The sequence below is a fragment of the Onychostoma macrolepis genome, chromosome 12 (genome assembly GCF_012432095.1).
Source record: "Onychostoma macrolepis isolate SWU-2019 chromosome 12, ASM1243209v1, whole genome shotgun sequence".
Taxonomy (NCBI): domain Eukaryota; kingdom Metazoa; phylum Chordata; class Actinopteri; order Cypriniformes; family Cyprinidae; genus Onychostoma; species Onychostoma macrolepis.
In genome coordinates this window covers 14,096,221-14,384,578 of record NC_081166.1, presented here as the reverse complement: position 1 = coordinate 14,384,578, position 288,358 = coordinate 14,096,221, and the positions used below count along the sequence as shown (strand labels likewise).

Below are 288,358 nucleotides of genomic sequence, written 5' to 3'. Positions count from 1 at the left end.
CTGAGGGCGAGGTGAACGGGGAATCCACAAACAGAAGATAGTCCAGGTGAGGTGCAAACACAGTCCGAAACAGCAAGGCAAAGGGTAAATCCAAGACAGGTTATAAACTACAGGGCAGGCAGAGATCACACAGGACGAGGTAAACCAGGCTGGAATCAAGACTCAGGTTAAACAAGTAATGAACAGGACAGACTAGACATGAACTCAGGAAACACGGAATGGCTCTGTAAAGTTGCTATCGCTAGGAGAGTGATAAACGCAGACAATACTCGGCGATCCGTAAGAGGACGTCCAAGGCTTATAAAGTGTGTTTGATTGGTTGCAGCTGTGTGTGTGTAATCAGTGCAGTGGATGATGGGAACTGTGGTGACATGCAACAGTTTGTGTAGTGTGCGAGTCGATGTAACTGGGAGGCAACATCTGGAGACGAGCAGACGGAAAACCACGAACCGGATTCGTGACAATAGTTATGTAAGTGTCCAAGATGCTTTTTTCCATGCGTTACAAGTGAATGGTAACCATGGTGCCAAGCAAGTTTTTTGTTCAGAGGCAAATTCAGTCTGTTTCTTAACATTGTTACATGACTCCAGTAGACTTATATATATATAACATGGCCACGAATTAAGAACTCGTTCCCGACTTGTTAATTCGTGGCCACTATTTACTAATAAATAGTTTCCTTTTTTTATTTAAGTCATGTCCACAATTCTACTAATTTGTTCCCTCGATTTAGTAAATTGTGGCCATGTTATGCTAATAATTCCCCTTGTTTTGATTTAAGTAAAATGAGGGAACAAATTAGTAAATTGTGGTCATGACATACATATCATGTGCATGGCTCTGTAATATAGAGTACTTTTATGGTTATCCTTTTTTCTGGTTCTCTTTTATTGTATGAAAAGAGCAGCATTAACATACTTCAAAAGGTCTCCTTTTGTGTTCTGCGCACGTAAGAAATTCTAAACTGAGCAGGCTAAATGATGACAGATTGACCTATCCCTTTATAAGCACTGTAAATGGCATTGATTCGCTCTCCTTAATGTTTAGCAGAGGCATAGGGTAGTACTGCTGAGTATACGTCAGTCTCTGCAGAACAGTACATAGGCGGCAACAATATACGAACCTCCGCCTCTGTAATTACCATTATCATCTAAGTGTTTCTGCAGGAATTGTGCACACTAAATTCTGCCCTGTGTTTCAGTTGTTCAATATCTCAAAGACATTACAGATAATACGGTTACACTGCAGGAGAGAAGCCAGCACGTTTCTCATTCTGCATCAAATGAAAGATTTAAAGGCTGAATATTTTATTGCATTTTGACATTTATCTGACATTTGACGTCTTCATTGCTCCCTCCTGAAAATATGCTAATGTACAAGTGAATGCTGTGGCCCATCAAGTCAGAGTGTGTCATCACTGATGTTTACAGAACAGCTGGATTGGACGAGATCTAGATTTGACTGAGCAAATATGTGCCTTTGATTATGGGTGCAGAGAGAGCCTGCCGTGGAAACCTTGCCGTAGGATATTAGGAGGCTGTTGCCATGGTAACAGCACCTCGGAATATGAGTGGAAAGCAGAGGTGCTCTCTTCTCCGTTCTGCTGTCATAGATGTGCCAGAGGTGTATTTGATGGAGTTCATCATCTAGGCACTACTGAGGAGGTCCTCTGAAGTTCCACTTCCATGATGACTAAAACATCCATTAGCGCATTTATTTAGCGCTTTAGTTGATGCCGTGTGAGAGGAAGTTAAAATGCGTGTGTGTTTGTGTGTGCATGTTTGGGGTCAGTGTGTTTTTTGCAGTCATTACCCTTCTTTTGTTCATAGCTTCACTCTGCTTCGATCCCTGTCCCAGCCTACTGGCTGCTCTGAACGACCTGGTCAAATGCCTGTTCGATCGAGTGAGTGTGGGCCGAAAGCCCTAGTGGTTTCTCAGAAAAACTGTAAAAACACTGTAGCATATGGATGGTTCATCTTCAGGGCTTCAGACCAACATAGAGAAAGGTATGACCTGTTTCTTTTTTAGATTAAGCCGCTCTACTCTGTATTTCTTTTGTTATTTGATTCTAGCAATCATTTGAAATTTGGTACGGTAATTGGGTCTTGCTAGCAACAGCAAGGTTATGGGTTTGATTCTCAGATAAAATGTATTCTTTTTCATTTCTATAATTATTGCTTATCTAAGATTGTTATATTTGTATATTATTCTATATGAAGAAAAAAGCCTAAAAATGGACTATGAAATTATTTCATATGAAGTTTATTAAAATACTATAATAAGAAATATAAAATATTTAAAATAAACAAAAATTATGATGTAAATGATATTTTATGCATTTAGCAGACACTTTTATCCCAAGGGACTTGCATTTATGCTATCCACCTTATTTTGCAACATGGAATGTGAATATGCGAGACTTTTTGTGATTTCATTGGCTGCTATGGGTAAATAATAAAATGCCATTATGTAAGATAGGCCTAATGCATCATACCATACTGTTTTTCTTTTTACTGCTAAAAGTAACTGTTAAGTTAAAAATATGGTGGATCATCAGTTTTTTCTTGGAATCAAACATATGGGCTGCGTCTGAAATCGCATATAAGGTACTTCTTTTGAATAATTATTTTGCAACTCAAAAAAGTAGGCTATGTTCTGCGTCATATGTATGTGTGTGTAGTATAAATGTAATCCAGAAATTCTACATTCGCCATTTTGTCATTTTCACGTGACCTACCAGTGTCAGTTGCGTCGTTTCACTGCCATTCAAATACTGGTTTTTCACACACTGTTTTGGACCTAGATATAGATATAGTAGAGAAGTATGCAATTTTGGATGTAGCCACAGTCTTGGTGTTGCTAATGCAATGCTCTACCAGTTGAATGGTGTTCTTAAATAAACCTGAACACAATCATCAGCTTTTACACAACCTTGTGGCATTCATATAGCTCGTGCTGCTGTTATTAAAGGTATCCAACGATATTCAGAAATGTTTTCAATTCAACCTCAAATTCACTCTGCCATGCTAATAGTATAATTTGCAATGAAAATAAAAAACAATTAAATGCTAAGTAGAAGCATTTTATTAGATCTCTCACACTGTAGTATATGTCTCTGCTGAAGCTTGTTTAAACCTGTCACCATTTTAAAGTGGGACGGCATTAAGTTTATTTATAAACCATTACATCTCACTGTCGCATGTTCTCTCTAGTCATCACAAGTTGCTCTACACACTGTGACGTTATGCAGAACTTTTCAACTTCTTTCTTTAAATAGTTGCAGCAGTGTTCAGCCAGCCAACATTAAACAGCCTCCATCAAGATGGCCACAGAGGAATTCACGATTACGCATCCTACATAGGGGGAAACAGTCATACACAAACAAGCATCTGAATTTATAAACTAGTCAGCCGTAATTGCCTGTGCAAATAAAATCATAAACTCCCACTCATGTATCCCTCATTTTCTCTGCCTTTTTTGTCCTGCACTCTGTGTAGTCCAAGAAGGTGGTGAGATTCTCGCACACCATGACTCACAGAATCCCACCAGATCCTCCTGCACAGTGTGAGGCTCAGCACAGCAGAGGGTGGTGGAGACACACTGATTTAGAGATAACTAAAGTAATCCACCCTAAAACAAGTCCAGCTCATGAGGCATGGGGTTGTTGTCTGGCCACTCAATATGAAGTATCTGACAGTCTGGCAAACAGACAAGGGACGTCTGGAAGAGGAAGTAGGAGTACTTTTCGACAAAGTACTATTTCTACAGTCTGACAGAAGTATAAGGCTGATCTGCTGGTCTTTCCCTCAGGCTTTACAGCCTGTCGTGGACACGCTCTGAAAAGCGGGCCTGTGTGGTCACATGAAACTCAACACTTGACCTCTCGAGAGGCAAACAGAAAGCTGCCCTCTGGCGGGGCAGAGGTGTCCGCACTCGCTCGCGGTACTTCCTGCCTGTTAGAGGTGCCACGTCGACCTCAGGGGACAACCTTGACCGACTTAGAGTGAAGAGAGAGAGCAGATCACCATCTCGCTTTAATTACCTTATTTCAGACGTTGATTTGCATATACACACATACTCTGCTGCTCTCGCTACAGTTTAAGCTTCAGGTTTATTAAAACCTCCTCATTTAAATATCACCTCAAACATTCAATCACACTACTTTACCAATTAGAATTTTATTCCTCAGGAAATTAAATCAAATTTCCATACTTGCCAATGATTAGCTGTGAAATGAAAATATGGACATTATAATGGTACCTTTTGTGTTGATGATGTTGAGTTTGGGGCAGAAATGTGTGAAGGCTGTGTTATGCTGAATTTAAACATTTCGATTTTTTTAGGTTTTCTTCATTTTGAAAAACTCTTTGATTGTATTGTAGCAAGAATTTCTTGTGATTGTGTGGTATATCTAAAAATCTATTTTTTTTATGTTTGCAGGTCATATTCATATTCCTCATATTCCATTCTATGATTTATTTTGAGTTTCTTTTGTTTTGTTTTGTTTTTTTGATAAATGATACACCATTCAAACATTTGGGTCAGTACGATTTTTTTTAAAGAAATTAATACTTTTATTCTGCAAGGACACATTCAATTGATCAAAAGTGACAGTAAAGGCATTTATAATGTTAGAAAACTCTTTCAAATAATGCTGTTTTTAAGCTTTGTATTCATCAGAGAATTCTGAACAAAATCACATTTCCACAAATGTTTTCAAAATGTTTTCAACATAGCTAATTAAGAAGTATTTCTTGAGCAGCAAATAAGCATATTTAAATGATTTCTGAGGGATCATTTGACATTGACTTGACATGGCTACCGAAGGAACAAATTACATTTTGAAATATATTAAAACAAACAATTATTTTAATTGTAATAATATTTTACAATATTAGCTTTTTTGATCAAATAAATGCAAACTTGGAGAACAAAATAGTCTTGAAATCATTTTTTTTTAAATCACAAACTTTTGAAAGATAGTGTATAAAAATCTTAGACATCAAACATGCTTCAATTAAATACTCATTATATTTAAAATGTATAGATTTAGAACCTATTTCCAAAGCTAAAACCACAAGACTTCATGCAGTGTTAAAATGTGTTTGATTGGCCATCATTTTCCTTAACTGGCTTAATAAACTGAAGTGGCCATAAGCTGGTGCAAATGATGATCATCTAAAAGAACACCTGCACTATAGGCTGGAGATACTGTACATAAAACAGATACAGGAGAACACATGCCCACTGTTGTATTCCATGGCTGCCCAAGTGGGACTACTTTGGTTGAATGCATAATATGCACAGATGACTGTCTATACCAGTCCTCTAAGCTTGTTCATATTTCTGTTCACTTTTATCATGTTCAAGCTGGCTTATCACAGATCTGAGAATGAAGAACAGAAGACCTAGTGGTGGTCCACAAATGGCCGGATCAAACCTTGAATGGCAGGTCTGGTAGAGCTGTTGGCGGACCCTCTCTAAAAGCTGCCCAAAAGATCAGACATCGGCTCTGTTCCAAAACCTAGTGAGCTGCCTTGTTGGATTGCCTTCTCTGTGAAGGATACTTGTGATGCTCCCAGACAAGGCAGTGTAATTATGCTCTTTGCCTTTTGGCACAGCCTTCGTGTCCTATGATGCCTTAAAATGCAGCTGACTGGGTTTGGAATCGAGTCATGCAGTCTTAAAGCTCAAGGGGGTTGTTATGTTAGCTAGATTCTGGCATCTTTGAGTGCATGTTCATCCTTCAGATGAGGGTCTCTTGAGATTGTACCATCTTGTATCGGAAAATTCTGACACCATCTCAAGCTTTCACCACAAGGATCCTTTATTCTGGGAAGTGGTGTAGATTTTGTCACTGGTGTCAGTTAAAATTATTCAACCCAGTGATGTTTTTCTACAGGGTTATTGTTCCTCTTGGCAGTTGCTTGGTAGATGTTTTTTGGCTAGTTTATATTTTTCAGAAAGGCATGTATAAATGCTTCCTGCCCAAATACTGAAAAAGTCATCTCTATTGTCTTGGGCTGGTTAAACACCCTGTTTTTTTTTTTTTAAGGTCAGTCGCTCTAGCACTTAAAGGTGCTGTGAGTGTTTCCAGCCACTTTGCTAACTTCCTAACACTTTGCTATCTTTGACATCATGGCTACTTTCCAAAAGCTCAAAGATATGTCAAGAAAAACGAAAACGAAACATTAGTTGTTCTTGACTTAAAACCTTGACATTTGCTCTAGCTCTTCAAAGAAGCTGTTGATCCACTATACAAAACTGAATGATTCGTACATGAATCAGACCGCTCCAGTTCTCAAATTGATTTTTTTTTTCTTCAACCTGGTCACAAAAGTTAAATGTATAGTTCACCCAAAAATGAAAATTCTTTCATCATTTGCTGGATCTTTTTGTATCTTTTAAGTTTTGGTTACATGGACAGTGCACAGACAGAAACCTCTCTCCTTAATTTGTTTTGAGTCTTATGGGTTTGGAATCACATGAGGGTGAGTAAATTATGATGGTTTTCCTTTAACAGCTCCTTTAACAGCTCACATTAGAGGAAGAAAAAACCATGAATGAAGACTTTTGATGTGTTTGTCACAAAAGCTATCATATATAGCTTCAGAAAACTAGGAAGATAGTGCACAAGTTTTATATGGACCACTTTTATTATACTATAATGCAGGGATTCCTATTAATATTTCTTTACTAGCAATGCATGAGCCCCTTTGGTCCTTGATGAAGCCCAGTTTAAGAAACCCTGCTTTAATTGTTTTTTTTTTTCCATGTTCATTTTTTAAGCTTAAGTCTCTTTTATATTGAAAAGAGTGAGCAGTGTATTCTTCAAAAACTCTTTTTTTGCAAACCACCCAACATAAACAGCCATTTATGTGGTAATGCTAGCCAGATGATAACGAACAAGCTAGACTCACCCACAGAAAGTCCAGATTCCACTGCAGGGATGCATTGAGTTACTGGAGTAGCATCATTCAGGTTCAGATCATCACACATGTGAGGGAAGGACGGATGTGTGGCTTCTAAAGCTGTTCCAAAGTTTAGGAGCCACATAAGTGAGGGCTCTTCCTACTGTATTTCTTTGCTCTGTATTTCTTTATTATTGGTAGTGGTAAAACACCTACATTTTGTTACTGTAGGGGGTGCAAAAGGCTATAAGACTTTGGAGATCTCTCAGGTACTGGAGGCTAGATTGTTTAGAGCTGAACATGTCAATAGCAGTATTTTAAAGTCGATAAGAAGCTGAACAGGTAGCCAGTGCACAGTGGATAAAATAGGCCTGCTGTACTAAAACTTTATGGATCCAAGAATGGTTGCTGTGTTTTAGACCTGCTAAAGCTTGATTATGGATACATTCATTGTGGATTATATAATCCAAAGGAATTTGAAGTATTGAATGCATTAACTCAGTACCTCAAATCAGATATTGAAAGCATGATTCTTATTTCATTACTCTAAAAGAAGAATAGTTTATTATTAAGTATTTGTTTTTGCATTGTAAAAATAAATGTAATCAGTTAAGTATGAAAATGGTTTAAATATGGCTAGCCATTGAACAAGGAAGATTTAGTTAAAATGTGTGAAATTTACATGTAATAAAGGTATTGATTCACATATAAATCAAATTTGGTTTATTAGTATTACTACATTAATCCTTTTTTTTTTTTTTTTTTTTGTGTATGACTGGCAAATGTGCATCACATGAACATAATTTATTAGTTAAAACTGTGTCCAAATGAATGGATACTAGGGCTGCTCGATTATAAAATCATAATCACGATTATTTTGGTCAGTATTATAATCACGATTATTTAACCCGATTATGAGTGGGCCATATGACCAAAACTTTATATGAGTGATTTATGGATAGTGATATCAAATACATATTTTCTGTAAATAAGATTGCTATAACATCTACATTTTAGAGACACAATTCTCAATTATTCACATAGTCCCGCAATACTGATGTTGTTAACATTAACAATTTGAGAACAAAGTATAACAATAATAATTTGCACTTGATGTGATATGAGCTAATCGATTGTTAGATTTAATCACCATTGGTAGCGCGATTTTCCTCAGTTGGTCAGAACAAACGTGGCAGACTTGTTACTTACTTGTTCTGATGACAATATACGGTGAAAATTCTTATTTGGGTCATATATTCCAAGACGTAGGCTAGAATCTGTGATTCATAAGTACAGTATCCACACCGGTGCGGTGACTGACAGACTGACATACATACTCCTCAAAACATTAGATTCATCCACGCTGGAGCCGTGCCGGAACACATCCCACACAATAAAAATAATTCTGCAAGTAACTGCAATTGCAGGTTTCAAACAGAGATGGCGACAAAGAGGCAAAACTTACAGACTGCAGCTTTAATGTCCTAATGATTTTTGACATAAAAGAAAAATCAATCATTTTGACCCATAAAATGTATGTTTGGCTATTGCTACAAATATACCCCAGCGACTTAAAACTGGTTTTGTGGTCCAGGGTCACATATTAGTAAAAACAAACAAACAAAAAGTCCTCAAAATGAAAAAAGCAAAGGACAAATACAACAGAATAAAAAGATACAAATCCTCCTGAGGAATGGGGTGCAATAATCATTTTATATTGATTATTGTATTTTCATAATCGTTGGAGGCAGAAATCGAAATCAAAACTGCATTTCGATTAATTGCACAGACCTAATGGATACTTTATATGCAATTAAGACATAAATGGTAACTATAGGCCTAAATATTTAAGGCTGATCTTTCCATTATTCGAGTGGCATTTCAACATTTAAAGGTGCACATAGTATTTTTGGTTTATGTTGTATGATGGTATTATTCTGCTGGTTTTGTGATCTCAAAAAAACTGCTTTTATTACAGCTTTGGTTGGGAGTTGTCATCTCCAGATTTTTCTTTTTGTAAAACTTTTTAATGAGGGGAAAAATTCAGAGTGCACCTTTAGATTACTGTCAGCTATGACACCACATCTTGTAGTACATGAAACCATCAAAACAGAAATTGCACTCATGAACTCGGTACATTTTACTCAGATGTTATATAGATTTAGTGACTCTTAATTCTGTTTCCTCAAAGATGAGGAAAAGAAAATCGCAGGTCATCCAGCCTGTAATGTCCTTTTTACAGCCAGCTAATGTAAAAAAAAAGAAAATTCATCTGCTTCAATCTGACAGGTGAGGTATAAACCAGGCAAGCAAATGCTGACATACAGTAGTTCTCAAACCTTTGAAAAAGGATATTATGATCTGTAGTGTCAAATGCAGCGGTAAGGTCTAGTAATAGAAGCACAGAGATACATCCATCGTCAAATGTAATTAAGTTACTCTGACAAGTGCTGTCTCCATGCTGTGACAAGACCTAAATCCTGAAGCTCTTCACTGAATCTCTTCATGAACATTATTCTTCAGGAAGGAGCACAGCTGAGAGGAAAATTTGTTAAATCTGAAAGTGTCCATACTGGGTTATAAAAACAGTTCACTGTAAGAAAAGAAAAATATTCTGTTAGGAAACAACTGGACTGGAATTATGTGTGTATGTACAGTAGTGGCCAGAAAACTCTCAGTGAGAATGCTCTATTGAATATTTGCATTCTTTTCAATATACAGGTTTAATTGCAAATTATGTAATCAACAAAACTTGAGCGAAACTGTCACGATTTGCTGGGAGGAACAAGAGAGACGTGGAGAAACGTTAAACAGTCTTTAATCTTGAACTCACAGGGGGGGAAACTCCAAAACAGGAACACTGGAAACACACGACATCCAACAAGTAGACCCAACAAACACTAACTGAAAAGACTGGGGCTTTTAAAGACAGGGAAATCAGGGGAAAACAAGACACACCTGGAGCAAATTAACAATCAGACTGGGGAGAAACTGGGTCACAGGGAACACATGGGGAGCAAAAACACAACAAAACAGTCCAGGGGTGTGACAGAAACATTGCATTGATTGGACAAAAAGTCAAAATGGACAAAATCACAAATTTGCTTATTTGATTTGATCAGTTTAAGACTACTCTCAGACTTGTGTGTATATTTATACACACCTCAAAGAAAATCACAAAAAAGGTGTACAAAACATGGAACTACTCTAGAGAGTTATGTCAGTTGATCTCTCACCTCTGTCTTATTAATTACATCTGATGTGTTCCTTGTCAAGTCAACATATAGCCTAAATAATCTTTCAATGATAATAATAATTCTGGTCACTACTTTACCAGGAAATCAGTTTTCTCAATGCATTTCTTGCACGTACTGTCAAATCATCAATAGGTCATTGAATTTGTAGCATCATAAAAAGATCTCCATCTATTAGAGTTGCTTACTTGGCACTTAAGCGGCAATGTTTGCTGTGTCATGAGCTTTTTCAGTTGTTGTGGATCATATTTCCACGAGGACCATCGTTCTTCAAACTATGCAATCACATTGGCTTGTCAAATCCTGGACTTGTCATAATACATTTTTAGGATTAGGATTTTTTTTTCCCCTTTGATGTTCACTTGCAATGTTAGGTGTTAAGTTTTTTTTAGTTAAATAATTTTGTTTTCATTGCCATTTTCCACCATCTTCCTGACATTTTTTATGCTGTCCATCCTAGGAGACCATAAGCTTCAGCTCTTTGCTAACTCTGTGATCGTTTAAGATAGATGTAGAGTGACACATTGTCAGAAACATATATGATTTTTCACGTTTCTGTATTATTATTATTACTTCTTCTGGTGAAAATAATATTTCCTTCTTATTACCTTGGCAAACCAAGTTTCTCAACACCAAATAGGTGCTGTTGAAATGTAAATGTGGGGAGTCATATTCAAATATTTCAGGCTTCTGACATCAGAAATCCAAGGATTTCAAAACGGGACATTTTTGTAAGCCTACTTTCAATAGTCTTTTTTACACTGGTAAGAAAGTTTTACATTTTTACAGTTATTGGATGATTTTATTGTATATAAAATAAATTATTAAATATTATAGTACCTGCAAAGGTTTAAAAATTATCATGGTTTCCACACAAATATTAAGCAGTGCAACTGTTTTCAGCATTGATAATAAGAAATATTTTCTGAGCAATGCCAAACTCAGCATATTAGTATGATTTCTGAAGGATTGTGTGACAGTGAAGAATGGAATAATGGCTACTAAATATTTCAGCTTTTATCTATAACAGAAATTATTTTTTATTTTAAAATGTATTAAAATAGAAAAGAGTTATTTTAAAGTATAATATTTCACAATATTACGGGTTTTACAGAATGTTTGATAAAATAAAATGTAGCCTTGGTGAGCAGATATTTCAGTATTTATTATAAGGTGAATGGACAGAGAAATGTGGTTGCTCATCATACATTTCATTTCTATTGAATAACTCATTTAAAGGTATCATGTCATAATCCTTTTTGTCACGACTGATGAATAAATTGTGGCAATAACGTTTATGTCGCCTGACAAACAAAACTGACAGGGTTTGATGAACTAATTTATGTACTGAGTTATTTGGGCACACTCATGTTGTCTGTGCTTGTATGTGTATGTGAGTGTGTTAATTAGTTTTAACACAGAATGATAGGCCATGTGTGTGTGCTGTATTCTTTTTTGGCCAGAATGGGATGCTTGACCTCTAGCTGAGGGCTGCGCTAATGGGCCAGTTGCACATAGCAGATGTGTGCTGAGAGCATGTGTGCCAGTGTGGACTCTGTCCAGCTCGACAGCCGGGGAAAAATGACAATGCTAGTCACTGACATCATTTACGAGGCCATTAAACCTTCATTCCGTTGTGATAATGACATGTGATGTAGCAGAGGACGAAGGCCTTTTTGACACGAAGCCGTGCGTTCTGGTAAACCTTTGACTTAATGTATATAGACCCTCTCGAGGACAGATGATACACACACAATGTCAGCCAGACCTAGATAAATGAACTAGAATAGGCAGATAAACTGTATAGGCATCGTATGTGTTTCAACCTTAAGTATATGATTGAAAGAATTAAAGGAATGTCTACAAGACACTTTGGAGTTGACAAGAAAAATGTGACTTTTTTTAAGGGAAGAAACACATCTCACATGACGATTCGCAAACATTTTATGTTTTGGCAAATTGGTGGCTAAGTTGTATGAATTTGTACCGCAATCAATGGTTATTTTTAGGGATGGACTTACTTTTTGCTTACTTTAAAAAAAAATCATATATTTTCATATGGTTCACATTGTATGAATTCATAAGAAATCACTTAATTGTGTCCTAAGAGGTCAGGTTAGTATTTGTGGCACAATGTTAAAATAATACATTTTTCAAAACAAGTACAGCCACAAGACATAAACAATCTATATTTTAACACGATTTTAGTCAAACAAATCTTTTAGTAACTTTGTGATAGCCAATTTTACAGCCAACTTTGTTGCTATGACACCGCAAGGCAATCAACACTAAAATGACTGTAAAAACTGTTTAAACAGCTTTTCAGCTCAAATAATATACAGGTTTTAACAGAAAAAATGAATGGAAGTGCTTTTACAAAATAATAAACCTCACATTTCTGCTTTTAAGTTCTTCAAAATTGGCCCCGTTTACTTCCATTGTGCTTAGTTGTAACCTCAATTTTTGCTTTTTATTATTATTAATTTTTTTTTAAGGATGTTTCAAAATTATTTTTGCGGTAATCAGCTTGACTTGTATTGAATCCAGAATATTTCTGCTAGAGAGGGGATAAATCCACAAAATTGTGATAAGTATCTTAAGATGGGCGACATAAGCAAAAAAAAAAAAAAAAATGAAACTGATGGGGGAAGGGGGTTGTAGCGTTGATGTCTGAAATGAGTTAGTAATGTTCTCAGCCAGTTCTCTCCCCTCCTGTGGAGAGAGACCTTTGGTGAATATTGAATGATGCTAATGTCAGTCTGCCTCCAAAAGTCATTCTCATTTTCCATCGACCAAAGCAAGGAAAACAATTCTGGCCGACCAACAGAGCAGGCAGTAATGAAGCAGGGACGACAAATTAGAGCTGAAATTAAATAAAGGAGATTACATAAAGCAAGGGCGTGGGAGCATGAAATTCTGCTGAAAGATTTTGTGCAGTGGAGAGAGGTAGAAAATATGAATACAAAACTCTTCTCTTTTTTTGTTGTTGAAGAGACTACATTCAAACAGAGAATGGTACAGTATACAACAATTATAAACCAGTCTTTTGTTCACTTTCTTGAATCAGTTATTCAGTGGTGGCCAGCAATGATCGTGTGAATGGACATTGAACAGTCTACTTTTATCACCATGGTAACGTCTAATGCTTCTGGTTCAGATCTGACGAGAGATGTGAAGTCTCTTGAACAGTGTTGCGTTAGGGCTCATTAATTACAGCAAAAATCAGTTACGCCTGGCCAAGTCACACATCTGTTCAACACTCCTGCCTGCCTCTGTCTAATGCACCACTGATCACACAGAACACAAACCTTTACGTATAATGCTCCACATATCATTCTCTCTCCTCTTCATCGCCCTCTTCCCCGTTTCTTTTCAATCTGGAGAATCTGATTGTTTTTCTGTGCGTTTATGGCCGTGATTTACTAAGATCCAATGGCACGATGTGTGTTTGCGCTTCACTGGTGTATTGTGGCTGATTTGCAATATTTTCTCAAAATAAATGTCTGATGTTTTTCAGTCTTTTGATGATATTCAATATCTCAGTATTTGTGTTTGTTCCAAAATCTTTAAAAAAAATTTTTCCCACACTATGTTAAACTGCAGTATTTGCCAACATATTTGAACAAACACACTCTTAAAACAGATGTTAAAAACACCACAACCTGTGTTTTTTTTCAACACTTCTGTGCATCTAGTTAAGGACGACACATTTTGTGTTAATTTTAACTCAACAACCAATGTGTTTACCCTCTAAAGACACTGTGTTAACACGCTTGTTGAGTTAAAAGCAGCACAAAATGTGTTGTCCTTAAAGGGATAGTTCACCCAAAAATAAAAATTCTGTCATTAATTACTCAACCTCATTTCAATCCGAACCCATAAAACCTTCGTTCATCTTGGGAACACAAATTAAGATATATATATATTTTTTTATATTTGAGAACTTTCTGAACCTGCATACTAGACAGCAATGCCACTACCATGTTCAAGGTCCAAAAAGGTAGTAAAGACATCAATAAAATAGTCCATGTGGCATCAGTGGTTCAACCTTAATTTTATGAAGCTACGAGAATACTTTTTGTGAGCAAAGAAAACAAAAAATATCAACATTACACATGGACTTTTTTAATGATGTCCTTACTACCTTTCTAGGCCTTGAACGTGGTAGTTGTGTTGCTGTCTATGCAGGGTCAGAGAGCTCTCGGATTTCATCAAAGATATCTTAATTTGTGTTCTGAAGATGAACGAAGTAATTAATGACAGAATTTTCATTTTTGGGTGAACTTTCCCTTTAACTAGATGCACAGAATCATAGATGTGTTAAGGAAGTAGTTTAGAATCACATGATTTGTTTAAAATGTGTTATTTTTATACATAATAAAAAAATATTTAAAAAAGTAATGGAAGTACCTTGGATTTACAAAAAGAAAATGTGTGCTGGTTTTACATTGCAAGCATCTTTAAACATAAATCATTTTACTCATTTGTTCAAGTCCACACAAGTGAGGGAGATGATGGAGCTGTTTGCAAATCTATCTGTCATTAACTGTACAAGTGTTTTAGGGCATCTTCCATTAGAAGCTGAAAGAGCACATATAAAAAGATCCATTTGTTATGTAAATATATACAGCAAGCTAACATTAGTGAGAAAGCTAAGAAACCCCTAAATGCTATTTGTCATATAATTTTACATGATACGTGGCAACAAGTTCGTTTCGAATGGTTGAGAAGCAGCAGACAGCTTGTCAAACTTGATCATGAGAATCACACTGCAGCTACAAGCATTGTATTGACTATTCAATATTATAAGACTATTTCTTTCTCCTATACATTAAACTATGTGAAACATAAGATTCACTAAAAATGAGTTCACATTAGCAGGTCTCGTTGTGTTGGCACAGATCACACCGCCTCTCATGTGTGGAAATATGCATGAGAAGCAAGATTGCAAGGAGGCTGCTGTTGACTGCTTAGTTTGTACCCTCAAATAAATGATTCTCCAACACTGTTCAGTATATTTAAAAAAAAAATCATTTTCATTTAACACCATTATGTTAGGTTTCCCATTTAAACAATTCCATTGTGTTAAACTGACTTGAAACAGTTGCATTTTGGTTCAACTCAATATTTTCATTTTGAAAGAACATAAATGATTTTACTTGTGTAACTAGGAAGTGGATTTCCCCTTCCCATCATGCTGGATAAGGAGAGTAAATCTCGAAATAAAATGTTATTTTAGGCATTTTTATTAAGATGATAACATTGGGAGACTTGTTAATGTTTAATGCTCTTTTATGTTTGTATTTAAAAGACTTTCTGGTATGTTAGTGTTTTGGGGGGTTACCATTGTGGTAAAGTGTAGAGCAGGGTTCCTCAAATCTTTCCCTGGAGGGCCAATCTGCTGCAGAATTTAACTCCAACCCTTATCAAACTCACCTACCTGTGATTTTCTAATGATCTTGAAGACACTGATTAGCATGCTCAGGTGAATTTGATTAGGGTTAGAGCTAAACTCTGCAGGAAAGTGGATCTTGTGGGCCAGATTTGAGGATCCCTGGTGTAGAGCATGTGCTTGGGTTGAGGATCTGCAAACATTGTTTTAATAATGAAAAACAAGTACTTTTGGCATGACATGGATGTATCAAAACCATCTTATGCTAGCCAAAAAATAACAAGTTGGCTAATGTCTAAAGTTAAATAAATTCAATATATGATTTTTTTGAGTGTAGAATGATGTCTGCCCAATAATTTATTTTCGAGTAAAATGTTTTAGCTTGAGTTCAACAAGCATAAAAAAAATCACTTCATCAGTGTATCAATTTCATTTAAATAGGGTAAACGTACCTATTAAGCTCACCAAAATCTACATTGAGACATTTTTAGTGCACAAGATATTGGTTTCAGTATATATTCAGTTTCAATATTAATCTCTCACACAAAAATAATGAATTTTATTTTAAATGACAAAAGCATTTCAATTAAGATAAACATCATTAAAATCCCTGTTCCCATTAAGCTCACATCATGTTTTATTAAAAATGTTTGTTTATTTTAAGGAAACTTTTTAAACAATAATTGTAAAAAATATTTTTTTGAAGGTACAAAGTCAATCACAAAAAAAAAAAAAAACAGAACAGAACACTAAAATCAAGCAACAAGGCATTACGATTTGATCAGTTATATATTCATAGTGAAGTGTCATCTAAGCACATTGCAACATCTATACTAGTCCACATTCAGCTAAGTAACACATTCAAAATCAAATAAAACAAACCAATAAAACATTTAATTCATGGGGATGAACACAGAAACTAGCCTCATTATGAAACCTCTTTTTAAATGGATGTCAACTTATCTATAGTCTATTAAGGCTGGAATACACTACATGATTTTTGCTCCGATTTTCCACAGATTTACAGTCTGGAGAAGTTGATGCTAGTTGCCAAAGATCAGAGCCAGTCTGCAGATTTGAGTCGACAGAATCCATAGAAAATCGATTAACTTAACTTAAAGTGACAACCATCAGTTAATATTTAAAGTCTGTTTATGAAGTATTTACATAGACGTTCAATGTGAACGAGCTTAAAGAGAGCACACTGAGCTTAATTGGAGCAGCAACAATTTTTAATACATTTCATGTAATATTTATTAAAATGATAGGATTTTTGCTAAATAAATAGTCTAGGTCATGTATTAAGTTCATACATATTTTAATATGAACAAATATTGTTAACAATATCTATGAAATTATACTTTTTCTTATTGATGTCACACTGAAGCTGTGTGATTTTCATAGTAGTGCACCCTTAAGCTCACCTTAAAATAATCTTTAAAAATCTTTAAAAATTACAACACTGTAAAACGACAGACCAGCAATAAACTGTCAATTTATAATATTATGGATGTAAAAGTACAAGCCAGTAATGCCTGTGAAGTAATATGTTAGCGTAGCACACAATCTTATACAGCTAATCAGCTAACTGTGTTCTGTAGCATCTGCACTGTGTTGCTAAAACAATCTTTTGGATCTAATGTAATTATTTCCCACATCCAAGTTCCAGGTTATAATATGCAAAAGTCTGAACATTAATCTTTTAATTTTATAATAAGTAGTGAAACTTACCCAAAATAAAGGCTTAAACATCTAAAAAATGCACGTTTAAGGGGCTCCTCTTTTGGTGAAAGTTTTTAGACAGCTTTCAAAATAGCCGCCAGACAGTGTGAACACATGGAGACCCATATCTCAGTATGCAATGATCTGATTGACTTGAAATTATTGGAGGTATATAGTAACAAACTTATCAATTGGTTAAGAGATCAAGTAGGATAATACATTTTTTTTTCTTTTTAAAATCTGATCTCAAAAATGGAAGTGTGCTTAATAGGTACGTTTACCCTATTTGTTCAAATTGAGTTGGCCCAACTCAATTACATTTCATCACATGAATTTGTTTTTTTATGAGTTGGGGGTACACATATTTATTGGATGGAAATCCTGCCCTCAATTAAATTGAGTTCATCCAATGAATTATTATTTTTTGAGTGTACAATACACCTTGACAATCTACAAATTATTACAAACTTGGCAAAATACATTTTGGAAATTGCTAATGACAATGAACATACAGTGAGTCACCTAACTTCCAAGTATCATAGATTTCCACCAATGTTATGATGATGATGATGATGATATGGAAATATAACAAGGACGTTAAAATACAGTGTTACCAAAAGTTATTTTAAATTATAATTATATTTCAAAATTTTGCTGGTTTAATTGTATTTTTTTTTTTTGCTGGTTTTATTTTATGCAGCCTTGTGAGCATAAGAGACTTACTGACCCCAAACCTTTGAAGGAATGTATGTATATGTATATACATATTAGGGGTTGACCAATGTATTTTTCAGGGCCGATGCCGATACCAATTATTACAGATCAAGTAGACAACAAGTATCAACTGATATTTTGAACCGATATATATGTCTGGTGTAAAAATGAAAATTAATGTTAAAATTAATAATAACAAGGGCTCTGACAAAAATACTTTCTTTAAATGCTTTTAAATGATTTTATCGGCAAATCAGGTTTTGAAAATGACTGATACCGATATCCATAGAAATGCTTCATATCGGCGCTGATATTTAGCCGGGCCGATTATCAGTTGATCCCTAATACATATAAATATTCGGTAACACTTTATTTTAAGGACCAATTTTTAGTATTAACTAGCTTGCATATTGACTGTTTATTAATACTTATAATATATATATTCATCTCGAACACTTGATAGTCTAATAGATGTTAGTAGATGAGCTCTGATATGTTTTCACCCAAACCATTAGTAAATCAGAGTCTATTTTTTTTTCTTCTCTCTCTCTCTCTCTTTCTCTCTCAGTATTTCACCCTCACTCTGTAAGCTTTCAAAGAGGAAAAGCTCCCTGGACAACCGTCTCATATGAGAAGCGCACAGCAGTCTAAGTTCATTTATACCCGAGTGGCACTTACTTAAAGCTCTTCCTGAGACATTTTTTAAATATGACACTGTTGAGTGTTTGGGTGAAAATTACAAGCTTTTGGTTTGTAATATCTGCCTGCTGTTCTCACTTGTTTGATAGTATGCTGAATGTCACTCTAAAGACTTGCCCATAAATTGTAGTATGTGCTGGTAAAGCTAACTATAAGGGTATTTTGGTGTTGCATGCCTGTTGAGAATTTTTATTTCCATCTGCTGCTGTCAAAAAGAACAAGAACAGTTATACAATTTATGTAGTTCTTCAAAACTCCATAATAAATATAAGCTGAATTACATTCTGTTTATAATGTGATCATATGTTGATAATTAAGTCACTCTAATGTTCCTCCAGCTTTAAACAATTAAACGTATGGTACATACATGCATGGTAATATTAAACTTAATTAAGAAGGAGAGGAGTGGATTAATATTAAGAATTCCTTTAATAGCTGTAATGAGGTTTAGGAGCACAGCCATAACTGCCGAACAGTACAGGACTAAAATAGCAAGCCCTTTTCACCAGGAGTCTGTTTGGTATGCTCTCGGCAAGACTGTGCTTCTTAAATATGCTAAAAACAGCTGTCTAAAATTAAAGTTGGGATTTTCTCACTGGCAGAGTCTGATTAACACTATTTCTCTCACAGCTGGGAAAGCTGATAAATCCTGTTTCTCTCGTTAAATGTATGAGTTTTGGGACCCGTCCCTTTGCCAATGTGTTGATCTTTTGTTTTGCTATTTTGTTACCTGCTGGATAAACATGTCACAGAAGTAAATTTACACAAGGTGTGCAATTTATTTTGAGCTTTTCTGTTTGATTTTTCCATTTAAAAAGGTCATAGATTACAGAATAAACTGTAACATTGTTAGAGAAATGACCTGGTGGGTAATGAACAAGCTCCAATGTGTTGCATGTGGGAGGCCTGATTATGGGTCTGGCTTGGTTTTTTTCCAGATTTCTCTTCCTTTTCTCTGTCCTAGCAATAAAACCCTGAAAAAAGAAATGTGCTGATGCTAGATACAAAAAACTAATTTTAATGGGAGCCAGTGGTGGAATACAAATATATTTAAAATAAATAATAATAATCAAACATTAAAATAATGAATTATTATTTTAATCAATTATTAAAATAATCCATAGATACCTATTACATCTGAGTACATTTTTAGTCTTTTTATTTGTTTTATTTTATTTGTATTTTTTTGGTTTAGGTCTCTTGAGGTCATGAAATTGGGTGAATCAATTTAGCGTAGGGGTGTGCAATATATATCGTCTGTGGTAATATCGTAATTGTTGCTTCAATGATGTGCGATTTGGAAATTGAGTATTTTACAAAAACCATTCAAAACACCAAAAGAGCGCACGCATTCATTACGTGAAGTCTAAACAAGTGCGTTATTTTACTGTATTATTCGGTCTATAAAAATACATTTAGAATGATCACAAATTCAAGACATGGGGGCAGAAAAAGTATATATTTTTACCACTTCATATACAGGTGGACCTCAATAAATTAGAATGTCGTGAAAAAGTTCATTTTTCTTGTAAGTTATTTCAAAAAGTGAAACTTTCATATATTTTAGATTCATTACATGTAAAGTTGTTTTAATTTTGATGATTAGAGCTTACAGCTCATGAAAGTCAAAAATCAGTATCTCAAAATTTTAGAATATTTACATTTGAATTTCAATAAATGACCATCCATACAGTATAAATTCTGGATATCTCTTGTTCTTTGAAACCACAATAATGGGGAAGACTGCTGACTTGGCAATGATCCAGAAGACGAACATTGACACTCTCCACAAAGAGGGTAAGTCACAGAAGGTCATTACTGAAAGGTGTGACTGTTTACAGAGTGCTGTATCAAAGCATATTAAATGCAAAGTTGGCTGGAAGGAAGAATTTGGGTAGGAAAAGGTGCACAAGCAACACCGCAAGCTTGAGAATACAGTTAAGCAAAGCTGATTCAAACACTTGGGAGAGCTTCACAAGGAGTGGACTGAAGCTGGAGTCAGTGCATCAAGAGTCACCACGCTCAGACGTCTTCAGGAAAAGGGCTACCAAGCCACTTCTGAACCAGAGACAACGTCAGAAGCATCTTACCTGGGCTGTGGAGAAAAAGAACTGGACTGTTGCTCAGTGGTCCAAAGTCCTCTTTTCAGACGAAAGTAAATTTTGCATTTCATTTGGAAATCAAGGTCCCAGAGTCTGAAGGAAGAGTGGAGAGGCACAGAATCCATGTTGCTTGAAGTCCAGTGTGAAGTTTCCACAGTCAGTGATGATTTGGGTTACCATGTCATCTGCTGGTGTAGGTCCACTGTTTTCTGATGTCCACAGTCAATGCAGCCATCTACCAGGAAATTTTAGAGCACTTCATGCTTCCTTCTGCTGACAAGCTTTATGGAGATGCTGATTTCATTTTCCAGCAGGACTTGGCACCTGCCCACACTGCCAAAGGTACCAAAAGCTGGTTCAATGACCATGGTGTTACTGTGCTTGATTGGCTGGCAAACTCACCAGACCTGAACCCCATAGAGAATCTATGGGGTATTGTCAAGAGGAAGATGAGAGACACCAGACCCAACAATGCAGATGAGCTGAAGGCCACTGTCAAAGAAACCTGGGCTTCCATACCACCTCAGCAGTGCCACAAACTGATCACCTCCATGCCACGCTGAATTGAGGCAGTAATTAAAGCAAAAGGAGCCCCTACCAAGTATTGAGTACATGTACAGTAAATGAACATACTTTCCAGAAGGCCAACAATTCACTAAAAATGTTTTTTTATTGGTCTTATGAAGTATTCTAATTAGTTGAGATAGTGAATTGGTGGGTTTTTGTTAAATGTGAGCCTAAATCATCACAATTAAAAGAACCAAAGACTTAAACTACTTCAGTCTGTGTGCATTGAATTTATTTAATACACAAGTTTCACAGTTTGAGTTGAATTACTGAAATAAATGAACTTTTCCACGACATTCTAATTTATTGAGATGCACCTGTAGTTAATCAATTTCACATGAAGAGTGCTGTTTTTTTCTCCAAAAATGTTTACAAGTTCAATAAACAAGAAGTTAAAGGTGTCCTATGTAAGTTTTTGACTCTACTAAAATATAAAATACAATAATATGTTTGCAGATATGTAAGAAAGAGTTTTATGTAAGAAAGTTAACATAGCCTAATTTATCTGAAAAACAATGCTACCGTCGGTTATTCTCCTTTGAAAATATGAATTCTGTGTTGGAATGTCTGTCTCTGTTTTGGTCTGTGTAACCCGCCCACTGCCAGTTTACCCAATTGTATTTTGGCACCCCGGGTTGCCAGTTGGTGGAAAACACAGCGTATTTAATTTCAGTCATGGAAGCTGCCAAGGAAGGTGCGCTCATTCCTGTTGGTGTCATCAATCTGGCAACCTGCGTGTGTCAAGTCTGAGGAGGAGGGGCTGGGTGAAAAAAACCCTCTCCAATATTTTGAATTTGGACTGCAATACATAGTTCAACCATAACCACTAAGTGTCAATCCAACATACAGCACCTTTAATTAAGAGACTTACGTTTTAGACACTTTATTGCCTGTTTTTGCACTATTTCGGCAACAAACATAATTCCAAACACAGCCACAATGCTGTTTTGTATCTCTAAGCAACATGATGGTTTTTCATTCCTGAATGAATCAACCGTGACTTGCTGCCACCTACTGGCGATTTTAGTTTAATATTTAAAGTACCTTTTTATTATTGTAATAATTTCAAATATCAGTATTCAACATTTTATGTTTAATATATCAAAGTATTATTTGTGCATTTGTAACTGCAGGTTAAAGCGTTCATGTCCTGCTTTAAACAATGTGTAAAAACCTCTAAATGCAACTTCAGATGCAGCTGTGTTTCCTCTGCATTGCAAAGATTAATTTTGTTGATACTGATTTAATTTGCTTGGAAATAGCTCGAATGTCTTATTATTCTAATTCACTGACTAAATGTAAGAATTTGATTCAAAAGATAAAAGAAAAATGGCTTTATAAAGGTAAAAATGTACATAAAAGGTAAAAATCAGTTTAAACTTCAAAAAAAGATCAATTTCGATTGGTGTGAACTGACCACCACACAAAATATGAAGAATATCAAAAATCAAAAACTTTAGGAGTCACCTGTCCACGGTAGTCCTTAAGATACCAGCACAATAACACACTTAGCAAAATATTGTCTAATTATCGCTATTGATAAAATCCCAGAAAATATTGAGATATTATTTTTTGTCAATATCGCACACCCCTAATATAGCGTTACCCTTTGATTATTGTAAATAGCGCAGGATACGGACATCTGTGATTGCTAAAGGTATTCTAAAGAAATTAATAATCCTCTCTTCACACATCTGTGAAATGGACCACAGATCTATGTGTTGAGTACACTTCAATGGCATTTATTGTTAAAAAAAACATAGAGAGAAAGTTCTGAGTGTGCACATTACAGCAATTATGATACTGGTAGCTGGCTTACGATTGATAAAGGGGTGAATGCATCCCTGTAATATCAGAGAATGGCAAAAGCCCTTCAGATGTATCCAAACTACTTGTGATCAAGGAAAATGGCCCAAAATGGGAGTCTGTCAGGCAAGAAAGTATGTTTTTAAAAGCTTTTCTTTGTCAAGCAGCCTGAAAGAACAGCCGGTTCCCACTGTGTAATACACATAAACCATCCAGCAGCCATTTTTAAAATGCTTCTAATTCCCTGGACAATTTTTGTGAAGTTATGGCATGCTCATAAACTTTGGTTTTCTTTTATTAAATGGTAAGAGCATTAAAGCGATATGCACTTCATTTTAAAAGGCCAAAAAGGCTATGTGGTGGTAAATTACAGCAAAATAAAAATCTGCAAATTAATTTTGATTAATTGCTTCAACAGTTTCAATGTTTTTTTTTTTTTTTTAATGATTGACATATTATATTTTGGCCCTGGCTAATAAATCAGTGGCAATAAGTAGAAAGCATGACATCATTAGATGGACATATTATCAGTTGCCCTCAGGGTTTCCTCCTCTGTCTCCTCTTCTTCAGTCTATGATTGTATTTGCTGCCATACTCCCTACCCGAAAATCTAGTATCCTCCATCTCAGAACTAATAAAGTTATGTCTGTTCTATAAAGACTGCTGACCTAAAGGTTGGCAATGTCAAAGCATCTACTAGTGGTGTTAAATTACAGTTACAGTGTTTCTACAGACACCATATTGTTTTGTTGTCTGATGAGTAACCAAATACTGTTGAATGACAGGGACTCACAGAGACAATTGTGTACCTAGTTTCATAACATTTTTAGCATGTCAGCACTTGGAATTTTAAAGGTAGCATTAATTTATGATTTTCATAATTTACTTGTAAAAACTTTACAAGTAAAAACTACATTTAAAATTTTCTTTATATGACAGCCTGCATAATAAATGGTTTATATATATATATTAGTGCTGTCAATCTATTAAAAAATGTAATCGCGTTAATCACAGTCGTGGACTGTGATTAATCATGATTAATTGCAAATTTAAAATACTAGGATTTACCTGTAAATGTGTTGGAAAAAAAAAAGCATGACAAACTAGTTTAAGGAAACATAACCTTTCACACCTCTGCCAGGTATGAGACATAATCCTTATTATTCTTTTATCATTATTCTTTTGTTTTTATTCAGCCATTATCAGCCTTTAAACTGGCAATAAAACGTTTACCAAGCCACATCGCTTCAATCCCAGTATACATTTACCCAACTATTACCAAAAGTATTTCTAAATAAATACAACAAAACATTTATTGCGACCTTACATGAAGTATTATGACAAAATGCATTATGAAGAAGAATTGGACCTGTTCTGGTGCATTAGAGCTAATATTAGCATCATGCTTCATAAGACAATTTATGAGATTAATAGTGCACTTTTACTCAGAACTCACTTCAAACCACCATCGAGTGTTTGTAATAACTTCCTTTTGCGATCACATGTGGAATTTGGTCGTTTACTGTTGTTAAAATAAGCTATTCATAGTCTTTTATATCGCTGCACAAATTAGCATTTCAGATGTACACATTCTCAAGAAAATCACATACAGACCATATCTATCATAATCGTGTGTTTCTTATCTTATATAATCTATAGTGGCCGTTGTCATGTTTATTTCTGCTGTGTAAAAGCCTTAACATGTGCTCTGCTGAAACTCACGTTGTTTGTGATACAACCGCCTCTCCATTCTTAAGAGAGCCAGGGATACATTCCAAGTATAATACACATTAGTAAAATGATCTATTTTCATTTTTATTTGTCTATATACACTTTGGGTAGCTGCGGTACATTATAAAAGTAGCCCAAAAAACCGCAACCCGCCACGGCTCTGTAATTTTTCCCGCGACTGTATTTTCAAACTAAACCACTTGTGCCGCTATCGTTACCCTGGCAACAGTAGTTCGCTGTACCCTCATCACACAATGATAGATAACCTTCCGCGCTGCGATGACGGGCAGAAGTTGGGGTCAAACCTTATCAAACGATTAATCTGCGTTAAAAAAATATTAACGCGTTAAATTTTTTTGATTAATCGCATGCGTTAATGCGTTAACGTTGACACCCCTAATATATATATATACATATAATATAATATAATATAATATATATATATATATATAATTTGTAGTACTCTCTTAACAATAAATGAGAGAAACAGAGACAAGAGTTAAAGGCCCTTTCACACAGGACGCGGGCTGCGCTGCGCTATGAAACCCATTCATTTCAATGGCTTGCGCTGCTTGCGCGCGCGCCGCGGTCAAAGTTCAAAATAGTTTAACTTTTGCCAGTAGCCCCTCACTGCAGAACAAAGATCCAGGGGGCGGAGTTGGATCCACATCCAGGGGGTGGAGATTGGTAGGTTTAGGGGTGGAGATGGGTAGGTTTAGGGGTGGGGATGGGTGGGTTTATGGATCAGGGGGTGGAGACGGGTAGGTTTAGGTATATGTAAGGTGGGAGGAGTTGGATCTAGATCCAACTCCACCCCCTGGATCTTGTGTTCTGCAGTGAGGACCATCTCACTTTTGCCGCTGCGCTCTGTGACGTTTCCCCGCGCGGCCAGTAGAAACGGGGCATCCAAACAAGCGCCGAACAGCTGATTCTCTGTGTGTCTGAATTTCCAGAGCTATACGATACAAGTTTGCAGTCGTATAGGGACATCGGGAGAAAAGCTGTGTCATGGAGACACATCTCCATTCAAGTTGGCATGTCAGGTGTGTTTACATGTTTTGCTCCTGACCGAAAGGTGGAACAACAATCCAATGACTAGAAGTATAGAACTCTGCTAAAAATTTTGAAAACTCTGCCTACTTCGCTCTGGCAAGCATAGCGCAAATCGCCTTGTATCTGAAGGGCTGCGCTGAACCCAGCGGCAGGCGCATCGCTTACCGTGTCCTGTGTGAAAGGGCCAATGGTAGCCCAAGCGGTCCTCTTTGTTGTCTTTAATAAACATTGTATTTCATTAAGACACTTTGAATCACAGTAGTCATTAACACATATAAATACTCAAATCAAATCACAGTAAACAAATAAATAGACATATATAACAAAATATGTACAAATAATTTAATATTTTTATGATACAAAACAATATTAATATGCTGGAAGATTTGAAAACGGATGCTTTTGAACGTTAGTATCGCACACATCCAGCTTCATATCTATGGGTTTTCATAGGTGACAAGTTTGTTTGGTAGCTCACGGAGCACGGAGACGGACTTAGGAGACGAGAAACACCGGTTCGAAACCCGTGTAACTACCATTCGACAAAGCAGTTCAAATGAAGTTCAAATGGCACAGTTGCATCAGCTAATGCTTTTTATATCAGTTTTGCATTTGTTAACACTATCGGGTAGGTTTAGGGTTGGATTTGGTGTAGGGCATATTTCCAGCACGATAGAGTATTAACCTTTAGCGACAGTCCCCGGATATTTTAATTCTGAATCACCGCAATATGTATCTGAAGCAACGTAATAAAAAAACAGCAATACGTACCAATATCTACGTAATAAAAACGTGCCAGGGTTCACATATTGAACCTGTGTTTTAGCGCCACTCAGTGGACATTTCTATTTGAAACTGCGGCGAAACGTGGAGCAAGGTACGTAAAACGGTGTCGCACAAAAAGCGAGCAGAGGAACGTATTTTTATGAGACCAGGTTGCTACACACACACACACACACACACACATATATATATATATATATATATAATTTATAATTATTATTGTAAAAATGAAATTAGCCAAGAAATGTTGCTATAGTAATAATAATATTGCACTGTAAAATCAAAACAGTGTTTAATAATAATAATATAATAATAGTGAGATGAAGAAGAAGAATATGCTTTAACAGTAAAATTGCAATAGATATGCTTTTGCCTGTCTTTATTTGCTTTCAGTTGTTAAACCATTAAGTTTTATTTGCAGGGAAACCTTAAGCTGCTCATTTGTTGCAAATTTGGGAAGATGGTGGGCGCATATTGTGTTTTCAAATGCACCTCATAAATGACCCAAGATGATCTGAGACACTGAAAACAGGATTGTGCGTTGTATGCGTGTAAATGAACACATAGTTAATAGAGCACATGCAGTGCTCAGTGCATCAGACTACAGATGTGACTGAAATGGTCGACAGCTATCAACAACCACGAAACAATTTAACCAAGACGAATAGCTTTCTTGGCACCTATAGCACTTGAAAAGAGCCATTCTGTTAACAGCTCCTGTGGCGTTATAGGATAGCAAAGTGTCTGCTGGTTGCACACTCCAGAATCTCAGCAGATGCAGTTCATCATCCGGGTATTGTTCATCGACTGTGTCATGAATACTGAGTGTTTGGATATCCTACTCGTTTGACACACTCCTTTTGCTTTCTATGGAGCAGGGTAGTACGTTTCTTCGGACACAGGGAGAGGGAGAATGTCAGCTCTGGATGCTCTTCGTTTCTCGGGTTGGTTTGTGTCAGTCCATGAGGGAACTGGTAAAGAACATTACCTTTCCTTTCCTCGCCCTCTTCCTTACCGTACCCTGACAAAACGGCTTCTTTCAAGAGAAGACATGTGACTTCAGGTGTCTAGCTGTGCGTTCAGGGACACCGTTAGTTTCACTCTGTGGTTTTCATGCATCGTCCCTAATCTGCAGAGAACAATCATTAGCAATTGATGTCGAGCTTTATAAATGGTTATGACTGTAGACTACATAAACCGTGCCATAAAAAGTTCGGCTAGAGTTGTTTCCTACATTAATGACCATTTAATGCTTCTCCTCCCACTTTTTCCAATTTGTATTCTGCTCATGGGGTGCAGTATGTACTAGGTTTTTCTACCCCTCCCATCCCTTCCCTTCCCTCATCCCTTTGCTAAATCCCTCCCCTCTTCTCTTTCTCCAACGCTCCACTTGTCCGTTGAATGGCAGCCCGAATTTTTTTATTTATTTTTTTTAACACAGGCCCATTAAGCTCTGGAATTCCACTTTGCCAGTGAACCAAATCCCTGTCTCCTGTCTCTTCTGTCTTTCCCTATGGACCGTCCTGTGAATATACAAGATGGTTTGTGTCACCGCACTGCCCTGCGCTCTCAGATGCAGAAACACTGCGGAACGGTCCGTCCGCCGGCAGCTCTCACAGCCTGTCGTTTTGTGAAGCTTTTGCTCTATATGCCATTGCTTCCTGCTTTTCTTCTTCAAAATATCACTTTAATTAGTCCTAGTTCTTATCTTCTCCAGCAGACGCCGTTTCATGTGCATATCTTCAATTAGAAACATAAATGTTAAGTAGCATAAAGGCTACATATTATTTTGTGCAGGGAATATTATACATTTAATTTATTGAACACTAGTAAATATTTAATTATAACATGAAACATATATTTGTTAATTTCATTGGAGATGGAAACAAGACAGTACTGCAGAACACATAGGGTTGCTTGCAGTATGGATCTATTCATATACAACACTTTACATTTTACACCTATATTTACCCACAGGAGTCTGTGGCTATCAAAATAACAATTTCATTAAGGTAAGGTTGAATGTTGGGCTCGAGTTAGCTAGATAGATATCTGTCTATCTTTATGGATGTAATGATTCACTCAACTCACAATGCGATACGATTCACGACACATTTGATGATACAATTTTCTCAAAATGAGATTCAAGACAAAATATAAATGAAAACCAAGCGTAGCGTTAGTTCTGGCAGGTCACGTTAGTCAAGCTTGCATCAGCTGACTCTCAGCTGATCCCATCTACCTATAGGAATACGACACCTATCTAAGCATCCATATATAAGGTCCCTCAGTTTATCAGCAGTTTTTGCATTGCTCAATAGCTAATTACCCTCCTCCATCCCCAGCTCCTCCTCTGTCAGTCAGGATCCAGCCTTCTGATTCTCCTTTGAATCAGACTAATTCAAAAATGAACACAAAATTACTGAACTTTAACGATATCTGAATACTTTCTTATACTTTTTTTATCACTGCTCTCCCTGCTCTGACCCATGCTAGGCTGCTATAGGGAGTTCTTGCCCAGAACCGAACCATACCGCCAATCCAAACTGTATGCTAATTGTCAATCATCTTTGACGATAGTGGTCCTGACATAAATTTGTCCTTTTATTATTGATTGAACAAAATGCTGCACATTTCTTTTTAAAATTGAAATGTCAAATAACAAAACTAAATTGAAATTTTAAAACAAACCCCAAATCAAATAAATAAATAACACAAATAAAAGAAATGTTTTCATATAAACAAGCTTTGCCTGTGCTCTTTCCATTTAAAATTAGAGGCAACCACTGTATTTTAATCACAATTTGAATTGCGATTTGTTTGAATCATTACATACATGTCTGTCTGTCTGTCTGTCTGTCTGTCTGACTGACTGTCTGTCTATTGATCTGTCTATCTGTCAACGTGTCTGTTTTTCTGTCATTTCAGAAAATGCTTTGTCATTCCAAGATTTAAAGTTTGCTATTCAAACTTTTCTATTTAAAAATGACATAAATTGCAGTGATATTAACTTTTGAGATTTGGAACGATCAGGTTTTTATCAGTCTTTTGGGAAACAAAATCCTTGTTTATAGGTACCAGGTTGATATTATTAACGCTTAAGGAAGAATGAATTGAGCAGAAAATGAACTTTTGTATAACTAAATTCCACATTGTTTTCTGTCTTCTGGGCAAATAGAAATAGTTATAATTTGCTTAGCCATTATCCGCTAATTTCTCATTTCTCCTGTGTGTATGTGTTTTTTTTAATGTGCCAGTCTATTATTGTGGCAGCACCTGCCACTGTCTTAAGTGGGTGGTTCTTGGCCAGAATAAGCTGCCGTGTAGAACAGACTTTATGTAACACATCAAAGTGTGAGTTACAGTTACAATTTAGGGTTAGAGTTTTGACCTACAGGCTTGTGAGAGTGAGATTAGTGAGAGCCCAGTGCGTCAGCATATAGATATTGGAGGATGTGGATTTAGATCCATTCAATCCATTTGGTTCTTTTCAACAGAACATCTCTTTTTGGCTGTTTCACACTCTGATATACAAATTAACTGATATACACATCAAAAGTGGGAGGCTTCCCTCCTGTGTATGACCTCTCCTCTTCTGTGATCTTACCTCCCTCCTAGATATCAAAGATAGTGAACATCAGGAGATTTTTTTTCACGTGTGTCAAGATATTTTTTGTAGCTTGGGTTGCAGCTGCAACTGAGACATCGGACATAACTGGTTTTCTAAAATATCTAAATGTCCGTAAATCTAAAATGTTCTTGAATCAAAATTGTGTTAAACAGAATATATAACAGAATATATCTTGAATTAAGCTTATTTTTCTCTTGCATATATTTTTCTTGTTTTTAGTATAAGGGCCCTATTTTAACGATCTAAGCGCATGGTCTAAAGTGCACTCAGGGCGTGTCCGAATCCACTTTTGCTAGTTTAACGACGGGACAACGGTCGGTACGCCCGGGCGCATGGTCTAAACGGGTTGTCTCTATTCTCTTAATTAGTAATGGGTGTTTTTTGGGCGTAACGTGCAATAAACCAATCAGAGTCTCATCTCCCATTCCCATGGCAGATTCGCTATTTAAATGGCAGAATTTTAAGGCGCAGAGACTGAACGTGTCTCCAGAGAGCAAACGGATCTGCTCATGCGTGAGCAAATAGGTTGGCTAATTCTGATACACGCAATGACTATCCATTATGACATGTATGAAATTTTTATATTTATGTAGCCTACACAATAATATTCTTTTACACTGTAATCCTTTAATTTTTAATATTTGGCATGTTTGTGTGCTGCTGCGCGTCCCTGTGTGTAATAAGCAAAGTGACCCGCCCAGAGGCACATTTTCTACTAACACACTCTTTAAATAACAAAAAAAAAGACTTTAGACCAGGTCTAAACTTTAGACCAGCTCTCTACTTTAGACTATTTTCAGTTCCTCAAAATGTCAACGCGCCTACAATGCGCCTGAACACACCTCTTTTTTAGAGCAGCATGCCCATGGGCACACAAATGGGCGCAAATGCATTTGCTATTTAAACAACGCGGCGCAGGACGGGAAAATGAGAAACTAGCAAAAACACTTGCGCCACGCCTTGCGCCGGGTGTATGATAGGGCCCTATATCTCACTAAATTTAGCTACATTTATGCTTAATACCAGAAAAAATTCTTGCCATTAACAAACCATTAAAGGGGTCATATGATGCAATTTCTTGTTTTCCTTTTCTTTAGTTTGTTATGTAACTGTTTGTGCATGTATACGATCTGCAGAGTTACAAAGCTCAAAGTCTCCCACAAAAGGATTTGAATGAATGAGACATTTATATAGCACTTTATTGTGTATTGCTGTACACCCAAAGCGCTTTTACACTTATGAGGGGATCTCTGCTCAACCACCACCAGTGTGCAGCATCCACTTGGATGATGCGACGGCAGCCACGGGACAACGGCGCCAGTGCGCTCACCACACACCAGCTACAGGTGGAGAGGTGAGAGAGTCATAGAGCCAATTCAATGAATGGGGATTATTAGGAGGCCATGATTGATAAGGGCCAGTGTAGGGAATTTGGCCAGGACACTCTTTTACGAGAAGTGCCATGGGATTTTTAATGACCACAGGGAATCAGGACCTCGGTTTTTTTTAACGTCTCATCCGAAGGACTGCTTGTTGACAGTGTCCCCATCACTATACTGGGGCGTTTGGACCCACACAGACTACAGGGTGAGCTGGCCAGGTACTGACCAGGCTCAACCCTGCTTAGCTTCAGTGGGCAACCAGTCTGGGGCTGCAGGGTGATATGGCTGTGGCCATTTATTCTATCTAAAAGAGAAGGCTGATCCAGACCGGGCTAAAACGCCTCATTAAAACACGCCCCCACATGTCTATGTCACGAAGTGGAAATATTTGTGTAATGCCACCCAAATGTGCATGCAAAGAAAGAAGGCGTGGTTTCAGTAATCGCAGTAGTGTTGATGCAGCCATGTCAGGGAGACGCTGTGTATTTCTGTGCGAACGCAAAATCACTTTATTTGGCCTTCTGAAAGTAGATGCAATTAGGAATCATTGGTTAAGATTTGTTTACAACAGAACAGCACAACCCAAATGTTCGAATTTGTGCAACGCATTTTATGGACGACAGTTTTTTGAACCTAGGAGAGTACAAGGCTGGCTGTGCACAAAGAAAAAAAAAAAGGTTCAATTCTGACTTTGCTATGACAATCTGGCACTTCTAAATCAGCGACTGTAAGTATGTTTTGTTATTAGTTTAAGTATTTGCTATTGACTGTTCAAATGCAGAGTTTTGTGCAGTGTAGAGTAACGCGTTGTGTGTGTGTGTGAGAGAGATAGGGTCACATCACAGTGGAGTCAACGGTCTTAACCGCAGCTTGTGTACTGCAAATAGGGTAAACGTACCTATTAAGCTCACGTACCCATTAAGCACACTTCCATTTTTGAGATCAGATTATAAAAAGAAAAAAATATTTATTATCCTACTTGATGTCTTAACCAATTGACATGTTTGTTACTATATACCTCCTATAATTTCAAGTCAATCAGATCATTGCACACTGGCTACGTTTACATGCACACTTTTTGGTTCAATCGGACTGAATTCATTCCGATTGATGAAACTGAATGTGTTTACATGAACGCTAAATAAAGTGATCAGGTTCATTACGCTATTTCTGCGTTATTGCACATGCGCAGTCCTTTCAGTTTCGGTTTTCAATCCGATCGAGTGTTTACATGCACGCTCAATCGGATTAGAAAAGGAATAAACCACCCCCTTCAATCCGATCGAAATTTAATTCCGATCGAGCTCAGTCGGATTGATTAAGGTGTTTACATGAAGCCTTTTCAGTCCGATTGACCCGTCAATTCGATTACAAACGGATTATTTGGTTGCATGTAAACGTAGCCACTGAGATATGGGTCTCCATGTGTTCACACTGTCTGGTGGCCATTTTGAAAGCTGTGTCTAAAAACTTTCATCAAAAGAGGAGCCCCTTAAATGTGTGTTTTTAGATGTTTAAGCCTTTATTTTGGGTAAGTTTCACTACTTATTGTAAAATTAAGAGATTAATGTTCAGACTTTTACATATTATAACCTGGAACTTGGATGTGGGAAATAATTACATTAGATCCAAAAGATAGTTTTAGCAACATAGCGCAGATGCTACAGAATGCAGTTGTGTGCTACGCTAACATATTACTTCACAGGCATTACTGGCTTGTACTTTTACATCCATAATATTATAAATTGACAGTTTATTGCTGGTCTGTGGTTTTACAGTGCTGTAATTTTTTAAGATTTCATATTATTTTAAGGTGAGCTTAAAGAGTGCACTACTATGAAAATCACAGCTTCAGTGTGACATCAATAAGAAAAAGTATAATTTCATAGATATTGTTAATAATAGTTGTTCATATTAAAATATGTATGAACTTAATACATGACCTAGACTATTTATTTAGCAAAACTTTAATAAATATTACATGAAATTTATTAAAAATTGTTGCTACTCCCATTAAGCTCAGTGTGCTCTCATTAAGCTCTTCCACATTGAACGTCTATGTAAATACTTAAGTTAATCGATTTTCTATGGATTCTGTCGACTCAAATCTGCAGACTGGCTCTGAATTTTGGCAACTAGCATAAACTTTTCCAGACTGTAAATCTGTGGAAAATCGGGGCAAAAATCATGTAGTGTATTCCAGCCTTAAGAGACTATAGATAAGTTGACATCCATTTAAAAAGAGGTTTCATAATGAGGCTAGTTTCTGTGTTCATCCCCATGAATTAAATGTTTTATTGGTTTGTTTTATTTGATTTTTGTATGTGTTACTTAGCTGAATGTGGACTAGTCTAGATGTTGCAATGTGCTTAGATGACACTTCACTATGAATATAACTGATCAAATTGAATGATTTGTTGCTTGATTTTAGTGTTCTGTTTTTTTTTTTTTTGTGATTGACTTTGTACCTTCAAAAATATATTTTTACAATTATTCTTTAAAATCTTTCCTTAAAATAAACAAACATTTTTAATAAAACATGATGTGAGCTTAATGGGACCAGCGGTGTGCTTAAAGGTTACAAAAATGTACCCAATAAGCACAGCCAGACTTTTTGAATTTAATGATGTCTTAATTGAAATGCTTTTGTTATTTAAAATAAAATTAAATATTTTTGTGTGAGAGATTAATATTTTATTTTAACATGTACTGAAACTAGTATCTTGTGCACTAAAAATGTCTCAATGTAGATTTTGGTGAGCTTAATAGGTACGTTTACCCTACATAAGAGCATCATCACTGTATCTGTCACGCGACTCTGTTCCCCTTTCATGCTTGAACTGATGCTAAAACTAACGACATTATTAACTGTCTTTATATTTACTTTGAAAGCTGAAGCTCGCGATTATAGTAAGGGGCGTTACATTTCCGACACGGGCTTGTGGTGTTTGGCCAATCACAATGCACTGTGTCAGCTGGCCAATCAGAGCAGACTGCACTTGTCGGAAGGAGGGGCTTTGTAGAAAACGACGCGTTTGAGAGAGGCGGGGCATAGAGGAACTGCAATAATGTACAGTATTTAAAAAATAATGTGTTTTTTGAACATTAAAGCATGTCAACATATTCTGTTACACCAAATGCACAAAATAATGATCTTTAAAATAGCATCATATGACCCCTTTAACTATGATGTTTGCCTCAGTAAACTCCTAATTTGCTGCTAATTAATAGTTAGTAAGGTTGTTGTTAATTTTAGGTATTGGATTAGGGATGTAGAATATGGTCATGCAGAATATGTGCTTTATATGTACTAATAAACAACCAATATGTTAATAATAGGCATTAACTAATAAGCAACTAGTTAATAGTGAGAATTGGTCCCTATATGGTGTTACCAAATACGGCAACACTTTAGAATAGGGAACACTTTTTAACTATTAACTACGACTTTTCCCTCAATAAACTCCTAATTTGCTGCTTATTAATATAGTAAGGTAGTTGTTAAGTTTAGGTATTGGGTAGGATTAGGGATGTAGAATAAGGTCATGTAGAATAAGGCATTAATATGTGCTTAATTACTATACTAATAAATGGCTAATATTCTATTAATATGCACGCTAATTAGCAACTAGTTAAGAGAACCTAAAATAAAGAACACTTTATTTTAGGGTCTCTTAACTAGTTGCTTATTAGCATGCTGTCACGTGTCGACCCGTCTGAGTTCCTGTTTTTCCTTATTTGGTTTAGTTCCTGTTCTTGTTAGTTAATTATCGTTCATTGTCCCCACCTGATTTGGATTATGTTGTTTGCTCTTTTGTTCTCTTCCATTTATAAGTCCTCAGTTTTCCCCTTGTATTTGTCTCATCTTAACGTTAATAAATGGAAAGTGTGTTTATGATTATTTCGTTCTCCAAGTCTTTTAGTTTCAGTTCGCTAAAACCACAAGTCCGTGACACATGCATATTACTAGAATATTAGCCATTTATTAGTAGTAATTAAGCACATATTAATGCCTTATTCTACATGACCTTATTCTACATCCCTAATCCTACCCAATACCTAAACTTAACAACTACCTCACTAACTATTAATAAGCAGCAAATTAGGAATTTATTGAGGGAAAAGTCGTGGTTAATAGCGAATAAGTGTTCCCTATTCTAAAGTGTTACCAGAAAATGATAATTGCAGTGAATGAGATTTCATGTGATTTCTCTCTTTTACATTTTAGATTTATGCCAGAATACCATGTTTTCCCCCTCAACAGAGTGACTGACTTACAGAATAACTAACCAAGTAACTAAACACGACTCATGTGGTTAAAATGTAATTAAATGGATTCACTTCATCAGTGAAAAATGAAGCTCTCTTGTGCATGCATCGGTGTGTGTGTGTGTGTGTGTGTGTGTGTGTGTGAAGTTGACCAAGGGAAGCAGGGTAGTTACAGATGTAATAATTTATATGCAAATCATCACAAAAATTTCCAGTAATGAGATGACATTGTGAAAAAGAACAAAAATGACCCTGATGAAAAAAAAAAATCAAGACTCTTGGCGGCGAGTATTTAATTAATGCAATCAAAAGGCTGTGAGGTAGATCAGTTCGGTGATGAATATGCTGTTGCATCAGACAGAAAACTGGACCTGAGCAGAAAAAAGGCAGGTTTGTTTCCATCCAGTAGAACGTTAGGTAAAGGTTGTGTTGCTTGAAGCTTAAGGACATTCATGATTTCATTTTAATGCATATTCTACACCTTTTCTTCCTTTTTTTCTCTGTTCATATTAATAATGTAGGAAGGATTCAACCATGGTGACCTTGCTGTTGCTATGTATGTCTTCTCCTAGTTTAGCCTCCTTATTCAAAGATGTGGAGCTCAGCGGTGAGCTTGGCGACAATGCCTCACGGGCATAAATCAGGGCTGCGGTGAGTGTAGGAATAAAATACATGTGAGAAATGTTCTGGCCTTGCATTCTTCAGGTGAAAACCCTTCGAATGAATGTATTAAATGGACGCCACAGCAGAAAGGAATGCAGATTAAATAAAGAAATGCATGCGCGCCAGTTCTCCTTCTTTAAGATTGCATTTAACTTGTCAGATGTGAAACGGAGATCATTTTCAAAATTTCTTTCTGCGTTATCCATCTCTCATCCGTCATCATCTGTTCTCTGACACAAGCCATTTGGATAATTTCGCACAAACTGTGCGTCTAGCCGTGATGCCGTGCTCCTCTGAGAGTCTGATGATCTTGGTTATCATACTCACAGTTGTTTCTTTGTTTTCAGAAATAAGTGTTGACTCATTATCTCCTGCATGCTAAGTATGGAAAGAAATGGACAGCAGGAGGAAGAATGGTTGCCTGGGGTTGCTATCGGCGCTTCTAAAGCTCCTTGTGCTTTTACGACCCTGTGAAGCAGACCATTCTTCATCATTATCTGTGGTTGTTAAGAAGCAGCCTCATCTGTATGCCCCTCATTCGACGCATGGCTTGCTCACACAGCACACATTGACATTCAAGTCCAGGTGTGGCTCAACTACAAAAACACAGCTCGGCTTTAGACCAGAGCTATGTGTGAGAGATTTCAGACCTTTCTGTGATATGTTTTTGCTTTTCCGAAACGCTCCTTGTTCTGGTGGCCATTTTGCTCCTTATTTTTTATATTGTGTTTATAACTGTCCTGCTGGCTTTATTTGACACTGGACATGCAGCCAAGGCACTTGCAGACAAGTACCCGCTCCATGTCGGTAAGTGGTGAAATGGTACTCTGGCCTGATTACGGAGTGAGGCGGTCTGACCGTTAAGCCCTTTAAAGCAGACGTCTATAGTGCTGTTTTCATCCAATCACAATAAATGATTTATTCCCCAACAGACACGCGTTGCTGTAAAGCAGAGCTATAACCGGGCACTTATTCCCTACTTAAAGAGCTGGCATATGACGCAAAGACTAGACGGCAGGCTTTCTGCAAAGGTAGCGACTCAGCAAAGTGACATGGACCAGAACAACAGAGCCTTTCTTTTCCACAGCGTGGTGTTACTTAATACCGCTATAGGCCATCCGTGAACTAATTATATGGTAATGAAGCTGTCAAAATAGGGCTGATATTTATGAGCTTAGGCCTGGTGAGCAGAACCCAAGGAAAGTATTTTCAGTGCTGTCATGTGATGATGCCTAGGGATGGAAGTAGGAAAGGAATTGAAAGATTCTGGTTCGGTTCTGGTTCTGTAGCATTTGATTTGTTTGTACTTACAGAATAATTGATCATAATAACACAGCTTGTGCTGGATGTTTGTTTGTTTGTTTGACTCACTCCATAGAAATAGAAAGATGCTGTCTATACTACAGTCTTTCTTACAGCATATTCAGTTCAGAATTGACTAAACAAGAGATGGACAATATATCAGTACCAAATTGTTTATTAGCTGTTATTTATTTAGTAATATAAATGTTTTTGAAACACATCTCTAAGGCTGCGTTTACACTTGGCATTAACACGTGATCACCGTGATCTGATCAAGCAAAACGGATCGTCAGTCGTTCTAACCAAGGCTGCATTTATTTGATAAATTCTATAATTATAATATGCTTTGATTTAGTGCTCAAGAAACATTTCTGATTATTATCGCTGTTGAAAACAGTCGTGCTGCTTAATATTTTTGTGGAAATCTTGATGCATTGATTCACCAATGAATAGAAAGGTCAAAAGAACAGCATTTATTAGCAATCGAGATATCACTTTAGTATAGGGACCAATTCTCACTATTAACTAGTTGCTATTAACCTATTAATAAAATAGTGGCTCTTTATTAGAACTTAAAGCACATATTCTGCATGACTGTAATCTATATCCCTAATCCTACCCAATAACTTCCTTACTAATTATTGAGGCACAATTGTAGTTAATGCTTTGTTATAGTGAGAATTGGACCTTTTTGTAACATTATTAATGGTTTTACTATCACTTTTGATTTATTTAGTGCATCCTTCCAGAAAAAAAAAAAAAGAGATTAAAAAAAATCATACCGTTCCCAAACATTGCAATAGTAGTGTGTAATATTTATTATTTTAGTATATGTACATAATTTTTTTGTAAATCTCAAAATGAATATCCATTCTTTTTTACATTTTAATGCCTAATTTCACTTGCAGCTTGTAGTTAAAACATCCTCAGTTGTGGTAGCACTGCAGTGCAGGAAACATTTTCAGGGTATTTAGTGCAATGATCTGTTCACATCAGTGGATGTTCAGGAACCGTTAACAGAAAATCATTCATTCGGTATTTGCTTTTTAGAAATGGAACCAGATCTCATTTCCCAACCCTTCGTGTGGTTGGGAATTTCCTCTGTGCGAATGTGTGAGTTTGACTGAAAGCCCACCGAACGCACACGGCTTAGGGATCCTGCACTGTCTCTGATTGATGGAGTGCAAGGTGGAGCAGCCTGTTCGGCCTGTTCCCATCTAACAGATTCATGAGTCAATCACACGGCCGCAAATAACTCTGGCCAGCAGCATTTCTGCAGGAAAAAACGCCTGCAGGAGGTGACATCCTGCACTGGATGAAATAAACGCAGGCCTGCCCTGTAGACAGAAATCCCATGAGCCCTGTCGGAGCTGCCATTGTGCTCTTTTAAAGGTGAATTTAAAGCCTGACCTCAGGAACAGTAAAGGTTAAGTAGAATCCGCTGTGAGGCCATATACCATGTGTTGTGTATGTGTGTGAAGGTAAGATGCACAGTGTCATAACCCCCCCCTTCCACTCCTCTCTTCTAGCCTCCCATCCCATATGAAATACACTCAACCCTTCCTCCAGTAGGGGAGGGAAAAAATCACACCACATCAGTATCGAACGGAGGGAAGATTGTATTTTAAAATTCAATTTACTGAAGCAGAATGAGGTGAAAACGTGTCGGCGGGCTTTCGCTGACCCGATAAGAGGGTGGCAGCCTTGCTGGTGGAATGAGGTCATGCTCTGATGGGGCGGGGCAGGGGGTGTGGCATCTGGCCTAGACCTGTATGTGATCCACAGCGCTACTGCTTGAAGGACTTCTCATATTTTATTAATTCACTCCTGCCACAAGTGTTGTGCTGTCTGTGACATGAATTAAGAAGGCTAGTGCTTTTTTATATACAGTATATATAGATAGATAGATAGATAGATAGATAGATAGATAGATAGAAATATATTCCACTTCATGCCATTTCCAAATCTGTATGACTTTTTTTTTCTCATTTTCAATATAATGACAGCGAATGACAGTGAAAGCAAAAATCTCCTAAAAGAAAGTTTCATAAAAGTGAGAGAAATTTTTTTTATAAAGTCTGTGTTGAATTATTCTTTGAGTTGTAATCTGTTGATTCAGATCACAAAACTGAATGATTGTCTGAATGATTCGTTCTTGAGTTGGACTGATCCTGTTCTTAAATTCAAATGCAATGATCTGGTTCATCATGGACAGGTTTCATGGCTTGTTGAAGTGAAAATTATCAATGAACCTAAATTTCAGTCTGTTCCTCACACAATGCAATGAAATATAAGTCCTATTGACTTCTTTTATGATACTTTTATTGTGCTTTTGCAGCCATGTTAAATGTAATTGCTTAGAAAACAGCAACTAACTAACTATTATTATTATTATTATTATTATTATTATACAAAATTTCTTATGTTGTGTTCCACAGAAGAAAGAAACTTATACGTTTGGATATGAGAGTATAAAGTGAAAACGTTCTTTAGACTCGTAGCACATACTACTCTGTAAATCCTAATATTAGAAATAAGCTGTTGAAGTTTATGTTACAAGATTCTTGATCATTTTTAGACACACAACATAAATTATGAATTTTCAACAACAGAAAAAAATGAAGAACATGAATGGAAGGGTTTGCAATATAGAGAATAGACTGAATGGATATTTAGAAGCTGTGAGTAAACATCAGTTAGCATTTATTGTCTCTTCTAAATACAATCACATGGCATGGTCTTAAAAATATTCTCAGATTATATAGAACATGGTCAGACTTGTGATTCTAGATTTCAACAAGGCCAATTTTTGTCATTAAAATACTTGTTTTTTAAAAACTTTACAACACATGTAAGCCTTTATAACTGTTTGTCTTTATGATTGTAATTAATTCTCTCTATGCGACAACAAACTGCCATGAGCCTTCTTTAAAATAAGGCTATTAAGTTAACGGAGAAAGAAGTTTAGTAAAACAATCCTATGTCATAACCCTTTTCAAATGGCCTTAGCAAAATTACATTAAGAAGCAATTAGGAGAATTACTAAATCACAGTTCAGTCGTCAACTTGTTACATTGGTAATATATTCCAATGGAGCTCATGAGGGTTTCATTGTATGTCGAAATCTGCTGCATGAGAGGAGAGGATGACACGTGTGAGTGGGATTTATGAGGAGCGATGGAGGAAACTTTGATCTCTCTCACACACTAAGGCAGGTGTACCTCCCAACCAGACAGGTCCTGACACCCACCATATCTGCCCTTTTCAGCATGCACACACACACACACACAGGCACATGGACGTGCTAATGGAAGAATCGGGATTCTAGGTACGAGGGTCTGCAGCACAGTGTTGGTCTTCGTTTCCAGACAGCATGAATCACACCTTAGAAAAGGATGGCAAAAATAAAGACACAGCTTGCTTCAGTCAGTCCCGTTTACCAGACACAACCACACACACACACACACAGACCAAAGCACCTTTCAAAATGTCGAGCGGCTCTTTCCTGCGATTGCTTTACGGTACACGGCTTGTGCCTGGGCTCGTATATTTCTTCCACACTAAGAAGCGCAGGCTCCAATTGACACACGGCTGCAAATAAACACTGTATATTGTGACCTCTTGACTTCCTGTCCAGCTGCATTCAATGGCCTGATAAATAAAAGATTTGATTTAGCTTTACTACTTCTTCTGCTTAAAGGATTCGGCCTTCTGAATCAAATTCCACTTCTGCAGGAGCTAAAAGCTGCCATAGCTGCACCCGTAGGAGCCGGTAAGTAGGGTGGCAGTTTCCCAACATATTATTTATAGCCCTGTTTGCTCAGATTTTGCGTCCTGTACACGTGGAAAAAGAAAAAAAGACTTGCTCCCAAAGTGCTCGCTGAATGTCAGAGACTAGCTTTGAATGTTAATTCTCCATATTCCTCACTGGGTCTATTGAGCTCCTTTGACTTTTTCACCGATATGTTTTCTGTTAAAGGCGCAGCACAAGACTTAATTTTGGTTAGTGGCCTTTGTTTTGGAATCCAGTTTTTGTCATTTGTTGTGTCTGATTCTCAGAAAACACATGGAGTTGTTTTATTGTCTTGTCACATCCAGAGAGAAATCAGCTGGAAGGTTAAGTTCAATCCATCATGAAACTCGCTGTGTAGTCAAGACTGTGAAGTGTAGGAACCGTCCTTGCCTGTTGATAGGTAGACACATATGTCAAGATTCAGACTATTCCTGTCATTACTACAAACAGACGAGTAACAGCATCAGGTTCATCCTTTGAGTGTTGGAGCTGAGTAATAAAAAATGATTCCAAGCTCTGAATAAGATGCAAACAGAAACATCAATATCATATGAGTGGTAAGAAAATAATGCCTTAGAGTCAATGTGACAGATTAGGAGCAAAAAACCTGTCAGGATTTTGACAATTTAAGGAAATTAGTCTAGTGTTTTCAACCTACAATGCTAAAAGTATGCCTTTAGCATTAAGTTATGTCTGTATTTCAACCCTCAAACTATTCAGAAGGGTTTAAATGTCTGAAACCACTAGAGATTTTTTTTAGTAAATTGCCATCAGCATAACAGTTTGAGTGAAAGGCTGACATGAGAAATGAACAAATTTCTCAATGTCTTAGTATTTGTTTGTCTTCCTTTTAGTTTGAACCATACAGAGGAGTTAACATTATCAGTGTCACAAACTCTGAAACCTGAAATATTGCTTCATTGTACATGAAAATATTTCTTTGTTTTTCTAAATCCTAAAGTTCTGTTTGTTTGTAGGTTTAAATTGAACTAGGGCTGGGCGATATGGCCAAAAAATGACAACAATACAATTTGTCATATCAGTTGATATAGATAATTATCACGATTCTTTATTTCTTTCAAGTTTAAAGGCAGATTCCTTCTCCTGAGTGAAAGTTGTAGAAACCAGTTAATTGTGTTTTTAAACTACTACTATGAAAAACAGTAGCCTAAATACATTTAGTATAAATATATAAATCATTCCGCTTTTGGTGCGTAAACATTATATTGAACATTTGACATGGGCAAATATATATTGTGATATTGTGTTATCGTTTCATCAACCAGCACTAAATTGAATTGTGAAATACAGATTTTCAGTTTGGTCTCAGATTTGGAGACCTTGCAAATGATAGTATCCAGACACTCAACCAATTTACTGAATTGCACATCCTCCTTTGAAATTACTTCAGTTCACAACCTGAATAGCTAATATTTTCTTAAAATGAGGATTTTTAATCTTATGGTAGTTACTTTGATGATTCATAGGTTAACTGTAAGGTGACCGTCTCCTTGCCAATTGTATACATTTAAAGCATTTGCAACACAAAAGCTTATATAAAGAACATACATATTTCTCTGCTTAAAGCTGTAGTAGGAAATTATATATATATATATATATATATATATATATATATATACTGTATATATCCACTTTATTTTTCAATGTGGAAGTAAGCTGTTTTCTGTGAATGTACAAGATTTCTGATTCATTAGCCAAGAAACACCAGTTTGCAATATCAAGCAGCAAAACTAGCTGTTTTGTACAGCTAAAAATAGCTGAAAGCAGATGAAAGGGGAAGCCAGACACGTTAAATTTACAGTACAAATGACTGCGGCTGCTCTTACGGGAAAAATAAGGTGGATAGTACACTGTAAAATATCCAATTAACAAAATGTTGGAAGGGCAAAAATATTTAAGTTGAACTAATTTTATTGCTTGGGCTTAGTTGAGAAGACGTATTATATTAAGTCTGCACAAATATATTTTAATAACATTAAATGAATGGTTATTTTCAAATCCAGTCAACATTCAGAATGATAAATGTTGACTAAACTAATAAAAACAAATCCAGCCAACACTGAGATCGTTCCACCTGAGTGACTTCGCGGGAGAAACGGCGCCGCCATCTTGTCAAGTTCACGTGTCAGGTAAGTTGCACAAATAAATGTTTTTTTTTTTAGACTAAATTTAACGAGAAAATCATGCAACATATTCAAATTCTTTTTTGAGTGGACATTTAGAAGGTGTTTTATGAGTGTATATACGAAGAAAAGTGGATAAAAGTGTATGTCAAGTTCAGGCGTCAGGTAAGTCAAGTGGCACTGAATAAATATTTGTACTTAATGTTAGACTGAATTTATCAAAACTTATATTTAAAAGGTGTAAATGTTTTATTTACGTATATATTTATACTCAAACGTACAACATATATAAAAACATCAAATATGATATGTCTGAGAGAAATTTAAGTGAAGAGAATGTGGTCTTTCACCTTGTTTAATCCATAAAACACTTAATATCAAAAGCTGTGTTACTACCATAATGAATTTTAGCAAATTTTGGCGTGTTGTATGATATTTTTGTGTTTCTGTGACGTGAAAAGATATGAAGAGAGAGCGCGGTTTTCTCTTTTATAAGCCATTTTGCTTAATACGACTAACGTTAACCGCAATCTATTAACGTGTAACTTAATGTAAACCACAGTAATGCGCTCATTTGAAGTTAACATGGGTGTGTTGAATGGGTTTTTGCGTGTGTAACTTTTGTAATTGTCCTGTGAAGTAAAAAGACGACATTAAACGTGACTAACAACAAGCTACGTTGAAATGTATGTTGCTCTTTTTAAACGGGGCGGATTAACGTTACACGGTGTTTCTAGTCTCGTGAAGGTGCTTCGGAAGGGAAGTTCATCGTTCCGAACGAAAATGAACAACTGAATGGTTTCACAAGGCCGTTCAAAGTGTCTCAGTTCCCTAGGTAGTGAATCACTAGATCGTGCACACACTGCACTGGGAAAGACCGTGACTCAGTAAACACTGGGACAACTGATCAATCAATTTGTAAAACGTCACCACTGGTATTTAATTAAAATGTACTTTTCTTTCTCCATCAGGGTGTGGCCAAAGGTTTCATTGGTGCTTTGTCATCGTTGCAAGATTTCAGATGCAACCCACTCAGTTCTTCCAAGTAATCAAACACCAGACCGCTCCACTGCAACTACATACTGTGTGTACTTTCAAGACTAGGAGTTTATTGTTTTCATTCCAGGTAATATGTGTAAATGTTTAGAGTTTTTACTACAATTATAATGTGCTTTACTGTTCTCAGTGGCATCTACACTAATATTAGTTTATTTCATTCTTGTTCCGAGGTGAATGTAGCCACCCAGATCCAGTCCGTATCCAGATCAGATGGTGGGTCAGCACCTAGAGATGACCTCGACAGCCCTAAATGTCAGCGGAGACCATGTCAGCTAGATGAGCCCCAGAGACAGATCCCCTCCAAAGACCTCATTGGCCATCGGGACAAGACCACGAGAACCAGACAAGTCCTCTGCTCAATCTGACCTGTGTTGCAGCCTAGAATTAAACCACACCATGCTGGTTTCGTCTGGCCAGAGGAGAACTGCCCCCTGACTGTGCCTGGTTGCTCCCAAGGTTTTCTACTCTATTTCTGTCACCGATGCAGTTTTGGGTCCTTTTTTTTTTGCCTAATTTTAAAGATGTAATTGTGAACAGTGATATTTGTAAATGTTTGTTTGTTTGCTAACATTTTGTTTAGCTTGTTTAGTTTTTTCTTAGTTCATTAAACAAAGTTTAAACTGAATTTTGCAGTTGTATTACAAATGTAATGTTTGTCAGCTGGAGCTTTAAAGGGATAGTTCACCCAAAAATGAAAGTTTGCTGTTAATTTACTGACCCTCAGGCCATCCAAGATGTAAGTGACGTTTTTTTTCTTTATTCCTGTATGTTTAGTTTGTATGAAAAATTGTATAAATGGAGATTGTTATTAAATAAAGGCTATTGTGTGTTGTAAAGTGTGTGTTTTTAGTGATTGATAAATACCAGTTAATCATCATCAAATTTCTGTGGAACTAGTTACTAAATAATAAATAGTTGAAAGCACTTGACATTTTTTACAGTGTAGTAGAAATTCACCTACACACCTGACTTAAGATACCTGTCAGGGCCTCGTCTCTGGCAACATATCCTCAGATGAATAAAAAAATTTATACTTAAATTTATATATAATTTATACTCTTGTCACGTCTCTGGCAACGCATGTGGAGTCAGACAACGTCTTGTCCCTTTTGAACACTATCACTCAGGTTCTTTAGTGTTCCACTAACCTGCTGTGCAGCAGTAACAGACAGACTCCAGAAAATGCTTTAATCACGGCTGAGAGGACCTCATACCAATCTCAGAGAATCTTCCCGACAAAAAGAAATAAAAATACAACAGTTTATAGAGCATAGGTGCATGGCAAAGGTAACATGACTCATTATATCATTCTTCTGTAATATAATTGGATCTTCATATGTGCATTTCAGCAAACCTCCCCTCTGTTACAAAACAAATTTGGTTTTTGATTACTTCAGCTTGTTACTCAAGTCATGGGAAGTTACGGTTATTTTTATATTCAGACAGACGTCTAGCCATCTTGTCCATTTGCATCCGTTATTGCTGCACTGAAGTGTTGGTACAGTTTGTTCTCAAAAGCATACAAATGTTAGGCCTGCAAGGAAAAAGGATGTTAGTTATGATTAATTAAATAATTTCCTTCTCTATAATTCGCTTTTGCATTTATTTATTTAAGAAGAGAACAGATGAATGTGCAACCACAAAGCAGATGAATGTTTTTTTTTTTTTTTTTTTTTCCTGCAGTGACAGCGGAGGCCACTAAAACACAATCAAATATGAACAACGCTTGGGCTGGGTAAAAATAAAGATCTCTTGACTTTAATCGATTCTGATTTTTATGAGGGGGGCCACTGGTAAGGAGCACTTTGAGTTGTGTTTATGATCACTACACTACAGGTTTTCAGCCGTAAAAGCTCAACAGTTGGGCTGGTTTTGTTACGCAGACCAGGCAACCCTGGACCAGAACAAACTTCTGTCCAAGGCAAAGATGCAAACTCTTAATGAGTCATCAGTCTCCCTTGGTGCATTTGATTATGCACAGGCAAGCATTTAAGCCAGGTTAAAATAATAAAGTTATACTAACTTTGTAAATACATAATTATGTTTTCTTCTTAACAGATATGCTAAAGTTCAAGCTAAAGTCATTCCTAATATGTTGGACCATTTATTGAAAGTTGTCTACTTTTACCTGTTGAGATATGCCTGCACTTTTAGACCCATAAGCGCTATGTATGCATGAGTTGGCAGAGGCGTTTGCAAAGGTTGTTTGAAAACATACTTTATATTTAGCTAGTTGACACTAGTAGTGCAGAAACTGCATACTCCAGCTTTGATGTATCTAAGACGAAGTAATGCACAAACCATTTTAAACACTGATGATTAGATATGCTCCGGAAGAACCAAATCAGCATATTAGAATGTTTTTTTAGAATAAAAGCAATATTACTGTATTTCTAGTACAGTACTGTCTTCTAGTAACGGGAGGGTGTGTTTCCTTCAGAGTTTGTTGTGGTTGGATGGACTTATCAGTTGGGTAAACTTTGAAAAAAAAAAATAGGTTCTTTATTAACATATATGGTTCTTTGAAAAATCTTTAAGATCCATGGAAGCGTTCAATAGCACAAAATGTTCTTTAAGAAAAAGATTATTTTGTTTATCAAAATATTTTTATATTTAGCCTATAGCACCGCTATATAAAGCCCCTTTTGGAACCTTTATTTTTAAGAATGTGGTGAGTGTGATCATTTTTATCATCTGATCAACTTTTACACTACATTGAGCTGAAGTAGGTGGAGAGTTGACTTTCTCAAGTCAAGTCAAGACATAAGTAATTGTGATGAAGTATTTGCCCAAATGAAATCTAAGGTCTTCAAATTTATGACTAAAGTGTGAGTCAAATCAAAGTTGTAGTTTTGAGGCAGCATCCCAGTTCAGTGATTAATGAGAATGTCTGAAAGATCAACCATTAATCAGGAAGCCTGCAAACCTGCAAGCTAGACGTCTATAATAATGAACCACAGTCAGTGTTCGCCATGGCCCTGTCTTATTTTACCATGTTCGTTGGGGTAATGTTGATGTGTTTGCTACAGAGAAGTGAAATTAAGAACAGACAGGAACAAGCAACTATGTTTAGTATCCTTTTTTAGTACAAGGCTGTTAGTATTTCCATTTTGTTCTAGTGCATTTTTAGAAGACACAGCCATTAAAATGATTAAATATGAATTAATGAGCAATCAACAACATTTAAATGTTCTTTTAGACCATTATGCACCATGATACATGATAATGTTCATGTCTGCATTTTTAAAAAATGATAATTGCATGACAAAGATATTAACTTGAATGCCAACTAATTCTTTCATACAATATGTTCGATATAAATAGAATTGACTGTTAAATATTATGGGGCTAATAATTTAAAAATCTATTTGCCATTGGAGAGCTTGTGTGTCTATACAAATGTGGTTTTGCCAGATATCATGCACTAGCGATGATGTCTGATTAGCAAACAACCAATGACTTCTTTAGTCATATTCAGTGATTCATGAAACTGCCTCAAACTTGCTTTTGAGTTACTGGTTTGAATCAGGCTCATTGTGTCAGTGAATCAATCATTCAGAGATTATTACTGACTACTTCAAGGACTCCTCACAGAACTATGAATCATTTTTCTGCTATGACTTATCAAAGCAAACCGGGAGCAGTTACTTGACTTTTTTTGCGTCACGAGGACAGCGTGTGGAATGTTGTAGAACATGGACGGCCAAGGTATACTTTGGGCTTAAGCATGTTTGAGTACTTTATTTGAAGAATTCCTGCCCATTTATGCAAAACCCTATACTACAGATACAGTTCTGCAGTGTCTCAAAATTCAATATTTCATTTGACGTGAAAGCCTTGCATCGACTGTGATCAGCACACATAATGTTGTGAAATCTTATGTCTTGCTGTCTTTGGCAACTTTGACTCCAAAGCATAAACTGTTATAGATGTTGTCAATACCGTACCTTCAACTATGGCAAAGACTCTCAAAGCCACATGCAGTTTTGAAGCTAAGTTGATAGAGTGGACGTCATCCATTGAATATTAAACAAAACTAAGCTCAATTTTATTGACATGACTGTTGTGCTTTTTCCCATGTTAAGATAAATATATGCTGATTGATGTGCATGGCATATTTATAGAGTTTTTCACCTCCCTGTTTCTCTCACTTTGTGGTGCAGCAGAACAGCTGTCTCACAGAACTGTTCATTTATTCAAGTTCTTTTCCCCCGGAATTTGGAAATTCCCAGGCTGTTAATTAAAAACCATGAAAGAGAACACAGTACAACGTGCTGCGTCTGCCAGCCTGCTGTCCCCAGCAGCCCCAGCAGGAATTCATTCTCTCTCTCTCTCTCTCTCTCTCTCTCTCTCTCGCTCTGTCTATCTCTCTCTGATGGAAGAGCAAAATTACAGCACACAGTGTGAGCAGATCTTCCAAACCTTTATCTTAAATGACAGAACAGCATAGTGACATGATTTTTTACTGGTTCATATGTTCATGTGATTTAATTGTGTGATTTCAATCTGAAGGTTTAGCCATTATTCGTATCATCTGTGTTCAACGCTATTTTTTTTTTTTATTATACCTACATTTTTAAAATTTTATATATTATCTTAAATATATGGATAAAGAAACTAATAATTATAAAAAAATGCTAATAGTAATAATAATAAAAATAATTGATGAATTATGAAAGTATTCTTTAAAATATGAAGTATTCTGAGGCAAACAAGAATATACTATTTATTATGTCTGTCACTCTGTCCCTTTCTGTTTCGCATTCACTCAGACACACACACAATTCCTAGAAGACAAAGTTATGAGGGGGAAGGTGACAAATTTAACCCTCCTGGCATTTATTTTTTCTCTCTTGGTATCATCTTGTGCTTTTACCCAAGTGTGAAGTGTGCAATTTTTGACATGTTTTCTATCAAGCTGCTAAAACACTCTAAAAGAGGAAGGCAGCTTCTATTTCTGTCTTTACATGTGATCATGTTTGCCATCCTAAATATATTTTACAAATTGCATAATGATTTGTGATTTCAGTAAGTTTTTTTGTTTTAAAACACATCTGAAAATGCATTTGCTTATACTTTGCTGTCAACATCTGGGTCAATGATGCACTGGCTGAGTCTTATAATGCCTTTCTGAATTGTATATGAACTGTAAGGTTATCCATTGTTCTCTCCTTAGGCAATATACTTTTTGTTTAGTTCTGAATAGAAAAGCATGCACATCAAGGCCAAGCAGATTAAAATTACATGAACCACGCAAAAATGTGGCATGTTAGTGCAGACACACACAAACACATCCCGCCAGCTGTAGTAGTTTCATCCCACTGTATGTAATATTACAACAGGAAAAAATGTGCAAGTCCATTTTAAGCGCTAATAAGATGACTTCTTGAGCACCAGTAATATTTTCATTCAGTGATTATATTTTTTAATACTTTGCAATAGATTGAATATAAGCCTCAGCTGACTGTGAGCTGACATGATCTTTCAATTTGCCTTCAAGGCTTGTGCAATCCCATTATTTGAAAATATAAAGAGCTGTCTGGTGTAGCTCATTATTTTAAGTCTGATGTATTTGACTGTGTCACGCTGAATCAAGTGCAGCGTGATGACATAGTTATTAATGGTTATGTAACCTTTATGTGTGATTTATTATTTGACACACTGACGGCAGCTGACATTATAACAACAGGATTTAGAGAAGAAATCATTTATTTAATATTATAATCAATCTTAACAGATATGCAGTGACTTGTTTGTGCAGGGTAATCAAATACCTGGCAACACACAACAGATAATAAAATTCAAACATTCATTAACCCTCAGTGTCTATTGATATCGACTGTACCGCCTTTATATTTGGGGTCCCAGAGACCCCAACACTGTGCATATAACTTTTGGGAAATATGACTGTTATCCAATATAGTTGCGTTTGTTATAGTTTGTTTGTTGAGGTAAAATAGACACCAGTAAAAACACATCTGTGGTCTCTAAGACCCCAAACATAAGAAATACATTTAATGAAGGATGTTTCATGCATGTTATAAGTTGTTCGAAAATTCTGGCATCATTTACTAACCCTCATGAGTCGCCCTGTAGTCTCAGCAGAATATAAAAAGATATTTGGATGAAATTTGGTAACCAAACAGTTTTGGCTTAAACTGTATGGGAAAAAAATAATGAAATTAAAATCATGAATGATTTTTTTTTTTTCATAGTGTTCATAAGATTATTAAAAGACCTGAAGTATGAACCTGATACTTCAATGTTAAATTCATTTTTATTTTATTTTTATTTTTTTTACTTTTACAAGGGCCATGGAGGCTGTGAGACCCTAAACAAAACATGAGGGTTAAACAAGATCTGAGCTGAAGAGGATATTGTGAATCTGTTTTGAATAATAATGATAGTACATCTATAATATTATTTTTCTCTAATATATTCTCTAATAATATAGTCTAATATATTATTATATATAACTTTTTATACTACGGGGCCGTTGAATGCTTGAATCTGATTGGCTGATGAACGTTCTAAGGTGTGCTGTGATGATTTCTGTTATTTCAAAGGTCTTACAACAGCAAAATAACCAAGACCCACAACGACACTGGCCAAATAAATAAATATAGTAAACAATATGATAAAAACGACAGATCATGTCCATGTTTTTGCCACAAAATGTCGCTTTATTATGTACGGAAAGCACATACTCACATACCCGCTCTCTCTCCCTCACAGACAGCACATACATAAGTTACAGTTAGCACACACACTTGCATACATCGCGCTAATGTTGTTAGCGTTACTCTGACGATTTTATCAGTAAACAAAACTACATGACTTCTCACAAGCGAGGGAACAACAAGGGTACTGTTCGTGAACAAAAGGAACTAAGTTTCACTATAACTAGAGACATTGCTGCCGAACACTATTGAGAGATGCACAGAGGTAATCTCTCTCTCTCTCTCATAATTTACTTATTAAATGTATTAACTGCATTAATCTGTTATCAACGGCTCAAGCCTCCGTTACTAGGTTTAAAATGACGTTTGGAATTAGCAACGGAGGCGCTGGATGAAATGCGGAAGAAATAATCCTACTCACAATAGCGATTTAAGTAGAAATACCGGACGAATGCCTTGAAATATATCATCTGATCGATGTCTTGAGGTGTGGCAACCGTAGTATAAGCGGAATAATTGACTTCGGTCCGTTGAATTATTAGAAAAATAATGCAAATAATGCATTATTTTTCTAATAATCCAACGGCCCGTCGTCAATTATTCCTTACATATTAAGTGGCCACAACCATTTGGTACAATGCACTTGTTGTGTACATACATGTTTTTTACATTGTACTTATACAGTGCCTTGCGAAAGTATTCATACCCCTTCATTTTTTCATGTTTTGTTATGTTGCTGCCCTATGTTAAACTGCTTTAAATTACTTTTTTTCCCCACATCAATCTACACTCCATACACCATACTGACAAAGCAAAAACAGAATTGCCACAACTTTGTAAATTTATAAAAAAAAAAAAAAAAACTGAAATAAGTACATTGCATAAGTATTTATACCCTTAACTACAGTAAATATTTAGCTGAAGCACCTTTACAGTGTCAAGTCATTTTTGTTTGATGCGAGAAGCTTTGCTTAGCAGCATTTGGCAATTATCTGCCATTCTTCTCCTCACCTCTTCACCTCTCAAGCTCTGTCAGGTTGGATGGGGGCAGATGCATATTTTCAGGTTTCTCCAGAAATACTTGATTGGGTTCAAGCTCAGGCTCTGGCTGGGCTACTCATGGACATTCACAGAGTTGCCTATAAGCCACTCTTGCTGTGTGCTTGGGGTCATTGTCCTGTTGGAAGGTGAACCTTCTGCCCAGTCTGAGGTTCTGAATGCTCTGGACTGGGTTTTTATTGAGGCTATCTCTATATTTTGGTGCATTGAGCTTTTCTTCTACTCTGAGTCCCTCAGTCCCTGCTGCTGAAAAACAGCCCCATAGAATGAGACTGCTACCACCGCACTTTACTTTTGGGATGGTACTCTGCAGGTGATGAGCAGAGCTGGTTTCCTTCAAACATGATGCTTAGAATTGAGCTTCATCAGACCAGAGAATATTGTTTCTCAGAGTCTCAGTGTCCTTTATGTGCTTTTTTGCAAATTCCAAGTGTGTCATGTGTCTTAACTGAAGAGAGGATTGAGTCTCATCACACCGCCATAAAGCCCAGATCAATGGAGTGTTGCAGTGATGTTTGTCCTTCTGTAGATTTCTCCTATCTCAACATATGTTCATGGAGCTCAACTGGAGTGACCATCAGGTTCTTGGTCACCACTCTAAAGCCCTTCTCCATCACTTGCTCAGTTTGGCCAGCTCTAGGAAGAGTCCTGTTTTTTTCAAATTGTTCCATTAAGGGTAACAGAGACTACATGCTTCTGTGACCCTTCAGCGAAGCAGCATTTTTTTTTCTGAACTCTTCCCCAGATGTGTGGCTTGACGCAAACCTGTTTCTGAGCTCTACAGGCAGTTCTTTTGACCTCAGGGCTTGGTTTTTGCTCTGATATTCATTATCCGCTGTAAGACCTTTTATTAAGACGTGTGTGCCTTTCCAAATCATATCCATTCAATTGAATTTGCCACAGATTAACTTCACTCGAAGTGTAGTAACATCTACAAGCAAAATGAATGCTCCTGAGCTAAATTTCAACTGTCCCAGATAAGGGTATGAATACTTATGCAATGGAATCATTTAATTTTTGTTAATTGTTTGTTGTTTTTGTTTGTTAATTATTTGTGATTTGTTTGTTGTTGATGTTAAAAACCTGTTTTTTGCTTTACCATTATGGTGTATGGAGTGTAATTTAAAGCAGTTTAACATAAGGCAGCAACATAACAAAACGTGGTATGAATACTTTCGCAAGGCACTGTATTTTAAAAAATACCTGAATGCAATTACATCTGTAATTCATTTCTGTAATTACATTCATAATTACACTGATGACCCATCCCTTACATCTTAACCCACCCTTAAACCTACCCACCAAACCTGTCCCTAATTTTACCCGTATCCCACTTCAATAGCAGCAAAAATGTTTTGCAATAGGCTACAATATGAGCATAAGTACAGTGCACATATTTTTTGATGCAAGTACATAATAGTTAAGGCCACCTAATATATAGTGGGACTGATATCATAACAGTATCGCCTAATGTTAGCATGCTAGCACACAATGAAGTGTTCAAGAAACCCAACATATGTTTGCTTTTAGTCTTCAGACCGCATGCTGTGAAATATGCCTCAGAATGACACGGTAAAATAAACACTGACTGGAGATTTTCCAAGCTAGTATGGCTAGTCTTGAGCCGTTGACAAGGAAACACAGACTTGTTGCGGTTTGTCACAACTCAAATCTCAACCTTTAAAGAAAAAATAGAATGCCACCAAAAGCTATGATTCAGATTCCTCCTCCTCTTTTCTGCGACACCAGCGCAGAGCAAATTATGCTCATATTCAAAGTGACCTTTTGATGGAGATTAACATGGCATACCTCCTCAGCTAATTCAGTTAGTCATTCTGACACACCATTGATCATCAGGGAGAACCGAGCTATTGAGACGTTGTCACGGCTATGGCGTGCATAGCAAACATCATAGAGCAGGTTCTCTCCGTTGGGAAAGAAAAGAGGGAAAAGGGAGGGCAGCAATGGTTAACGTTGTAGAGAGGGAGAGAAAGAACTCAAAATGGCTTCCCTTTGACAACTTCATTCGCTCTGTGAAAGACCTGTAGGTTATCGCTGCCTTTGCTATATTAGAATTTGCTCCATGAATATACCTACAGTACGTCTTAAACATCTGTATATTTATGTCTGTCTCTCGTCATTATTTAGTTTGTATGGCGGTGCTGAATACTCTGAAATAGTAACATGTTGAGGGTGCAAACGCTGTTAATACATCACAAGTCTAGCCATTGTCAGCGGTGAAATTTCTCACCTCCTCTCATTGCGTGTGTCAGCGGTTCACTCTCTGCAGCAAGCAGTAGCAGTGGTGAATGTACAGCAGGAGAAGCAAAATAGAGGCTTTATCTTCTTTCCCACTCTCCCTCACCCCCACTTCCCCCTTTCTTTTTTTTTTCTTGCGCTGTCAGCTCTATTAAATCTGTGTGAAAGTGCGTGGAGAAGGAAATGCACGTTTATCTTTACAAATTACGCTCTTTGCATTAAGCATTTCATCTTCTGATGAATTATCTCCAAAGCGAACTGCTGCCTGTGCTAATTTTTTTTGCTCCGCAATTTGCACGAGGGTAATGCTAGCTCAATTAAATTCCTTTCAGCCTTTCACAGCCGGTCATGATTACGGCACATAAAAAAAAAATTAGGAAAACATGTGAATAAAAAGGAAATGAGGAAAATAGACATGTGTCCAAGCAGCATTTTAGGAAGATGGACAAATACTGCCAATATTGTCTGAACACTCAAACAGCAGTCATTTTGTAGAGCAGACTGTTTGCTGAATACAAAGTATCTAGGCGTATTTTTTCTTATATTAAAAGTTCTGTGAGTTTTGATAAGCCTTATCATTTGTTTTATGTTTAAATTTAACAATGTTTGCTTCAATGGTGAAGGTAGGTGAAGGTTGGGAATAATAATCTAAAACTGTGGCTCTCAAATATGGGGTCTGAGCCCACTAAGGGGCTTCAGCAACCACCTAAGGGAGCCTCAAGGTAATTTAAAGTGATTTAAAAGATGTCCAAACATCCATTTTTAAATAACCAAAAATAACTAAAATTGAGGTCATTTTTTTAAATTCACCCCCTCAACAATTTTATTTTATTTTTTTAAATTGAAGAACCAGGGTTCTCTTCAATGTCTTAAGGATGTGTGAGGTAGCCTTAGTTTAAAAATAGACCTGGAGAAGACATGTAAATGAATTTTATAATGAATTTACTTTTTTTTTTTTTAGTTAAGCCAAGCTCTAAAATATTTTATCGGTCAGAAATTGTGACTAGAAAAGTCATGTAATGCAATAAAAATACGAAAAAACATTGTCACCTCCCGTTGTACCATATCGTACAAGCCATACGTCATAAAGGTCAAATGATTGTGTGATTTATTGTTAGTTGTTAATATAAATTAATAGTTAACTTAAAAAAAAAAAAAAGATATTGCTCCTTGAAGTAGCTTTAGTGTAACTTACAGTACTTTTTGTTTGTAGCTAGTAGTGTAACTATCTGAAGTTTTAAATGACTAGCTTGATTGTAGTTTAATCAAACTTAAAGGGATAGTTCACCCGAAAATGAAAATTCTCACCCTCATGTCGTTCCAAACCCGTAAGACCTTCGTTCATCTTTGGAACACCTATGCAGGATCAGGAAGCTCTCAGATTTCATCAAAAATATCTTAATTTGTGTTCCGAAGACAAACGAAGATTTTACAGGAACGACATGAGGGTGATTAATTAATGACAGAATTTTCATTTTTGGGTGAACTATCCCTTTAATGTATGAGTAGCTTGTACCCTGACAAGCTAGAGTTTTGAAATTGAACAGGAAGTGAAATTAGAGCATAATGGCACAGCAGCCCCTCACCCAGATTGGCAGACAGACAAAGAGTAAGTGAGATGGAGAGAGAGTGAGACGGAAACGCTAGGAAGAAAAACGATTCTTCCTGCTGCTGTTTTGTCAGTGCCTCTAGCACCCCATTAGATAATTGGTGTTGTGGGCTCTGTGCTTTCTGTCTCTCTGTCCTTAAGACAGTGCTGTGGAAGAGACAGGGGCCAGAAGGGCCGAGCGGGTTTGAGGCATGCAGAGGCCACACACGGCCTCCTCAGGGGCCATGCTGCTGTTTGAAGTTGAGAGCAAGAAACAGCAGCATGGATAAGAGGTAGGTGGGGTTACTGCTTTATCTCAGCATGACACTTTATCCAAGGCGATGGAGAATGCTGACATTTCTGGATAAACCTCCTTCTGACAGTGAAACATCTAAAACGGTTGTCATGCCCTCAGAACTTTTCCCATAAAATGCTTGTGAGTGTGTGCGAGGGGGAGTTCATCCATTCACGTGTTTCTCTGCAGTGCGTGTGGTTTTGTTCAGTGGTGTAGGCTGACATTTTGTATTTTAATCATAGTTAAGTCATTAAATTGAATAAGTGAAGCTAGCTAGTATCAGGTGCACATAAAAAGCTAAAATGTATTATATCAGTAAGGTCCTATTTTTGTCCTAATGGACATAGGAAACTTTTGTTTTGTGTGAATTTGTGACATTGTGGATCTGAGCCAAGTGTCTTGTCCTTCCCTCTTGCATTGCTTCATTTGCTTAATTGCCTAATTTGCCTATAACTATATTATATTTACGCTGCACTCTCAAAATGAGTCTAACATTCACTAAACCATTATTATAAACCACCTGTGACCCTGTTGTGCCATCTGCAATGCTAATTTGATCGCTTTTCTGTTCATCTAAGTGGAAAAATATATATATGGACAGGTTAGATAGCATACTGTATATGGCTGCTTCATTAGCGAATTATTTCTAGCAGTCAAGAACTTTGCAGCTAGACTAGAGATACATATATGCTAGATCCCACAGTCAGTGAAAACTTGGAAATAACAGGGACATTAGGAAAGTTATGCAAATTGATAAAATCTGTCATTGGAAAGCCTGTTGTGAATACACATTTTTGTTATTTTGCTCTGTTTCTAGCTGATGTAAGATTTTGACCAGAGTAAAAGTTCTTGCCCTAAAGCCAATGTGATTACATCAGTCTGTTTATTAAAGGTCTTATTGGATGCATACCCAGTGTACAAAAATAAGAGTCTGAATTGTCCATGTTAAGTTTGAGTACATATTTACCAGAGTTTGTGTCAAGTCCAAGTTAATTCAAAACTGCACGAGTCCGGACTTGAGTACCTCAACTCTTCTACTACTGATACCAATAACAATTCTAAAAAAAAAAATCACATGCAAATAAGAATCTGTTAATTAATTCTCTATTAATTGAAATGTCTAATAATGACTGGAAGAGTAACAATATTTTAAAGGGCCCCTATTATGCCCTTTTTACAAGATGTCTCAGGTGTCCCTAGAATGTGTCTGTGAAGTATCAGCTCAAAATGCCCCACAGATCATTTATTATAACATTTTGAAAATGCCCACTTTAAGTGGAAGCAAAAACATGCTGTTTTCATGCATGTATATTTAAATCATACCTGTCAACACTGGCGGGGGAAGTGGGCGGGGTCTTTTTGCCAGGTATATAGCCGTTTCCTCGGTAACCGACTTTGAAACTTGTAGCGCTCATATTTAATCAATTAAACCATAGCCTTTTGAAGTGTAAGCTATATCTCAATTTACATGTATAGTGTTACAGTATTTCTAAGCCTGCAGTTTTCCTCCTAGCTTAGAATGGACATTTGGCTGATTTTTTTTACGCAAATCGGACAACCTCGGGACTAAACTAATGTAAACGTCCGCGCTACTTCACGCACAGCTGAAAGCGCTCTAAAAAGGCATGTGTTAACTCATTAAAGCCCTTTGGAAAATTAACCATGTTTTTACTATAGTAACCATAACTATGGTATTTGCAGTAAAATCACAGTATCCACAAATTTACTATTATCTCACTATAGTAACCATTTGCTATTTGTAGTAAAACTTCAGTAACCACAAATTTACCATAGTTTCATTATATTAACTATAGTTTGATTTTTGTAGTTAAACTATGGCAATACAAATGGTAGGCTAATATATCTGTCAAAAATCGCTGCCCTCACTTTACTATATATATATATATATATATATATATATATATATATGCTATATATAAACTTAGGTCTACTGGTAAATTGCTGCTAAAAACTGGTCAGAGAAGTATATAAATCTGAACATTATTTTATTGTCAAAACACTGCACATAAATACATACATATTATTATTCTTTTTTTTTTAAATGATCAAAAAGTAGGCTAAATGAAAACTTTGGAATCTAAACTGGGAATCAATAAGAATTTAAATCAATAAGCATAAGCAGAATCAGAATCGGAATGGATAAAATTCTAACAATACCCAACCCTAGCCACATGTTGTGAAGTTCACTGATTTCTGAGCATTTTATGAACCCTGATCAGTTGATGGCAAAATTCAAAAAGACGGTTCTTTGGCGCAACCTGCACACCCATGGCCATACTGAAAGAATATGATCCAGTTTTCTGAAAAGACTAAAGGTTTGTTTTCTTTTCAATGTTTGCCTAAAATGAACCATATCATAGACTTCAATATCTCTTTGAAAAAGAACTTTGTAACTTTTAAACAAGTATTAAAATGAGTTCAATGTAGTTGTAGGAGTGTTAAATAAAAAAAATAAAAATAAAGATGATTATCTTCATTCAGATGTTTCATTTCTATAGGTTTGGTAACATAAAGCTCTTAATTCCTAAGATAACACAAGCTAATCAATGTATTCAGTAGGTTGCATTAGTGGCATAAGGTATTGTAAGTATACAACAATGCGACAATAAAACAATGCATTTACTTTTGATACTTAAGTACTTTTAAAATCATGTACTTCCGTACTTTTACTTAAGTAAAAATCTGTCTTTACAACTTTCACTTGTAGTGGAGTAGTATTTGAACAGTGGTATCTGTACTTTCACTCAAGTAAGGAAGTTGTGTACTTTGTCCGCCTCTGGTTGAAATTTGTATGTGTCTACTGTGTGAGAAGGATGTGTTTCATACAAGATCTGGCAACCGGACAACCTTGGAATATATTGATGTGATTATTCATATAATGAGGTTTGGGCATTTTACTGGAGGTAAATGTAGCAAACATATAAAATATGCCCAGTGGGATTTTTTTATAGCAAGATTAAAAATACGGGAGAAATACGGGAAAATATTTAAACGGGATGATAGCGGGATAGAATGGTCAAATACGGGAGAATCCCGGGAAAAACGGGAGGGTTGACAGGTATGCTTTAAATGCAAATGAGCTGCTGTTCCCCGCCCCCTTTTCCAGAATAGGGCTGTGCCTTTACAGCTCATACCTCAGATGCTCTGCCACAACAAAACATCTGTTTGGTTTTGATTATCATGTCTCGTTCTGAAAACTAATTTGCATGCATTTTAAAGCAATATGTATGAGTTTAAACTTCTGATATATGGTTTTCTGAGCGCACACATCCAAAGCACACGCACAGAAACGACTGTCACATGGCATGTGAGTACTAAACTAAGATCTCTTTCATGTCTTATTGCGCTTAAACGGTCAAATACACACAAGGTTTTGTCAAAAACACAAATAATTTACATAAACAGGCGGTTATGTCTGTGAACATAAACAGCTGGGAAAGAAATCGCGTTTTTATATTAGATCTGTGTATTAAGTGACAGCAGCATAATATACAGTACCTACTAATGTCTATGCTGTTAATATGAGCCAAACAATAAAATAAAAACAGAACATCACTCACTACTCTTGACTGGATAACATCTGTTGCTTTAATAAGAAGATATTTCTTACTTGAATGCTGCATTTAAATGCTCTAACGTGAAGATAAATATGGTGGATTTTGTGTGGCTCAATCAGGGTGGGGTCTCTGCTAACACGGCAGTGCCTGTCAACAGTTGTGGGTGGGGCCTGTACAAAGTGACGTCACTTTGTACAGATTCTGCAAACATCTTATTCCGAGACACAGCTTATGATTTACAGAGATTAAAAAAAGGAGTGGGTGGATTTTTATCATTATAGGGTGGTTATGTACACAGACTGCCAACATGTGAATTTTGCATAATAGGGGCCCTTTAATTGAAATAAGTAACACTGTATATCTATACGGTCAGTGATGGATATATGGATGGATACAGACCAAGTACTTAACCTTAAAGTCAACGGAAACATCTGGCTGTAGGAAAATACATTCAGTGTTATTCAAAAGTCCTGTAAGGTACAAATAAAGGATTTTTTGAGAGGGTCATGTCCTACTGTCACTCAAATCTATGTCTATGACACATTTGGTCTTATCTAGAAATGTTCGTATCCTTGTACACCCACACGTTTTGTAGGTTATGTTTGTCTGTGGGCTTGATGTGTTGCACCATATGGGTCTGTCTCTCAACGGGAAGCCCACCACCTGATCCTCTTTTCTAGTAGAGAGAATGGGTGCTCATGGGAGGAATTTCCTCTATTTTCACACTTTTATTCTGCATTTGATTTATTTGCAAAAGTCGTTTAAATATTACTAATTTCCCCCTAAGAATATCTAATTAAATAATATTAAAATAAATCCGCTAATGTCATATTAACATAGAGTTACCGACTCTTTCCATTCACTGCAGTCGTTTTCATAATGCTCCATTTTTGTATAAATGCTATCATTAGGTTATAATTACACTCTCCCTGGTCTAATGTAGATTTCCACCTTTGCTCTCATGCTCGTAACCTCTTGGGATGGAGATGCTCTGGGGAAGTGATCTAACTAAATATGATTAATAGAGTCCAGGTCCAGGAGGATAGGTGCAGGATGAAAAGTAGAGGGCATCACAGTGTTTGCTATGCTAATCTGTCCTCCTCCACCCACAGTTTCCTTGGAATCCAACTTTCAGTGATCAGCCTCGTTACGTCAGAAGGTCCATCCTTACAGCTTTTAAAACACTGCATCCTTCACAATGACACTTACTGATGTCACTCCTACGTCTTTGTGATGTCACTTGTCCAATCAGGGTGAGGCATTTTTTTTTTTGTCAGTGTTATTGTAGGGTGTTTCGTTCCTTCTGCTTGGGAAGAAATCGCACAGGCGTAGGCTCTATTCCCTTGGTACCAGCTCTACTGTGGTGGCTCACTGAGTTTGGACCTAATTAAGCTTTTTGAAGTAAATACTCCGCACTGTTGCATTCTAACTCCTGCTGCGGCTCACTGAGAGCGTTCGGGGCTTTCGTGCTTTTGTCCCCTAGGCAGAGGAAAAGCAGGCAGCTCACACTTTCATTAGATTCTCATTTGTTGATCTCCCCCACGAGCCCGTTCACTGCCTGCCATTGGAAGCGATTCGAAGGCTGTTTTTATGGTTAATTAAGACAGACGTATACAGTATAACAAGTGTTTATTAAAAAATGTCAGTCATCTCGAGTTGAGCTCTGCTGACAGTTTGCAACAGTGTTATTTTAGTATGATTGAGATCCGTTATAGTTATTATAAATATTTTTAATTAGTTTTTATTTTTATATTTTCTGTTTTCGTTTTACTTGTAGTTTAAGTTTTGGTAACACTTTGGGATCACTATTCGCTATTAACTAGTTGCTTAATTAGCTTGCATTACCAGCATATTCGCTGTTTATTAGTAATTATAAATCACTGTAATAATGCCTTATTCTGCATGACCATATTTAGATCCCTTAATTCTACCCCAATACCTAAACATAATTACTACAACCACTAGGACTAGGTAAAAATATTGATTTCTCGATTTTACTTGATTCTCAATTTTACAAAAAAATAATGATTCTTAGAACTTCACAAGAACTGATTAGTTTAGCCTGTTTTCAGTTAATGAACGGAACATTGTAGTGCACATTGCATCCAAAAATCGCAATAAGCTTTGTGGTTTGTTACTTTTGATATGAAACGAAGTGTCAGATTTCAAATTCTTACCATTTTATATTATTTTGTTGCTGTAAAGTGAATGTAGCGCCTCAGTTCGAGAGAAGCAGCAGTGCAAACGCACGTGAACTGATCGTCTCCTCTGCTTTAATACCAGTTTCAGCATTAAATAAACATGAATAAACATCCGAAGATATGTTAAAAGAAAGAGTACAACTTACTGAAATCTGTATCCTGTCTCATGTAATCTCTCAATCAGTGATTTAAGAGTTATAGTAAAGTGAGTCAGAATCAAACTGAATCGTGAAATTTGTGTCAAAACCCAGCCCTAACAACCACCAACCTGCATACTATCAATAAGCAGTAATTAGGAGTTTATTGAAGGAAAACTCTTAGTAAATATAAAGTGTTACCAAAGTTTTTTAAAATTTTTTATGAATGTTCATATTAATTAATATGTGCCTTATAAGTAATAATAAACAGCCACTATGTAAAATGCATGCTAGTAAGCAACTAGTTAATTGTGAGAATTGGACCTTAATATAAGTGTTACCTATATTTCCATACTGTGGAAGTCAATGGGGACAGACATGTGTTTGATTACCAACATTCTTCAAAATATCTTCTTTGATAATGAGCAAGTGATAACAGAATTTTCATTTTTTGGTGGATTGTCACTTTTAGGGTTATTTTATTTTAATTGAAGAATTTTTTTATGGTTTTGGTTTAACTAAAATAACCCTGGTTCCACTGTATTGGGTTTGTTTATCGGTTTGGTACAGCGTCGTGATAGTCATACTGTGTGGTGAAGTACTTCAGCATGCCTTCTGGAACATATTAATTACTGTTAAACACTCCTGGAAAATTAAATGGGAAAAATGGATTCGGTCAATTAATTTTTTATTTTTTTGTTCAATAAGAGGCAGGTTCATTAAGGGAGAGAAAAGTTGGAGTTTGGAGTGGCACTAGTAGATACGTCAAGCCTAGTGAGATTATGAAAAGCTGTTCGTGTCTGTGCCTGGAGAGGATTATTGTAGTAATACAGTTGTTATGGTAATGATGAGCACACGCTATAATAAAGACCTCTGGGCTTCCGACCTGCGGCAAGGTGTGCTTCTAACTTATTGCTGTGTGCATATATGTAGATGCAGGCATGTAAACATGTGCCGTGTGTTGTTTTTTTCATGTTGATTTATTCTGATTCTGTCTGATTGGCTGATCCGCAGTCGAATATAAATTACAGTCAAATCTTATGATAAATCAGAAGGCACCTCTAGACATGAGAAGTCTCGGCTGGGAAATGCTTGACATGTTAATTGTGCTCATTTATCTTCATTCACTTTAAACTGCATTGAATATGTAGGAACATTTTATATTGCACTCAACCCCGTTGGATTAATTTGTTAGCCACTATGTCCTGTTTCTGGAAGGCGGTGAACCACATATAGCAGACCCCCCACTCACTTCAGTCATGTTTTATTTTGTTTGATAAGCAGCTTTGAAGATAATATTGTATATTAAACTGTTGAACTAATAAATAGTGATCTATGTAGACATCTTGACTCTGAAGGAGGCGTTTGGAAGCTTTCATTGTGTTAATGGCAAAATGGCCGAATTTCTTTATCTCTTTCTCTCCCTTTACTCGCTCTCTCTCTCTCTCTGTTGCTTTCTCAGTTAAAACATCTTAGCTGGACATTCCTCACAGATGAGGGCCTTTGACACCAAATGGATGGGGAGGCATGGCCCCTTTATTAACCTCTCCTTTTAGCAGAGCCAGTCTCTTCACACCAAGCCACTTCTCCTTATCGAACACACAGCACACTGGAGATTAAGGGCATAAAGAAGGAATGGACAGGCAGAATGGATGTGAGCAACACAGGATTGAATTAAGAAAGAGAGTCATTACTGCAGTTTGGGGCTCTTTTAGATGTCAAAATGTACCAATTTTCTTATGCACTTTTTTTTCACATTTAAATTGGCAATGTTCTCACACTTTTTTTAATGTTTTACTGAAAAACCTATAATGGGCAGTTAAATGGCAGGTTGCCTTTGTAACAACTTACTGCATATGTTGTGCCCCACTATTGATGCAGTTTGTCACAAAATGTCACCAATTCTCACTCTTAACTATTTGCTTATTAGCATGCCTATTATTAATATATTGGCTGTTTATTAGTACTTATGAAGCACATATTCTGCATGACCATATTCTACATCCTTAATCCTACCCAATACCTAAACTTAACAACTACCTTAACTATTAATAAGCAGCAAATTAGTAGTTTATTGAGGCAAAAGTCATAGTTGATGGTTTGTTAATGGCAAGAATTGGACCTTAAAATAAAGTGACATTAGTGACAATAGTGGTGGTGGAAATATTCTAAAACTGTCTTTTTTTTTCTTTTTTTTTGTAGCCAAAATTTGAAGGTATATGGAAATTGACTTTCAAAAATTAAAACAAACATCTGTGGTTTTGGGTTGGTAATATTTTATGATGTTTTTGAAAGAAGTTTCTTATGCTCCCCAAGGCTGTAAAACACAATTATTGGGAAATAATATTACAATTTAAAATTATTATTTAAAATTATTTTAAAATTTGGTAATGCATGTACACGTACTGTACATGCACTTACTGTAGTAATAACAATAAATGATGCATAATTACATGCAATTAACCCTAAACCAAACCCTCATCCTAACCCTAACACTAACCATATAGTAAGCACATGTAGTTAATTAATATTACTCAGAAATTGAATGTATAATGTAACAAGGACACCTTAAAATAAGTGTAACATAAAATTATGACAGTTTAAAAGTGCATACAGTAGTCAACATTTGAAGTGGTTCAAAAAAGTTAATCAAAGTTGTCCTAAAAGTTGTTTTGATCCACTTCAAATGTTGACTAGTGTATGTGTGTGTATATATATATATATATATATATATTAGGGGTGGCACGGTACATGTATTCGTACCGAACCGTCATGGTACGGGCGTCTCGGTTCGGTGCACGAGGCCTTACAACAAATACAAGCAATTCACTCCCAATCCAGAAGGGGGCGCCCGCAGTAATGTGTGTGTGTGTGTGTGCGCGCGCTCCGGTGCGATCACTTCAACTGCTTCCTGAGAGGCAGTTTTAACATTAAGTGACATGACATCTGACGCACAGATGCCATTGGAACATGCCACTATGCTCAGTGACACTTCCGGTGGCACTTCCGGTTTTCAGTGGCATGTGCAAGTAGAGAGTGGCATGTGTCACTAAAAAACTGCGTCTTGTGTCACGGACATTGTCGCGGTGCGTGTCGCACCTTCGGTAGTGACTGACACCTGACGCTGGGTGCCGCTGCATAATGTAGATAACGGCAGAACGATATTGATTTAATTAACAGTATGTTGCGGTCAAGTAAACGATTTATTGCGTCGCTAAATTCATTTTTTTGTACAACAAATATTCCGATAATTAAGATTAAAATGTGTCTAATGCCCTTTAATGTGTATTTTTCATTGTAAGTTTATTTCCAGTAGCCTGCTTTGTACAATACATTCAAATGTAAATACTTTTTTTTTTTTTTTTTTGCATGATTTGACAGTTCAGCTTATCAGTTGTAATTATAAAATAATAGAGACTATGCAGAGGCCATAGCCAAAAAATAAAAAATAAGAAAAGAAAAGAAAAATGAAACGTTTTAATCAAAAGTGCCACCTGACATTTACCTATGCGAAATTACATAAAAATATAAACTGTCATGAGAAAACTCCACAAACCATTATAAAGTGATGTCTACTATTCTAACGTGCTTTATGAAACTTACACCAACCATTCAGAAGTGTGCTTGACCTTGACACAGGCTTTTCACAATGCAATGTAATGTAGCCTAAGTCTGCAACGAATAATGTCTAGATGCTATTTAAACAACATTTCTACTTATTAACGTGTCTGCAGAAAGTCAAATGCTTTGACAAAACATTCAGGCAATTCCAGAAGAAATGCATGCTCATAATATACACAGTGATACACAGAACTGTTTGGTGAAGCGGTCATAGCCCTGCTGTATCGTGAATAAAACACAGCTGCCGACCAATCAGAATCGAGGAATGGAACGAACCGTTTTATAACATGTAATAATATTTAGTATTTTCACATCTGGATTGAAATTTTTTTTTTAATTTGCACTACCGTCTGTTCAAAATAAACGAAAATAAAATGAGCATAGTAGACCCCCTGTTGTACTGAAATCGTATCGAACCGTGACCCCCGAACCGAGGTACGTACCGAACCGTGACATCTGTGTACCGTGCCACCCCTAATATATATATATATATATATAAACAGTACCAGTACCTTGTCCTTCAGTTTTTTTTTTTCTTAAAGTGTATTCATAAATGGAATAGTGAGAGCTATTGACACTTAAGTGGCAGCAAGACCCTCGCTTAACTGTGATGTAAGCTTTTGATGTAACTGGAATTTGAGAAAATACGTCAGTAAAATAGAGCAGACATAAACATCAGAGCAAATAAGTCTCTTTATTCCTCGATACACCAAGGGATCTTCAAGCTTCTGTTTGGCATCTTTTGTATCATATTACCCACACGCTGTGTTTGTAATCTTTGAACTAAACTAACAAGCCCAATAAAACAGTGGTTACTCTGCATCTGCACGTAATTAAACTAATGATTGCTTAACAAACAAAATACAGCTAGAATCCAATGAAGATGATAGATGTGGAGGATTTGAATATGTAATTAACTCTCACTTCGTGTTACAGTTGAAAGAGATCCATTTTACTGTTGTTGTTTTTAGCACTGAGCTGTTTGCTGACTGCTCGGCTTTTGGGAAGCCAGAACGCGAGAACCGTTAACCGGTATAGATTTAAACAAGGCTGTGTCTCATTTGTATTCCTGATGCAGGCTCTTGCACACTCACCCGCGTACATACGCCTCACACTCGCTGCCTTATTTGACTCCCTGTTTCTGTCGGTTGATTAGCCTCTCGGCAGAGAAGTACGCAAAATAATCTCTGATCGTGGCTCCCTTGCATACACAAACATCGCACGCCACTCTGCCGTTGCCATTAACGACAGAAAAAGAAATAACTGTCATTATGCAGAGCAGATTCCAAGGGATTTACTCCCTTTAAGAGTCTTTGATACCGCCATTTGCATTTTGCATGCTAAAATAGGTAAATTATAATCATTTGTTCCCGAAATGAAAATATTTGTGCGAATTCCCCGTTTACCTCTAAACATTGCTCTGTGTGATTCACAGTCAGATGTGTTCAGTAGAAAAAAGCAGTGCTGAGCAGCCCCTGTCACACAAAATCTACATCACCTTACCCCTCAGGGAGATGTTCCTTTAAATACAGGAAAGCTAATGGTACGTTTAAATAAATGTGAAGGAAAATAACCTGCATGCAGTAAGATGGAATTGTAGGATGATCTTCCACTGCGCCATCAACGCTGTTTTAGACTGCTTGAGCAAATGGTCTCATAATGCCGCTGTTCGATGAACTCTTCTCTATTAGTCCATAACGGACTGTATTGGAAATATTGTGTGTAATAGTGGAGTAGACATTAGCCCTTACTATAATGTGTGTAAGATTTTCTGTTAAATATCAAGAGCACTTTATCTTAATTAGACCGCCAGTTCTGCACCCAGATAACAGCTACTTCCCACACTTGCCAAAATCTATAATACTATGTAAATGTCAGCTAATATGGGAGACGAGCATGCAGCTTAGCTCTTCAGTAAACCAAACAACCCTCTTTCTGTTGTGTATCGCTATTTTTGTATGCGTTTGGTGGTGTTTGTTAGGGAGAATGTGGTAACTGTCTGAACACTTTCTTCAAGTCTTTCCGACATCACTTGAGCCAATTATTTTACTGTCATGTTTCCAACAGATGTCGTTTACCTATTTGCCTTCTATATATAGTCACCTTTTTGTCAACAAGTGCACTCTATTGAACAAGACAAAAGACGCAGGCTGTAAAGTCAATTTTTCACTCAGCTGGACAGAAATTAGTCAAGAAGTCAAAGCTCTTGTCACTTGGCTAAATTGAATTCTAGATGGTCCGCTGAAGATCCAAATAAGCTGGCCTTCGCTAAAATGATTTTGTTGTTTTGTTTAGAATCAGTGTTTACAGGTGTGTACTGTGCTTATATAACATATTTGTGTTGGAAGCAAACAGTAACAATAAAAGTATAGGCCTACAGTAGAGCCATTATTGTTAGAAGCCAGTTATTGTTGAAGAGCTACTAATGGCCTGATTGTAATTGTGAGGTTTGACCCTTTAAGCACCATTGAAAAGCTTTTTTTTCTCATCATGGGGAAATTCTAGCCTTTAATGGAATATTCAAGCCAAAACTTCTACTGTGATGTTACAAACCTGTATGAAGCTCAGATTGCCCAAAAGGATCTTCCTGTACTGTAGATCCTTTTCATGCAACAGTGGATTGCAATAGGTGGGTTTCGGAAGCAAAAATATATTTTTTTAGCAATAACCTATAAACCTTTAAAGACAAACCTACTGTGAGCTTCAAGGTTGTTAATCAATATTATATGCTTTTGTTGAAGCCATTAGCCTGCATTATTTCAACTTATTTTTAAAATAATCCTGTTTAACAGAGAAATTCCTGTTGAAAACTACATTACCGCATGTTTCTGCAAAGAAATTGAAACTGAAACAAGCAAATCACACCAAAAGAACTCTTTAGTGCCTGTCCACTCCCATGATGCACTATACAGTATAGTGTAATGTGTCTGTGTGTATATTTTGCAATAAGCGTAAAATGTATTGTTTATATATACATACTCATTATATTTAGTAGTACATATTTAATTGTTTTGCATTTATCATTTTTCAATTATGTCATGCAGTGCATCACAGGATTGTAGTTCTTAAAGTTGTTAAGTATACAGTTGAGTGCCTTTGTCTTTTTGTTCGATTTTCGAATCCTTTTTTGCTTCAGATCAAGGTTTGTAATGTTGTGAATTACCTCAGTGCTTGTTGATTTGGTTCGTGGTTTATAAGTCTTTAACAAAGAATTTTGTTAAAAAAAAAATCCAACAGGAAAAAAAAAGTTTCCTGAAAGCCGCTAAAAAGTGGATGGGAACTAATGCACTCTATAGTTCCTAATTAACGGAATACTCAGTTGGTCAATTATGACATTTAGTGGTGAAATATTTCTCCGTAATGGCCGTTGTCCAAGGCAATACTATATTACCAACTGCATATGTCCTTCATGTCCTGTGTTTGTGTTCTGTCTCCCAGTGGTCTCTACAAATAAGCTAAAGTTCAACTCAAGTCCAATGTGGTTATGTATTTGTTACTGTAGCTGTGTAATAAGTGCAATAACCAGCTGGCCATTATAACAAAATAATCCTTTCTTCTGCTTCTAGTTGGGGACCTGAACATCTTTATTTTACTGTAATGACTGACTATACATTATCATTATTACTATGTAATAGCTGCCATACTTTGCAAAAAAGCACAAAACAATATTATTAAACTAGTTCATATGACTTGTATGCTATTTCACAAGTCTTCTGAAGCAGAACACATAAAGTTTTATCGATAAAGTCTGTTGGCTGATAATCTGAAATCAAATATGGCACCTATGGTGATGCATTTCTTTTATGGTGCTTCTGTATAAAGTTTCTAAGTTCTCTAAAAAAATATTTCTCATGTGTGTTCCACAGATAAAAATAATGCCATACGTGTTTAGAATGACATGAGGGTGAATAAATTCTATCGGAATGATCCCTTTAAAGCTTGAAAATGCAATAGTTGGCATCATTACACTCCGTGTCTTTTGATAACATCTGCCCTATTGCTGATACATCGAAGCAGAACTAACAGCATCTGGCATCACTTTAAGATACTACCACTATGAGAGCCAATTTCGGGTCAAAACGTGTGCATTTGATTGACAAGTTCTTATTCCCTAAACCCTCTTGATGTTAACCGCACGTTAATCTGTTTTGAAAGGCGGTGTCAATCACATCTTTCAGACCAATATTCATTCTCCCTAAGGGATTGTTTCAGTTATTATTGGCTGTAAAGTATCAGCAGCACAGGGGACAATCCTTCTCATGTGCTGGAGTGTAATTTACTATGGCAAAGATAGAGAAGCCATTAAATCTGGTCATTCAGGCTTCCACACACAGACAGAAGAGTTATAGAGGAGCTGACGCTCTCCAGAGCGCGTGTAACGCAGGACACCTGATCCAACATTTATCACTTCTTAAACAACAGCGACAAGCTTAGCAAAAATCAATTACGCAGCCACTCAGGATGGAGACACAGGCAGGATGGGGGTGCAGAGAACCTTTCAGCGTAATCACACCGATCTGCCTAGATCTCTGAACGTCACCGACTGAACATGCGTATGCGTGTGAGCCCACATTTGGGAAGTTGTTCAAGCGTGGTTCTTTTGCAACCACTCAGATGTCTAATTTACGCAATCTCGCTCTTTGTGGTCTGTGTGGGCTCGACTTTTCATTCCATTGGGGGGCCTATGGGGATGTATGATCTTTTCAGAGATGCTATGTGCTTCTAACACCATGCGGCACATGTGCCAAGCTCCTCTTGTTTAGGATCAGAAGCGAGAACAGTTTCAGAGGCTTTCAGTTGCCATTCTTAAGAAAAAAAAGAGGATCTGCATTCTTAATCGCTACAAAAGGTTGTTGCTCCGCTCTCATCAAATAGCCTGAGACGTTTAAGACTACTTAGCTGTATTCTTCTGTTATCTGCCAGGGAAAATAACACTCTCTCAATAGAGAATCAAACCTCTGGTGATGGATACCCATAATCCTCCTCATGTGGCTTCTCTAAGTATGGAGGAAGCATTCTCGGTTTCTGTGATAGTAATACACCCTTGTTCTCACCCCTGTGCAGGCGTGTGATAGTGTTCAGGGTGGAGGAGATCCAGATGGCTGTGCTTGTTTGAAGCCCAGCACACCGTAACAAACCCCTTGGCCAGCTGCTCCACTCATCCAGGGCTGCTGCAGGATTTAGACCGGGTCCTGGGAGCCCACTCGAGCGCCACACATACCCACATGCTAACGGACAAATAAACACACGCATACATAGACACTGAGCCGTCATTTAGCTTGTTACATTTGCTTTCATTAATTACAGCTGTCACGTTGTGTGCTGTTTGGATACTTTCATTTAGACATTACCAGCTTCAGAGAGCATTTTGATAGTCGGGGCGAGACTGTCTGCATTTATTATGACACAGTTTATTGTTTTGTGTAATTAACTCACTTTTATTGTAATTATTGCAAATACTGTCATTGTGTACTTGCCATTATGCCATTCCCAACCTGTGTGACTTTCTTTCTCTTGAGCAACACAAAAGCAGATGCTACTTTTCCATACAACAAGATGACTGGAGACTGAGCTTGTCGAGCTGCAAAAATGATGAAAAAAACTCCACAACATCATTAAAGTAGCCCATATGTTTCATGCCCTGTAATTTAAGTCTTTTGAAGCTTCTTCCCCTCAACCACAGCTTTCAAATCTCAGTCTTGCACATTCAAACCTGGCACATCGTGGACCCAAGTAGGGTTGGGTATTGATGCAGATGTGCTTGTTTGATTCCTATTCACAAGCTCCTAATTTGATTCAATTTAAATCTGATTCCAATTCATTTGGGCATATTTCAGTATGAAAGTATCCATCAGTTTCATCAAGATGTGTATATACATTTACATATACTCTAAAAGAAAAAAAGAAAACAATTATTCATCAAGGAAGGATGCATTAAGTTCATCAAAATTGACATTAAAGGCTTTGTAAACATTGTTACAAAAAGGTCTATTTTTAAGTAAATGCTGTTATTTTGAACGTTGAATTTGTCAAAGAATAAAATGTGTGAAAATTGTATATACAATTTCATCAAAAATACTATAGCTGCAAACAGCGATTACCGGGGGTTTAAGTGCTTTAGGTATTTAAGCACATAAGGAAAAAGACATTACATATTATTTAGCAAGTCTGTAACCACCTAAAACAATTATTAAAGCATTTTTGGCAAATCCAGGTGATTTACCATAGAAATATGATGTTTTTATAACATTTATGACTGTTATAGCGCCATCTGTTGTCCGATCTCCCTGAAACTTTGCATGCTTATTTAGAATCACCTGTCGCATGTGCTCGATTTGAGTTTTTGTTTAGGCTTTATAGGCTTTTGGGTATATTTGAACAGGCCCTTTTTCTAAAGGACCCCGTTATAGCTTCCCAAAGGGTAAATTTCAACATGTTTTTGATAATTATTGACCTAGAGAATCCAGAGAATTGTTTTTTTCCAGATTGAGCGAAAAGCCTAGGACTAGTTCGCAAAAGTAGGTTTTTCACATCTTCTCAATAATTTAAAAAAATGGTTTGATTGACAGCAGTGGTTCTAGAGGCAAAGTTGTTTGGAACGAGGAGGTCTATCATATGATATGAATATCGCATGTATGTGCGGAAAAAGGAGCAATGTACAATCGTTTACGCCCTCAAAAAATGCGATACCAAATTTCAAATTTCTCACAGACCTTTGGGGAGTCAAACAGGCCCACTGAGTTTCATTCCAATCGCCTCCGTTAACCTTGTCTAATAGGTGCTCAAACTTCCTCGGCCAATGGCGGATATACAGATGTCCCCATAGACAATTGTGGCACTTTGGACCAAGACCGTGCTCAGCAATTTTCATGTTGATAGGACAAATGGTTGCCTAGTTATAGCCATTTTTATGTTTTTTCCCTCTTATAGTGCTCCGCGATTTTTCCCCCCTGTGACCTCAGCTTGAGCTCTTACGTAAGTTTGGCGAGGATATCTCATTCCGTTCAAGAGTTATAGGCATTTTACTAAAAGTGGCCCTGCCCCCTTCTAACGTTTTGGCGTCCCTTTGCAACGTTGACTCAAAAGTTCAACTTTTTTGATAATTATTGATATTCACTCTCCAGAGAATCTTTCTGCACTGGTTTAGTTCCGATCGGGCGAAAACCTGAGGATTCCAATGACATTAGACACTTGAGCCTGCGACTGACAGTTTAGGAGTTATGAGCAATTTCGTACTTTCGACCGCTGTAGTGCCCCTGTCAGGCCGAATGAGGCAAACCTCGGTCACGTTGTAGGCAATGTGAGTACTGCCATCCCTCCAAGTTTCAAGTCTCTACGACTTACGGTTTGGTCTGCGCGATCAGTTTTAAGTGGAAATCGCTCATCCGTGAACATTCTAACAATTACAATAGGGTTTCAATGCTACGTGCTTGAACCCCTAATTAAGCAGCACATAAGCAATGTTACTTGAGCACAAAAATAGCACAATAGATTATTTCTGAAGGATCATGTAATACTAAAACTGGAGTAATGGCTGCTGAAAATTCACCTTTGCCACAATAGAAAATTAGATTTTAAAATATATTAAAATATAAAATAACTATTTTAAATTGTAATAATAATTTTACCATTTTATGTCCCCCCCCCCCCCCCAATGTATATAAAAAATAAAGCATCCAAAAAAAAAGCTTTTTAATTGTAGTGTGTTTTTTCATTTAACTTTCTTTAAAAGTTTTTTTTTTTTCACATTTTTTGATTGCATGTGATTTGCATGTGACTCCACTGTGTAAATATACTAATCACATTGTTTTTGATACAATAAAACATGTCAACATGTAATCTTCACATCACTTGTTTGTTTTAATTAATTAACACTTACACACATGACATGTACTGCATGTTGTCTAGACTTATTTGCATATTAATGCAAATGACTCTTACATTTTCTCCAGGAAGCTTCGGCTCCAGAACTGGGAACGGAAGCCACTTGTATGTTTTGCATCAGCATTGGAACATTAGATGTCATGTAGAGATGGTGTGAGGACAATTTTCCAGAGACACAGACACAGTATCATGAAGAGACTTGATTTGCTTTCCATCCTTGCTGACAAATGATGTCAGCACTTGTTTTTCTCAGTTGCAGAGAGTCTGACACATTAGGAGCTATTGTTGTCCCCTCGGTAAGTCACAATCTTCCATGCAGTCATCACGTTCAGTCGTCACCCCTTCCTGAGTCTAAGAATTATCATCAGGCTCTCTCATCCTTCCTCATCAGCATGAACTATTAGACAGGTCTCTAACGCATCAATAGCCTCAAATCCCAAGGAAAGAGCAACAAAAGCTTTTACAATGTTGATGATAATGGCAGATGATAATGATAATTCTCTCTCTGAGAACAAGATCGGTAAATGCAGGTAAACCAGTCTTTTGGGTTTGTCAGTGGTGTAAGAAAATTGAATGTTCCATTTATAATTTTTTTGGAACAAAGAAAAGCTTTAATGTGTTGTTGCATTTACAAATGCAGTCTGGGTTTGTTCGTAGTCTCAGGAACAAGTTACTGGAATTATCACTTTAGTCTAGTAGAAATCAAACTTTTAAACCTACATCTTTGTATGTAAATGAGTCTTCGCTTGTGTCACTTATTTCAGATAAAAATAGTGAAGGTCAAAGTATTGTTCTTGAAATTCAATTATCAACTGTAACTCCATTATGTTTACTTCAATGGCAAGTCAAATATCCATCAAATTTTGTGTGTATTGAGTGTTAATTATGAACCCTATCCATATGCAGTAACTCAAAATGTACATTTACACAGAATGATTATGTTTCCGGTAGCTAATTACTGTCTAATTATGTATCAGACACCATTCTACCCACAGCAGTAATAAAGGTAAAAAAAAAAAAAAAACTTGCATTTTATTTGGTTTATTGACATAATGAATATAAAACAATTTTTCCCAGCACCTCCAAAACATCACCTGTAAAGATAGTTCACAGGATCTTTCACAACTGAACATTCAAAAACGAAGTGAAGGTAATAAAGCAACACAGCACGTGTAATTAAACAGTAGGCACATTTTTTAATGAATTCCCTCTCTTAGTGTTATAGTAGCAAGTGGTTTAAAATGGCCACCAACAGTGACATGTGGCCAAGTATGCTAACACATACTTGGAACGTGTGCTCTGCATTTATCCATCCAAAGTGCACACACACAGCAGTGAACACACACATGGAGCAGTGGGCAACCATTTATGCTACGGCGCCCGGGGAACAGTTGGGGTTTTGGTGCCTTGCTCAAGGGCACCTCAGTCGTGGTATTGAAGGTGGAGAGAGCGTTGTACATTCACTCCCCCCACCTACAATTCCTGCTGGACCTGAGACTTGAACCCGTAACCTTTGGGTTATGAGTCCGACTCTCTAAACATTAGGCCCCGTTCAAACTCTTTTTTTTGTTCATGTTTTGTTGTTACTAACTATGTCTACATGCCCAGTGGTTCAGTTTCTGCCTCACACTTTTAACCTGCACGAAATTCAATTCCCTAAGAACAATATCAGGAGGGAGAGAAAAATAATCAGTGGGCTTTATGTGGAAAGTGTTTTATTCTCTGGAGCTCAAACAGATGTGAATGCATAAATCTGCTTTTGTGCTTCATATCTGCTTGGAATATCCACATGCACAGTACAAACTCTCCAAAATACACCCACTTACGTCTCCTATTTGCAGTCAGAGGCATTGTCTGAAAGCTCTGGCTCCCTGGTCTATAATTATTACAAATGTACATGTTAAATGGTTAAGTGATAATCAAAAGACCAGTGAGTTTTACGCTTGCCTCCAAGTGATGGCAGCTCAGGTTGTAGTGTGATGGAAAAGGCCATTAACACCAAACCGCTTTTTTTCAGATTGACTGATGCGTGAACTACATGTTGTATTGGCAGTGAAAATGATGAAATATTATATATACGATGGAGCTCATTAAAAGCATATTACAGTTTTAACCTTTCCCATGCGCTTGAGAATGGCTTTTCACAAACCTTAAGTTTGCACAAAAGAAAGTTGAATGTTTCCACCCACACTAGAAATGTAAAAAAGAAACTGTAGTAGATCATTTTCAGACATTTATTGAACTCACTAGCTTCCCCAACAAAAACGTGCATTTGCTTTTTGTGTAAACAGGAAGTTACACTGTAAATCTACTCTAGAGACAAACTCAGCAGAACATTTTCTGAATATCTGACCATCAATCTCTCTCAACCTTATTTGCCTAGAAATTGCTCCTCTATCCCTTCCCGTTTGAGATTCTTCTCGCTCAAGGCTGCCGTCGACTCCAACGTATTGACGACCCGTTTGCCTCCCCAGACGAATGCATTAGTAATCTGCAGGCGAGGCTGCGTTGAGGAGAGGGAGAGAGCATCTCATTGCACTCCGCAAACATCAACAGGCATGTACCATATTCATCGACCTTATCAGAGTGGTGCTCATCAGGGGCCTGGGCTCTTATGCCCCTCAGCCTGGCTCCAGCAGTCCCACTCTGCCTTATTAGAGTGCCGGTGAGGCCTTCTTATCACCATGGCAATCTGCTGCTCATAAACAATGCAGCAGCCATGGGAGATCCACCTGGACCAGAGGAGACGGAGAGATTGAGGCGTGGAGGACATGGGCTGTGAGGCATGTACACACTCACACTAATATACATGAATAGTTACAGTGAACTCACACTGATCATTGAAATGAGGTGACAAATGTTGCAGCATCCAGCACATCGTATTCTGTTTTCATTGATTCAATGTTGAAACAAGTTTGGAAGAGACAATCCATAACGGGAATGTAATCAGTCAATGAATAAAGGTATGTAAAGGTATGCAAAACACACACACACACACACACACGTATGTATATACTTATTTTGTCTTCTGGAAAAACTATCTTTTGTAGCTTCTGAAGGGCAGTACTAAATGAAAAAAAAGAAAGAAAGATATTTAGGCAAAGTAAGAAAAATGTACGCATCTCCATTCTGTTCAAAATTTTTCACCCGCTGGCTCTTAGTGCATCATTTTTCCTTCTGGAGCATCAGTGAGCGTTTGAACCTTCTGTAATAGTTGCATATGAGTCCCTCAGTTGTCCTCAGTGTGAAAAGATGGATCTCAAAATCATACAGTCATTGTTTGAAAGGGTTCAACTTCAAATACAAAAAAACAATTCTGGAAAACCAAAGAATTTGTGGGATCTGAAGGATTTTTCTGAAGAACAGCGGTCAGTTTAACTTTTCAGGACAAACAAGGGACTCGTGAACAACTATCACTAAACAAAAAAACACAGCTGTGACCCATTCAGGTGAGAACACAGTATTAAGAATCAAGGGGATGTAAACTTTTGAATGGGGTCATTTTTATATATTCAACTATTATTTTGTCTTGTGGACTATATGTAAACATCTTTAATGTGAAATATCTTATTCAGGTCAGTACTAAATAAACAATAACATGCATTTTGTATGATCCCTCTTATTTTGGTAAAATAATTAACATTTTGCAGATTCTGATATATATATATATATATATATACATACATACAGAGAGATTGGTGAAATGGATATGGAGAGGCTTAGGTGTCTATTTACAATGTATTTTTGCAGTGAATAATGTAGCCAATCACAGACTTATCTGACATCTACATACAAATGCTGGTTTCTCTCTCCAAAGTGCAATGATTGACAGTGAAAACCATAGCAATAGATGAGAATAAAATACATGTAATTTTGATGTACATTAAGGCTAGAGCACCCTCACTCATTTCAGAAGCACCCTCAGTGATTTGATTCTGGAATCCAGGCCTGTGCTGATTAGAGGTAGAAGTGTTAGAGGTGTGGTAGAGGTAGAAGTGATCTGCCACAAGTTCAGTGTGGCAGATGTGATCCTTTTTACTTCATTAGCTAAACATTCCTATACTGCAACTTATAACACTATGACTGCAATGCTTACAGTATATTATAAGCACAGATGTGTATGTTAGGCCAAGTTTGGAATGATCTTAACTTTCATATCTTATTAACTAGAGCAAAAGGTCTAACGTTAACTTGCACAGTGAGTCAACATTCGTAAGCCAATGATAAACCACTTATTTCACACTGGACGAGAACCGCCTAGGCATCCTGCTCTCACATTTAAGGCGACAATCCAAAATCCAATCCACCCTAGACACCCCTCTGGCACTGCCACTGCATATGGTCCCACTGCTGAAAAAAACATGCTGAAACCAGAGACCAGTGTGTTTCCCACATGCATCGTTAGCCAACCATATTCACAAGTTCTGTCGTTAAACAATTCAGTGTTTCCCAAAATGATCATTCCATCAAAAATTCACGAGCAGCATAGCAACGTAACTGTTTGTAACTCCAGCTCTCAATCTGGTTAGAAGCATACCTTCTTGTTAGTATATAAACAGTAGTTTGCAAGCTAACATTTACCTTACCTCACCTGTTAGAATAATGGTAACTGATTATTCTACTCCCTTAGCATGCCCCAACTATTTCTTGACATGAAAATAACAGTTTTTAAATGTTAATAATTACAAACATCACTTGTATGATAGCAAAAATACTGCTCACATAGTGTAATAGAAATTAAGTACAGCTATGAGAGAAGCAACCACTGCTACAAAAGGAGAAGTGGAAAGGCTATTTTGATTAGCTAGAACCTCTCTCAGAAGGTCTAGGAGTCTTCCATGTATTGATAGCAGCTCCCTGACGCCCCACAAATTATAATCAATGGGGGTGCTCTCCGAAATGTGTTGTTTTTTTGTTTGTTTGTTTTTTGCAGGATGGGATGTCTGGTTTAGATCAGGCATTACAAAAAAAGACCTCTTAGCATAATGCTAACTGGTTAGCATACTAACTTGGTGCTAGCTGACATTCTTCTCTCCTAGCATATCCTACACTTTACTGAACATAACAATCATAATAATTTAATGCTAATATTTACAAACATTACTTCTTGTATGATAGCAGTACTGCTAAAGGCTAATTCACAATCCATACATGTTCGTCGTGTTTAATTAGATGTGTGTATAACCCCTTCTAAATCTGTTGCCGTTGGACTGCTAGTTTTTGCCGACTGAAATGTCACTGTTTGTCATGTCGTGGAATGTCTGAAAAGTGACGTACTGCACTGTAATCTGGTGATTGTCAGCTTTGACAGTGCATCTACCAGTGCAGTTTGAATTAGCAGTACAGTAACGAGAAGCTACCACTGCTTCAAAGGAAAAGCAGAAAGGCTATTTTGATTAAAAGAGTATAGCATGGTAGCACAATAGATCAGGCATTACAAACAATGACCCCTTGGGGGGACTGAATCCTGCTTGAAAGACCAGAGTAAGGATATACTAGGAACGAGCTGCATTCATGATGTGGAGAACACTAAGAACTGTCAGTTAATTATTTAGAAGCACTGAAGGTGCAAAAAGCGGATGGAAATAGCAGCATATAAGAGACGCACTAATGTATCGGCAATAGCAATACAGTGTAAATGAATTTCCTCAGGTCACTGACATTTAAAAGCTTAAGGGCTCCGGCAGTGATGGTGTGATATCATCACTTTGGCTTTTCAGCGGCACAAGTGGCTGAGCGATTTGAATTACAAACACAGTTAATGAATTTATTCATTTTAAACCATTTAGCCAGATAATGAAAAAAGCCATTTAGAGCTCAACGCTCACCACTCAGATTGTAATTGCTGCATACGTCTGTGGATACAGAAACGCCTGTGTCACTTACTCACGGTAGATCTGCAGAAAATGGCCATCTGCCACAGCGTGGCCTTTTTGAACATGATTCTTATCCTGAGTATTAATGTTCTCTCTAAACACACCATCCAGAACTAAAGGGATATTGCCTTGGGTCTATTACCTCCTGCCATCTGTTTTTCCCATTTTCCCTTTTCCTTGCAACATGCAAGGAAATATCTGACACAGATGCTGAGTCATTCCCAGATCAATTCAAATTAATGCCGTGCGGGTGTGAGGTGCAGATTTTAGCTCTCCAGAAATGGGGTTTGACTGCGTGCCTTTCTTCCAATTCCTTTTTTTACACAAATAATGTAAAAATCAATAGCTGCGGTCAGCATATGCACTTGGAGCGGTGGGATTTCGATTTCGGCTGGGGAGTTGGAAAGGAAGGAAAGCCGAACATCCGCCTGGACCGCCGAGCGAGACTGGCTAGCTACGGTATTCTGTGAGTAGCGCTAACCACGCACGCTGCTTCTTTTATCAGTCAATACATCATTTTACTTAGCCAATAACAGAGTCCCTTGCACAAAAGATAATGGATGTTCCTCCTGGTTGCCGCGGGATCTGCTGCAGTGGTAATGTAGATTAATTCACTGCAAACAGATTGATTTTTCCTTCTCTGTCGGAGTCATTTGTTTTTTCCTCATCGCTGTGGTCAACTACTGTAACTGCCCACCTGTGCGAAGAGGCATTGGTTACTCAGGCAAATGAGTAACTAAAGGCATTGAAATTAGTGCTGTCCCGCAATCCCTCGCTCTGCTTTATCTTCCTCCCCGTGCAACGGCCTGACAGACGGCGTCAGCAGCTGATAGAGGCATTGGTGACCCGTGTCGACCCTCCATCACTGCCAGTCAGCACTTCTGTGAGGTCAGGGCTGAGGCACCACAGAGCGTCCCATTAAATATACGAGGCAAAATAAAACCCTAAAGAGGAAGTAGGAAACTGGAAAGCAGAGGCCACACACCTCCATCTGTCACCTCAGCCTACCGCCTGAGAGGGAGAGAGAAACGATGGAAGGGCAGAGTGAAAAGGTTCTGGAACCAAGAGGACTCCTGCAGGCAGAGTTTCTCTTAGAACTGGTATTAGAGTCACTGTGGAATCGTTTACACTCGCTGTATTGTTTCATCAGAGTGTTTATGGCAGCCGCTGCCACACATTCGCACTTTGATGTGGGACGCTTTAAAAGGGCGAGCGGCATGAAAGAGTGCGGGAAGCAGAACAGATCACACGTCTGAGTTCAGTTAAACTGCCTTCCGCAGCCCAGATATGCCTCAGCGTGAAGCTTTGTTTGGATGCCGCTTGGGTTTTCCTCTGAGATTGACGACTATTGGAATGCAAATAGAATTCAGCAAACTGATTGATTTCTCAATCCCTGTCAGAATTATTTATTAGAAGCTGTTGGGGGAATGCAGAACAATTTGAAAGATTTCACTAATTTTATACTGAGCTAATTATTTACCTCAAGGAATATTCTAGGATCAGTGCAAGTTAAGTGCAATCGAGAGCATGTGTGACGTAATGTTGATTACCACATAAGTTCATTTCCACTAGTCCCTCCCTTTCTTTAAACCAAAAATGGTTTAAGCGGTGAGGCACTTAAAGCTGAAATAAATAGTGCCAGTTTAGGAGGATTTAAAAGCAGAAATTGAATGAAGCTTGTAATTTTACAGTTTTCAGCTACAATGTTAATATATGTACACATTTTTTTGGAAGATATTAATACTTTTATTTATTCAGAATGCATTAAACTGAACAGAAGTGAAAGTAAAAGTCTATTCTATTCTATTCTATTCCATTTCCAATAAATGCGGATCTTTTAAACTTTCTGTTTATCAAGAAATCTTGAAACAAAAATATTAAGCAGCACAACAAGGGGAAGTTGTTACAGCTGGTATTTAATTTGTTTTGATTTAATTTTTTCCCGTAAGCACTTCTGACTCCTCCTTGTCTGTAAAAGGTGCTATATAAATAAATTGTACTTACTTAATTACATACTTACTATGTGCCATCATAACATTTAATTTGCTTCTGGCAGTTTGATGATTGACATTTCATTTCACCTCTTGAGAAAGTATTTATTTTGATGTGGAGCAGCCCTGCACCTTGTTAATATATTAATGGTACTATTAAGAGAGAGAAGAATAAGAATAAGTTGTATGCACACTGTACAAGAATTGCAGTGCTGTTCAAAATCCTGCCGCGCCACTCACATAGTTTTCCATTAAATCACATTATATTTGTCTCACATCGTTGTTAATGTACATAATGACTTCACCCTAGGCTGGAAGAGTGTGTGTAGACATTTTTCAATAATGCATTTGTCTGTCTATGGACTGAGTAAAGTCCATGCTTCATATGGAGAGATAATGTAGATTGCCCTTACTGTTTCCATTTGCAGTGTTTTTTCTTCTTCTTCTTTTTTCATTGTTGAAGTGAAGTTTGTGCCTGTATGGTGATTAGATTTTGCACTGTCACTTTGAATGTGAAAACAACGGCATGGAACTTCTCGTCCAATGTGCCTCACAGCCTTTTTGAAGTAAATGGTTTACCATCTTGTTTAGGTTTCTACAAACGTTCTACAAAAGTTGAGTCACTGTGTAAGTTAACATTAGACCTTTTGCTCCATTACAGTATCTTTCGTGATAAATAAAGAAAAAAGTATACTGTTTATTAATGAAACGAGACCAGATATTTTTATTAAACATTTGTACTAGACTTGAAAAAATAAATACATAAAATGACAAAGCCGGAAAAAAAAACGGACAAATTTTCCCTTGCCACCCTATGTGTAAAACTCTACTTCTGCCATTGACCATATGTTATTTAAAAGACATTTATTTACATGTTTTAAATGACCCCATTCATCATAAAGTGATTTTCTGTCATTTGTAAACAGGCACCTAAAAGAGTACCCATAAATATCTTTTTGGACCAAGGGGACTAAATTCTAACTGAGTGCCAAATCGTCTCGGTTCTTTTAGCCTCTCCGCCCATGTTTAATGGCTCCCCCGGTCTCTGTCACACCCTCATTACCTCCCTGCATCTCGGATCTCCCGAACGGATGGCTAAATCACTCCCGAACAGCTTGTGTTCTCCTGAAACCACATTCAGTTTTACAGCCGTTCCGTAGAGGCTGGGAGATGGATGGAAGAGGAGCATTAACATGCTGCGTTCAAGGCTCGCTCTCCTCTCTTCTCTCATCGAGTCCAGCGGTGGAGATCTAATTACAGAATCTGAACAGAGGTAGAGGGTCAATAATGAATGCTAATGTGCAGTATTTCAGCCTCGCCGCCATTGTGAGCCTTTCATCCGTGTAGGTGTGTGCTCAGAGAAATCGGCCTTGTCAAAGATGACATGGCAGCCTGTCTGGCATCTGCCCTGGCACCTCTGATGAAGGTCACTCAGCGGCGGTGACAGCGATGAATGCGGCCCTACTGATTGTGCTCTGAGTCTGATGATTAAGAGAAGTTTAAATGAGGTTTGGCTTGGCTTGCAGTGGAGTCTGCATTGACGCTCTTTATGCGGGAGTATTAAAGAGCTGTTCCGTGAATGTCCTCGGGGTTCTTTGTAAGGAATGATGAAAAATGAAAATGAATCTTTCATGAGATTTGGCGCAGTTGACTGGACCATATATTTTGTTGTGATTTGCAATAACAAAAGAGCAGAATGACATTTTCCTGCCTTGTAGTGAAAATTTATATTGTGATTAAAATGGGTATATGGATTATTTTTTTTGCCTTGTGTTACAGAAGATCAAAGGCCATCTAATGGCGCGGGCCCTGAAAAATGGCATCAGTAGGTCAAAATGTCATTAACCTTTATAGTCAGAGCGGTCCTGGTGTCCACAGCTCCTCCCTCTTCTCATGCAAATGCCATAAAACCAAGAGCAACAGATATACTGTAAAGATGCAACTCAAAGGAGGGAGAGACAATACGGAATTTATGAGTGCTGTCAAAAAGATAAATTTTTCATCCTGACAATGTATGATGCTTGTAGCTCAGAGTTCACTGTGTAGTGGATGGAGCCGTATCGTATGAAACGCTGCACAGTGCCAATCACGAGCCAAAATGGTCACGCAGCCTTGTGCATTAAGATTTAACCACCTATATTTTAAGCAAAAACAAACACATAAAAATTAGTTGGAGGGATGGTATCAGTACAGATTTCCTGTCTTGATTCATATTCTGAGCTTTATTCAGTTGTGATTCAGTTGGGTGTATTTCAAGTAATATCCCTTCTCTTTCTTGTGTGTGCGTGTGTGTGTACAAGCTCACTACAAAATAATGCAAAGTATCATTTATATTGTTTATATATAGTTTATACATATATATTGTTTAGTTCTCAGTGTGCATCAGATCCAATATAAATAAATACATTTTATTACAAAGAAAAAATTCTGCCATTGTTGTGCAGGTCAGATTTATTTATTTATTCATTTATTTGCATGCAAAATATACTGAGAACTAAAATATGATTTTAAATATTTAAATGAATAGAAAATTTGACTGATTGCTCTTCTTGAGATTTTAAGAATCAGTATCAGGATTATCAACATATTTTTGATTATCCTTAATCTCTCGGATTTTTCTTCTCCCAACATAATGTCAGCAAAGACTGTAAGAAAATTCAATACATTTGTTTCAAAAATTTCAATATGTACTTTTTGTTGGAACTCATTGAGTTTGTTCAGGAAACCAGTGAGGCATGTAAAAGCCATTTCCCATTAATCCTGCGTCAGAAAGAGCCCCAGGCCGATAAGAGCTGACCTGCGGGCCATAAATCCTCACCCTCCTCCAGTCGGTCTCCATGTTTGGGCTAATTGCTCGGGCTGCATTATCGCCCCCCTGACTTGAAGCTGACCACCCAAACAGCATTGCTTTGAATCTTTTTGGTCCCTTATGTGGGATATACTGTATGTGCATCCGTTTCTGTGTGTGTGTGCACGTTGTGTGCCATGCACGGGTGGTTTGCTCCTGCACTCCGGCTCCATATTTCGCTGACTGTGCAGCGTCGTGGAGATGAGGCTCCTCCACAGTGGGACAGTGGGAAAATTACTGCTGTCATTCCTGCATTGGCTGACTGGCGTTGGATTTGTGGTGGAACAGAAAAATGATGTGATAGATTTATTCTCCGACAGGACACACAGCCATTATGATGCATACCAATCAGATAGTTTCTCAATTTTAAGAATAAACCTATCACTCTCACCTCTGCACAGATCTGCCTTTAAAATGCATTACAGTCAACCACTGTTTCTGATGTCCAATATACATGTCTGTTGTTCCCCGGCTCGAGATGCATGCGTAGGAAAATCAATAAAGCACATTTAAGTAACTCCCATTATAAATATTACACGAACTACATTCCTTGTTCATTTTATCATTCCTTATTCAGTGTGGCTAATCTAAACGGATGGGATTGCAATATCACTTGCCAAAGCACAAGACAGCTGAGAGCATTTTGAGGGAAATTGCCATCATTTGGCTCTCAACCATCGCACATGGAAAGTGGAGGTCAGAGGAGTAATTTGTAGAAATTGGCAGACTATGTCAGGTGCTGCTATTTGTGCAGTTCCTGATTCTGGCCAGAGATGGCAGCAGCGAACCCTGCTGCGTTCTCCTCCAAGCCTTGTACTAAATGATCTAGACTGGCTTTTGAAGTGTCACTATCTTTTTGTTTACAGTAATGCTGTCAGAGAGGATGGAGATGCATACGCTGATGGAAAAAAGCAATTTTAGATGAAAAACCTCACACTGTTTGGGAGTGTATGGTAGTGCCTGTTTTGACTTCTCTGCTAACTTTGCCTCTATGAAAGATTAATTACCACTGAGCATCAAATGCTCTCTCAGCCAAGCCAGACAATCAAGAACACCCTGTCTTTAATGATAGCATCCAAAAGGATAACGCAAGAATCATAATCAACAATCGTTTCAAGAGTAAAAGAGGTTTGCGAGTGAGTGTGCACATGTTTGTTTACGTGTGAATGTGTGCTAAGGACAGGCAGTAATTTGGCTTTTATTCAAAGCAGCCACTTCCAATTCCACCATGCTTCAGGGAGCAAGGGACAGAAATTACTTTAAAGAACAATAACAGATGTAAGCAAGGGTATTGTTAAAGGTTCATCATGCACTAAAGAGGTTTGGTGGCCTGCTGCATGGAGTGTCGATGCGAGTTGTGCTCGTAGTCCTGTGTTTAAAGAGCAGGCGACGAGAGCCTCAGGATAAACATGTCACTGACTGACATCACTCAAACCCAGTGCTGCGATTTCTGTGCACTGCTGGAAGACGAGCCGAGCCTGGTCTGCAGGGAAATGCATGGTATGCTCTAAACTGCAACACGGCACGTGTCCTCATGTGATTCTGTGTATGTGTTTGTATGGTTCAACGCAGAATTCATGTACAGTGAATTTATGTGGGAAGATTTGCATCATAAGGTGTGAGTGACAACTTGTGACACTGTCTGATTTATTCTGAGCAAATACAGTGGGGTTCAAAAGGCCACAGTCAGAAGATTTAGAGATGTAGAACTGAATTTTAACCTGATAATAAGCCTGAACATTTTCTTTTTTTTTTTTTACTGTGTGTGTGTACAGTATGTGTGTTTATATATATATATATATATATATATATGTAGATAGATAGATAGATAGATAGATAGATAGATAGATAGATTGATAAAAATGATCCAAATATAGTACACAAAAATAACAACACCAGTATTTGTTTGTATCGGTTGATATTGGGCTGTTTAATTGTGCTCATTTGCCCTATTTTTAAATCTAGATTTTATTTGTAATGCTTTTATTTATAGATTTAGATTACTTATATATAATATCAAAGAAATCATATAAATAATATATTTCACAACTATAATCCATTTTCCAGACTGTACATTATAGTGTGATGCCTAAATTCATTTGTAGCATTATTGATTTTAGTTTTTGGTGTTTCATTTTGAAATTTAATTGACTTTTGCTATCATTTAATGCTCATGTAAAGTTAATTTTTAATAACAATAATTATATTTTTTAATTGTACATTATAATACTGTGATGTTTAAATTAATTTGTAGCATTTGAGTGTTTTAATTGTAATTTATTTATGCCAAATAGTATAGAAATGTAATATCCCTTTATTGATTATCAGCCATAACATTAAAAAGCACAAAAGGGCTTTATCTTTACAAAAATGATGCACGTTATATATTTTTGTCATTTTAAAAACGGCATTAAATGAGAAAAATGCAAAACAGAAGCATTTTCACAAATAGGCTTTTGAAGCCTGCTGTATTGTGTCTGAAACCATCTCCAGTGGAGACTCGAGCTGCTGGTGGTTGGCATTTTCAAAGCTCTGGCCACTGAACCATGTAACCTCTCTGCGAGCACTGCCTTAGCTCCGTCCCAGATCACTTTCATCACTAGGCTAGTGTCTAATCAATCAAGTGGAAAAAGAGTCACAGTCAGCAATGAAATCGCCATAAAAAAACTGTCTGGATGCAGGATGAAAACCAAAGTCCCACAGATTGGCTCTCTTGTAGATTTAAATCAGTTGATTTCCCAGTTTTACATGTGCTATTATATTAAGCGCCTCATTGATCTCATCTGAGCCAATTGTACCAGCAAATTCCTGCCCGTGAGTCCGGCCGTTGCCAAAATCAGCATTCCGAGCTCCCAGCCACCACTGCAGGATTTGGATTCAGGCTGTCCCACACGTCGTTGCTTTTTAACGTCCGTCTTGTTGGTGTAGTTGAATTAGATGTGCTCTGATCCATGTCATGGCTAATGTAATAAGGTGCACCCTGACACAAGAAAGAGAGGCGTGATTAGATAAGCATTCAGAGCAACTGTACCATGTGACACACCCTGACACTCAGCAGGCGTCACAACTGGCGTGCCACGACTATAAATCGATCTACCCTTTAACATATTTTTTGATGTAACAGCTCATGAAATTGACACGAAACAGTGACAAGTGTGCTTACTATGCGAAAGAGCCACCTAGACATTACTCATGTCTGATGTCTTTATGTCCCACGACATTCAGTTCCATTAGACAAGGTCTGAACTCATAAAAGGAATTGTGTCTAATAGCATTGATACGAATGCCACACTATACACCATCTCCGATAGAGCGCTCGATTATTCACCCAGTTGTCAACTGCCTGGCGCCTAAATGCTTGCCCATCTGTGTGACACGAACCACACACCGTATGATTATACTAATATATAATTATATAACCCTGCTTACATACATATAGCTCGCTAGACTACAATCGCCGGGGTTCCAGCTGTGCTGGCGTCAGAAACGGTAGCGTTGAGGTATTGTTGGGACACGAAGGCAGAGTGAGGTTTGTTTCAGAGCCCGTCTGAGCACTAAAGAATGTGTCAGTTTCTGTGAGGGAAGCTGGCAGACATTTATAGCCGTTGAGCGATGGGATTGTGGACTGATGGAGAAGATGGCTAGGCTCCTCTAGAGCCCGCAGGTATGTTCGGTAATCAATGCACACTTTAAAAAAGGAGTATAAACGGTAGAAAAACAAGGTGGATAGGTGGAAAACATCCCAATGACTGCAATCCAGTGACGATGAGTATCATAAAACCGGTTACTGAGATGTCATGGGATGTACAGTTTCAAAGCTCAGCCTAGATTTGTGTTTTTCCCATTTTTCTTTTTTTAACTATAGGCTTATTCTCTTCTTAAGACCCTGAACTAGCTCCGTCTTTCCCTCAGAACTGCCTACGCATGTTGACTCATTGCCTATGGCCAAACATTGACTCGTCTCTCGGTTTGTGGTGTAAAAAACACTTGTTTTGGAAAGTGAGTGAGATGGATGGTAGTCAGGCAGAGGAGATTATTAGAGTCTTTTGTATTGCAGGTGGCCCTTTAAATTCTGTTTTTGTCATGATTAGTAACAACACCAGTGTGATTCACTTCTCAGGTCATTGTCCAGACACACTACTCTAAGATGCTAGCGTCACACGGCTACATGGGGAGGAATGATTGACGGCTATTTGAATAATAGACAAGCACCCTGCATGTTTAACTGTGAGGTTCTATTTGCTGCTCAGATTTTTATTAGCAATTAATTCTGCCAGGGAGCACAGCAACACACGGGATGCCTCTAATTCATGTTTACTGATGTGTAAATTCCCTGTAATCTGAATAGCTTTGTTAAAATGTCAGAGATGCTATTTTGTCTGACTTCAAAGCACCATCCACAGATATTGCTGGCAATTTGCTCGTTCACAATTTATATTTATAGATGTTTGCATGTTTTAACAAAGAGCTATAGTGCAAACTAATTAACATCACAAAAGAGAATCAAATTTGCCTATAAATGATTCTAAATTGTTCAGATTGTACAAGGATGCGCTGATGTTATAGTTGAAAATCCTTTAGTATTTTACCTAAATATTTTAAAAATTAAACAGTAACACTTTAATATAGGGGCCAATTCTCACTATTAACTAGTTGCTTATTAGCATGCATATTACTAGCATATTGGCTATTTATTAGTACTTATAAAGCACATATTCTGCATAACCATTTTCTACGTCCCTAAACTATTTATTTCTGGTAATACTAATAAAATATATATTTTGTGAATTGCTAAAGTGTGTGTTGCTAAAAGTGTTATTAAATTGTTAGTATTTTTAAATTTTAAGTGAGCAATAGATGATGGCAAAATAATTAAAATGTAAAAATAGTTGAAATGAACATGCAGCATTATCAGGTTATATTGAATACTTATATATGGACACTGCATTTTCAAATCAGTCTAACAAAACCCAATATCATAATATGTCAAGTATTATTGACAAATGAAAATATTGATGCATGCTATTATTAATATGTATATATTTTAGTTGGTCAATGTATTGGATATAAGTATTTATTTTGGAATAATATAACACACACTCACACACACACACACACATATTGCATCTATTGCAGGATCTTAATTCTTTCAATTTTTTTCTTTTTTATCATTTGTATTAATTTTTATATTTACTGTATTATTCATGTCAGACTGTTTCTTTGCTGTTTTATTTTGCATTTATTTTAAATGAATATTTAATCTCTGATTTTTAATGTGACCTTTTTGAACCCCGTTGTAGTTGCTTGATAACATAGATTGTGCATAACTTGCAACATATGATATGAGCGACAAAGCATGCACAATTGAATATCCACTATCAACCAATATAGATAAAATAAATAAATAAATAAATCTCTCTGATGACACTGATATATTGTCCTTAAGCCAATAATAGATACTCCACATTTAGTTCCCTTATGAGTTGCATGTTTGATATTGGATGGGTTTGTCTGATGGATTTGATACTGCAGTGTCCAGTACTGAAGCATGTTAGTTATCTATATTTTAGTATCTGATGCCAGCGACTAGCATCCACCATCTTTGACCTTGGAATTTCAGTAGCTTGAAAATGGATCTTGTTTCTATCACTTTCAGCCTGTATGCGCATAGTGCGAGCATCCTTCATTTGCTGTCTAATGTTGACAAGACTATGAGGTGTGGGCCTTTGGCTGTCATGAGACACTATCTGTCACTCAAATGTGCTTTGACTCATTTCCTCTCTCCATAGCTGGTTTTTCCTCTCCGTCTCTGATGACTTCATTAGATTTGGGCATGCTCTCTCAATCAAAACAGCATACGGACATGTCAAGACAGAGTGCAGAGCCACTCCCTCCTTGTTTTGTTCTGCTAAAATATATCCATCTTCTGACATAATCTCCGGCTTCTCTCAGGACATGGATCATCTGGGTTTGGTGGGCGATTTGATTTATAACTCTTATTAACCCATTCCTCTCCTGTCCTCCGGTCATTACGCTCGCCTCATCTGTCCGGCACCTACACTCGGTCTGTTTGTGAACTCTCTTCCCCTCCTTGAGCTGCGGGTCTTGCCGGGGCCTCTTTGATTGCGGTGTTTAATGAGAGGCAGCCACCACAGAGAGAGAGAGACAGGAAATCCATAACCCAGAGAACAGTAAACCCTGCCAGCCATTAATCACTGACAGCAGCGCTCCTCCATGGCCTTCACCGCTGACAAAACCCTCCCTTTTTTATCCTCCCTGGGAATGTGCGCCAGTCCTGCACGCAGCGCATAGGAGACTAGACACACTTGGCCTGTTAAACACCCCACAACCAGTCAGCGCAGCCGACCCATCCAGCACACATCCCTAAACCGACCCATCACATGCATACACAGCCCTGAAGGGACGTTCCAGCACTGATCCAGCCTTCAACAGTGAATGCGACTGACTCAGAGAGTTAAATCAATGCGCTCAACTGTCCCTTAGCGTGAGTCTCAGCGTTCTATATGAACACAGCTGATCCAGCAGGCTGCTCTCGAATGCCACTTGTAGCTGATGGTAGTTTAGAACCTACACATGAAAGCCTTTAAATCTTATGTAATAATCTGAGACGTGCTTATTGGAGGCACTTTTATGTGTCCTAACATAACTGGACTATAAACGATAAAAGCTCTCTCTTTCTGTAAATCGGAGCTTTTGTCCTAATCCACTATGTGTATTTATGTGGTGTAGTGCTGGGTAGCCCCACCCACTGTCAAATCTGATTGGTCTAAAATCCTGCTTCTCAAAACTTCATATTGGACATCAAATATCATCAATATACCATTAAATTAGTTAAATTAACTAATAGTCTAATTAATTAATAATAATGTTTTATTAAAAAATATAGTTTTAATGATATTTGTATGATTATTTATATGTTCATAAATATAGTTATAAGTATTATAAAAATTGCTATAATAATAATATTTAGAATGAATCATTTGGGGAAAATATAACACACTATTACACATTTTAATTATGTTTTTAATGATACATTTATTTATTACATGTCATAGTAGTAGTAGTAGTAATTCTGATAAAACTGAAACATTTGGGCAAAGTAACTTCTTGTTGTAATATTTAAAAAATATATATATAATTACATTGATATATTACTTGTATTAATTAAATTCCTTCTCTCAGCTTTTCTGTGCACAGGTGCTCTATAGCCATGAGAATTTCTGAGGTTTTTGGAAGAATGTTGCTTGTAATTAGCTCACCTGCTAAAACACAAATCATCATCTCTTGAGATGCTTGACACAACTTTTCAAAGACCTTTGAACCATGCAACAACACAAGAAGGTATGTTTACCCACCATTCAACTGGAATGAGTAATTAGTGGCGAAATTTCTTCATCTTTTTCTATATCTACTTTGGGGTCCAAAATTGTCACATTTTTGACATTTTCATTACAAATTATATTATCTGCATTTAACAATTAATTGAAATGTGAACATTTGAAAAATGCAACACAAAAATGTATTTTTGGACACAGTTGAAAGTTGAAAAGCTGAAAAATGAACATGAATTTCTGTTCAGTTTAGTAAAGAATAACTTTTTGCTCATGTTCACAGTAACAGCACAGGCAGTATGGTTGTGAGGGAGTTGGTGTAGTCGACAGGATGCCAGTCTTGGAGAAACAAGAAACATCTCCCCACTGCAGTCGCCGAGGGATCTCTGCCCAATCTGATTACTGCATTCGTCAACCTGCCACCCTGTTCTGCAAGTAAACAAAGCCAACACCAGATAAGACCCTGCCGACTCCTTCAACACTGCTTGAGACAATTCCACACGAATGTAAATGTGCCCATCCCCCCTACATACAACCTAATGCACACAGGGAAGAGAACACATTGGAAAATAGTGGAAATGCTTTCAGTTCTGCTTATCTGATGGACACAAGACAAAGGTCTACATTACAATCAAGCTCTAATGCATTGCATTACACATGCCACATCCTCAGAAGACTTCTGGTCATGTCCCAGTGGCTGCTGTGAAAGGCTGCAACTATAGCTCGGCTGTTTGTGGATTTTCCTATTACAAGACTGTCTCAGCTATTTATTTTTCAGTTTGTTTATTGCTCATCTTTAAAGGCTCGGTTCTAGAGTGATTGCTGACTATAGTTCTTGAAGCCTGGACTTGGGTTTATACCAATATGTCTTGTAATACTCTCCAGTGAAAGTCTTATTGGGAGCTTAACAGTCTGACATTCCTTATCAGGAACCGATGGTGTTAAAAAGAACAGTATGGCACGATTAGTATAATCTTCTCAACATATGTTTACATCAACATGAAAATGATTTCCTAATCTGAAAACAATCTCAACTGTTTCAGGATTCAAATCAAGGGAAGACTGAGTTGCAGGTGCTTAAAACGCTTCTTCATTATGCCTATATCAGTTTACAGTGTTCAGTTTATAGTCCTACAACAATTTTTTATTTCAAGGTTTGAACCACTGGTTCCTTATTTTGGTTTATTTTGGGCACTATTCTCACTATTAACCATGATTTTTGCCTCCATAAACTCCTAATTTGCTGCTAATTAATTAATAGTCAGTAAGTAAGTTAAATTCTAAAAATATGGTCACGCAGAATAAGCCATTAATATGTGCTTTATAAGTGTTAATAAACAGTCTATATGCTAGTAATATGCATGCTAATAACCAACTAGTAAATTGTGAGAATTGGTTCCTTAACTAAAGTGTTACCCCTATTTCTATTTTTTAAAAATAAAATATGGTCTGAAATACCATTACTTAAACTTATTACATTATTTTAACCAGGGTCTCATTTGGTGTAATTAATTATTGTTGTTGTTATTATTATTACACAATTATTATTATTACACATTTTTATACAGTGGTTAAAAACCCCCACATTTGATCATGTCGTGAAACACAATGGGAATGTCACTTCAAGTAATGTTAACCACTGACATTGTTTTTCTCGTATATCCAAAACCACTATTTTAAAAACCCATTAGAAATTCCTCAGGGAAAACCATCGAACATTATCCTTCCGGCTTGGCCTACAAATTGACATCATAACTGAAGGGCTCTATTGCAATAAAGAATAATTTGCAGTCTGTAAACAGCATGACATAATTAGTGCCTCCTCAACGTCATGAAAATGATGCCCTGAACTATACAGAGCCAAACAGACACAAGATGGTGTTGCAGCTTATTAGAAATGTATTATCCTATAACAGAAGATTAAGGATACAATGCTTCATCATTCATTTACATTATTCAATAACTATGCATTAAGATCAGCTTTTAAATTGAGCTATTCCAGCAATTTGTATTCGCACTATGGTCCAAACCAGGCCATGTCATCAAGGCAGCAATGTTAAAACAAAGATTCCTCATAAATGATTAATACCATGATTTTAAATGAGGGCCATAAGCCAGTATTGGGATGCAACATTCTTTCAACCATGCTTTCGAAAGACAAATGAACAGCAGGGATATAGTGAGGCCCGCTGTGAATACGTCTGAGGACACATCTTTTGCATTTGATTGTGTTTGCAGTTATCAGACTTTCATGAATTCTCTCTCATGTACCTTTAAAGGCCCAAGAGCGAACAGAGCATGAGTCTTTGGAAGAGGAATCGTAATGCTCAGATTGAATGCGCAGCACAACTGACATAATAATAATGCTGGATGTTGTAAGTAGTTATAGTAAACATTTCGGATATAAATACATAATGAATATGATGTTATGATATGTAATGGGAAGCCCCATTAAAATGCTGTCTTAACATAATCTTGTATTGAGTAATGACTTCGAATTTTCAAAGTCTAAATGAGGAAATAATTACTTTGCTGAAATTAGAAAGAACTCTGGGGAAGTCATAAAATGGAATCAAGATACAGGTCCATCAAAAAGATAAAAAAAAGAATAAAAACCACAAAACTGATGAATGTTAATTATGTACAGTAATCGTGAAAATTTTTTTTTAGCCTTTCTTGTGTTTTTCCAGATGCCAAAGAAGACCAAAACAGCTGATTCATTCTAGCCCTTTTCACAACAGTCAGGTACTCCAAATGAGATTTTATTCTCATCCCAAATAACATCCGTGCTGATGAACACATATAAACACAGAGCAAAGCTTCCCCCAGAAAGCATGCATGTCATCTCATGTCTCACCATAAGTGCCTGAGGAACTCACACCTCGTGTATTAAAACACCTCCGGTTTCACACGTGTAGCGACTGGGCCTGTTACCAATGCAATATTTTGACGTGGAGGGACGAGTCATTGAACCATGCAACCATTGAGTACAAAGCTGGAGGTTCCCAAGGGAGCTTTGGCCCACTTTTCTTGTCAAAAGATAATAGCTAACTGAGCAGAAGAGGGGACATCGAACATATTAGTTTCTGAGCATCCTGTTTGGTGTTCCTCTCGGAAAAATCCCATACCCACAAGATGGTGCCCAAACTGCTATTTACAGATGAATTTGAATAAATTCACTTATTCCCACCTTATATTAGGTGAATTTAACTACTATGCACAGTACATGTATTAAAACTGATTACAGTGTACGTATTGGATACTTAGGTGTTGTAGATGTAGAGTGCAAATTACAAAACATTTACATTTTTTTTTTTATATTTTAGATAGTGACAGTGAAGACTGCAAACAATGGGGAGAAGAGTGAGGTGGTGGATGGCTACATGTTAGCGAACTGCTTGCAAGGTTTGCATGCAATATTCATACACTATTTTTATTTGGAGTCTTGCGGTGATCCCTACCCATGACGCTCACCTTAACCTTTGTAGACGCAATGTGAATCTAGTTGTGTTCACAATATGTGTATTGTATCAAATGTTTGAAATGGTTTAATGAAAAAGCAGAAATGTGTAGCTTTATATTTTATAACTGCACATTCATATTCTCTTTGTTATCAACTTTTTATTTATTTTCAAACACAACATCATAACATCCATTCAAAACAAACAAAACAAAACAACAGACATATAATCAATACTTTAAAAGTCCAGTCAAAAAGGAGAGCGAGAGGGAGGGGGAAAAAAACAAAACAAACAAACAAACAAAAAAAACAAGTCATTCGATTATGTTAAAGAAAAAACCCTGCCAAGCATCAATAGTAGAAGGCTTGGCCCCATTAATTCGCGCTGTTGTACATTCACAAGTCACTATTTTCAGGAGGCTATGGATGCAATATGTTTTTCCACACGTGCGGTGTAAACCAGTTCTGTATTATTGTCTTCTTCACAGCCGTAAAACCAGCAAACAACATTCTCTTTTGTATTAAGCTTATACAGAGACCATAATCATCATTAAGAAGACACAAACTTGGGTTAACAAAGCAATCAATTTGTAGTAAGGAGGATAAAACCAGGTTTACATGTGTCCATAGATTAATGATGATAGGACATTCCCAAAACATATGAAGAAAAGTACCTGATGATGCAGTAGTACATATATGGCAGTTAAAATTTGGTTGTAGTTTCATTTTGAATCTTTTGTAAGGACACATTCATATTCTCTTAAAACTTGTGTTTAAAAAACAAAAATTTGTTTATGGCATTGTGTCGTCATTGCAAAGTCATTTTCACAGTGAAATTGTGTTAACATGCATATTATTCACACCTTGACATTTACAGTTTGGCCTCATTCACTTTTTTTGTGGAAAATGACAGCATTATGCCCAGTGGTCGAATTGTAAAAAACTTTTAGGGGGGATGGTGTGGTCAGGTTAATTTTTTTTTATGCGGGGGGAATTTCAAAAAGGTTTTTATTTAATGAAAAATTAGCCTTATTAAATTAACTATTATTTATAAGCTTTTTCCCCCCTTCTGGGGCCTGAAATGGAGGAATTTTGGTCAATATTGATAATTAAACAATATTTTGCTGAATATGTTTTTGTGCTGGCACCTTGGCTGGTTTATTTATCCCGTCATGGATAAATAATGATGATAATAAAATCGCCAGTAGGTGGCAGCGAGTCCTTGTTTTAATAAACGATTTATTGAATCATTCAAATCAAACGATTCCTTCAAAACGGCTGATTCAATTAGAAACGAAACAAATAAGTCCGTCTGAATGGACAGTTGAATCACTGGCTCACTCGATTCGTTCAAAAACGGATTAATTCAAGGAACGAAACACCCTGTTGCTCTGCACTGTTGTAGAAAATTATGCTTATGCAATGAATATAAAAATAAATAAATAAAATACATGGGTATTTTTTCTTTCATTGCTTGAATTATAAGGGCATTCTAACAGGCTTCAACACGCAGTGAATGCTTTTGGACTCTCAAGACGTGTTTTTGTTTGGTTCTTGCAAAGTCGATGACTGGATAATACCATCTCTCCTATCGTCTCCCAGTCCCTGACACATACAGGGGGAATGTCTTTAAATTCTAATCAAGGGAAAATCATACCTTCAGCTGTCTTCTTTTAAAAGAACTTCAAATGTTGCGCTTGAATCATTTCGCGCGAAAAATGACGAAAACTTGCTTCAGCTTGTGTGCAGCTTGTTACAGTAACGTTACCGAGTTCTGATTGGCCAATCGCCGTTATTTAGTTCGTGAATTATCATACGTAGAGAATTTTAACATTTCATTTGCACGATAACAAAATTTTACATAGCTAATACACATTATTAATCTAAAGGGGATGGTGGTTTTACAGAGGGGATGCTTTTTTTCATTTTTTTCAACCAGGGGGATGCCATCCCCCCGCGTCCCCCCTCAATTCGAGCCCTGATTATGCCACAAATGCTGTTGAATGAGCAGACCTCTCAGAATGTTTTGTTGTTGTAAGTACCATAGGCTACAAACATAGATACTTTCTATTTAATCATTGGGGGAAACATGCTTTTTAAAAGTCTTAGTAGTAGTATTACCTCTTAACGTTATTTTTAACGTCGTGATTCAGTAGCAACAAGATCGCTCAGGCCGGAGTTTCTCTCATTAGGAGCTTTAAAATAAAAAAATAAAAAAACCAGGAGTGGAGATGGATCCGTGCGATTATAACGCAGAAATCTGTCACCCTGCTCCACTCATATACACTATTCCAGAACGTCTTTTAGTCTTGGTGTTGCTTGGCGACACACACAGCTTGACATTTCTTTTGGAACTAATTTAGTTGGTGAATAACAAATATACGGACTAATCAGTCTGGAACGTAAGTTACTGGATATTAATTGCGGTACTTGTTTAAAGAACCCTTGTATAGAAGCATTTCAGTAGCACTGAATATCAGCACGACTGTGATTACACCGTGGGCTCCTGCCTACGGCCAAATGACAGCCATGCTGATATTATTCTTTCATATTACTTAATATAAGTGCACACTGACAGTTTACATTACAGTGACCATGTTACACGCATAGGGTGCAAGTATAATTAAACGTTTCATTAAATAGTAACAGCCTATTAAGGACCATTTTATTATTAAAAACACATTTATAAAATACATTACGAATAAATGACTTCTTAACTGACGATATTAGCTATCAACATGCACACTGTAATGTAAAGTGTAAGCAAATGCTTTTATTCTTGGCGCACACTATCACGGATAAAGCTGTTTCCTCATCTGTATGTGGAGTTGCTAATAACGGTGAGCGCTGTCCAAGGTGCTGCAGCGCTCTCGCCCCGCCCGTCTCCATCACACACTAACCGGGAGACACGTGACGCGATGTGCTGACAGTCCCTGGCAAAGCTCGCCTGAGAAACACATCGCACCTTGTCTTGCACACAGAACAGGGAGCGATATCTTCTATTTTATATACAACGAAAAAAAAAAAACTAAAATTTCCATCGGAGAATTTCTTAAGCATGAACTGTTTTGTACTGAATCTTAATTGATTGTTGGCTCCATTTTGAATTTTTTTAATCTATTGGGACTTTGGAGATCCGCATACGCAATTTTATCGCTCCCATTTCTTCTGCTCATTCGACACCGATGCAGTGATTTTTTTTTTTTTTTATCAGATGGAAGCCTGAATCGATGTGGAGGAAATCAACCAGGTTCATCGGTGAGGTTGACCTGTCAAGGGGCGCACAATGGTCCATTTCTCAAGGTAAAATAATCAAGAATTGTGTAAATGTAATTCGAAGGCGTATTTGAGGTTATGTGCTGTTTTCGGTGAGAGTTATGGTTGCGCTTCACGCGCTCGATGCAGTCACGCGCAGGTGAGATGATGCAGCTGGGCTTTATTTCTGTTTAATTTCACTCTACGGCCGATTCGTTTGTGTTTACAGCTGGCCTTTGCTTCATCTTAAGCGATATTTGATGACTCCCTATATTTCCTGTCCTCGGCGCCTGGTAGAGAGCGAGGTAGAGGCGTGTTAAAGGTGTCTTTCTCGCTCAGTTTGAGCAGATGGTGGTTGATTATTGGCTATGTTTTGCGCATCTGAGTCATCGCCAGTTTTAATCAAAGGAAAGGAAAACTGGACGTAAATTGTTACTGTTTCAAAGTTTAGATTTTAAATGGCAGATATGTGTATTGTAGTATCCCGACTGTAAATCTTATGTGCGGGGCTACTAGGATGATTGTGTATTGTTCGAGACTCCATCTACAGTAGCTACTGATAGCAAGACATTACCGTACTCGTTTCGCGAATACGGTAAATAAGACTGCCTTCTCTACATTAATCGCATATGATATGTTGTGTAAGATCCATCTGTGAAAGGGGTCGGTTGTTATCTTGCTAAGTAGCCCAGTGTAAACCTGACAGTAAACACATAGGAATTCAAGCATGAAATGATTGGTTGAGATCAGTTGACAGACAGCCCAGAGGCCAGACAATTGCAGTGTCATTAATGCTTAAGAGGCGCGCGATAAGCCCCCGCCCTGGGCTCATTTTGGGATGCAGGACTTGAACTGAGCGAGGTTCACTGAATCAAACGAGATTTCCCCATTACACAGTTTCGATGCTGCCGTCCGTTTGGACCTTTAGTCTGACTGCAAAGATCCTCCTGCTGAAATAACTGTAAATATGATTGCCTGTGCGTCTGACTCGGCTGAATACGCTATAAAAAATAATCGTAATTACAACGGAAAGGAAGGCAAAACATCACAGTAAAAACTTGTTAGGTGGTTAATTGTAAGTTAACCTTACCTTACGATGTGATTTTATAATTTAAAACACAATCTGGTAGTAAAATATTGTAACATTTTTTTTCTATGTAAAAAAAGTATAAATTAAATATTTTCTGCAGGCGATTTACATATATTCAAAGATATTTATTTTTAATACAAAAAGTTTATAAAAATTCATTTCATAACTTTAAAATATCAATAGCCTTAATTATTATTATTATTTTTTACTGTATATAGTATGCACATTGGAGGGTTTTATGTTGCATGTCATTAATTAGTTCATATTTACTGCATTATTTTAGTGTGTGTGTGTGTTATCCTAATATTGTTTTGTGTTTTTGTGTGGGAACACTGTGTTCTGTCTTTATATTATTATTGACACAATTGCTGAAGAGACTAATTTTGATGACGTTTAAGCTGTCATGTGGTCTTCCATTATTTTACGTGTTATTAGAATTTCTATTTAAAGAAACAAAATGATTTTAAAATAAGGTGGCATATTAAGTATATATATATATATATATATAGTTTGGAAGTGTAAAATATATAATGACCAGAATGCTTCATGTAATGCTTGTAACATCACTGTACTTTTACAGTAAAGTTTTTTTTACTGTACATTTAATGAAAAGGTTTTACATACCCATTTTGCAGCAGAAGCTATATTTCATGATACTAAAGAGTAAATGTCATGAGAGAATCTCTTGAAAATGAAAACAAAAGGGTTCATTTTCAATTAGATACCATTTTATATAATTTTATTTTAGTTCAAGCTACTCTGACTTAACCGTAAATACATCTGAAAAGTATAGATTTATTTTTGCCTTTTCTGATCATTAAATCAGTGTATTTGATACTGAGGGGAAAACAACAACAGCCACATGATGAAATGCTCTGGAGCTTTCTGGTTCATAAGCCATGAATTCTAATCATTGAGAATTATAGTGAGAAAAGAAAAAAACTGAGAAAAACAAAAGTACTTCTGTAATTGAAGATTAATGCAATCGATATCAGCGTGAAATTGGTGGTTTCGATATCAATATCACTATGAAATTGTGGTTTTGTGTGTGAATGATTGTATTGTGTGTATGCTACAGTATCTATCTTTTTAAAACAGGCCATCTTCTCTTTCTTTTCCTATGAAGAATTTAAGATATTCTTTTTCATTCTTTTCAGATTATGGATCAATATGTCAAAACGGATGTGAATTGAAGGTTTGTGAACACTGAGGGCCCTATTCGGGCCTGCACGTTAACACTGCAAAGTGCACTTTTTTTGTCTACTTTTGATTAGTGCTGACTTTAGGCCTACACAATGACTTTTAACTAGACTTAAATGTCCCTGACATTAATGATCCTATATACCCCTAATGAACTCTCTGCTGTACAGCTCTACACATGGCTGCAATTTATAGATACTTTGATGACTTGGCCCCACTGTAGCACACCTGGATCCCGCTGAAGGTTTTTTAAGCTAAACAGTAGCCTTATTTTTTTTTCATAGACCAGTATCTGGGCCTTAGCGACTCCCTTTATCGTTCCGATTTGTGTAATTAGATTTTGAAAAAGAGTCGGCCGTAACGCAGGCCCTCTCCCTCTCTCAGTGAATAATGAGTAAATTACCCCAAATGCATAGCAGTCCTGTATGTCATAGAGAGCTCTGTTACACTTTAGGAGCACATCACTAAGAGAGCTGACTTATTTTAGTTTTCGACTAGTTCTATTGTTAGTTCTATCTTCCTTTACCATTCACAATGAGCTTCTCAATGCGGAACGGCGCACATCTAATCTGGATAGGCTTGCTGGTTTGTTGCCTTGTCGACATGGGGGCCAGTATGGAGTTCACCGGCGCAGAAGGCCAGTGGGCAAGGTTTCCTATGTGGAACGCCTGCTGTGAAAGCGAAATGAGTTTCAACATGAAGACCAAAAGCGCTCATGGACTTTTAGTGTACTTTGACGACGAGGGATTCTGTGACTTCTTGGAACTGCTCATCCACAACGGTAGACTCAGTTTGCGGTTCTCCATCTTCTGTGCTGAACCGGCGACGGTGCTCTCCGATACCGCCGTCAACGACAGCCGCTGGCACGCCGTGACCTTGCGCAGGAATTTCAAAAACACTACGTTAGTTGTGGACGAAGAGATCAAGTGGGTGGAGGTTAAGTCAAAAAGGAGGGACATGACTGTCTTCAGCCATTTATTCTTAGGAGGGATACCTCCTGAACTGCGATCTGTAGCATTACGCCTCACGTCTTCAGCCATCAAAGATCAGGTCCCCTACAAAGGATGGATAACCAATCTGAGGGTGAACAGTTCCGAGCCGCCGCTTATCGGTAGTGAGGGAATCAACAGCGACATTTGCGAAGCAGACCACATTTGCCTGAATGGAGGAGTCTGCAGCATCGTCAACGACGAGCCCATTTGTGATTGCTCCGAAACAGGATTCCAGGGAAAAGACTGCAGTGAAGGTAAGAGGCCTGGATTCGTCGTCTCCATTGTTGAGGTGTTGAAATGTCTTTTCAAACACAGCCTTTTCACTTCTTTTTTCGTTTTAACATTGCACTAGGTCCTCAGAGGCAGTGCATGCTACATCATGTCTGTTCCTGGCCTCAACTACAGGCCTAGTACATTACATGATTAGATTACCTCTGATTTCAGTCAGAGAAAGCCGTTGATCTGAAGGAGATCATTTAAATAGGCTTTAGTGCCATCTGTGTCAATTCTGGAGCATCCACGAAAGCCTGTGTTTTTGATAACATGACGTCAGCAGAGGCTTCTCGCTCTCTTTTTTATGCTAAATTAACTTAATATACTCTTGACACTGCATTGGCATTACAATTAAGTCTGAACATGATGAGTTGAATACATGCACACAAGCCCATGATTGAAGTATGATGATTTGAATATTATTCTCCCTCCGAATTTAAGGGGTTGGTTGCTCTAATTACGTAATTAGCCAGATGTTTCATAGAGTCACTGTAATGACTTAGCCAAAGTTGCAATTTCAACATCACAGGAAAAATAATGACATACTCAATACAGCATTCAGCAACCATCACAAAGCATTTATTAATCCAGCTTTACAAGTAAACCTCCACTACTGCACTTACAGAGTTATTTTAATTACAGAAGCGATTAGAGCGATTGATGATGTAACTAAATAGGGGGAAGCCGTCTCTGCTTATATCTTTTGAAAACGGATGGTTGTGCTCATATTACAACGATTCAGATTTTCATGTAAAGTCTGTTCCCTTTTGAATATGTATGTTCTGGTTGGTTTCCTAGTTTGACTTACTCCCTTGGTGTCTGATTTCACTGTTTTTATGTTCTTTCCATCTTTTTCTTCATTTTTACAACCGTCTCTGTGGACTGATCTTGATGTTGATGGATATTGTCTGGGTTAGGCCGTAAGCCGAAGAGGCACCATGTTGCCAAGGAAACTACATACCCACTGAGTAAATTTTGCCCTCCTAAAGCACAACAGAGAGACAGTACGTTTCACTGACAAATGTTCAAACTAGAATAGCAGTCGTTTCGTGGTACGGTGTTCGCTGGGCTCTCAGCGAAATGCATCGTCTAGTGGATTTGATGAGATTTCATGACAAAAGGGCAGGGCCCGCAGATGCTCGGCAGCTTGCTTAAAAGCGAGACGTGCCGCTCTCCAGCCCTTGTGCTGGTAGAAATGCGCATCTTTGCCGGGTGAGTCAGAACAGACCTGCCCACGCAGCTTTGAGTGGCCTCCGTCACGCGCTTTTGGATGACACATAAGGATATGTGGAGATGGTAGAGGCCACGGGACGTGTCGCTCTGAATCATTAGCGTTATTTATTTAATATTGGAGGATCTTGAGGCTAGCGGTGTTAGGCGTTGGCGCTGCTTGCTTTCTGTTTTTCACTTTAGACTGACTTGATGTTTTTATCGGTCTGTTTTTGGTGAAATTTGGTGCAAAGAATATTTCAATAATCTAGAGAACATTTTGTGCAATGGAATGGTTAAAGGTTGTTTATGGAACCATAGATTCCAATTAAGAACCTTTATTTTTAAGAATTTATGATCCCTCCTTTTTCTGTCTCAAATGTGAAGATGACCTTTCGTTACGTCTTTGGCTGTTTTTGTTATTAGCGCGATGACAAATCTCCAAATGGCACTATGCAGGACAGGACAGCCATTATGAAGGCTTAATTCCTCAAATGAAATGGACATAGAGCCAGCGTTGTGTTCATTAAAACAACAGCATCATTTTAAACTCCTCTCAGCCTAAATCTGTCCTTGTTTCGGTTATTGATGCAAATCTGGCCCACGAAACTCCTGCTGAGGGGAAAAGCAGGCCACTTTTTGTCATTTTGTGTGTTGTCAGCTTCATGACCGAGGTGATCTGTCAGCTGACCACCGACCGCCGTTGCCAGTAAAACGCCCAGACTCGTATTTTACGCGGATAAAAAAGGGATAGCTGCATATTAAATGGCTCATTGATGAATGGCTAGCTTTTTCATTTAGATATATGTGCTGCTCGCTTTATCTCCGTCGTCATGGAAAAATTTGCAGTGCCATGAGAGCACGTGTACGTGTTTGCAGATCTTAGGCAGGAAAGGGTGGTCTGTGGATTAAATATGTCCTTTCTCTCCGCACGTCCACTCCGTCATTCTCTCGACAGGCAGTTGTGGTAATAACCTTCTTTAGCAAAGCAGGTGTGGGGCTCTCAGCGGGAGAGGCAGTCCGCACCGCAAAGAATAACAGTGCTACGGGTAATGAGATATTTTTGCCCTGCTGGGGTTAGAGAAAGGGCCTTATTTTGTGTTATTATGGTTAATGCTCTTACAAGTCTGAATTGGAAAGCCAAAAGGGTCTGCTCTGTATCAGCTTGCAGCCATTGATACCTTATCTTTATGCTCTATTAACTGTATAATGTGCTCCGTCTCCCTGGTTAAAGATGGCTGTAAGGGATCTGCAATTGACGTCCGTGCGGTTTCGTATGCTAGGAGACTTTGGTTGGAGAATTGGATTGTGTTGGAGGGCTTGTTTACAACAGCGATTAGATTGTTTCACCTCATCTCTTATCTTTTGTGGTGGAGCTAACGTCGTAAGGGTCGGTTCCTGGCTGTGCGCTGTCGTTTAATGATGCAGTCATGTTTTAAATGCATTTTTTTTACCTCTGCTATTGGACCTATGCAAATTAATTAGGGTGGTGTAGTGCAGTGTACGCCCATTAACCTCTTGCTAACGAAATAAAGGGCCTGCTTTAATTGGATACATCAGCATATTAATTTTAGTGACTCATTTAATCATGTCACCAGGGGTCTATTTTGAAGATGACAAAAGATAGATGTTAAAGGGATAGTTCAGCAAAAAAAAAATTAATAAATAATAATAATAATAAAAATAATAATAATTCAGTTCTGCCATTTACTTGTCCTCATGTCATTCCAAACCTGTATGACTTTCTTTCTTCTGTAAAATATTTTAAACCGTTTTGGTCAATTTAAAAACATTTGGACCATGTTGATTTTCACAGTATGGACAAAAACATATTTTATGTTCCACAGAAGAAAACAGTCATCCAGCTTTGAAGAAATGATGACTTGAGTTTTTATTTTAGGTGAACTGTCTCTTTAAGTCAATAGACATTTATATCATCTGTACATTACAATACCTATACAGTACATAAAATAAGCAAATACTAACAAAGTAGGCCAAAAACTGGAAATGTATTAATTCCCTAGGGCAATTCAGTATAAAATCACTTGACTAATGGACCCCGTTGACTTCCGTTGTATGGAGAAAACATATTTTATGTTCCACAGAACAAAAAATAAAAATAAATAAATAAATCATATAGGTTTGATTAAATGATAACAGAATTTTTATTTTAGATGAACTGTCCCTTTAAGACAGTCATAAAACCTGTACATTACAATTAATTCAGATCAAAAACAAGAAATAGATTAATTCAATAAGGCTCACCAGTATGCACATCTCTTGATTATTGAACCCCATTGACTCACTGTATGGACAAAACTGATTTTGTGCTCCATAGAACAAAATAGTAATACAGGTTTGAGTAAATAATGACATCATTTTTATTTTGGGTAAACTGTCCCTTTAAGCCTTAAAACATTTATGTAATCTGCACATTACAATACCTACATAAATTAAGCAAATGCTAACAATGTAGGTCAAAAACAGAAAATGCATTAGGCGCGCCAGTATAAAATCTCTTGACTATTATAATATCTATTGGCCCTCCTTGCGTTTTGCAATCGACTTTCACCTTCCTTGATCCGGCAACATCGCTTGATAATCTTGAATGGAGGGGGAGACCGTGTCAAATACACTGTATATTGAGAATTCCCCTATCAGTGTCGGATGAACCCTTTCCAGATGGACTAAGCTCACTAATCTCTCTGTACTGTAGATGACTGCAATATGGAACATGCTGCACATTGCTCCCTGTGGGGGAAATGTTAAACTAGATTTGGTGAAGAGGATTAAAATCCCCATCACTGGCGCAATGACAATACATCAGTGACGTTGCGCTATATTTAGAAGCTTTTACAATAAGTACTCTTGTTTCGGGTATATTTACTAGTGGTTTCTGGTTGACTGTCTAATATTTAGGCAAATGTGAATTGGATGCTTCTTTAGGTATCCAAAGCAGAGGAACCTGTACCGCACATTAACTTCCTTCCAACCGGACGGTCATTATCAGAGTTTTTTGATGTTTTATGCAATCGTTGTTGACAGCTACATCTTTAGTGACTTTGCCGCTGCGCTATGCGGAGCGTACGCTCGTCATACGATCCCTTTGGGCGAGTTCCACGCGTGTGTGTTTGAGAGTAACATGCTCTGACTTACTGAAAACTGCTTTAAACGAGCATCTGGAGTTGCAGTCCTGTTTGTAAAGGGCTGCATGAGTGCGGGCGTCACATCGTGTTTGCCCCCTGCCTGCGCCGGCCCGTGCCGAGTAAGGGCGAGCGTGTGTGCGTGTAGGTCATCCTCAATTTCTATCTCTTATTCTCTGCCAAATTCGGGGCAGTATGCAAGGCCAGCACTTAAAAGAAGCTGTCAGCTCGATGAAAGCCTGCATGTCGCTGGCTCCGTGTGAGCTCTGCAGTGCTAAGGAGAGGCTACATGATCCTGATCTGTCAGTCAGTGAAATGTAAATACAACCGCTGTTCGGTCAGCCGGCCTCTGAGAAGACCAGGCTGTACGTATGTGTGTGTGTGTGTGTGTGTGCTGTACTTCCAAAATGGCTGCTGCTTCCACACACACACACACAAACAGTTTATATCTACATTTCGGCCTTGGTCTGGCAAGTTTTGTAAGAGAGGACGTGACACACATGTCTCTGCAGTACGCAGGATGAGTTGAAGCACAAAATCAATAGAGTGGGTTTTTTAAACTGCTGTAGAGTCAGCGCAGATGGCTAGTTAGTGTTTTGTGATGGTTTAAGCTAATTAAACTGTTTTGTAGAATTATTTTTTATGCCTCCAAGCTGTTTTTTTGTCAGTGGGATGAGTTTGCACATTTGTCAAAGCAAGTAGGGTTTGTCAGTCTCTTCATAAGCTGATAAGAGAGGATAGAAAATCACCTGTCATTTATCACTGTAACACTAACAGCAAAATATTTCTTTGTTATTTGTTTTCTGGCATGGCACGCTTTTCTGTTTGTTTATTTATTTATTTATTTATTTATTCCCTTTGGTTTGTTTATTCATACATTCATCAGCATTTTTGTTTTCGTGGCAGTAGTGGTGCATGCAATTTGTGTTTGGTCGAGTGGAGGAACCGGCTGCGGTAAGTCCCGGGTCATTATTCTCCTCCTCAAGATGCAAAACATGGAGGTAGGATTGGATGCTTTAACTTTAAGATAGCCAAGTCCATTTTTTAGGGAGTCTTGGGTGAGTTGATCCAGAGACTGAAAGTGTCACCAGAAGTAAAAGGTGTGTTGAATGAATGCATGAATGAAGGTAATGTACCCTTTTTGTTTTAGAACAGAAAAGGTCATTTGTTAAGTTAAATAAATGTAAATTTCAATGTAAACGGGGTAATAACATGACATGCATATTCAGGTATTGTACATTTCTTTATTACTGACCTGACTGAATGATGTTGTTTTCTCTTAGTAGGTTCATGTTGCATCATCTACCGGCATTTTTATTTCCGAACACGTGCATGCTTCACTAGCCGCTGTAAATTCCCCTCACACGCAACCATGAACGCCATTCAAAATGATCAATTTGAATTCAAAAGATAAAAGATTGTCTTTCAAAGCTCATCAAAAAACGGCAAATTTTATTTTTTTCCTGAGGGAAAACAGCATATTTATTTTTGAAGTAAAATCGTAGCTGTAAGGGGTCCCACCATTATTTTCCGTCTTTCAGTTTACTTTTAATTACGATTTGCATGTGTGCGCATGTTCATTGATATACTGTGAAGAGTCAATTTCACCATGTGTTTTATCAGCTTTCGAATGACTTAATAATGTGTTATCATCATCTCACCATGGAACAACGCTCTTTCAGAGTACTCTAGACTCAATGAGATTAGATCTTGAGGAGGACAGAGGACACTTAAAGTCAAATAAACCCTCTAGTCTCCACATTTTCCATGGTAATGAATGTTTGGCCTGGGCACAGGATGATAAGACGCATGGTAACCACGGTAATCCTCAAGGCTGGGCCACCTTCCAGTCTGCATGCTTCTTAATCAATGTCTCCTTCTCTCTCTTCACGCCTCGGCCGCCCCTCCAGAAGAGGCCTATGTAGGAGGTGGGTAGACGTTTTTTCTTTCCTATTTTCTTTTCATCCAACCCTTGTCCCTACTCATGTACTTCTCTCTGTCTTCATATTTCAACCTGTTCTTTAAGAAATATTCTATATTCCTATTTTATTTGAATACGGTACACAAACAGTGAGTGGAACTGGTGTAAAACACAGGTAAAAGGTATGCAACTTCATTCAGCTTTATAATCGAGAGCACTTCCTTAATTTGAGGTTGTCAGTAAACACATGCTTCACTCAAATTGGAGTGCTCTGCCAAGCAGAAACCAGACGCTGGAGCAAAAAGGACGCCCACCTGTTTAAATTCCATCTAAAGATACAGACACATTACTGTAGCTCCCGTTATAAACTTCTAAAACCTTATATAGTGAATCCATTTCATGGAATCTGACATACATACACATGAAGTGCTCACTATAATGGAAAATCTGGACAGTTTGACAGGTAAGTACCATAGACAAATGACAAAATCTAATATTTATTACTAACAATTCCAAATGCAGTTTATAGTTCTCGTTCTCGATTCAGATTCATTCTTTTGGAGGTATTACTATATATTTTTGGTTGTGGCTCACAGGAACCTAAACAGACATACTGTGGACGATGGGTAACATTGATTTATCCCAATATAACCTGTAGGTATTTTGTTATTGCATTGACACCTAACTTAATTTTGTTAAGATCCAATCTGTGTATGTGTCATCTTCTTCCTGTGGAAGGTTGACCAGGCGGACGACATGTTTGATGTATGGCGAAAGCGAAGTGATATTTTTTTCTTTTCTAATCTAGATTTGTCTCTTTTGAGTGTGACCGATAAAGCATTGCAACCGCTGGGTTGAGGAAATGCTTTTTGAATGTTCCCTCATGCCCACTCTCTCCCTCACCTCTTGACCCCAACCCCTCTCCCCCACCCCACACCGCGGGCATCCTCCGTTCAGACGATGCCTGTGTGTCAATGTGACAGAAAACCTTCCCATGATCCCGTTCTCTGTGCTGACTGTGCTCTTGTCTTCCCTTAAGGTCTTGCGCACCTGATGATGGGCGACCAAGGTATGGGTTTAATTTCTTACTCACCTTTTTGCCTCCATCAGCCACTCCCTCCTCCATCTCTCTGCCTCTCTCTCTCACTGCCTTGTGCTGAATCCTCCTCATCTCCCTTCACTGCTGGTAGGGATTTACCGGGGCTGCTTTCTTTCTGGCTTGGCGCTGAGTCAATGGATGGTTTGGTCTTTTCCATTTTTTCCCCACCCTCTCCTCTGTCTCTCTCTCTCTATCTCTCTCTCTCTCTGTCGTTTCGCTCTAACTTCCCTTCAACCCATCTCGCCGCTTCTTTTGCGCTTTCGTTTCTCTCTCCGTCATTCTCTCAACAGCCCCGCTATTCCATTGCTGCTTGCCAACTTCATTTTCATATAGAGGGGGAAAAATACTTTCAACCCAGTGGATGATGTGAGTTACAGGGACTTCTCTCATGGGTTTGTTCACTCTTTGTAAGTGTGCTAGTCTGTATTCTCGAGCTCCGAAACTGGAAAGCATTAGCCGTCTGTTCGATATTCATGCATTCTCCCTCATCTCTCTCATCGTCATGTTCTGGCATGTATCGCGATAGGAAGCTTCCATCTCCTCTTGCCTGCCCTCTTCTCTTTTTGTCCGCAATGCATGGAGCCTCTTCTGAACGTAACCTTTCATTTTTCTGTCTCTGAATCTAACACGCGGTCATGATTCTGACTGTTGCCTCTTTCCTCTCCTTTGTATTTTCCTGTATCTCTCTGGACTTTCTCTTCATGGAACCATTATATCAATATCATAGGGAAAAGAAAAGGTATATAATGCTTCTTTCATACTATGTAATGATGTAGTTTAACTTGAGCTCTTTAGGCTCTCCATGTATATTCCTGTACCTGTGGCTTTACACATGCATCTGTTTATTTGTGTGTTTGTGGTACTGAAGTCACACTGATTTTTCTGTGTCACTCCCTACAAATATGACGAGGGGCTGGAAGGTAGGTGAGATGTCATGGAAATGCATCATTGTGCGATGTGTCAACAAATGTAAAGTAGGGTTAGGAAGAAAAATGGCACATTTGAATTAGTCTGCTACTGTTATTTAGTTGTATAGAAAATCAATGCACAGAAAATGTAGATACGTTATTTTTGGCAACATAACATTTATTAATGCCTAAAGGTGATTAACCATTTGTCATAATTTACAGTATTCCAAAAACAAATAGTTTTTTTATTTTTTACAAAAAGAAAAAAATTGCATAAAATATTGACCACACAAAAAGAGTTGACCAAGGCACATTTAAAAAGCATTCAATATAAATACAAATGTGTTGTCAGATCATCACAAAAATATCAGGTAAGAGCACTTCAAGATATTCAGATTTTCATATTCTGGAGGCAGTTATCTCTTTTAGAGCATTCCATACAGCCTGTACGCAGTACCAATGCATATTAATTTAGTAGCACTTTACTGCTCTTTGATATTAAATTACAATTTTTGAAGAGCCCGGTGAGATCCAGCTAAGGTAAGTGGACAGCATCTGGCACTATCACAACTGCAAGCACTCACATCCTGCTCTCGGCTCACAGTCCACTGCATGCTGGTATATCCACTGAACTTTAAACACACATAGACTGACGGGGTTATTCACCTTGGTTTGAAATGTGAGGGATCCGTGATAGGCGGAGCAGGTAGGTGTGCTTTCTGTCTTTCGCGGGTCTCTTTGATTGTGCTCTGTAAGGCATTGACACCCAGGCCATCACACTATCCTGAATGGGCTAATGTCCACAGAAGATGTGGGGGCTTCAGGCTTCTCTTAGCACATTTGAATACATTTTCAGAGGCATTTATATTTTCTCTCATTCCATTTTCTCATAGAAAATTGGTTTTCATCTGTCTGTAAAATTGAATGAAATGGTGCGTGTGGCGGCTGACCTTGCCAGCAGGGTCACGCTGGCATTATCAAATGAATTTTGCATTGTGTTATTTTTCTGTGGATATATGTTTGTGTGTGTGTGAGGAGCACAGTTGTTATAGAGAAAGGAAATGAAGTGAAATTTGCATTTCTTGTTCATTTATATTCTGTTTACTGTTCTCATAGCATCTTCCTAATTGCACACATTTCGTTACGTGCTTCAGTGAAGTCCTGCAATTAAATTTAAACAATTACAACACAAATTTGCCAATAATTGCAGCCTAATTAATTACAAGGCAGCACATAATATAATCAGAGATTCAGGAAAACTTCTGTTTCATCTCATTCCTGATATTGGGATGTTCAGTTGAGCTCTGCACAGCTGAGAATATAAATTACCAGCATGTCTGAAATTTATTGTAAGTCAATAAATATATACATAAGAAATCTCTATGCTTATTACTTTCATGTGCATGTTAAATGGTGAGAAGGCAGTCAAAGAGTGCCAGAACTAAATAACAGAGTAAACATTTTCAGTTGCAGTTTTAAATTTTAATTAAACCATGACTGAATATGATAACTGAAGTTATGAAAAAAGGTTTTAGTATTAGCTATTCTGTTTCTCCTAAAGGAGTGTTTAAACGTGAGATACAGTTCTTAAGTGAAAAATAGGAAAAGCGCATCTATCACCCTGCGATTTCACATGCTTGTCGTCTTAGCATTTATAATGAAAGTTTGGGCTGGTTTTCACAAAGAGCCTCGCAAGATTTGAAATGTTACAAAAACAGTCCATGCAAAGTTCCTGCAGCAGCCTGAAGAGAAGTTTCATAAATAAAACTGAAAGGAAAAAGTTTGATAATTTAAATTATCATCGGATGCAAAATTAACTTTACAAGTTGTTTGAACATAAATGTGTGTTGGAAGTGTGTGTACACATCCATCCTATAATGATAAAAATCCACCCAGTGTTTTTTTTTTTTAAATCCCCGTTTTAAAATCCCCTTTCTCAAATCAGGCTGTCCTGAGATTCCTGTCAGAATAATGTAGTTCTGCACAGACAGCTCCCAAGATAGCTGATTGACAAGACCGTCTTACCTTAGACCTGCCCTGAGTGAGCTGCCATCAGTCCGCCATTGTGTTGACTCCGGTGCAGGGGAAGACGAGAATGTCTCCGATTAAGCGATTGAGGTGTTCTGTTGTTGGATGTAATAATGAATATAGCAGTCGTCATTTACTCCCGACATCTGAGCCGCTGAAGACGCAGAGGATTAACGTTACTTTCGTTTTGAAGGGAATGAGCCGATCCCGATCTACATAAATGCGCATATGTTCGCTCGAATCATTCGTGATCCAGCTTCACCTACAGAAGAAGTGAGTATAAGGGTTTTTATGAATCTTTGTAAATCGGCATTCCTAATAATGTGCTAGTTAGCCAGTTTCGCGGCTGAAGTTTACAGTCTGCTCGTCACCCCACAGAAGAGAGCAACATGGACTAAAAAAACAGCTCACTGAAAACAAAGCTCATTTTGACAGGGTAAAAAGGTGTTTTTTACACTACCATTGAGAAATTTTAACCAAAACATATTATATACTTCTCATTAAGACCCTAAAGAATCATATCAACTTGTGCAAAATGGGCATCCGATGACCCCTTTAAGAACAAAACCATTTCTTTGATTAAGGCCATTTGTTACAGTTACATTGTCAAATATAAATTCTCTGGTAAACTATACTGTATTTAACTGGTTTTATGCAAGTCAAAAATATATAATGATATTATTATATAATAAGTCTCATTACTAAAACTAATTTTTAAAGGCCACATCAGGAAGACATAACTGCATGTATCCTCTTCTTTTACCGGTAGTTTAACCAAGTTTCTGTGTTTGTAATCCATATCCCTTTAATATGATACTAGATCATATGTTTAGAGACCTTGGAAGATCAGGGGTCCTTTGAGCAGTGTCCTTGCTTTCAGCATGAATGAACTCTAAGCCCTCACATAGACTTTTTTAATGTTTGTATGTGTGCTTCCAGCTGGGAATGTATAAACCCATTTTTACTTGACATTAGCCGGATCGAAGACAAGTGCAAATATCTTATTAAAATAAGTGCCGAACAGCACAGATGAAGTGTGCGTCTGTGAGATTGAGCTTGTCTGCTCTTTGCAGCCGTATTACCGTCGTTCTTATGCTAAGTTGCTTTGGGGAGGATAAAAGACATGCGGTAATACGGGTGGTGCGTAGAAGGCCGGTGGGTCTAATTGCTGTCATTTCACACAGAGAGAGCCTGTGAAGCTGAATCGTTGCTGCTGGCGCTGTAAAGCCCGGTTCACAGGTGGGACTACACCGACTCCAAATTAGAATTCTTTAAGTCTAATTGACATGGCGGCGTGAAGAATATACCCAGCTTGGGTATTTATAGTAAATCCTCTGAATTGTAACCTCCTGCACCTGTTTAAACGAGCAATGTTGTGGTAGAGGTGTCAAATTTGTTCTCTTCCTGAAAGGTCTTTGTGCATTAGCTCTTACTTCTGTTGCAAGTGAAATCATCCAGGCAGCTTGTTCCATTTAGCATGTTTAGCTTTTGCTATAATCTAGAAAAATGCTGTGCTAGCTCCTTACAATCATTTCTGCTTTGCCAAGAAATGCACCTCAGATACCATCACTCACTTGTGTCATTGTCAGAGATGACCCTGTGTGTGATAGGAAGAAGAAAGCCCGCTGTGACGTGTTGATCAATACGTATTTAAAATCCCATTACGCCTGCCGTTGCACATCGGATGCCTCGTTAATGTAATTACAAAAGTGGAACAGCCTCTTAAATTACTACAACCGTACCTTTGCTGACTTGCCACTGTCACATTCATTCATACACTCTGATGTATTAAATGAAATGCAGAGAAATGGTGATGGAAAATGCCACCGGGTTTCTGTTGTGAAAAAACCTCACTAACCTGCTAGCTAAACCACAATGTCAATATTTAGAAATAAATCAATATCGCTGCCTCGCAGACACAGGTGATTAAAGATTAAAAGATGGTAATCTACTTTGTACTTTGGCTTTATGTGAGACTTTATATGCAGGCTAAAAAACAAGTACGAACTGACCAACTTTTTATCTTAATTGTAGCGTAAGTCACACAAGGTCACACATTTCGGTTATAAGCACTTCCTGCAATCTAACAGCTGCTCATCCATCACAAATCCCATCACCTTACTCTGTTCTCATTCAGCGCTCTTTGACACAAAACTTCAAAGACTTTTTTTATAAGGAAGAGAGGCAATGTTTCAGGCTTGCTGCCAGTTGGAACTGATGTTGTGTAGCTTGAAGTACCAAAAAAAACGCCAAGAAAGAAATAAAAGAACGATTTTTTTTCTTTTTTCTGGAGGAGGAGTATGTTGTGTTATTTATGGATTTAATACTGCCTCCAGACTCCCAGTCTTCATATCTACAAGACACCAGTCCTATGCTAGACCTTATCTTAAATTGGGTGCACATTTCAATCAAATACAGTTTCAGTTGGAATCATTTCGGATGATATTTCGCTCAAAAGATATAAATAAATGGGAAAAAGAACATTAGAATGTCAATGTCAAGTGACCTAATGTAGTTTTTTTCTGTGACAGAAGAGTTTTGTTTGTAGGAATTTCCTCTGCTGATTAGCAGTCATGTAATGATGGAGGGGTCATTCTTTCTCGTCCATTTCTGAAGCACTCTCCACAAATCTTTTCAAACCACTTCAGACTGAAAACAAGACTTGCTTCTAAACAATTGCGATAATACAGGTAAAGTGAGACACTTTCTGACAATTCATCAATGGTGTTGGATTTCAAGTGTGATCCATATGGCTACATCAATATCTCACTATTTTACTGTTTGTTATCTTAAAGCTTCCACTTAAAATAAAAATGTCATTATGACTGACAAAACAAGTGGTATGGCAACAAGACAAAGACTGCAACAATATTATTAATATTAATGCCGAAGTCTTCTGATGTTATTTTAACTACAGTTGATAATTGAAACGCAAGATTGTGGCAGTTGCATTTGTAAGAAAGAAGACAGAGCGTGTCCGTAGTATGATACGATAGACCCAGTAATAAGCACAATTTAGATGTATATGATAAATAAATATACATTTTTCTTTCATATGTGGTAACTCGTGTGCGTCTCAACTACTTCACAATATTTAAGATTGCTGCCATTATAAAGACTCCTCTCGTTACAAAACAACCAATGAAAATGGATATTCAATTAATGGAATGTTGTTTGGTTGCCTCCTTACGAATATTTAACCAATCATTGTCTTAGAAAACCATTTAAGCCACTCTTTTGGTGTCTCATTAGCACGTCATTAAACACATTTGTGGTTAAGGCAACATGTGAAGAGAAACTATCCAATTTAGCCAAAAATATAGAAGAAATACAAATTAAGGAGGCCATAAAAATGGACGCACATAGGTGAGTAGATGTTAGATGTAATGGTGATCATGTATAAATGTTTATAATGATCATAATCTGTATTTGTTGTTGAGTGATTTGTTCCATTAATTTACTGTAATGAAAAGTCTTGAATTAATATTTGGAGAGATTATAACTCGTCATTCACTGTAGAGACTATTTTAAGATATCATGTTTTTTTTGTTTTTTTTTCTCGGTTCCATGAAAATGTATTTATATATCAGCCTACCCAAAACATGAACTTAACGCGGTTACTAGATGAGCATGTAATATACAGTATTATTATCATGGACAATGGTGACTATTAGTAAACTAAATATGACTAAATGTGATAATGCAGCAATTGACCTATCAGAGTCGAGCATTCCAGAGAGCTGCGTAATAATTTTAGCTGAGGTATTTTGAACAAGCATGAATTAAAAATATGTATAAATTTATATTAAATTGGTAAATGCTTGAAAAAATGTTCATTGCTTGTATATCATTTGCATGAACTAATGTTAGCGAATTGAACCTTACTATAAAGTGTTCCTGAAAAAAATACACAAAATGATATGTGATTAAGCCCAAGTGTCCTACTTTATTCATCCTACACCTACAGTTTGCCGGTGTTTTCAGCAGATAATACAAACGATTTATGGCGGTGGTTATTTCCCAACATTTATTCAATTGGAGCAGTCTGTAATGGAGGACAGCTCATTTCATGGGGTTCAGAGGCATGGCTAACCCCATCAGAGCAGCAGACATTTTAGGATTGTGTCTGGGCTAAAGGTGCTGAATACTCAGACAGTCAGGGGACTGCAATGAGTTCACCGTCGCCATTTATGTAGAGCCGATCATTGTTAATAAGATGATTTTCTCATTAAACTCCTATAATGAAATTAAAAAGTAATCAGCAGATGTCATTCATGCGTTTTTGGGATGGGGGGGTTTATCTTTGGGAAAGGCGAAAGGATTTCTTGATAGGTCAGTCTAGCCGCTGAGAGACACTTTAATCTCAAATGCCACTTTGCCAGACCAATTCAAAATGTATTACCCACCTCTTCTAAATGGATTTCAACTGAACACTGACATTAGTGGCCCCAATTTGCCAGTATGAATGCCGTATACTAAAATCTAGGAATGTAATATTCACCGTTGATATTTAGAGAATCATGCCACAATATTGTGTAGATGGTTTTTAATTTATGGGGTGCAATATTTTTCTAATTGAGTTGGAAGGTTTTCTTTCTTGTTTTTCTATGCAAATTAAAGTTGCATAGAAAAGATGTTTTCTCTATTCCAGTGAAGCAATATTATTTAACAGTACCATTTATATTTGCTGTGAGCCATGCCATCGTCAAGTAATAGCTAGCAACGTTAGATTATTATATATAATTATGTATATAATTATATTTAATAGCATATTTATTTCAAGCATTGCATTAAGACCTAAACGACACTCATAAAAGCGGTGTGATATTACCAGATATTTTAGCCACACGTGTTACACTGCAAAGTGTTATATTGCAATCAGTGAGGCAAAAAAGACTACATAATGAGAGGGAGCAATAGATAGGCTCTGTCTATCTCTCCTTTGGAGTTGAAGCAACACTTTTATCTTGTTGAAGGAGAGGAGCACGCTGAGCCTAATTTGCCGGAGCAATGCTCGCTGGCAGTATTTTTCCATCAGGTCAAGCTATTTTGAAATACCCTCAAGGTGTGATAGTGCTTGGACTCATTGTTGTGGTGTGCCTGCCAGAATGTCATTACCAGCATTGGTAGGTGGGTTCTATCCTCATCCACTGCACTGCACGTTCACATGCGTGCTGGGGCAAGTTGATAGCTGATATAACCTTTTGGAGGAGATTTAGCATATTTGCCTGTAAACATTTAATTAGTTGAAGTCTATCACTGGCTTTTGATAGTGATTGGCATTTTGATTTGTGTGCAGAGTTGGGGAAGATACTTATTGTAGAAATTGAAACTTTGCGAGCTGCAAGCAAGTCTTAATTGCAGTGGTTCAACTACAAACAAGCGTTTCCTTTGACTTTTTTTTTTTGTCTTTTTTTTTTGTAGGGGTACAATACAAGTCACTGCATAAAAGTATGTAGAACTTAATTATGGGGGTAATATCTTTTAAAAATGTATATGTAGTGTAGACATGGCAGGAGGTGAATGGAGTTCATGGCGTTAGAATCCATTTGCCTTTATTGAAAAAAGTAGATGGCAAACAATCCAAAATGGCAGGCAGAATAACATGGCCCAGGCAAAGTTCTAAACACAGTAGAGCAGACAGTCTGAAAATAAATCCAAATCAGTAATTACACAGGGAATAATCCAAAGGTCAAGCAAAAGATGTTGATGCACATTGTGAAAACAAGGGCAATAAAGAATGCTTGGCAATGGGTGTATAGTGAGCATGGTTTAAATACAACATTAACAGGAAGTGCTAGTAACAGGATGAATGGTCCATGGATTGAGGTGTGACAGAATAATTATGAAAATACCATTTATAATTTGCATAAAACCATATTTTTGTATTTTTAGAGTTTTTGAATAAATCAACATTGCTCTAAAATTTACACTAAATACCAAGGTTGCGCACCATTCAGAATTGGATTGAGAGTGTTTTTTTAGAATTTCAGTCTAGCTCATGAAATTCAAATTAAAATTGATTTGGAAATTGTAATTAGAATTTGAGTTTGAACTGATGAATTTGAATGTAAGGAAGTAGAATTAACGTTACGTAAAATTCAAAGTAATTCATATTACTGTTTTTTTTTTTTTTTGGTTTGTCAAAGGCTTGTTTAAAGTTTTTCTTATAAAAGTTTAAAAAACTTAAAGGGATAGTTCACCCAAAAATGAAAATTCTGTCATTAATTACTCACTCTCTTGTCGTTCCAAACCTGTAAGACCTTCGTTTTGTCTTCGGAACACAAATTAACCGACGCGGAAGAAAATTAATTGTTGAATAAAGTCTTTATTTTTGTTTTCATTGCACACAAAAAGTATTCTCGTAGCTTCATAAAATTAAGGTTGAATCACTGATGTACATGGACTATTTTAACGGTGTCCTTGCTACCTTTCTAGGCCTTGAATGTGGTAGTTGCACAGTTATCTATGCAGGGTCAGAAAGCTCTTGGATTTCATCAAAAATATCTTAATTTGTGTTCCGAAGATGATTGAAGGTCTTACAGGTTTGGAACGACATTAGGGTGAATAATTAATGACAGAATTTTGGGTGAACTGTCCCTTTAAATTTGAAGGGTTTTATACATTCAGTAAATTTCTCTTCCTATCATTCCAATTTGAATTCCAATTCAGTTTCTCATGGGGCGTTGGCAACTAAATTCATATTCACTCTCTTAAATTGAATGGAGCTAAATCTTCAATTCTAAATTTTGTATACCATATATATACCAAATATAGCTAAAAATCTAAAAGACACCAGAAAGAGAAGAATGGATGGTTTTCTCCAGGTATTATTTGTTTATTGGATCCTGCAGCTGTGATTCACTGACCAGAAGATAGAACTGTGTTTTTTGGAGCTTTGCATTAAACATAGAAGTAGGAAGTCGTGACAACCGTCTAAGAAACGAAAAGCAGAAAAAAGAATGAAAGAAAACAAAAAGAGAAATCACTGGCAACACAAATCAATACACAACGGACACACAAGCTCCCCAGGTGAGCAAGATGGAGATCAGACGTTGAATCAATAGCCTACAGTCAATAGAGGAGAGTGACTGAGGTGATGGAAAACTATATCCTGGGCAGACTAGCGAGGGCACAGTCCCTGAGGCGGAGGGGAGGGGGCCCTAAGCTGAGCTTGCACGACCGTTTCATTTTCAGCGGGAATACGTCCGACCTTGGTTATTTAAGATCAGCATAAATCTCCCTTGAGTAGAGCTGGCAGTATCTCACTCCCCGTTGTGCCACTTATCTTCATAGAGCATCGTTTGCTAGCAGCCAAATTGTCAAGAGATTATTTTTTACTTTATTTATTCTTTTATACCTCGGTAGCAGATGTGATATCATGATTTATTGTTGTTTCAGTAAGTTGATGCCAGGAATAAACAGGACGCTTATCTGTATTCTAATTTCTGATAGAGCTGCTACAATAAAGCACTGTAGCCGGCGTGACCTTTAAAAGCGATTAAACATACAAACATGCACATTTGAAAATGAACCTTAAATACACACACACACAAACGCGCACAATTTTTTTTTTTAAGCTCTGAAGTGATGCGTGATGACAGCTTGTGTATTGAAAAGCAGTAAATATGCATGAGAAAGGCTGCTAAGCATTTTCCTCTTCACAGTCGGTGGATTGTGAAGAAAGATGTGGATTGTGTGACTCACATCTCATGAGTCATAAAGCTTATGCATTCATAGTCGCTTCTTTAAGTGCCATATGTGAACTTCGGATTCAGTTTGAATATGGTGAGAAAAAAAAAAAAAAAAACTAGTCGGATCCCTGCGGCTAGTTTGCCCTTAAAGGTTTGCGATGCGAAAAGATAAACAGACAGACAGCTTCTGTGCGATTGATTGACAGGTATTTTAATGAATCCATAAACAGAGCTGTTTTGCCCCATCGCAGATTCAAGTGCAAATTCAAGCCATCCTCTGGAGGTAATTGTAATACCTTAATTAACAGAACACATGAATGCGTAAAGGCCTCAGAAGGGAAAATACATATTTAAATCCTTCCGTTTAGCCCACTTTGATGAATTTCAAATTTCTCGCACTGAAGGGATGGGGAGCGCCCCCGCGGGAGAATGAGCTCTGCCATTTCCCCATTCCTCTTGACCTGCCAAATCTGTGGCGGCCGGCACCAGTCGGCCTCCCTGGGGGTGTGCGGGTACTCATTAATCTCCGGCCTGCTGTCCCAAAGGGGGCAGAGTAATTGTTTAATAGTAGATACTGAAAGATCATGATTCTCTCCATTTGACATTTATGAGGTCATCAGTGTCTCTCTACATTAATGCACGTATTTATTCACGCGACACGGCCGGGGCTTTACGGATATCCGGCGAACCACACGGCCAGCTGCACATAATAAGGGTATCCGCGTGACATTTCTAATGAGTGTGTAATTTACTCAACGACACAATTACATCACTGATATAATGATGGGCCGTGATTGACATTGTGTGTGTTTTAATAATGAACCGCAGTGACATGTTTCACACGGAAAGCGTTGTGTGTCTTGCCCTCGCTGATATTCCTTCTGTTTGCTTAATTGTTTTGCTAATTATCCTGTAATGGCATAATGGTTGACACTCTATATGTCAACTCTAAAAATATGTTGCCATTTATATTTCTGACATGGGCTGGGAGCTCTCTGAATTTCAATGAGTGTGGATTGCTAAATATATATTAGGGTATAATTGATTTCGGGCCATGGTCTGGCTGTAGTTACCCCCTTATTAAAACAGAAACCTCTTGTCATTAAAACCTTCCAGGGCAATTAAGTCTTCAGGCTTTTTGACCACTTCAGTCGATGAATGGATATAGTCAGAATCTCTTTAAAGGGACAATTACAATTCTGTCATTTCATGCCATTCCAAACCTGAATGAATTTCCTTCTTCTGTAGAACATATTTTGCATAACTGTTTTAAATGTCAGTTGGGTCCAAAACAACATTGGACCACACTGACTTTTATCGTATTGCCAGAAAACACAGACTTTTTAAAAAAATTGCTTGAGTAATACAAAGATATTTTGAACAATGTCTTTGGGGGGTTTATTTGTTCATTCAATGAAAGCCAATAGGGACCGATGTTTGTTTTGAACCTTACAGAAGAAAGGAAGTCAAACAGGTTTGGAACAAAAAGAGTGTGAGTAAATGATGGCAGAATTTTCATTTCTAGCTGAACTGTCAGTTCTGGAAGCACAGGAATGTCATGAAAAACAAACAACAGTGGCATGATCGAAATTGAATATAAAGTTGACTGAACTACGTAGCAAACTATTCTAGCTAAGTTTTATAAACAACTGTACAAGACTGTTTTCCTGTGATCGTCAGTTGAAGCCACCAAAGTGCAGCTGCCCTGCCAATTCATTTAAGTTGACTTAACAGAGAGACCTCTTGGATTGGCTGTCTCAATCTAAACGTATGGCCCATCACATCTTTAATAGCAAACACAAGATGGGCTCACCGCCACAGTGGCTCTGGGGCTGATCATTCGTCTCGTGTGGAGAGGGGGGCAGTAAATCAGCCCTGGCTGGGGATGTGACGTCTCGGATGGGGATAATTTGTGCTCATTCTGTTCTGGAGAAACTGGGCCGGAGATCATTAGGCTATAAATCATGCCAAAGACGGATGCAAATGTAAAAGAACAGGAAACGCAAAAACAGAACCCTGAGTCAAGACTGGAAATGGAAACACTGTGCTGTGTTAAACGACTTCCTGTGCTAGTTTAGGTGGTAATTATCCTTGAGCAACAAACTTTCAAGAAGGTGTTCTTAAAGAATTTTAAGTGGTGATTTTCAGTTGAAAAGTTTGTTTTATTGAAATATGATAAGCAGTCTGTGAAGGATAGTGGTTTTTGTCACGTCATCTTGCAGTGCAGTGGTTTGTGTTTATGCACAGTAGGTGTGAGTGGTATGATCATGTATCTTTGATTGAGGGGAAATGGGAGTGCTTTACATGTACATTGCTGTTTAGAAACTCATTGCTGCCTTTTTATTTGTCTTGAAGCAAGATTTTTGATGAAATGCCAGAGCTGTGCAGTGAAACCGCAATTTCATCTCTTGCATTGATTGTTTTTGTGTCTGTAATTGAATCGAGGATGTGGCTTAAACAGGAAGTGCGTCACAACTACATCAATATCTACATTTTCAGCAGCCATTACTTAAGTCTTTATTGTCACATGATCATTCAGAAATCCTTCTAATATGCTGCTCAGTTACTGTAGGTGCTCAGCTATTAATAGTTAATATTATTATCAGTGTTACAAACAGTTTTTGCTACTATTTTTGTGGAAACCATGAATACATTTTTAACTTTAATAACTTTGAATGCCAGTGTGTCATAGGGCTGGGCGATATATTGCATGCAACATGCATGCGCATCTCGTCAGTAAAGCTGGTTCCTTGATTAGCTGTAAATCTCCATCACCTGTTTTCAAATGGAGCGGCATTTAATACACGGAGCCGTAGATCACTGACAAGCTACGCAATATCGCGTTCATTATCGCAGATGAATTGCCTTCGATAATGAACGCGATATTGCGTAGCTTGTCAGTGAACTACGGCTCTGTGTATGAAATGCCGCTCCATTTGAAAACAGGTGATGGAGATTTACCACTAATCAAGGAACCGGCTTTCCTGACGAGATGCATATATTGCCCAGCCCTAGTGTGTCATGGTTTTCACAGAAATATTAAGCAGCACAACTGTTTTCAACATTGATAATAATAGCAAATGTTTCTTGAGCACAAAATCAGCATATTACAATGATTTCTGCAGGATCATGTGACACCAAAGCCTGGCGTAATGGCTGCTGAAAATGTAGCTTTGCCATCACAGGAACAAATTACATTTTAAAATATATTAAAATAGCTCATTTAAATATGTAATAATATTACACAATGTCAATGTTTTTGCTGTATTTTCTTCAATACCGCATAAGAGACTTATTTTAAAAAAGTAATTCTTCCAAATTTTTGACTCATTAATATATTAATATAAAATTATCAGTAGTTTTTAAACTTTTAGCTTTATTTTTTGTAAAACAATTTATTATTATTATTATTATTATTATTATTATGTAGCTTATACAAGTTCACTGTACTGCTTCATCCTCGTACTTGTTGTGCAGTCATCCAAAAAACATTTCCGTCTCAGCAGAATTCAAATAGAACTCTAGAAATGTAGATATTGCATAGATTTTTTTTGGTTACGCTTTATTTTAAGGTGTCCTTGTTACAGTGTAATTATACATTTAAGTACTGAGTAATATTAATTAACTACATGTACTTACTATATGGTTAGGGATAGGATTAGGGTTTGGTTTAGGGTTACTTGCATGTTTTTATGCATAGTTTATTGTTATTATAATAGTAACTACATGTAGCATGTTGTGTAACAAAGAAACCGTAAAATAAAGTGTTAAATTTTTTCTTCATTACTTTGCCTTTCCAAATAAGACAGTAGGCTTTTGTACAGTACAGAATTATCTTTCCACTCTGCTTTTGTTCTTTTCACTCATATTCACCTTGAACTTTACACTTACCGGCGAGAGATAGATGCCTCTACCCTGTCGCTTTACCCTTCACAACTACTCTCTCCTGCTGGCTTTGTTTACACAGACAGGAAGGATATTATACACCTCTATGTATGCATATTCCATCCTTGTAAATGATTTAAATGTATGTTGTTTACTCTTTTCTTGCAATTCAAAGCATATTGATTCTGCTCTGCATCCTTGTGCACTAAGATCTATTCAATATTCATCCATTAGCTTGTTTTGGTTTCTGAGATCCCGTTTTAATTTGGGTGGAAAGTGGGAAGATGCAAAGAGTGCTGTTGGTGTGGGTTGTGTCGAAACTATAAAAGAGCCGTATGATGCTTGAATGATGTAAAACAAAAGATTTTATGTGAGAGGAGTTGTCGTGGTTACCAGAAAAGATCTTAAACAATAGGCGATGTTCTCATTGGGACTGAGGAGAAGACTAGCGTCACACGGAGAAGGGTTGCCTAGCAATGCCGAAGGACTAGTTGTTCAATTGGTTACGGAAGGCGGTGAAATTCAAAGTATATCTAGTCATATTCAAATGAAAAGCGCTTTTGGGTCTTCAATATTTGAAGTTACGGGAATCTAGGCATGTAAATGGGTGACGGATACAAAGAACGATGCATCTCTTGCCCCGTCTTTTTGTTCCTCCTGTATTTGCTGACAATGAAGCGTGGAGCGATCTTTATTAATCCTATTTCATAATGCTTTTGCTAATTGATTAAAAGGTGATTGCTGAAAGGTCTAACATATTCTGGCTGCATTGGTCCGTCTGGGTTCTAATTGCTTTTTAATTGAGTCTTTCTTCCTTTGAATCCGTATCTCCGATTAATGCTTTTTAAAATGGAGGGCAAAGATTGGATAAGCGAGGCTGTTTTCTTTCATAAGATTTCCAATAATCCATATTCATGTCTGGTATGGTGTTATGTTAATGAATTGGAGCTCTTTACGCTGGGTAGAAATGAGTTCTCCCTCTCCTCTTCGGTCCTCGTGATAAGTGCGAGCCACACCGCGCTCGAGTGGAGAGCGAGCTCTGGAATACATTTAGATTCCCACCACAAGAACAACCTGTCAAATTGGAAATATGGAAATATGACAGCTTATTGAATCCTAGGCAATTTAATGAAGAATGATATTTGATAGGCAAAGCATTTTTGTCAAAAGCAATTATACAAATCGTGCCTGTGCCAAGCCTGGCAAAAACAGCCTTGATTCTGATTTCTTTCCTGTTCATTCTGTCTTCAGATGTGTGCATGTGTGCATTCATACCATGATTTGAGAGAGAAACAGAGGAAGAGAGAGAGAAGAGAGCAGACTGGCATCCACAGCATGTGCCAAAAAGCATAATACCTCATAGAGAAAGCACTCAGCGAACTGAGAAGAGCAAATGGAACCGATGTCAAAAGAGCAACTTTGCTCTGTAGCCTGTGCTGAAACAGAGCAGGCCTCTTTCTAATGTAACAAGGGCACACTGACAGGGTTCATGTTGTGTGCTCTTCTCTGTAAATGATATGCTTTTCTCCTTCTTTTATGAAGTGGATCATACCTCATGTTCCTGAAAACCGAAGTTTGGCTTCGGCTCTCCCACTCAGAGTGACTTTAAAGGGAAAAATTATCCCAAAAATGAAAAAGCTGTCATTATTTTCTCACCCACATGTCGTTCCAAACCTATACAACTTACTTTCTTCTGTGTAATACATCATATGTAAAATGTAAAAAAATATATTAAATCAATTTTTATTAGAATATTTATTTTTACTTTGTTGTTCATTTTATTTCTTAATCCTCTTTTATGATTATTTTATGATTATTTTTATATCCTTTTTTATGTAAAACACTTGAAATAGAATTACCATCAGATGTACTGAAGACCTTGCCTAGTACAAAAGTTCTAGGCAAGTTCAGTTCTTTCTTTTTCTTTCTTTTTTTCTTTCTTTCTTTTTGTTCATACAATAAAAGTTGAAGCTAAACCAAAGTTTTAATTTTATTGTTAATTTTGTTATTATTATTTTTGTTAATTATTTTTATGGTTATTTTATGGTCACTTTGAATTACCATCAAATGTACAGTAGGCCTTGCCTAGTAAAAAGGAATAAAAAAATCTTTCTTTCTCTCTTTTTTTCATACAATAAAAGTCTAAGCAAAACCAAAGTTTTTACTTTTTATTTTTAATTTTATTTCTTACCCATCTGTTATGATTATTTTATCATTATTTTAAAATCCATTTTTATGTAAAACACTTTGAATTATCACCAAATGTACTATAGGCCTTGCCTAGTACAATTTTAGTTTTGTTCATATATATATATTTCTAAGAAACGCATCCTTTGTGTCTGATTCAGAGAAATTGCAAATGTGCCAAGGCCATTCACAGGAGTATATACGTTTCACGGTGGCGCTTTAGTCCCACACCGCTCGCGACGTGAATAAGTGCTTGAACAGTTCTACATGACCCACGCTTGATACTTCATTGAGGACGGGAGCTGATTTATCTTCCCAAATAGATTTAGTTTGTCAGGGCTTTAACTAAATTGAAAGCGTGGAGAAAGAGAGGTAGAAGAGCGGCAAGAGATGCGTTAAGGTGGTGCCGTTACCGCTGATAGACTTTGCTGTGGCGACTGGGATATTGCAGCCATTTCTCACTGCCACTGCGGCTGCAGGAGCCACAGGATGCGGAGCAGAGATGCCTGTGTTCGAGGCCATTAGGGACCTGGGCAACCACTGAGCCTAAGGGAAAAAACACTACACCCAGACAGAGCCTGCAGCCAAAACACTGTGTGTGTGTGTGTGTCCAGGCACTTGCCTATTCGTCCAGCTGTTCATTATAGCACTCATGTACACAATGCCTCAATATTTAATGGTTCTGTGATTGACTCATCTTCACCTCGGCGCAGTCAATGCCATGGGAGAGATGGGAGGGGGAGGTCACTGAACTGTCCATTCTTTTCCTTTAACAGCCAAGGATGTAATCCAAGGCTTTTGGATGTTGTCTCGCTTTACCGTCCTCACTAGCTTTGTTATAATAGCGCGGAGCTGCAAGCTCATTTCCTGACTCAAATGGTCTGTGTGCGTGGCAGGGTACGGGAGGCCCGGCCTTACAGAGAGGCCTGTCAGCCACATTAATAATAGAGGACTCAAATTGCTCAAACGAAGCTGCAGCGAGGAAAATCAATGTGGAAAATGATTGCTGGAAGCTTCCTTGTGAAAGGAAGACCTGGAGTCTCATTGTTTGTCTCGCTTTCAACCATTTTGAACCATGGTTTAGCATAGTACAGTTGAGGATACGTAGAGAGGGTTTGGTAAATAATTCACCTTTGACAGCTAGCTTGACGATTCCCTTATAGATTCTGTAGAAAATGTCAGTTCCTAAATGTGAGATTTCATCTCATTTTGAATTAGAAGGAGCGGGTGAATCGTTTGTGGAGAAACGTGACTACAAGCACAAAACATGAATTTGGACTTTTTTTCTGGATTTATACAATGCGTTTTAATGTATGTACTACTTTTCAAAGGTTTGGGGTCAGTGTGTGTGTGTTTTTTTTAGTGAGAATGCATTAAATTGATCACAATTATAATACTGAATTATAATTAAGCAGAACAGCTGTTTTTAACATATTTCTTTGAGCATCAAATCAGCGTAGGATGATTTCTTAATGACCAGAATGTGATGCTGAAGACTGGGTGATGGATTCTGAAAATTCAGCTTTCAAATAGAAAAGTTATTTTATATCACAGTAGTGTTTCCACACATTTCATTTTTTCTTTTCAAACAAGCTTTTATGGCAACCAACATTGAAATGCGTAGAAACACAATAATTATATCATTAGAATGACTTTTTCTTTTAATAAATAAATCTCGAAATGTGTTTCTGGGTCAAAACAATTCAGTATGATGGAGCAGGTCTCACTTCACCTTGAATAGCTACTTCAGAGATCCTCTTCAAGTTTGTAGAAAATGCCATGCTATATATATCACAGTCACAACATCTGGTGAAGCCACTTAAAAGATGACAAGGAGTGCTGTTGCCTTGAAGATCTCCGATCTCTCATACTCTCCGGTTATTAACTCCCTAAATCCTCTTGAATGTTTATCCCGTACCTCACGAGTTTGATTTCTACGTGTAGCGTTGTTTCATGCTGTCATGCGCAATTTACAGGAAAACATCCTGACTCGCCAAGATTTTCCTGTTTAAAGACCTTGCTGTCCTTCTCGCTCCGGAGGTGAATCATGAGAGCGGTGTAGTATGATGTATAAAGATGGTTTGTATGATTTTTCATAGGCGGACTGTTCATGTCAGCAGGAGGGAGAGGGTCTGTGGGCTGCTGTGGTCGGGGAAACAGATTTCATCAGTCCTGACTCCCACTTTTGTTGCCTAGACAAAAGTGCCTGATGAGAATTTTCTCGCAAGACGATGACAATGATCATGATAAATGCTCTCAAAATGGCCGCCTCTTTATCATTCGCCGTCAACTCTATATTCTCATTTTATGCAGTTAGTGCGCTTACAAAAAAAACATGTTCATCAAAACGAGCAGGGAAAAGTGAGACTGCAGAGTTTTTGTTATCAAATTGATCATTATAAGCTTTATCTCGCTCGCAGTGCGCCAAAGAAAACAAACGGCCCTGTCAGCCTCGGCACATCACCCATAATTCCTCGTCCTTTTTGCTCCATAAACAGTTGTTCCATCCGCACCGACCTTGGCGAGAGAGATAAATAAGTGGAATTAATTTGTTGCTGGGGCGACAGGGAGGCGTAACGAAGAGCACTGTCTGTTATTAATGTCCCTCCCGGCTGTGGCCGCACCCCCAAGGACCATAGGCGCTTGGAGAGGAGGTCAGGAGAGAGGGAGGGCCGAGCGGTCCAGTGGGCAGCACGGTGAGAAGGCTCGGGGTGATAGAATGCGCAAAGAGGCCATGGAGAGCCCGAGGCAGAGACAGATGATCTGCCAGATTGACAGGAAATTAGACTGAAAGCTGGTAGATATGCCAACGGCGCTATCTCTCCGCAGAGCGCCAGCTTCACGCTGCTTCGCTATAGAGCGTCGAGTAGAACGCTTCTTGATAAGACCAGACTCGCGACCCGCAAGGGTGCGTTTAGTACGTCAGCGTTTGGTGTGCGTACGATCCAGCTTTTGTAATATTTTACATTGTGTCAGGCAAGTCATAATATTTAGCCGAGCAATCCAGTCCTCGTTCTCCGGTTCGGTTAATTGAACCTGGCGAGAAGTAGGGCAGTGTCGCGTAAATGGTGATTGACCTCGATAAATTTGAGGCAACCCTGGTGTGCGAGGGGAGGGCCGACCAGACACATTTCTACGCCAGACCCGGTAATTAGCTTTAATTTCCTACCTTTATGGCTCGTCATTAAAATTAAGCCTCCCAGTAACGCATTTATTACCCTTCTCGGGAACAGTAGATGTTCCTTGCAAAAACGAAACCCATTTAGGCCAGAATTTACATTTTAACGATTATTCAAGCTGCCGTTTGCTTGAAACGTGATGCATGCCGTGCGACTGTATCTATTTGATTTTACAAAACGCAATGCTGCCAATTATCACAGCAACTGTATGCTAGCGTGGGCCCACGTGCCACAGGATGACCAGGGCGGCTCATGGTGAAGAGGATGGCAGGAGACAGCAATTATATGATCGCACCCACTTCTCTCAGAAGGAGGTATAAATCTCCATCCACTCTCAGAGGAAGTATTGTTTTGCACATACATTTCAAAGGATTACTCATTCCGGTAATTCAAGAATAGGCAGTGCATTATAGGGCTCCAGCAGGCCGAGTGATGATTAATTGTCGGTACTTTTGAAGATGCAGTGGGCATAGCTGCTTCACAGTCATGTTTATATCTGGACCTTGTCGTGATGGAGCGGTTCACGCTCCTACTAAAGCATGTGCGATTAAAACTGAAGTGTGATCTACATTTTCAGGGACGTGATGGAAAGTCAAGTCACACTTCATTTCGCAGGGTTCTTTGTTCTTATATAAAAAGTGACTTAAAATCAGGACTGTGCAAAGAGTTGTGTTCTCTATGCAGATTAGTTTTTTACAATTGATTATGTGCATTACTCAATGCCGAGAACACGTCTTTAAAGCTCTTCACACAGTTAAAGCAACAGCCGTGTCTGCGGTCTAAACTTGCTAATTGCTTTTCAATTGCTTTGATACAAAATGCATTCAATGACCGTATCAGTCACATTTGTTTTTCTGAACCAACTCAACCACTAACAAAATTCTATGTACAAGTCTGCACACATTTTCCTGAATGGTTTATGAACTACTGTGCTTTTTTGTACAGTAATGCCTTATAGAAGAATATTCAAAATTTTAAAAAAGCTTTCATTTGTTAACATTATTTAACTACATTATTTAATTTATACATCTAACAATAAACAGTACTTCTACGACAGCAATAATTCATCTTTAAATGGTAATCTTTAGAATTAATACAAAACGTTTGTAAATTTGGTTACACTTTATTTTAAGGTGTGCTTGTTACAGTGTAATTATACGTTTAAGTACTGAGTAATATTAATTAACTACATGTACTTACTATAGGGTTAGGATTAGGGTTTGGCTTTGGGTTACTTTCATGTAATTATGCATAATTAATTGTTATTATAATAGTAAGTACATGTAACATGTGTAACAAGGACACCTTGAAATAAAGTGTTACCCAAAATTTGTGAGTTTACATTAGTGAACAACCATGAACAATTGTATTTTGTTTTAACTAACATTAACAAGGAGTAATTAATGCTTTTAAAATGTATTGCTCATTTTTAGTTCATGTTCGCTAATGTATTAGCTAATGTTAACAAATGAGTCCTTATTGCAAAGTGTTACACAATTAGGTCTACAACAGCTGATTCCACTTTTAGCTGAAAACCACCCTGAAGCTGAGAACATTTTTGATCAATTTTGTAATAGTCTACTTAAAAACTGAAATTGCCTAACTTTTTATTATGATTCTGTTACTTAAACATGGCTGACAGAGAAAGTAGTGACTGGACGCATCTGTAATTGGGTCACAACTCAGAATGCCTTATTTAATTCTAGGATGACCTTCATGCAAGGCTTGTGCGTGGTGAAGAATAAGTGAAGGAAATGACATTTCACCACTGTCTAGCAGTCGCAGAGTATCAGCATAATATGACTTTCAACCTCACTCTACATTCCTTAATCCCAGGAATTTCTTTTCCTTATGGAGGTGAAAAGTATAAGGCCACTATCCATATGATCAGATGCCCCTCCTAGATGCAATAAATGCAGGATATCCAGACTTAAATGCAGAGGATTGCCAAAGACGGATCAGACATGCAAAGAGATTGCATCACAGGTGCATTACAATATATGCTGTAAATGAAACATTGGTAACACATCACATATCACAGTTCATGCAAATAAACATTAGTTAATGAATTAAGAATGATCAATACTTTATTTTTTTATAGCATTTTGATTAATGCTGATTAATGCAAATACAAATTTAGCTTTTCAATTTGTTTACTATACACTGTAAAAAAATATTCCAAAAAGTTGTTTCAACTTAAAATAATTTGTTATCCCGCTGACTTAAAATGTTTAGATTAGTCAACTTGAAATTTGAAGTTACTCAATGTTAATTTAAGGGACAATATTTTAGTTGCATAAACTAAAAATTTTAAGTCAGCGGGGTAACAAATTATTTTAAGTTGAAACAGCTATTTTTTAAAAACAATTTTACAGTGTACTGTTAAAAGATTTGGGGTCAGTAAGTTGTTATTATTCTTTTTTTTAATTAATCATTTTTATTCAGAAAGGATGGATTTTGTTCATCAAAAGTGACAGTAAACAGATTTACAAAAAAACTGTAATACTATTTCACAATATTATTGTTTTTGATGTGTTTTTGATCAAATAAACAAAGCTTTGGTTAATGTAAGAGACTTTTCAATGACCCCAAACTTATCAATGGTAGTGTATAGTGTCATAAATTAATTAGGAACGAGATAGCACTTTATTTTAAAGTGACATTGTTATACGTTACACGTACTTACTATTATAATAACATATAATTATGCCTATTTACATGCAAGTAACCCTACGCCAAACCCTAACCATATAGTGCATGTAGTTAGCACCTTAGGGCGCCTTAAAATAATGTGTAACCCTAAATTAAATTGAAATGTTGTTCATTGTTAGTTAACGATAACTAATGCATTAGCTAATCATTTTTTTCCAACACTGATACATCTTGTATAAGGCTACCTGTATTTAGTATTTTAAGGTTTGTGTGCTTTGAGTGACACAATGTTCTTGCTGGCTGAGAGCGTTTGCTCTTTAATGGTTGAAGGAGTTTATGACAAATATTTTACACCAGATAGTGTTTTGGTGCACTTTGAAAGTAAGATAACTGATGTGTCAGACTTTGTGTTGTGAACAGTGTGAGCAGTTTGAAAAAAAAAGTGTAGTCACTAGTCAGTATTGAGAAATGTGCCAATTGTTGTTTAAAAAAAGTAAATGTTAGAATTATTGGCTGATGTACAGTATATGGCAGATGTACGGTATTGATTGAACATTAAAGACTATTTATGTATGTGAAGCTTTTATTGCTTAGAGTACTTGGTTTTTACAACCATAAATTACAGTACAACACTACTCAAATCTTCTCCTCCACAATAATTACTCTGCTTAACAAGGGATGCAGTTGAAACTGACTTTTGTTTGCTGTTGATCCACATCTGTGTTCTTTGTTTATGTAATCATACCCACGTGTGGCTCCATGGATCAATTCCAGACAACCTGGCAATGTGTCACAGTAACTGAATGAAACTTGTATATGTAAAAAGCAAGATTAACTTTGATACCCTCCTAAACTCTGGCCCCGATTATTTTTTGTGAACTCTGCTATAAGACCGAATTGGACTGAAGGTTAATATCTGGAGCGTGCATTCATTTGCATACATTTGCATCCATTGACAGTAACGGGCCATCCATCTGCGTACGGTTCAAGAGAGAGCAGTAAGTGATGTGTGAGAGAGACAGCAGATGAGTGAATGAATCTGTGAGCGCTCAAAAACGTGACCTCACCGGTGATCGATCGCATATGTGAGTGTAAGAGTGTGATCTCATATGCTATCGGGTTACTGCAGACCACCGCAAAGTAGTGAATGGCAGACGTGGAGTCTAATGCAGCTGCTGTGAATAAGTGAGAGTGAACATCCGTGGTTGTGAGCGTGATGTTTGCAGAGCCCACGGTCACGCCGCTCTCCTTCGCCTCCGATGGGGGTCCTAGGCAGGCCCTGTCGCCTGGCAACCCACTGAAATAGCCCGGGACATGTCATGGGGGAGAGGATTACACCGTAATCAGGTTGCAAGGTCACAGTGAGAGAGTGAGCGCCAAAGAGAGAGAGAGAGGGAAATTCACCGCTGCAGAATATAGAATTTCATGCTTCTGGTTGAACTTCATTCATCAAGGTGTCTATGGAATGGGCATGCAGCCATGGGGAGGAAGCGGTAAAGGTTGCTGGAGAGCATGGTGAAGTGGGAAGAAGGCTGGGTTGGGGAGGAGAGAAGCCCTCAGGAGTAATTGGATGGGGAGAAAGGATGCTCAGGATGTGAAATGAGTGTGTTGCGGTTCAAAATTGCACACTGAACCATTGGGTAGGTGGTGTATAGGTGCCGACAAGAGGTCGAAATTGATTTGAGAGTGTATTTAATTACAAACTTCAGTCAGGGTAGAAATGTTTGAAACGTTTTTTTTTTGTTATTCGCAGCAGTCTAACCCTTTCTCGTCCTCCTGATGAGATGGTACTCTTTAATTAAGATAAATTAGACACGAAATATAGCAGAGAGAAACAGCCCATTCCCTTCCAATTTATTTATTTTGTTTGGTTATTATTTTAACCCCGGCCTGTGACTGGGACTAATGAGCTATTGAAACACATTTGGGGAGGTTCCACGTTTCGAGGTGGGAGGTGGGGAGGGATTCGCAGAGAAAATAGAGAGAGGAAAAATGTGGGTTTAAATAATGACAAATCACCCTGACTGATAGAAGCGTAAGATTGCTTTTACTGATGGGAAGAGAAAATATTACGGCCTCTTCTCTGGGAAATTGAAAGGGTATAAATAAATTATATTATAAGGGAGGGAGGGGGGAGTCAATGAAGAAAATTGGAGAAGGAGCAAGAGAGAGAGAAGGAATGAGGGAGGGAGGAAGAAAGAAAGAAAGAGCTACAAACTGTCGAGGCCACACTGGGTGAAAAGGAGGAGACATTGATTGTAATACATATCCTTACAGATTATCGTTAGGATTATAAGAGAGTTGCAAACGTATCTTTTACTAGCGGCCTCTGTACATAATACTGCAATAGGGAGCAACCAGCATGATTCTTGTTGCGATTGTGCGCCTGAATATGGCATTTCTGAAACTGAAAATGATTTATTCACCCTTGTGTCCTTCTATAATTTTTTTTTTTTTTTGCTTCCATGTAACACAAGTTTTGAAGAATATCCTGGCCACTTTTCAATATAATGAAAGTCTTCTCAAGTCATGTGATATATGAAGGACAGACCCAAATTTTGAAGCTTGAAAGGTCTAGCATCCATTCATTGTAATTTCATAAAAAAGAGAGACCTTTATTTTATATTATTTTATTTTTAATTTAATTAATTTCAATTTCTAAAATGAAAGTCAGTCAGGTTTGGAACAATATGAGGGTGAGAAAATAATAACCGAATTTGGTCACACTATTAGGATCCAATTCTTGTCATTAACAAACTATTAAAGGGTTAGTTCACCTAAAAATGAAAATTCTGTCATTAATTACCCTCATGTCGTTCCAAAACCGTAAGACCTTCGTGCATCTTCGGAACACAAATTACAGAGGTCATATGGTGCAATTTCATGTTTTCCTTTCTCTTTGGAGTGTTAAAAGCTGTTCATGCATAGATAAGGTCTGTTAAAGTTGCAAAGATTAAAGTCTCAAACCCAAAGAGATATTCTTTCTAAAGGTTAAGAGTCATCCACGCCTTTCTAAAACGCCTCATTTAAACACGCCCCCACAAATCTATGTCACTATGTGGGAAGATTTGCATAACACCGCCCAAATGTAGCCTATACGCATAGAAAGAAGGCATAACTTTTATTCTCCCTGTAGTATTGATGCCATCACTGGCTTGAAGTATTCGGCCAATCACAATGCTCTGGATAGCTGGCCAATCAGAGCACACCTCGCTTTTCAGAACGATGAGCTTTGTAAAAATCGACATGTTTCAAATGTCCAAATACACAAAATAATGTTATTTTTAGCACCGTCATATGACCCCTTTAAGACAGCAGACACCCTCCATAGACAGCAACACAAGTAAAATATTCCCAGACCCAGAAACACAGTAAGGGCATCGTTAAAATAGTCCATGTGACATGGTTCAACCGCAATTTTACGAAGCTATGAGAATACTTTTTGTGCGCAGAGAAAACAAAAATAACGACTTTATTCAACAATTCTTCCTCGTCGCATCCTCCACCATTATGTAGAGTAATTTCTTCTCTCTCAGGACAGTCCTCCACCATTTTGGAGAGTACCGCGACACATGTGTATTGTATGTTACAGTCGCAGTACTTTAAAAAATGGTGGAAGACTGTCCTGGGAGAGAAGAAATCGTTGAATAAAGTCATTATTTTTGTTTTCTTTACACACAAAAAGTATTCCCGTAGCTTTGTAAAATTACAGTTGAACCACTGATGTCACATGGACTATTTTAACAATGTCATTACTACGTTCCTGGGTCTGGGAATTTGCTGAAATTGCTGTCCATGCAGGGACAGAAACTCTCGGATTTCATCAAAAATAACTTAATTTGTGTTCTGAAGATTAACAAAGGTTTTATGGGTTTGGAATAACATGAAGGTGAGTAATTTTGGGTGAACTATCCCTTTAACTACGACGTTTGCCTCAATAAACTTCTAATTTGCTGCTTATTAATAGTTAGTAAGGTAGTTGTTAAGTTTAGGTATTGGATTTGGAATGTGGTCATGTAGAATATAACAGCCAATATGTTAATAATGGGCCTGCTAATAAGTAACCTGTTAATAGTACTAAGTCCCTGTACTAAAGTGTTACCCAGAATTTTTATTTCTGCATAAACTGCTTATTTAACCAATTTAACCAGCAAGAGTTTCTCAGACAGCAGCTTCAACACAAGTATTTTACACCAAACCAACATTAACCAGCCTTAACATTCATTAAAATTCATGCTGATTTAAGCTGTAGATGATCTTGCTCCATCTTACCGTCATACTTCCTTTATTACTCATCATATCTGTGTCACACGTTGTTCACCTCCCTTCTCTCTTACAGCTCGTCAACCATTTATCTGTAAACTCAGCAACAGCTATACATATCCTTCCTTATTAACACATTTACACACAACATATACATAACACTGTGCACGTGAAACACATGTCGGCAGTTGACAAACTTGCACGCACACATATCGAAGAAGTGTCGCTTTGACACATGGTGCGTATGGCACATTCAGTCCTACATTTAATTGCAAACTGACTCTAACGAACATCGCAAACAGCTGGTTGTGAGACACCTTAAGCCGTACACCTGTGGTTTGGGGTTGCTCTATATATGGTATATATAACAGCCCTCATATGATATGAATATGCTGTTACATTTTAAAATAACCATGCAAGCGTGTGATTTCACATGCATATCATATTGAGCATGTGGGGCGGGATTCTGGCATTTATGCCATTGCATTCGCATTTTTCAGTGTAATTGCGTTTCATAGTTCAGCTGAGATATGAGTGGGAGCATGTGCACATATCAAAAACAGCGTTTGCTTTGCTTATTAAATATGCATTTGAAGTATTGGTATACCACATTGCAATGTAGTGTCATGCCCAACACCATTGCATCTGTCTTTGAGGTGCTACCATGAATGGAAAACAGTCATTACAGGTTAAGGTTACTGTAGCTTCATCCTTTCACGGACGTTGCGCCTTTTAAAATTATGATTGTGTTCGAGGCATTTCTGTCAATGCGTCAATTTTCTCTTTTTTAGCTGGAAAATAATGGCGCGCTCGTACCTGCCTTTGTGGCATTTCTTAAGCTGACTGCAGAAGGAAGATGTGAAGGTTTGAGACCAGCCGAGATATGAAAAATGCAACGTGGCGGAAATGAATCCCTGAAAAAAATGCTCTGTGATGGAGGATGTGTGTGTGAACGTGTTTGCGACCAGCAATCCACATGGTGATGGGTCTGCCATGATTGAAATTTTTAATTTTGAGTTTAGATACGATGTGGGTGTGTGACTGTATCTGTTCCCTTCCTCCATCCGCCTCTGTCTTTCTATCTATCTGTGTCTTCAGTCTCCCTCTTTCACATCTTCCCCTCTTCCCCCCTTTCTATTCCATACTCAATCGATTTTGCTCTCTGACAGACAGCGGTTGCTTTTGATCCTAATCCTGTTATCTGTTTATACTCTGTCCTCAACATGGTGGCTGATGAGATTTCAATGCATTACTGTCACCCAGTCGCTGACAGCTCTACGTCTGTATGTGCGGCTATGCGTTTGTTGCCCGCTGCGAGTGCAGTAGAGAGTCTGATGCTGGTGGATTACTTTATTTTTTATCACTCGATTCAGGGTTTGTTTACTGGTGGGAATTTTGGACTCCTGTACATAAAATCGTATGTTACTTTACCTCAGTTCAATACTTGCACAACACTAAAATGATTATTGCTTGCCTGCTGGGCTTCCAGACACGGAATATGCTCGGCTTTAAGCTGTGAATTCCTTTTTTAAAGGGATTTTGTCTTCGTTTGCTCATCCTCATGTTATTTAAAACATGTTTGATGACTTTCTAGAATGCAAAAGGAGATGTTTTGAAGTAGGGCTGCATGTTTAATTGAAAAAAATCTAAAAGGCAATAAAAGCAACAATGGTTTAACCAGATTTAGAAAAATTCCAATCCACTTTTTTTTCTCCCCAAATAGTGCAGCCCTGTTTTCAAGAATGTTTTTCTGCATTTCTCTTGCATTCAATGAAAGTGGATAGGGATGGGGGCTGCCAAGCTCCAAAAAGGACAAACACATCATAAATGCATCATAAAACTATTTCAAATGACTCACAAACAATATTTCAGGTACTTTAAAGGTATATAATGGCTTTGCGTGAGGAATACTGTAGGCTGAAACTGAACGATTGTCATTATTCACTGAAATTTTGTGCGTTGCATGGAAGAAAAAGTCGTATGGGTTTCAAAGGACTGATGATGACAGAATTGTCATTTTTTTGGGTGCCTGTGTTGTGACTGTGTTGTGTAAACTAAACCTATTAAAAATAATTATAGCTGAAATAAAATAATAAATACTTAAACTTAAAAAGTAAATAAAAATAACAAATGTTGCCTTGTAAGTTGATGTACTAAAACTACTAAAGCTAAAACTGAAATAAAATTAAAGCTAAATAAAAATATAAAAAACTAAAAATGACAAAAGCACATAAAATTACTTAAAAATAAAATGAAAAATGAAAATATAACAATAGAAGCTAATTGAAAAATATTAATAAATACTGTGGGCCGGTTTTACTAACAGCTTGCACCAGTGGGTCAGGTTTTACTAAAGACACGCAGTGACGAATTTTACTAAAGCTTGTGCTCGTCAAATTACTGGCATTTGCGCCATTATTTAACAACCAAAAAAAGCATGTCTAAAACTATTTTGAGCTTGAAATGGAGGAGGTACCGCAGAGAACAGAGAGCGCATGGTAGAAGGGAGAGGATTTTTTCCACACGTATTAATTTACTTTGAATGCAAGAAGTGCCAAGCCATGTTATTTTTAATTTGATTCAGGAATAAAAGACGACTTGGAACCCCCATCTATAGGACTCACGCAATACCAGGTCTATTAAAACTTCTTGCAACTCTTCATTTTTTGCCTCCGGTTCCTATAAATTAACTGTGGCTTCTTTATTTCTTTATTCTTTATTTGCGACTATGCTAATTTGCGCTGTGCTTGGTATTTTGTGTTGGTCGATATGTAAATGAGATGTTGCGTCTGTGTTCTGTGTTGTGCGGTTGTTAGTAAACCACCCACAGAAATTTCCACACCCATTGGCGCTGTTTTAGAACTGCGCTCTCGCGCTAATTTGCTCTGCTTAGTAAAACTGGCCCATATTAGTATATAGGTAATACTTAAGAACAGAATTGGGTGCACTATGCCTTTAAGAGTGAGGTTTTGCAATACCTTTCTCACAGCTTGCTCCAATTGATGTCAGTTAGCTTACTGGTAGCTGTGTGCATCTTAAATGTGTGCCAAAGGCAGACCATCTCTGTTACCTCTAAAAATAAGCTCAGAAGAGGCACAAGTGCATCAAACTGAATTGTGTATTCAAGAGGCACATCAATTAGTCATGATGGTCGAGACCGAGAGAAGCATCCCTCAAGAGTTTGCGCATCACAGCTCTGAATATCCTCCCTTCTTCTCTCCTCTTTTCTCTGGGTTTTTCGCACTTGCTGTCTCTCAACAGAATATTTTTCTCCTTCTGCCTCTATCTCTTTCTTGGTTCGTCACTCCTCTTCTTTCTTGTTTGCATTTTACCTATCCATTTATCTATATCTCCTCTTTTCATGTCCGTCTCTTGACTATCACTAAATGATGTATTGCTGAGTCTGGACAGGATGAGCGCCAGCAGTGATAAAGCAGCGTGCTGCCTCCGTTTCCTGCGTCCTCCATTTTGATTCAGTGGAGCTGTCCACGCAGATATGCGCTGAGGCATGCACACCGACACACTCCTGTGACTATAGCAGCACGCACACACAATCTAAGGTGCAGTGGTTGTCAAGCAAGTTTGAATGTCTTTCAGTCTTTCTCAGAAAGGCTCAGGCAAAGTCATCCTTGAAATAATGGAGGGAGACGTAAACACTCGCTCGTGTGCTCACGCACAGAGGAAGATGGTGTGGATGGCTCTGTTCCAAAACCTAGTGTGCTGCCTACGTAGACAGCATGCACATTGGGAAAAAAAAGAGAAATGAAGCAGGGAAAGTGTTGATTACAATGTCATTCTAATTAAAAACCATCTGTTTTACCTAATATTTGCATGTTGTGCATTTTATGCTTATTCAATCACGTGTTGTTAGTGTAGCAACATGCTAACACCGTGTTCTATTGAAATTAGGGCTGGGTAATAAATTGACATTGATGTTCATCAAAAAAAAAATTAATTCTGATAATAAACTTTTGAGTAGTTTTCGATATTTAGTCTACATTTAGACAATCGGGTGTACGATGCTAAAAATGTTCTGCATCTCCATAAAGCTTGTCAACAGAAGGAAGCATGAAGTGCTCTAAAATCTCCTGGTAGATGGCTGCGTTGACTGTGGACATCAGAAAACACAGTGGACCAACACCAGCAGATGACATGGCAGCCCAAATCATCACTGACTGTGGAAACTTCACACTGGACTTCAAGCAACATGGATACTGTGCCTCTCCACTCTTCTTTCAGACTCTGGGACCTTGATTTCCAAATGAAATGTAAAATTTACTTTCATCTGAAAAGAGGACTTTGGACCGCTGAGCAACAGTCCAGTTCTTTTTCTCCACAGCCCAGGTAAGATGCTTCTGACGTTGTCTCTGGTTCAGAAGTGGCTTGGTAGCCCTTTTCCTGAAGACGTCTGAGCATGGTGACTCTTGATGCACTGACTCTAGCTTCAGTTCTCTCCTTGTGAAGCTCTCCCAAGTGTTTGAATCGGCTTTGCTTGACTGTATTCTCAAGCTTGCGGTCATCCCTGTTGCTTGTGCACCTTTTCCTACCCAAATTCTTCCTTCCAGTCAACTTTGCATTTAATATGCTTTGATACAGCACTCTGTAAACAGCCACACCTTTCAGTAATGACCTTCTGTGACTTGCCCTCTTTGTGGAGGGTGTCAATGTTCGTTTTCTGGATCATTGCGAAGTCAGCAGTCTTCTCCATTATTGTGGTTTCAAAGAACAAGAGATACCCAGAATTTATACTGCAGGGATTGTCATTTATTCAAACTCAAATGTAAATATTCTAATATTTTGAGATACTGATTTTTGACTTTCATGAGCTGTAAGCTCTAATCATCAAAATTAAAAGAAATAAACATTTGAAATATATCAGTCTGTGTGTAATGAATGAATATAATATACAAGTTTCACTTTTTTAATGGAATTAGTGAAATAAATCAAATTTTTGATGATATTCTAATTATATTACCAGCACCTGTATTTGCAGTACACAAGCCGCGGTTAAGACAGTTGACTCCACTGTGATGTGACCCTGTCTCTCTCTCTCTCTCTCTCTCTCACACACACACACACATGACGCGTTACTCTACACTGCACAGAACTAATAACAAAACATACTATTGCTGATTCAGAAGCGCCAGATTGTCATAGCAAAGTCGGAATTGAACTTTTTTTTTTTTTTTTTAAATAGCCTTTGTGCACAGCCAGCCTTGTACTCTCCTAGGTTCACGAAAATAAAGTGTGTCCATAAAATGCGTTGCACAAATTTGAACATTTTGGTTGTGTTGTTCTGTTGTAAACAAATCTTAACCAATGATTCCTAACTGCATCTACTTTCGGAAGGCCGAATAAAGTGATTTTGCGTTCGCACAGAAACACACAGCGTCTCCCTGACATGGCTGCATCAACACTACTGCGGTTACTGAAACCATGCCTTCTTTGTTTGTGTGCACATTTGGGCAGCATTACGCAAATATTTCCACATTGTGACGTAGACATGTGGGGGCGTGTATTAATGAGGCATTTTAGCCCGGTCTGGATCAGCCTTCTCTTTTAGATCAAATAAATATTCTCCTTTTTTGGGAGAATTTGAGCTTTGTAACTCTGCAGATCTTATACATGCACAAACAGCTACATGACACACTAAAGAAAAGGAAAACAAGAAATCGCATCATATGACCCCTTTAACCCAACCTTCTGGGTAGTAACCCAAATGCTGGGTCAAAACAACCCAATCGCTGGGTTTGTCTATATTTTACTCAACGCTCGGTTGTATTTAAACCAGTTGTATTTTTTTTAGAGTGTATCATTAAAAATATCAATAATAGATGATATGAAAAATAATGACATCTTATTTTTGTCCATATTGCCTAGAAATAATTGAAATCATTATGAGTATTTTCAGTATTTTCTTCGATGTACTTTGTGTGAGGAGGGCTATTTGTGTGACACACAGAATTCTTGCCTATCTGCAGTATTTGCAAATTGGTCACTTGTGAGTTTCTATTTCAGTTAGCTTCCTTTGAACACAGCTGCCTATGTAGGCATCCTACAGCAAGGTAGCATGCTAGCTTTTGGAACAGAGCTTATGTGGAGACGCAAACTGCCTTTTCCTTCATATTTATAAATGAATATCACTTTGTTAACTATTGAAATCCATTGTGAAATCAGATTATTTGTGTGTGGAGCTCTATTTGTATGCCAATAACGAATTGGTCTGAGTTTTGGAGCTGAGCGATGTGGATGTGGAGACACACACTGTCTTTTCCTTCATCATCACAAATGAACACTTAGACTGACTGTCTGATGGAGCCCCTTAGCATTGGGTTGCTATAGAAACACCCGTACTTTCGAAGATGACCCAAATTAGTTTTCCAGCAGCCAAGCGTAGATGGTCTCCCACCTGGGAGGGTGAAAGAAAGAAGGGAGGAGGGGAGGAGAGAGCAGAGGAGGTTAGCGAAAGAACGTACAAATGGAATGAAACGCTAGAGAGAGACAGGAGGGGTTTAGGCTGAGAGAAGTAGAAAGCAGAAGATGATTCTAGCAGGCGATAGACAGATGTGATGAAGTCGTGACGGGGGACAGAAGAGTGAAAGCGACAGAACAAAGCCTCGTGATTTGATACGGTATAGAACGTGTCAAGACGACATATGAAGGCAGAGATTAGGTTGTCGGAGAACACGCTTCATTTTTAAAGGTCACTCCGAGGTGGTGGGGCTGACATTGACGGAGGCATTATAACATGAATGTTCAGAACTCAGAAAGCTTATTACAAGCCTACGGTCAGATTAGCCCTACCGCACACCACACGCTAATCAGACCAGAAAATACGGCGAGGATTACACGCAAACAAACTTCCCCCGCCACACGAGCGCCATTGTGAACGCCGAGTAACTTACTTGGAGCCTATCAAAGGCTTGTTATTTAGCAGAGAGGGACACTTAATGCCAGCCATTGATGCTAAGGAAGCGCTAAAAGATTTTTTCTGCTTTCGTATTAGGCTAAAGTGTGTTCCATTATCGATTGAAGTATTAATAGACCGTCCGTCTCAGGAAACACAATCACTAAAATTGATCCAGACATGTCAATGGCTTGTCATGGGCCGAAGAATGTCACACCTGCTGAAAAGCGGGGCGAAGGAAATCAAATAAGTCAATTAGCATGCAGGCAAATTTCCCAGCTGGACGCATTCCTTCAGGTTCACCAGAGGGGGAGGTTGCCCAGCAACCGAGAAATGAATTAGTCGTTGAAGTCTTCCCTGGGTGTGTTGTGGACACATTTCATTCCTGACCTCTTCCATCTGTTTTGGTCCACACAACTGGCAGACAGATGAAAGTCCATCCCTTTGCACTTAATGAATTCATTGAAGCTAATGTGAAGGAAATGTGACCATGATGGTCTATTTTTCATTCTGGCTTACCTGAGATTTTGGAGGGAATGTGCGCCGTATGGTTAGTGACTTGATCGCAGGAAAAAAAAAAAAAATGCAGCTATAAGATTAAACCAGCATGAATTTCCATGCTGTTTTAAGCTGGTTTATGTTGGTTAAAGCTGGTTTAGATGGTAGCTATGCTGTTTACAAGCAAAAAATAACTAAAAAAACAAAAACACTCTGTTTGAATTGTTGAAATGTCATTGACTGAATACTGATTGCATGGTGTTATTTTAGTTTAGAGTGTATTCTTTTTCTTCTGTTTTTATTAGTGGTCAGCCAATATGGATTTTTTTGATAGTCGATGCCAGAGCAGGGTGGCGGATGGCTTTAATAAAGCCAGTATATAGTATGATATTGTACTACACTGAACGCATTTTAGAGTGGCCTTTTATTGTGGCCAGCCTAAGGCACACCTGTGGAATAATCATGCTGTCTAATCAGCATCTTGATATGCCACACCTGTGAGGTGGATGGATTATATCGCCCAAGGAGAAGTGCTCACTAACACAGATTTAGACAGATTTGTGAACAATATTTGAGAGAAATAGTCCTTTTGTGTACATAGAAAAAGTCTTAGATCTTTGAGTTCAGCTCGTGAAAAATGGGGGCAAAACCAAAAGTGTTGCGTTTATAATTTTGTTCAGTGTATTTAATTTAAATGTAACAAATCACACATGCTGCAATGAAATGTATATATTTTTTCACATTATATTTAAATACATTATAAGTAAATCATTTGAAAAAAAAATTAATTAATAAGAAAAAAATTAATAAATAAAAAATAATAATTATATATATAATAATTATTTTTTTTAACTTATTTACATATTTATATTTAATTCCTTATTTTTTACATTTTTTAAAATGGACTTTTATGTGTCTTTTCCCCATCTTTATATTAGCTATACAAGGCTACGGTTTTGTAGGATTTGTGCAGCATATACCTGTATAAATAACCTTGCAAAGCTGGTTGACCGTCTTGCTGGTTTAGCTAGTAAACACATCTTGTTGGGGATACCAGCATGCCACAATCCTAAACACAGTATGTACTTTTTTTTTTTTTCATTAGGTTGCACTTTATTTTGTGATTTTACTGGACCAGAAAGGATGCAGATGAGTGGAGTCCCCACTGACTAGAGCGGAGGATAATACTTAATGTAACAAACTTGAACGATTTTTTTGAGTGAAAATTCTCCCTAGTTGGAGATTTGTGACTTGGACAAAAACAGAATCATGCAGGTAATGAAATGGATTGACAAACTGTTTCTTTATCGATTTGGAGGTGGCGGAATGCCTTTCTGGGCCAATTTAACCCCTAGAAGTGCAAGTATGCGTGGAGAAGGCTGTGCTGTTTCCCTGGAGTGGAGACTGAGCTAACACAGATAAAAGTCTTGACGAATGTGAATGTAACCCAAACATGGCGTAAAAAAAAAGGAAAGCCACTCCATCCCTGCTGGAACTCTCTGGATATGTTAAACCCTTTATCTGTGGTGCACCATGCGCTGCGTAGGCCCCCAGTGTGATATGTGTGCGAGTGTGTGCGCTTTGGATAAATATATTTGCCTTCACACTTTAGAACAGCGATGAGCTGATATCTGTATTCACACAATGCACGAGTCTATTTGAGATTCATGACTCACATGGAGACAAAACCGATTCCTTCCAAAATGGGGCACCTTCTGCAACCCCCCAACACATGCAATCAAAGGGTGCAGTTAGTCTAGAAGGGAAAACGAGAGATAAACTCTGGTATTATGGTTTTAGATCTAAAGCAAAGGCTGTTATCCTCTCCTGTGCTGTGTGCACTGTTTGCTGATATTAAACCTCTCATTAGATTCAAACACTTTCCCTTGAACATGATAAGCCCAAGGCAACACTTTCTAATTAGTTTATGTGGCCCGCTGGTAACTCAAGTCGTTGTTTTATTTTTCCTTTTTTGGCAGCAAAGTGTCATTATCACTCGTGCTGATCTTTTTTGAAGCGCTTTTGGCCTGGTTGGCTCCACTGTGTGTTGACGCACTTGTTAGTGAGAGGAAGTGGCTGCTGTGAAGGTATATCTAGAGGCTAGTGTAGCAAAGTGGAGCAGCGTACATTCGTATGCAATGCATGTTATATCGCACATGTCCAGTAATGCACTAGTGTGGCTGCTATTGACTGTGTTACTAAAGCTACTTGCTAGGCTACAAGCTACACACAGTTGAAGTAGTTCAACAAGCAATGACATTTAGTCAAAAACAGCTAAAACGGAGGTCAAGTCTTTAAAGGGACAGTTTACACAAAAATGAAAATTATGTCATCATTTAATCACCCTCATGTCATTCCAAACCCCTATGACTTTCACAAAGTCATACAGATTTGGAGTGACGTGACTGTAAATGATGAAAGAATTTTCATTTTTGAGTGACCAATTATGACCTGGCTCAACTGCGATCCTATTCAAAGGAAGTCATTCTGGAAACTTGATTCTGATTGGTTAAGATTGTAACAACAAACATTTCCATACAGTATTTTGACTAGTGTCCATGACAGTGCTGTTTAAATGGCCATTCACACCAAGAACTATAAGGATAATAACTATATACTGATGCACAGTAATGTTTTGTTGATTATAAGTACGCACTACAGTTATGTTGTCTACCATTTCAAATGTTCGTTGGGTGAACTCTGATTGGCTGCTGATTATTGTTAGATAGAAAATATTCTAAAAAGTGATTCCTTGTTCCTCTGTGTCAATATTATTATAGCTGTGATGTGGACTACTACACTGTAAAAAGTGATAAGTTGACTTAACTTAAAAAAATTGAGGAAACCCATTGCCTTAAAATTAAGTAAATAATAATTTTGACAATTCACTTAACTTATTTTTTTTTAAATTATTATTTACTTAATAATTTTAAGGCAACAGGTTTCCTAAATTTCTTTTAAGTTAAGTCAACTTATCACTTTTTACAGTGTATTAAAATGTTGTAGTTAATAGGTATTATTATAGTTATTGTCCTTACTGTAAACAACCCTTAACTGACTGCTCCTTAACATACACTGTAAAAAAAAAAAAAAAAAAACCTGTGACATTTACGGTCAAATATAGGCAGGTTGCCAGAACTTTACCGTAAAAAAATAAATAAATAATAAAACATGGTAGCAAAATTTTAGATTTTACAGACTTAACTTAAATTCACAGTTAAAAAAAAAACATATTTCATTAACCGATATAACATAATATTATAATAATACTATATAATATAATGCTGACCATCCTGTTGAAGGATTAATATCTGTTTTGTAACATTGTAATACACTGATAACCACCAAAAATAGATGGTGATGAGAAATTCACATGATGAATCAAAGTTCATCAACAGCTTTTCCACAAGCTGAGAAGAAAAGTACTAATATACATAGAAGGTGTGTCATTAACACAAATACTAAACACCATCATGGTAACACACATGACACTGAAAGGATGCAATAAACATTCATTTAGCAACATTACTGTAGATGTGAGATAAAACCCTAATGTACACAACTGATAAGAAAAAACTAAGAAGAAAGTTATTATAATGGAAAAACATCAAATGTGAAAAATAATGCAGGGAATTCAGAGAGGGTCCATTTATGATTTTTCACTGTAAATTATATAATTATATAATAACCGTTATTTTAACACTATTTTAACCTGTAATTACATTAAATGTAATGAAAGTTATTCACTGTATATACTATTGAAACTTACTATTTAACCAATTAACAGGCTTAGCATTTTTGCTGTCTTTTACTGTTAAAATCACAATTATTTTTTGCAGTGTACCTACAGTGTATTTCCTACATAGTTCTGCTTAAGTTTGGTTTGATCTCTGTTCTTTTGCTCATCAGATGTAACGCGTGTATTCATATATTGAAAAAACTGGCTATTTCATTATAGCAGCCTTGGCTAGTTCATTAGCTTAGGACTGTTTACCTCTTGTTAGGCGAGCATATTATCGGTCTTTTGTGTATCTTCTTTCAGCATTCTTTGCTGTTGAATAAGACGAATACAGTGCCAGGTAATTAAGGAGTTTTTGGCTGGCTTCTGGAACATCTCAGCCTTTTAGCACAGCTCATTAAAACCTGTGGCCATTGACCCAAAGTCTGTACAGTGTCCATTCACTGCGTAGCGATCAGACGGAGTGCATAACTTCAGAAGAATGGGTGACAAAGCATAGCATTAAAATCAGCGAAATCAGCTGATATTAAACCGGAACCAAACAGCAACGGAAGCATTGACTGCGGCACATTGACTGGGCGTCCCTTGTGAAGTCTCAGCCCTGACCTGCCAGTCACGCCGGACATCCACACTGGCCCTGCGCTGGGCCGTCTCTGTTCAGGGTGACCACTGGGGCTGCTTCTTCTCCTAGCAGCGCTGACAGCTGGTCAATTGGCTTTAGAGAGCCAAGGCCGATGTCAGCTCGCATGCAGAGTGGACTAAGCGACCTTGGGCGTGCCCGTTGAGACGGCCAGGGAGAACGGGATGAGATATCCATACAAAACAGAGCATTTTTTAACCTTTGCATTCTCACCCCTGCACAATCTGTCATTCTATTTTCACTCAGTTCTTTTTCTGTATCCCAGGATCGTTGTTTTTCCAAAGATATGAGATTTTTCCCAACTATCTCTCTCTCTGTTTTTTTCCTTTCTCCTTCATGACCTGCTGAGTTCAGGAAAGAATTTATCCTCTGGGAAGCCTGGCTCAGTGTCGGCCTCGGCATTTCTCCATAGTGTTCCTGTTTACCTTTCAATGTGAGTTAATACTCTGTCAACACCATTAATCCCCAGCATAATAGGGAGCGTCCGCCAGCGTCCGCAGTGTTTACCAGGCTGCCGACAGCTCGCCGAGATTGATTCAGTGATGCTTTATGTCCGGCAGTCTGATCTAATGACACGGCTGTAAATTCCCAGCATGGAATGGCCACGGCTGCAGCTCCTATAGTGGCTTTGTGAAGTTTGTTCTCCCAGGCTGGGTTCAACCTCACATCTGTTTACTGTACCACGCCGTGCATCTTACTGGGACCCGTTTAACACTTCTGTTAGCGAATGACAGCTGATGTACTTTTTTCCCCACACTTGGCTCACTCTCTACAGGGAACTGACTAAAACACACATAAATTTTCTTAACTGTCTATTTGTGTCTATATGTGTCAGAGAGAGAACACGAGTGGGTGTCTGAATTCACAATGACAGACAGCCGCAGGAATGAGTGTGTCTGTCTGTCAGACACATGTTTCGAGGGTGTCTGTGTTTGTGTGTGAATATCTGTAAATTGTCTTCTGTTTGGCGCTGAGAGCTTCGATAGGTGGGGTGAAATATAATCTCTTTTCCATTTCTCCATGAAACTGGTTCACTGTCATAACCCCAATCCCTCTCAAAGAAACTGCCAATTTGGGCTGTGGGGCCGTGTGACTCACGCACTACGGCGCAGTCTGGGTCTGAATCTGGAGAGCCTGATAATAGAGCAAGTGTGTCAGTCACATCTCCCACCCTCCTCTCATTGCTGCGTTCCTGTTAGGAGTCACCTACTTTTAGCATCTTTGCAATTAATGCTGTGGGGGTTTGTTTTGGGTTATTTTAAGGTGTCATGCACCTATTCATTTATGTTTTTGGGTTCAAGTAGCGCTTCAGGTTCGCTTGGTGCCTTAGACAGATTCTGACCAGAGGCCATTACCGTAATTTGTTCAATAACTATTTTAATTATTGCAATATGAAATAGGTTTGTTGAGCATGCCAAGTGTTCCTGTGAACACCATGTATATTTAATATATGGAAAAGAGCAGCTCCTTTTTTGTTTTATGAGAACAAAGCGTTGACTTTTGAATGACTCGAGGGTGGATACGTTTATGGTGTGATTCTATTGGCCAGTCCCAGTTTAGTCACAAAATGGTGTTTTCTGATAAATGAAATATATACATTCTTGTTCAAATGTTTAGTGTTTAGATTTTTTTTTTCAGTAATACTTTTATTAAATGTTACTTGAGCACCAAATCAGCATATTAGAATGATTTTGAAGAATCGTGTGACACTGAAGACTGGAGAAAAACCTGCTGAATATTCAGCTGTGACATCACAGGAACAGATTACATTATAAAATATATTAAACAGTTATTTAATATTGTAATATTTTTCACAGTTTTCCTGTATGTTTGATCAAATAAATGCCTTGGTGAGCATGAGCACTTTCAAAGTAAATAAAAACTTTACTGACTCCCAAACTTTTGAACAATAATGTGCACATAAGAAATCATATTTAGTAAATTCATTATTTGTTTTTATTTATTTATTTATTATTTGATATTAATAGGAAAGGGCAACTAAATGACAAATTTGTGAATACGTTTCTATACGTTCTATAATTATCATGTCCTATCATTCCTTTTTGTGTAAAGTTTTCTTACATTATTTTGGGTTAATGTACAAACAAAATAGCACAGAATTCAGTGTTTTTCAGAATGGCGATAAACATCTGTTATCGCCTCCGGTGGGATGTAAATTGTGTATCTTAGATCTTTCCATCTCTCCCTTTTGTTCTCAGAAGGACAATGTTGATCTTTGATAACGTACCATGATAAATGACTGAGTTGCTCATTCCCTCCCCGTGCTCATATTATCACAGTGATATTTGACTGACAGCCTGTCACGGTATTACACTTGCTGCTGCATGGTTCGCACGTCTGTGATGATTGCTGTCGAGGGAATGACATCTGTTGAGATTTCCACACCGAGTGTTACTCACAGTGGATGCCATTAAATCAGCCCCTTACCCGACACCCCACCCCCCCATCTTAGCAGTAAAATCTTGCCTCAGGAGCCGAACCAAGATAATGGCTTTCCCATTACAAATACAACAATATTTGTAAGACCGCAAACTCGCCACAAACCTACAGGGGCTGGGGTAGGAATTACATTTTCACTCTTATTGGATACCATTTGAAGCGTGCTGTGAGAGATAACTTTTATTTCTTGCGCCCTGAAATCAGAAACCGGTTTCTGTGGAGGCAAGTCAACCAAGATGAATGTCAGATTTCTACTTTCTTTTTGTCAAAGCCCAATCAGATGTCCATCCAATCGAAGCCACTGATGTCTTTCGACTCTGTTCTATCTGTAAATGCATGGCTTTGGTTGTTGTATTTATTTATTTATTTTCAACGGAGTAGACAGGAGAGAATGCAGGAGCTTGAAAACTGTGACAGAGGAGAGCGATTTTGTTAGCAGAGCAGCCATGCGGGATGAGATAAGTGACGGGGGCTGTGCTCGTGTGTGTATGTTGAGCAGTGAAGCATGTGTTGGCACAGCCAGTAGTCACTTTAAAAATGTATGCGTTGCAGGGGCTACAAGCCAGGTCACCTTCCATCCATCGGGAGAGCCGAGCTGTGCAGGTAACATTCACAGATGACCGCAGAGATGAGAGGGTTGTTTTTTAAATGCATTTCTGCACAGCAAAAAGTCTAACTTTCAGGTTGAAATATCTGAAAATCGTTAAAACTAGACAGACAACTAGACGTTAAAACTAGACAAATTTACTTGAGAAACAACTCTGCATAAGATAAAAGGCTGATTTCGCGAGAATATCTCTATAAGGAAGGAAGGAAAAGGAAAGGACATGACGTGTGGACAAGTATGGTGACCGATACTCAGAATTTGTGCTCTGCACAAATTTAACCCATCCAAGTGCACACACACAGCAGTGAGTAGTGAACAAACACACACACCGTGAACACACACCCAGAGCAGCCAATGCTGCAGTTGGGGGTTCAGTGCCTTGCTTAAGTGTCTCACCTCAGTCGTGGTATTGAAAATGTAAGCGAGCACTGGACATTCACTCCCTCCACCTACAATCCCTGCTGGACCTGAGACTTGAACCCGCGACCTTTGGGTTATAAGTCCGACTCTCTATCCATTTGACCACGACTGTCCTAAAAGTGTATTTTGCTGTTGTTTGTGATAGTTTTACATATACATATACGTATCTGGCAAAGTTTCCTACATTAAACACACAGTAATGAAAATGTAAGAATTAATTGAAAACAATAGACACAGCAGCACAGTAATACTTATGTAATGAGGTCACAGGTGTGGTTATATAGTATTTTATAATGTCCTCAGCCAATCATAATGAAGGACCCGAACTATCCAAACTATTTTATAAAAACAAATTTAAAACAATTCTGCTAATGCAGCAAGACAGAGTACACGAATGTTTAATATACAATGCATGAAAAGTGTTATCTTTTGCAAAGATCTTTAGATATTTTCCTTGAAAAATAAGTAAAGTTGTGGTTGGTAAGATTTTTTTTTTAATGTTTTTGAAAGAAGCTCTCAAAGCTCACTACATTTATTTGATCAAAAACACTGTAAAAAAAACTGTAATACTGTGAAATAATATTACAATTTTAAAAGAATTGTTTTCTATTTTAAAAATGTAATTTATTCCTATGAAAGCGAAGCTAAATTTAATTCAGTCATTGTAACATGATCCTTCAGAAATCTTTCTAATATGCTGATTTTGTGCTCAAGAAGTGTTCCTATTATTATCAATATTGAAAACAATCAAACAATGACACATTTCTTTCAATATATATTAATCAATAGAAAATTAAAAAGAAATCTGTATCATTGTAACATTGGACTTCACAGTTCATTTTCACTGTGAGTGGTGGACAGAAACGGAAGTTGGAGCCTGGAGAAGAGCCAGAGTACTTTATTTTTTCATTATACACTTAAAATGGTCATTTAAATGTAACTATGATCTGATTATGCAAATTTAATGTAATTCTGACAAAATACAGTTACCTTTTCTGTATCCTGATTTTGTAACACCATATATTCTGTCACTCCACAAGCCTGTTCGACTGCCCTGCTCAAATGCTCCATGATTTATTCCAGCGAGCAATATGAAAAAATGAAATGAAGTGTCTGAGAGAAAATTAAAGACGAGGAGATTGAGAGAAGTAAAGACAGAGAAGCCCCAGTCTCTCCTTTAACTTATATAAGCACATAAACACTTGAGGCATGAAATGAACAATTGCATATTTTACAGAGGCAGAATTATGTAGATGAAGTGAAGGTAGAAGGAAGGGAAGCTTATCAGAGAGCGGCAGGGCTGCTCCCTCAGCTCGTCTCTGGGTGTGTGTGTGTTTATGGATCAGGAGTCATTCATAAAGCCCTAGCCGAGGTGTTTACGTGTGTTTACGTCTGTGTATATGGAGATGGAGGAAGCTGGGGCCCGGAGTGAGACTGAACCTCTACCTGAGGAGGGTGTAGCTTTCAACTGCCTCATCCCGTCGTTTAGTCTTCCTGCCAACCTACTCGGTCCCCTATTTATCATTCCAGTAGCTTTGGCGTTTTGTTGCTTTCGGTCTTCACGCTGTGGAGAATTTGATTACCGTGGCGTTCAGGAGGAGGAGATGCAGACCCGAGCGTAATCGTCTTGTTTGTCTCGGCTGGTGTTTGGAAATGAAAGGTAGTTCTGTGCTCTAACTAAGTGTTTCATATCCACCATAAGGTACAAGTACACTTTGATGTCTTCAGTTGGGAGAACGTTCTGTTGCGTTTACGATGCGGTGACTTGGTTGTTCTGAAGCGGAGTTGTCCCGTGTCCTGTCTACGCTGTCATCCGACTCTATGGGTGGTCCATTAAATTCCCTTCTTTGATCTGTTAAGCACGGAGGGGAGCTTTCGCACAGAAAATGAGCGGTTGCGTCTCCCTTCCCAGCTGTCTCAACCTGCTCTTGTTTTCCCCTGCACCAACAATTACCATCAGGGCTTGCCGACACCCTCCTTCCTTCCTTCCCTCCCCAGTCTGTAGTTTCTCTGGAAAATGGGAGGAGAAGGGCGCATGTGTAAAGCACACTGATGTGTTAATCACATTTTGCAGTGTGTTCGGGTGGTGCCGTCTCGCTGTGAAGCAGTGTGCAGCGCTGCAGCGCTAACCATCAAGTCTTCCATCATGGATTGTAAAATGGCTACAGAAGCGACAGAAGCGAGCACACTTTCTGTGAGAGGAGAGAAAAGAGGGAGCAAGCAAAGCTATGCCTGGTTCACACTGACCCAACAAACTGCAAAACATTTTCTTAATCAGTATTTTTGTTTTGTGATCTAGTGAAATTTGAATATCCTTAAAACAAGATTGCATAAGAGAATGTCTTGAATGTTTATTTTTTCCCAATTTAATTTTCTTACCCTGCTGGCTTTCTCTTTATCTCTCTCTCTCTTTTAAGCATACATTTAACTAAATTTAAGAAGAACAACAAAACAGTTTTGCCAGTGGGGAAGCTCTACAAAGCTCTATTCAGTGAAAACAAGTCTTACTGCTATAAGATGTGGTAAAATTTCAACAATATTACAATGGCAAATATGTCTATTGTCTGTTGTCAATTGGGTAGCAACCTTACGAAAATTAACCATGGTTTTATTGGAGCAAAAATGTAATAACCATGTTATTTTTGGCATATTGATTACAATTTTTATATAAGAACCATTTTACCACAAATACCATGGTTAAACTGTGGATAGTGTAGCACAACCTTGGTGAATTTGTGGTTAACATGATTTAACTAATAATTTACTATGTAAATCCATGGTTAATTTTGTAAGGGAATGTATGAAGCTGAACTCACAGAGAACCAAGCAGTAGATTCACTTGATTAACAAAAAATATATGTTCCTTTTACTGTACCTATTTAAATGACTGGATTTCACCCATAAAAACTCGCTGAAAATGGTAATTGTGATCACACATTTTATACAGTTGTGCTTCTCAAGTCATCTTAAAGCAAGACAGATTTTTAGACAGGCAAGTGACTGTCTTCGTGAGTGAGTCAGGAAACCATTTACTTGGCTAATTTGCTCAAAAACACTGATTCAGTCAGAGACGTAACAATTGCCTTTACGTGTCTTTATGAGTGAATCATTCAACCAATCCATTCCTAAACACTGATTCATTCTGGAACTAAACAAGTTCTTTATGAGTGAATCATTGAATTTGCTCAACTAATTCCTTCTGCTGTGCTTCATTTTGAACTATTTTTGTGGCCAAGCAAAAGTAAGCAACTGGCAGTATGATGCCTAAAATTTAAGTCGCTCAAAATTAACGCCATGTTTATAAATATATTGTGCGAATGTAATATCATAGTTGTGCTATTGGCCAGAGTATCACCACAGCAACACCAGCATTCTTACTCGTGTTATGTCTAATAATAGAATATTGGCAAGCACAACTGTCATTTTCGCAAATGCCATTTTGATGCAGTGTGAACTAGCATGGGAGACTGACTCCTACATATAGAGTTCACTGAGCTTCATGAATGAAAGGAGAGAAGAAATGGTAACAGCTCTTTGAGGGTCACACCTGGGAGAAACGGTACAAACGATGTGGTCACTCCATTAGTGGTTACCTTACACAGATCTGGTGTAAATGTAGAGGATCGATAACCTACAGTCTGACTGACAAAAGCAGAGAAATGCATTTAAAGACGGAAACTAGCAGAGAGCTGTTACGTTATCATATTCAAGCTTCTAAAAATACACCAGTGCTGAGAGGACAGCTTTCCACACAGCGTCAAACAGAGCTTACTTTAGCGGTCTGCAGAGTTGTGGAAATACAGGTCTGAGGTAATAGCATTGATATGCAGTAGGGATGAGAGAGTGCTGCATGCTGGCTCTATAGGCAGTCTCTGCTGTGACGGGAAGGTCTATAATGAACGCGCGTGTTTGTGTACGTGTGCGCATTGATCAGTTGCGAAGCTGTTCTGGCACGTATGGACTGTATGCCATATTGCGTCCATGCTGGAGAGCTTCAGCAGAGAGGGTAGAGCTCTGAGTACTGAGATTCTGAGCTTTCCTCCCTGCTGTTATTCAATATCAGCACAGACCCATGTATCCACATTCACGGTCTGACGATAACATCAAATTACACTCATCCAGCACTGAGCTCTGACTGAGTTTACGAAGAACACCTCTCTCACAATCTCTCCTTCTGTCCGTGGGAATCTTGACAGTCTATATACGCCCACCTCCTGTTTTTCTTTTAAGAACAGTTCACCCAAAAACAGAAATTCTCTCATTTTCTCAACCTTGTGTCATTCTATACCTGCATGACTGACTGACTTCTGTTGGACACAAATGGAGTTTTTTTGTTTAAGAATATCATTGGCTTTCTTTTCCGTAATTAAATGATGTTCCGTTTTGTTTGCATGTACTAAATTACTGAATTACTCCAAAAGAGTTTCCGGAAATTGCTACTTCAATTGCAGTGGAACACCTCTACTGATTCTGCCTGTACAGCACAAAATTGACAAGCCACTTGACTCTTACAAGCCAATTTTTTCAGAGAATCAGAAACATACAGCATAACCAATATAGCCCAAATTCCAAATAAATTACTCTTATAAGCTAGGTCTTTTTAGAGAATCAAAATTATACTGGGTAACCAGTGAAGTCCAATTTCCCAAATAAATGAGTTTTACAAGCAGGTTCCTTTTAGTGAATCAAAAGCATACAGCACAGCCAAGTGTGGTCCAAATTCTGAACATATGACCTGTCAAGGTTCGCTGTTGTAAGCAGCACAAGGGAAACGAGGAAACGTTTAACAGTCTTTAATACTTGAATCACAGGGGAAATCCACTATAGGAACACAGGAAACACACAATATCCAACAAGTAGACCCGACAAACATAAACTGAATGGGCTAGGGCTTTTAAACACAGGATAATTGGGGAAGTATGAGACACACCTGAAATCAAATTAACACGATCAACATGAGGGAGAAACTGGGTCACAGGGAGCAAAAACACACACAGACAATCCAGAACCCTGACATGACCTTGAGTCACTTCTTTTTAGTGATTTTTCTTTTTAGTGACACTTTAGTGAAAGACATGCAGTGCAACCAGTATATAATTCCTGAACGAAGGATTCTGAATTGGTTCTTTTTAGTCAATTAAAAACATACAGAGCACGCAGTATAATTCAATTCCCAAATAAATTACTTGTACACGCAGGTTCTTTTTAGTGAATCACAAGCATACAGCGTAACCAGTGCAGTTTAATTCCTGAATGAATGACCTTGAGTCGGTTCTTTGTAATGAATCAAAAACATACAGCACAGTCAGTATAATCCGATTCCTGAAATAATAACTATTGAGTCATGACTGATGACTAAAGATACACTTTATGGTATGTTTTATCTATTTTAATAATATATAGTAAGGTGAATCATTGGATAGCAGTTATGCCACTTCTAAAAATAAGGATATGGAAGTATATGGATGAGGAGTTTTTTTTTTTTTTAATTTTCATTCGAACTGTTCCTATAACATCTATCTTTCTCTTGCACTGTCTCTCTCTATTTCTCTCTCCTGATTGATCCTCTCTGTTACTCTGTTCAGCGTGTTTCTGTTCTACTTTTGCTCTCTCTGATGCTCTTTTTTCTGCTGATCTCTCCATCTCCCCACCTCTGTTTTTCTCAATGTATGTTTATAACCACATCTCACTCCCCATCTCCCCCTCTTCTCTCTCTCTTTCTCTCTCTCTCACTTTCGCTAATGGGGTGCTCTGAGGTCTTGTGTGCAAGGAATTGGCAGAACACTGGGACATATGGCAGGGACTGAGTGAGAGGGTTGGCTGCTGGTTTGATGCTCCAGAGAGGTAGCTGGCTCTGACAGGTCGGACAGGTCCCAACGCATGGAGGAGGACTTTCCAAAATAAAAGTGCCCGCACGGGTTTCTCGAGAAGAGCTGTGAAATAAATAACGTTAGTGGAAGAATCTGTTTTCTCTCATCTCCTTGGCTGGTTTCCAGATGCCGTATGAACTGAATCTTCTCCGTGAAATTGAGATGAGATCTGAGGATTTTACGTCACTCAACCACGGGCTTCTCGATTTAATGTGGTGTCCTAGAAAATGCCAGCGTTTAAAAACGCTGAGCCTCCACATGCACCTGCAAGAAAGAGAGAGAGATAAAGAAAGGGAGTTCAAAAGTTGAGACGGATTCGTTAGGAGAGGAAGAGATGCCTGTAGGACGGCAGGCTGTGTGTCTGTGTGACGCCGGTTTGTCTCCTCGCATTTGCATAAGAAAGGCTGTAATGAGGTGCTGTGGAGGTGGATAGAGCGTTTTTGAAGTGAGTTGTGACTTCGTGCTGCATGTTCCACAGATTCACGGCTATTTTTTGAGAGATATGTGTTTGGAGCGTTTAGCTAAAGGTGTCTGGTCACAGCTGAATATAGGAAGACATTTAATAGTGCCATTTCTCGGAATGATAATCGGACTCCTTGTTCATGAACACTGCTGCTATGAAACGTGGATATTTTTTTTTTGCTGTGAATCTCAGATGAGCGAATGCATTTTCAACCTCAAAAAAGCACCCAGCCTTGCCGTTTTTGAATGAAACACATTATGAATTATGTTTATAGAAGATCATTTGCCAAAATTGATTATGCATTTCATGTTTTAAGGTGGAAAAGCACAGTATTTGCTTGTACCATTTTGTAAAAGATGTGCTTTCAGTCTCATCAATACTGAGTCATTAGAATGATATTCCAAAACCTCCAATTTTATTTTTACCAGATATGAGCTCTTATCTCAGCAAAGAAAGACTCAAATATAATTTCTCTCCCTAAAATGGAAACGCTGCCATTTGGAGACATTGTAATTTCAGATTGAACGACATCCACAGTATAGCTGCCTCAACATCCGAAATAATGAGCCAGCCAGTCTTTTGTGCTTTTTGTGTCTTTCGCCGTCTGATCCCATTCACTGGCGGATTTATGATGTGAGGAATAATCAATCAAACAATAAATCAATATTCAACAAAACACATCTGTGGCCAGTCGAGTGTGAAACGCTTCTCCGTACCGCCAGCTCAGAATAGCTTGACGGGTTTCGGCTGCGCTCTGAGATGGAGAAATTTTGATAACTGGCCTTATCAAGGTCGGAGCGGCTGAGCAGGCTGAATAAACTTGTCACACGTAATATAGCGCTCTGTCTGAACGTTGGGGGGAAAAAAACATCACGCAAGGAAATTAATTGGAATTATGGACGTAATGGATCCTTGCTATCCGACGATATGTATTTATATTATGTCAGTTGATGCAGTGAATGTACTTGAGGCACTTCTTAGTTGCTGAAAGAGCTCACTGGCAGTGTAACTAGACCTCAGAGTCAGTTTAATGGCATCGTTGCTGTCCACGGTCCATAGCCCCCGGTATATATTTAGCTTGGGTAATTGCGGTGTTATTATCTTCTGTTGTTGTCACTCCTGTTGTTTTTCTTGCCGTTGTTAGATTGAGACTCGGCTGCGGCTTTGGAGCTGCTCTCATTAACTCACTGTGCTATCATCTCCAGTGGCAAAACAAAGCCGCCTGAGTGAGTGTACTGCTCACTAGGAGCCACTTAGACCTTTCCTCTCCTTTACTCTTATAGCCCCTATACATACTGGATGTGCAGTGTTGTACATTTGGTTTACATACACTTCTGTAGGATTTGGTTTGAAACAATTTCCACTCAGAAATTGCTAGTAAGTTTCACAAATAATTACCAAAAAAAGTAACACAAGTAAACATGAAATTTTGAAGTGTTACTGAAATAATATTTTCTTGTAAAACATACTTCAATAATCTGTAAATAAACTTAAAAAAAAAAATCATTTTACAGTGTAACTGGTTAATAATACTTTTTTTTTTTGTATTGCCCTGAAGAAACTGCAGAAGATATATTTATTTAATAATTATAAAATGTCAATGTTTTTGAAAGAAGTTTGTAGTGCTCACAAAGGTCACATTAATTTGAATTTAAAAATACATTAAAACAGTAGTATTGTAAAATATTATTGCAATTTAATATAACTGCATTCCATTTTTAATGTATTTTAAAATGTCATTTATTCCTGTAATGGAAAAAGCTGAATTTTCAACAAACATTACTTCAGTCTTCAGTGTCACATGACCTTTATATGCTGATTTGGTGCTGAAGAAACATTTCTTATTATTATCAATATTGAGAAAAGTTGGCCTGCTTAATATCTTTTTTTGGAAAACATATTTTTTTTTTCTTTTACGGATGAAAAGTTAAAAAGACAGCATTTATTTTTTAATAGAAGTGTTTAAATAGAAAACATTATTAATGTCTTTACTGTCACTTTTTATCTATTTAATGCAGTCTTAGTCATTGCTGAATAAAAATATGACCAAATAAATAATTAACCAAATAAAATTACCTATATATATATATATATATATATATATATATATGTATATGCTGTATATGCATTTGATGTATATTATTACATTTATATTATGTTCAAAAGTTTACAAAAGGTTTTCATTATGGCAGTACTAATAATGTAGTAAACAACACAATTAGAAACATCTTGCGAAGAGTACATAAATATATACATAATATATATGCAGAACTGTATATCTAATGTATATCTTATGCCACACTGAGTCTTCAGATTACAACGGATTACATTTAATCCTGTGTAGGTGAGGTGAGTTTCACACAATTAACATACAAATCACACACACACACACACATACTGAGTGCAAATTGTTTGGGGATGTTCTGCACCTACTATGAATTAGATTGGAGGACAATATTTTGCCCGAATTTTAAGGCTTGAGGCTCAGGGAAAGAAGGTGTGAAAAATGGAGAGAGGCGAAGTAAAGGCTGGTGCTAAATGACAGAAAGAGTGGATGTGTTATGGAAGAGAGAGAAAGAAAATGTGTGAATACACATGCATGTAATATGAGTTTACTTAATTGCTTCTGCTTCTCCCCAGAATGCATTGCAACTTCAATATTTCCAAGAGATTTGAAGGGAGTTTCTTCACAGCATTACAACAATGCAGCAAGGTTTTTATTTAGAAAAAGATCACATTGTTTTATGCAGGTCACACAAAAATGTTTCAAAAATTAGTTTAGCCAAAAAATGAAGTCATGTCATTCCAAACCCATTTGACTTTTTTTTATGCATGGAAGAAAAAAGACAATATTTAACGGTTTTCCCTCAGAAATTATTTCAAAGAAATGACAAGAAACTCATTGAATTAAACGTGACATTTGGAAAGAATGAAAGAGAAAGAGATTTGAAACCCCGAACAGTTAGATGATTTATGCATGATTTAATACTGTTGTCCAGTTTGACATCATTATTAAATAAAAAACATGATAGCTTGTGCTTAATGGTATGCTGTTACCCTCACCCCCTTCTCAAGCAGATAAAATACAAGTGGCTAAGCTATTACTTGAATGGGTTTGTAAGTAATCTTGATCTAGTGGGCTAGCTTGAAGAAGTGTATCCTCCCACTAGATTTATCTGTGCCCAGAGCCTCAGTCTCCCTTTCAGCCCCACTGTCGTTTATCTCCGCTCTTGTATTCCCTACAGCGCGAACCTGGTGGTAAAGCTATATGTGATTCTCCATAACATACCTCTGGAGAGCCTATAAAGGATGTTTGGTTGAAACACAAAGAGAGGAAGAATCAAAGCATAGATAAAATAAATGCACAAGCTAGCTGTGGCCGCGGAGGTACATGGATGACAGGTGTATCATTTACACTTTAGTCAATGACAGTGCAGTATTTCTCTACAGATTACGAAGTCTGTGGGCTAGTGCTGAAATTGCTTTACTTTGTCTTACATATTAATTTCCCATAACTGTGAGCGAACTTGCACCTTATGAAAAATCAATGTAGACAGCTTTGACAGTTTATCTGGCGCTTAGTCCATGTTCAGTCTGACACCAAACGTTCACTGATGGTTAAAAATCAGTCTACTGTTAGAGAAGCTGCTGTGATTTTATTTTATTTTCTTAACTAGACACATTCAGATTTTATTTTGCAGTGTCATTTTGGTGTAGTTTTATAAGGACATATTAAAAGCCCCAAATTAATTAGTTTTATGCTCAGCGTCAATTATTAATGCTGACTGTTTTGTGAAGCATTATTGGCTTTGTTGCTGCTGAGACCCCTGGAGATTGTGCAGTTGTATAATGTGATTACAAAATTAATTTTTAAAATTAATCAAAATGTCCATTTTAAAAATATATATATATAAAAATGCTCAGGCTCAGATGGAATAAGATATGGGTATGTCAAAATGAGTTTGAGATGTCTGTTGTTGAAACAGAAAAAAATATATATTAATTCATTATCACCTCTGCAGTCCTGCTAATTAGACAAATTCTGTCATATTGTGTTTATCACGTGCAGCACAATACAGATAATTAAAGTTGACACCATTGTCAGATGTTCTTTTGTTTTTTTAATACCCCACCATTACTTGGGAGTCATTAAATAACAGCTTTTGTAAAGCTCTTCTTTCAGACGGTGAGGGGGAACCTACAGGAAACCGTAGTACAGCTTGTCTTCCTGTAGCATGGGGGTTCTCAATGCTTGACTGGCTGTGTTTGGCGTTCACAGGCTGTCGCCTGTAGCAGCTTTGAGGTAACAAGCCCACAGACGTGCTGCCCCCAACGTTCCTGTCTAAATTTAAGCTGATGAAGAGATAATTGCTCAGTCAGCAGCATACAAGGCATCACTCCACAAGTGCGAACAGAAGCTAAAGCGGTGGTTCTCAACTGGTTTAGTTCTCAGATTTAACTGTGGACATCATGTGAAGACCCTACATAGTAATAAAATGTGCGTTACCATTCAAAAGTTTGGCTGTTTGGCATGACTGTTTTCAACATTGTCAATAATAAGAAATGTGTCAAATCAGCACAATGATTTCTCAAGGATCATGTGACACTGAAGACTGGTGTAATGGATAGAGAAAAATCAACCTTGCTATCACAGTAATAAATTCAATTTAAAGTGTATTCAATTAGAAAATATATTAAAAATATTGCACAATATTACTGTTTTTTTCTGTATTTTAAATGCAGCTGAGCATATACCTTTTTTAAACACAAATTACTACCAACCCCATACTTTTGAACGGTAGTGCACAATCAGGATTTTATTATTTAAATTCTTAACATCAATTAATATAGACATGTCTATTAATATAGACATTAACACATTTAAAATTATTAAATGACACCACCTGAATGGGAAAAGTGACAGTTTTCATGTTGTATAAACAGCAGAATGTTGCTTAAAAATATGGCAGAATGCACCTAACTCCAAATATATATGAGTTAAAGCAGCAGAAAGTGGATGAGACAGTAATATCACGACTGGTATGTATCTTCAAATGCAATGTCAGTAGGTTGATAGACAAATGATACATTTTTGATTTCCTTGATTGTTCTTCGAGCCTTCAAAGAAAAGCACCTACCTTAGCATTTTGTGTGGCACATTTGGCCGCAGATTATTTGGCGAATGTCAAACAAGCTTTACAAAAGGCTGTTATTGAAAGATGGGGCAGTGCCAGTCATATTGGACCTGTCAGCTCATACACAAGCAATGTTGCCCATTTCAATACATATTTTCTTAAAGGCACTGTATCAAAAACAGCCAGTTTAATCCTATATGGAAGAGAAAGGATGGAAAATATATTATACTGAATTACAGCAAAGAAAATTGACTAATGTGAAAATGTACTACAGTTACATTACAGGACAAAAGGTACAGTACATATAGGTTCCACCAAGTGTAAATGGCAACAAATAACATCTTGTTTGCATTTAGTTCAAATGGAAGTAATGCACTGTTTGTACGAAGGGTAAATTGCCTGAGCAGTGGCGGTTAGAGAAAATAGCCTTTACCCAGGTTGGTGTAAATAGACACTGCCAAAAATAAATGATAACAACAGGTAGGATATGGCTTTTTAAAGGGCAAACAGAAAATACATATGATGTAAGGCAAAAATCAAAGCAAATTGCTATGTGCTATTGAGCGAAGAGGTGATTGGAGGTCACTTTTATCCAACAGATAGTCTAATGCTGTATTTAAATGAGCTTTCCTGGTTATTTACTCTTGAAGATGAAGATTTGATTTCCTGTAAGAGTATTTGCAGAGATCAAATCTGATGAGAGACGGGACAGGGAAGTCACAACAGAGACCGATGGCGACAAAAGACTCATAAAGCACTCTGTTACTGGCATCGAAATGGGGATTTGAAGGCCATTTTGGAGTTATTCTGGGCATCCAATATATATACCTGTGTGAAACGATGTGTGTATGGCCCAATGTGTGTGTGTTGGTGCAAAAGCCAGTTTGTGTGTGCTGGTGCGACTCTGTGGGCGCCTTCCTGCACTGAGTCACATTATAGCTGACTCAGTGGTATATAGAGGAGGTGGAAGAGAGCCAGATACAGCACCACCCTTTGGCTCTTTGTGCACAAACACACACACACACACACACACACACACACTTCATCAGCCGAGGCAAAAAGCTTATTTAACTCACAGTGGACACAGGAAGGGTGATGAAGGATGGAGAAAGAGATGGAGTAAATGAGCCTTGTTGATATCTCAAGGGTTTATCTTAAGAATATTCCAGATAATTCCAGAGCAAATGAGCTGGTCCTATGGTGTGTTAGGTTAATTGTGTTGCAGATTCCTGGATTTATGGTAATTTGGTTCAGTCTTGCTGTAAATTGCCTGTTAAAGTCATTAATATTCCTGATGAGAAGTAGACTCAGCTCTGCTCTGTAATAATGTAATTGTATTTACCGGTAAGAAGGTAGCTGTAGAGATAGGACTTCACACTTTATTTATGGGCGCCTCTTCAGTTAATATTTTAACCAAGTTCCCAAAATACACTCGGATCTGGGTGACAGTCGGAGTTGTTTGCGCAAATGGGAAGAGGAGTGAGAGTGTGTGCGCATGGGTTCTGTGCCAGGATGCTTACAGTAATGGGTCTCGCTGACTGATTTGGTAATTATGTCCTGATATGTGTGGCTGCTTTATTTATGGTCACCATTATCAAGGACCTTGGTTCTCATTTATGAGCAAGATGGCTCTGACCTCAATCTCGTAGGTGTGTGTGCGTGTACTGACAGCAACCAATCACTCTCAGATTGACTGTGGTGCGTTTTCACTATGTTTGACCCCTTCAGTATGACTTCAGATTGACTTTTGGCTTTGTAAAGGTAGGTCATTTGAAATTAACAAGTCTTGTGTCCAGTAAGTGTGGGAGCAGATAGATGACGGTAAGTGATCTGCTCTGTATTACTATGTGATGGAGGGCTACAGGGTCAATGACATACAAGATCGTCAACAACAAAGTAAAGGTGCTTTAATGTTGGATTCAAATGGTTACGGAAGTATACACGGCACACAGAGATGGCGATTAACAGGATGTTTGACAACAATGAGAAAGCAGTAGAGAATCAGGTGAGTAAACTGATCAAGGAATACTTAATGAACTGATAAGGATGGTGAACAGTCTTTGTCTTACGGGACCAGGAGATCGTGGATGGGATGGATGAATGGAGGAGCGCACACACACTTGATCCTTGCAGGTAAGTGGCAGGGGCACAGAAACGATGGAGGACGAGGACGAGGAGCACACGCTGAAGAAACACAGGAGGTAAGTACAGGAATAACACTTGGAGAATATACTTAGAGAGTATGTAGGAGTAAAGTATGAGTCCTTTACGCATAAACGAGACCGGACACTGGATCTGCCGGGCCAGGCTCTGTGGAGACAGAAATTGGAGAATGGTGAGGTTTGAGAAGTGACACATGGAAGGTGGAGTGAATTCTGTAGTGAGGAGGTAATCTGAGTTGGTAAGTGACTGGATTGATCTGCTTCGTGATGGTGAAGGGGCCAATGAATCTGGGACTAAGCTTCTTGCTGGGCAAGCGCATTCTGATGTCCCTAGTTGACAGCCAAACCTTCTGACCTGGTTGATAGGATGGAGCAGTGGAGCGTCTCAGGTCGGCTGTCATCCTGCACCAGCGTAAAGCCCTCTGAAGCTGGTTGTGAGCATCTGAGGATGGTAACCCAGGGAGAGGCTGACGGACACACCTAGGAGGGTGAAGAACGCTTTCCATACTTTAGAGGTGAACTGGGGTCCGCGGTCTGACACTATATCCTCTGGGATACCGTAGTACCGGAAGATGTGGTTAAACATGAGTTTAGCAGTATCCGTGGCCGTGGGAAGTCCTTTGAGGGGGAGAAGGCGACAGGACTTTGAGAACCGGTCAACAATCACAAGGATGCATGTGTTACCAATTGAGGGAGGTAGGTCCGTGATGAAATCCACTCCTAGGTGTGACCAGAGTCGGTTGGGAACAGGCAGCGGGTGGAGTTTGCCAGATGGTAGATGCAGGCTCTTTGAGATGGCGCAGTCTGGACATCCCTGTAGGAACCTTCTCACATCCCCGGCCATGTTGGGCCACCAGAAGCGATCTCTTAGCAGCTAGAGAGTACCATTGGCCCCTGGGTGGCCAGTGCCCAGAGAGGAGTGCGTGGAGTGAATAAGAGGAATGCGCTGTGTTCTGGTCACATATTTCAAACCTGGTTGGCAGCCCGGCCGGGCGTTGGTGGAGGCATTGGAGGAGGGAACAGAATTTGAGGACCATTGAATGGGGCTCACCACCATTTCCTTGGGTAATAAGGGTTCAGGGTTGTCGCAGATCTCATCTGGGTTGTGTAGGCGGGATAGGGCATCTGCTTTGATGTTCTTAGAACCTTAGTGGTAGGAGATGGAGAAGTTAAAGCGGGTAAAGAATAGTGCGCAGCGAGCTTGGCATGGATTGAGTCTTTTTGCCTCACGTAGGTACTCCAAGTTATTGTGGTCTGTGAGAACCGTAAATGGATGTTTGGCACCCTCCAACCAATGCCTCCACTCCTCAAGAGCCAGTTTGATGGCGAGAAGCTCTCGGTTGCCAATATCAATTATTTTCTGCCGGGCTGAGTTTGTGAGAGAAGAAGGCACATGGATGAAGTCTGGCTAGAGTCCCCTGCTGCTGAGATAACACTGCTCCAACCCTGGTGGCAGAGGCATCGACCTCGACGATGAATGGCTGATTGGGATCAGGGTGGATTAGGAGCGATGCGCTGGTGAAAGCCTCTTTGAGTTGATGGAAGGCTTCTGTGGCAGATGGTGTTCAGGACAGAGATTTGGGCTTGTTTTTCAGGAGGCTGGTGAGAGGACAGTCGATGGAGCTGTAATTATGGATGAACCTCCTGTAGAAGTTTGAGAAGCCGAGAAAGCGTTGGAGCTCTTTGACAGTTGTGGGGTTGGGCCACTTTTCAATGGCGGTTACTTTCCCCTCGTCCATCTGGATGCCACTGCAGTTGATGTTGTATCCAAGGAACTGCACTGAGGTTTGGTGGAATGAGCATTTTTCAGCTTTGAGGAACAGATGGTATTCTCTCAGGCATTTCAGGATCTCCGCAACGTGGTGGTGATGTTCGGCCATACTCCGGGAGTAGACAAGGATGTCATCTATGTAGACGAGTACGAACTTGTGGAGGAACTCCCGAAGAACCTAGTGCATGAAATCCTGGAATACGGAGGGGGGGGGGTTGACCAGTCCATACGGCATAACGTAGTACTCACAGTGTCCAGTAGGTATCACAAAAGCGGTCTTCCACTCGTCCCCCTCACGTATCCGGATGAGGTTATATGTTATATGCGTTGCGGAGGTCCAACTTGGTGAACACAGTGGATCCGCGGAGGTGTTCTAATCCTGCTGGGACGAGAGGAAGTGGATACTAATCTTATTTAATGCTCGGTAATCAATACAAGGCCTCAAACCTCCGTCCTTCTTGGCCACGAAGAAGAAACTCGAAGCAGCAGGGGACGTAGAAGGGCGGATGTAGCCTTGTTGTAGAGCCTCTTCAATGTACTCCTCCATGGCCTTCTGTTCCGGGATGGCGAGTGGGTATATTTTCCCACAGGGCACTGGCTCACCTGGAAGCAGATCAATAGCACAGTCCCATGGCCGATTTGGAGGCTCTCTTAGGGCAGAATACGTCACTGAAGGGGGCGTAGCAGGAAGGAATGTCGACTGACTGTTTCTCCACTGGGCTCTCGATGGAGGTAGAACAGACATGAAGAGGTTTGGAATTACGAGTCGGAGGATGAGGTGTTATAAGGAAACAGTCAGGAAAGCACTTCTCGCCCCACTTCAGGATCTCTCCAGATTTCCAGGAGAGGATGTGATTATGCTGCACTAGCCACGGGCGCCCTAAGATGACATCAGCAGTGGAATCCTCCTGAACCAGGAGATGGAGAGTCTCTTCATGTAATTGGCCGACTCTGAGCTGAAGAGGTCCGACGCTGTGGCGTACATGCTTACGGCTAAAGGGTTTTCCAGTTACTGATTGGACCTGGTAGATGGTCTTGGTGGTCATGGTCGAGAGGTTGAGCTGGCAGCAGAGGGCGCCGGAGATGAAGTTCCCGGCTGACCCGGAGTCCTCTGGCCGGCGGAAGACAGGAGCAAAAATTTGCTGGCCCTGTTTACCCTCCATACATGATTGCATACAAGAGGAGACTCTGATTGATAGCTGGATGAAGCATTTGAGCCCGATGGTGTCGTCATACGAGGCGAGATGCAACCACACATTAGGCTCCAAACCCTGCCAATAGGTGGTTAGGAGCGAGCAATCGTTCCATTCGCTGGCTGCAGCGAGAGTCCTAAACTTGAGAGCATAGCGGTGGCTGTAGTGACGGGCGTGGTAGCGGGTGGTGAGTACCCGTCGAAGGGAATCCACAATCTCCTGAAAGGATCGGGAGTGCTCATTTTGTCAGAATATCTCCGTTTGAGTGGTCCGGTCTTCTGTTACGGAAGTATACACGGCACACAGTGATTAACAGGATGTTTATTGACAACAATGAGAAAGCAGTATAGAGTCAGGTGAGTAAACTGATCAAGGAATACTTAATGAACTGATGAGGATGGTGAACAGTCTTTGTCTTACGGGACCAGGAGATTGTGGATGGGATGGATGAATGGAGGAGCACACACACACACACACTTGATCCTTGCAGGTAAGTGGCAGAGGCACAGAGACGATGGAGGACAAGGAGCACACGCTGAAGAAACACAGGAGGTAAGTACAGGAATAACACTTGGAGAATAGACCTAGAGAGTACGTAGGCGTAAAGTATGAGTCCTTTACGCATAAATGAGACTGGACACTGGAGTGAGGTGATGTGTGTGCTTTTGAAGTCAGCTTGATGAATGTGCAGATGATTTGCAGGTGTGTGTGATTAGTATTCAGGTGAGGGAGTGCGCTGGGATTGGCTGGAGTGGATACCTGGCTGTTCTGTGACACAAATGGTTTTGAAAACTTTTATGCCATTTTCAAGAAAGTTTCAATTTTAATAACTCTAAAAATGTCATATGAAGAATTACTTCATATTTTGCTTAAATCTTGAATACAGGTGTGAATATTTTTACATGTATTTTTCTACAAATTGTTACTTTTTTAAAATGTCATGAATTATTATTTCATAAGTATAATAAATACCATGCTTTTGGGAAGCCACATGCATGTGGCATTTTACAACCTTGCTTTTGTAATGAAAAGTTAAAATGATCTGATATTTTAAGAGACACATTGATCTTGACACAGAGTTATGAGGGTTGGCAGGTGTCCTCTAGAATGTAATTTCCTTTTTTTCTTGCATGTTGGTTGGAGAACATTACTGTTGATTTGACAGACAAATGGTTTTCATTCATATGCAATAATAATCTTTTAGACATAGTAATAAAGGATTATGACAAACAAAGTTTTTTATAAATAATAGCTACATTGCATCACCTTGACGTCTTTATGCCCAAAAAGTGTAAAATTTTATTTCAGAAATTAAAAATGTGTCCTAAGTTTGATTCTTCATTGCATTCATGAATTGCATTTTAATGTGTTTTGAATAAATTAATAGATAGGCCAACAAAAATCATGTCATTGACCCCTATTTTGCTCAGCTTTCCAAATAAACTTTTATATTGCAATGTATTGGTATTAATGCATCTCTTATAATGCAAAACATTGGTATGCTCCCAGCTTACCTGCTTTGTTTCTCCATTTTCTTGCAGAGAGAGAAGAGTACGTGGCCACCTTCAAGGGTTCAGAGTATTTCTGTTACGACCTGTCCCCGAACCCCATCCAGAGCAGTAGCGATGAGATTACGCTCTCCTTCAAGACCCTGCAGCGCAATGGACTGATGCTCCACACCGGAAAATCTGCAGACTACGTCAACCTGGCGCTGAAGAATGGTGCTGTCTCGCTGGTCATCAACCTGGGCTCTGGGGCCTTCGAGGCCCTGGTGGAGCCCGTCAATGGGAAATTTAATGACAATGCCTGGCATGATGTGAAGGTTACCAGGAACCTTCGTCAGGTAACCGCGCAGAAAAGGCAGAGGTCGAGATTGGATACATTCAGAATCCAATTAGTAGCATCAAACTAACCTTCGGACTAGATTTAACCGTATTTAACCATTTTAATCAATACCAGGGTCAGAAATTAACTTTTCCATTAATTTATGGCCAATTTTTTCCAATAGTTGCCCTCTGGAGTTGATTCCCATGGGCATTTTTTTTTTTTACCATTGTAGGGGCAATTTTTATATTTACCTAATCAAATGTATCTGTGCTTAAATTTAACCAGTTGCTTCAATCAGTTACAATACTATAGACTGTTACTAATAAAGCATGACTGTTTAATGCTGCTCATGTACATGTAATTACACAAAAATCGCAGAGTAATGGCTTATAAATTAAAACTAATTACAAGATGAAGCTGCGATGTCATGATAAAATCATTATTGTTGATTATTGCTCTGTAATAATAATTATTAATGTTGATTAATAGAAAGCTTTTTGCTGGAATATAATCACTGAAGCTGTCTACACTGCTAATTCAATCTCTTACTTGCATCTTTTCTGCACTTTGTTGTTTATTATGATGAGAGAATTCGCGAATGCAGATTCAGAATTCCGTCAGTGAGCGTGCATACCGAACAATTCAGGCATTCTCCGCAATGACAAATCCAAACACCTCTGATTGGGCGTTGCATTCGTAAACTCAACAGAAATGTGTGTGATTGCTTTTAATGCTCAATGCTGCAAACAAGGCATAAAAAGAAATCTAATTCAACTTGAGCAAATCTGCTGTAAATGATTTTTGACACTTTATATTCATTTCACTTTAAGCTTGACAGCCGTAATAGATCTCGTGCAGGGACCTGTTAATTTCCGACCCTGATCAAGACATACACCCATTTAAAATAGTTCAAGTTTCCAAATTATGTATTTGAAAGTTGCCTAAAGATGAGACTAAAAGAGAAAGTTCTAGGAATTTGGTGCGCTTTTATCATTTTAAATTAGCACTAGCGCTCATTTATGTAGCATAGAGCAGAGCTGATGTAAAAAAGATGCTCCCGATATTAAAGTATTCATTAAGCAGCCATGAATTCAGCTTTCAGAGATGAGTGAACGTACCTTTAACCCCATTCCCCTTGACTAATATTTAAATTCAAACTCAAGACGCTACAGCATCCATATTTTACTGTCACTATTTGATAGCGCCACCTCTCACTACATTACACGAGTACGTCACCTGTCAGCGCAGAATGCGTTTGAAGTGTCAAGACTCGGAAAAGATCCTAGACGTGTGGCACAAAGTTGGATAGGACAGGCAGTAAACATAAAAAGCTCTGTGGTGCGTTCTGTCACCAGTAAAGTTAGCGGAGCGCCAGGAATAGGAAGAGACAGTGTTTGGAACAGAGTAGACTAGATCCGTCCCAGAGGAACTCCACGGTGCAGATCTCGTCTGCTTCTCCTTTCCTTCTCTTCTGTTGCCCTTTTTAAATGTTTACTAACCTGCTTTTGGGGAAAGAAACTAACCTTTCATCCATGGAATGTGTCATTTACTAACCTGTTACCTCTTACTAACGTGCAACGCTGATGTACTAACCTTGGCAAGAGACCATCTTTTTTGATTGAGGAACGGTGTTCTGTTCACAGTTTTTTAATTTCCTTTCTCCCCCCTTTTCCACAAAGCACTCAGGCATTGGACACGCTATGGTAAACAAACTACATTGTTCGGTAGATATCATTCTAATTGTTTCTTAGTTTGGGTTTGCCGTGTGTCTATTTTCCTTTTTTTGAATCGTAGACATCAATACTAAACAAAAAAAGGGGGAAAATGCGGTTGGTACTCTTTACGCTTACTTCCCCTGCCCTGCCCAAATTCCCCTTTTCTTTTCTTCTCATTAGTTGGGTTTCCTCAGCTCTTTATGTCCCGTCCATCTTCTCTTTTTGTTTTTCCTCTTAGGTTATCTTGCATCTTTTCCTTCGTTGGGTTCTTTTGCATAAGGTTTTGCTCACCGATCGGTCTCGGCTGGCTGGCTCTGAGTTTTTTCATTGGTCCAGCTAGCTTTGAGGCCCGTTGTTCAGCATGGTGTGCATCCTGGCCACCCCGTGTACTAACACCTCTGCTTCATCAGTACATTCGAGGCTGGCATGGGTGGCCGGTCATCTCGTCTGTTGTCGTTTTTGCTTTCTTTCTTCATGTGAACACGCTTATGCATGCCGACACTTCTGCTGTGATTGGTCTCATGAGCTCCGTCGTGTTTGTGTCCTTCTCCCTCCCCTTTTGTCTTTACTCATTCCTGTGCAGTCTAATCTGTGAGAAGAATTGTTCTCTCTAACCAACCATTGTTTGCATGTGGAGAGGGAGGGATAATGAAGCATGCATCCATTCAACCAGATCTGTGAGAGATGTGCCTCTAATTGCCTGTGCTTTCATTTCTAACCTCTTAGCACGCCGTGTTCTTTGTTTCACCTCATATAAAAACATTGAAAACTGCTGAAACTACTCACACGCACTGGATTCAAGCGATACTAACTCTCAGAAACACACATACTACTAACACCATTTTTGTGTCTGCTGATTTACTTTTTGTGCTCTATTAATGGCACCGCTAACATTGAGCCTGGGCTAATGTGCCGCAGACTTCCTCAGCTCAGACTTACTAGAAGTTCATACCAAAAACGTAAATCTAGAAAGACCAAAAAAAAAAAAAAGTTAAACAATAAATAAAAGAATTGCTGAAACAGACATGAAAATGGGTTCACATTAAATCAATAAAAAGAGAAAAGCTATAAATAAATTTATAAATAAGAAGCATTAAAGGCAAAAACAAAACAAAGCCAAGCATCCAAATCCTTACGAGGGGGACCAAAGCCCTGTAACAGTATTCAAGTTATATGTGAGTATAGCGTGTCCTTTCCCTGTGCTTTGTTGTCTAGGTTACAATATCCGTGGATGGAATTCTGACCACCACTGGATATACACAAGAGGACTACACCATGCTAGGCTCGGATGACTTTTTCTATGTCGGGGGTAGTCCCAGCACTGCCGATCTGCCCGGATCCCCCGTTAGCAACAACTTTATGGGCTGCCTGAAAGAGGTAAGAGCTCTGTAAATTGCTTCTTGAAAAAAGTCATTCCATCCAGAAATCTTCCAGTAATTTAATCACCTTCTATTGCTACTGGATTACATGTATTCATTTACTTTTTGAATCGTAGAAAGATATGACCTTACAGCTAATTCACTAAATTGATTCGCAATATATTGATTTGAGGTATATTTAACTAGTTTCTTTTTATTGAAAAAAATCCTCTAAAAATATTCTATTATTTTTGGAATGAAAAGGAGAGATACGACCTTGCAGTCGTACACTAATATGCATTTCTGAATTCAAAAAAAGTAAATGAACGTGTGTGTGTGTGTGTGCGTGCGTGTGTGTGTGTGTTTGTGTGTGTATATATATATATATATATATATATATATATATATATATATTTTTTTTTTTTCTAAAAAAAGATCTATGTGTTTTTAGTTTTTATTTTGCTATAATTTATTTCATTATTTTTTGACAGAGAAAAGCATTATATAACATTACAAAAGATTTGTTTTAAATCAGTGCTGTTCTTTCTTTTCGTTTAGCAATCCTAAAAAAAAAAAAGTATCACAAAAATATTAAGTGGAGCAACTGTTTCAGTATTGATAATAATAAGAAATGTTATTTTATTTCTGCAGTAATGTCTGCTACAAATTCAGCTTTACCCTCACAGGATTAAATTACATTTATTAATGTATAAAATTATAGATTTCATTGGCACCAGTAGCCTAGTGGGCAGTGCACCGACATATAACGTCATTGCATTGTGGCCCAAGTTCGAATCCTGGCTCGAGGACCTTTCCTGATCCTGCCCCTCCCGTCTCTTGTGTGTGTGTATATATATATAAATATATGTGTGTGTGCACACTCACACAATGAATGTCACCTTACTTAAATGCCACTGCAGCATTCGTATGTCTTATCATTTGTCTTACTTTTTATACATTTGACTGACGTCAGTTCTGTGCTGCTGCCTCAGGAGCCTCTATATAGTATGTGTCCCAGTACACATTATGGTTGCACTGCTCTCTCTGCCCTGTATAAACTCATAACACGTCACGTACACCAACAACTGAGGGAATTATTTATCAGTCGCCACGGACTCAGGAGCCGAAACACAACTGCAGAGTTGAAATGCATTCTCTAATTAACATTGCTGATGAGGTTTCCTCACATCTGAAGACTGTTAATTTGAAAATGGGTCACAGATCGTCAACAGTGACAGAACTAACAAATAAACAAGAGTGCGACAAATAGGATAAATAAGTAAATAATACATTTAATGAAATGCATTCAAATCACTCAGTTTCCAGCAATATTTAATAGGTCTGTGTGACAGATCACTGGTCCACTACCTCACATGCTTTTAACATGAGCTATCTGTGATTGAAATACTCCTCAGAGGAAAACTGTAGAGAACATGTTGTCTCATCCATCAGCTTCCATCCTCCATGTTAGACTCGTATCCCTGTGGAATGGGATGTCCTCTGATACGCCAGCTGGTGAAGTAAAGAGCTGTTCTGACTGCCAGGAAGTCGGAAATGCTTTTGATGTTATGAACAGACATTAAACGCCAGCCATTTTTGTTTTATATATAGAAAAATTTGTCTTTAGCTAACCTCAGTATGCTTGTGAAAAGCAGTAAACTCAAGCTGATTGTGATTGATTTATGAAACAGAGACAATGAAGCCTTGCTCTTGGTTGAACTTAAGGTGCTGTAGCTCTTGGTGATTCATTCATTAACCTGTAGACCTACAATTAGTGAGGGATGCTCACTGGCATTTACCTTGTTAGTCTATTTATCATGTCCAATCTTACACAGTATAGGTCAGTGGTTCTCAGCAGGCTTTTCCTCAGAAGTAGTTTTTTCATTGGTCATCATGTGACTCAACACAGAATCAAAGTTGTTTATTGCACAAATGTAAAAAAACAACAACAAGAAAAATCGAATAAAATTGTATATTTGTGCGATGGGGGTGGTTCCCCCTCGGTAGAAATCTCGATCGCGGTCCGGGGTGGGGGGTGTTTGTTTGATATGATGGGGTTGGATGGTGTCCCCTCGGAAAATTGTGTTTGTGGGAATCCCCCTCGGTAGAAATCACATTTCCCCCTCGCACCCCACACCTAAGAATAGTCCTCCTCCAACGGTGCCCCTGTATAGGGATAATAGTTTTACTATTTGCATTTTTTTATTTGTATTTAGCATTGATTTTTTGTTAGAATAGACCTGAAACCAGTTTGTGAGAACCTAGTTTAGATGTAAATCCCGGTTTTAGACAGAGGCATCTAATGCATCAAACAGACAGTAATACTAGTGCCTTTCTTAATGCAAATGTAACACTTTAAATGCTTACAAATTCTTACAAGAGGCACAAACATGACAAAATGTGTCATTTTGTCAAATTTTGGAAGCATTGGAACAGTGCAGATTCACCATTTGTTTCTCTTCCCAGCCTCCAGCCTTCATTTCAAAACCAATCCACAAGCAATCAATCAGTGTCAAAACATGAAAGTGCAGACTCGTGTAAGCTGTGGTCTGCTGCCGCGTGTAGGCGTTTGGTGTCTCTTGTCTGTGCTAAGGCGCTATCATTTCCACAGATTAGCAGCAGGCCTGAGGTCATTGACCTGTGTTAACAAACACTCCAGTGCTTTGAACTCATGAACAAGAATTCATACTAAGAGGATTCTGAATGGATTCTCTTCTTGGTTCATTCACAGGCTTTACTGGCATTAAAAGGACGACTGTGCGTAGACGGTAGAAGGGACCTTTTAACATTTTATTTTGTCATTATTTTGCTTTGCAAAGGTCATATTTAATATTTTCAAGCATTATGAGTGTGTGTGAGGTATATCGAGGACCTCTAGGTGTGTGTTTGTTACCGTACGCGAGTAGTTATTTATGCCGAGGTTGATTTATTCAGGCGTTTAGAGCAGGGTGCACAAGAAGCCCATTCATCATTAGTGAATTTGTTTTAATGCGCCCCTCCTCTCAGGGGCATTTGGTCAGTGCTTTCCAGGCTCCTGATCGTTCAGATCAGGTGGCACAGACAGATGCGTCGTCCTCCACCTGCTGTCCCTGCCCCTAACCTCTCATCTGTAATGCGCTCTGCTCCGGCGGCCATGTTGTGCAGTGTTTTATCACAGATCGCTAGTGTTTTTCCCCCGTGTGAGTTTATGAAGCCGGAAAAAGGAGGGGGGGGGTTCACTCCTGTGGCCCGTTAATGGCTGGAAAGGCTCTTTTGCCTGCCTGTGATTGGCATTTCTGAAGCATCATCAATAAGCTTTTATTGCATCCGCATACCATTATCTTCTTCCTGGCAAGGGCTCAAATGAAATCGAAACTGAATTAAAAGAGGGTTATCGTGAACACTTCACAGTCTGGTGCTCGGGTTTATATCACAGGGTTTTGGCCTTGTGGAGGAGAGAGGAAAAGAATTGTGCCCCACATTTTGAGAGGGCAGAAAATGCTCTGCTATTTGATTCCATTTGGATTGAATAGTAAAACGACACCGGGAAGCGCGAATGATTACATACCCACTATAGTACAAGATAAATATAGTCTAAGGATATGTACTTTTCATCTCGAGACACCAAAGGTGTGAATGTCAAAGTTTATTTGACAAAGGCTTCACAAAAATTACACATTTGAGATGTATTCTCCATAAAAATGTATTCAAAATGAGCGTAACGACTGAAGTGACAGTTTATTTATTTAAAATGTAGAATGATGTATTTTTATTTATGCTGCAATATCATGAGTTTTAATCACTGCACGGATAGAAGCGGAGACAGATTTATTTCTGTCAAACACACACCAGAAAAAGGCATAGACATGAAGTTTGTTGCATAAATAACCCATCATTATCAGTAACCTCTCAAACTAAGCTTTTAGTGTTACTTTAGTGTCATTGAACCTGCTTGTGGTTAATGCAGCAGTCAAAGAGAGGATTTCACATTTAGTCAAAATATTGATTATTGAATTTTTGAAGGATTTAATGACAATGAACAAGTGGAGAATGGAGTTCATCAATACATAGATGAGTACATGTAAATAGAATGGGGATTTTGATTGGATTTTTACATACAAAGGATACAATATGGAGGACCAAACCTGCAGAAATGAAAAAAATAAATAGAGATGGATGGATGGATGGATGGATGGATGGATGGATAGATAGATAGATAGATAGATAGATAGATAGATAGATAGATAGATAGATAGATAGATAGATAGATAGATAGATAGATAGAAAAATATCCTAATGCATAAAAATAATAAAATAATAAAAAATAAATTCAAGAAAAAGTAAATGAAAGTAAAAAGGATAAAAATAAATACAGAAAATAATAAAGAAAGAAAAAAGGTAATAATAAATTCAGGATTAAATTTGATTTCAAATTAATTATTTTTGTTTTAGAAAATAATTTATTCCTTTATTTATTTTCCTATTATATTTATTAGAATTTTTGCAGGTTTGCTCCTCTATACAAGTACACATATTACATGTAAATATTAATTAATTAAATAATACTAACAAATTATATTTAATAGCAGCTCCAATCAGAGTCTTCACTATAGGGTTACTGGACATATTGAAATTGCAATAATATTGGAACAGGGTTTAACACTATTAATATGATTTCAACCCCCTGTCCAACACTCCTAGCTTTAGTTGGAATACACAGTAACATAAACGTGGTATGTTTTTTTCTGTTAACTCACTTAAAAAAAATCTGTTTTCTTCTCTTTTCACATTAAGGTTGTGTACAAGAACAACGATGTAAGGCTCGAGCTATCTCGACTGGCCAAGCTAGGCGACCCCAAAATGAAGGTGAGCGGCGTGGTGGCCTTCAAATGCGAGAACGTGGCTACCCTAGATCCTGTCACCTTCGAGACGCCAGAGTCATTCATTACCCTTGACAAGTGGTCTGCCAAAAAAGCCGGTTCCATCTCCTTCGACTTCCGCACCACTGAGCCCAACGGCCTTCTCCTCTTCAGCCACGGAAAACCCAAACCGCAGCAGCAGAAAGACCCCAAGAGCCCCAAAACCTTGAAGGTGGATTTCTTCGCCATTGAGATGCTAGATGGCCACCTGTACCTTCTGCTCGACATGGGCTCAGGCACCACCAAAACCCGTGCCGTCAACAAAAAAGTCAACGACGGGGAATGGTACCACGTGGACTTCCAGAGAGACGGAAGATCAGGTAGAATTTGTCTCTGTTCTGCTAATCTATTTTTGATGTATTCAGTGTATGGTTAGATGTTAGCTGGTATTCAAGGTCTACGAAAATATTGACTTAGCCAAGACAGCAGTGTTCTCTCACGCTCGCGTGAACACAGTCGTAACCGTGCCTTCCGGAGCGCACTGTCAGGCAGGCAGGCATTTGAATATGAACAGGACCCGCAATCCTTCCTGTCTTCCTCCTCCTTTCTTGCTCTGTCTTCTCTGGCGGAGTTGCCATGGAAACCAGATTTGGTTTCCCAAAGGAGAGAGCGAGTTAGTGCACAGCCCTGCCAAGTAAAGACGTTCATCCCTAACGTTCCCGCTATTCCCCTTTTCTTCGCACGTCGATGCCGTTTGCCTGGAGTCAAAGGAACTTTGGTACTTTTTCTGTGAAAAAGTGGGAAAAGGCTCTATTGATCCATGGTTATTGCGAATCTCTCATCTTCTCTTTCCGGATATAGAAACGCCAGTCACCTGCATTAGTTCCGACATACACTGTGAGATTAAATTGCGAAAGTTATAAGGAGAAAATTAAATAGCTTTTGGAGCAATTATGAAATCAGATTTCTAAAGCAAGAGTGGTATTTTTGTTTCATGCCAATACAGTATTCAATTGGGATTGGATACGGTTTCGTTAGGAGCGCAGGTCTTTTTTTCCACGGTTTTAAATTGTATTTTTCATCAAATCGTCGTTTTTATCCACAGGGCTCGGTTTGATCTTATTCTCCAGGCTTTATCGCTGCACAATCCACTGGCTGTCATTGTGAGTTCAGGCACAGTTTGAAAGCGAGAATAAACCTTTTCTCTTAGTAGCATTTCATGGGAATCTTAAACACCATTGACAGATGGGACCTTGCATTTCAGGCCTGCAGAATGAGCTGTGTCACTCTCCCGCCCGCGTGAAATGCCTGCCTACGCAAGCCGTTTGATCATATATGGGCAGCCGTCCTGGTGCAGGGTGCGCGCGTGTGTGGGCATGCTGGTGTTTTTGCGTGCATGTATGCAAACATGTACGGTTGTGCGTCTGCATATGCATCTATTAATGAGAATGTACATATGTAGACATAGATGTGACTCAGGCGTGTTTCTGTGCCTCCGCGAAAAAAGTAGGATGAGAAAATACAGAAATGTTCTGAAATATGAGGTTTGAGTAGTGTATAAACCACTTATTTTTCTAAAGTGACAGGCAGCCAGGCCACAAATTGGCCTGAACGAATGGGTCAAACGGGTGGAAATGGACAGGCTAAGTACAAAGTAAACACACCCACTCAGATATCACCACTTTCGGTCACTTCTGAATTGAAATGAACTGGAAGTGATCTATGAGTGAGGATTTAGAGACCACTAAGCTCAGTTAAATGAAAGCTGCACTTCCATGCCTGCGACCAACGTGAGACCTGCGGTGTTTACAGAGGATTTGTTGACTAATGGTCCAAAAAGAAGGTGACTATTAATAATAATAGCCAAACATCATTTACCAGTAACAAGCCACATGAGTTATGCTTTTAATACTGTACTACTGCAGTGATTACTTTTGAAGCAATGATAAAAAAAAAAAAAAGTTAAAAAAAGTTAAACTTTGAGATTTTAATGTGATTTGGCTTAAAAAAAAATAGTGCAAAGTCATTATCTCTATTTGTGTCTGTTGCATCGACAAATAATCTGTTCTGTATCTGCATTCATATAGAATCAGTGTGTCAAATCTAAATGAAGAGCCCATTTTTAACTCTGTTCATTTATACACTACAATTTAAAAGTTTGTAGCTTATAACTTAAGTATTGATTTTTCTTAATGTTTTGAAAGAAATCTCATATAAAGACTTTATCAAAACTAAAATGCAGTAAATGCAGTAAAATTGTGAAAAATTGTTTTTAATGGTAGTTTCCATATAGCAAATATTTATTTATACTAAAAGATTGACCCTTTTTTTATTGCAACCTTAATGAAGAATAATTGAAAAAATGGAAAAATAGAAAAAAAAATGTATCTCACCGTAAAGGTTTAAACCATTAGTATAGATATAGCAAACAGTTTAAATTATCCTAAAACTAAGATATAGCCTTACTGTAATGTTTACTCACCAATGCATTAGTTCAGTCTAACTTTTTTTCCCCATTAGAATTCGGTATTCGTTTTATAGCTACGTATTTTTGAGCCTTTCTGGAAATTTTAAATTTGGCTTCAAGCACATCCCTAAGAAATAGTAAGTTCATTTAATGCATGCAAAAAATATAATAGCATTGATTGTTTGTTGATAGTGTAAGATAAAGTGCATTCCATACACATTTCAAGCTGAAACCGTGGAAACATCAAATGAACTGGAACATGAATTTACATTGGAATGAAAAAAAAAACAAATGGGACTTTTTCAAAAATCCACTCTGCTCCACTGGTGTGTGTATATTTGTGTGTGTGTGTGTGTGTACATAAAGTAAAACCGGCCCAGCATTAGGCCGTGCTGTGTAATCACTGAGCAGAGTGAATGGAAGTCGAGATGATGGAGAATGCTCATTACTGATGACCCGGGGGAGATGTTTGGCTGCTGTTTAGGGGTACAGTCGCCAAGTGCGCAACACAGGACAAGATAATGTGTGTGTGTTTGTGTGTGTGAGGGTGTGAGTGCGAGAGGAGGAGAAAGTGCTGCTATGCCTCATCAAATCCACACAGACTTATTACAGGCTTAGAGGAAAATGAAATTCTTATTTACTAACACTGTTAGTATGTTACAAGTGGCATCTCTGCAGTGATGTATCAAGCGGAATAGAATGGAAAGCACTATTTCAGAGTATTCATCGAAATGCTTGGCAGGGAACAAGTTGCACGGAGCATAATTATAATTTACTGTGCCACCGTGTCTGGCCGTTTAGTGTTTCTCCCGGTTCTTTGGGTGTGCCTGTGAATAATGAGTCAGATACAGGAGGCCGTAATCAGTCTATGGAATCACATTTAATCTCAAAGTGAATTTTTCTCCCTCTCGAGGTATGTGACGCAGATCTGAGCTCAGGCCCAGAGCTCTACATCACAGACTGGAAAGCATTGCAGAACGATACTGCAGCCATTCATTCAAATCCCACAATAGCCATTAATGATGAAAATAAATCACAGATCTGAGAACAAATACATCCTTTACTGGAGCTTGGCACTCATATAAATGCACATACTCACTAACGGTCCTGCTGTTTTTTCCTGTGATCTATTCACAGACAAATTATAATGAAAATCCATACATTTTTGGCCAATGTTTGTTTAGATTTTAGAGGCATTTAAAATCCAAGTTAGCATTTGCAGACTGACTTAATGTCACAGGTCACCAAAAAATGAAAAGTCTGTCATAATTAACTGGCTGTTTCAAACCTGAATGACTTTCTTTGATGTGTGTAACATAAAAGAAGATATTTTGAAGGACTGTTTTTGTCCATGTAATTAAAGGCAGTGGGGTTCAAAACAAACAGATCTATATTGTGTGTGTGGTCCCGGTATTCCCTATGTTATGGGGACAAAATGTCCCCACAAGGTCAAAATTTACTGGTATTACTATCCTTTTGGGAATATTTGGTCCCCATAATGTAAGAAATACCAAAACCACACATACACACACACATGAAGAACAGTATGTAGCTGTTTGTTTTGAATCCCACTGCCTCAGATTATATACAGGGATAGTAATGCTAGTAAATCTTGACCTTGTGGGAACATTTTTTGGTTCCCATGAAGAAACAAGCTTATAAACCATACAGAATGATCTTTTTGGAAAATTTAAAATAGAAGAAAGTTTTCTGTGACGGCTAGGGTTAGGGTAATGGAATAGAAAGTACTGTTTGTAAAGCCTATATATAAGCCTATGGAATGTCCCAATAAAACATGGAAATCCAACATGTGTGCGTGCGTGCGTGTGTGTGTGTGTGTGTGTGTGTGTGTGTGTGTGTGTGTGTTTGTTACCCAGAAAACAAAGTCATACAGGTTTGGATGACACAAGAGTGAGTAAATGATGACAGAATTTTCTGCCCTTCTGTAAAATGAAATATATACTGTAACTGCACACTCATTTAAGTTTATTTTTACCAATATTTCAGCAACAAACCTTTGTCAATTTCCTCAAAATAGAAAAAAGTACTGTAAGTAAAATCAATAATGGATTAGTAAAGTCAATAATTACTCCGAGTTGAAAAATGGTAACATCACAATCAGTGATCAATAATTAGTTAACAAGCCTGTCTTAATCTACTGAAACAATTAAGGTCACAGTCTGATCCTCAACAAACAATGAAGTATAAATAAGTCCTAAAAGACCACCACCGCATGAAAAAAAGATCCCATATACCAGCCACATACACATACCCAATATATACACAATTATGAAAACTGCTTGTTGTCCAAACATTGGTAAAAATATACTTATAACCAAGTCTGCAATTATATATTTTTCTTCACTAAGCCTTGCACTTCCATGAGATGTGCTTTTGCTTTAGTGCTTCATTAAATGAGCTGTCCTTTAACATGTTGCATGCCTCGCAGTACCACCTCCAGCTGACCCCTCGGTTCCATTCACACTAATTTGCCTTTATAACAGAAGCTGCATTTTTGTCACTAAAGAAACGCAGTTTTGGCACCGAAAAGGCGGCATCTTTAATTCTAAGCCGCCTTTTATTGAGTTTGGACTCAGTGTTGGACACTAATAAACAGGATTCAGCAGTGGCCAGCGCTTTGCGTTAATCCCTGCCTGTTCTCTCCTATCTTGCCAGTAATGGCTTTTCTTTTGTAACTGCCTTCAAGGCGTGAATAATGGCAGTGCACAGTGGTGGAAAATGAGAAGGAAAATTCTGAATTGCCGGCTGCGTATAAATGCCTGTTTGTTGGAGTCGCCAGGAAAACAATGAGGGTGATTATGGAACTCGTGAAAGTGTTTTAACGTTATTAGACTGAATGAAAGACTCGCCTCACCTGAGAGTACAGTGTTTTTGCTCTTTATATTAACCACTGTTGTAAAAGCGGTGTTTTAGACATAAACCATAAAAGAAGAGGGCAGACTGAAACATGTTTTGAAAGGGTACACAAATAATTTGTGAGAACTGAATCAGTCACAACCAATAAATTAGATATGAATAGAGCTCAGCGTTTATTCTGTTATATGCCCTTTTGATAGTGATGACTATCCAGTGAATCTGGTACATATTGTCTGCTGTTGCTATGGAGACTGCTTTTTGAATCTTTGTCTTTGTGTAAGGGTTTGCACTGTGAGTTCAAGACAGCCCAAAACAGATGATAATATGAAAGCATGTGCACATATATGAATGTTAATCGCTCTGTAATGTTTTTGTGACTGTGAGGCCCCATTTCCAACAATATGTAACATTTAATTTATTACTATACACATCCAGTATTAGTATACACCCAATATAGTAATGTACAGAGGACTTTATTATACAGATCCCACAATAAAAAGATGTTTGTAATGAAATAAAACTTATATTATATTATACTATATTACACCAAGTGGAAGTAATAAACAATTATTTTGAATATTATTTAAATAAGTCTGTCTGCTCCAAAGTTTTGAATACATTAAATAAGTGCATACCTTAACCAGAAATTATGCTAAAGATTTCTCAATGTGCCGAAGGCCCAAGTTTTGTCCCAGGCTTCCTATTTTTTCTAGCTCCAGTCTTGTTCATAACTCATATTTTTGCTATTGACATCTACATCAAGCTGATTTGATCGTCCGCAGAGCGATTTTATACTCGACACATACCTACAAATGCAAAACTGACAAATCAATGCTATAGGCGCTGTTCTGACAAATGGTGATAAAGTGTTGCTCTGAAATCATCTTTCACACTTTCCGGCTTAAACATGAATATACAGTAGCTACATCATTTCAAATTTACTTTGAGGAGACTGAAACTGAGAGATTTCCGTCTGCATTGTGTGCTTTGAAAGCAAAGGGGGTTTTATTTACAGAGGAAAGAATGAAGGATAATTTCAATACCCTTAAAGAGCCTCATTTGCATAGTCCGCAATTTGCATATATAATTTCTCATTAAAACTGAATCAAACTTTTTAGAAGTTGCTGAAATGGCATCTAAACATCAAGTTAACTAAATTAAATTTGCTTCTCGTGGTTTTGTGACAGGCACCATATCCGTCAACTCGATCCGTACTCCCTACAACGCTCCCGGTGAGAGTGAGATCCTGGACTTGGACGACATACTCTATCTGGGCGGCCTGCCAGAGGACCGTGCCGGTCTGATCTTCCCTACGGAGGTCTGGACTGCGCTCCTAAACTACGGCTATGTGGGCTGCGTGCGAGATCTGTTCATGGACGGCCAGAGCAAGGACATCCGGCGGATAGCGGAGGCCCAGAGAGCAGTCGGGGTGAAGCCGTCCTGCTCTAAGGAACCTCCCAAACAGTGTCTAAGCAACCCCTGCTTGAACAGCGGCACCTGCAGAGAGGGCTGGAACCGATATGTGTGTGACTGCTCAGGGACGGGCTATCTGGGACGCTCCTGTGAGAGAGGTGAGTACCTGTATTTTGCATGTCGAGTCAAGATTTGCTATACTTTTGATATAAGCTTGGTTTCTGTTTTTGCTGTGTTGTGCTGGGTAGTTCCACCCACATCAATCTCATTAGCTGTGTTTCCATCCACCTATTTTTATGCGCATTTTGGGATATCACATAAAAATACGCTGGATGGAAACGCCAAAATGTGCATGAATTCTAAAAATGCGCATAAAAAACTTGCTCAACTAAGTCAGATAAATTTCTTATCCCATGAGAAAATGTGCACATAAACTACAATGGCAACACTTTTACTGAATAAATTCCTTAGTGCATATCAAAAAAGACATGTGACTTTGCAATGGGACTGCATAAAACTGGACCAACCAACAGACTGATCTCATTGCACAGCATCTGAAATGCTAGTTTTGTCGTTCTAAAATGCTTGTGCAAAGTTATAATTAACTCCCAGAACTGCGTTCCCAAACAGCAGGCTCCAAAAATAATATTACATGACCGTGTTTCATCTGTGTGCTCTGAAGCTCGTAATTCAATGTATACATTTATTGTAAAATTATTATATATAGTGCCTTCTCCTACGGCAACAAATTTAATTTTTCTTCGTGATATTTAGTGCAGCTTGATATTCGTAACTTTGGATATAAACATAGCTATTGGTGTAAAATCCAGCTTCACGTACTAGTGGCCCTCAACAGTATTCGAACACATAAAATGTATTAATTCCAACTTATTACATAAAATTAAATTAGATGAAATATATTTAATAGGGGTGATCTGAAAACAAATGACTTCTGTTTTTTTTTAACCAATTGCATGACAGTGATTTTGTTTTTGGTTAATTGTTTCTTTTTTTAAAACCTAAGAAACTTAAATTTTTAAGACTAGTGGAAAGAAAACCTCCAAAATACATATTTAAATGTTTATTTTATAACAGTTTATCTATTTGTGTCTCTATATTTCAATTACAATATATATTTGTTTTCTAAAAATCCAAAATCTCCACTTCAGTAGCACTTACTGTATATTCAGTAAACTTTCTACTTTCTAGGTTTTAACAGAGGATTTTGTTCATATATCATATAATTTTAACACTTTACTACTTAACTTCTCACCATGTTTTTTTTTTTTTTTTTTTTTCTAGCTGTATTTTCTGATTTATGGAGTGATAAAAAGAGATCTACTCTATAAAAACCTTTAATATGTCAACAAAATGAGAGGAAAAAATGAACACATCTTTACCCAGTGTTCAGAATTCTGTTCTGGAAATGTTTGCAAATCAGTGCATATTTAATAAGACAATCATTTGCATAGTTAAACATAACATTTCAGAAAATTTGTCATACAAAACAAATGTCTTAATGTACTGTGATTAATTAACTGCTGATATCTGTTAGTTTAAATGTTTATCCTATTCACCTTCAATGCTTTGTTTAAGAAGTGCACTGTATTTGTATCAAATAAATGCCACTTGGTTTGATTTTTGATTCATGCATTTTGAAGGTGTGGCTTAAATAGCCAAATACGCTCTCATTAGCTGTGATTTTGTTTGTTAGTGCATTCTTTGTCTTTCACTGAGGACTGAAGTAATAAGATGAGGTGTTAGAAGAATCACTGCTTCTATAAAAGATCTGTACGCTCATTCTTTCTCTCATGACGTGTAAAGACGTGGCACTCATTCAGAGATATTTTGTCCATTATGTTGCGTTGGGGAGGGTGACATTCACCGCTTTGTCGCCTCGGCCTTATAGCATAGAAGAATATCTCTCTTTGTCAGCTCATCCTTGACAGTGAGGAGGAAAGTGCAGCTGAGCTGACGTTACTGTTACCGTGGTAATTGTGTTTCTCTTCAGTCCATGTCATCTTCCGAGAGAGCCACTCAAGCATGGATTATGTTTTTGCCTTTTGTCTCCCTCCCTAGCAGAATTTTAATTCTGTTGTTTTTCCACATGAACAAAGCGGCCAGCGTTCACCCCCTCCCTGCTAAAAAGGGAGTCCAGGAGAGCTCTAAGTCCAGCTATGCATTTTTACCCCTCGTAGGTGCCTATATAGCGTATATTCATTCTGGAATTGCTTGAAGCTATAGTGGCTAATTCTTTAATGGAAGTGCATCTCTCCAAAGCTTGTTGCTGTTGTCTGGACACTGATATCACCCTGCAGCAAAGTCGCTACTGTGGGAAAATACAATCAATTATATGCGCATTGTTGAAGCTCTGTGCAGGAATTATGGAAATGATTCGGTCAATTAACCCATCAAAGATGGCTTGCTTTGTCATCGCCCGAGCAAAGTTCACCGCAAACAGCCATCAGAAAGAGAATGGTGCAGTCTGGTGCAGTTTTATAGGGTGTTGCCGGCTTCCTCCAGATGCACGTTTATAAGATTCCAGTCACAGAATACAGCTTTTTGTGTAACGGTAGAATGGAGAAAAGAAATGAGATAGACGCACAGAGAAAGAGACAGAGAGACAAAAAGAGACATGCGACAGTGTTAATCTTGTCAGCAAAATGAGTAATGGAAATGTTTGTTAAAGTTTATATATATATATATATATATATATATATATATATACAGTGTATGTATATTTATTTATATATATATATATATATATATATATATATATATATATATATATATATATATATATATTTTTTTTTTTTTTTTTTTTTTTTGTCAGTTGTAATGAAGATGAGAGAAGATGAGACAAAGATGCTCAATTTTAATTAACACATGCTTGAAATATGATGAGGGAAAGATAACTAAGATATTAATGCAGTAAATGATTTTAGAAGAAGATAAAAATAACTGGATGACATCTAACTGAAAGAGCTGAACAATGATGTGTATATATATATATATATATATATATATATATTTCTTTGCACAGATAATGAAACAAATTGACAAACTTGAGTGCTAATCAGAATGTGCAAGTCGTTGTTGCCTTAACATGTTAGACTTAAGAAATATTCTGAAAAGTTTCAAGTGGAAAATTAAAAAGCATGAAGAGTACAGTAACTGAAAATGAACAAATACCTTAGTTTACCCATTATTTAGTTATTTATTTTGCTTTTGGTATTAAATATTTTCTATGATTTGATAAATGTTTAAATAGTTTATAGTTTTTTACCATTTTTTATGTTTGATCTACTAAAGCTAATTACATTTCATTTTTAATTCATATAATTATATTACACAATTTCAAATGATTACATGATAATTCTTTTATATACTGTATATTTCAGTCTAAAATGTAACTAAAATGTGAATGATTTGACATTACTGAAATGTAAAAGTTTTTTGTTAAATGTGTGGTCTACTAAAACAAATGATTTTTTATATTATTAGATATTTTTTTACTGTAATTTACTGTAGATTAGATATTTATGTGCTGTATATTTCAATCAGAGTAAACTGGAAAAGATTAATGAATATGAAATGAAGAAGAATTGGGGTATTTCTTTATTCATATTTGTGTTTGTTTGTGGTATACTAAAATGATTCCTTTATTTAAATTTTATTTTATTATAAAATTATTTAATTTCAAATGATTATGTGATAGTTCTGCTATACTGTATATTTCAGTCAGAGTAAAATGTGCAAAATTAATATGACATGACAAAACTGGCTAAATTGTAAAAGATTTTTTGTTTAATGTGTGGTCTACTAAAACAAATGTTATTTTTTATATTATTACATATTTATTTACTGTAGATTAGATATTTATATGCATACTGTATATTTTAATCTGAGTAAATTGGACAAAATGACAAAACTAGCTAAATTTACAGGATGAAAGAAAGAAAAATAAAACTGAAAATGAACACCACCAACAGATGTAGACGGGGTGAGTTAGGGTGAGCAAAAAAAAAAGTTCTCAGAGCAAGTCATTACGTTCACAGTTGGCCCTGCCCAGCTGTGTGAGGTGAAATAAACTCAGTGCATAAATCCATAACCATCCAGCTGCTCTCAGTGCTTGACTTACTTGAACAAAGCATCAAAGGAAAACAAACGCCCCAGAATAACATCTGCCCTAATTTCCTGTCATTTCTCCAAGGGTCCTAATGGGCTCTTACAGTGACTAAACTTAGCGCGTAACCTCTGCTCATCCCTCAGTACCTGATAGTTCTGCAAACAGAGTTTTACCTTACGGCGTTCATTTTGTTTAGAAAGACGACAGGATGTGCTACAAGCGGGTTCAAACAGCCGAGCCGTAATAGACTTCACTTTTATTTCCCACAGCCACACCTGCTTGATTGCACGCTTGGCAGGTCGTTCATGTTGATTCCCAAGTCAGTATTTGTTTCATTGCCCCAGCCGCTGTGCGCTTTTAGACTTCATGAGGTGTCGTGTTGCGTGCAGAAAAATTGTAACATGCATTTACGGTGAAGGTTCCATCGGCATGCGGGAACTCACCACGAGCAAACCTGAATAATGTATGATGCCTCTGAGCCAACTCATCCTGTTTATCATGATTGTTGAACATACATTTCCCTAATCCCTGTGGCAACCATAGCTCATGAGCGCTGCAGTATTCTAGCAGGGAGGGCCTGCGGCTCCACCATGTGACTGCTGACTCTCCGGATGTCACCTAGCGAGCTAAACTCAAAGAACTTTGCAATTCGGGGAGAGCGTATTCAGATGTAGGCAGATTAGGCCATTTGCATGTTTGTGAATGCGAGGTGGAGGCGTGGCCTAGCAGTGATTAGCAAATGCGCTCTGAAATGTTGAGCATCCATGCAGGTGATGCAGGTTTGAGTCTGGCTTGTGTCATTTCTTCCTTTCTCCCTTGCTGGCAGCATTTCTAGTTCTGTTATTCTTATCAATTAAATGGCAAAAAGGCACAAAAAAAAAGCTTATTTAAAAAAAAAAAAAAAATGGGTAACACTTTATTTCGATAGTCCACTTTAGACATTCTACTAACAGTAAGTAACTTTGCAACTACATGTCAACTAGCAGTCATTAGAGTATTAGTAAGACGGCCTGCTTAATATCTTCTTACACTTTATTTTGATGGGTCCACAACATACAACATACTGACTATCAGAAACTTTGCAAGTATATGTCAACTTATTCTACTAACCCTAAACCTACCCTACTGAGAGTTAGCAGACATGTAGTTATTAATTAATGATAATTAGTTGACATGTAGTTGACACTTAGTTACAAAGTTACTAATAGTTAGTAGAATGTCTGAACTGGACTATCGAAATAAAGTGTAACCAAAAAATGATGTAAATCATGATAAATAACAATTGACTGTGTTAACATGTTATCAAATGATGTAGAAAAAAAAAAAAGTATGTGAAAATATTAAGGAATTATGCATATTAAGGATGCATGAAATGCTATTTCATGAAATTATCCTTAGAAAGTCAGACATTTATGTCAGTACAGACAGTAATGTTTTTCTTTGTCTATCAGCAAATATTGTTTGTATGTGACACAACTAAAACCATAAAAATGGCATATTTTATTTCAGCTAGCTGCCAAGGTAATGTAAGTTTACTAAAATAACTAAAACTAAAAACTATAACTTAAGAAAAAAAGTCATTTAAAAAAAATAAAAAATCACAGGCACACACAACAATTTACTAAAACTTTAACTTCAACTTCAACTATTCAAACTAGCTTCCTAAGCAACATTTTTCATTTTCATTTAGTAGTTGAAATAGCTACTAAAAGAATGAAAACTATATAAACTAAAACGTAAACTTCACAACAAACTATATAGACATATTTTTAAAAATGATAAAAACACAAAACAAAAAAATCTTATAACTGAAATAAAAACAGAAAATATTAAATCTAATGCAAAATATTAATTAAATGATCATTTAAAAAACTATACTAGCATATCAGTGATACTAAAATAACACCGGTATGTGATTAATTTCGATTAGGCCGTTTTAAGGATTTGCACATCATGTAATTTATTAGATACAATTAAACTTTTACCAGGTCAGTTTAATTAATTGATTTATTTATTTTGTTTTGTCTGAGACCGAGTAAAAAGTGAGATTATGTGGGAGCTAGAAATGGAGACAAAAATGAATGAGGTATATATTCCTGCGTAACTGAGTGTCTCCATTTGCATGTGTTGGGCTGATCCTGCATATCAGAGGAGCTGGAAGCCACAGAGCACTAAATGAAAGTAGCAACAGATGGAGGGGCAGATGGAGAGAGTGACCAGCCATGTACACTCCTTTCTACCTGCGGTCCTACAGTTCCGTCTCTCTCATTACAGACCAGGAGAGCGGCAGTTTGAGGAGCCTTCGTGACTGCTCAGTGCTTGTTGTGACAAGATTGGCCTCTAATTGAGAGATCTGTGTCATTCAAAAAGATAAAATGAAGTCTTCGTGAGTGTTTATACAGCTACGGGCACTATAATACTAAGATTTTCCCATTTTTGTTAAATGAAGATTACATTAAAACCATTCCTTTATCAATTATATAAACAAAGAGTGAAACCATTTTAATTTTAAATTCTGTCCGGTTGCTACCAGTTGTTATCAAATTGGTTGTGTCAAAAATCAAGGTACATTTTTACTGTGGGTAGAACATTTTTACAATGATGCATATGTATTCATACATACATACATATATTAAATGCCTTATATTACACTATGCCCAGATCCAGACTTTCAGTCTAAAATATGCAACAAATAAGCTATCTAAACAAAGAGTGAAAAATCATGACCAATTTTAATTTGTATTGTGTGAAAATTGTTTATATTAATATTCTTCCACAATTTGTGCCTTGTCCAGTTGTGACTAGCATCATTTTTATTTAAAAATGCAATTAACGTCAAATATGAAAAATGAAACAATAAAAAGGGTAAATAGGTCCATTATTTGTTGTGGAAGTGGCATTATGATGGAAACATTTATGACGTTTCAGAAAACTGATCAAATCTATATAAAATATTGCTATATAAAATAAGCTAGTCGAAGGGAATTAATTTAAGTCCACAGGGTCCAGAAGTGCCTATTGCTGAAGAAACATCCTTTTCTTGTGTCTAAATTTGAGGACAGCTGAGCTCCGTCGATCATTCCCTCAATTCTGTCGTTTCCCGTTCTCCCTCTGTTCCATCTCCATGCTGTTTTCCTAGCATGTTTCTTCATTTGAAACCTCTGCAGACCTCTGCGAGGCACAGAGAGCGTCGCTTCCATCTTGTCCAGATTGGATGTGATGTGTGGGCTGTCGAGCGGTGCAGATGCCATACTGCTGCGCTCTCCCGCTGTGTGACTGCATAGCGCTGTTTGAGGAGGCAATGAGGGTCTTTCTGAACCACTGGCCATACCTCTTTTTTCATTATCCTCTCCCCTGGCGTGAGACTACTGCACTGGAGACGAGAGGGGGGCTCGTTTGTCAAGCTGTCATTGTTTTGAGGCTGCCTCTTCTCTGGAGCAGGTCTCGGTGGGGAGGGCTAAAGATTGGGGTTTAGGGTTAAAGGCTACAGTGGGAGCTCCGGCATAGAGGTGGGCACCTGCTTCATGGTGCGTCCTAGTGGTTGTTAAAGTCAACATGATTTGTGATCCTTCATTGTTTAGATCTAACTTCTGTAATGAAGGTTGGGACTTGATTTTATCATTTGAGAACTGATTGGATAGTGAAAAGTTAAATACCTGAAAAGAGCCAAAGACAAATGCAAGTTGGAAATTTGATTGTGGAATTGGAGGTTATATAATGCTGCAGCTTCTTTTCCATTTACTTTTTATTCTATTAATGTTAACTAATATTACTGTGCTAATGATTTTAGCAAGTCTGAAATTATCAGTAATTAGAACGGTATGCAAACAAAACCTTAACATCGGTTTGACTGTTGGCTTTTTTGATGTGAGATTACAGTTTTTACTTCTTTAAACCTTTTGAGTAACATGCAGTGAATGTTGCCCAATAAGACCAGGAACAGTCTGTGGTCTGCAAGATTTTTCTTTTTTTTTTATGTTTTAAAAAAATCTCACTGAGGTTGCATTTATTTGATCAAATCAGTACAAGTAAACCAGTAATATTTTGAAATATTATTATAGTTTAACTGTTTTTGATTTCAATATATTTCAAAATGCAATTTATTCCTGTGATGACCAAGCTGAATTTTCAGCAGCAGTGTCACATGATCCTTCAGAAAATATTGTAAAATTCTGAAGATATTGTTGTAGATTTTTGTGCTGAGATTTTTGTGGGAATCAGGAAACAGTTTTTCATGATTCATTGATGAAAAGAACAGCATTCATTTGAAATAAAAAATATTTACTGTCATTTTTGATCAATTTAATGCATCCTTGCTGAATAAAAATATTAAAGGGGTTATATGATGCGATTTCAAGTTTTCCTTTCTCTTTGGAGTGTTACAAGCTGTTTGCGCATAGATAAGATCCCTGAAGTTGCAAAGACTAAAGTCTCAAAACCAAAGAGATATTCTTTATAAAAGTTAAGACTCGACCACACCCACCTAAAATGCCTCTTTTAAACATATCCCCCACATGTCTTCGTCACTGTGTGGGAAGATTTGCAAAACACCGCCCAAATATATACACAAAGAAAAAAGGCGGAACTATTATTCTCGCTGTAGTGTTGTTGCTGCCGCCGGTGCCATGTCTTGGAGACGCTGTGTTTCATTATGAAAGCAAAACTACTTTGTTTGGGCTTCCAAAAGAGGACACAACTAGAAATCAGTGGTTAAGTTGTATTTACAACACTGTTCCAGAACAGTTCAACCCAAATATTAGAGTGCAGCGCATTTTACAGAGGACTGTTTCCTGAACCTGGGAGTAGCCTGCCAGCTATGCACAAAGGCTGTTTCTATAAAGTGGGGCAATTCCAACTTTGCAAGGACAGTCACTGGCCAATCAGTGTAAACCTCGCTTTTCAGAATGATGAGCTTTGTAAACATCTGTGTGTTTCAGAAAGACGGGGCATAGAGGAGCAACAATAATGTACATTATGTGGAAAATAATGTCTTTTTTGAACCTTAAACCGCATAAACATTGCATTACACCAAATACACAAAATAATGTTCTTTTTAGCCAATTCATGACCCCTTTAATTTCTAGGGCTGCAACAACTAAAATTAAACAAATAATAATCAGCTAAATAAAAAATGAAACAACTAAAATAAAAATAAAATCAATAAACAAATGAAGTGCAATAATTCTGACTAAAACCTTAATTTTGCTAAAATATTTACTGACTTAAATTTAAAGGGTTGAAATTCTACATGCCATGAAAGTAATGGTATGTTTATGTGCATAGTACTATTCTTACAAATTAACTAACACTTCCTACTAAAATAAATGTAGTAAATCTACATTTACATGAAAAAAAAATAACAGTAATGCATTACTAAGATTAGAAAAGTGAATTTTTATGTTTATGCAGTACATTTTACTGCTTAGCGGTTAACACAGTTTTGTGCTTTCTGTAAGGTTTATCTTTTTAAATATTTTTTGTCAGATAATTTATAGAATAACCTATATGGATACATCCTGCCGTTTGTGCAATGTTTGGAGAACAACACTGGGCAGGATATAGAATAGAAGTAGTAGAAGTGCATGTTGGAGAAAATGGGCGAGAAGCTATGGAAAAAAAGCTAACATTATGCATTCAAAAATTGAGTACAGTTGACAAGCTGCTGTAAGGTGGAGCTTGTTGGATAAATTGAGTTGGATAAATTGAGAGTTCAGACGCATAATACTCGTGCAACATGACTACGATACCTTTTTCAATAGCTACATTGTCTCACACACTCTCTCTTCCTCAGGGGGTGAGTGTACATCACTGCGCTGATTAGTATGCATGCTGCCGTAGTTGTGTTCCTGTCTTCGTCTTGTTTTCCGCTGTCTCGCTCTCTCTGTTGTGCTCTCAGGCTCGGCAATGGTGTAACAGAAACAGGGGATGCTGAGACGAGACAGGCACCAAAATTACAGGAAGATTGTGTGTCTGTGTGTGTGTGTGAAGAAGAGGGCAGCCTAATTGGTGATAGCCTGCAGCCTCGTCATCTCCAGAGCTCCCTCACAAGCGAGTGATGTCTCTGTACTGGTTCCATGCCAGATGTTGTCCTCTGGCTGAGAGGCTGGTCTTTGCACAGAGGCAGATGTGTCCGGCCTCCATTATCGTGCTAAATTATCTAAGCATATACACAGTACCAAGCGCCTCACCGGACCTATTTGGGTTTTTTTCTGCCTCTTTTCTCTTTATTTTTTAAACACAACTCTCATACTCAACACTCCTGTGGTTCTGTACACCTTTTCCACCAAAACTGTGCAAACGATCTGCAAACTTCTCTCAGAATTGGCCCTTGTCGTGTAAAACCTTAATTTTGCTAAAATATTTATTGACTTAAATTAAAGGTCTGGCAGGGATTGTAGGTGGGGGGAGTGAATGTCCAGCTCTCTCTCCACCCTCAATACCACGACTGAGGTGCCCTTGAGCAAGGCACTGAACCCACAACTGCTCCCTGGGCGCCACAGCCTAAATGGCTCCGGGTGTGTGTTCACTGCTGTGTGTGTGAACTTTGGATGGGTAAATGCAGAGCACTAATTCTGAGTATGGGTTACCATACTTGGCCACATGTCACGCCACGTCACTTCACTTCACTTCACTTGTTTCTGCCCTGAGAGCAAAACAAAGGTATTACTAAAGCAACTGCGTGTAAATAATAGCCTATAATTTAATTGTTACTGTGGTTCTCACACAATGTTATACAATTCAAGGAAACATTATGTTAGGTAAAATAAGCTTCTGATTTTTTTTTTAAGAAAAGAGAGCAACTAAAAGTCTTAGTACCTGAGCTAAAGTTACATGACAGTTGGTAATTAACACTGTCTCTAGAAGCATCTTGGAGATGTTGCCACAGTTCTTCTGGATTTAGTCTGTCTCCGTTTGTTCTGTTTCTCATTCCAGACAGACTGGATGACGGTGAGATCAGATCTCTGTGTGGAGCACTGGCTGTTGTCAGACTCCTTGTGCAAACAAAAATCTCACTGGATTATAACAATTAATGGCAAAATTAATGTTTGGAAACTGATATTTCCTATGCTGACACACTACAGCAAAAGATAGAAATAACTGACTTAAAAAAAAACATTTTTTAGCTGGTGAAAATAACAGTGTTCTAATAATTTTGACCACAACTGTACAGTATAAAACACATATTCTGCATGACCATATTCTACATCCCTACTTCTAACCAATACCTAAATTTAACAACTGCCTAGCTATTAATAAGCAGCAAATCCGGTGTTTATTGAGGCAAAACTTGTAGTCAATGGTTTTTAATGGCAAGAATTAGACCTTAAAGTGTGACCTTAAATATATTATATTATATTATATTATATTATATTATATTATATTATATTATATTATATTATATTATATTATATTATATTATATTATATTATATTATATTATATTATATTATATTATATTATCATCAGATAAATAATATCTAATAAAATTTATAGCAATCAATTCAAATATATTTATATTTTTGTCTTTTAAACATGTTACTGGACTGTTATGGTTTTAAGGATTTATTGAGGGATTTTTATTTGAGGATTTTTGTTTATTCGCTATTTCACACTTTTGAAAATATTTTTGATAGAAATCAAAGTTTAGTATTAGAGATTTTATCAAAGATAAGTTTTTAAAATCTTTAATTATTTTAGTCTTATATTGTTATGGTTTTCATTTTATCACTTTTATTATATTTTAATTTATTTATTTTATTATAATTTCTTTCTTTATTTCTTTTTTTTAAATTTGCCATGAAAAACTAAAGTTGAGCAAGCAAACAAAATAATGGGGTGGTAAAGTTATGTGGATCTAGTTTTAATTGATTCCGGCCCGGAATCAGCTTTTATGAAGTGGAAATGTGCAGATCAGGCAGCGGCACCCTGTCGGTTGGCATGTGGTGTCTCCTCCTCTCTTTCTGGACTGTATATCTCTGATTGAGCAGCTGGTGAGATTATGCCAGTCGCTCTGAGACCTCGACTATCTCCCATTGCAAATGAGATGTCTTGAGATCCGGCCCACTAAATTGAATTGCTCAATAAAATAATTGTGATACGAATAAACAGATTAAAGCAACGGACAGCGTTAAACGGTGCTTCAAAAGCGCCTCAGCAGGAATACATTATATGGTGTCTTCATAAATACTGCTTTGCAATAAAAAGAACAAATAAAACGTGGTGTATAATGAGTCTTTTTTTATGCCATTTATCTTCTGGTTAGACTGAGCAGCTCTATGCTACTGGTGTGAAATGCTGTGGAGAATTTCAGTGTCTGGCTGTAAAACATTTTAGTAACCAGTCATTCATCTGTCACCATCAACACTAGGGTTTATGATCAGCCACAGAGCTGCTGTCAATACCCAGCACCCTCTTTTTTTAGTGTTTCCTAAATTCTCTCTCCTCCTCTCTCTCAGATGCCACCATCCTCAGTTATGACGGCAGTAAGTTCATGAAGATCCAGTTGCCAGTAGTGATGCACACAGAAGCAGAGGACGTGTCGCTGCGCTTCCGTTCCCAGCGTGCCTATGGTGTTCTCATGGCAACAACGTCCCGGAACTCAGCAGACACTCTGAGACTGGAGCTGGATGGAGGGCGTGTTCGACTCACTGTCAATCTAGGTACATCAGCCAATTGGAGCGCTCATCTTGATAGTTAACACCACACATAGATATGAAACGCACACGTCAAACAACATAGCACGGAATAATTTGTTTTCAATTCACAGGCATATTAGTACAATATTTTTTCATCTATTGTCCATGTTAAAAAGTTTTACAATGTAAGATTTATTTTTGCCAATATTTCCCTTTTATTATTCAGGTAACACCCACAATTTACTTGGCTATGAGGACATATCATTGACTTCTAGCTATTCATTTTTTAAATACAGCTTATTATATATAATAGACTAACTATTATATTAATATTATAATACCGTTCAAAAGCTTGTAAAGTCAGTAAGACCCCAAAAATGTATATTTTTATTAATCAAGGATGCATTAAACTGATCAAAAGTAACAGTAAAGACAAACTATTTCTATTCTTAAAAAATAAATTCTATTAATTCTGAATAAATTTTAGTAAATGCTGTTCTTTTGAACTTTCTAGTCAACAGAAAATCCTGAAAATATAATTTTTTAAATATAAAACATTAAGCAGCACATCTGTTTTTAACACAGATAATAATAATACGAAATGTTTCATGAGCACCAGATCAGGATATTAGAAAGATTTCTGAAGGATCATGTGACACTGAAGCTGCTGCTGAAAATTTTGCTTTGCGTTGCAGGGATAAATTGCATTTTGAAGTATATTAAATTATAATATGGTTGTTTTAAATTGTAATAATATATAACATTATTAATGTTTTTATTGAATTTTGATCAAATAAATGCAGCCTTGTTGACTTCTTTCAAAAACATAAAATTACCAACCTCAAACTTTTGAACGGTGTATTATATTATATTATATTATATTATATTATATTATATTATATTATATTATATTATATTATATTATATTATATTATATTATATTATATTATATTATATTATATTATATTATATTATATTATATTTATGTTTTTACAAATGAGAACATTCCTGGGTGTCCCTAAACTAAGGTTTTGTCCAATTAGCTCATTTTTGGGGATACATTTGTCCCTAAAGTATAGCTGAGTATGTACACACACACACACACACACACAGACATTATACATTTTAAAATCCTTGTGTGTTGAAGAGAAGGATGTAGAACCTTCAGCGGTCAGAGTCTGCGGCCAAGCGCTCACTCCCAGATGAGCACGCTGTAGACTTTCCCTACCAGAGAGTGCACAGTCCCTGCCTTGTACTGATACACAATAGTCCTACACCTGCATACTATAGACTCCCCGCTAGAGCGTTACACGTGTCAGGAACACTGACAAGCCATTGTTCCGCCCAGTACGTTTCATTTACATTTCCCCACAAGCCACTACGCTTTCCTCCCTCCATCGCACAGCTTAATATTATACAGTCTTGCTCCACTCATGAAGAACCACCTCTGCTATTCACGAGTTCAAGCTAGTTCAGAGTAAGTAAATTTGAACATCAGTCGTTTAACTGTCCTCCCACATCATGTCAGGTATTTCTCATGCAAAACTGAGCTAAAAAAGTTCCTCTGCTGAAATGTGCAGAACCAAACATTCCCTCGCTAAGATGAATGTCAGCCATTCCCATTTGGCAGTGTGACATACACTGTGCCATTTAACATGTCCGTTTGCATATAGCATGTCTAAAACCTTCCAGCAGTCCCAGCAGGCTCAAACCTGCACTCCTCTGCATACACAAACAGACATGCACCCACACAAACACCAATCATTCCTTCTGTCCTGCAGGGTACTGCACTCCCTGTTAGGGTGGACACACGTTGCTCTCTGGCTGTTAGCGGCCACGATTTTCACTGTGGTTGACGACACGCGACGGGCTGCAGCCTCATGGGAAAACGATAGAGCTGGATTTGTGTAATGCTCCGAATTCCTCTTGGCCCTCCACTCCATCATAGCACACACTGAAGCATGGGACAGCCCAGACTGTGCACAAGAAATATCGATTCTCCATTCTAGAAGTACGCTTTGCAAAATATAGTAATGGGAAAGGGGGGCCTCCTCCCAGCATTCAAGCAAGGTTTTATATTATACAGTACCATCCAGAACAAAAGCAGTTGTATTGTGCAGTTCAGCTAGGAGTCTCAGCGGTACTGTACTTTTTAGTGTTTTAAAGACAGTTCACCTTGAGTTTTTTTTTTTTTTTAAGATTTAGGTTTTAGTGTTAAGTCAAATTCCAATGGGAACATGGGGTTTGGAAAAGCAGTTAACATCTTGAATGTTAAGTGATATCAAGGCTCAACAGTAAGGACAGCAAGTGTGAGAGAGTTTTAGGCCATTTGACAGGCCATTGATTTTTATACATTGATTTTTATGTTTTGAAAATGTAACTGTTTGGTTTTATTTGATATAGTCAGCATTGTTGTTGCAAATTCTGCTGATGTGTTAGTAACATAATGATATCTAGCTGGCTAGCACTGAAATAGAAAAAAATCACCTATCATAATGATATAACGATGTGTATATTTTTCTAGCCAATTTAATTTAGCATTTAAATTGAAAATGAAAAAATTGATTTCTAGCATATCATGTTTAGCACATAAAATATATTTCTAGAAAACATTTAAAATGATATTGCTTTTGTCGTGGGGCCAGTGCAGATGCTGGCGGGGCAAGTAAAACAGCTTTAAAGGAAAATCCTTATTGTTGAGCCCTGAAGAGAATTTATTTCAAAGCAGTATTAGTAACATTAATAATGATCGTGTCAGTGTACTGTCTTTAGGGAAATTACCGAGAGATAAGTCCTTTTTTTTTTTTTTTTACTGCGCACACACAAACTGGCTTTCCTTGAAGCTTCACTGTGAGAGCCTACTATAAAACATGTTATTCCAATGTTTATTCATGCACGTGGGGTTCTTCTCACATGCGAGCAGGAAAAGTGAACATCAAGTCAAGGGCTGTGAGTTTTTGGAGTATTTTTATCTACAGGAGCATTCTGAATTCAGCTCTTCTCCCAGGAGGCTAAGGCTTACCGTGGACACGCTCTGGTGCTCTGCTGCGACATGTCCATAAACACAAGTTTTTCCTCTCCCTCTTATCTGGCGGCCCTTTTCCCATTTCCAGTTTCGTCAAATACGAGCCATTCTTTAATTCTTCTGTTTTTGCTCATTAACGGGAAATGGTTTTTAAAAATGTGCATATGAGAGCATCAGCAGCACCATTGGCGAGGACAGACTGTTTCTCTGGCAAGATTCTCTCTCTTTTCTGCTTCCTGTGCCGCTTTCTGAGCTAACCCAGAGAGCAAATTAATCAATTACCTCTGAATATTCAGTAGTCCCGAGACTAGTATGGAACTGGGTATAATCACATTTCAATACATGCCAAATTTCCCTAATTCTAAATATATTATGGCACAGTGAAGGCATGAATATTCATTAGCGCAGACAGCGAGTCCGTATCCACTCCACCTGGGGTTCATTATCAGCACGCAGGAGGTAGAAAAGAAAGAGTGCATATCTGGTCAGCGAAACAGCGCCTCGCCGCTCCACCTGGTTTGCGTGTCTGTCCCCAGTTTGTGGGCGATGTGTTGTAATGGATGTCTGCAGTCGTAACCTTGAAGGCTGAATTTACATCTTGTCTGTTCTCCCCCATCTAGACTGTATCAGGATAAACTGTACAACCAGTAAGTGACTTATCCCCTCTCTTCCTCTTCTCTCTGCCTCTATGATACTGAACCAAAGCGCCCTCCTCTGTATGTGTACTGTTCATTTGTATGTATGTGCGTGCGTGCGCGTGTATGCTTTCAGAAGTGTAAAACATTGCGGTTATGAGGCATCTGTTTTGCGGCCAGAATAGCTTTGAGTGGTGTTTCCAAAGTGTGAGCGAGATGTCAGGTACGGCTAGTTTTTGCCTGTGGGCTGCAGGAGCCTTCGGGCTCCCTGGCAGCCATTTTCTAGGAATGTGAGAAATGGAGCTGACTGGAATGAGAGGAGAGGCGATTAAGTTTCTCACTCACAGATCACACTCCAGCTCACGCCGTTTCCAATAACCCTTGCAAAGATCATTTCCTCAGAGAGCCTCTCCTCAAATCCCTCCTCAGCCCCGAGCTTGACAGCCAATGACTGCCTCTTATTTTCCTTCCGTCGTCATTTTGTTGCTTCCTGGTCACTGCAGAAGGAGCGACCAGCAGGAAGTGTTTGATTTTTGGTGGGAAGAGGAAAATGTGAAAAAATGTATTTACTCGCCATTGTGTTGTTCCATATCTATATGAATTATTTCTTCCTTGGAACAAAAAAATTTGATATTAGAATCTTCACCTGGTCTTTTCCATACAGTGAGCACAGCTGTTACGCTCCAAAATAAAAAAGGAAAAAAATCATGTAGTCCATACGGCATGTGCTATGTTCCAACACTTCTGAAGTCATATAGAATATTATATTTAAATTAAATTATTTCCTCTCCAGTGAGCTGTTAATTGGAGAACAGCTATGACTGGATTATTGAATCAAATGTAAATGATTAACAAATCAAACTAGTTTAAAAGAGCCAATTGTGCTCTGATTTTTTTTTTTTTTTTATGAGCAAATTAATTGCTTATCATGTTAATTATTTATGTCGTATTAAACTGTTTATGGCATAACAATTTATTTTTTGTGTGTGTGTACTGTATACATTTATTTACCTGTCTCTTTTTGCTTCCCATAATTGATATGCATATTCTAAACATTCACATTTGTTTTCCAGTGAAAAATAAGTTGGGCAAACTTTTTAAGGCAAAGTTTAAGGCAACCAGCTTCAGCAGATTTTTGAGTATTCTCAACTTCTTGTTTTAAGTTTATACAACAAAAAGTTGAGAAATTTCCTAAAAAAAACCCCCTCAAAAATCTGCTGAAGCTGGTTGCCTTAAATTTATTTTTTTTTTTTTTTACAGTGTACAGATTTGGAACAATGTGAGGATGAGTTAATTATGACAGTTTTCTTGAACTATCCATTTAATAGCACATAGACATGCTTCGTGTTTAGGAAGGGAGTAGAAGAAGAAAAAAAGCGATGTGATGAGACAGATAGGTGTTCTCCATCTCTGCCGGCTTTGCCAATCTATTTTTTGTCTCTCTTTTTTTTAATTTGAGAGCTCCAGCCTTCCCTGGCATCGATTCTCCAAAAGCCTCAGGGTAATTAATGGCAGTCTCTAAAGGCTCTTTCAAAGGAGTCTTTGTTTGTTTTTGTGTTTGCTTGTTTCCGGTACGTATCTCTTTGAGTGACTCATCATAGAGTGTTGTGTCCCCAAACTGCCATTGCTCATTCACATTCAAAGAATGAACGTAATGATCAGCTCCTTCATCATCAAACTAATATGGTTCTGGATCCAAATTTGGCCTTCAGTTGTATTGTTGCATAGTAACAAAAGCAAATTTGTTAATTCATAGAAGCAAGCAAGCCTGAGTTTCCTGTCCAATCAGGAGCATCCAGACATTTCAAGGATTTTACCTTTAATCACGTCATCTGATAAAGTGCTTTGTCCCTTGGTCTTACTAAGTATGTTTTGCTTGTGCGTTTTTACAGGCTTTTGTGAGCGTGTTATTGTTTTGTTATTTCGTTGCGACCCTGAGCTCAGAATATTGGCTAATTTGACAATAAGGCAGTCATCTGTGTTAACCTGAATGCCAAAGATAACAAAGCACCTGAGCTTCCTCGAGGGGCTTTGCCACATCTTTCGTCTACTCCCTCTGCATAATGGGAGCACAACACACTCCCAGACACAGTAGTCTTATAAACAGGCCAGTGACAAATTGGGGTGCACGTTATAAGATTTTTGCAGCCTGAGACAAATTTTGAATATTGTAAAAAATATATCTTTTCTATTTCTGTCATCACAGGGTGAATTCAGCAGTCTTGAAGCTCTTAGTGTGACATGCTGCTCATCCTCAAATAAGGATGTCAGACCGGACCCAGACTGTCCAGTCAATGATGTATATCGTAAAATCTGTTGATGTCACACAATCTGTCTTGGCTTTTCTCACTTGGCTCATGTCATGCAATCTGACAAGCTGCAAGCTACAAAGCATTTACATGCCCTCAATTTCAGTTGTTTGTGTGTGTGTGAAGTCAGACTAACAGATGTGGATAATGCAATTGTAGCTTAGATTCGTCTAGCATGCTGTTCACTGCTGTTCAAATGTTTGTTATTGATGAGATTTTTATTTTTTACTTTTTTTAAAGTCTCTTGCTCACCAAGGCTGCATTTATTTGATCGAAAATATAGTAAAAACAGTAAAGTAAAATATGATGACAATTAAAAATTGTGATTATGAGAGAAAAACTGATTTCTGTTTTAATATATTTTCAAATTGAATTTATTCCTGTGATGGCAAAGCTGAATTTTCAGCAGCCATTACTCCAGTGTTCAGTGTAACATGATCCTTCAGTATTAAATCATTATAATATTCTTATTTGGTGCTCAAGAATCATTTGCCCTTGTTATCAATGTTCAAAACCATTGTACAGCTTATTTTCTATAACATTTTAGTGAAAACTCCAATACTTTTTATTATTATTATTATTCAGAATTCTTTAAAGAATTAAAATGTTTAAATAACAGGATTTTTGAAACATTATACATGTCTTTTCTGTCAATTTTGATCAATTTAATGCATCCTTGCTAAATAAATAAAGCATTATTTTTTAATCTTACTGACCCCAAGCTTTTGAACAGTAGTGTATACACAAGAAACAGACTACAGTTGGTCTCAGCAATCTGCTCTGAGAGACAGAGGTGACTCACAGTGTGTATTTAATCCTTCAAATATTTGATTACGCATTGTGTCATGTATGCTTAGACAGATAAAGACTGTAGCTCGATTATGCAATAACCTGCTCTGGCTCAATTATAGCTGTGAATGAAAATGTACTTACACAGAGATATACTGCACATAGGAGAAATTCACACAGGATGAATTTTTGATTGAAAATAGCTTGAGAGTCATAATTGAACAGAAGGTGTTTTTATAGGCGCATTAATGTACATACACCAGCGATAATGTGCAAACTGAATAAATTTCAGATGTACATGCCACCCCAGAATGATCTGGTTGGTCTGTATTTTTAAAACAGACATAGATCTGCCAAGCTTCATATCAAAAGTTGAACTATATTTTCCAAAAAACAGAATAACACATCCTATGTGAACGGCCTCTTGGGCATTGAGATGTTCCCTAACAGCAGATCTCATGAACAAACTCCATTCTGATTATTTAATAACACCTTGCACTCGATCTACTCAGAAACATGTTTACAGATGACAAGTGGAAGACATTTCGATGCATTCAGAGCATCCTTTACCAGAATCAAGAGATTCATGTGAATTCAAAAGGACCTCATTTCTCTGAAACAACCTACTATAAATATGCAGCAGCGTTGCCATTTACTGAAGCGGCCGTGTTCATAAATATGCAGTGGCAATGCTCCTGTTTCATTTGTGATGCAGATAGAATGGTGGACAGCAGGGTGAAAAGTGATGCTAGCCCTCCGAGCCTGAGCGAGTCACACCACTATTTGGGTTTTGTTTGTTTGTCTGATTTTTACATGCTGAGGCTGACTGTATAAGTCTCACACATTGTGAGTTTGTCCTTTGAGAATAATATTAAAAGGCCGTTTACTTATTCAGGTCCCACAGTCTCAGCCCTAACCTGCCCTAATTTCTGAGTGATGGAGCAGATGGTCACATCATGATGCCCCCTGCTCCATCACAGCCTCAGTATCCCAGTTTTCCGCAGTGATGTTCAGATCTGAGCAGGATGGCTGACTTTGTTTGAACCACTGGGCATCGGACCCGAAACCTTTTATCCCACATGATTGGCTCTTTAAATGATTTGTTTCTTCCTAATGAAGACCCAATTTTGTCTCCAAAAGCGAGCCATCAGGAGTCCCAGGGGTTCAAAGAGATACTCTGTCCTCTCAACAACTCAGTGGTCTGCACAGCAGAGGCATCATTTGTGTACCAAATGTATGTACTTTTACCCCGATGGGACTACATTCTGGTGATGTTAAATAAAGTTACCAGAACGTTCTCACCTGCATCTATTCCTTAGAGAGAAACGGTTGCAGTGGGAACAGTTGAAATGGGCCCAAGCCATCAAGCACTCACCTCCACGAAGCACAGAGTCTTGCTGATTGCGCTGGGTATTTTGGCATTGAAGAAGCAAAACAGCTCTAGCTTGACGATGTGCGAAACACAGTTGCCGGGAGCTGTCAGGATCCTCCACATCTCCCTCACAGTTGGGCATCTACCCACACAGTAAGGAGCCTTGGGAGATAATTATACACAAATAAATATGAACACAGAGGAAGTTGGAAAAGGTGTGAATGGTCCCATGAAAACCACAGGAACCAATTCCACATCGATAGTGGAGAAGGAAGCTCGGATATTTCTGAAGAGTGGTTTGTCACCTGCCGATACAGTTGGGTACAAGGTCTTATAAACAATTCAGAAATGGAAAAGTTTCGCACTGTAGTCCCCTGCTGAGAGTTTACCTTTTAACACAACACGCAGAAAACAAGTCTGACTCTGTGGTGTGTTGCTTGTTTACATTCTGTTATTTCAATTTACAAGTCACACACAAAGCAAATTGAGAAAGATGTTTTTCAGAACTATTATGAACCCTTATGTCATTCATTTTGTTGTGTTTATTGCATTTTTTCCACTGAGGAACTGAAAGAGAAAAACTGTTTCTGATGCGCACATGTATCAAACAGATAGGCTACTGAGTGGCTATCAAAGGTTTGGGGTCAGTAGGATGTTTTTATTCTCGTTTTTTTTTAAAGAACTTAATACTTTCATTCAGCAAGGATGCATTAAATTGATCAAACGTGACTGTAAAGACATTTATGATGTTATTTCTATTTCAAGTAGGCTTAAATGCTGTTCTTTCAAAATTTCTGTTCATCAAAGAATAGGCCCACTGAAAAAAACTGTTTCCTCAAAAATATTAAGAAGCAACTGTTTTCAGCATTAATAATAATAAGAAATGTTTATTGAGCACCAATTCAGTATATTGGAAAGATTTCTGAAGGATCATGTGATAGTGAAGACTGGAGTAATGGCTGCTGAAAATTCAGCTTTGCTATCACAGGGAGAAACAAAAACATTTAAAAAATGTATCCAAATAGAAAATAGTTATTTTAAATTGTAATGATATTTCATAATGTTACTGTTTTTACTGTACTTTTGATCAAATAAATGTGGCTTTGATGAGCATAAGAGACTTGATAAATCTTATCGTTTGAACATCAGAAAAGGCATTGATGGCAGCCATTTTGTTTTTTCCTAACAAATGTGGATGTTAATGGTTTTTAAGTTAATTCAGTCTTTAAAATATATGAAGAGTTTATTTGCAAAAACCGATAAACGCCACTTAAAAAAAAGAGCTGATTGCCATGTATTATTCTCCACATATAGCGTGATCTGAACCCTAAATAAATTTTGTCAGAAAAGTCGGTATTGTCCACTTTCAAGGCATCGCGAGTTCACGTTTTACTGCAGAAGCCGACAAGCGTCCTTGTAGTTTGTGAACAGAAGCCGATAAGTCCATTTTAGCGAATCCGCGCGCTGTATTCAGGTCAGGTGACAAGGCTACTTTAATTTGAAAAGACGTGCTAGCTGAGAGGAATTTTGTCAAAGCTGACTAAAAGTGATTGAGGATGGATAATTTTGACGAACTTGATGAACCTGTGATATCTTCTTCAGGCGTAAATGAAAATAAAAGCAGAAACGTTTTCACGGAACCTTGCAAAAGCAGCGCGTTACAATGGTGAGGGAAAATCTCCATGTATTGTGTGTAATCACATCCACACAGTCTATGATCACAACAACAACAACGTGTTTTTTAACTCTAAAACATGAAATGTGGAGTTATCTGCTTTTGCCAAAAAACGACTGCTGGAGTCATCTGCTTTTAAAAAAAAACATATTTTCAATGAACTTTAATTTTGTAAATTACCTGTATTTGTTTAAGGTATTATTGTTAATCAAAACAACCCAACTGCAGTTTGATTGGTATTACTTGGAGTTATCGGTTTTTGCAAATGAACTCTTCCTATGTACTTCTATGATAATATCTTTTACTTGTTCTGTTCTTATTTATTCTGTTATCCTTCCGAAAAATCATTATTTTCATTTCTTTCTGTTAAGCCGTTCATTTTCCGCCCCACTCAGGAAGTGAAAACAAAGCCTGTCTTTTTTCTGTTTGGTAAATTTAGGCATCAAAAACAGGCCATGGATGGTGGCCATTTTGTTTTTCTAGCACATGTGGGCGTTCATAGATTTCTAAGTCAATTCAACCTTCAAAATATATGAGCTGTCTTGTTACATCTTTTTCCATGCGAGCGTTGTCGTGCTCAAGGACATGGCTTCTAATTGTCTGAATCTATGACAAAAAGACAGAATTAGGGATTCTGAGCAAAAGGAGATGTTTTATTTAAGCTCCCGTGGAGAAACAGAAGCAGGGGCTTTACATGTTTGAACAGCCTGCTATTGTGCAGTCTCATCTCTCTCTTTTTGTATCCTCATTAATTATCTGTGTCAGCCATAGCTACTCCTGTCATTGGTGCATGTGTGTGTGTTTATGAGCGTTGTTCCTCTTCTGACACGAAGAACAAGCCGTTGCCAATTAGAGACTCTGCCTCCCCCAGGGTGACAGTGTGTTCAACTAAGAGAGTGCTGTCACATCAACTCATGGGTTGTTAATATGGTCTGAGTGTCAGCAGGATGAAAGATGTATATTTAGAAACTAGTGGGGTCACTATACGCTCATGGCTAAATCAGGCTATAGGTTGAGAGGGGCATTTTGGCTGGTTAGAGGTTTGCACTTCAGGGATCTGTATTTTCACCTTGGGTCTCTGACATTTACAGTTGCACCATCGAAATGGTTCAGCTGTTCGGATTTTGATGACCTTTAAATTATTTTCTATAAAAACTGCTTCATACGACAGAATGAAATGTGAGGCGTATTGGTTTAAGGTTGTAGTTTATGCTGTGGTTATTTATTATGCCGTGATACGAAAGTTAATGTTTTCACCTACTGTGCTATGTTAATAAATAGAAAGGCAGTCTGTTTCTTCCGGTGTGAATTGTAATTTCACCCAGCAGTGCCTTTTTTTTTTTTTTTCAGTAGGCTAACCATAATTTCTAATAAATTAAATTCCTCTGGTTGCAGACAAGACCATAGGACACAGTCAATACCAGTGTCAGAAATTAATTTTATTGTAAAGGGAAGGGTCAATAAATGCCTCACATTTGATTTTTCACATATACATGTAAAAAAAAAATATATATATATATTCCCTCACAATTTAAATTTCCATACTACTTTGTTAATTTTGACAGGATTTTTTCTCCGATCCCTGGTTAATTACAATACGAAAAAAAATAGAAAAACTGAGCTGTAACACATCCATATTTTAAATATGCCAGTCGATCAAAGAGTTTGTAAAATGCCTTTAGCATTGCTTATTAGTCAGTCCCAGTAGAGCTGAATTACTGTGTCCTCAATATGAAGCTCGTCCTGCCTCAAAATGGCTGCCTGCGCTTGTTTCACATGGGTATCGTTCTCAGCTGGATGAGCTAGATATGAATATATCTCATCTCTCCTGGCTGAGACAAGCGTGTGTGTGTGTGTCTGTGTGTCTGTGTGTGCGCGTCTGGTCTGTGTTCTCCTGCTAGCTCTGTCCTGTCAGAGCGCTCTAGCCAGCCCCTGCCCGCCTCTGTCTTATTTAACTCTGCCCTCTCTCTCCACCCTGGGAGATGAGAATCAAAGTGACCGGACACATGCAACCATCTGCCCCAGTTCCATGGCAACGAGCTGCCCTCCCAGACAGAGAGAGAGGCTTTTTGTCTTTGTTGCTTGTGAGTTTGTCTGAACATGACTTCCTAATAAAGGCATAGCAGCCCTGGACCTTTAGCTGTCTCTCCAGCTGTCCAATCACACGCTGTCACCTTTTCACATACATCCTTTTGCAGCGATGGTCAGAGGCCTATAAAAAGCACATGTCATGTCTTGTATATCGCCGGAGGCTTAACAGTACGGCCCCTTAGTGTTACCTCTCAGTGGTGGCTTTTCCTTTTCCTTAGATCTGCAAAGATTCCTTTGGGGGGCACTGTTGCGCAGTCTGAAACCTTACCTGCTGCTGTTTTTCTTTCCTTCAGAGCTGGCTCATGGCCGGCCGATCTGGATTCATAGTAATTGAGAGCAGGGAGAGATAGAAAATCGATTGGGAGCCTGGCAGTTCTTTAATGGCAACTCTTTTTACCTGTTATCAAGTGAGATGGGCTGCAGGGGCCCCTGACAATGACACGCTGCCCTCTTAGCAGCAGTTTGACTGATTAGGAGAGACAACTACGTGTCAAAGAGAGGCAGAGCGGCTGAAATCACAAAGCCTGCAGGCTCTTCTTCGCACGCTCTGATCATCTAGTGGAAGCTCGATTGGAGCCTGGAGGTCCAGGGGCCCCGTCGAACTCGCCGCACGCGCACACGGGATAAGGGGAGGCTCTACAGGCGAGAAATTGCTTTCTCGAATAGAGTTTACAGTCTGTAGGTTTTTGGATGTGCTTCCTAAACCACTCAGGAATTGGAAGAACGTGAGACGCATATGCAGCCGAACATCTCAACTGACATCACAGATGCAGACCGGGTCCCTCAAGAAGGGCCGTTGGAAAAACAGTTACATGGCTCCATCTAGTGGCGGAAGTGGGATAATTCTGTTCACTGCACTCTGTGTATACCAACAAATACATTATTTAAGGCAAGACCGAATTCATAACAGGGCTGTTACAGGGATCATAAAATGGACCAAAAGACGTAAATAGATAGCAAATGTGTGAATGTGATGTGTGAGAGTATCATTTCCTCCGCTATTTCTTCTGTTTCTCTACATGGATATCAGTCACCTCTCTACACCCCTTTTTTAGTTTATCCCGTTTCACAACCCCTTTCTTCCTCTGTCTCTCTATCACTCTCTCTCTCTCTGCTCTTTGTGTTAACCGCTGTGTGGGACATGTTATAGGTAAAGGTCCAGAGACCATATTTGCGGGCCAGAACTTGAATGACAACGAATGGCACACAGTTCGTGTCATCAGAAGAGGCAAAAGTCTGAAGCTAATGGTCGATGACCTGCAGCCCTCTGAAGGTACATAACATTCTCAAATATTTTACCATCTTAAGATTCACACACTTGCAAATTTGAAAGTTGTAAGCATCCTATGTCCTATTATGTGTGTAGTGTAGAACGCTTGAATTGGGTAGTTTGAAGGATGAAGGTTATTGTTTCACCATATATGAACATATATGTAATTAATGCTTTATTTTGAATTACAAAGTTGCCTTGACAATCATACCAAAGGGTTTCCATGCAAGAAAATAAATAAATAAATAAGCTTTGATTTTCAAATATGAAATCACAGATATTTTATATTATATAATATGTATATAAATTGATTTGCTTATATTAAATAAATTATTTCTTTGTTGGTGTAGTTATTGGGTGTATGAGAGAATTTTAAATGAAATGGAGAATCAAAATGTTCTTGATATTTACACATAAAAAATCATACCTCAAAACTAACTCTCCAGTTTAAAATATGAATTATTCTTTTGATCACTGAATTTGAAATCGGGACAATTGTGATGTCACAATGTCTAAACGATTAACTTCACACTGCCCCTGTTATTAGTGTTGTCTATATTGTGATTATTTTATATACAGAAAGCCATCAAAAATCGCTCTCATTATATCCGCAGCAGCAGTCAATTAAAATGCATTGCATGACTGCTTTAAAATCCCATGTAAGATAAATCATCTGTAGTGTTAAGATAAATCTCAGGAACACACCACAGAGTATTACATGCTCATAATTATTTCCTTCAAGTAATTGCATGAACTCTTTGCTAACGGTCTTGAGGAAGGGCCTTTCCTGAAGAGATTCAGTGGCTCACTTCCAATAGCCTTCCCTCAGTGCTCCTCAAGGGCAAAAACACCTTTTACAATTTGCCCACTGAATGAAGCATCATATGAAAAAGGTAGTGCTTTCCCACAGTGCAGTACAATCATCTTTAGTTTCTTGCTGAACTTACTGGCGTGTGTTCGACACTTTGAAATAGACTTGGTATTTCACTTAATGCTGATGCATTCGGAGGCCAAACCACTGAGGGAATACATTATACTCACATAACCTTACTGATTTTAGAGTGAAAGAACTTCCTCTTGGGAAGCTTTAAAAGAGGTTTTTAAAATATTTAAGGGCTTCTTTCTCTCCCACTGGATCGCAGAAAGATGAAGTTAACCTTTTTTTCCTTCAAATCCCCTAAAATACTTCTAACAGTCTTCCAACTCTTAATGCTTTCATGTTTTTCTAGTCTTCCATGTTTATTAAAAATCTCATTTTGCTGCAGTAAATTTAAGTCGGCCCATTTGGCAATACTGCGGCCCTGTCCCAGATAGTGGGTACATGCTGTCTGTGAATTCCATAAGACTGTATGGTGTCCCATTTGTCTACTACATGATCATCTATACTGTATGCAGCATTGTCACCCTTTTGGGACAGGGCTGATTTTAACACTCTCCCCTTACTACATTAAATTTGTTTTCGATTATTTGCCCTGGTAAGGTCAAATCACGGGAGACCACACGCAGCTGGAGTTCCACAATGTGGAAACGGGAATCGTAACTGAGAAGCGTTATATGCCCGCTGTGCCCTCCAACTTCATTGGACACCTGCAGGGTTTGTCCTTCAATGGCATGTCCTACATTGACCTGTGCAAGAATGGCGACATCGACTACTGCGAATTGAACGCCATGATCGGCTACAGGAGCATCGTGGCAGACCCAGTGACCTTCAAGTCTCGCTCTAGCTATGTGACCTTGCCCACGCTTCAGGCCTACTACTCCATGCACCTGTTCTTCCAGTTTAAAACCACTTCACCAGATGGGCTCATACTGTACAACCGAGGAGATGGCAATGACTTTATAGTAGTAGAGCTGGTTAAAGGGTGAGCTCCACTGGTTTTTAATGCACTATGTTTGATTTGAATGCATAGAATATGTGATGAGTCCTTCACTAATTGTCTTTATGACTTTTTACATGCAGATATCTCCATTATGTGTCAGACCTGGGAAATGGAGCTCATCTCATCAAAGGAAATTCCAACACACCACTGAATGACAATCACTGGCACAATGTGATGATCTCACGAGATACAAACAACCTCCATACGGTCAAAATAGACACCAAAATCACCACACAGACTACCATGGGAGCCAAAAACCTGGATCTGAAAGGTACTTTTGATGTTTTCTTAATGAGAATGATTTCTCTGGATGATTTTAACTGATCATTAGAGCTTAAAAAGACACAATGACTATATAAAATAAAATAAAAATAACTTAACTATATTATTATTATTTCTAATTAGATTACATTATATTATATTAGATTAAATTAGTTCAGTTTAGTTTAGTTTAGTTTAGTTTAGTTTAGTTTAGTTTAGTTTAGTTTAGTTTGGGTGTACACTACTATTTAAAAGTTTTGGGTCGGTAAGAATTTGTATTTTTTGTATTAATTGTATTTTTGTATTAATTGTAATATTGTGAAATATTATTTGTAATAAATTCATGTGATTAAAGCTGCATTTTCTGTAGCCATTACTTGAAATTTGAGTGTCACATGACCTTTCAGAGATTCAAAAGAACAGCATTTATTTGACAGTCATTTGTAACATCGTAAATGTCTTTACTATCAGGTTTGATCAATTTAATGCATATTTGCTGAAAAAAAAAAAAAAAAAGAATTTCCTTAAAAAAAAAAACATATTGACCCCAAACTTCTAAATGTAGAAATTTGACATTTACATTGTTGTGTATTGCAACAAACAAGTGAACCAGCAGGGGGCAGTATGCCTTTTCTACGGCAATTTACATAACATGCTCCCTTGATAGTTGACTTGAAAAGACATCTTCAGTCAGAGCATAATATTTCCTGTCTCTGCAGGTGATTTGTATGTGGGAGGTGTGGCCAAAGAGATGTATAAGGACTTGCCAAAGCTGGTGCATTCTAAAGAGGGCTTCCAGGGCTGCTTGGCATCTGTCGACCTGAACGGCCGTTTGCCAGACCTGCTGTCAGATGCACTGTCCAACGCCGGCCAGGTGGAGAGAGGATGCGAAGGTGAGGAAAACGGTATGAATGAAACGTACACCAGCTCGGCTTTGCGAGGTCCTTCGCTTGATGACCTCAATCTCCAATCCTTGTCTCCTCTCATGCACTTGTTCATCCTTTCTGCTTCTTGTTCTCTTCTTCTGTTCTGTGTTTTCTTCATGCTGGGCCATTTTTAACCAGTTTGAGGCTTCTGTGTTTCTCTGTTGGCAACAGGAGTGTAGATTAAGGATGAACAATATGGACATGTCCCTATCATTTTTAAAAGATCTTGTGTTTTTTCCAAGCTGTAACTGTGATGAAGCTAAAGAGGAAAGAGACTGGTTACTGCCAGTAGCTTTTAGTAGTCATATTAATTAATGAAAAATAGTTAACAGTAATCCTTTTTTTCATTGAAGCTCAGAAAGATAAGGATGGCCCATAGGACTGCTGCGAGAGCTAGCAAACATACACCATTTTGTCTTCTGTCCTTAAAAGATGAATTGAATGCATTAAAACTGAATGCAGTGCAATCATTCCAGAAGGGAAAACTAATTTAAAAGGGGAATAGAAGAATAGTTATGAGATTTATTAGCAGTGACATTGTGCCTATTGAAAGTGACGTTTCAAATATGTAACATTATGTAAATAATTTTAATACTGAAACAGTAATGTTTAAGCTAATGAAGTTACATGGCATTCAAAAGTGGTTATTAATATATTAATAATGTTGTTACAGAAAATTCAGTTTCAAATAAATGCTTTTCTATTGACCTTCGTATTCATCAAAGAATCCTGAAAATGTTTTTCAAGGTTTATGCAAAAAATATTAATCAGTACAACTGTTTTCAACATTAATAGTAATAAGAATTGTTTCTTGAATACCAAAACAGCATATTAAAATGATTTCTGAAGGGTCATGTGACACTGAAGACTGGAAATTCAGCTTTGTCATCACAGGAATAAATTAGTTATTTTAAATTATAATATTTCACAATATTATACTATTATATTATATTATATTACAGTATATTATATTGTAATAATATACTGTTTTTAATGTATTTTTGATCAAATAAATGTAGCCTCTCACAGCTAATTGGAGATAATGAATAATAATGCATCAAATGAAAAAAATAAAAATAAAAAACACCACCACAATAATATAACAGTTCTATAATAAATAAATTGAATTATCTTAACAACAAACTATCTGTAACTCTACTGTTAAAAGCAAACCTATTTTTTACATTTCTGGTAACATTTTGTCTGGCAGATTGTTTTAATATGGTATATCTGTATATTCAGCTGTAAAAGAACTGCTAATATTTGCTAAGAACCACAACATTGCATGCATATAAATCTTCCATTATGAATGCACATATCTATTTTTAATAAGCTCATTTTGGGATCCCATTTACAGGGAGCGATCATGGCTGAAAAATGTCCTTCTGTTCAAACCAAACCTACGCTACTGGCTTTTATCATCTTTATCATACTCTCTCTCATCATCTCTAACTCCACCTCTCTTCTTCCCTGGGTCTCTGTCTGCTTTCTTTATGTCCTCTCTCTGTTCCCTTACATTTTTAACGACTTAATTTGTTATAATCACAGACATTCCAGTGCCTCTACTAACATCTTATATATTTTGTTTTGTTTTTTCTTTTTCGTTTGGCTGACAAAAGTTGCATTGCTGAAAGCTGACTTGCAAGGTAGATAGCCATATGTGTGTCTTAACCGATGCTCCCTCTTCCCCCTCCAGTGTGAGCGTCTGATGTCGTAGATCACGTTTGCCCAGCAGCCGGTCTAGTAACTCCATCACCGTAAATACAAGCACCGTCCGCACACCTTGTATTTACAGCCTCCCAGTCTTAAACTGTCTCAGAGTGTCCTGTGTCATAGTTTTCCCTCACTTACCCGTCACTGCTCTTTTCATTGGAGCGTACATCTGTTCTGTTGTTTACTGGAGGCATGCGTCCCCCCTCCCCTCTTCTGACAGTGCCCCCCTCCACCCACTGCATGCAGTTTCAGCTCCTTCCACGCCAAAATGCGACGGAAATAGTCTATAGCCTTTACCCCCTGATAAGGGCCTTAAAACTAGGTGGAATTTCCCAAGCGGTTCAGGAATCTCTCGAAGCCAGATTACTCCGCTCAGATATATAACACTCGGTTCGAGAGAAGCTCGTCAGGGGAGCGAGCCAACCCTCTGTTTCTCTGCCTGAGACTTTAAATGAGCTTCACTCAGACAGATCAGGTGAGACAGGAAGAGCGCAGCTCATCTGGATCGTACCCGCGACTGTGGTAGCGTCTCTCTCTCTCCTCCTCCTTCTCCCTGCCAGACTCGCTTCACTTCCGAGTCAAGTGGCCAAGCCCCAAATGTGCGACTGATTGGCCAAATGGCTGAGTGATGGAGAGGAGGGAGCGTTTGAGGGCCAGGGGCCTGTTTTACATGCCGGCTGAAGTAATGAGAGAAATGAGAACAGAAGTGTTTCCGCAGGCTGTAATATGCCTGGCTCGTCGCCCCGTCGCTTCGCTTCTGTAGACCGAACACAAAATGAGCTGTTCCAGACGGCCCCCATTTATCTTACAGCCCCGAGTCCCCAGGGTGTGCTGCTGCTTTAAACCCACCTCAGCAATACTAGGAGCAGATGTTATTATCACACGGGGGCCTGTATTATTACTGCAGCCAATACACTGCGCATTACCGCCAATGCTACTCTGTCACACAGCCACTGGTGCAATGCTTGGATTGCACTTTAAAATCAAGTCACCTGTCCACATTTAATGTCTTCTTGAGTAATGAGACCGATTAAAGGCACACTCAGTAATTTTTTTTACCTTGTTAAAAAGTTTTAAATAGTACTTTTTAAAAATCGTTCTTACCTGAGACAAAGACTCAATGCTACACTTTTAGAAATAAAGGTAGAAAATCTGTCGGGGGCTGTACCTTTTCAAAAAAGTACCTGTAAAGTACTAATATGATAATATACTAATTATTTTACATGTAGCAGGTCACCTATTAATATTATTATATACTTTTACTCGTGAAATAAGTTAATCATGACTTACTGGAAGTGTTTGTGTAGTGACATTTAAATCAAAGAATCATAAATAAATTAATCGATGTATTTAATTTCAGTAATTTCAGTATTGATAATATTAACAATATTAAGCACATTGATAATGTTAAGAAATGTTACAAATTAGCATATTAGAATGATTTCTGAAGGATCATGTGACTCTGAAGACGTCAGCTTTGCCATCATAAGAATGAAGTATGAAAAATATATTCAAATAGTTCCAACAGTTATTTTAAATTTCAATATTTTTCACAGTAGTTCTGCTTTTATTGTATTTTATATTAAATAAATGCAGCTTTGGTAAGCATAAGAGACTCCTATCAAAAACATTAAAAATCTTACTGACCTAAAATTTTGAGCAGAAGTGTACATCTACACCACTAGGTGTCAGTGTAAGTCTAACTGTAACAGTAATAACTTCCTTATTAATATATCATGTGAAAAGCAGTATGTCAAATGAGTGCTATGTCTGAAAATGTAGTATTCATAAAAATGCCAGGTGTGCATCCAGTGGACATTTTACTATACTATTATTCATAAATGGTGTAGCTGAGGTCATACATACCCAATATAGTGTGTCTCGATTGTATTCATACTACATATATGCATAATTACAGATTTTTTTTTCATCAAATGTAGTGCATAATTTTGGATGCTGTCTTATTAGCCATCGCAACATGAACAAAAAATTACTGAGTGTACCTTACAATGTTTTGTACAGGACTTTATTTGGTGATCACCAGAAGATAATGACATAATATACAGTTAAGCTAAAATAAGCACACTCATTATGCTATATGATGTATATGATTTATATGTTTATGTTTCTTGTACAATAGTAACATTTGAATGTGACACATTTGTGTGAATATTTATTTTATATATTATATATATTATATAATTTATAGTATATTGTTTAATATATTTATAAACTATTTTCTTCATCCAGTCCCTAAAGAGTGTCTGAGAAAGATTAATATTTAGTTAAACAGAAGATTTTGTCCTCACTGGAAGTTGTTGTTTTTTTTTATTATCTAGGGGAGTGAGCAGATGGGACGGTTCTGTGTGGCTGTTTCTGCTGCAATAAAAGCTTTTCACTAGTGTGGATTTTTATGTCGTAAGGGGCCCATGAATTTATATACCCTTCTCTTTTTCTTCCTGTCTGTTTGTTTCTCTCTCTCTCTCTCTCTCTCTCTACACTACTCTGTCATCGGTCTCCTCAGGCCCCAGCACTACCTGTCAAGAGGATTCCTGCTCCAATCAGGGCGTGTGTCTGCAGCAGTGGGAGGGGTTCAGTTGCGACTGCAGCATGACATCATTTGGAGGGCCGCTCTGCAATGACCGTGAGTCTATCACCTCTCCTTCTTCACAGCTACTGTAGGAAAACCCAGCGCACTGATCCAGAACCACCTAAATTGGTTTGTCAATGGATGAGAGCACTTGCGCCGCTATTATTTATGGTACTCTAAAAAACGTCAGCCACTTTAATGACTATTATATTTTTAGAATGTGGTGTTGAATATATAAACTGTGACAAATAAACACACCCATTCATATTCAAAACTCACATACAGTACTTCACAATGCAAGGACTGAAGTCAAAAAATATGAGATTCCACTGATGCATCAGATGTGACATGTCACATTGAATTAAAATGGAATCTCAGTGACCCTTAGAAAGTAGCTATTTTCAGAACAGAATACTAACATGCTTTGTACTGCATACTGCACAGAATACTCCACATGCTCCCACTATTTTTTTAAATAGCATGTGGAACAGCGAGTGTACGCATTGTGAAAAACAAATATTTAAAAATAGTATGCTACAATGTTGTCACATGACCTGTTTGATTCAGAGAGAGAAGTCTAGTTATCATTTTAAAAGTAATTGTGCATTTTCACACATAATGTCAATTTGTGATCATTGTGGACATTATACATACTAGGTCATCCTGTTTAATGCATACGGGAAAAATCATATCAACCGTAGTATTCATAGTATTACAGTCTATACTGGGTTAAATTAGTATTCCATTCTGAACATTGTTATATTGTTCTTACTACATACTTCTAAAACCACTAGAGGGGGTTGTGGACACTGCATAGCTAGGGATCTGCACCATGCTGCATATCACAATATGCTGCAATGAGTATTAAAAAAAAATAGATTTATTGGGCTGTTTCTCATAGATATAAATTATATGCAGAGGGAGACATCGCATAATATTGAGCTGTACCCCAAGAAGAGCATTGACTGAATTTGGTGTGAAAACCCCTAGTGCTTGTAGACTGTGAAAGTGCTGAGTGCCAGGAATCTGAAGCAGAGTGAAAGTCCTTGAGATGGTTTACGGAGAAGATCTATTACAGGCTCAAGCCATGCACAGCTAATCCATTCTGCGGGTTTGCCAAACTGATAAGAGCCCGCCTTTGTTCAGGAGGAAGAAACCACATAGACGGCTTGCATTACATCATCCGCATCCCCACACCTCGCTGGAACCTATTCAGTGTGTTTTTAGAGATGAGAATGGCAGAGGACGATAGGATCGCTTTTGCTGCCTAATTAGAATTATAAAGAAAAACACATTTCTTTTAGCTTACACTTTTCCCCCCTCATATCTACAGTGATTCAGATCGATAAATGGATAAATTGGTGGATATCGCCTTCATTATTATATGTAAGCCCATGGGTTAATGATTACAGACTGAATCCATCTTTTACTGGGCACTTATTTGAGCAAGGAACAGACAGAATGATATGTGCACACAATATTAATGTTCCTGCACGGTCATATGCTCATGCGCACACACACAAAGGCTCATTTAGATGTGTAGAAGCCCAGTGATCATCAGGCCGTGAAGGCAGTGTAAAGAGAAAGAGGCTTTGTTCGAGCATAGTGGCAGGGAGTAAAGCCTGGGTTTGAGACTCAGCCGCAGACATGCATGACCACGTCATTCCTCTACACATACCACAGACCTATACTCAGCATCAATTCTCCATCTCTGAAACAAGCTTTCACTAACACAAACGCATGTGTGCACTGATCAATACACAGATCCCTGCGGGGTGGGTGCAGGGTCAAGAATTAACAGTTGCCACGCACCAAATGCGAGTAAAAATGAGTTACTCACCACTGACAGGGAACTTTATTTGTAAATGCAACATTATATACTGTATATCGTTTGATTACATTATACGTAGAAATTCTTGCATTAATCCACCAATATAAAAATTTGATTAGCAAAATAATGATCTTCATGGTTTTTTTGTTAAACAATGAGCAAATTAATAATTTTCATTGCCTGTAGGAAATATTAGGCTGATAAATCTTCTCAATTTCTGTTTTTATGTAAGAGAAAAAAAACTAAATAATCAAATTTTCATGATGACAAATGCATGAATATTGTTAAGCTTCATTATTCATATTCATATTTTAGTAAAAATGAAGAAAAACAAATATGGTTTCATGGCCTGTAGGAAACTGTAGGCTGGTAAATTTTCTCAATTTCTATTTCTATGCAAGGAAAAAACAACAACAACTAAATCTTATTTTCATAATGACAAATATATGTTTACATATTAATTTTAAACGTTTAATTAAAAATACAGAATTTCTCAGTTTCATCTTAATGTAAGGGGAAAAAAACACTAAATAATGACAAATATATCATAATGACATATATATGTTTACATATTAATTGTTAAATGTTTAATTAAAAATGCAGAAAATAATATGGTTTCATGGACTGTAGGAAATATTAGGCTGGTGAATTTTCCCAATTTCTATTTCTATGCAAGAAAAAAAAAAAAAAACTAAACCTAATTATCATAATTTTCACGTATTAAGATTAAGAGTTAAATTAAAAATACAGAAAAAAATTAGTCTGTTTCATGGTCTGTAGGAAATATTAGGCTGGTATAATTGATCAATTTCTTCATCATTGGCCTTTTTGGCAAAAATTTGCAAAAACACTGGTCGGGTGCATTTGTCCGTTAGGCTCATCAAGCATTGATTCAAACACACTTCAGATCTGAATGGCTACGATCAACATGAGCCATTTGGTTTGAGCTGGTTATCAAAGAACACTTTAGAAAACTAGCAAAGAGAAATGGCAGAGCCGGGATTCTCCAATGAATGCGTGATTAAATAATGACCACCGCTATAGAGAAAAACGTGAAGAGATAACCTGATTCTCACGTGAGAAATGTGATATTAAATCCGATGAATCGCGCCATTTATGACGGCAACGCACCCATCTGCTCTCTAACCGAACTATATGTATTTAAAGATGTGCTTCATTTTTAATTAGCTTGTTGCTTATCGGCGATCTTGTTTCTTAATAAACAACATCCCACCGGTTACTGGAGCATCATGGGTGGGGGGAGTTGATTCATGCTTCTTGTAGTCAGTGGATAGATAGGGAGAGGGAATATGATTGTAGGGTTCATTATTTATTTGTTCTCTTTTCACTGGATGAATCATTCCTCCTTTCTTTATAAAAAAGGAGGGCAGAACAACAGATCATTGTAAAAATTGGACACACATGCTGGAGTGAAAGGAGTGGAAGACAGACATTTCCACTTATTCTCTCCTACTGTTTAAAATACTTGAAACCTTTTTTCCTCCACAGAATGAAAGCACCAGTATTAAAACATGCTCTACTTCCTTTGAATCTGCTTTTGAGGTCAGCTGAAAAAAGAAATGGATTGGCTCAAACATGTGACTGCCAGAGAATGGCGAGGGTCCGCTGCTCAAAGCGACACCCAGCGTTCACCATTAGGTGGCAGCCTTGTAAACAGAAAAAGAAGCACATGCTCATTTCGCAGGCTGGGTTCTCACATTCTTTTAATATCGCAGGGAACAATTAGCTTGCTATAAATGCAGCAGACTGGTTCCCAAATTGTTTCATGAACCTCTGGAGTTGTGATATGATGTTTCATTGCGTACCACACTGGGTATTGCTAAAGTCACAATGATAAAATTGTCTTCCGAATAGAGCCATATCAGCTTCTGCTGCAGTCTGTTTTGGAGCCCCTGGCGAGGCGGCTCTGATCACCCGGCTTTGTCAACTTTAATTATACAGTGCTAACGATGCTCAAAGCTGAGAGGAGGGAGAAGCAACGATCTCCTTGTGTGAGAGGAGATGACACCAGTGTCACTTTTAGTGCATCTTTCTTCACACTCCAACTGGAGTCTCTGTGGAGAAGCACACCTGCAGACTTTCTCCTTGAACTAAAAAGCAAACACACCCACAACAGGGGGTGCGCAATTGGGAGAGGGTGAATCGTACACCATATTAATTTAATATGTTCCTTTTTGCTTCATTTGTCAGTGACAAAACAAATCAGAGATACACTAGATTTGGGGTTTTGACTGATGGCACTTTTAAACTGCTCATTTACACACCCTGTTCTACTTTCTAGTAGACTAGATTGGGTTTTTGGTTCTCAACTGGGGGGTTGTGACCAGTTTTGGACAGCAGGGTAAAATATACAATATACAAGTCATTCTAAACCTTGTCTTACTTTCTTCTGTGGAATGAAGGAAGTGGGGCTCAACATTGTTTTGTTCTCACAGACTTTCGTTGTATGAACAAAAGTGGTTGAACATTTATAAAATATCTTCTTTTGTGTTCCACAGAAGAAATAAAATTGTACAAAATTGGAGGGTGAGTAAATGGACCAAATTTATATTTTTGGGTGAACTGTCCCTTTAAGAAAATGTTTTTTTCAGTCTTTTTGTTGTTGACGTCAAAACCTTGGCATCCATCTAAGCAGTATTTTGACTTGTCAAACTTGTCACTTGGTACAAATTAGGCAGATGGCAACATGCTTGGGTTGCACGACTTGCCCTCATTTTCATAAACTAAAATTAACCAGTTTCATCACAAAATCTGCAAACAAAATGTCAAACACATTGCAGATTTATTCAGATAAAAACCGATTACAATTGCATCTTAAGCCTTGCTTGAAGCCTTGAAGCTATTGTTGAATCTCGCAAGTAAGAAAGACCGCTATTGAATCAAGTCAGGTGCTGTCCGTGGTGCTGAAGTGCGCCCAATGACTATCCTTCCGGTGAGAGAACTCATTCAGCTACACAATGGCCGAAGAGGGAGGAGTATATCAAGGTTTGACTAGTTTGTGAAGGGAGAGAGAGCCCACACTCTCTGAATTCCAGCTGGACTGTTCTCGAGCCACCCCTCTGTCAAGGAGAAACGAAGACAGGAAGAGAGAAAGAACGATTAGGAGGACGAGACACGAGACCCCCCTTTCCACAGCTGCACGCGCCTCCCTGATGATCGAGGGGGAGGGAGAGAGGAAAAGAGGGGGAGGAAAACTCAGCCAAGCTTCACCGTTCTCTGTTTCCCCTTCTCTTCATTCAGAGGGTCTTTTCCTCTAAGCATGCTGCTTAGGAACGCTTCCGCTTCAGAGACGTTGTAAGGAGTGAGAGAAGAGGAAGGACTTTCTTAACGCTGACATTTTCAGAAACTCTGAGCACCTTTTTCACATGAGGAGCACTTGACCACTCTTGCCCTTTCTTGGTTCTCTCTTCCTGTCCTCCTTTGGTGTGTCTGCTAATGTTTCCTCTGAGAGTCAGTGCGGTCTCAGACAGCCAGGCAGTAGCAGAAGCAGCAGCAGCAGCTCTTGTGTGGTGTGTGTGTGTGAGAGAGAGTGTATTTGTCGTTTGGGGAGGGGGAGAGGCACTCTGTATTGAGTTAAATGCTGCAGCGGCGATCTCGTCTTGTGTGTGCCATCGCTTCTGGTAGTCTCCCTGCTCCTCTCCTATTCTCTCAACGGGGATAACGAGGGATGCAGCCTTGTCTTCATGAGATACAGCTGGGATTCAGGCGGTAGGAAAAGTCCAGGACTGCTGGGAGGTCTGTAACAAAGGCTGCTCACTCTTTTCTCCCTCTTCTCCAATACACCACTACGCCTACCTTACTGGAGTACTGGATCGGATTCCGTGGTTTCTTTGTGGAGGATTTTGTGTTTTTAAATGCCATGAAGAGAGGAATTTAACCCAGGATCTTTATCCTTCTGAAGTTTACCTCATCCGTGCTCTTTTTTTTGTGGGAGAACTCTGTGGAAGTTCCCTCTCCATGTGGATTCGGCACGTGCTGTTGTTCTGCCTCTCCATCAGTGATTGGGCTGTTGCTTGGTCAGGATCCGAGGCTTGAGCGGGACATGGGTTGCCAGGTGGTCTAAGGACACCCCTCTTTAAAGTCCTTGCACTCCGGTAGCATGCTGCGTCTGTGGCCCTGCGGGGCTCCTGGTGGTCTTGCTTCCATTCTGCTCCACGTCAGCCTGCGCCTGGCTCTCTGGCTGCCACCGCTGACTTTGGGGTCAGCCCTGGCTCTGGCAGAGGGGCCTGGGGAGCTGTACGTCCCTCAGCATATGCCTCATCACCTCGTGCCTGCCGCCAGATCCCACGCCCCCCTGCGGGCAGGACATGGTGCGTAGCTTATTCGACTGCCACATTCACCCTCTCACCGCTTTGCCATTCTGTAACCTTTCGTTCCTAGAGCGTCTGTTTTCTGTGTGCTGAGATTTTAGCATAAGAAGCGATATCATGCTCTTGCAATCTCACGGTAATTGGCCGGGGTCTATGAGTGTACTTGCGCAATTATGTGGTCAGGATGCAAATGCGATCTTTAAGAGGTGTTTGTGAATATTATGCAGATGCATTATGCAGAGTACAAATGTTGAGAGCATAATGTTGGCTGCACCACGATCACTTAGCGACCAGCGATTCAGCGTCCCGTTACGCTGACTATGCTTGAATGCATGCGTCTTTGTGTTATTTCTAGGGGCCATCGAGGGGGCTGTGTTTTTATAAGCAACGGGGCAACATCCTTAACCTCTCCGGTTCGAAAGGTCACATCCATGCACACTGACTCAAGCTGACCTTTGACATGATGAAATTCTATTCAAATTGCATCGTGGTCACCGTAGCATGTTGTTTGTGTGTGTGCATGGATTTAATGCAGCGAACCAGCCAAATTGAATGTATTAGGTCTAGAAGGGACAATGGACAGGCTTTTATGCGACTGTTAGACCCCAGGGCCATCCCGAGATTTCCACACTGGTGCACCCCCCACACCTCCGTTGAAACTCTATTACTTCTACATTGCCGTTAAATCCCACTGGCCACCACTCCTGAGACTGGTATACAGTATAAATTGAACACCTTCTGCTTTATTGCACCAGATTTTTCCCCCCCAGTTTGTGTTGTAATGTCTCGTTGCGGCTGGCTGTTTAAAACTATCAGGGCGATTTCCACGCTGTGTGTGCAGAGGGGCTTGAGCTGTCAGTATGTGATCCACTGCACTTATATAACGAGACCTGGCTGCCTCTCAGCATTATCCTCACCGATTATGCTTTGATAAAAAATAAAAAAAACACACACTATTGAATAGAGGCAGGAGGAAGAGAGCGGAAGCTTGTGAAGTGAGACGAGTCATTTATCATCCTTTCTGAAAGGCTCTTAGTTTTTCTTCTCTACCTCCTTGCCTCTCTCCCTATCACTCTTTCCTTCTGTCTTTGTCATATTCTTCTTTTCCGTTTGTGTGTGTGTGTGTGTGACACAGCTGGCATCTCTAATGGCAGGGTGTGCTGAGATCACAGAGCCCCGCTGCTCGCATGCGTCCCCCCAGGCTGCGAGGCAGCGCATCAGGGTCCATTGCTTCTGCCTCCGCCCCCCTCCCGGCCAAGCTAATCTAAACCTCTCAAACCTCCGGACCTCTTTTGCCGGAGAATATTCGGTGACATTGTTCGCAGCTGAGCATAATTCACGAGCTCTGATAATAATAAACTAAAACCGAAGTCGCTTCCAGCTATGTGTCTGCTACGCTATTTACAGCACCAGCGGACACCTTCTCAGCCGAACTGCAAATCTGTCCAACCCTACCTGCTTCCAGCACTGTTTTAGTATGCCGCGACGAGGAGTTTGAGAACAGCACGGGTTCTGTTGTTGCAGCAAAATTACCATTTAAAAACCATTAACAGTAGGTTATGTGGAGTGCAGAAAAGTGTGTGTGCACCCTTGTCTGTGTGCACTAGTAAATGTGCTCTCTCTCCCACTGAAATGATTGGATGAGAACTAAAAAAAAGGAAAGCAGAAAGCGAGGCAAATCATCAGAAGTTACCCTGGGCTCCAGCACAGTGTTTTTAAAGTCAAACCCATCCCCTTTTTTTCCTTTTCGCCCTCTCATTTTGCTGCAGTCTTGCACTTTTATCTCCCCTTTCCTCCACAGTTTCACTGACAACTATAACAGAGGCTACATTTAGATGAAGTTATACAGTAGAAGAACGCTTCGTTCTCTCACACCTACAGAAAAATAGATCCTATGTAACTTGCGGTGTAAAATCGAACAGTGTAGGTTTAACATCACTCCCCCTCGTTCTTTAAAAAACGTGTTTGTGTGTGCTTGCATATGTTTCCAAAGGCTATTAATGACTATGTGAGCTGTTTTAGTGTGCTGCCTCTCTTCTCCATCACTGCAAATCTGAGTAGAGTTGGAGTAAGTGAGCTCATGGGGTTGAGCAATCTATCTCTCAGTCTTTTTTGCTCTCTTTTATGTCAGAGCTATAGTTTGCGCGGCCCGAATTGCTGTAATGAGAGGGTAGCATGGATTTGCTAGTGAATGGTGATGTGCCCGGTTAAATATGATACTCAGAGAAGCTGAGAATTGGAAGCGTAGGCTGTCCTGACTAAGAGGGAGATAGAGGGAATTAAAAGAGGCAAAGGGATGAGCAGAGTGGTCAAAGACTACATGCACTTGACAGTGATATTCCACTGGGAACCATACAGCATCTCCACCAGCAAACACAGTGAGACAGTGAGTGACTGTACAAGGCTGCAGGCTGCACTCTATAGTGGGTGCATTGTGTATGTGTGTGCGGGTTTATATGAGAAAGACATATCATCCCCTTGATAGTATGGAGGTGATTGATTCTTTAAATGCTATACACTTTCCCAAGAGAATCCGCAGAAAGTGAGAGAGAGATAGAAGGAACAATAGCTGTGGTGTGTAATCTAAACCCAGTCAAGCCAAACCTCTAGAGAGATTTCTCATTATGTCACTGTAGCTCACACATGGGGCTCAGGGAGGCTTAGACTGGACGTACTGACACACACACACACACACACACACACACACACACCTGCAGAGATTATTACACATGCTTCCGTCTAATAAAAGAGTTATTTGTGAATTCATCGCTCAAAGTCGACACAGCACTTTCTTTTATTCCTCCATGTTTTTATTTCTTTACCTTCCCTTCCTTCTGTCATTGGTGCATTCCTTCCTTCCTTCTTTACCTCCTCCTAATTTGCTTTCTCCCTTTCTTTCCTCCTTTCATTCCTCCCCCTTTTTTCTCTCTTCATTACCTTTTTCCACTTTTTCCTTCCTCTGTTTATTTCTTCACTTGTTCCCTTTATTTGTTTGTTTTTCTTTTCTTTCTTTCTTCCTTTCTTCATTTCCTCTTTTCTTTCCTTTTGTTCTTCTCCCATTTACTTAGATTCGCTCTTTTCTTTCCTCCCTTTCCCTCCACTCCTCCTTCATCCCTGCCCTTTTTTCTTTTCCTTTACCTCCTGTTCTTTCATTTCTTTACTCTTCCCTAATTGTTTTTTCTTTCCTCCTCCTTTTTCCTCCTTCTCTGTTTCATTCGTTCCTTTCATTTCTTCATCTGTAATTTCTTTCTCTCTTTCTATACTCCCCCAATTTCTTCTTTCTTCTCCTCCTTTTTTCTATCTCTACTTAAATTCTTTTCTGTCATTTGTCCATCTTTCCTTCCTTCCTTTTTAACTTTCTTTTTACCTTTTTTCTTTTCTTTTTCTTCCTCCAGCTTCATTTCTTTTCTCATTCTTAAATACTCCTTCCTTACTGTTATTTCTCTCTTGTTCTGTCATCCCATCTTTCATTTTTGTCACTGTTTTCTCTGCTTTTATTCCAGCAAATACAAAATGCAAATCATAAACAAAGATCAACACATACATATACACTCAAAGGATAATTTACACGCTCACACACCCCCAGCCTAAGCCTCATCGTCTCCTAAACTCACTGAAGGAGCTCAGGAGCTGAAAGCTTGTTATAAAAACACAAAGCAAATCAAAACAACATCCACTAAAGTGCCACAGCAGACAGGCTTTCAGCCAGCACAGCCCTGACCACTCATTCCCAGCTCTACCCTAATTGGCCCTGGAAAGGTCAGCAGGAGAAATACCAGAGCTCTACCACGACCACAAACCCCTAGTGATCCCTGCCTTTTTCACTCTTCAGTGGTTTCTTTTCATGTATGAACTGCTGGTTTTTCTCCAGCCACAGCTCATTGTATTGACTGGGTCTGTGAAGCAGCATAAGAGTCGGCCACGGCAAGTATCCTCAAAGGTAAATTGTACTGCCGTAATGTGCTGTATAACGCACTGCTATCCAGATTTGTAGAAAATTCAGTTTGTGCCAGGCTATTGTCCTTGAATTACGTTGCACTAAACATGAAATAAATCAGAAGACTTTACATTTCACAGTGGGTTTTATTGTTTTATTAGTTCTGATTCATTCAGCCCCCTCAGGTCTGACAATAAAAGCTGAAGAGAGTATTAAAGAAAGGAAAGGAAAATGTTTTGACAGTGCCAATGATGCATGTAAAAATCAAACCCATGAGGCGTGCAGGAACTGAACAGTATTAGAGCTGTCCGTGTAGACTCTCGACTGCGTCCCGAGGCTGCCACCCACCCACCATAGAGCCTAAACTCTCCCAACCGGAGACTGAGTCTCTGTCAGTCAGCCGGAGGATTCCTTCACGGGCAGACAATAAAACCATGCGTTGCGCTAGACCCGTCATAAACATGACGTCTCGTTTTGAAACCTGCACCTTAAGTCGATTCCTGGAGGGAGGAAAGGAGAAACCGCAGTCAAATTTACGAACGTTTCTCTCTGGCTTTTTCTGCTGATGATAACGGCCAGTTTACTAGCATCAAACACACACACATATTCAAAGATACACACATTCATCTACACATCCACAAGCTCTTAGGTTGGCCAGTGTTCCGCTCGAGCTGTTGCCTGTAATTACCCAGTTGGTGTGGAGCGCTGTGGTGTCAGTCTGGTAATTGGAGCTGCAGTAATTCACTTTTTAATTGCCTGTTTATTATTGCAGAAGCCTCAGTTTTGTAGTTGCTGCACAGCTCGCACTGAATGTTTAATAAACAAATACAATGTCACAGACTCATATTTCACGTAAACATTATAATTGCTTCACATAAAAAACCATCAACACACTCACTCTCGCCCACACACACACACACACAAACACACACACCTATTCTTCTCAGCATAATGGAACAAAAAAACAATTTTCTGTCCATAACCTGCCAGGTGGATAAGCTATCAAAACACACAGAAAACAATACACCACATACCTGTAAAGCATCCTGCGGGGTCCAGAACCTTTTTATTTTAACCTGGAAAGAAACATAAACATGTACAATTTGAAAAAAAAATTAATATTTTATTAATATATTTATAGTTGCAGGGGATAAAGTGTATACTAAGACATTTTGAAATTTAATGTAAATAAATAAATTGTTCAATTCATCTCATTCAAATTGAAATATATTTCTTAAAATTACAAAAAAAAAAAACATATATTTAAGAGTAGTCTTAGACTTTTGGACCCCACTGTACTTCTTTTTATCCATATGGTTTGAAACATCCTTAAGTCACTTGCGATGCTCTTGAGACTTGTGAAGGTTACAGTACAGCACGTCATTTCATTTTTGGTGGTTTGAAGTGTTACTTTTAGATTTTTGTATACTTCTCTATGTGGGGTCTTCACTTTGCCTTCTGTTTATTTTGACAGCATTTTCATACCAGTGGGGTGCACGTGTGTTTGCGTGTGTATGTGTGTACTTACATGTACACACCTGATGTGCAGAACTGTAGTGTAGGGTATGTGTGAGTGTGTGTGTTTTTGCCTACCGGGTGAATGATTCCAACCCTGCAGAGTTTGACTGATGTTCCTCATTCTAGCATGCAAGTAGGAGGTGGGCAACCCAACACAATGCACCGTAATTTTAGACCAAACTGCCAGGGCCTTCACAATGCGTCTGTTCTAAGGAAAGAGGCATCTAGGGACATGAAGCAGAATAGAGTGGGAGCTCAATTCATTCCCCATTCCAAGACACGAGCACAATGTTTTGTGTTTCTGAAACGTTTATTGATGGAAAGTCAGCTCAGCGCAGCTTATAAATATTGTGTTTTCAGCAGTATGATTTGCTGCGTATAAGCCCCCAAGACAATGACTGTATTGGATGTCATTGATTTTACATTTAAACATGGATCCAAGAAATCAGATGATAAAGTATGAATTGTTCCATCCTCATAACTTTTTTTATGCATTAAATTATAGCTTGAAGAGGGGGTGAGGGGATGTCTCATTATGTCTCAATGTGTCAGAGCACGTATGCTATCTGATAGCCTACATTGATGGGAACATTTGTGTAATTATAGAGTCTTAAGGCCCGTTCACACTAAGAACGATAATTACAAAGGTAACTATGTTAGAGTCCACACCGTATCGTTCTGTTTATTGCTGCCATTATGTTATCTGACACTTTAAATGCTCAAGCTCTTTAAATGCTTGAGTGTTTTTTATCATTCGTCAGTCATTCTCAAAAGGATTCCAACAATATCGTTCCTTTGTGCCATTGTAGTTGTGGTGTGGACTTTGCTATTTATTAAAATTAAGAACGATTTTTAAAAGCATATCTTTATCATTACACTCCTTGGTGTTAAAAGGGTCTTCAAAGGCATAGTTCATCCAAAAATGAAAATTCTGTCTTAGTTTAATCACCCTCATGTTGTTCCAAATCTGTATGCTACCAACATGAGGGTCAATAAATGATGAAACATTCACAGGAACATTTACAGCCTTAGGTAAACAGTCTTAAAGGTAGAATTCACAAAAAAATGAAAATTCTGCCATTATTTAATCACCCTCATGTTTTTCAAACCTGTATGCCAACAGCAGGAGGGCTAATAAATGGTGACAGACTGTTCTTTTTTGGGTGAACTATTCCTTTAAGCAAAATTAGTCTTTTAGCTTGTGTATAAAAGTGGAGAGGGATCCATATGGAGCCTCTGAGACCCTGGCAGAAGAAGAAGCTAGTGCGTAATTTAATTTCACCAGCACATAAAGGAGATTACGGCTATGATGGGATTCCAGAGGGCCAGGTAATATCTATCTCATTAGAACAGCTCTCCCAAGCATTCACACACAGCTCTTCTATGAGGCGGCAGTCGGCCCTCTCTCCTTTGCTTGTTCCTGCTGATTGACCTTAGAAGGGCGCTGGAGTGGAAAGACCCGCACGGTTGTTAGGTAGCGAGGGTCTTCTTTAAAACCCAGACCCAGCTGCCCACCCAGCCGAGATGATGGAACATATTTAAGGGGCTAATGGTCTGGCTTGCACAAAGAGCCTGCCTCATTTAACAGCATCAGAAAATAGACTTCAGAGAAGAGGTTTAACCCCGTTAGAGGGAGGGCAGCAAGCTCCTTAACCACATCAGGGATGGGAGTGAAAAGTCAGGCTGAGGGAGATAAGAAAAGAAAGAAAGAAAAGAAAAGAGGGTGTCTTGGAGAAGCTCCCAAGTAGTTGGGATAAGAGCCGACTGCACGAACACAGAATCCAGCAGATATTTTCAGCATTTCGCCATTCGATTGATAGTGAATGTGGAAACATGACAGGAAATTATGGAGAGAAAAAGGGAGAATAGGGTCAAGGCTTGACGCAGGCCATATTCAAACCCAAATTTCCCACTTGTGCAACATATATTGGTTTTGAAACATGTGTCACTATACCACGCCTCCAAGATCCCAGCAGGATCTCTATTTTTTGTCTCTCATACCAATTTGCAGCCTCTTTCTTATGACAATTGTTTTTTTTTTTCAGCACAAATCAATAATTCATGCTCATTTATTTACTTGGCAAGTGGCTGCATTAAAAAAGAAATGGATAATGTTCAGTCAGCCATCTCCGAATAAAGTACTAATCACTCTTTTAGGGGGTTATTTTACGATCTGTTGTCCTTTAAAAGGGTAGTTGGCCCAAACATTTCATTATTTACACACCTTCATGTCGTTCCATGCCTGCAAGACTTACTTTCTTCTCATAAGATATGGAAACACTTTATTTCACAGTGTATAACAGTAAATTTTGCAACTGATCCTCAACAAAATCCATTATACATATAGTGTATATGTATTATGTAGTATTATATAGTAAGTGCATGTTACTTTAATTATCACTCAGTGTATCACATTTGTGTAATTACTCTTTAAAAAGGACAACTTACAATTTAGGGTTACTCTTTATTTTAAGGTGTCCTTGTTATACATATAAAATTAATAAATATAATTTGTTGTTCACAAGAAGAAAGGAAGTCATAGATGTTTGGAAGGACATGAGGGCGAGTAAATGATGCTGAATTTTCATCTTTGGGGGAACTATCCCTTTAAATGTATGCATGAGTCAGATGTCAACTTGTATTTTTAAAAGTTGATTGCGCTGATTTTAACTTTCAGTGCACTGTGCATTGCCCATTTGTGCCCGTAAATCTCTGCACAGCTTTACGCTTCCCTTCCTGGCAAATCCATTCACTCACCCACAGCTGCGAATTGCCATCATACTGAGCGACAGATATGAGGCAGGCAGCCGTAGCGGTTCGCACAAAACAGATTTCAACAGAGCCGAACTCTCATCCCTATCCGCTTCACATCCATGATGGCCTGTGCGCATATGTGTGTGTGAAGTTCAACCATCTGAGCCCCGCTAATGAGCAGAGCTCATTTCCCTGTGTTTGGAACAAGCCCGTCAAGGGAGTCGTCACTAACCGGGCGTTAGTTTGCGCGTGAATCCGTGCGCGCTCGTGAACATTTGTGTACCCGTGTAAGCGAATGTGCCTGCCCCGGAGGGGGTCAAGCCGATCGCTGACACGGTGTGAAACAGTCTCAATGAGATGCGTTCAAGGGGGCCGGCGAGAGCCCGCTGGTGAAAATCACACAGAGTGGAGCTAATGAGCACGGCTCTGCAAATAGAGGAACGTGCCAGGAAATAACCCAGCCCTTTTGAAACCACTCTCAGCGCTTTAACTCGGGGGCCTCTTGCTCTTCTGAGAGCTCCGGCCTCCTCTGGGTTTTTTCCCCGTGCTGCTTCGCCGCCCGTCTTATCTGCATCTGGAGCTCAGAAGCACAGCAGTCACGCTCCGCCGAGAGGAAAGTGTTGAAGTGCGTCTCGCATCTCCCGAGGCTGTTATCTTGAGGTTGATGAGCTCTTTGCTCTGCGAACATTACCCCGAGTGCACCTGCCACAATCGAAGTGCTTTCGCCCCATTTTGCTATTGAAGTCACGCCTGATCAAAAGAGCTAGTGCGGTCCGCCAGTTAATGAGATCAACTCCATTAGTAGCGTTTCTCTCTATCTCTCAATGCAAAAACCTGGAGAAACCTTCCTGCAGGCATTGAATCGCAGTGACCCCGCTCACAGTAAGCTACCTGCCTCTGACACTGTAATTAGCTCCATCAGGCATTAGCATGCGTCTCACTGAGCAGGAATAGCTGTCTGGTCCGTGCCGTGTTTGCCCACCTTTGGCAGAATAAATGCATGCAGAAGTAGGTGCTGGGCTGGATTGATTGTCCGGTGTGTCGGCGGGTGAAGAGAGCGACTGTAATCAGCTCAATCAGCCCTGGGCTCGGATGGGGGGTTGCGTGCGTTGAGTGGTTGTAGCGAGAGCGACTCTGTTTAGCTCATGCTTCGGCAGACACAGGTGCTCCTGGTGACATCAGCGTAGCGAGGGTCACATAAGGGCTATAATTTAGCCAATCAGGGACCAGCAGGGGCTGTCTGGCACTCTGATGGGTTCATCAAGATACTCCCGCGCTTTGTGTAATGGAGCAGAGCCATGCATACGCACGCACACACATGCAAAATGGAAATACTTTTCCCACTTACTTTGATGTTCTTACACTTAACATTCTGTTTCTCTCTCTTTCTCGTTCTGCAGCGGGAACCACATACATATTCGGACGTGATGGAGGGCTCATTGTGTACACATGGCCGCCCAACGACAGACCGAGCACACGAGCTGACCGACTGGCTGTCGGCTTTAGCACCCAGCAGAAGGATGCAGTGCTGGTTAGGGTGGACAGCTCTTCCGGCCTGGGAGACTACCTGCAGCTTCAGATTGTGAGTCTTACACAAACAAACACACACTTATTGTTGGTTACACGCTTTGAGGCCACTAGTGAAAATGCATCTTTTTTTAAATTCAAGTGGAAATTTAGTTTGAATAAATTACATGAATTTCATATTTTCTTGGTATTTATTACAAACTAATGCAACAACAACAAGCTGCATGAATTCCACAAGTTTGTGTCAAACCTGACGTTCGTGTTATCCAGCATTATTTGAGAATTGTCCAGTGAGTTGAAAGAGCATCTGACCGTCTGTGCTAGGAGTCGCATGATAGGTGCCAAAAATATAGTCATTTAGACCAGAAACTCTTGCAGAATCTTGAAAACACATTAAATAATATTGGACTTGAAACAATTTTTACACAGAAATAACTAGTAAATTTAACAAATATTTTAAAAGAATTTGCATGTACACATTGAAATTTGGAGAGTGAGAGTATTTTCTTGTAAAATTAATCTTTGTTTTATTTTCAACTCTGAATTTTATTTTATTTTATTTAACATTTTATGTCATGAAAATTTGGTGTTGAAACATTTTTACTCAGAAATTGTTACTAAAATTCACAAATAATTACAACGAATCAGCAAATAACACATTGATTTAAACTTGGAATTTTGAGGCAGAAACACTAAAGTAGTATTTTTTTGTATAATGTATGCCAATAATCTTTTATTTTCAACTCTGAAAAATAATTTTGAACATTTTATGTCATGAAAATTTGGTGTTAAAACAATTTTTACTCAGAAATTGTTACTAAATTAAAAAAATAATTACAACGAATCAGCAAATAACACATTGATTTGAACTTGGAATTTTGAGACAGAAACACTGAAGTAGTATTTTTTTTTTTTTTTGTATAATGTATGCCAATAATCTTTTATTTTCAACTGAAAAATTATTTTTTACATTTTATGTCATGAAAATTTGGTGTTAAAATAATTTTTACCCTTTTTTTTTTTTTTTTTTGGACTTGTTACTAAATTCCACAAATAATCACAACGAATCGGCAAATAAAACATTGAATTAAACTTGGAATTTTGAAGTAGACTAGAAAAATAATTTTACGGTGTGGTACTTGTTCATTTCATGTCAAAATTTCTGTTTTGTTTTAAGTGTTTCAAAATCTTAAAGCTTTATTTCCAGGTTTAAACGAAAAAATCCCAGAATTTCAATATGGTCTCAGACTTTTGGTCTCAACTGTTTGAACTTGCTCAAACCTACACAGATTCCCCTGAGAATTCCTGCTTTTCATTCATTCTCACACAAACCCCAGACTAGAAATTCACAGAAAATCATGCTCCCGACGAGCCCTGTGAATGATCATTAGGGTAATCATAGTGTTCTACGCCTCCTCCAGCACTCAAAGTGCTGGTCTGTTTTAGAAAGTTCCAGCGCCTCAGACCGCCCTCATGAATAAAATCTGTATAATGTTCAGAATAGAAGGCGCTACCAATGCTTGCTCAGAGGATGCTATTTGATAGAACCCGCATTTCCTATGACATGCTGTGCTGGAGGAGTGGGAGGTGGAGGAGGTGGAGGCAAGGGGGACGGGAAAGTGTTTGGCACTGAGCTTCGAAGAGTTGTATGTGTTTTTATTTATTTATTTTTCCTGCGTTCTATTTTTTTTTGACACCCACTCCTGCTGTAATCACAAACTTGATTCCCAGAAGAATCAGCGTGCTCTCTCAGGGGTGGCATCATGGCGTGACTGTTGCACGACTGCCTCAGCAAATGCTTTCCGAGCGCGGTGAGGTAATGATTTCTCCAGCTGAGCCCTGGAGTTTACGATGCATGCTGGTGTCTATATATGACTTCAGCTACAGTGCTGCAATGCCCGATGTGCTTCATGCTTTTATTTAAAGGGGTAGTTCACCTAAAAATGAAAACTCATTACTCACCCTCATCTGATTTGTCGTACCAAATCTGCATGATTTTCTCTTTTTTTCCCCTAACATAAGTCATTTTTTAAAAGAGTATCCTGACCATTCGGTTCAATAAAATAAAAGTAATTGAGTTCTGAAAAAAACTAATTATGTTTGTCTATCATTTTATGATTTTATAATCCTTTTGTGTTCATTTTGACGCTTAAAAGCTTCAGTACCCGTCATTTTTTAACTGCAGGGAAAAGTGCGACCTAGTGTTAATTTTGGCAGCCATTTTTAATTTAGTTTTAGTCTTAGTCCTGTCTCAAATGTATGTTTTAGTTATTATCATATTTAGTGAACCTTGTCCTGTTTTTGTTTAGTCAAGTTTTAGTTGAAGAAATGTCTGAGCATTTTAGTCTAGTTTTAGTCAATGAAATCATATTTTCGTCATGCTGTATAATGGTTAAACTGATAAAAAAATATATTTTTGCTCAAAATTATAATCGTTATGATTGTTGTCATTTAAGAAATTTACGTTTGAATTTAAGGTATTGCATTTTCACCAGTAAAGCACAAATCAGTAGAATGTTGACTCATACACATGGTTTATTTTACCTGATCTAGTGTAATGATTTATTATAGGCTATTTATTATCAAAATTAATATCAAAGACTTATGCACACTCTCTGTCTATATTATGAAAACTGGTAAAACAAATGAAAAATATTATAACGGTGAAATTCCTAATAGTAATTCCAATAATTCCATATTGCAATAGCCTAGGTTTCTCTATTAAAACAACAGCGGTTGAATATATGCATTTATTCAGCAACCACAATCGCAAACATTGTAATCGAAATCTCATGACAGAACACAGACTGGCTGAGTGACACTTTCATTTAGATCGCTAAACTCCAGCTTGCTTGTCGCTGTTTTCAGATCATCGTCAGCAGCGCTTCCACAATGAAGAGCAAGCACCTGCACATGGTTGCCATATTGCAAAAAATAAATAAAACACTGGGCAGAAAATGTATCCTTGTAACAGAGAAGCTCTGATTCGAATTTGAACTCTTGATATCTGGCAACCGCACATATAAGCTTGCGTAGTAGAGGCGTGTACAGCAGTCTGCAATAATATTTTTGTCTCTTTTTTGACAAAAATAAAAAGATTTTGGTAAAGTTTTTATTTTTTGTAATTCATTTTAGTCTCGTCTTTTATCGTCAACGAAATTGCATGTTGATATAGTCATAGTTATCATTTATTGACCTTATTGTCATCTCGTCTTCGTCTCGTTTTAGTCGAAGAAAAAAAGCTCATCAACGACCATTTTTCGTCATAGTTTTCGTTAACAATATTAACACTAGTGCGACCAGCACATTTTTCAGAATTTCTGCTTTTGTGTTTCACGGAAGAAAAACAAATCATGTTTTAACACAATTTTCATGACAGAATTTTATTTCTAGTGAACAGATCCAATAATAAAAGACATTTTCTACACCAAAAGCTTAAGCAGCAACAGTTGGTTTCATTTGCATGCGCATACATGTGAACCCTGTGCCCCATGTAAATTTGCAGCACGGATATGTTGTTTCAGTATGTTTTATCGATCAGCAAAATCACACAAGCTCAGAGCGCGTGAATGATATCAGATGCCCAGTAGACTGTGGGTTATGATTTACCATCTCATGTACTCAGAACATTGTGTTCCTCGCATCTCAGCTCAGATATTCGCTTGAGAATGCAAGGTGGTAGGTAGCAGTGGTGTCTTCGTGAAATGCGTTGTAAAATGAATTTGCAGGAGTTGCGTAAGCCCAAGATATGTAACACTTTACATAATGCCCGTAATTAAGATTATCACAGATTATATATTTCCATATATTGGCATGACAATTAATCAGGCATCCATGACTGATATATGGCTTTTTGGCACAGGGATGGCAGGGAATGTTTATGAGCAAATTAAAGGCCCTTAATGTCTTGATGCGATTAGCGCTGGATATCTAGGCTAATTCTAATGTGTGACTGGTGGAGTCTCTGCAGTGCTACGTCTGCCATTTTTGATGCTTGTTGGACTGATGACTGCTAAGCCAGCATAAAAGGTATTTACTAAATGAATCAGCCTTGTGTAGGAGGGTAAATTAGCTGTACCTACATCGCTAACCGTCCATAAAGCAGTTGAAATCATTATAGATTTCCAGTACCGTTTTTACCCCATAATTAACAAGGGGAAAGAAAAAAAAAGATTTTCCCTTCCATTTCCATAAATTATATTTAGGCACTGATGAGATTAAGTATGTCAGTATTGACATTAATGGCGAGACTGTTCAGTGATGTAACGGAATGTTTTGATAAACCTGTCTGTAGGCTGGGAGGATATCATTATCCAGAGACTGCCTTTCTGAAAGTGAATTAACTTAGGATCATTGACCATGTTAACGAGCGGCCCTTGATGTCCTGATTTTTCAAACAGACAGTGGCGTCCCTCCCCCCGCGCCCCCTTTCTGCTTATGACCCTAAACACTTGTGACAGAGTTCATTTAAATCTCATCATATCACCATCACTGGGGATTATCATTAGTCATCGTTCACCCCAAATCATTGAGCCACTTGCTCATGCAGAGAGAGAGAGAGCGAGAAATAACAAGACGGAGAGCGAGAACTGTAAGGAACGGTGAGACAGGCACTGTACAGAAAAAGAAAACATTGGTGCACATTCTTTCACTCAGCATAACAGCGCATTTTAAGGGGTAATGGCCTATTAAATACATTTCTTCTGCTCAAGATGAGCTTGCCAGCTGCTCGAACCCATGGCCAAATGCCCTGCGGACCGCCCGGCCATTTGTGGCAGCCGTGCAAACCGCTAAGCAGGACAGGAGCGAAGGAGAAATGGATGATGACTGTAAACGAGTCAAAGCCAAGTGATTATACCCCTGGGGTTTGACCAAATCATTAGCACTTTCTGACCTCTCACACTCTCGATGCCAAAAGTGTGTGTGTGTGTACGCTTGTGGGCAGTCTAATGAGCACATCAGTCCAATTGAAGAATGGTGACGATCACAGCTAACTCAGCAGTGAGAGGTACAGAGGTGTGAACAGTAGTACTGACAAGGGTATAGGGAATGTGTGTGTGTGTGTGAGAAGGAGAGAAAGGACGTGAAAAGGAAACAGCTTTCAGAGAGCACCTGTGCTGAGATGTCGGTGATAGCAGAACTGCCACATTGACCATGTTAAAGGAATAGTTCACTTAAAAATGTTTACTCACCCTTGTAAACTTGTATGACTTGTTCTTGCATGGTGCACATAGTGTGAATTTTTGAAGAATACAATGGAAGTGAATGGGGACTAAAAATTTGAAAAAAAGTATTACAAGCCATATAATATTACAGTCTTGATTGTAGTGGTGTCATTACCACTAAAGACTTTTGTGATGAGAGAACCAATAGTGTAATGCATCAATGTGCTATTTTTGTAGCTCATGCAACTTGTTCATATGACACTACCATTCAAAGTTTTAGGTTCGGTGTGGTTTTTTTGTTGGCTGCGTTTATTTGATCGGTTAAAACAATAATATTTTGAAATATTATTACAATTGTTAAAGTATTTTCTATTTGAATATATTTTCAAATGTAATTTATTTCTGTGATAGATAGCAAAGCTGGATTTTCAGCAGCCATTACAACAGATTGTCACATAATCCTTCAGAAATCATTCTAATATGCTGATGTGGTGCCCAAGAAACATTTTTTATTATTATCAATGTTGAAAACAGTTGTTCTACTTACATTTTTTTTTTTTGTGGAACCTGTGATAAATTTTTTTCAGGATTCGTTGATGAAAAAGAAGAGCATTTATTATGTAGAAGTCTTTACTGTCACTTTTGATTAATGTAATGTGTCCCTGCGTTTTGCATAAAAGCCTAAATTACTCTTTCAAAAAAGATTTTTCAAACGTAGTGTATGTAGTCCATTTAAATTCTTCAGCAGAGGAAAAGATCAGTGTATTAACTTTCATAACTTTCAGACTTTCCTATGGTAAAACATATGGCATATACAGAATATAGAACACAATTCATATGGACTAGTTTCATGATAAGATTGTGCTGCATTTTGTTGTTTTAGAGCATTACAGATCCAGTCCCCATTCACTCTCATTGTATGAAAAAGAACGACCAGGATATTATTCTGAAAAATCTCCATTTGTTTTCCATTGAAGAAAGATAATTTCCATTTTCAGGCGAACTGTTCCTTTAAAATAGGGAAATTTAAAATGTATCCATATATATCAAAATCCTTTTTTTTTTCTCCATTTTGTTGTATGAGTTGTATGTATTTTAGATGTCTCCAGTCAAAGTGACTCAGGGCAGTCCGAGAGACTCATATGCTCACACATGCACGCACACTCACTCACATTTGGATGGAGGTGAAAGTGAAAGAGAGTGACAGATGCTGATTTTCTGCTTCACTTGTGTCTGAGTGGGCAGGACATACCTGGTCGGACATGAGTGACGTGTGACATGGCTTTGAGTGACAGCAAAGTGTCTGCTGACCTCATACCGTCAGTGCGGACTAAGCCTGTCTCCACCCAGCAGCTTAGATAGAAACAGCCAGTGCTTTGGAAAAATGCCATTTTGTTTCTCTCAGTCGAAACTCAGCGACACTTACTTCCTCTATCCACTTACCCGCATAATTTGAGTACAAGTCATTCATGCGCTCTGTCATTTTTACATACCGTCAAACTATATGCCAGGTCATTATGCAATTTACGAGTGGCATGGAGAACAGTTTGACTGGCCACAGACGATTTAATGTTTGGTCTTCGTCAGCCATTTTTTCTTGAATAAGTGCGCCATATGGCAAACCGTGCCTTTGCTATCTTTAGTATCTGAAAGGATAAGCAGACAGATGGCAGCAGAAGTAAAAGCTGAATATTTAAATTTATTCATCAAAATAAAAGAGACAGGTGTTCTTTTAAACGCTCTCTTTGTGACAAACTCAGCCCACTCGATCCTTTGCATTTTTAAAAAAAAATGTTTACCACGCTTTTTTCTTCCGATTAGAGTCAATGCATGAAAGAACGTGTTACTATTGAAGCCCAGTGACGGGTTGACAAGGATCACTACAAAAATAGCAGCGCTCCAGTCTGCCTTGGATTTGTCGATTGTAATATGAAATGATACTGTCTGCGAGAGATATTGCATTCAGACTGGCTTTTGAATTTTTTTGGCCTTTTTTGTTTTTTTCCTCAGCAGTAGGGAGACAATGTGCATGACTTCTTGGATATCGTCTGTAGACAACACCCATGGAATGCATGTGGTTTTCAGGTTCGAGAAGAACTAGGACAGAGTGCTATTTTCAGTTTTTAGAGAACTTGGAAAATAATTCTCTGCTGCCAAAAAGATTCATGATCTCACCAGATCCAGTCCTTACCAGAAGATAAAGAGAGATTGCGAGAGCAAGCAAACGCTAGCACGCGAGAGAGAGAGGGAGGCACACAAAAAGAAAGAGAGGAGAAGGAGGGGGTGAAACAACAAGAACTGCTTGCCAAAGTGGAATTATTCTGCGGACACAACAAATTTATCTGTTTCACCAAACCTGCAGTGCTCAAACATAAGGGCACATGCACTCCGGAGCGTGTCACACACGGTGTGATATTTTGATCTAATATCAAACACAAGTTATTTATGAGAGCGTATATTGCATGTCTGGGTGTTCTATCCAATTAAGCGCTTTCCCTTGGTATTAGCTTGAGCATTACTGAGAGGCTCTTTATGTAAAGTGGCTGAGGTTTCCTGGATGCACCAGCTCATTTAAGCTGAATGCCATGGCAGATCAGCATCCCCGCTGTGGCACACACACTCCGTCATACTCCATAAGCTTCTGCCTGCACCTTTTCCTAAATAAGACACATCATTAGTGGCTTTTCTGTCCTCCAGGTTTCCGGGGCAACCGTCCCAGCCCTTTGTGTGTGTGTGTGTTTGGCTTCTCTTGATGGAACGTTCTGCCTGTTACTAATATCACAATTATTCCATCGATTTATTTAGAGCTTAAAGGGTTAGTTCACCCAAAAATGAAAAATCTGTCATCATTTACTCATCCTCATGTTGTTCCAAATTGTGCAGTTTTCTTTGTGGAACACAAAAGATGCTATTCTAAAGTCAGTGGGGTGGTTTTGGACCCAATTGACATTTATTAAATAGACAAAAACCGTTAAATCTCCAAAATATCTTTTTCACAGCTTGTGTTTCACAGAGGGAAAAAGTCAGGTTCGGAATGACAATTAGGGTGAGTAAATGATGATAGAGCTTAAATTTTTTGGTAAACCGCCACTTTAAGGCACGATACCACTGGCAAAACTTTTTTTTTTTTGTAAAGCACCGGTCAATTTTAAGATTGTGGGCTATTTGGTTACCACAACTTGTCTTCATTCCAAAATATGTATTTTCGTCTGTAGATTTCAATTACAATACAGATCTTTAAAGTCTTTTTGTTTTTCAAATGCAAATTAAACCTATGCAACAAACTTTCCCATTTTATTCCAATCTGTAATTTGAAAGTTTTTACAGAGGGGTTTGCTCATATATCATTTGCTTGATTTATGTAACATTTCATTCCTGGTCAAAATAATTTGACATCTATTGACAGCATTTTTAGAGTGATGAAAATATTAAAAATCCCCTCTGTAAGAACATTTAACTCTAATTAATCAACAAAACAAGAATTATGAACCTGGCCTTATCCAATATTCAGATTTCCTGTCTGAAAAATGTATGCAAATTAGTGTATTTTTAATTAGGTAATGCCTCATTTGCATATTTAAACATAACATTTTAGAAAACTTGTAATACAAAATGTATTCACTTAAAGTGCTATGAATATGCAAATTGGGGTATGATGGGGTGATGATTATGAGTTTTTTTTCCTCACCTGTAGTGTCTTAAGTAATAAATAAATATTTGGTAACAAGTATATTTATAAGCACAAGAAACCTACAGCTCTAAACTACATATTCCGAACTTCTGAACAACTGAATTATTTTTGTGTCTGGCAAGAGGAGGTCGTTGCAGTTCCAGAGTAGATGAAATGCTCTGTCAATCAGGATGGCACCGTGGTTGTCATCTAATTGCCTACAAGAAACGAGAGAACCCTAGAGAACAGTGTTGCTATAACAACCCCCATTGTGTCTAATGAGAATCCAGTTGTATTAGTTCTTTATATTTAGAGCAGCACTGCAGGCCTCGGTGGAGAGGTGACATGAAGCTTGAGATGGACAGGAACAGCTGAGATGCAGCCGTGTGGAACCAGGCCCTCCTTTTAAATGACACCCCATCCTTCGCTCGCTTTAGGGATCATTTAACGAACACCGAATCCTGATCACAGCACCCAAAACATTTGTTATTCTGTGATAATCTGGGATTTGGTGTCACGGCTCAATTTTGCTCTCCTTCCGTATGTTTAGCCCCTGAGGCAATCATAATAGAGCCGCCTTCTCTTTTTTTTTTTTTTTTTTTAACAGAAAATTCTGTGAAACTGGGACATTATCACACCCGGGACTGAATGTAGGACGTAGGGTGTCTCTCTTAAAACCATGCCCACTTTAAGTTGCAGGAAGAGGCCCCCCTGCGAATGTCCGAGCCCCCTCGTCCAACTTCAAAAATGCTTACGGACTTCCAGAGCTGGGTAGTAATTACATGTAATCAGATTCCAAAAATTAAGTACTTGTAATTAGATTAAATTACATCTTAAAAATACTCGTAATCAGACTACAGTTACTTTTTTTTATGGATTACATGATTACATATTATTTACATTTATTCATATTTTATTGATTCTCCCATATTCTTCTTTCTTAAATTTTCCTTTCTAAAATATACTGCTTCTATACAATCAGATAAAATCTATACAATCAGAAAGTCTTCCAGTTTTGTTTGACATTTACACAGAGATCAGTTCAGAGATCACATTTGCATGTTCTTGCTTCTGTGATGTGTCACATGACATGCAGATAAAGAAATAAAATATTAACTTTTTTTAGTAAGTGTTTAGTAAATGTATAAATCTCAGAAATTTCTAAAATTGACCCTTATGACTGGTTTTGTGGTCCATTGTCACATTTAATCAATTATTAGCTTTTCATTAAACTCATAAGTCCCCTGCAGTTCCTTCATAAACCCAGTTTGGGAAACCTTGACATAATGTAATGTTTAATGCACTTTGTGTTGTTGATAACAAATGGAATATATTTATCAATATAGTATAAGATTATCCTATTTAAATCAATGTGAAAAACGAGATAGGTCAAAAGTAATTTAAAAGTAGTCTGATTACATGACCTAAAATGTGTAATGTAATGGATTACGTTACTAACTACAATTTTTGTCATGTAATTTGGAATCAGTAACGGATTACAATTTGTAAGTAATCTACCCAGCTCTGCGAACTTCATTGCCATGTCCACGTTCCCCCTAGCCAGGATGTGGTTGATCCAATGCTGTCATTTCTGAGGTTTCAAAAGGCCTGCCACCCTTGGTGTTGGTCCCAGCCGCCGAACCCCGAATGAAGGATGAGGTCAGCTACCCGAAGGGACGGCCTGGATGGAAGGGTGAAAGAGAGGTCGTTCTCCAATTAGAGGAGGGCGTGGCATGTCACAGCCCACTAGTGTGCAGGCCAAGCTCTCACATCACTTCTCTGACCACAAAGCTGAAAAGATGTGCAGGGAGTGAGAGATTGGCCCTGGAGAAATGCTGTTAGAGAGCGCAGAGGAGGGTGAAGGAGACGCTGCCCCATTGTTCCCGGTGATGGGAAGAGGATAGGGCCAACGGGCAGAGTCTGTCTTCATTATGGGGTGTGAGAGGCGGAAGGAACATCCAGCTTCAGCCCAGCTGGAGATGACAACATGGGCCGTGTGAGTGTGTGTGTCAGAAAAAGAGAGCTTGTGAGTATCCAGACAAAAACACACATCTCCTGGGAGGGTATAATGAAGTCTGGTGTTGCGATTTGTCCTCTGCTTGCTCTCTTCCTGCAGATAGGTGTGAATTAGGGGAATTCACAAAGGGATCTTCTCATACACACCTCATTTCATTATTTTGAAATGCCACATGTAGCTTTTGCAATCTGCAACAAATCAATCGAAAGGAGCGCACGTTCCCACAGCAGCCTATTTCGTTGTTTTTAAACTAATGGCCTCCATCTGTCGTAAATATGTCAGACAACAATTTTCACAATTGCTTGCATTCATGTGCAGGCTTTTAATAGCGTTCCTAACAAGTTTGCAACAAGTTTTTGGTTAACTAAGTAGTGCATGTGGGCACGCAGGTCATCAAGGAGAGCACAGAGTGGGCATAGTTACTGTTTTATATAAGACAAGCAGCAAGTGGATCGAGCATTATTAGCATGTGCTTTCATGAGAAGAGATTGTTTGCGCATGAATACGTTTTATTGTAATTAGCAAAAGACAATCCCACCCACTGAGCTGCATCAAATAGGAAACCATTAAGGATTGAGGCCATCTAGTGGTGTGGATGTGAAGCACACAGAGTGATTTCACTCTCACTGCTCGCATTAATAAGACAGAAACATGCATTGATGAGAATTTACACTGAAAATGACAAGCGGCGCATCAGAATAAAGATTAGATTCCGTTTCAGTGAGACTGTCACACATTATTCTGTATGACCAGCATATTGCCTCGAGGCACTGATTTCAAGGGGAAAAATCTTATAAGGTTATTTTTTTCCTGTGATTTCCTGATTCGATTATGTTATCTGCCTGCAGGCTTGTTGAGAAACTTTTGAACATGAACAGGAATGAAAAAGTAGTATTATTTAGTTTACAAGGCTTAATGTGTGACACAGTAAATTTTATTTTGACATCTGCAGCAGTCATGCCACCCCCTTTAAAATTACGGATTGCTACTGGTAATATTGTTTTGTCACAAATGTAGCATGTGAGTTTATGTCTTTCCATCTGTGTTGCATTTATATATTTATATATATATATATATATATATATATATATATATTAGAAATCAGAACCCCACACAAAGCTGAGGGGTTTTGTATCACCCTGTAGGATTGATTCAAAGGAGATTGAGTTGAAATTATTTTACAAAATGAGAAGAAAGAGGACACGGGGTGATAAGAGCGACATAGCTATGCTGGATATCAGTTACCAGGATATCAACAGCCAGTTATACAGTGTAGCGGTCATTTATTAAAATTTTTGAACAGCAGTATTCTACAAAGCTGTATAATGTTTTTGTATAATCAGCATTGGGCTATTTAATTGAACATTTTACAAAGCATCAGCTATAGTATGTCTCTCATACTGTATCACTCAGCATTTTCTTTCTTGTAATTGAATGATTTCAGCTGTAATCAATATTTCATGTCCATTTATTTCTTTAATTGGTAAGTAATCATGTAATGAGCAGGATGGTGTACAGTCAACCGGTCATTAATCCAGAAGAAACTACTTTAGGGTGATACAAGACCTCCTGCTTGTGTGATGGTGTCCTGATCAACCTGTCAGGAATTATTTTGTCATAATGACTGGCTGACTGTACATTATCACTTACATATCACATTGAAAATGCAATAATACACACTGAATTTGTCTGAACTAAAAGCGTCGTATTCTCTCTATATACACAGACATAACAAATATATCCCCACTAATTATCAAAAGAAAATCGCAAAATTGCTAAAATGGAGAAAAATACTTGCTGGTTTCTTTATTACTATCCATTTCCTTCATGTAATAGGCTCATTAAAACATAAATTATAGATATTTTTGTTATTAAATATGAATGGCGCCTTTTGCTGGAGAATTAAAGCGGTGGTAAATCTTTCTGATGCATTGTGCTGTCAGGAGAACTTGTGCACAGGCTGATAAACTATCACCTTGTTTGGTCCTCAATAAATTCGGTACATCTGTTATTCTGCTGTTAAGATGGAGTATAGCTGCCTCTCTATGAGAGCCTTTATTAATAATCAAAAATTGTCTTCCGCAAGGTTGCTAAGACAGAGTGATGATCATTAAATGTGATGTTCATATGCTAAAATAAGCTAGTGCATATAACCTGACCACTTTATGTTGGCGGAGTGAATCAGAACGGAATGACTATGATATAATCTTAAAGCACTCTTCCTTTATCGCCCTTTTCTTTCTTTTTTCTTTCTCTCTCTATCTTTACAGGAAAGAGGCAATATCAAAGTGGTGTTCAATGTGGGCACCGATGACATAAACATTGAAGAAACCTCAAAGTTTGTAAATGATGGAAAGTACCACATAGTTCGCTTTACGAGAAGTGGTGGTAACGCCACCTTGCAGGTGGATGATCTGCCAGTCATTGAGCGCTACCCAACAGGTAAGAGCCCTCAGCCTTTATACGGATGTTCACACACACACACACACACACACACACACACACTCACACACAATCTCAGCCATGCAGCTATTCACAATGGGAACAATAAAAGGCTGGCAGAGCTCAGGAAAAAGTGTCTGAATCACAGGGTTAAGGACAAAATGCCTTTGTCTGTGATTGTGGTTTCTCACAGTTAAAAAAAAGGTAACCCTGGTATCCTTTCCAAATGTCAGCAGAGATGATTGCTCTTGGGGCTTTAGGAGGCTGAAAATGTCAGAGCCAGGGTTATCAAATTCACCAGCCTCTCAGTCGCCTGAAAAGCCCTGACAAAAGCTTGACAAGAGATCAGAGATGAGAAATAATCCCATTGCTCTCGTTTGTCAATCATGATGAAAAGGAGGCGGCTGTATTAGTCTTTTAATTTGTATTTTACTTCAAGCTCTTCTTAAACCATCTCTTCCATTACAGAGATTATTTGCTCTCGATCTTCGCAAACCTCTTTCTTCTTGGGAGCAGACGTGATAGATTGTTGATGGTAAATGTTGAGTGTTCGACGACTGAAGTGGTAATGAAGCTCGGAAAATCTCATGCTTGCCATAAGAGCTGCGTTGTCGTCCGTTGCTCATCATTGCTTTCAATACGGCTAGTCATTAAATTCAAAATGTGCTGGGAAAATGCAAATCTATACTCATGAGACACTAGATCCAGCTGTAGATAACACTGGTTGCATAGAATTGCATTTTGTAATATTTAATTTGGAGAACAGTAAGAATCTTAACAGGATTATCCAAATCCAAGAGTTGACATTTTGTATTTACAACAGCTTATGCACACCACGACATACGCTGAAACCAAATATCATAGAAATAGACATAAGTGAAACAGGACTATAAGAATACAGAGGGATAGAAATAGAAACAGACACAGAGAGAGAGGTACCGTTTTTTCCTCGTCAAGACCCTCTCATTGTTTTAGTGTAAACAAACAAACCAAATACCAGCAGCGTCTTTCATTTGGAGTGGAAGACAATAGCTTGTTAAAATGGAGCCATTGTAATGTGCCATTTTCTCTCAGCTTCCTGTTTCCATTGTGTCTGTGGATTTAGTGAGCAGTGCGCTTGTGATTGCCTGAATACTAATGCATCTTATGTCCGTAGCAGAATGGAAGAAACTTTTCCACTGAAATATTTAAAAAAAGAAAATTAGTCATGACCGCTTCATTTTAATCAGCGCTTGATTGACTCTGCTCTGCGTTAGACGAGATAATAAATGCATTGAATTTAAATTGACAACGAGGGAGAACAAAATGGGGAGCTTGTTTATCTTGAACAATTAGTTCTGTAACTAGTATAGCTTTAGCATACAAAGAAAGCATACAATTTTTCCTCTCACTCTTAACCTATGCTGTCATTCTTTCACCTAACGTTTGTATTGTAATGCAGTTGTAATGTAGTAATTACTTATAGCAATAACAGATGTATTAAACTAAGAAATTGAATTTTCAATGTGAAACACTTATTCAACTCCCTGAAGTTTTGTCTGTTTTACTTTTTTTATTATTTTTTTTATTTAATTAAATCAAATTAAAATAAACCTTCAATCAAAATAGCATCTAAATATCACTGAATGTACATTAGGAGTGTTTTGTATTGCATTTTATTCTGTATTGCAGCAGGGATGATACTTTCACCAAAAAATGAATATTATGCCATCAAGCTTTTTCTTCTGCAGAACTCAAAGTTCTTTTTTTGGATGAATTTGGCCGTTTTTATATTAAATGGAAACCAAAACAACACAGGACCCCACTTACTTTCATTGTACAAAAAAAAGAAAATATATTTTGGGTTCAGCAAAAGTCATACAGGTTTGGGACGACATGATGGTGAGTGAATGATGGCACAATATAAATTTTTAGGTGAATTATCCCTTTAATGTAACAGTGTTTCTTAATGACAGTTAAGGGAAGGATTGAGAGTGAAACAAACTGTAGTTGCTGTTGTCAGCGAACGTGATGGAAAGATTTTAAAGAGTTCTGACAGCTCATGTAATCACAGATTTTTAAAAGCAGTTTGATGAAAGGTAAGGGGTGAAACCCCCTATATAGCATTTAAAATCACAGATGCTTTATGTCCATTTGTAGACATTTTAAATGGACACAAGCACTTAAGTAGACCTTTTTCATATTTACTTTTTAAAAAAATGGAATGTTCCTGTAATGTTCCTGACAGAATTACCGCCACACGGTTACCGCTGGGCACAAAATGGCCACAGCATGAGGTTTGGACTGGCAGAGGGATAAATTGAGGTGTTGTTGCTGTCCTTGAAAATCACTGTGGATTGCCTAACATTACAAATGGATGCAGAACAGATATAAAAGCACAGAAATGTTTTCTTTGATAATTTAGATGCCTTTGTTGAAACAGGAAAGTGTCTAATACTTACAAAGGAAGAGTGTTCAGACTGTTAGCATGCTAAGCTAACTAGGCAGTCATTTTCAGTTTACCGAGAGGCCCTCAGGCAACTGCCCCCTCATTTAAACAGAACCTGACCATGGCGTGTGTATGTGTTTGTGTTTGTGTGTGTGTGTGTGTGTGTGTGTGTGTGTGTGTTTATGTGCATTCAAGCAATCATGCGCACAACTTGCCCTAAGTCATCCGGTCCATCCCGCTTCAAGAGATCCTATTGCTTTTTTCCCCTTCTTGCCTTGTTTCTTTTAAGCTATGATTTGAGACAAATTACTCCTTTCACTCTTGATTACTCTAGGTAAAGTGCACAAGTGGACATAAATCACAGTTAGACCCGACTGTACATGGTAGGAATTAAAGAAGGGGAAAAAAGACAAATGAATGAAAGTAAAAGGAAAGGGGGACTCATTGTAATGGACTGAGTTTCAAACTTATTTCCGCTCTCACAGCAGAATATAGGCGCTCTCAAACTCAAGTCCAGAGTCAAGCACTCCATCTGTCCTTACGTGCAGCCCTGCAGAAGCCTTATTTCCCTGTCCGCGGGTGTTCTTCTTCTGCAATCACCTATCAAAAACAGTATTGTACTGTGTTTGAGAAGCAATTTAGTCATGTCATTTCAGTGTCGGATACAGAATAAAGAGCTTTACCTCAAAAGTGCAGTCGACTAGAGCAGCCAACCTCTTGAGGTGGTATAAGCTTAAATTTGGTGCTTTAAAGTAATAATTTGCCAAAATTTCTCACCTTGCTTTGTCATTTCAAACCTGTATGATGTTCGTTCTTCTGCAGAACACAAAAGGAAATTGTTTGAATAATGTCTTTGCTGCTATTTTCCACATAATTAAAGTGAATACAGATCTAGCTCAAATAACAAGATGACCAAAAATGTTTCATATTCACTTTCATTACATGAAAAAGAGCATCCAATATATTTTTACAAGATTTTCCTTTTGTGTTCCACTGAAGAAAGAAAGTCATACAGGTTTGATAGAATTTTCAATTCTGTCAGTATTTGTGCATATGTATATAGGAAATGAGAACGCATTAGAATGGAAATTTGCTAGAAATTCTCACACTGAATTTCTCACATCATAGCCTTTGGGCTGACTTTCTACTCTACTCTTGTTACGTCTCGTTTAGGAAACATTTTCATACATTCATATTTTAATCATACTTTAATCGCATATAGAGAGAGCGAGACTCGTTTTTGATTGACAAATAACAAGTTAATGGCTCATAGAGTAAAAAATGTGAGGCGTAATTATACTCTTTGGAAATATGAGCAAGTCAGGTTCGTGTTGAATTTTCCAGTGAAGTCAGGAGTGGTAATTATGTGTGGGCCGTAATGGGAGTGAAGTAAATGTTTTCAAATAATCTAAATTCAATAGAGCTACCGTAGCTGGCTCAACCTGGACATGTTGCATAAATATCTGCATTTAAACACAGCTTCTGCTCGAGACCACGTGGTGCCCACCGTAGCGAACGAGCGAATAAAAATGTTTACATAGACATCTCTGAGGTCAGAGCTTTTGTCAGAGCAATTTCAAATTCACATGGGAAACATGAACATGAACTGATCTTACATGCATTACTGATGAACTGATAATCTTCCTGTTGCTTTAATCCTTTGAGTGTTTTTTCTGCTACTTTGATGTTTTTAAATGTATTGTGATCTGATAATGTGAGATTTATCATATCAAAAATGACTGAAAATACCTTAGATTAGATAGCAAATGTGAAGCTAAAATCAAATTGGTTGCAAAACGCTGGAATGTACTGTAATGTCAATATTTAGATTAAAATGAGCTAGTTTTCATGTATAACTAGATGAAAAATCTGCTAAAAAGATTTAAAAGATTACTATTTTGTAAATGTATTATGTAAAGGAGTGATATTGTGTATAAACGTGATTGAGTTTGGTTGGTTTCTCTTAACACGAGAAGAGTAGGTGCATATTTAACATAGTTCTTCTATTAAAATAGGGTTAATTTGTTTGCTTAAATTTTAATTGAATGAAAAGCTTCATCATTCTTATGTATGCAACCTTGGTGTTCCAAATAAAAAAAATGAAAGAAAGAAAATAAGAGAAAAAAGAAAAAAAACAGACAGTTAAGGCATATGTTTCACTGTAGGTTTTAATCTTTGACCTTTCAGATTTTTAACAATGAAATGTCTCTTTAAACTTTAAAGGCAACATTGATAACGAACGCCTGGCGATTGCTAGACAGCGAATCCCATATCGGCTTGGTCGAGTAGTTGACGAATGGCTACTCGACAAAGGTAAAAACACTGATTAAAACTTTAAATAAAAGATAATTTGATCATAAGCAAGTGATATTTTGCACAGCAAATAAACCATCTAAAACATAAATCCCCTGTATAACCAAGTTTAAAAATTAAACAAATGTAGTTTGTAATATATGCACTGTGCAGTTCAATAATGTGTTGTTATACTGTACTTGTAAACCTGTCAGAGGTTAAAGGGACTGGTAATATACTGATAACTGAAGTTAGTTCAATCATTAACAAAATATGTTTACATCATTAAAATACCTATTTAAATAATGTTGTTTTGCAGCTGTAATAATCTAAATGACTAATTAATGTACATGTCCACAGTGGAAATTATTTGAATTCATAGTGATGTACACACTCTATTTAATTTATGTATGCATATCTTCTTTTCATGCTAAACATATTTTTTTGGAAACTGCTAAAGTGCACAGTTAAAATCTCAAAGCAAATGTCTCTTAAATAGCTTCAATGATTATTGGCATCAGATATGAAGTCCCTTTAACAAGCAAGTTAAACACACAAGAAGGGAAAAGACTTGAATGCATGCTGCAATGTATGTAACAAATTGAATCGTTCAAAGTGATTTGTTTTCAATTTTGCTTGTTTTCTTGCTTTCCCTTTTCAATGGAATTATAACCATGATGAATCATTTGTAATGTGTCATGTAGCTGTAAAGCCATTCTCACATAAACCTTATTTCAGTCTAATTAATTTTAATTGCCATTGCCCTTGCTGAAAGGCAATCTCAATAAAATTTACTAGACCTGTGCATACAGGCTTTGTAATTTGCAATAAAGTGCTGTATTTAAGGATTAACAGTAATTTTCTCATACAAAAAAGGGGGAAATTTGTACTTTCTACAGATGAAGAATATTTTTGTCTCTCATCTTAGTATGTATTTGATTGTCCTTTTAGCAAAGTCCCATTGATTTTTTTGGGACCCAGCTTTCTCATCCCCTTCATTTATTTACTTTGTGCCAACAGCAGCCATTAAATTACAGTCGATAAATTACCAGTGTTGCTGTTAGCATTAGTGTAATTTATTGCTTCATGATCCCCAGGGAAAATAAGGTTACGGTTGTTGTGTGTTTTACCATCAGGACTTCCATCAGTTCTGTTTTCTCGTGTGTGTGTGTGTGCGTGCGTGTCTGTTTGTTAGCGTGTGCGTGTGCATGTGTATGTGTGCGTCTCTATGGCGTGGGGGAGCGGGCCGTTGAACACTCTTGTATTTTCTGTAACGTTCTTCCCCGGCAGGTCGGCAGCTCACCATCTTCAACAGTCAGACCACCATAAAGATCGGAGGCTGGGAGAAGGGCAGTCGGCCCTTCCAGGGCCAGCTCTCAGGGCTTTACTACAATGGCCTAAAAGTGCTCAACATGGCCGCCGAGGGCGACCCCAACGTACGTGTGGAGGGTAGTGCCCGGCTGGTGGGAGATATGCCCTCCTCGTCCATTACGCCCCAGTCCAGCGCCTCAGCCACAGGCAACCGTTCAGAAACGTCGCCCTCCATCACCGACATCACCACTACGACCGCATCCAACCGCCAGGGCAAGCAGACGACAACTCCACAGGTCAGCGGCCACTTTATTCTAGTTCACTATTCTGTGAAAGCTGATGCTGGAGTTCGATACATTTTTTCTTTCTTCCTTGTCAGAATGTGCCATGAATGGAAAACACTAGGGTTTTGCATTCATGAAAAATCGGAATAAACAGGGAACTTTACAGATGCACTCAGTGACGTGTATAGAGGTTATATTGGATTTATCATGCAATGACAAAAATTTTGCATTAACGCTGCTGTTATGAAAGCGTACTGTTTACTGTCAGACATGTTTCATTTATTCCACAAGCAAAAGTGTGCCATAAGTCTTCCCCCATGAGGCATCCTGCTTCATTTTAAAGGGCACCTATTATGTCCCTTTTTTCAAGATGTAATATTGGTCTTGGGTGTCCCCAAAATGTGTCTGTGAAGTTTCAGCCCAAAATACCCAACATATCATTTATTATAACAGCTGGAAAATGTCATTTTTGGGGTGTGTCTAAAAAAGAGTGTATGGCCTTTAATGCAAATGAGCTGCATATTCCCGCCCCATTTTCAGAAGAGGGCATCGCGTATACGTCTCTCTGCATTGCATATCTAACTTACAGCAATAAACAGCTGGTAGAAGCAACAAAACTGAGAGCGAGAGAAGCGGTGTTTAGCCGTACATATGGGAAGCCAAATGCACGGAAAGTGGGATGAAACCGCGCGATGTTACAAAGCTCGCACCACGCAGATCAATTAACCGAGCTGAACGAATCTAGCTCTACGAACGGCGCAAACTAATCTCACAAGCACGGCACTGATCAGTTAAAAATACTTAATGTACGCACACAAATACGGTTAAAACGCTAAACACTATAACGACATGACATTCGCAAAGGAGTTTGGAGTGATTTTGAGGTAGATTTTGAGGCGCATTACCTTGAAAAATGAAAGTAATCCACAGCGTCCTCAGCAGCTCTGATGTTGGGAGAAAATGAAGACTCTTATGTTCATTCTTACATCCAAACACAGAGCATGGAGATTCAAAACGGCTTGCCTAGTGAGACTGACATTAATAAATAAAGCGGCTTTTATTAGGTTGCTATTATTATAAACATTATTATGTCTTGATCCCATGTGAGTGCCCATGATGTTATTATATATGTTTACATAAACATTTTCCCAAAGTAACATTTGTTTGCTTATGTGTAAAACTTTTTAATGAGGAAAAAATTGCTGAGTGCACCTTTAAAATGTCTGTGAAAAGTCTAGATATTTCTCAAGCCATTAAACATGTTGTGCTAATTCTGTAATTAATATGCTAGGTGTTGCTTTTAGGTAGAGAAAAACTAACTTGGAGATCATAGCGATGTCTGATTTCTGAGCAAATGAATCTTCAGTTGACAAATTGGACTAAATGATTCAATCGAATAGGTCTCACTTTGAATGATTTTGTCCAGTTACCATAAAGAACTGAAAAGGTAATGAAGAGGTCATGAAGATTCAGAACCGAGTGGTGCGTTTAGATTGCAACAGACAGGCCGTGTTTTGTCTGGGTCAGTGTGTTGTGTTTCATCTCTGTGCTGTTACTGGCCGTCTACATCATTACTCTCGGACTCGCTCTTTATTCCTCTCGCGTACACTCGCTCAGTTACTCTTTTGCCATCCAAAACATTATAAGTGGTGTTTCAATAAATGACCCAGACAGCAATGAGGCCGGTTTAAACTGAACTCAGTGCTCTCTCAAGCAAAAGAGGCCTCGAGACTAAGACCAGGGCACTTAAAGACGAGCCCGTGGCTGGATCGCACATTATCGAACCGGCAAAGGGTTTCGGCCCGGCACAATTCAATTGCTTTCAGACATAAAGTGATTGGCCCGTTTCTTTTGTGGATGTGCTGTGGCTCAGGATGAGAGAGAGTGCCGGGAGACTAGAGTCAGTCAATAAGTCTGTATGAACAGAGAGAACCCACAGGCAAATGGAACAGGGCCATAAAGGGGAGAAATCAGCGCCGTGTAGGTGGACATGCTTTCTCCTTTACAACTTGCAGGTTTCCTCTTGCCAGTCTTTCGAGTGCGAGGCATCATTCAGTGCCCTGACAGTGAGCTCTAATTACGGTGGCGCTGTAATTACATGTCAAAGCAGGAGACTGAGCGGGGTGATTGACAGGCTTGCCAAGGCCAGTTCAGTCTCGTCTCCTCGTGCGTGACTTCACGCACTGTGATTTAGCCTCCACAACAATAAAATCGTAATTTGATATGCTTAAAACTGATTCTGGCACTGCATATTAAATTACCTCCCTGCTCAAGGGCACTCCAGGCACGTCGTGTGAAAGCGATAGTTGTGCAATAACAGATATTTCGATCTATTAGCGCCCAATCGTGATGTTGGCTTATCATGGCCTCATGTGTGGATTGCATTACAAAATGGTGGGCTCGCCGCCCTCCGCACACCGTTGATGATGGTAAATGTTGCCATGGAAATCTGAGACTCCTCTCTTCTCGGCACAGCGGTGACTACACACTCTCTAAGTTTGCGCCATCTGCGCTCCATTATCATCCATTACAATCTCTTTCTCTCTCTCAGCACAGCTGCGCTGTCCAAATCAACAGCATCATTTTTTTTTGATGGATTTTTAATATCTAATTAATGATAAAAGCTGGATAGAGAGGGATGCGAAATCAAAGAGGAGTTTGTGGTTCTTTGATTACAGGCCTTTGTGATGCCCATTAGACTCGAGCGGCCATTAGCTTAGGAGAGCTCTCTGTAATAAGAGCTAATGGAACTTCTTGGGCTCTCCATCTTCCTAACTCTTTTCCAGAGTGTCCGTCGAGGTCTCCCCCTTAAACACCCTCAAATTAGCCGAGATCTGGAAGAAGAAAGGCTGAAGGAATTTAAGTGGCACTTGGGAGTGTGAAAATTGCTGTGCATTATGCTAAGGAATAGTGAGCTGCCTAGATACCTAATTGTTCAATCTGTATGAAAATTTGTTAATTGGAGGAACTGAAAAATGAACTGATGATAATTTGATTATATTAAATTATATGGGTCAGTGATGTATAATGATGTTCACAATAAAGAAACAGAAAAAAAATAATCTAGATTAAAAAACCTGTCAAGTTGCAAAATCACACTTTAAGTATTTATGATAGTTTCATATGGTTTTGAGGAATTTTTAAGAAAATATTACAATTGTTAAAAATGTAATGTGGTGTAAAAAATGAAATGTTTAAATAAAAGTGTTTTCAAACATCATGAATTATTAATTTATACATTTTATTTATGATATTTAATAAATATAATTGTTTTTCGGGAGTCTGAGCTAACCATAAATATCCAAGCAAATTCTAATTCAGAAATTAAAAACATGCTCATCATAGAAGATGTGAATTTGAGTCGTTTTCTATATAAATGGCATGATTAATATATTTCTGAATAAACTAAGAGAACTTCACACCACTGACCCATATAATTAATGTTTGATTAGTGAGCTCTAGTAGAGAATCTTAAACATTTTGAATCTATTTTACTTTGTTTTAAATTTAAAAATCCTCAAACTTTCAGTTTGTTTCTGGCTTTAAAAAAGATTTTGAGTCCCAGATTGTCAGTGTGGCCTTTGTAGATAAAGGCACTGTAGATAATAGAGATGATTTTTTATTGTACAAACGCTTTACAAACGAATGGCTCAGAAAGTAATAGTATTTCATGCAGATCAATTGATTTGCTTGTAATACAGCAAATTTGTGTGTAGTGTAAATTAGGTCTGTAGTCTTTGGAATAATTTTGCATACTTTGCATGACCAGTTTTTTTTCATTTAATGGCTTCAGATCTGCTCTGTGAGCATACTTAATCTTAAAATGACGTGTGGAGCTTGGATTATCCTCAGATAAACTGGTTTTGCTATTGTCTGACAGTGGCTCCGAGCATATAAGCTTTTAAAAAAGCGTTAATGATCGAAAGCCAGCAAAAGGAGAAGCGTTGTGTTTAACTCGTTTCTGTTCAAACAGCCGCCACAACAAACAAACAACTGAGGTCGTCTCAAAGGAGCCCAACATGCTTAGAAAAACACATGCCTGCACCGTCTGCTTGTGACTGACAGATGAGATGTTTAATATTTCTATCAGAAGTTGATTTCCTTTGTGACTACCAGCCGCACGACTGATGTTCAGAAGTGACAGCTTTTTTATTGTCTTCTTTATCCTCTGTCCCACTCCTTCTTCTCTGAAGTATACTTTCTCTGCATTTTACCTGTTACATCACCACGATTATGGATATGTGGCTGGCCTGTCTTGTTTTTGATGCCGTGTTTCTGATATCCCTTCACATCTGCGGCTGTGGCGTTCGGCTCGATGGGATTTGGCATGCCAGGAACCCGTGTGTTTGTTCTGATCTTGCTGCAGCGGGCCGTCAGGCTATGTGCTGGGCTTTAAATAATAAATTAGCATTTCCTGTGTGAGCTGTGCATGTCATTAAACACCCCAGGGTATCTTTTAGATCTAGAGATGGGCAGAGGGCAGTGAAGCGCCACTTCTCTGCCTAGAAAATGGCAGCGTGGGCGTGTGCCACGTGAGAGTCATGCATTTATAGATGCCCTGTGTTAGCGCCGAGTGGATTTGATTCCATCAGATGCAAAATAGGTCATAGTTTTTTTCTCTCTTGGTGGAAAAATTCACTGAGAATTACTGTAACGTGTTTACAGTGTGTGGTCCTGGTGTCATTACAAATCAGTTCCAACATAGTGGAAATATATATGGAAATTGCATGTGGAAACTGTTTAAAATTTGTTTTGTTTTGCTTTTGTGATTTGAAATGATGCACTCAACTATGTGTGTGAATGTGTCTGTCTAACCTAGCAACACTTCGGGAATAAAATTAATATAAAAAATGTCTCTAGAATGTAGCTGATGTATGATTTATTCTTTTCAAATTAAAAGCTATATTAGCGCTGTCAAACGATTAATCACGATTAATCCCATCCAAAATATAAGTTTTGATAAATATACACAGATATGCACATACAGTATATATTTAAAAGAAATATGTTGTTTATATACTAAATATATTTATATATACATAAATATACACAGTACACACATTACGTGAACAAAAACTTTTATTTTGAATGCGATTAATCGCGATTAATCGTTTGACAGCACACACACACATATTAACTAAAACGCAAATGTAAAGCATCTGTGAAACTGATATTTTTTTAAATGATTCAAGAAATTGAATCAAGTGATCACAAAACTAGTCTATTAACACATTTTAGGCAAAGGGCCAAATGAAATTCACGATGTTGCTTAATTTTATATTGCCAGAAAATATAACGTATATTACCCAATAGTTTTAAGTGGTGTACATTGACCTCAATTAGATGTGCATGTGTGTGTCACAATTCCCAAAACACAACAGTCCTGCATAAAGCTTCACGTGTACTCTAATGAGGTACCCACTCATTTCATTCTGTTGCATCATGAGGGCAGGACAATGTTCAGCACAGATAGATTTAAACTGGTCCAGATTCCTGTGCCTTTTTTTCTACTCCTGTCCAATTAATGGATCCGGTGACTTGCCCTGCATGCATAGTTGTCCCAGTGCTCATTTACACTGACCGCTTAAATCAGTCAATCAATACGATTGTTTGAGCTGGCACAAAGCATGTAATAAAATGGACTGCTGCTCAGCTACTTTTCATGGGTTTCTTTTTTCCCCTCCCTCCCGCTCTCTCTCTCTCTCTCTCTCACACCTCTCCAGAGGTGGTAGATATTGCAAACAGTTATTAATCTGTGTGCTTTGGGGTAATGACGACCCTGTTAATGCACAAAAGGCTTGTGTAGTCTTTATGATGAACCAGATATTTGTGTTCCGACCTGACATCTCTAATGTGCGTCGCCGTCGAGACCTTGGCTCGGTTTTTGTTCCTTTTTATGAATTCTGTCACATTCATAATGTATGGTTGCGTTTGGTGCTCATGCGCAGATTCTGCAGACGCAGGGGACAAATCAATTCCCGTGAGACTGACCATGGTGCGAATAAAACATATCTGTCTTTATCTGTTCCTCCCCTCCTTTCTCAGTAGGCGTGTACGTGCCCAAAGCACAAATTTGAATGCGAGTTAAACGAGCGTTCACGCTGGTTAGTTTATCTGGCAGAGGCATTTAGATAGAGCTGAATAACCCAAGGTCCCAGAGGATCAGGAGGGCCGGTGGAGATGAAAACATGGAGCTTTTGCCATCCGTTGTGTAACATTCGCTTTCTCGAATGTATTTTGAGAGTGTATGCGTGTTTGATGTTAGATTGTAGGTTGTGTCTCTGTGGAGTTTCATGGCAGGGCAGAAGGTGTGCAACCCCCCCTCCTCTCCATATACACACATCAATCTCTTTGTAAAAAAACGCTATAATAAAATGTCTCCAACTGAGCAAACCCTTAGCAACCTCAAGCCGAGCGGCGATGGTGATTGGCTGAGATGAGTCAGGTGATCAGCTTGCAGTCGTACCGTATTTTCCCTCTCTCTCTCCCGCCTCTATCCGTGTGTATCTTTCTCGTTTTCTCTTCTCCTCGCTTACGCCTTCCCTCCCTCTCTCTCTCTCTCTTCTAGTCTGTAGAAGGCACTCATAGTCTCTCCTGATGCACAGACAATTTATCATCCCTATCTGCTTACCAAAGTAGGACTTCTCCAGTCATCACTTTTGATCTGACAGAGCGGACTTTATTTTACTGGTGTGGGGCTTTTTTATTGCTCTAGGAGCAGGGACGGGGAGATCAGAGAGGGGGAGAGGACAAACTCTCACCTAAACAGAAAAGCAAAGCTGTGTAGAGGAAGCAGACAGTGTAGCCAGGCTGCCATCATGGATGCGAGGTGGCATTGTTCCTCATCCCAGGTAGTCTCTCTTTCTCACGGTCCTTCTCCATCCAGCCATCATCGCATGCAGAGTCTTTGATGTTGTCATATCCATGCAGCGAAAGAGGCATGCACCATTTGTCTGCAGCGCTCTGCACGTAGAGCAAGCGGGAGCGAGAGAGAGAGAGAGAGAGAGAGAGAGGCAGCAATTGGGGCAGCAGGGAGAGAGTTAAGGGAAAAGAAAGAAAAGTTGCAGTGCTTTTGTGAGCGTGCATGAGGTCGGCGTCGTTAGTCGCCGATGTCCACATCTGTTGCAGCGAGTCATGGCATGCACGATTCTTCTCATCCTTAACGAGACGCTTCCTTCGGTCGTCTCGACCGCCCACTTACGCTGTCATTTGTGCCGTCCTTTTTTGATCTGCATCTCATTTTATTATGCCCCTCATTAAAAGTGTGTGAAGATCAAGTGCTGTCCTCCAGTAAAGTTTAACTCGGTATGCTGTGAACAAGTGTGTGTATTGTGTTGCGTGAAGTCTGCAGGTTGCCCGCTCTCTCTCTTAGTATAAAATCTAGAGCTTCTGTCTGTCACAGCGTGTTCTTGTCTGTGGGCAGCGTGTATGATCAGATTTATTTATGCCCACTTGGATGACCTCTGGGAGTTACTTGTAATGTCTACTCGTGACTCACATGTCTTCTCAGAGTGAGTCAACAGTTGCTTGAGTACTTTTACGGTCAATCTTGATGCATTTGCCTTTGTTAATATTTTATGTTTCCAGATAATATAGAAGACTCCAGTGTTATTTATCTTTAAAAATATAATTTGGACAATTTTTTAAAAGCCTTTCATTTAGTAAAGTCAATTTGAATTGCCATTTGCTACCAATTTTTTTCATATTTCTTAGTGAAACACAAAACTACGTGGAAAAAATAGGACTGAACTAGATTTTACTCATTTGGAATTGATCGGACAACAAAAAGTGAGTGATACCAACCAGAATAGAAACCAGACTGAAAACAACTATTTAGGTAATGGTTAAAATTATTCAACAATTAATATTTATGAAGAAAAAAACTGTTTCCTTTAGAATAAAATGCACCGATGTATCATTCACAATACCAGCATTGATGATGCATGAATTAACTGGGTTTATTTTGATTTTATGTTGCCTTCACTAAGAGAATATTAATGAGCTGTTAAAAATAACCAAGGCATTGTAAAGCTTTTGATTGTGCTAAAATAATCTACCCAAATGAGAATGATTCTTGATTTGATTTGTGAAGACTTGCACAGGAAGCAGTCTTAATTTCCATCTTCTATGAAATTTTTCACAAGTTGAAACTCACGTTCAGGATGCCAGTGAGCGCATATAGAGGCCCTGTGGGCCAGCTCTGTATATTCCCGTACATGCTAGCGGTATACTAGCAGGCGTATCGCCATTGCGTTTCCTGTGATTATTTTTTTCTTTTTTCAACTGTTCTTCTTGGAGAATACTGCAGTGCATCAGTGGCCATTTTTTATTCATTGTATGAGCTCTCTGTATTTTAAACGCACAGCTCTCAGCAAACTGAGGCTGCATTTAGCACCAGGACCTCTCTATGAATATTCACACTTCATTAGCAGTGCTGCTAAGTTAGCTGGCAGACTTTGATGTTCTTGTGCTTTCTCTCACTCTTTCTTTCTCTCACACTGGCTGGAGGAAAGGAATATGGAGAACAAGAAAAAGGAAAAACAGATAGCGAGAAATCAATGGTTTGCTTTGCAGGTCCCAGCTGAGCCACCGAGGCGATTCGGTTTTTATTTCCTATCATTTTGAACAGGCTGAATCTTCATGTCACCATGGCAACAACAACAGACGGTGCACTGTTCTGAGATATTCGTATTCGTGGTGGAATACTAGCATCTTCATGACTGAAAGAGATGGAGATGGAGAGATAGAGGTGAATTTGAGCGCCTGAGCCTGGCTATCTCAGACCACCTATAAAATTGATACTGTTTTTTGAGTGCAAATGATTACAGAACAAGGACATGAGAAATTTGATATATTTTAGAGGGAAATTGAAGGACCCATTAGAGGGTTTTGAGGGTCAGTACTTAGATACAGACTACAAAATTAAGAGCGAGAGCCGAATATGAGTGTTACTGGAACAATATATGATACACTTAGCTAAGGTAATAACATAAAATCTACTTACACAAGGTAAAACGTTTTGGGATTGGAGGGGTCAGTGGGCCAGATCCACCCACTTCCTGCTCCTGTCTTATCCGGGGCATGTACAGTTGGCTCAGTCAGGTCCTACTTTTAGTCTGCGTCTCTGTAGATGAGTCTGGCAGCTGTGAAGTAATTGGAATGGGCTGAATGGAGGTGGAGCTTGAAAAGTGTGTGTTTTGTGAGAGCGTGTGTTGAGGTAACTCCTTTCTCATTAGGGCACAGCTGGTTCCCCCTCTGCGTTCACAGGTGAACCGAGCGCCGTCGTCTCTCTCCCTCTGCTCTCCCGCCCATTTTGGCTCTGTGTCACATCCCTTATTGTGCCTGTTGGCAGTGCAGTAATTAAGAGCAAGCAAAACAGGGAGTCTGATACTGTGCATGTGGTGTCTGTGTATTTGCGCGTGAATGATATTCTGATAGCACACCCACCGTCTCTAACATGCTACACCGTAGTTATTCGGCAGGAGGAAAATGGACAGTCATAATGTAGGCCGCTTCTGTCCCCTTCATCCGCCTCAGCACAGCTGTTGAGTGGGCAGTGGATGGAGGAGAACGGCGATCTCAGGCAGATGGATGCTGAAGGCTCGGTCTTAGTCATACGTGACTTTTCTGCAGAAAACAGCCTCACGCTCAAGTGCTTGTGTAACGCCACATCTGAGGACTTAGATTCAAGTTTTGACACTTTGCTGAGGGGCAGTGTTTCCAAAAGAGGAAAGACAGTGAAAGAGAAGGATGGTTTCAGGAGCTCAGCTGTGTGAGAGGAATTCAAAAACAGATCCTAACGAAGGTTTGGGTGGAGAATGTTCATGTAATGCCGCCAGTCACAATGGCATGTAGTCATTTAGCAGGTTCCTGTCTGCTCTATGCAGTTAGGGCTGGACGATATATCAGTTTACTCCTTTTGATCATTTTAGATAGAAATACATTAAGATGCTTTTAATCTATTTGGCTGTTTTATATGTACCATTATTGCAACCAAAGTGTTAAGTGTGACCAAATAGATTAGAAACATTTCAATGCAAGATCTACTAATTCAAAGCATAAAAAATCTAGGTAAAATAGTCAAGGCATGTTTTCTGTTACATGTCTTTTAATATATTAAAAATTCCACTCGAGTATGTCCTTGAACATTTTTGAGTGAGGACAAAAATATGTGAAATCCGAGTTTTGAATTAGTTAATAGAAAAGGATAGTTAGAACTGAAACAAAGGAATGCAAGGAAGGATCTCAAAATTAGTTTAATGACGTGTTAGTTAGGAAACATAATAAGAATTGTATTTAATATTGCTAACAGAATCATTGGAAATACACTTTTTTTTTTTTTTTTTTTTGATGCATTAAATTGATCTAAAGTGACAGTAAATACATTCATAACATTACTAAAGATTTCTATTTCAAAAAATGCTCTTGAACTTTTTTTAAAAGCAGCAACTGCAACTGTTTTCCACATTGACAATAAGAAATGTTATTTGAGCATGTTAGTATGATTTCTGAAGGATCATGTGACACTGTAGACTAAAGAAATAAATTACATTTTAAAATATGTTAAAATTGAAAAGTTATTTTAAATTGTAATAATAATTCTCAGTATTACCGTTTTCCTGATTTTTGATCAAATTAATGCAGCCTGGGTGAGCATAAGGGATTCCTTTCAAAAATAGAAAAAAACATTTCCAACCCCAAGGTTTTTAACAGTAGTATATGTTGTGAAAATTCAATATATGTTACCAAGCTCTACTTACAACTTGAGATGGTTGTTCCAGCACAATGGTGATACCTCATGGATCTCCACTTGTGTTTTCAGTTTCCTGCTGACATTTTTAACCGTTGCCCCACACCTTTATCTCACTCCTTCATCCCTGTTCTAGAACTCCCTTTTTTTTTTTTTTTTATCTCTGTGGTCATGTCAAGAAAAGTAACATTGAGTCTAAGTTGTCTCTCGCTCAAGCCTATGCATTATTAAGACTGTGTACCTTTCCCCCATCCATTTTATATCAAAAGCATAACCACATGTCGGTTGACTACTAATCTCAATGTCTATGCTAGTTGTGGTCTTTTATGCCTTTACATGTCAACTCGCAGAATGAGAGATGGAGTGGTATGGATGATTTCACCCATCGGCCCGTGGCTCCCAGGACCTCTGTGTTATTATTCTGTCTCTCTCTCGAGTCAGGCAGACACATGCTGCTGCCGGCCTTTAGCGAGGGCTCTGTTGTGCACTCCTGCTGCAACACATTACCTCCATGTCTCCCAGCCTTCCAGCAGCAGCACACAAACCAGCACTGTAACGTCAGGGATCTAAATTATTCACCCGCACTGACCTACTTGCAGGGTGTTTGAGAGCTGGGAGTTGAACAGATATCGCTGCAAGGAAAATGGCAACCATGTGGTTATAGCAACCACTTTGAAACAAGTGTGCAGGGTGCCCTCCCACTCCCACTTTCCTCTCCCTTTCTTCTCTGTCTCTTTCTCTTCCCGTGTTGTTTCGTGTGGTCCGCGTGGCTGTGATGATGGTGAAAGGTCCTGATTGGCGTGGGCATTGCCCCGCAGCCTGTGGGCAGACTGTGTGAGCTCAGAGAGACGAATCGATGTCTTTCCTCCCTGCGTGCACACACACTCAGCCAGTCCTGCATTTCTATTGGGACAAACACACATGCATGTACACGTTTGGCCAGCTGGCAAATGTATACACACTCTGGCTAATTGCAGAGAGAGAGAGAGAGAGAAGTGTGAAGACTGGCACTAAATGGATGCCACCAAAGCGACGTCGTCAGATGGAATTTTCTGCCGTAGCACTGAGAGGAACGTCGAGCTCGCTGCCTTTTTGCATAGTTGATGGAGAATTCCTGCACGGAGAGACGTTCTGAGCTATTAAACCGCAGTCGGATACCATCTTTGGAATTCAAAGCGTGAAATCTCAACATGGCTTTCTTTCCCTTCGGAACCATCACTGGAGCAGAGGCAAGATTTCCTTCAGTATGTGGTGTTGTGCGCGTCTCAGCGCCGCGTGTTGTCATTGATAGGGCTTGTCTTTAGATTTGCTTCCTATGGTTTTATTTCAGATTAAAAGGCACGTTTGATGAGATTGTTTTCCAGCGGGACGGAAGAATGTGAGGGGATTTGATGCTCCTCACACCACATGTTCCTGCGTGACTGTCTTTATAAAGCAACTGCCGGCTAAATTGTATTCGTCAAAGGATTTGTGAAATCTTTGTGTATGTGTTTGTGCTGCTCTGATCGATTTTTCCAACCGCCTTGATGTGGAAGTCTCTCCAGACTGTACTATAAGGCGATTTGGTGTGTTATAATCCACAGACACAGTCGTTTTTGCGGAAATGTTGTGACCTTTGACGGTTAGGACACCTTTGATCACGCCTGTGAGTCAAAGCTCAGAGGACCTGTGAGAGATGGCAGAGTGGCAGTGGAAAGGACATTTCCTTTTTCGCTCCTCTCTCTCTCTCTCGCAGTGTGAGGCCTTAGATGACACAGCAGCCCTATAAAACTGTAATGATGCCACTAGGTGTTTTTGACTAACCCTTCATCTCTTCTGTGTCTCTCTGGTACAGGATGATCTTCTGGTAGCGTCGGCAGAATGTCCCAGCGACGATGAGGATATTGACCCTTGCGACCCAAGTTCAGGTGGGTTAGGTTAGTCATCTTTCTTTTATATTATTACTGTCCACTTGTTCTTTTCCTCCAACGTTGTTTGCCATTTTTCCACCATTCTGTTTGAAACCACTCCATGAAAGATTATTTGACCACAGTACAAGTTAAAAGAACGCAAATCCATTTTCTGTGTAGTGTCTGTTCACTATAATTCTGGGGTGAAACAATCCTTAGATTTGACATTTTACCAAATGCTCTCATAAAAATAGTGTTAAAATACCAAATGGCATCATTTGTCACAAATTCAGCCAAGCGGGCACATTGTACAGCAGAAAAATAAAAACAATCGAAATAATGTGTTTGTTGTGTCAAGCGCAACAAGATGCCAGTGAGAAGTCATTTTCCTGAATGTGAAAATTCAACGCAACAAAACAGCTAATCATAACAGCGAAGGCGAACTGAAGAGCGTAAAACCTAGAACACTTGTTGTATTTTCAGCACTTCCGTGAGGCGGCATCCATTTTGTGGTGTTCCTTGTTGATCTTGAGGGATTTGTCATATCTGATGTTTCTCAGCTTCCAAAAACAACCTCTCCTAGGCTCATCCATGTTTGATGTTTAATAATCCAACGCTACGGTGCAGAAATAGAAACCAAGCGACTGACAAAATGTAGCGCCGTTCACCGTTTGTCGCAGCTAGTTCGAACAGCAGCTCAGATTAACTCGAAAGAGCTTTTATCGTTTTGTTACCTGAGCTGCGCTGTTGCTTATGTGCTCATTTATCAAAGTATTCACAGTGTGCGCTGAAATATATGTTTGTATAATCTGCCTTTGCCTCTTTAAACAGACATTAATACCTCATTAAACCACATTAAATCCTTTACCCTGTTTATGTGCTGTAAATATAGTATTTTAATTTTCTTTCTGGCACAGAGGGAGCTCATTGCTTAGATGAGTTTTTAAATAGGTCATTATATTAAACAAACTTAAACTTGTGCCTGTCATCAAATTTCTTTGTGCTTCTATATAATTTCAGCTCTCATTTCGTTTTTGCCAGTTTTATATGCCAAAGAGTGTGGGTTAAAGAGAGCTGGCGAATTTTCTTGAGGTATAAATTCAGAAAAGGCCAGCGAGCATACTGCGTTTCCCATTTCTCCACGCAGCGGGTGCATCCTGGTTACTCAGTTGACTGCGCAAACCACTTTCGACATGAAAAATGAAGCACAAAGGTTAACCCAATCTGGATTCCTTCAGTTGGCTTAGTTACAGACTCTAGTGGCCCATGCAGCAGTCATATAATACATAGGGCAATGAAAGCATGTCCGTGACATAATGGAAAAACACGCTGACAAGTCATGCAGTGATCTTGTTAATAAGCACAGAAAAAAATAAACACAAAATGTTGGCCAAAGCTCAGAAGGTCTCAGATAAATGATGTTACGGATCCCCAAAGTGTCCTCCTTCCACACGACATTTCTAAAAACAGATGTTTGAGCAGAGGTCGCCATCCATAATTCCCTGCTGTACTTTGTCATCATCTCATTTCCTGCACCTGCGGGTTGCAGTGGATCGGGCCTAAGCTGTAAACGGCTTTGTCACAGGTGTTGTTTTGTCGAGCGTTTGTGCTCAGCCTGCAGCCGCGCTGTCTCGCAGTTACTGTCCCCTCTCCAAAAGACAAATCAGAAGAAACTATTCCACCCACCACGCTACTCTCTGCCAGGAATAAATAGCCAGGAAACGAGGTTCACTCAATGGTCACAGCTCATGGAAAATGTACGACATATCCATTCTGATCGCTCTATCTGTGTCAGCCAGATGTGTTTTGTGACGGTTTGATAAGCAAAGTGTGTTAGCACAAGCTTACAGTACAAGTTTGTCCGTCCAGCAGCAATACATACTATGCATATATTGCAAGGCTGAGTGTCGTTTTTGTGGTTTATATCCTGTTTACTCAAGTGACTGTACTGTGCCGTGAAGCAGTTTCTCAGTGGGATATCTAATCTCGTCAGGAGAGAAATCAATTTGGCAAAGAAATATTGATTTTTGGGTTTCTTTCAAGTTTCTTCTCCTCTTAGTATTTCTCGTCAGCTCAGAACTAAATATTATCATCACTACTGGTGTGAAAAAAGCTGCAATATTGACATTACAGTAATGAATACATTGTAAATTAACTTTCATAATCAATAAGAACAATTAGTTAAATGGTTTAAGGTTTTTAAGAAAGGGGTAATGAGCAGTCAGCTGGTCATTATTGCAAATTAAGCCTTGACAAGATGATGGACGACCCCAAAATGGAGGTAATTAAACGGCTTCTGACCAAATAAATACAGTAAATACATGGACATGAAATATTGATGTATTGACCTCCATATTATCTTAAAGCTAAGGAAAATTTAAAAAGCATCAGTGTACAAAACAAATGGCTTAGCAAAAAGACGAATGTCTATTGTAATACTGATATCGCAATGCAACAGAAGTAGCAATGGATCATTTCTTCAGAATTGTGATCCCGAGCCTGGTCCTGGAGTATCCCCAACTTGGCACATTTTGTAAGTTTCCCTAATCAAGCTTACCTAAATCTACTCATCACCTTGTTAGTAGAGACTCCCAAGACCTGAAATGGATGTGTCAAAGAGAGACGTCCAAAATGTGCATTGTTGGGTTGCTCCAGAACCAGTGTTGGGAACCAACAGGGGCCTCCATCCCTAGTCCTGAAGAGCTCCAACCCCAATCAAACACACCTGAACCTGAACTAATCAAGGTGTTCTGGGTTACTCGATAATTACAGGAAGGTGTTTTGGAGCAGTGTTGGAACTGAAGTCAGCGGGACCATCAGGAGCAGGGTTGGAGGAAAATTGAGTTATGCAGCAGTTTTGATTACCCAATTGACCTTGCTAATATTTAGCATTGCCACAAATGATGGTGGATATTAGGAATGCCGCAAGTAGCCAATCAAAATCAAGTGTTCTAGAGAGCTCTGTAATAATAGAGTTAAATGAGTATTCCTGTGGCTGTAATGAACGGTCTCTCTCTCTCTTTTCCACAGCTCACCCTCCACTGCCCGAGGCCAAGGGTTACCCCAGCCCGGAGGTGATTCGGGAGTCCAGCAGCACCACGGGCATGGTCGTAGGCATTGTCGCGGCAGCCGCCCTCTGCATCCTAATCCTGCTCTACGCCATGTACAAATACCGAAATCGCGACGAGGGCTCGTACCACGTGGACGAGAGCCGTAACTACATTAGTAATTCCGCCACGCAGCCCAACGGAGCCGCTGTCAAAGAAAAGCCCATTGGCGTGCCCAAAAATAAAAAAGATAAAAAGAACAAGGACAAGGAGTACTATGTCTGATCTCACAGACTTTCTCCCCCCCTTACAACCCACCCACAGATCCTGTGCTCCGAACTCACACGCAAAAGGGGAGGGAGATCCACCTGTGTATAGTAATTGAGAAAAAAATACATCGAAAAAGACAAAACTGTCTTAGTTTGACCTAAGACACAATATACTGTTACTAACAACAAGAAAACATACTTTATAACCAAGCACACCAGAACTTTACTAAGCTGAAAAGTGTGTACAAAACGAAACAGAACTGTGCAAGAAGACTCCACGTAGTCACTACAGTTGTGGATCACTGAGAGACAAGGCCGCTGGTTAGAATTAAGTGTATTTCATATTATGTTGCCTGTATATGTGTTGCCGGAACATTTTCCCTCTAAAGCCAGACAAACCATCTGCAACAATCCAAACAGACATTCACCAATGGGACGGACGGAAAAGGAACGAAGGACTTAAAAATGAGATGCTACCTATGATTGTTAAATCAGCCAAAGTATTTGACTCCCTTTTCTGATGGCAGCATTGTGCGTTTGGATGAGAAAGGACCGCTCCTTGTGGGATCCGAACTGATTTCCATTCGGTGGACAGAACCCTTGAGAATTGTGGAGGCCTTAAATATCAATCCAAGTGTAAAGGTTGATGGATTTTCTTCTGTTTGTATGTTTGTCAAAACGATGACAGATGACGACAAGGAATACCGGGGCCATTCGGGATAGATTGAGGAAAATCTCCATGCACGTAAAGTATCTTATTACATGTTTATATACGGTGCAAAGACTATCTGTGTGCTCTCTGGACTGTGGCTGAAGTGGTGTTTTATAGCCTGTTATATAGATGATGCCAACTACAGTATACCTGCTCTTCAAACTTTTTTTTTTTTTTTTTTTTTTTTTTAGAAAAAACCAAGGCGAAAACAAATGAAAAACAGAAAATTAAATGTTAATGTGTTGCTATAGCGATAGAACCGTTTCTGCCATTAGCTATACAGATTTTATTTTCCCTCCTTTATGTGCATCTCCAACATCTGTTCTTTTTGACATACTCCTTTTTTGTTGAATTTTTTGTTTTGATTTTTTTTTGTGTCAACATTAAAAGACGAGTATGAGTATAGGTTTTGGAAAGCAAACAGACATGTGGAAAATAAGATTTTGGACTGTTTAAGCAATATCCTCTTGCTTGTCTTAGTGACCAAACAAATTATGCATGGTATTTAGGACTCCGAGTCTACCGAGAGACAATATCATAATCTCAAAAAGTAACAAATGAATTCAGCCCCCCAAAACAGAGTATTGGATTATAGCTAAAAAGCACAAAGATAGCGAAAACAACCCTTCAAAAGTGTTTGCAAACATTCTTCTCTCTGCTATCTTGTACTGTGTGGAATGTACAAGAGGTATAAAATATATGACATTCTGAATAAAATGTTGCTTTTTGTTTTTTGTGTGTTTTTTATTTGTGTACAATTTTTCTATAATACCTTCTTTTGTTTTTATTGTGACAATTCTTTGATGACCTCAAAGTGAAGATTTATTATGAAAAAATAGTTTTGAAAAATCAAATGAATAAATAAAATATTAAGACCTATGAAAGCTTTTGTTCTTTGTTCTTTATATATAAATCACATTAAAGGGCTTGAGAGAGTTTTGTGGTGTTCAGTTTGTTTTTTCTTTTTGTTAAAAACATTATTCTTTAAGAGCCATGTTATATTAACTCAAAGGTACCAGAAAATATTTCATTTGTAAATCACGTACGTGTGACATCAGATATAGGACTTTTTCCTCAGCGTCAGCTCTTTTTAGTTTCACTTAGTACTTTGTTTCCCTATAATGACCTGTTAATAAACAAAAAACTGCTGCTTTATGGCTCACACAAAAAAATAAAAAATCTCGCAGGGATCCCTATGGGGCCAGTCGTGCTGTGTGCAGGTATTGAATGAAGCTATCGATCGGACGTAACAAAGAAAACACACAGTTCTGTTCCTTTCGTATCGAAGAACAAGATGTCATGATAAAAGCTCTGTTAGAGGTGGACAATGCTGAGACATGGTCAGGGCGGCGGACGGTTCAGGATACCGCCTCTCTTTAATTTTCCGCACAGGAGGAGGCTACAGAACAGCTGGTGTGAAATAACTACCCCTACAGGGAGGCATGCGCTGTAATTTATGATTCATGAATTATTCACACCCGCCATAGACTTTTCATCAGGCCTCATTTCAACACACTTTGCGGAGGGAGTGTGGGAGGGAGGGGCAGCTGGGCTGGAGGTTTGTCACGGCCGGCCTTGAGAAAACCTCTGTGATGGTTTTATTTAATTGTCATAATCAAAGTTGGGGGGGGGGGGGGAAGCAGAAATGTGGAAGAATATGCACGGATGATATTCTGTTCTCAAAAGTATTGATATTAGTCATATGTAGCCTTAGGATTCAAACGTGGTTTCACTGAAGGTTTTTTAAAATATTGCATGCGGTTTTAAGATAGAAATATAAAAAGATTCCATCTCTTTCAGTACTGACACAATTCATCATGAGGCTTCACCTTGAAGGTTCTGTATGATTGATTTTGTGACATATAGCACCTTGAATTTAACACCCTGTTCTGTTGTCCTCAACTTGCTATTTTTCTCTAAAATCGACCTGACATATGAACATGAATTAAGCAGTTCGACATTCATTACCGTTCTGTAAATGTAAAAAATCTTTTCTATGGTGGGCTTAGTTTAATGAATGGCTCTCATTACCTGGGTCTAAAAATATATTCAATTAAACCTAGATATTCCTTATAATGGAGAGCCAGTTTCCCATATGTTTTCAGTGCCAGAAATGGACTTGAACGACTTTCTCATTTCCATGCAATATGCAAATATAAAGTATTAATGAAAAATGACTGAATTAATTTTCTTAGAAAAAATTAATTACTCATATTTGAAAAACAAGCAGCAAACACTCACACTCATATTTTAAACAAGCCATTTCAACAATTAACCCTAACCCTGTAAACCAAACAGCCTTTTTTATATTTATAATTTATTTTTAATATGGTAGATGTACTATCCTTTGGACATAGTTAATGTTTATATATTAGTCAGGAAATGTCTCTTTTTCTTCTTTTTTTTTTCACTGTACAAATTGCTTTTACTGTTTTAAAAATAAATCTAATGTGAATATGGAACGATTTACAGAATACCACACTAGCTACGATTATCACTCACTAAAAATAATGACATATGAAAATGAGTGTGTGAAAATGGCTGAAGGGCTGAGCGGATGCAGAAGCTTTTTGGTGAGGTTTTCATTCTGATAAAGGCTAAAGCAAAGGCATTCTTCAGAATCCTTGCATCAATATTTAATAAACCTGATGATGGACTTATATAACAGATGGATCTTTATTCCTCCCGATCTGTTAGCAGGCAAACTTCCCAGAGCACTGAAAACCTCAGAAAGCGCACCTTGAATTTTACTGGCTCTTTACACAGGTGCAGCATCTGTGCTGTGCCTGTGCAAATGATTATTTGCCAAAAGGATAGTAGACTTTTAAAGAGTTTAAAAATATTGCTTATATGAATAAAGATTTGTGGTTTTGTGAATAGAAATCAAATGCTCATATTCTTGACCATGCAGCTCTTGGTGACTCAAAAATATTTTAAAAAAGCAGTGATTACACGTCTCTTCACACCACTGACGTCATTTCAACTCATACACACTCTTCCAAACACCCCCACTGCCAATACCATCACTACATCACTGCAGCCACCATTAATGCTACAAACTATATGTAACTCAGTTTAGCCATTATCTTGTTTTATATTTTCAATGCATTGTAACATTCTTAGCTTCCATAACTACCAATCCTGCTCTCAGCCCTATACCATGGCTCTAATCTGAGTCTGAGTGTATTTCGGATGGGACAAACTTTTTGTTCAAACGATGGCAGACAGGACACGGTGGAAGAGGCATAAAGACTTTGAAAAATCTGTTTGAAAACGATCATTAATTTAGCATTTCCATTTTTTGGTACCACTAGTGAGTCAGCGTTTCATCACCTCATGCTGTCAGAACAAGAGCCAAATATCTAACATGGGAATTCAGCAAAACACACAGTTGATCATAGCTCTAATTTAACATGATTTTAGTTAATTGGGTACAGTGCCAGCGGCAGGGTTTGACCTGAGGGACTGCTGGGAATAGTGGAACGTTATGGGTCTGTGGCAATCGCTACTTTTGTAGGTCATTTTTTATGGTTGGAACGAGCCTGCCTCAGATTTTTTATGTCCGCAACTTTTGAATGAGCTGAAATGGCCATTTATTTAGTTTTTCTCAATCACTTTGGCTGATTTTTTATTCTCCAAATTGTAAGTGCATCTGTTTTACGGCACATCAACTCTAATGCATGTCTACAAAGTGTAGTAATTTGCCCAAAACATTCACGCTTCAAACCCTAGTTATTATATCAGTAAACTGGACAATGCCACAAATTGGCAGTCAACCAAAATGTTTGTTATAAATAATTTTTGTTGATACTGTCACTTGTGTTTGGGTGAAATGCTATTGTGAATCACACTGAGCTTTTTAAAAACAGATTTCAACAGCAGGTAAACATTTACTGGGAAAAGTCAATGTAGTATGCAGAAAAAGAGTAATGCATTGATTTTTGTAGCATTGTCTTCATGTAAACATTCATGGAATTTGCATCCCTGTCTCACAGATTGGATCATTTTACATGTGATGTCCTTATATGCAAAAACAATGTTTTTAAGTTATGAAGAGTATGACAATTTTGCTGAGAATCAAGTCATTAGTTTTGATCAACAAGCCATGTGAATTTACTGTGCAAATTGTAAGCTATTTAGACTGTTTTTCTTTTGCACACCTGCCAAAACACATGCAATTTGCTAAAATGAATAAGAAATTCACATCTGGTGTGAACAAGAAACTAAATGTTTGGAGATCTGAACTCATTGTTTTCAGAAAACAATCTCATTAGAGAATTGAGCCGAAGTGACTGAGGAACAACAGCAAATACAAAGGGTTTATAACACAAATGATTGACTGCAATTTTCCCCCGGTTTGCTTCCACTCCAATATAATTACTGTTTTCCGAGCTCGAGAAATACAAAAATATACACAGATGCTGTCATAAAAACTTTGTATGCACAAATGACTTTCCTGAGGTAAATATAACGCCAGATGACGTTAATCTCAAGCTGTTTTATCAACATTTTACCGCGGTCGCAACACTGATTAGGTGATTACGTGATTGGAAAATTACATTGCAGTTGTACTGTTTCTTTCAACATACCTTCTGATGTTCATTTTTTCGTGCTGAAACTTGCAATTACAGCAGGATGAAGAGATGATATGTTTACTCGGGCTCCATACCGTGCTATCGTTTGAACCAAAGCACATGTTGGTATTCGAAACCCTCGACTTCGCATGGAATCGACGCTCTTAAAGAGCCCCTTTTAATTAACCCTTGTGCATCAATTAAAAAAAGTTACACAAAGTTACACAAAATGTCCATGTCAAAAAACGGTCATAAAAATTTGAAGCTTGGGAGCACAGACTTCAATTTGGTCTCATTTTAAAGAAGACCCATGCCAAGACCAAAAAAAAAATGTAATGTTGAAGTAATGAAAATTATTTATGAACAATATTTGGTAACACTTTATTTTAGGGTTTCTTAACTAGTTGCTTATTAGCATGCATATTACTAGAATATTAGCCATTTATTAGTACTAATTAAGCACATGTTAATGCCTTATTCTACATGACCTAATTCTACATCCCTAATCCTACCCAATATCTAAACTTAACAACTACCTTACTAACTATTAATAAGCAGCAAATTAGGAATTTATTGAGGGAAAAGTCGTAGTTAATAGTGAATAAGTGTTCCCTATTCTAAAACTCAATATTTTATGTAAAATATATATTTCATGAAGCACGTTGAACTCTAAATCTGCTAGAAAATTAAAGCCATAAATCTAAACAAGTTGTGTTCCAAATTTGAGGTTGATAGCTCAAAAAATGAGCTTTCAGTAAAATTTTGTTAGGGGGCAGTACCAAATTTTCCCCATTAGATGCCAGCAAAACTCCGCTGGAATAAAGCGAGTATTTGCTTTACAGACCAAACCTGAAAAAATGGCACCATCTGGTAAAAAATAGTAAAAAATTCAATTTTGAAGCCTTGCCAACAGAATGAAAGCCTGTTAAAAATTAAAAAAATAGCATTTTTGTCCAAACGGCGCTGAGAGGAAGTATTTTTTGTACCTAGTGTAAAATAGATTTATTAAAGGAAATGAGGGTGGAATATTAAAGTTTCAATAAAAATACACACCTGTGCCAAAATTTATGCAGTTAGCATTAACAAAATTATCAAAATTATCAAAAAACAAACAAAACTGAAATGGACAAAAATGTCCATAAGGCTGCACAAGGGTTAAACAGCAATTTGCAACTCGTTTGCTTATAGTGCTTCGAAACCCTTATTTCCGCTAAACAGTTCTTTCGGACAGTTCTTTTAAGTAAACCGATTCAGTTCTTTTTCGTAATTGGAAATGATGTCAGTAGCACTTAGGCTATTCCAAACAACGGTGTCATGATAGCTTATACAACTGAACTTAATTTAATTGTTGTCACATTTTAGCCTACATTTTGGACAAATTTCCTACGTTAATTTTGCAGCTAAAGCACACAGTAGCCTACATAGTTGATTCACAAACGTGGATTTGTTCTACATGTCAAAAGTATATAAAAGAATAATCCAGTTTTATAAGCCAGCCTTACGGTTTAGCTTGAGGGTGAAACTGTCTTGTACTGTTGTCCACAGTGGAAAGTTTTGAGCACTACTTAATACTAGGCTACTGCAATTCTGATAATAATAAATTAATACTAAAGAAATTTAAAAGGTAAGCCTTTATATCTGCTGGTCATAGCAAGATGAACTCTAATGATTTTGCCTCCAATCTTTTTTTTAAGAATTTAAAAAAATAAAAATAAAAAACTGCGAGGAATTGATTCTTGGAGAAAAAAAAAAACCTGCCAGGCTGCTTATTCTGGGCCTGTCTTAATACCCAAACTTGCAGTCTTGACCCGTCACTGGTGTACACAGAGGAGCTGCAGCAATGCTTGCTGTATAAAATTTGTAGTAACTTTGTTTAAAAATATATATATATTGTTAAAAATCTTTATTATTTTTTTGAAAATCATTATCATCTCCTTGTCCAATCAAACTAGAGGTTCATAACAAACTGTAATATAGCAAACCTGGTTCAAATGATAATGGATACCACACACACTCCGGGAATAAATAGTGTTAGCTACTTTAAAATTCTTTGCTTAGCTCCGTTTAGTGACCTTATGTGCAGATTTAATCTTATTCAGAAGCTGGCGTGACTGAGGCAATGATTTCTTGAGTTCGATAAACGTGGATACTCTCAGCAGCGAACATGATTTATCAAAGGCTGCATCTGCTATCTGACAGCGATGACAGATAACCCTACGGACAACTGTTTACATCTGAAGCGAGAAAGGGATCATTGGAGATTTTGTTGCTTACTCACTGCATCAGTAGAGCAGAGATTGTTATCACTCCGAGTGATATCAGTGGAGTAATTACAATAATAAAATAAAGAAAATGACAATGTCATCCTCAATAGGGAAAACAAAAATGTCAGAGATGGCTAAAGTAGCAAGCACAGGTAAGATTTATTTGAACGACACAATTTCTGCAACTTTTTGTTCCTTTTTGATACTTTTCATTTACTTATCAGTTTTTATGATAATATCTGAACGGAGTCTCCCCTTTTTTTAGCTGCACCCAGCCACATTCATCTGTCAACCTCTCTGCGAGTTTTATTTCCATATTTTCGTTAGCTTGTTACAGGTGTCCCAGCCACTATATTGCTGTGCTCCGTCTGGGGAGGGTGGAGGATGCGGAGAGTTTATGCTGAGCGATCACTCATCTTGGACACAGTCCTGAACGCTCACTTTTTGGGTTAATTCCTTTAGGTCCAACTCATCAAATCTGTCAAAAGCTGCTGAAATGATCTGAGAATGAAAGTAGCAAAAATTATTACCATCTTCCCAAATTTTAGATATGAGAGCTGTGTAATTAACTGTGAAAAAGCCCATCTCTGTATAATTATGTTCTTTGACTCATCATATGCTCAGGGCCACAAAGGCAAGCTTGTCTTATCTTTCTTCCACAGTTCTAAATACAAAAAAAAAAATTCCTTCTGAATTCCAATGAATACAAATAACAGGTCACAATGTGATGTGGTTCTCCATTTTGCTCAAGTCTTCAAGAGCCCGGCAGATTATAAAAGGGAGGGAAAAAAACAATTGACTTTGCTTTGCCTTACCTGTCAAAACAAGAGAGAAAAAAAATGAGAGGTTTTCTTCCTTCCTCTATCTCCTTCCCAGCCTGCTGACAGCTCTATAAATCATTATGAAATAATTGTGTGTTTTTAATTAAATGTGAGGTGGTTGCTATCAGTATGCTGGGCTTTGGCGCAGACGTTTTGTGTGCTTTTGAGGATGTGAGTGGAAGACTCATCTGTGCTCCAGTGCACAGGGTGGGGGCAATAACTCAGGCCTGGGGGGACAGCTATAGGCAGGCTGGTGTAAATACTGGCCCCTGGCTCGAGGAGAAGGACCTTGGTGATGGCAGTGCTGTAATTGAATGCTCTGTGTATTGTGTTATTACAGTCTGCAGTGTCATATTTCATGCATGGCTGTGGCGGAGTGCACTGGAGTGGGGTTGACATCCTTATCGGGGGAGAGCTGTCTCGACTGGGGTTGTGAATGTGAGATGGTCGATGGAAGCGCTAGACCGGCGGCGGTCAGACCGATCCGTGTCTCGTTCTCCATCTTAAACTTAGTCAAATCAGCTCATAAATCTCAGATAATGTTCAGTAACATGGTCATCTATCAGGGAATTCTTTCCAGCCATTATATTGATGATGAACCTGGGTAATTTCGTTTTTTTTTTAAGTGAGTAGATGAATGGCGGCACATACATCGTACATGATAAGTGTAGTTTAGGATGATGAACATACATGTACCAGAGCACTGTGGGTTTTTCATCACTGCCACATTTCAGTGGTTCATTTTCAAGCTGAACAGACAACCCAAGGACAGTTTTTGGTCTTTTTTTGTCTTTGCAGGCAATTTCATCAAATGTGTTACCTTGAAAAAGCTGGGTCCGTTTTTGTCCCTCAAAAATATGATAACATATAAAGAAGAGAACATCCATTTTTCCTCTCTTTTTGAGAGTCTGGGACTAATTAGAAAGCATTAGCTGTCAGTCCCTGTATTCATCTTAAACAATTAAAAAAATGTTTAAGTGACCACATGCTTCATAATATTTCATTATATTTGGAAAGAATTGCAGAGGTACTTAGTAGGAATATCGCCCATCTGATATAAATCTGTATATGAGGCTTAAAATACTCTGAATTTACATGCAAAATATTTTGTCAAATTTTAATGGGGTTTGACTTGTTGAAACATAAGCTTTGCCAACAGGAGATTTCAGGCTTATCAAGTCGATAAAAGCTATACTGCATTCCTGTTGCCTAGATAGAAAATAGCCACCTGGGGGAATTGCCAAGATGACTGCCAAACAAACAGAGTAAAAGGACTGCATTGTAAGTGCACTGAAATGAATGATTCATTTGTGTGATTTAAAGTGATAGTTCACTCAAAAAAAAAAAAAATAAAATAAAATAAAAATAAAAAATCTGTCATTAACGCAACCTCAGATGTTCCAAGTTGTGCTGCTATTCAGTTATTGCTTTATTTTTCAGTGGAACATGAAGGGAGTGATTTTTAAGAACTTGACACTCTTTTATATAGTCCATAGTCAGCACAGCTGCCATTTTGTGCAAACTATTCCTTTAAAATCCTGTGAAAGTAGAATAAAGCTATACTTATACTATGGCTATAATATGAATAAAATGCATCAGCACAGATCCTATAGAGATATACCATCAAAAATGTCTTGCTCTCAAGAGCGTAACATTCATCCAGTTAAATGTGTTGCTGTTGAAAATAACCCTTATGATAGGACGGCTTTACCCTGGATAATAAAAAGCAAAATGCAATTTAAAACTCCAAGCTAAAAATGTGAGCCACATCCTCTGACCTTGAGTATTGTGAATACTTAAACAGTAAGATTTTCCACCCAGAACCACAGTTACCAATCTCATTTCAAGACGGGCTGTACCATGCCAATGGCCTTGCAATCACAAACACGGTTGGATGTCGATGACATTGCCTGTCTTCCATATCTCCAAAGCTGCTTAAGATAGACCTATTACACCATCGAAGAAAATAAAAGAATACAATTCATGTTCCCAAGATGGCCTACCGGCAGGGGCTCTGTACGCTTCCGCTGTTGTCCTTTGATGAGATGGCCCTATCACTGCAGTTGGACGATTTCCAACCAGAGGATGGAATGGCAAAAGCCTTCCCATCAAATCACACGCTTCCAGTAGTGAAGAGCAACAAGAGAGTGTTTACATTGTGGTTGGTTCCACATCCCAGACAGTTTCATAATTATCAGAATGTACATGTTTAGACCCTTATGAAATGTAATCATCTTACACAATGCAATTAGTCTAGCGAATCCTGTTTTTTTTTAATGTTATGTTACTGGTGCCAATGCCGCATAGAACACTAATCATAAACGGATATCTCGTGATCTCTGCAGCGTGGAAATAGACACAAAGAGCTGGCTTCTTTTCTCTGCAGGGCAAAGGAAAAGCTTATCACTCAGACAGAAGCATGAAAGGGACGGCTAAACCAGGACACCAAGTACAACACATCATCTTCTTCTTATTGCTTGTCATTTCTTCCATCCTTTTCTTTTCATCTTTATTATTAGCACTACTTCCATTTTGAAGTACATCTCTTTTTATCCTCTCATCCCCCCTGCTGTACCTGAAAGGTAAATTGGGAAGGTTTGCCTGAGGCTTGGCCAAATCTTCTGGAAGGCTTGTGTAGGTGTTCTGGTGAAGACAGCAGATTTTAAAGCCGTGGCGGTGATGCCATCAGCATATAATTGACTCTTCACACTGATCAAAGATATACTGCGTACGGATATTTTCATGTTCAGAGTTATGGGACATTTAATAAATAAGAAATTTTACAATGATGTGCTTCCTCGGTGCCTAATGAGCTCAAAAGTGTGACATCTATTCTTTGGAAAGGTACAGCACTTTGTTATAATTTCAGGGGTTTTTAATACCTTTACAGCATTTATTCATCTAGGTCAATGTTATTTTCTATATACACTAACTTCATGCATTATGAATGAACATGAATTAACAATGCACAATAAATTACCATTAGATGAATAAATGTTGTACATGCTCTCATATAATCAATTCATTAATAAATGTTAATGAATTGAACTTGTAAAGTGGTACCAAAAATGATTGCTCCCAGCTATGTTTTTGTGCTATTTTTATATATTAATCGGGCCACCATAATTTAGCCTTAGCCACCAAGGAGAAAACTTACTTACATTTTGTGCTCTCTGTGAGTGGATTGTATTTTCAGACAAACCTAATAAAAAACGGCAAAACACTAAGGGAGAGAGTTCCATTGATTTCTAAATCTTCATTCAGGTGTTTCACAGGTCAGAGAGTGACCTCTTCTATTTCCGCTGGCGATGGCACAGCTGAGCCTCTGGGCTGTCTGTCTACCCGAGCACTGACCCTAGAGAAGACTGCAGAGCCCTGACATTTCTCTGGATGGAATATGAATGGCAGGGTGCCAGGAAACTGTTCTAGATTATAATACCTGCACATGTGAGGATTGACAATGAAGCCTTTTGACTGAGACATACACTCAAAATCCAAATCAATGTATCCACTACCAGTCAAAAGTTTGGATTAATTAAGATCTTTTCATTTTTAAGGCTCACCAAGGATTTACTTAATCTGTATAAAAAAAAAAAAAAAAAAAAAAATGTAGTACTGTGAGATATTATTACAATTTATAATAGGCCTAACTGTTTTCGATTTGAATATATTTGAATATTTTTATTCCTGTGATGGCACATCTGACTTTTTGGCAGCATTCACATTACTTTACATTACATGTGCTACTTCATATTTTTGTGGAAACATGATGGTATTTATTTTTTTTTTGTTTGTTTTGTAGTTTTTTTTAGGATTCTTTGATGAAAGAAAGAAAAGAAAGTTCTTTACTGTGGCCGGGAGAGCTCAACACACTGCAAATAGACAAAACACCTGCAAATTGGGTATATGTCGAACGTCACCTGACCAAACCCGGAAAACAGGTCTCATCGCTTCCGCTTGTCGGAGAACGTATTAATAGCAGTATTAAATAATGGCGATATCAATGGACTTTTAAGGTAATGAGTTAAATCAGCTAGCTGTTTTTATTGTTGACGTTTTATTCGACTTTTATATATAAATGTTACTGAAAAGAATGAAAATAAAAAACTTTTATATATCAATCCACATATGTGATGGACATTGGTAATGATTATCTTTAGTGTCTACTTTGAATATGGAAGTGTGTTGCGCATAACCCCTATTAAGAAAACAACTTCATCAATTTGACAACACACGCGCTACAAATGCTCACAACACAACCAAACAAAGAAAGGCGCTGCAAATAAAATTCTTTATTTGGTTGTGTTGTGAGCATTTGCACCACCTGCTGTCAAACTGATGAAGATGGGTCCGTGTACGTTTTGATCATTTGTTTTTCAATTTGAAATTAAATAAGCAGAAACCAGAAAACAGTTGTTTTTTCGTTTTTTCATTTGTTAAAAAAAAAAACGAAAAAAGAGATTTTGGCTCGATTTTCGTTTTTTTTTGGTTCACGGGTAGAAAACGGACAACTTCAAAATTCGTTTTCCCCTTGTGGGCGGTCATGACACGCCCCTTTCCGCCGATTGGCCAACCAAATCTGAGCCCGTGACGTCATCCTCAGTTCGTTCAGCAAAATAATAGTCCTCTGCTGCTGTACAGGGCAGGTCCTAGACCGGGCTTTCTTCTGTGCAACCATAACGCGTTTCGCAGAAATATTTATTTCAGAAATTTTAATCAGCACCCAGCCTGTTTTATTTAGCTGTGCGTGTTAAATCTGTATGGTGACGCTAAATAAATATTTCTGCGAAACGCGTTATGGTTGCACAGAAGAAAGCCCGGTCTAGGACCTGCCCTGTACAGCAGCAGAGGACTATTATTTTGCTGAACGAACTGAGGATGACGTCACGGGCTCAGATTTGGTTTTGGAAAGGGGCGTGTCATGACCGCCCACAAGGGGAAAACGGTCCGTGTACCTTCGGATAATTCGTTTTTTGATTTAATATTGAAATCTGAAAAATGAAAAAAAACGCCACCTTTTTCGTTTTTCATTTGTTCAAACAAAACGAAAAATCAAGAATTCGGCTTCATTTTTCGTTTTTACTTTCAGGGACAGAAAAGGGATAAACTACTTGAATATTCGATCTCTACAAGTGGGCGGAGTGAAACGCCCCTCTCCGCTGATTGGTCTACCAAACATTACAACATAATAATAGTCATAAAAACATAATAAAAGTCTACTATGTATTCTTAAAGTGTTTATTTCTACTACATTTGATCTCTTTCTCTTCAACAAACAGCCAGATTAAGGAATGGCTTGACACAAACAATACCGAGGCAGAGCCTAGACAGAGATTTCTTTTGTGTAGGCTTAAATTCTGCAACCTACCCCTGAAATCTCATAAATATTAATTTAATTCGTACCTGCACACACAACTACCTACTAGCCTACATCTTTGGCACGGCCGCCTGATTTATTATAGCTAACCACCCTGCTGAAAAAAACAATAGAACCCTGCCCAAAACACAATAGAAAATGTAATGGATTTAATGGTTATGATGGGAATTGTATTGGTGTTAATGGAAACTATAGTGGTGTCTACTGGTATGTGATAGATTCTATTGGTGGGATGTTAAATCCTATTGGAAAAATGCCCAAAACACACTACAAAAAGGAATTTTGTAATGGTTTTACTGGAAAAAGCTAATGGTTCATAATGGTATTTTAATGTAAACCACTGGAATTTCTGTGATGGTTTCTAATGGGCTTCTATTGTTTTTTTTTTTTTAGTAGGGCACCTATTAAAATCTGTGTGGCAAAACTGCGCAACGTATGGGAAGCCAAACAACCCAAAAGTGGGAGAAACAGTGCGATATTAAAGAGTTTGCGCCGCGCTGTCCTGTCATAGGCTCAATGGACCGAGCGGCACGACCGACTCTACAGCGCAGGGAGGACGTGTTTGCTAGCGCCACCGAACTGACAGCGCAGCGCGAACATAAGAAGTTCGTATTTTTCCCTGCACGTTAACATAATGAAGATCAGTATTAAGTTAATAACCCTAAAATAAATGCAGTGCAAAATTCAAAATACATCATATTGAATTTACATACAATTTACAATTTTGAAAAGAGTTTGTTTTTAAATCAATTAATTAAATTTTATTTATTTATTTATTTAATATGTAGTGTAGAGAAAAGCCTGACAAACGTAGCCATTATATAAAATTGCACTGTTAAAGTTAAAGAACATTACCTTGGATGTTCCCTGGTCTTTAGAGACCAAAAAAAAAATAAAAAAAAAATAAAAAAATTCCTTGGACCACAAAAAGCAAGGGTATGTTTGCAGCAATAGCCAACATTGTATGGGTCAAAATTGTCAATTTTTTCTTTTATTCCAAAAATCATTAGGATATTACTGTAAGTAAAGATCATCCATGAAGATATTTTGTAAATCCCCAAATAAATCAAAACTTAATTTTTGATTAGTAATATATGCTAAGAACTTCATTTGGACAAAAGCGATTTTCTCAATATTTAGATTTTTTTTTTTTTTTTTTTGCACCATCAGATTCCAGATTTTCAAATTCAAATTTTTTTGGTTGTTTGGCTTCCCATACAACGCACTGCAGCGCGGAGATTGTATTAGCGCAGAGCACTATAAATGTATTTATTCGTGTTAAAACCATGGCTAATTTTCGTAAGGGAACATGGAAACTCAGAGAGAATATTAGATGCGTTGATGGTGGTGAAATTATTACCGACATTAAAACACGTTATTAACATCAACAGCCGGAGTGCTGATGTCTTTTCAGGGCATAGCTGTCCGTCAATTATGATAATTTGCATTTAGCCGCAAACATGAGGTGTGAGCACCGAGTTCACCTTCAAATCATGACGTCAAATTCACATTTCACTAAAACAGCACCATGGAGGAACAAATAGTCCCATGCCAGTGGGATAACAATATGATTTGCTATAAAGTGCTCTGTGAATAAAACTCAAAATAGAAAAATAGCTAATAGATGTGATGTGAAGGTAAATTACACAAAGTCATATCTTGTCATATCTGTCATATTATTTAGGTTCCTCCATTGTCCAAAACGTAGCGTATTGTCTAAAACAAAAGTTATGACTCTGTGTACGTTCACATACATTGATACTGGTCTGCGCTTCACTACAATACATTTTCCCCGCGCTGCAGTGCGTCGCGGCTTTGCCACACAAATTTTGATAGGTGGCTATATAATAAAACAGGCGGTGTGCCAGAGGACTGAAAGGTTCTGCCTCGCACGGTTTGTGTCAAGCCATTGGTTAATCTGGCTGTTTGATGAAGAGAAAGAGACCAAATGTAGCAGAAATAAACATGTTAAGAATCTGTAGAAGCAGAGGACTATTATTATTATTTTTAAGGACTATTATTATGTTGTAATGTTTGGTTGACCAATCAGCGGAGAGGGGCGTTTCACTCCGCCCACTTGTAGAGATCGAATATTCAAGTAGTTTATCCCTTTTCTGTCCCTGAACGTAAAAACGAAAACTGAAGCCGAATTCTTGATTTTTCGTTTTGTTTGAACAAATGAAAAACGAAAAATGTGGCGTTTTTTTCATTTTTCAGATTTCAATATTAAATAAAAACGAATTATCCGAAGGTACACGGACCGAAAACTAATGAAGTTGACCGTTTTCTACCCGTGAACCAAAAAAAACGAAAATCGAGCCAAAATCTCGTTTTTTCATTTTTTTTTAACAAATGAAAAAACGAAAAAAACGACCGTTTTCTGGTTTCTGCTTATTTAATTTCAAATTGAAAAACAAATGATCAAAACGTACACGGACCGAGATGCTTTCTTGATTTTCTGGTGCCTTTTCTATTTGCAGTCCTTTCTGAAGTTGCAGCGCGTTGAGCTCTCTCGGCCACCGTAGTTCTTTCTTTCTTTTATTTATAGGTATGGTTTCCACAAATATTTTAAGCAGCAAAAGCTATAATTAAAAATGTTTTTTGAGTACCAAATCAGCATATTAGAATGATTTTTTACAGTAAAGGATCATGTGCCATTGAAGACTGGCGTAATGGCTGCTGAAAATTCAGCTTTGCCAACACAGAAAAAAAAAAAAAAAAAAGAATTACAAAGAAAGAGTTATTTTAAACTGTAATAATATTTCACAATATTACTGTTTTACTGTATTTTAAATTTTTAAAAAAATGCAGCCTTGGTGAGCTTGACGCCCGGTTCACGCCCGTTTCACATAGAGGGCAGAGCGTCACGTTATTTGAGAAATAACTATTAGCTGCATTCTGATTACTTTTACGTCACTGATCATGCTTTTATAGGCCTATGTAGTTTGGGGTAACAAAAGGTTTTATAGGTTTGACTGAAATAATGCAATAACTGACACAACAACAACAAAACAATTGAACAAAAAAAAAAAACATAAAATCAAAAAGTAGCCATTGATAATATCTAAACATGTATCCAAATCCAAATGTAATCAAATGAATTTATGTGTGATGACAATTTCTTAGCAATCAGGGATTGTTACATAGAGCTTTATACAGGCATCCAGTGGCTATAATGGTGTAACAGATAATAAACTGTGCAAAATGTTTTATCTTAACAGTCAATTTACAAATAGGCCTAATGCATTCCGATTTGAGGAACTCACAATGCGCTGAATTTGTTGTTACTATGACAACCAATTTAAATGTGACAAGAAACTGATGTCTGAAAAATAAATCATATATAGCCTATAGGCCTACAAATATAATTTGTAAATGTATCAATGTTGTTATTTAAAATTTGAGAATTAATCAGTTTTATGTTATTTTGTATGTAATATTAATTATCTTGTTTGGGTGTGGGAGTGGGGGGGGGGGGGGGCTGGGTGTTGATAGGGATTTCGTCTAGGGTGTCAAAATAGCTAGAAATGGCCCTGTAGATATATATATATATTACAAACATTTGACCAGTAGTTACCTTAATATAAATTTTAAAGGAATACTTCCAAAAATTAAAGTTCTGTAACTTACCTTAATGTTATCTAAAGAAGAAAGTTTTTGGAGCAACATGAGGGTGAGTAAATGATAACAGATTTTTTTGTGTGTGTGAACTGTCCCTTTAAGAGAAAATGAAACATCTGGAATCTAAGAGAGTTGCTCCAGTAAGATATTCTGTTTGAATTTACTCTGCACTCGGCTGGTACTTATAATAGTTGGGAATTTTGCCAGTTCTGTCAAATAACTGCTTCACAACTCATGTTATCTGTTGAGTCCACACAATGATATGCATGACTGTGTGCTACATTTGAATAAACGCTCTCACATTGTGTAGCGCAAGGGCCAGCCAGTCAAACAGATGAGAGAGGCTCTTCTCATGCACTGAGTGTACCTGGCAGACTGGCATGTGGGACACCTCTACCGTCGCGGGTGATTGACTGAGCAACTACATTGACATTTTGAAAGGAGCTTGACAGATGAGAGGCCCAGACGGTCTTCACCTACCATCACAAAATAAATTGGGCTTCCTATCAGCTGTAACCTTTAAAGTGTGTATTTACCTGTGTTTGTGTGTGTTTCCATGAAAACATCCAACAAAACCCGAACGTGGTGCATTGGGGCGTTAAACGCCAGAATCACAGGAAATGTGTGCAAGTCTCAAATGTGAAAAATGAATCTAGTGAGTTGTCTCTGTAGGCAGAATTTCGAGACATAATAGGCACACTCCTGGTGCGAAGACTGTTCCAGAAAGTATATAACTTAATTATGCTGCCTCCTAAGATACCTGCTTTTGGCCAAATTCCAAGGCAACATCACATGTATGCTTAGAGAATGCAATGACAGAAAGCATTACGACAAGACAATAAATCAAAAATGGCCACAAAAGAGAAATGTTAATTATAAATATGCCAGAAAAAGTTTTAGTTTTATGCAATGAATAGAGTCTCTGAATTCTCACTCTATTTGCAAATTTAAGAATTCCAAACCTTTTCAATAGAGTTTTTGACAGAATTAGGATAAATGCAATATATTTGAAATAATTAAGACATCAATAACTGCCTAAAAATATGCTGTGATTTCTAGCATTTATATTATTGTTCAAATTTA

The 288,358-nt window shown here is 38.1% G+C and overlaps 1 protein-coding gene across 17 annotated transcripts; it reads left to right on the top strand.

Moving 5' to 3' along the window:
• Positions 1-98,748: 98,748 nt before the first annotated feature.
• Positions 98,749-271,546, top strand: nrxn1a (neurexin 1a). 17 transcript variants are annotated; one of them, XM_058794215.1, is made up of 22 exons: positions 98,749-99,109; positions 101,309-102,597; positions 108,882-108,896; positions 109,929-109,958; positions 170,191-170,492; positions 172,156-172,179; positions 173,407-173,568; positions 178,323-178,767; positions 184,919-185,302; positions 197,729-197,932; positions 201,554-201,580; positions 210,955-211,077; positions 212,555-212,936; positions 213,035-213,225; positions 213,935-214,120; positions 218,379-218,498; positions 234,216-234,397; positions 247,465-247,636; positions 252,288-252,377; positions 253,647-253,963; positions 266,536-266,617; positions 269,621-271,546. In XM_058794215.1, exons 2-22 carry the CDS (start codon positions 101,886-101,888, stop codon positions 269,920-269,922), a joined length of 4,452 nt encoding a protein of 1,483 aa, XP_058650198.1. In that variant the 5' UTR covers positions 98,749-99,109; positions 101,309-101,885; the 3' UTR covers positions 269,923-271,546. The 17 variants fall into 17 exon arrangements, with proteins under 17 accessions (XP_058650198.1, XP_058650201.1, XP_058650200.1 ...); XM_058794218.1 differs by having other exon boundaries at positions 108,879-108,896; positions 213,935-214,108; XM_058794217.1 differs by having other exon boundaries at positions 108,879-108,896; positions 266,536-266,608.
• Positions 271,547-288,358: the final 16,812 nt, after the last annotated feature.

What these genes read in the sequence shown, in the direction of transcription:
- nrxn1a (XM_058794212.1), top strand. Translation starts at nt 101,886, where the DNA reads ATGAGCTTCTCAATGCGGAACGGCGCACATCTAATCTGGATAGGCTTG. An exon ending in TGACCTGCAGCCCTCTGAAG is followed by an intron (nt 211,078 to 212,554) that starts GTACATAACATT and finishes TGCCCTGGTAAG; the next exon opens with GTCAAATCACGGGAGACCAC. An exon ending in CATTGAGCGCTACCCAACAG is followed by an intron (nt 247,637 to 252,287) that starts GTAAGAGCCCTC and finishes TAAACTTTAAAG; the next exon opens with GCAACATTGATAACGAACGC.